The sequence below is a fragment of the Amblyomma maculatum genome, chromosome 2 (assembly GCF_055883805.1).
Source record: "Amblyomma maculatum isolate TAMU_Amacu chromosome 2, ASM5588380v1, whole genome shotgun sequence".
NCBI lineage: Eukaryota > Metazoa > Arthropoda > Arachnida > Ixodida > Ixodidae > Amblyomma > Amblyomma maculatum.
Genome location: NC_139345.1, coordinates 96,129,985 through 96,407,406, shown reverse-complemented (window position 1 = coordinate 96,407,406; position 277,422 = coordinate 96,129,985). Strand labels below are relative to the sequence as shown.

Here is a 277,422-nt window from a genome sequence, read left to right as displayed (position 1 = left end):
GCGATTTTTCGTCAAGCGAGAGTAAGTAGCTCCGGCTTTGCACGACCCACTTCGTTCATAGGCATTGGACAACATTTTTGCCGCCCATATCACTAAGCTTCTGAAAATTCTGCAGCCGCACCACCCAGACCTCCCTTCTGATGCCAGAACACTGCTGCGGACGCCTCATGCCAGTAGTCACCAGCATGGGAAGTGGCACTTACTGCTTTTTTGGCGTCACTGGAAACCTCATTCAGCAACTAGAAAGTGGAGCCATATCAATGAGCGCTTCAGTGATTTCCCTGACGATGAACGTCAATGGTGTGCCCTTAAATAGAAGTTCGTCGAAACAGTTCTGGCCTGTGTTTGTGCGGGCCGAAGAAAGCTCGCGAAATGAACCTTTCCTTGCAGCTCTCTACATGGGGGACTCAAAACCCGAGAGTGTTCACTTTTAGAGCTTGAACTGCACCATGGTGAAGCTGTGTTCCCAAGTGATTGTTCATGCATTTGTTTGCGACATGCCTGCGCGGGCATTCCTTAAATGTACCAAGGGACATGCAGCACACTATGCATGTGAAAAGTACATGCAAAAAGGCATGTACTCTGTAGAGCATAGGAAATTTATATTTCCTGATGTGTTGGCCCCTCCACGTACAGATGAAAACTTCACCAACATGACACAGCCTGATCATCACAATTGCACATCACCGTTGCTCAAGCTGGGCATCGGACTGGTTAGTAAGTTCCCACTAGAATATATGCGTTTGGTTTGCTTAGGAGTTATGAAGAGACTTCTAGTGCAGTATTAGACATCAACTGTCCCATCAGCGTCAAAGCTACCTTTGAGTGCACGTAGGGCCATTTCTGAGAACTTAGTGACTTTGGCTGTCAACACTCCACAGGAGCTTCAGTGATTCCAAGGACCCTGCGTGTTCTAGAATTTTGGAAGGCATCCGAGTATAGAAACTTTCTTATTTACTTTGGCCCCATTGTTCTGAAGCAACACCTTGCTCACCCATTTTACACGCACTTTTTGAAGCTAAGTTGTGCCATCACAATACTGGCCTCACCCGATCTTTGTATGACTTTGTGTGAATATGCTGAGCAGCTGCTGCTTAGCTTCGTTACAGAGGCAGGTAAGCTTTATGGCAGTGGCATCTACACTGTTAGCATACATAGCCTCTCGCATCTGGAAGATGATGTGCGAAGGTTTCGCCACCTTGCCCTATTTTCAGTCTTTCCTTTTGAAGCTTTTCTAGGAAAGCTTGGGAGACTGGCCAGAGGCCATGCCCTTCCAACGGAACAAATTTTTATGCGAGCAGCTGAACTAAAGCAGTGCAAGCAACCAGTGACTCCTAGAAGTGATGGCATCAAGCTGTCCATTATTCACATAAATGGACCAGTCCCTGAAACATTCTGGGGGCAACGATTCAGTAAGGCTACGATTGGGAAAAAAGTGTTTTCTACAAAGCCAAAAGACAGCTGTGTGAGGATGACGGGTGGAAATTTTGTCCTAATAAGAAATTTTGTAGCAGCTGAAGGTGACGTCCTTATTTGTGGGCAGCACTATGCTGATGTTAGTAACTTTCATGATGTAATGCTGTGGTCTGTTGACATAGGTGTTTACAGAGCCCGAGGACTTTCGCAGGGTCTGAGTACATGGAGCATCAATGAAATTGATACAAAATGTGTGTGCTTACCGGTCAAGAAAAATGCAGATACTATTTTCTGTGTGCTGCCATTGTAAAAACCATACCTTTGCTTGGTACTCTCTGACAATGATAAAACCATTCGCACAACACTGTTTGCACTCATGTCCATGATAAAGTTTTGACCGTCTGTTGGGCTCTCAACAGTATTGTAAATTAATAAAAGTATAGTTTGTGATATTTTTAACCGTTGTGAACTCATGATTTGTTGGAAAATAATTACTATCTAAAATTGTTTCCATGTTATAAACCTGCCATTTATCACTTGAGCATATATTCTTGTCCAACCAGGAATTTCGCATTTCACTCTTGCAGCTTTATTAGCTTTGCCAGTAATATCTAACTCGGTCTGTTTATAAATGTTGCAATAGCAATGTTATCAAAACGTTGGTTAGATGTGTACACCCAACGTCAGTGCTGTGTATGCCTATAAACGTTATGACGTAATCTCTAAACGTCATGGCAACGTATGTCTCGCAACGTCGCAGCAATGTGAGATTTTGTCACATTACATTGTGTGGAAGTGACATACAGGCAACGTTTAGGCTATGTTTTGCATTACCTGGAGAGGGACTGAAACCGATCATGGCGTGTGGATAGAGATTGCACTCGGTCATGTGATCTTTAAGTCGGTTCAGTGCTACATGTTGCAAACGTTTACCGAGGCAATAGGTGAGGGAGATGGGTCTAAAGTTTGCAACTGAGACAGCTAGGTTTGTTAGCTTTGGGAATGAAAATGATTTTAGCGTGCCGCCATAATTGGGAAAGTGTGCCTGTCTGCCAGCAATGATTGAATAATTCTGTAATCTGTGCGATGGATACGTCGTCTAGATTGCGTATCATTGTGTTAGTGATTTTGTCGACACCTTTAGGCTGGGGCGGGCATTGTTGCAGCGCACGCCGTGGCGTTGGGCATTGCCTGCTCACCGAGTAATCAGAACTGTTGCTCTTACGCACTTCAAGATGCCGCACAGACATGGGTCCACCGCCCAATATTCGAGTCAACATTGATAATCAACAAGTTCCCGAGGTTGATAAGGCGCGTATACTGGGCATCATTATTCAGAACAACGGCAACAATATTGCCACTATTACTAAGCTCAAAAACAGTCCACCAGACCATGAGACTGATTAGACGAATTGCGAACCGTCGCCGAGGAATGCGGGAGCACGACTACCTCCGCTGCCTTATACAAGCATTCGTGGTGAGTCGAGTGGTGTATTTCCTTCCATACTTTTTTCTTTCCAAGGTGGAGGAAGAAAAACTAAATTCACTAACCATGCAAGCCTATAAACGGCCCTCAATCTCCCCAGACACACGTCGAATGCCCTTATGCTCCTTATGGGGGTTCACAATAGCCTAGACGTGCTTATCGAAGCCACTCGCACAGCACAAGTTGAACGCCTATCATCCAAAGTGGCACGTTCTCTCTTCCCTAGGCCTCAACCCTATGAGCTCCCTCAGACCCATGCACTTCACCCCGGGAGCAATTGTCTCTTTTAACAATCCATTCACTCCCGAAAAACCATCGAGTCTACCACCTAGCTCGGCGAGAGGCTAGAGCCGCGGCGCTGCACAAACACTATCATGCAGATACCAGTGCATTCTATGTGGACCCCGCAGAATATGCTACTCATCAAGCCTATGTCTTGAGCGTGGTTTCCAACACACTTAACCCTATAGTTTCTGGTTCGATTAAAGCTGCATCCTCGTTAGATGCAGAAGAAGCCGTAACTGCCTTGGCAATCTCCTCAACCACTGCCATGCTAATCTTTAATGATTCAAAAACAGCAAATCCGCAATTTCGCACGAGGCAGGATTCACACGTCTGCTTTCAAAACTTTCAATTCTATTCAACCCCTCACCAGATCAGTAGAATTCCTATGGGTACCTCCTCATGCGGGCAACCTTGGGAATGAAGCTGCCCACAATTAAGGCCACCTTGGTAGCTACCAACCGCGGAGCTGCAGTTCCGCCACATGCTCCTAAAGCTAAGAATTACGGGGCTGCAGCCGCAGCTACCACCGAGGGTGCAACGTTGGATACTATAGGAGGTGGCCTAGCGGCAGGTGGAAGCAACGCAGTCTCCAGGGATGCTTTCATTTCTGCTGGCTTAAAGAATGCCGTTGCAGCCGGTGCCGGAGCGGCAGTTGTACTTAACCTCACCTACAACCAAGTACATCATTGCAGCCACGGCACTCCTTGCCTCGCTACTAGTTATACATAGAATAACCAGGTAGCACTCCGCAATAAACAATAGTTGAACCATATGCAGTGGCCAGAGTGAATCACTGCATAACCATAAGCATAACTACAAGCACCACAACCAGCTACACCACCAGCTGAACCTAGGTGTAGACATAGCTATTTCTTTCGCAATTACCAGGCTTAACCAAGCTAAGCCACTGCCAATTTTTTTGGCCTGAAATTCAAGGACACGAAGGAATGATAATCAAGGAAAGCATACTTTATCGTAATGATTACAAATACTATGATTCTTGCTTATTTCTGGTGGGGGCAAGCACTTAAGTTCCGCACTTAAGGCTACAAAACAGCATTAATGACTCCCTTTCCACAGCTCCTCTTGCATATATGCACTTTGGATCATCAATTCCTTAATTTGTGGCTGTTATTATATAACACCCTCTTCAGCATATAGTCGTGACTCATGAGCTACCACATCATGTGAAAGACCACCCATCATAGATATAAAGCTCCGCCTAACTAATCTACAGGGTCTTGAATATTTGGGGGCTGGGATTTAAAACATTCCTATGCAAAATCTACTACACCATTCGAGTTGAAATAACGTCCACAAAGTAGCAAAATATCGTCTACGTTATCTGATAAGTGATTCAACATGGTACTTGCCTAGATTTCTCGAAATCGAGAAAAAACTGCTCTCAGAGGCATGCACAATTTTCGCAGAGGAGAGTCGAAAAGCTATTTTAACATGGTGCGTCATCTGTCAGGCAGCGAGGCAAGCGCGCCAACGGCCGGGATGGAGCTTGTCTCTTTGCTCGACAGATGACGCATCATGTAAAATTGCTTTTCGACTCTTCTGCGAAAATTGTGCACGCCGCTGAGAGCAGTTTTTTTCTCGATGTCGAGAAATCTAGGCAAGTATCGATGTTGAATCACTTATCAGATAACGTAGACTATATTTTGCTACTTTGTGAACGTTATTTCAGCTCGAATGGGTTAGTAGATTTTGCATAGGAATTTTTTTAATCCCAGCCCCCAAATATTCAAGACCCTGTATACAAGTGCCTGCGTGTTGTAGAGGTAGCATGCCTGACTGAGAATGGAAGTCATGGAGGGTTCACTTCCCTTCACCCTTTCATCTAAAATGAGCAGCCAAAGCTAGCAACTGCGACAAAGTCATCTCTGTCGTGTGGTCGAGAGACATCGCAGAAGCCTATGATTCGTTCCCAACCAAATCAGCTGCCAGCTACGACTTGCCAGAGCCATGGCGCTTCATTCACAACACAGATATCGGATTTTCCGTAGCCTTTAAGCTATCACATTAATAACACACACAAAAAAACTGAGGGAACAGGCGAGGAAGCACATCCAGTAGGATGTATCCTGTCTTGCGCTACACTGCTGCTTTAGGTTTTGCCCATCCTCTCCATTATTCCATCCGAGTTTAGATAAACTGGCTTAGCTTTATTTAAGGAAAGCATCAGAAGTCATTCATTTTCAAAGCTGCTTGAAAGAGCTATTTGAAATTCAAGGGTAATTCAAGAATTTCACAGGCCTTGCAAGGGCAAGCCCTATAATTTCCAATCAAAAACTTATACAAAGCAGTCATCTTTTCCACCACCTTCAATGGCACTCTGTGTCATGAACAGCACAACCTACCTCTTGAGACCCAACACCTCACAAAAAAAAAACATTGCCAAAAAATGTTCGGTTTTACTGCAGCTTTTTATTCAGCATATATACACATGAAAATATATGCATTCTAGCGAACATATTAAGGTGAAATCTTCATGACTTTGTATCCTACATAAAACAAAAAAGAATGACAAGGCAAATAAAGGTGCAAATGAAAAAGAACATCCTAGAAATTGAACAGCATAATGATGTGGGCACAAATGCAACACATTAAAAAAAAGGCCTAAGTTACCCACAATGGGCATAAGTCCCCAACAAAAAAACAAAAGAATTTTAACAAAAGTGGGGACTTTCAAAAGTATATTTACATCAAGCTATACAATATTTCCTAGGTAAATACTAACTCCGCGTTGCATCTCGGTCCATGGGGGGGGGGGGGGGCAAGAGGACACTCTGCTGCCCGAACGCATGCTGTACATACATTGCCCTGCATCTGTCATCCAAGGATGACTTCTGCAGCGTGGGGATAAAACTAAATTTTGAAAAGCCTCCTTACTCACCTTAGAACAATAGGTATTTTGTCCAGCCATACGGTATGCACACAGTCTCTAAGTTTAAGAAAGAAACTGAAAGGTCTTTACAAAGGTACGAAAATGCTTCCTCTATCTTCTCCTTCCTTTTCTGTCCACAATGCAAGACTAGTTGCAATCAAGAGAACTGGCAGTGGAGATCAGTCTCACTGTGTGATGCTGAACTAAAATATCTTCTTCAATCTTTCAGCATACTGCCATGTGCAAACAAACAGCACAGTAATGCTGGGAACACATTGCTACCAGGGAAAAGACAGTGTCCCTTCTTTGAAAGTGTGCTAAGCACATGTTGCATTAAGACTAAGCATGTACAGTCCTGGTCATAATATTACAGACCAATCTTCAGCAATAAAACTCTGGTCCTGTCTTACCTAAAAAACACAGGTACTCCACACATGTCAACAAATGCCGTTGGCACGCTCGTGCACGAACCCAAGAAACCATCATATCTTTTCAGTGGAACGTGCAAGAAAATTTCAAATGCCAAAGAATCCTCCATAGTATTTTGGTTGCACCTCTACTTTCAGCTGGCTCGACTACTATACAAAGCGCTGCGGAATACTGAGTGGCTGTACCATCCCTCCATTCCCCAACTCTTCTTTACACAGTGACAACTGAACAAAATGGCAGCAAGTGGTTCTGAATATTGCGATAAAAACTGGCATTCGTTCGCCATCAAAAAAAAGAAGAGGAAATGGAATACACTTAAGAGTTTTCTGAATTTCTAACTTGACATTCATTACAGGTGACAGCATGACAGACTGCTACCAGTGCCAACGCAGATTTAAACACAAACTTATTACTGAATAAAGTGTCACCTGAGCAAGTTTACAAAATGCCAGAACAAATTTATACACAAACACAGAAACATGGGTGTACCTTCAAACCTTTGGGTTTTGCTACTAGCGAGAAACTGGGAAAACAAAAACTCAGCACCACATCCTTTGTAACGCTGAGCATGACTATTGCTGCATGCCCTTTAGAAAATGTAGGGTTTCCTTTCACTAGCTTATAATTATATCCTTTCTGAAATGAACAAGTAAAAAGGAAAAGGGGTAGAAATGCAGTACTAGTAGCCATGCAAGTTTTTGTGACAAGGCCAAGTGCCAATCAAAGAACTTGGACTGCCGGAAAAGTTAACCACTACAGTGATGACCTGCAGGTGAACAATTGCCTCAGCCTATCAAAATTAAAGAATTCATGCTGGGCACTGAAGTCTCAAATATTCAAGCTTTTACGCGCAAAGAGCCACTGAAAGAACTACTTGTACGAAGCATACAAAAATCTGTTAAAAACACAGTAACATTAGCAGGAACCATGAAGTGAAAAAGAGGGTAATTTTAATAAGGAATACACACTGCCAGATAATCAGACGACCAATAATTTAAGACTGATTACCCCAAACAAGAAAGAACAATCCTAAATACCCACTGGACCTAACAACACAACTGTGTCCCTTTCATATGGCTGCAATTCACTGCTCTTTATGGTTTCTGTGCTTTGGCCCTCTTTCATGGTGCACAAGCCTGTCTGCAAAAATGCCTGCATAATCTACCACCTTGTCCCACATAACGTGCCAGCCACCATTCCACAATCACTTGCAAGTGAACTGCCCGATTTCAAATGTGGAGATCACTGAAGGTTGCTGCTTTAGTGAGAAAAACTGACAGAAGAAGAACACTAAAACTCGCAGCTCACCCCACTGGAGCACTTTGTTGTCATGCGGAGACAGAACACATTAACGCAACCATTTTTATTACTACTAATACCATATGCAGCGAAAAAAAACAGGCAATAAAATGTGACCGCTGCAGTGTTGATGACTGTTGGCATGTTGACTAAAAGAAAAAAAAAAGGGGGGGGGGGGGTGAGCATGCCATCCATTCACTTCTCCCTTGACAATGCAATAATACAAGCAATCCCAACGAAGTATGGATACTTGTATGCAGCAAGGAACAACCAAAACGACCCCATTACTTAAAAAAAAAAATACCATTTCACAGTACACAAAAAAAAAAAAAAAAAAAAAGAACCCTAAACCATGACTGACCACTAAAGAAAGACTTTGGAAGTAAATAAATTTCTCTTGAATCCAATATGTCCTGGAAGGGTTACACCATCAATTTTGTTGTCTTGCCTCTCTTGTTTCACAACAGTAACTAAGATGCATCAATGGGCTCCATGGCACTGCCTGCACAGCAAACACTAAAGAGGAGGGCAATGAGCAAAATCCCAGGTTACAAAACTCCACAGCAGACCCAGGCAGCACTCCATGCAACAAATGTACACACATACATAAGAAGATATCACCAAAAAAGCTTAATTAAAAGGACAGTGGCCAGATGACAAAACTGCTTCAGGGTTCTTCAGAACTCACCGAATTCTCAGCCACACAGTCCTTTTAAGCACGCACGAAGTTCAGTGCAAGCACATCTTGGTAAAACTGCATATCAACCTCTTTCGCACAAGTTTCACTCTAATGTCTGTTGCGAATGCTGCAAAGAAGCCCTGTGCAATGCAATGTTCACTGCCGCTGTTTCACACATGGCACTAGAATCCTTCATCACTCTCCATCGACTGAAGCTGCATGTCATTGAAGTCTGCAACAGAACTGCCATGCGAAGACTCCGGGTCCACTGGACCAGACTCAACACTGCCAGAGTCGTCTACCGCTGAAAAAGAGAGAAAACATAAGATGTGATGACATCCACTTAAATATTATAGCTTTCCGCTAATACTACTAATACCTCTCCAAGTGGCCTAAGTAGGCGATACACACCAGAGGGGGGCGGCGAAGTGTCAAAAGCAAACACACATTTTATATCCATCTAGTCCCATAATACTATATTTGTTATCATACTCACTCATGCAAGGGCCACACACTTAATTTGGGGGGGCAGTAATTAGAAAAAAAAAGTAATCATGTGAGCCAATAAACTGTTTCATGTGTGCATAATTTTGGCCATGCAAAAGTAAAGTTCATAATGACCACGAATGCGTCGTCCCATGCACTATGCTTGGCCTGGAATGCAAACGTAATGCCTCAGCGATGCTAACTCATTTGGTGCACTCGCCGTTCACACCAGAAAGAATGATTTGTTATGCTGTGCAAAAGCCAGAATGGGATGCCAGGCACATTGTGTGCAAAGGATGCAAGGAAATGCGAGCGGCTCGTTTCCTTGCGGTAACGTGCCACCCGTAGGGCTCGGGTAACAGCAGCTGGCGGCGTCATTCGCCCAGTGGCACTAGGCCTAATGTGTGCAGCATCGAAGCTGCAGTGAAGATGCAACTTCGTTATTAATTTACTATTAAACAATAACCTCCTACTAAAATTAACATATAATTGCAGTGAAATCGCATTGATACGATCCCGCTTATACAATATTTTATGGCCTACAGAGGTAATGCATTTTCACATGGCTAATATGAGTGTATCTTCACATGGGTTTGGATAATACAATTGTGAAAATATGTGAAAAACTTGTATAGTTTCAAACTTCTCTCTGAATACTAGCAGGGGTGATGATGGTGATGATAGTAGCCGCAGTAACGTCAACCCTCAACCCCCGTGGCAGACGTTTCAATACTGTTTGCGTGCCTAATGAACCCCTTCTTATCCATACAACTTGGCAACCATAGGGTTCATATACTGACTTCCAAGTAGCCATATCTTGTTGAATACTGGTGCTGAGTCATTCAATAGCTACTGCTTTAACTTTTAAGAAAGAGCACTGTATCACAGCACCACAGCTGGCATTTACTTTTTCACACTACCACACATTTTGCAACAATGTTAGCCCAAGTAGTGGATATTGGTAAAGAGCTTAGCTTTCAGCCAGCTGCACTGTTCATATCTGATCCGATTTGGAAAAAACTCCTAATTATGACTTTTCACTTTAACTGCTCCTAATAGTGGCCTCTAGCCTTAAAAAAAACAATAAATAAAAGTTTTATCTGCACTTGCCAGTGTGCCCTTGTCACATCATGCGACTGTTGCTCTCACTCAACAGTACTGAATGCACAATGGCCCTCGACCCTCTTTAAGAGCTGCACTGTATTTGTGATAAAGGTATGGTTTAGGTCTAGGCTTACAGTGTGTAACAACACAAAGCAACTTAGGCTGTGAGAGATAGGGCTCTTGATCATTTCAACTGCTTGGTGTTTTTCAGCATGCATTGGCATCTTACAAAACACGAGTAGTTTGCATTCTGCCTCTGTTGAAACGACACTGCCTCAACAGCCACGATTTAACTCTGGTCCCCCCTCTCGGTAGTGAAATGGGCCAACTATGATCAATACAAAAGAAATAAAAATTAGTTGTGGTTTAGCTCTGGTTAATCCTAGTTGAATTGCGAAAGCAACGGCGGAAGCTTCTTTTGCCTGCTACATTATTCCCCTATCATGCCCTATTAGTCTAGGGTGTTACATTATTGGGGACACTTAAGCTACTAGCCCCCATATAAAGGCACGCTTCAACCAAGCCGTATGGACGGGCCTGCGTGTCGTAGGGTTAGCGAAAATGCAAACGGTTCTGGCAGGCTGATTCTGATATCACCCTCCTATATGGAAGGAGCGACCTGAGTTGGCAGCTCCTGCCCGTGGCATAGGGGTAACCTGAATTGAAATGTCATGGCAGGCAGATTTTTTTATGAGGAGACCGTAGCTATGCTTCTTCATGGCGTAGCTGCGGCCACCCAAGGTCTCGCTCTCGCTGTCGTAGTGTTGCTTTCGCAACAATATTTACACGACTGTAACACAACTTGTTCTTCTACAAATCACGTTGGTAAGAATGAACTTTGTGTTATATTCAGAACCAAGGTCCAAAATGTAATGCAAATTGTTTTTTTTTTTGCTGCTCATCAAGATGAGGTGGCACTGCGTAGCAACGACAATGGCGTGATGGCTGCACCAGGCTTCAGAGCGACAATGGCTTTGGATGCATCAGGCCCACACGATGCTTCACGTTGTGTTAAACCAGTAGGTTGAAGTTACAATTTCGTGTTATAATCGTAGGTCCCGCTATATTCGTAGCAAAAATTTGTTGTTTTTTCCGTGTGCAAACTCCTCCCTTACGTTACATTCAACGACATGTTATTTACTTTATTTATATGTAAATACAGTAAATGAGAAGACAGTACTACTTACAAAGTTGCTGAACGGCAGCTATATCCTCTTCGTCATGACTGAAGCGTTTGTCGATAGACTCCTTGATTTGGTTGTTGGCACCCTTCGGGTCCAGATCCATGGCCCACGAAAAGTTCATTAAGGCAAGGTGCGTGTTACCCAACTTCTTGTGAACCTGTACGGAGAAATATTAGAAAAAGCTGTCTTTTTATTTATTTTTTTTTTTGTTCTCAGCCACACAAATTTCCCCACACATACTTACTAGAGTTATTCCTACTTCACACTAAATTTTGCTTTAATAATGCATAGCCAAACATCGCTGGAACACATCTGGTGAAGATAGACTTTTTGTAAGGCACAGTTTGAATTAGTGACAGAGTTTAAAAAAAAACAAAACATTAAATTTTGGGTTCCGTACAGAACTGCAAAACAAGACAACAGATTCTCAAATTCTATCACCACTAAAAGGCAAAAAGACACAATATAGTGGTGAAGCCCGCGAAATACAAATAATACCACGTGACTAGCGCATTTGTGCGCCGCGATTGTGGTGCTCTCAGTCGTGGTTTGAGCGAACGACATAAGCTGCGGCCGTGACCCGATGGTCCCGTTGCAGCGGCAGGCAGAAATGTTGGCGATGGTTCGAGCAAGCTCGAGCTCGCCCGTCGCCACCGCGATTTTGGCCAGGCCTGCGCACCGCAGCAGCCTACATCACGACAGGGGGATGGCGATAAAGAACCGGCAAATGAAGGTACAGTGCTAATTTTAGTCGAGTCACATGATGTCATCTCGCACCTTTACCCAATCCTTTATGCGCAGATTCAGTGGCTGATACCTTATCGCTCATTCGTTTGTCGTGACGTTTGCTAATGGGAGAGAAGGAGGCCTTGTTAGAATGTCGGTGGTGTCGGCTCGCCGCTCTCGCTGCTACTGCACCGTCACGTGGGCCGGCTGCCTGACGCGGGCGAAGAAGCCATCGCAGGCATATCGGCCTTCCGCTTTAACGGGGCCAAGAAGACACGGCCGCAGCTGGTTTCGTTCGCTCAAACCACGACTGAGAGCACCACAATCGCGGCGCACAAATGCACTAGTCACGTGGTAATATTTGTATTTCGCGGGCTTTCTTCTGAGCCCGGAAAAAAGATACACGTGAGACTTTCTTTATCGCAATTAATGAAATGGGGGTTTCTGAAGGTGCTCTACAACTTTCCAATTTACATGTTTGGTCTAAAGTCGATATTTAATAAATTAGATAAATTAACATAATTAGCTAATTAAGTAATTGCAAAACAAAAAATTGTCTGTAGCGCGCAAGGAGGCTAGCAGTTGAATGCAATTGGTTTCACTGACCTACCTCAAATATATTATTCTGTACCCCTTGGTTCAAGTTAGCTGGGACACCCGGTATATAGGTGTGCTCAGATAAGAATAGTAATCGAGGTCCCATAACCATTTTTTGTGCTCAATGACATTTTTATATGTGGTGGGCAAATGTCTCTACACAAAGAAATGAACCTTAGTTTTGCAAGATACGGCGTCGTTTTCTTGGAAAAAAATCATATCACTAGAGATGGAAAACGCCGTTTTTGCCATTTCAAAAAGTTGCAAGTTTGGAGACCTGCTGCTTCCGCACTAAGATGTTGTCATGTATTACTTTTTACTCACTAATGTATGGAACTTTTACTTTTAGAAAAATTATTAGAAACCCGCTTTGTTGTGTAGTTGGTTTAGTAAAAAATCGCTAACTATGAGCCAAAAATGTTCATTCTCAACCTTGCATGATGCCTTAAGTTGTTTGCACTAAAACTTTTTCTATTTATTATGCGGGTTACCATTCTTCATTTAAAAAAAAAATAATAAAATTGTAGCTCTAGATTGCTAGGTTTGTTTTCCACAACGCATTGAAATCAAATCTGAAAACAGCAAAAAAGGGGCAACTTTGATTCCAGTTATAAAAAAAAAAAAAAAAAAAAAAGAGAAAAAATAATAATAATAAAAAAAAAAACAGATTGTCAATATTTATTAAAATCGTTTTCAAGAGTTCTCATTACCTAAGAAATATTACGGACTAAAGAAGTGTTGCATTATATTGTTTTAAATTAAAAAATAAATATAAAATTAACCACTTCCTTGAATATTGCCAATATTCAGCCCTGTATTCTGGCACGACTCAATAAAGTGTTGTCACTGAAACTTTTTGTCCATATTATCCAGGCCTTATTTTTTATTCTGGAAGAATTTGAAACTCTAAAGTTATCAGTCCTTTATCCATATTTTCTTTAATTCAGCCAAAATTCAAAGATATCAAAAAGTAGCCAACTTTAATTTGAATTTAAAAAACTACCCAAATTCTACCTTTATCCAAATCTCCTAAAACCAATTTTAAGTACTTTATAAATATTAGGCACTAAAAAGTATTGCATTATGTAAGCTGAAACTATAAAGATAAATATAAAATTGAATGGATGTTTTTATTTTATAGAAGTGCTTATGGCTTATAGAAGGAGTAGTGCTTATAGTGCTTATAGAAGGAATAGGCATCAAAACTTTGATTTAATTATTGTTGGATTTAGCTACAGTTTATCTTATGCAATATCCAAAGCCTTCTCAATTCCTATGAAGTTTTTTTATGCTTGTTGGCAGGGTTGATATTTTAATGCTCGATTATAAAAAAAATTACCAATACTCTATTTTTGAAGACTATTTTTCAAATATGCACAAAAGCAAAATCAGAAACCAAAAGCTTGGCATCATGATAGTTTTGTTAGAATTAAATATTGATTTATGGAAGTAGCACGAGGAATTAGTCGAGATGACGAATATTTTTGTCAACAGAGTTACCTCTAGCCCAGAAAAAAAGGCAAGCCAGCATGGAGTGAACCCACCGTCCCCCTAACTTGCAAAGCATAACCTGCAGTTTAGGTAGAGGACGGGTTCACTCCATGTTGGCTAGCTTTTTCTTTGAGCTAGATAATTGTATCGACAAGAATACTCTTGATATCGCACTTTATATTACCCACACGTTCAGTGTTAGTTAAATCTCGTTACAAGAGACACTCGGTTATAAGAGACATTTGAAAATGGTTTGGTTGGTTTTCCTATGTCTGCCATGTTAACAACATTGCATACAAGAGACATGGTTACAAGAGACACTCGGCTACTAAGGACAACTTTTTCAGGTCCCTGGAGTAACTTCTTCCCTATTTAGAAGAGACACAATCCAGGTGTGCTCATACAATGCAGCTGAAATGTACCAACTCGTACATGATGCCCTCCAGATCCCCTTAGTTAAATTCTATTCCATATCAGTGTTCTTTTTGTTGTATATGTCAGGAACTGAGGAATGCTTCCCCATGGTTGGAAAGTGAAAACGACCCCGCTGTTTCAGTTACTGGCATCGCATTACTGTCACCTACTAAGCAAATCAAAATTCGTAAATGACACCCAGCATTTTTAACTCCTCACTGTTAAAATTTGATCACAAGATGAAAGCTCAGAATTCTGATGTCTTTCTCTTTTTGAATCATCAGTGGGTGACAAGCATGTAAGCATCTGAGGGTGACCAGCATATAAGAGTGCTTCAAAGGTATTAGAGCAACAGGAAGGCTTGCAAAGTGAAGTGCTTCACCTCCAGAATTTTAGAAAGAATACACTCTGCACTCACAAAAATACATACTAGTATGAATAACTTCTCTAAGCTTTCCTGAACAATTTCCTGTTAATGCGTGTGAATGCATTTATATGCTGATATGCAGTAAACTGATCAACACAGCGCTTTTAGAATTTTTGGTTACAAGAGACCTTGCTTAGAAGAGACATGTTTTTTGGGTCCCTTGAGTGTCTCTTGTAATAAGGTTTTACTATATATTGAAACGATTCGAAAGTGCTGCATCACAAAAACGGGTATTGTCACATAGAAGAGACACGTGTATGCAGAGATTCACTCCGACAATACCGTGTAGAAGCCTCACACGCGTACCGTGGCTAAAAAAAAAACAGACCTTCATGATAGTCATTTCCTCTTTGTGCGAAAAAGGATAGCCATTCGGTCCTCCTATGTTGTCAGCTCTTTTATGAAAAAGCACCACAGACACGCACCTTTCCACTGAGGAAGTACACGAGTGACTCTTTAGGCACGATCTGCTTGAGGTCCTCCAACTCCTTGAGAGCCTCCTGATAGCGATCCAGTGAAAAGAAGATGGTCGCTAGATGGAACTTGCACAGGGGGTTCTTTTGCTCCATCAAAATGGCCCTGTTTAGAGTCACGATGGCCTCCTCGGTCCTTTTTAGGGCATGCTGCACCTGCAAAAAAAGAGGAGGAAGGAGGAAAGTGTAAGTAAGGTACAACAGTGGAACACCAGAGCGACCGAATGACAATCGGTAAGAGCGGGAGAAATCAGACACACCCAGTATATGAATGTGTTACCTCAAACTAAAGCAATCCAACCCTATTGCAGCCAAGGGAGCATGTGCTGTTGGCAACCATCTAAGAAAAATGGCAGCAGCATATGAACATGCCGAGGCTCTGCACAAAAGCCCCTTTAATTTGGACTTGTACGGCCTGGAAGAAGGAGTGCTTGAAATAGCTGATGTCCTATTATTGAATGGCGCCACAGAAACTTAAATGCTGTCTGCATTTGGTGAAAAAAAAATTCTTGAATAGTCATACCTTTTGACAAGAAAATTATGCAGCAGCAATAACTGTTCATTGTTCCGTTAAATGCTTCACATAAATAGCACCTTAATAAGTGCCAAAACATAGCTGCTTTGACAGGGTCGGGGCTTGTACACCCATTTCACAGCGTATGGCAGTGATGGCGGAGCCTTCTCGCAAGTGCTGGCTGGCATCACATGCGTACAAGGTTTCAGTTCACGAACAACAAACAGCATGTGATGTGTGTACAGTTTAAAAAAAACTGAAAGAACAGAAAAATGGTGTGGATGTAAGCAAAGCAGTAGCACCACAATGGCGAGACTTGCTCTTAAAAAGAAAGGAAGAAAGAAATAAAAAACAAAACAGAGGTGACCAGCAAGCTGCCTGTCAGCACCTAAAGTGGTGCGTCACTGGGACCAGTAGGGGGGGTTGAGATGCAGCTGACAGCGCCTTAGCTGGTGGTGCAGCTCAAAGAACCAAACTACGCAGCCAAACCTAGTGATGACAAACACAGACCCCCGTTGTGCATGTCACTGCGCACACATCAGAGGTGCATGGAAAGTATGCAGTTCAGGTTTGAGAAAGGGTATTTAGACAACAGCCAATCATACTTCGACGTGGCACCTTCTCGGGAGTCCATCCTAAATAACTGGGGAGAGCCCATGGGACCTGAATTAATGTCTGTTTGACGCCAAAGGCTTACATAAGCGTTCAACCACAATGCATCAGCAGTCTGGAATATCTGGTATCAGAATCTGGTATCAAAGTAATGAGGTTTTGCTGTGCATTTAAGCTAGTTTCGCAGCTATATGGTGGTCGAAAACATGCTATAAGCACCGTCAGGGTGTCAAACTAGAATTTTTTCGCGTTCGGTTAGAGTTTACACCTTTCAGGTTTGGCTAAGGAGATGCATTTTGTTCTGGTTCAAACCGGTTCGACCTTGCTTGTACAAGGGTTCAAATGGGTTCAGGAAAAAGAACAAAAAAAAAATAATAACAGGGACAGTTTCAGGGACCCTCGTCCACACAAGTGGCATTGGAATGATGACTGCATTTATCCTTTCCTTACTTTTTTCGTTAAGCTAGCCTCTTCTCGCCACCTCACCACCTTTTCTTCCTTTCACCCTTCCCCTGCTTTTTAAGATTTTTGTCCCAGCCTCCCTTGTCACCACGCAACCAGTAGGCTAAGTTATTCATTAATTACGTTTTCTCTCAACAGTGAACTTCTAGCCTTCAGTGCCACCGTTCTAAACTGTCTTAGGCATTCACATCAGTGATGGATGATAAAGCGACGAAACGCATCCTTTCTTTTTCGACACCTTAGTTGTATGGGTGAAACGATAGCACACCAAAGACAGCTCGTGAATTAATACGCCTACCAGTAATCATACTCAGCTCCTTGTTCCATCTGGTCTTCACATTTGGACATTGGAGCTTCACTCCTGGCATAGTTTTTAACTTGCAAAGGGAAATAAAACAAGCGGATATTGCTAGGAACAAAAAATATTTGTGCTTGTGTGTTTCGTCTTTTCGCGCTGTTCAACCCACTATGCATTTGAGCTATGTTTAGATACAACTCAAGAACAGACCAGTAGATTGCCGCTTAAGGCAGCTTTCCCACCATCAGCGTGGGTTTATCCTTCTGAAGTCTCGTTCAACCAAATTGCATCTGCCGGTATCGCATCGCATATGGTAGCGTCGTTGAATGATAGGAAAATAAAATGTTTTGTGTGACATTTTTTTAACAGATTCGTCATTTCGTTTTTGAGTTGTACATAGCTATATATTTATGTATCTAAAAACGTAACTCAATTTACAAATTATATGCAACTGTTTCCCTGTCTAGAAAGCTAAGCTCTCGAATGGGGCAACTTTCTCCATGAGCAGCGTCATTGCGCAGTACAGTGGTCACCCATGTCCGGGATGAAGCGATAGTCCGACGCCAGAGATTGGTACTAATTATGTGGCAATATATTTTCCTTTTTTCTTGTCTTTCTGCATTGGACGATTTTTCAATATGGTTGTGATGTTTGCGGTGAGTAGCGACGCTAAAAGTGAGAAGAGCGCTTTACAAGCAAAGATAAAAGAAAAAATAATGAATGTAAGTTGCCAGCAAAAGTGGGTCGAAACCATTCTGCAAACTGGTTCGGAACAGTTCCTCTGATTTGTTGTTCCGGTTCGGGTTCAGTTCCAAGATGGCGGAAAAGATTCGGGTTCAGTTTGGTTCCAGTTCAACATCCTGAGCACTGCGCTGTAATCACTTCCCACATGTTGTGCATATTCGATATTACGGCAACGAAGCAAACCAATATCTGACAGCACAATTCAAAAAGAAAAAAAAAGTAGAATTGGGACCCTCACAAATCACTTGTGGAAAAATTCAAACATCGACAATACAGACAGAAGTGAACTTTCCTAACCACGTTTGCAAACACCTGTAAAAACCTTCTTAACCCTTTGAGTGCCTTGAAAACCACTACGGCACAAAGAAGACAACAGAAGAAAAAGAAAGGACACCACATGCACACGTGGTGGACACATTACAATCCTAGAACAACAAATCTTTTGCATTTTTACAGAGCAAAGAAAACGCAAAAAATGTCTACCCTGTTCCAATAATGGATTCACAAGAAAGAGTAACACAGGTGAAATAATCTAAAATAATATTTTTATTGCATCTTTTTTTTACACTGAGTTCATACTTTTTATCTTGAACCAATTTTTCGTTCCTTACGAAATTTGAGGTCTTACGTGAGCAAAAAGATTTTCTGCAGAAAATTACTTCGCAGAAAAACTAGTACAGTCAAACCTCGTTATAACAAAGTCTCATTTTGTGCGGAAATTCGTTCATTATATCCGATATTCGTTGTAGAAGTACACACAAATTCCTACAAAAAAAAATTCTGTTCATAAACCCAAGTAAAGGCTACCCTAAAATGGAAAGCACAGAGCTGAAAAAAAAAAAAAGCATTTTTTTTCTTTAAAGCGTAGTATAAGCACGCGAAACCTTACCTTTCATTTTGCACTGCCGAGCAAAAATGAGCACACAAATAGGGATTTAGGCCACGCAGAACTGATTTATTTATAAAACGACGTAATCTTCATTTGGCGGCACTTCACACTATTCGATAGAATAAATTTCTCAACGAAATCAACACTGTGCAGCGCTTTCCCAATGTCAGCTGACTTGGCCACAGGTAGATTCTCATGGTACCTTCTCAATTTCCTCACCATATCGGCGGCCTCGGTGCTGCTGAGAGCTCGCTCTTCGCCTTCTTCTTCACTCTCATCGCTGCTCGTAGCATCATCTGTAGGAAGCAGCTGATCGACAATTTCTTGGTCGGTCAATTCGGGCGCCACAGCCAAGTTGTCATCGGCAGCAATAAAGTCCTCGAACGTAACATTCGGAACCGCCAGTTGACGCCATGTCGTCTCGTCGAAATTGTCCGCTTCACCTTCAGATTCGTGGGTGCCGTTGGGCTCAGTCTCGCTGGTGGATGGGGCTAGGCCAGCATCAAAAAAGCAATTTTTATTGTCGACTGTGCCACTTCGTTTCATGCACCGTACAGCATGTCCAGCGTAGTTTTGAGGTTTATGGCCGTTGATCGCCCCTGTCTATGTCAAATACGAGCTGCGTAACCAATCGCTTTCGGTAGCAGCATTTTAGTGAGCGAATGATGCCCCTGTCTAATGACTGCAGCACTGAGGTCGAGTTTGGCGGCAAAAAAACTAGGCGGACCGCTTCAAGTGGTACAGACACCTTGTGGGCAGAGCAGTTGTCCAATATAAGGAGCACTTTCCTGCGCTGCTCTGCCATGTCTTTGTCGAAGGCCTTCAGCCATGCTTCAAAGAGTGACGACGTCATCCACGCCTTTTTGTTCGAGCGATAGTCTGCTTGGACATTCCGGGCGTTGCGCAGGCACCTGGGGCAAGCAGGTTTACCAATAACAGTTAGCCGCCTTTTATCTGACCCATCCATGTTGATACAAACAACAACGGTGACGCGGTCTTTGCTTTTCTTGCCTCCTCGGCACAGTTCGTTCTTCGCAACAGTGACCTTTCCGAGAGCAGCTTAAAAAAAAGCGGATTCTCGTCCACGTTGTAAACATCGCGCATCTCGTAGCCATCCAGTTGCATGCGGAAGCTTTCTGCCCACTTCTCGCAGTTCTCTACATCGACGGCTGCTTCTTCGCCCGACAAGGTGTGGCAAACAATCTGGTGGAGGTCTTTAAATCGCTGCAGCCTGCCACTGCTTGCATAGAAGTCATCGTGGCCTAAGACGCAAGCGAGACTTCTTGCCTTCATTTGAAGCACGGCACCAGACACAGGCAGGTTGCGCGCTCTAACGTCCTTGAACCACGCGAACAAGGCATCTTCAACATCCTGGTGGTGACAATACCTGACGCGCTTCCTGTCGTTCTTCACGGCGCCTGCAGAGTGCACGTTTTCTATCTTCTGCCTTGCGCTCAGTATGGTTGACAGAGTGCTAGGCGCAACGCCAAAGTCTGCGGCAATCTCTTTCTTCTTGCGCCCGCTGTCGACCGCCCTGAATATTTTTATCTTTGTTTCAAGAGAAACTGCTTTGCGTTTCAGCGCCGCCATGCTGCAAGACGACGGCACGACCTCGAGGAAAGTGAGGGAGCACACGTGCGGGTCGGCAAAAAGTAGGGGCAGGGGCACGCGGGCGGTGGTTCGATTGGTTCGATCACGTGCAGGTCACATGCCAGGCAGCCGTTGATGCTAGGTTCACTCGCGGTCCCTAGATGGCGTGGCGTGCGAAAGCGCGGGTGATTCAAACACATTTTAGGTGGAGGCGACGCGGGCGGTGGTTCGATCACGTGCCGGTCACATGCCAGGCAGCCGTTGATGCTAGATTCATTCGCGGTCCCTAGATGGCGTGGCGTGCGAAAGCGCGGGTGATTCAAACACATTTTAGGTGGAGGTGATTGATAAAACCGAAATTTAGCGTTTTGAAAAATTTTTCTTTTGCTTCTTTGCAGATTTTGAGTCGTGTGAATACGAAATATGCTTCGTTATAACCGATTTAGTGTCAAATTTTCAGCTTTTCATTTCGTTATACAGATAGAACTCCCATAGAAATAAAGCACAGCCAACCAAACTTTGCTTTTACTTCGTTATATCCAATAATTCGCTGTATCCGTGTTCGTTATAACGAGGTTCGACTGTATTCACAAAATTGCCAACATGTCCATTTTTTTCAAAAGAATTGATGGTGTTGCTTTTGAGGTATCGGACATTTCATACAGAATGACCCATAAGAAAGACCATCTAACAAAGACATAAATCCTCACTTCAACTAAGCCGCACGAATGTGCCTGTGGCCTAAAAGTAATGTGTCTGACTTGAAATATGCGGAGTCCAGTGAATTCGATCTCCATCTGCAAAGCGCTGCCTAAGTGTTAACCTCCTTTGTAGTCATTTCCCACGGTTTACCTCTGGCCCTTACCTTTGAACTTCCTCACTGCGGTAGCAGTAGCAGAGAGCATGCAGGAGGGGCACCTACATCTCCTGCATGCTCTCCGCTGCTGCTGCAGTGAGGAAGTGGTAGGTGATGAGTGAGTGATGAGGGATAAGTGGTGGTGAGTGGTACATTGAGGAGGTGCAGTGAGGAATGGTGATTGGTGCACCACTGAAAGTTAGAATAGAGGAAAGACGGAGCTACAGCAGTTAGAGCGGAGGGGACAGGACCATGCTGCTGGGAGCCGCAGCTGTTGAGGTGATGCCACTCGATTTGCATAGCTCATCACTTGCCCGCAAACTGCCCTACCGAGGAAGCCATTGGTTTGGGGAGGTCCGCTAAAAGTGCTTTCCTAGCTGGTTACTCCTCGGTGTGTAGTTTTTTGTGAACCCAGATGTGGCCCGTGCTAATGGCGCAGTCTTGGCACTGACCACTGTAGAAACCCTACAACTGCCTGCTACTTAATGGTTAATGATAGAAAAATTTTACTGATTCCAAAATACTGAACAGTGTCCCAAAGCCTTATTATCATTAGCCAATTTGCAATGGGCAACAACATAGTTTTATTACTACTGCAGCACAGTTATCAGTATTGTGTTTTTATCACAAATGGCCATACCCTTCCACCCACCACTAATTACCTCCCTCAGCCTGTCCAGCTGCATCAACAAGGCTACTGGTGAAGGCCATGCGACAGACAGTTACAGGGCTTACCACAGCAATATGGCAGAGGAGCACTGAGCTGTGTGGGTTGATCTTAAGTGCTCTCTTGAAGTGCACCTCAGCCAGTTGGAACTGTTCTTGCTTGTAGTAGATCATGCCTGCACCGTACCTGAAAACCGGGAGTGCAGAGACATTACATGTTTATTTGCACAATATATATACGGAGCAGTGTCACAAATTTTTGTCTTTCAACAGCTACATATAAATAAAGAAGAATCTTATAGCCAGATTGAGGCACCTGACATTATCGCAATATGTTACATGAGAAAGAGCTACAAAAGCTTGCATATTTTTCTTAAACAACAAATAGTCGTAGTTAGCTCCTAAAAAAGGAGGCAAAAGAAACATGGCGGAATGTACTCTAGAAGACCTACTCGTAGCAAGAAATCCACACACGATGAATGAGATTCAGGTGGCACACTGGTGAGCGTTATTTTCTATAGCATGCTATACAGTTATGTTGCCATTAGTGTAAAGAAATGAAAGAGAAATTAATGTTGACTCCCAAGTCATTTATTGTGCTTCGACAACCCCTCCAACCAATCACTGTCCGGCCAACTACTACATGCCAGAGCCATGTTCATGATTTTATTAGCTTCCAATAATTGACTCTGCTGTTGACATCGCTGGACAAGTTTTTTTTAAGGCAAAATAAGAGTGAGGAATAACCCCTGGTCCAGCACACTGTAAAAATTAATATTTTAAACACGAAATGCTTTTAGCTGCTGCAGTTGGTGACCTTGGGGTGATGCTGAAAAAAAAGCTGAGAGCCAAATTCCGGGCACCAATTCTCTTTCATCTGGGCCCTAAAGCATGAGCATCCGGGCACCAAACGAGATTTGACGTGAATAATTTGATCTCTCAGGCTTCCGTGCCCTCCCAAAGGATGGCGCCACAGTGCCACACACTCGCGCCTAGGACGCCGCCCGATGCTGGCAGTCATGACGGCAGCAGCTCGAAGCACGTTCGGGCATTTGAGTGTCATCATGTTGCGTCATCAACTCATGCAGTCTTTCTCTTTAGCAGATGGTTGTATACACACAGGGGAGCGCTCGAACGAGCCACTTTTATTTTCTTGTCAGGACAGCGTCTTTTTCGTGGCTGCTTACGCATCTGCACTTCAATGCAGCCACCATCAGAGCTGCTCAAATCAGGCAATGTAGCCTGATGGAAAAAAGTAGGAAGCACTTTGAGAAAAGTGATCACTTTTAGAGTAATATACTACCTTAGAAGACTGCTCGCCCCCTGCCAGCAACGTCATGATTATGCAGCTGCTCACGAAGGCGACAAGGCTGAAATGGACTGTGACTGCCTACCCAAGGGCACACAATTGTAAGCACTCATTTTGACAAGACAAGAAGAAAAGCCTGAGACGCTTAGTACACTACTCCACTGACATTGACAGGAAATGATTGCATCCATATGGACCAGTGCACGGTGCAGTGTGGTGTGGTTTAATGTACAGCTGCCAACCAATTTTTCGGACTTCAAGAGAACGCGAAAAATGTCCGAATAAACCAACAGTCCGAAAAAAACAGTGAAATGAAAAATGAACTTTATTTCGGCTGATCAGTTTTAAACTAATCATGAACTGAGCCTTGCCCCATTTTGCACCTGCACAGTAAAACATCCGCTTGTATTTGCGCAAGTGTCGTTGCAGTGTCATGGTGAAGTAGTTTACACATTTTTTCGTTGCGATGTTCAATGGAGGGGCACAAGGCGGAGCCATAGCGTCAAAAGCACACCACAAATCGGAAAGGCGTGAATATCTCGTGTGACAAGTACACAATACACAAGCGGCGACAGTGACCGTTGGCAGGGACAAAGAAACAGAGATACCGAACACCAATGACGACAGTGACGATGAAGCCAGCACGGCGCTAACGAAGCCTACAGTGTAGTATTGAAATAAAATTCACAAGCGGCACAAGCTTTCTGTGATGGCATGACTGCCACACCGATCCAATCCAAGCAACCTGCACTTCCTACCAAGCCACCAGAATTCAAAATGGCGACATGCAGGCCATAGTGTATATATATTTCTCTATTTTTATTTTTACCTACCCTGTCCTTTCTTCCTGTCGCTAACCTCTTTGATTTCCTCTACTGCTTCCTCACCATCTCTTTATTTCCGCCGCCCCAGTCCAGGTGCTTTCAGATATCAGATAGCAGATACCGGGGCTGGCAAACATCGTTTCCAGAAGGACTTTTTGTTGGGCTAGTTGGTGCAGCATTTTTTAACAAAAGGACAAAGCGCTAACGACACATTCGCAAGAAAGAGGACACGGACAAGCGCTCACTGACATGAGTTGTCAGTGAGCGCTTGCCCGTGTCCTCTTTCTTGTGAATGTGTCGTTAGCGCTTTGTCCTTTTGTTAAAAAAAACATCGTTTCCTTCCTTTTGAATATATAATAAAATAACCACATACTACTAGTACATGCAGATGTCAGCTGAGCTCCACATGGTGCCATTATGGTGGAAAGTGGTCGCGAAATGACTTGAAATTGCCAATTTTTGTTCGAAATATTTTGTCCAAATTATGTCCCTGTTATACACAATGTCCTATGGTGATGCTGATCGTGCCTGGTGGGTGTCCAAAATATACAGCAAGTCCGAATTTTCGGAGCCCAAAAAATTTTTCGTCAACTGTACTGTGCACAGACCAAGTTCAATATATCGACTAGTACCATATACAACCAATGTGCTATGCCCGTAACAATTTCATGCTCCTATCTACTCTCAGTTACGGGAGAGGCAGTAATTATTTTTAAACAATCTTTCCCAGTGTTACCTGCACTTGCTTTCTGCCTTTCAAAGCTGCGGCAACCAGAGAGCAATCATACCAGGCATTGTAGTGACGGGGATTGACCAGCAAGGCACTGCGGAAAGCGGAGAGTGCCTGCTCCATTTCCTCCATGGCTGTCAACTCGTGGCCGAGCAGTGTGTAGGCATAGACAAAGTCTGGATCGGCTTGCACCGCACGCTGCAGGAAGCGCACAGCTGTCTCGTGCTCCCGCTGAAGACTGAAGCAGTTGCCAGCCGCACAGCATGTCTGCACCAGAGCAAGAAAGGCTAGTGACACATCTTAAACAAACAATGTGCACTCCAAGCGAAAGCCAACATAACACTCTTGAGAATACACTGCTGGTGGACCTTCCTGCTCACAAGGAGGCAGCACTGCCCTTTGCCGAGGTCAGGAGGATTTATATCTGTGGGATGAAATCAAAGCATGAAGTGCCATCACTGTGACAGAGGCAATGCTACTGGGAAATTTTGCTGCTCTGAGAGGTTATCACAGCGACAAAGTTTAAAACGTACTGAAGCATGAAAAAAATGAGATTTGTACCATTTTACCCGAGCGCTGAAATACAAAAGATGTGGGTCCTGTCACTCTGTGATACCACAGCCCAGCAGCTAAGTGAAAAGTTATACACCTGAACACCGCTATAAAAGACATGGATGTAACAGACAATCAGGTATAAGAGACACCATTCACCCGAATGGTTGGCTGCCATGAGTTTCATTAATTAGGCCTCTTTTTTAACAGATTTGGATATAAATTGGCTATAAAGGACAAATCAGCCTTAAACTTTGGTATTCAGTCTTGCTTGTAACAAATAATTTTAACATAAGATGCGGCCCTACCCATTGCCAGGTTCAGTAGCAGCTACAGTGAAAACAAAAGAAGAGAGACACATCTGTGCCGTCATTATTAATCATAACTTCAGCGAACAAAGAGCAGGTCAATAAGCTATAAAATGACTAAGAAAAGACCCTGCTGTGGGAATTGAACGTAGAGAAACTCTTCAGGCTTGCCACGAAGAGCACAAGTGCGACTACATGTGCGAGCATCTGAGCGAGCATATTGGGAGCACGCATTAGGTTCTCCAATTAATGGAGCTTCCATCAAGAATTACCGTAGGTGTAGTGTCCAATAGTCTGAAGAATATAGCGAAGATTGTCTATTACGCTGCATTTCAGTATGAGCGACAAATCTATCTGGTAAATGCAAACAAAGTGCTCAGCTGGTGCTTCTGACATAAAAGTCCTTGTGCCTAGAAAGCGACACATAGACAAGCCAAGACCAAAACAAATGACATAAAAACAAAAGTGGTTCTGCTCTGGCGAGGACAAATAAACTGCTCTGTTAGTTATTCAACCAGTTTAAACTCCACTCAGAAATGTCTCGTTTGTTTTTCATTTATTTTTCGCCTGAGTAGCGACATCCACAACTCACAGCCACTGTTACCCATTGTCAAACAAGCCTAAATTTCTGAGGGATATTTCTGCTGGTGATGTTTTATAGCTCTGGCCGCTTCTAGCACCTAAACATTTACGATTTCGTGGCATTTTTTCTTCCTTAAATTCTTGTAGTGTTACCAGACCCATAGCTCAGTTGCGAATTGCTAGTTGCGGTGCCACGTCACATCGCGATCGCACTTGGAAATCGCTGTAAACATAATTTGCCAACATATACAGCTTTGGCACATTGGCCATGAGGCTCTTGGCCTGATTTTCAAGCTGGGAGAGGCTGTGTTGAACAGCATAAATGCAGTCATGAAGCAGACCAAGATTTACAACTATTTTAGCAGTAAATAACTGTAAGAAAGTTGCGAGGTGTGGTCAGTGCGGTGGTCCACCAAGCAAATACAAAATGTAAATAAAAGCTATAGTAACGCTTTTGTGACATGTACCCTTCTTTTTTGCATATTTTAGCCGTAGGATGCCTGTGCCAAAATAAGGTCTGGTTAGAAAATGTAAATGTGGTACCTTGCTTATAAGGGACCTCTCATATAAGATACAAAAACTGCTCTTGCAAAATGGAACGTTTATGAACCGAAACCCCCTCACTCTTCTTTCATCTCAAACTTCCTATTCACATTTCACAAGGGATGTGCGAATATTAGAGAAAACTGATATTCGAAAATTACTGAACACAGCGAAAGTTTTCGAATTCCCCGCAGTTTCCCCGCACTGCACGCTTTACTGCAATACATCACCACATGTAGTGAAGCATACGCAAAATGCGACGAGGCGTACTGTAAGGAGAACTTATTTGAAGAGGGCCTTCCTGACAGTATGCGCAAAGCGAACCATGTGATAAAACCGAAAAAAACATCATTCTACTTTAGTTTCAACTCAAATGCAAACAACCATTGTACGGGTGCAAAACCTTGTGTGGCTGCTGCTGCTGCTGCAGTTCCAGGAGCAGGTCGCAGAAATGCGATTGAATCAAGGCTAAACAGCCTCTAAAGAATTACAAGAGTAATTCGCTCAACCAAATATTGAGCGAAAGCATTAGCTGTGGGTGACCGAGCGTTCTTCTTCTTCTCTTTTTCTTCTTCCTCAGCCCACATATAAAGCCCCGCTTTAACCAAGTCGTGCCTTAGTTGCTTATAGGGGTACCATGAATGCCAGGGTCCTAGCAGGCTGATTCTGACATAACCATCCCATGTGAAACGAGAGACCCAAGTTGGCAGCTCCGGCCAACCACACCGACCACTTGAGTTGGGAGCCCATCTCTCGCTTTTGTGTCACATAGGGTGTGAGGTCACAGCATCACATGGGTAAGACGTAGCTACCGCCGCGCTACGCAGACCGCTTGAGTTGGTAGCCCAGCTCTCATCCTAGTAACACGTGGGGTGTGACATCACAGCGTCACGTGGGCAAGACGTGGCTACTGCCGTGCCACGCTGAAGGCTCGAAACCTAGAGTAGCATAAAAATGCGCCCTTCATAAGCCAGTGTGTCCCGGCCTGCAGGGGAAGTGGGGAAGAGGCTACACATTGGTCGGCCCCGGTAAGCATGACAAGGGATTTCACTCCTCCCAAAACCGCGTTGCTTGCTGGTTGGACATTGCAGCCCTATCCAGCAATGCAGCCAGAGCTCAAGCTCAACGATGCCGGCATCAACAAACATCGTAGACGCTCTCTCTTTCTTGCAAGCTCTTTATTTCCGCACTGCTCTAGCGTTTCTTTCTCTTTCAGAAAAGACGGCTTTGAACCTTTGTGCCAGGTCAGAGCTAACGCACAACTTTTCACTTTTTTTTTGTTCAGGGTTTCACAGACCCCCCTTTTGAGAAACACTGCACATGTAAAGCATCAGTTGGCTCTTTTCATTCCCACAAAGAATGCGAGTCATCACGGAAGGAGACCTGCTGGTTGGAAAACAAGCCTTGTGATGAGGCTGACAAGGGAATCCTCATTTAGTGTTTAGTACACTGTTGAGGCAGCCCATGACATCATACCTCCGTTCTGTCATCGCGAAAATAACGCCTCGTGCAAAATGTTCTGTGCACGTCACAGAAAGCTAGCCAAGCGTCCGCTAACTCCAACGGCGCACCAACGTTTCAGTTTGCTGCCTCGTGAGAAATGTACGTGCTGCCATTGCACGACCAAACTTGAACAAAGACACAATCATGTGTGTGTCCGCTCACTGTTTTATGAAAACGTGACATGCGAGTGAAGATATGGCAAGGAAACGTGGTGCAGCCCAGATGCATGGAAACAGGAAAAGCGGAAGGCAAAGGGAAAAAAAAGTAATGTTGCACAATCTTGTGCAAGACGGGAGCAACAGGTGGAGGCTGGAAAAGAGGAAACGAATGGCACACTCATGTGTGCAAAGCATGTACTTGTGCTGTTGCCTAAACGCATGGTGAGATGTTCTGTGCCACGCAGGGAAGCCGGTGCCACACAGGGATGTGCCCTTGCTCTTCCACGCTGTCACTGAGTGGATTTTAAAACAGCACTATAGTTGGTGTTTCGTTCCGCGCGACCGTGTAGTAGGCAGTACGACTCTACATAGAGTCCTAAGGTCCCTACTGTATTCGATATGCACACTAGATATTTGAGGGCATTTTTTTTTCCCATATTCATATTCGAAAATTTCAGTATTCACATAGCCCTACATTTCACTCTTACAAAATGAATAATGAATACACTAAACTCTGAATAAAATGAAGGGACTGCTAAAGTGAAGAAAGTTAGCAGTAGTATTTTCCCGCAGTCCAAGTCTCGCAGCCAATGTGATGGGATGCCATCAAGCACTAAAACGACATGCAGCTGCAAAGCCAGAATCACGAACCTCGGGTGCCGTCTTGTCCTGCTCCATCAGGTCCTGTGCAAGTGCAGACAGGCTGACTTCCCTCTGCAAGTGCCACAGGGCTGTGCTGTAGTACTCGATGCCCTGTAGATGGTGCGGCTCGAGAGATCGGAGCATCTCAAAGATGCGGACAGCCTGCAGTTGGGAGACTGCATCAGTTCGCTTCAGAACACACCACTGCAAAGCACTGCACCTTTCAAAAGAAGAAAGCCTGGAAGTAAATCTAGGCAAACTAGGCAGGCCAGGTGATGACTGTGAAAGTGGCACAGAATTGCGATGTCTTGCAAACATAAAACGTCTGCTGCTACATTCCAAAAAGCATTCGTAATAGCGATGCACTTATACTCCATGGTACTAGCTTATGGATCAATACTGAACTGAATCAAGAAAAGTTGAACATTGAACATCAAAATTCACATGCTATATGTACTCGTGCAAGGGCCACCTCTGTGTACGAGCCGCACCCTCGACTTGGCGGCCAGTAACTCAGGGGGGGGGGGGGGGGGGGGGGGGGGAGTTTTTAGCCACGTAAAACATTCTGCTGGGAGCTAACAGACCATGATAACTGCCTGCAACAACCGTTATGCCCATGAATGTGTCTGTGCATGTTGGACTCTGCCTTGAACCATGAACACAAGGTACTTCAGTGATGCTAAACTCGTCTCGTGAGCCTGACGTTCACACCAGAGAGGACAAAACATTACGCTGTGCAAAAGCCAGAATGGGATATGGGTACAATGCATATACCTCAACGTGGAAGGAAACATGAGCAGCACATTTCCTTGCACCAATGCTTTGCCCGCCGGGCTTGGGCGCAGGTAGGGTAAGTTTCATAGCGTGAAATCTGCTCAGTGTCACTACGGCTTATGTGCTTAGGATTGAAGCTACGTCAAAGCCACAGTGAAAAGGCTTTACATCTCACAGTTAACCATAAAATGTTGAATTTTGTTATCAGTTTACCGGCTGACAATAAACTTCACATTAAAATGAATATATAAGAGATTTTTTCGAGGCCTTTGAGAGCGATGCGCACACAAATGCAGCCCAAGCAGGGACCACCACACAGACAGAAGTGATCACATGTGTGGAACGCAGCTCTGAACCCCAAGCCAAACTTCCACAAACACTGGCTCTTAAGAGGATCTTAACTTGGAATCACATGATGTTTGCCAGTAAAGAAAAACAGTGCTCAAGCAACCACTAACAGCATCTTTTACTCCAGGAGGTTGTCTCGCATATATCGTACATACTTTCAATGCATTATGTATTCAAAGGAGTCATTCGGAACTCTGCCAATTCACAATAAAAAGTGTGTGTCGCTATATAAACAAAAGAAACGTGTAATCAGAACTATTCCACAGTAAAGGAATTTTAATTGGAAAATGCCAGTCCCATGTAAGAGCCACACACCTACCATGGCCTTTGAAAACAAACAAAAAGAATTATGCCCACGAATGTTTTCTAATTCTTACGAAAGAAAAGAAGCTGCCAAATAAAATGAGGGGCTAGCTTTTCTGGTCAGACAGTGGCAGCTCAATTCACGAATCAAGTCATTTCAGAACTGAACGTTCAGTCATCTGGAAGGGTACCAAGGAGCAATTTTGAAAACTGAAGTGTTAAGACACAATGACACCAGCTAAAAACAAGCTATCTCCCTCGTTTAAGGTAACACCATGTTGCTAACATTCTAATCATTTAGTGGTATAGCTCAATTCACGAATCAAGCCATTTCAGAACTGAACGTTCAGTCATCTGGAAGGGTACCAAGGAGCAATTTTGAAAACTGAAGTGTTAAGACACAATGACATCAGCTAAAAACAAGCTATCTCCCTCGTTTAAGGTAATACCATGTTGCTAACATTCTAATCATTTAGTGGTATAGTATGGTAAGGTATGGTGTGTGGCATGGTGTGGAATACGGCGGGATTTTCAAGCTTTTCAGTTTCGAGGAATATGTGCCAAGGAAAACCTCCCCCATCACAATTGGTCATCACAAGTGTTACAATCAGGTGATGATTCATGTGCACAGACATTTCCTGAATTTTTTTTTTTTCCTACCCGCTTAGTTCGCTTTTGTAAACATTTGTTTGTTTCCTTGCTTTTAGCATTAAGCTTTTTACCAAATGCTGACTTATCACTCATGCTAAGACCGCTAAGTTCAATATAAGGATGCCGATAACTACAGCAACATGATCAAAATTCCTCCTTATTCCCCCGCTCAACCAATGCCAACCTAGAGTGGTGTTGGCTTGAATGGCTGGGCTGCTGACAATCACATAACGGCTCTTCCGGCTTTCATTGGCTGCCTGCTACTTCCTGCTCCAGACACAGAGCAGCGTGGGCGTATTCTCCTACCGCGGCAAATACTGCATATCCAGCGATAATGGGACTATTCCAGCAAAATTTCGCCTCAGCATTGCGAATGCCATTGAAACACACGGGGTGGGGAAAAAGTCCAATGCGAGAGTCCATGGAACCCATGAAAGCAGTTGCTCGTGGAACCCAGCAGCTCTGGCTACAAGGGACACCATAGTGAAGGGCTCTGATAACTTCAATCACAAGTCGTTTACGGTGCGTTGATATTGCACAGTATGCAGGTGCCTTAAGTTTTGCCTCAAATGAAATGAGACTGCCGTGGCCAGGATCAAATCCACACCTCGGGGTGAGTATTTGAGCGCTTTCACCACTGAGCCACCATCTGATCCATCAGTGGCTTTACAGTTGTACTCATCAAGAGCAACCTTATAGGAAATATATACCCAAACCAACAATGAACAAGCTTAGGCTGGCCAGTAGACGGACCAGAACACCTCGCAAGTGCCGCAGCAAGAAGAAGCTGTGCTTGCCTTGAGGTACTCGCCCAGCTCAAAGTGTGCCCTCCCCAGGGTTGCCAGCACCCATCCCGTGGAGTACTGGTGATGGGGCAGGGCCTCCAGGATCTCAATGGCCTGCCGGCACTCATACTGGCCCAGGGCGAGGAGGGCCTTACCCATTTCCTGCAGCAGCTGCATCAGACCTTCTGCACCAACAGAGCGAAAGGGGACACAACAAATCCATGAAAATACTCACTAGGGACGAGCAAATTCAAAGACTTGAAAAGCTACGTTACATAAGTGCGACTAACACCGAATTTGTCTACACGTGGACCTGCCTTTTAGTTTCTCTTTAAACCACACTTCCCAAGCTTAGGCTATAACAATGACCAATTCATGGCTAGGAAAGGAATGAATGATGCAACCTATGCAACCTATGAGAGCAGGAAAATTCCTGAATCCTGGCTGTGCTTTTCGAACCTTCACAAAGTACAGCAGCTGCTGCCACCATCACGGAGATTAGGTTTCACATGTTTTGTTTTTGTTTTCCCTTTGTTTTCATGCAAGCCATGAAAGAAATTCTCAGATACTACAGCCAAATGTGAACACAAGGTACAGCGGTGGCCTCAGTTTTAGAGAAATCACCATAAAACTCCTCTTAGTCACACACCTGCATAGTGGGTCATCATTCCTCCCAAGTATAAGCGACCACTCTCAGCAGCATTTACATAAGTCATCAGCTTATACGTAGAAGCATAAAAAAAAAACTGAGCGACTGTAAGCAATACCTATATTGTCGAGAATTGCATCAAATACTGAAAAACATGGCAGAAGTGCCTCTTGGTTTTGAGTTCCACACAGCACTACCGGTACTCCACTACAAAATACATTTTGCTGGTCACCTTAAACTGCTCAACAGCAGGCTAGAGTTTCCATTGCTTAACCAACATGCATTGCAACTTCCTTTTTTCCCAATTCCCAAAGTTGTGTGACATGTCAGACATATCAACCAATACGTTAAGTAGTATTGTCCACATATAATGTAAAAGGATAGCATAATATAACATGAATGGACAAATGTTCAAAATCTGCTCATGCGCGAGAGAAAGAGAGGCTATAGTAGAGGGTGTTAATTTATACTACTTGAGGTATAAGTTTAATTTGCAAATTAAACACAATGTGCACTGCCATTGCCCAGCAAACAAGCTTTTCTCCATTTTACTCCCAATGAAATATAGCCTCTGAATCCAGGAATGACCCCACAACCATCAGCTCAAAAGCCTAATGCAAAATCTACTGCGCCACCAAAATGGGTCAAAAAGAAAGAAAAAAAAGGGGAAAAAAAACCCCTAGTTTGTTCAACAGCAGTGAGAATATTTTTCATTACACGTGTTTTTTCTTTTTCGCATGCACCCACAGGGTGCAACAACCCCCTCCCTCACCCCCCCCCCCCCCCCCACCCCACTTTCTAAAATGGTTTCGCTTGCAACTGCGATACAAATGCTGTGCAACGACAATGCTGTAATGCATACTGTCCAGCAACTCACCTGCTGAGGCCCTCTGCATGCAGATGGCTGTCTGGGCCAGGGAAACTGGTGGCGGTTCTGGCTTATTGAGCTCATTAAGGTCGCCCTCCATAACACTACCCGTATTGGGGCCAGAGGTTGGTGTACCCGCTGTGCGGAGGGCACCCCGTGAGGGCTTGCTCTTCTTGGTGGAGGGCAGCCGAGCTGCAAGGCCGCGAATAGTCTTTGGTGACGAGCTGCCCTTGTTGTTCTCCTTCACCGAGTTGGAGCTGCTGAAGAGACGTGAGCTACGCCGCACACTGCTCAGACCACCAGGGGGGAAACTGCACAAACACGTACGCACAATATGTCACAAATGAAGTCCCGGCTGCTGCCGCGACTATTGCAGAGTACCAGCGTGAAATACCTCAACAGTCAAGATGCCCACATGACTCGGCTACCAAAAACAGACATTTCAGCTTTGGGCTGCTTTTTCATTTTATGCCATACGTCCCAGGTTTGAAAAGCAATGAGTACTTTTTGGTGGCCCGAGCTTCTCCGAACGGCACACAATGAATGTTTATGTCTTGCTGATTGTTATTTTGCATGTAGATGCTATTCACTACCTTCTAATGTCATTGTCATCATTACCTACACCATCAGTCATGTTCGAGGATCCATGAAAAGCTATTTACTAGAACACGAAAACGTAAACGACGAGCAAAACAAAAGTATTTACGCTGGCTTCATTAGCACCAATCCTGTCAGCGATAAAAACTGATACTCCTCCTATCCATCCTCAACTCAGCGCAGGCCGGCACACAAGAAAAAATGAAGAGAACAACCGTTGAAGTCATTGGGTAGGTATGCGTGGAGGGTGTGTGGCCTTAACCGGTCACGAGCAGTCGCCAGGAGCAATTTAAAATTATTTGTAAGCTACAGGCGCCACGCAAAGCTTTCAAATTTACTCACAAAAGCTACCTCCATGGATTTCTTGCACTAGAATGCTACTGCAAGTAATTCTTCAGGAGCCCTTTCATACCAATGAAAAGTAAAGGTTTAACCGCATATACTCGTGTAAGGGCCACGCTTCTTTTTGCCTGTGTTCTTAATAGGGTGTGGCCCTTACAATGGACCGACATTTTTCCATTAAAATTTCGCGACTACAGTGCAGCCTTAATTACGCATCAGTTCTTGATGCGACAACATTAATTTTTATGATGTGGATTAGTGCAGCCACAGCTCCAAATACAGAGTGCATTGAAAGCATGAATGATACTGTCCATGCCCTCACGATCAGCGCTAGGGTCGTCACCCAGAGTAAAAGAAGGTTTCTAGCAGTTGCTTAATCACTGTATCATTTTTATAGGCAAACGTCACATGATCCTAAGTTAAGGTCCTCGTAAGGTCCGGCACTTGTATCGGCTTGACTGATAGCTGAGGTGACGGTTTACACGTGCAACCCTTTACTGCCAGTGCGGGGTGGCCGCCTCTCGATTTGCATTTTCCTGCATACCGCTGTCAAAGCCTTGCGGAAATCAATTATATGGCCACTTTATGCGAGGTTACTGTCTGGTGGTAAACTAATAACAATATCACACTTTCTACCATTAACTTGCGACTAGATGCAGAGCACTTCCAAAGCGGCTTCGACACGACGCATGCTAGAATGCAAGAAAGCACCTTAGTCCCGTTTATTTGCATACTAGGGTGCACAAGCATCGCATTCTGGCTTTTGCACAACATAAAGTTTTGCCCTTTTTTGTGCAAACGCCAAGTACACAAGAGTTTGAGCAGATTCCGGCGTGCGCGTGCAACAACACATTCATGTCTAGAATTAGTACAGCCAAAATTATTCATGTGTGAATCAGTTTTTTCGGCTCGCTTCCTTTTCTTTTTATTTTTTTCTTTTTCCGAATTAACAGGTGCCGAGCTGAGGGTGCAGCCTTTACGTGAGTACATACAGTATTTGAGTGGTCAAAGATCTTCAATTACCACTGCCTCACATGTTGCCGTATTTACCAACTCGATCCAGCAAACCCTCTAAGCCCCTGACTACATTATAATCAGCCAATTCTGGCAGTCTAATTTCATGATACTACAAGGGATCATTTTCCTTGCTGAAATGAAGAAGCCCTCTGCAAGAAATTTGTGGTCTAGCAGCTTTCAGGCAAAAATAGGGCAGCATTATACTGTTACAGTTTGACTGCACAACAGAAACCAAATCTCTGTGAGCGGCCAAGTTGAGTGCTATCCAAGGTCTCAAACAATTCACGGAGAATGTTTCTTACCCAGCAGGGGCTGGCGGAGGCGGCGTCTGTAGCAAATTGTTGTTGCTTGACTGGCTGAAGATCTGCACCTTCGGTGTGTTCAGCGCCTGGGGCTTCCTTGCAAGGTTCTGTGAACAGAATGGCTAAGTAAGACTAAAATATATATCCACACAATTTTCACTGCATGCTTTTCTGATGTTGTCAGCAGCAATAAGCATGATAGTTCTGCCGATCAACAACAGCATTACAATACGAGCAATCTGTGTAACGCATGACACCGCAGAAGTGCAAATTCGAACTGTCACAAAATTTATGTCTGCTCCTAAGCAAATCTGTGTATACACACAAAAGTTAAGACCGACCTCCGAGGAGCGAACAGTCACTATGAAATTCTCCCGAAGAAAAGTCAAGTGCAGTGTGCCGATACGAAATCTTCATTTGATCCTCCCAGCTGCTGACATGACGTGCACCGCTATCGGGTGAAGCGCAGTGTGCAGCCATCGCGTAGGGCACCGATTCCACGGCTTGCACATTGAACAACTCTACTATCACAAGGACACAGCTGCGGCACGTAAAAAAAAACGGCTACAGCCTACCACGGGATAGCCCACAAACTGGCAGTAAGTGTAAAGAAGAGAAAAAAAAAGCGGCATGCTGCTGTATCGTACCTCGAATGTTTAAGTAGCAACCCTGCCAATGCACTGCTTCATAGGACGGTACATTCTTGGCTTTTGCCACAAGAGTTTATGTTTATGTTCATTGGAACATTTCCTTACGTTTTGCACAATAAGACATCACTTTATACCGCGGCAGCAACGGGAGACACTTCGCGACCAGACATGACAACGTGCAGGCTTTGTATAAAAAAGTATCGAGAACAATTTTACCCCAATGTGACTGCATGTCGCATCATGCTCTACTGCGTATGAGCAACGGTGGGGGTTGTGACCTTCAATACGCACCAAGCACCAGACATATGCGAGCATTCGTTCAGGCTATATAGTTTTTAGCGGACCCCGGTCATATGCCCGGGTGCAAGCACAAAATGCAATGAAAGACTGAACAGCAGTACGCCATCAAATTTTGTTTTGGACTGGGAAAATCCAGCACGGAGACTTTGAGCATGATTCTCCAAGTTTCAAGGATGAATGCATGTCACTAAGTGCAGTCTCCAAGTGGCACAAACCTTTCTATGATGGCCGAGGAAGTGTGGAGGACGAACTTTGCACTGGACGGCTATTGACGCCAAGAGCCGACGACAACATACACTGTGCACATGAAGTGCTGAATTGAAACCACCGTTCAAGTGTGCAAATGGTCGCAGATGAAACTGGCATTGACAAATGATAGTAATACACACCATTATCCTTGAAAATTTGGAGACACCAAAGATCTGCACTAAACTCGTCCAAAAGGTCTTGACGAATGAGCAAAAGCAACATGAAAATGCAACCAGAATCATCTGCACCAAGGTCAGCGAACAACTGACGATAATGGCACCACGACAATACCTCAACCTCATCAGTGTCTTGATTTGGCACCAGCAGACTGTTGCCTATTCTCAAAAGTAAAATCATCCCACAACACTATGATGAGACCCAAAGTGCCATCAAAGAAGCTAGCGAGAAACCCCTAAGGACCTGAATCCACCTACAGGAGAGCCTTCGAGTCATAAAAAAGCCATCTGCAAAAGTGTGGACACTCAAGGGATGTACTTCTGAGACTTTTAAGGAATGCACTTCTCAACAAATTTTTTTTTTCAAAACTTTTCCCAATACTTCATCAAAACCCTGTATAGATTGCTGGTGTATACTCGCACTGAAATATCACGAATGCTTTCACATCGCAACTGATGCAAGAAAAGTGATTCTAAGCCCCGAATTCACAAACATGCCATCACCTGAACTTCTACACCAAGCTGCCCTCGAAACCCATTTATACTTCAGAAAAGATCCTCCAGTTTAAATTATCCCTCCGCGAGTGGAGAAGAGTTTTCTAAAAAATCTCGAGTCAACAACAACGCTACCCTGGGAGCTCCTCGACCCCCACTCAACTTGTAAACATGGCGGACATCGCACAGTTCACTCGCTGTGTTGACTTCATTCTACCAGTGTAGCAGCCTTTTCACGAAAGTGGATACAATAAGGATGCACAGAATCATCCTCTAAAACGTCGGTTGAGTGACAGCTTCAATCTGTTCAACCCGGAGCTTCTGCCATTTTATCATTTTTACAGCGAGCTGCGGCGCACATTTGACAGCTATTAGTGGACTCGCTCTGCGCAGTGGCTTTCGCAGAAGACAGCGCACTTGTGGGGAATGACGTGTCGCAGACAGGAACCTTGGGAGTACCAAAGGCACGGCTGAGCTGTGCAAAAATGTGTGCTGCACATATTTACAGTTTTTTCTGTCAGCTCAGGGTATGTAGTAGGTCTCCGGGTGCAAGCCATCATCGAGGGAGCGAGTTGGTTCCATCGTTCCATGGAGGGATACTCTCGTTCAGTGAAAGGCATGGTTTTTTCAAGCATGTTTAGAATTAGAGCTCCCAGCTTGCTTGGAAATTGCTAGTGGCATTTGCTTCTGGAGAGTCGACTATGATGATAATGATCTGGACGGACGGACGGACAGACGGGGACGTCCGTCCGTCCGTCCAGATCATTATCATCATAGGTTATGCTCATATTTTTTTTTCCTTTTTGCCTCCATGATGCTCGTAGTCATCGCCACTTTGAGCTGAAAGCTTTCGAGTATGCACTACAGCATAGCAACCGCGCTGCCAGCAGGCACTTCGGCGTGAACGAGTTCTGTGTAGTACGCTCTCGAGATTGCGATTGCAGCGTCGACACGGGCTCAGATAAAATCTCTGATCAAGAGTAGAACTGTATGGACTGCTGTGAGCATTATACCACGAAACGCGGGGAGTGATAAAGCTACGTGCGGCAAATAAAGTGCTTTAGCAATTTGTGCTTTTGACGACCCAGTACTTTTAAAACAAAGGTAAGTTCTGCTTGAAAGTAGTAATGTTTTGGTTATATATACAATAGCTGGCCTAAGAATCCCGATTCACATCTCTTTAAATTTGCTTTTAGCACTCCAAAACGTTTGCTCGAAAAATTTTCCCCGCATAAGTATCGCACCCCTCAAATTAGCATCAATTTTTAGCGAAAAAAAAAAGTGCGAGCATTTTGCGAGTAAATACGGTGAATACAAATGTTGTCTGTGAACATTATACTGAAGTCAAAGCAGAAAGCTGGGCTAGTTTGTGTATCATCATAAATAAAAAGACTAGCGCAAATAACACAGACACAGACATAGGAGCAGACAGGATGAGCGCTTGTCCTGTCTGCTCCTATGTCTGTGTGTCTGTGTTACTATTTGCGCTAGTCTTTTTATTTATGATTATACTGATGATATGAGAAAATAAGCATGTTAATTGCAGCAACGTGCAGTTCTGGGGCCAAATTTTGACCTTAATCTTGTCCCCATATGACATTTGGGCCCGCTAGAGTGGAACATTTCTCAAGCATTGTCAGAGGAAATGCCGAGGGCATTCACCCCAATTAATGCTTGTGCAGAAAACTGGCTGTTTTCTTCAGGAGATGGAGCGTCGATTCAAAGCAAGTATTGAACGTGTGCATAGAATTCAGTGTTATTTGTATTACAACGAGCAAGCCCCTGAATCATTGCAGGAAGAAAAAGCTTGCATTTACTTCACTAAAAAAGTGTCTACAGCTTTTTCAAACAATGCCACTGCAAGCATATATGCCAGCTTCAATTGTAGATTTCATTATGCTTCATCAGAAATGTCATGATTTGTGTCATATGAAGAAAATTTGACAATGCTTGCCAAAATGTGATCACACCAGAACGAAGGCGGCCGGAAGTGGCCATTGCAGACAGTGGGGCTACAAGAACAAGTTCTGTGCATTGATTGGCTATGTCTACCAGACATGAGCAAACAGCGGCCACGAGGCAAAAATGTCTCACCGTGCTGAACTGGGTGAGAACGGCAATTTTTAGTGCCATGCATGCAACGGAAATGTTGCCGGGTGAAGTTCTAGAGTTATCCACAGGTCTTTTGCTCCTCAGAGGTCGGCCTTTAGTTGGTCCTACAGATGCTTTGAACGTGTTTCTCATTCCCTGAATTACTTTTTTTTTAATTTTAACCTTCAAACAAGAAAGGCTCTAGGTCAAACAAATAAAGTGCACCTTTTTCACAGGAGGGCAGGGTTCCTTGCAGTCCAAGATATTCTGTGAGGTAGGTGTGACGAAGGCAATGGCAGGTGGGGGCCCGCAGTTGGGTGTGGAATATGTCAATGGTAGCACGCCAAACCTGAGCACACAAAAGTGAACCCATGCCTCACTATCACCTGCATCAGCAATTCCAAGCTCTTCACACACCAAGCTTGGCAGCCCTTTCAAATATCCAATTCACCCCGTCAGGAATTGAAGCTTTTCTTCGGCAACAAATCTTCACAGAAGAGAAGGTTAAAGGCTAAAAAAATCTCTAATAGATACTGAGGTTAGCATGCTAACTGGCAGTCCAGCAAGGATAGCACCAGTGTACTTACGAAGCTGACAGTGGACTCAATGCCATGGGTCCTGCTCCAAAGACACTGCGTGCTCCTTTGAATGCTGAAAACTGAGGTGGCTGCTTGCCACCCTTGCTGCTCAGGCCAGTGACACTCTCGCAAGCCGGCATTTCTGGAGTACTCATCATAACACCCAGGGGGGCGCTGTCAGTGCACGGTGTGCTGGTGGCCACGGTGGAACGCATGACCAGTAGTGGTGCCTGCGAGGGGGGTGTTGAGCCCACTGACAGTGGCAGTACAGACACCCTGCCTACAGACTGTCCACAGAAGTTGCCACCCCCTTGCCCGCCGACCACCTGTGGAAAGACAATTAAAAGTCCTCAAGAACTAATGACTTTCAAACCAGTGCGAGCTTTTCAATACTATACATCAACAGAAGTAATTTTAAAAAGCTACTGGATCAACTCAAATGCAGATCTCACTTTTACTACCACTGGACAATTGGATACACGATACAAGCTTTAATTTGAGGTGCAGTCATCACAATGAAACAAGTAGCTTTACTAAAGAAAACTTCCCTTTAGATGAAAGAAACGCGAGAACCGACTTGCTCTCTCTGGAGCACACTTCTTAGTTAAAGGATGTATAAATTCTGCACACAAGGAACATGTTCAAATGCATGCATAAGTGAAAAAAAAAAAAGTTTAAAAATACAGTAACATGCCAAGCAAAGAAGGCACAAACGCAACTTTGAATCCCACCAATATCAAACATAGCTTTCAAACATAACAAGAAACTAAGCAGCGATATATGCGGTGGTGGAACTGACAACAGCCTTTTTGTAGCAGCTTTTAGAGCAGGGGAAAGCGCTATTTGTAACAAAAAACGTGTTTTGTAGTAAAATTTTGCATCTTGCAGGTGAAAAATAAAGAATGGGAGTTGCAGCAAAATTTTAGCTTCTAGAGGGAAAAGGTTCCAGTTTTCACTTTGACCACAGTAAATAAATGAAAAATTGCAAACCCTGCACCCAAATTTCATCATTAGAGAGCTCTTAAGAAAACATATAACGAGCAAGTGGAAAAAAAAAGACGATTTGATGATGACAGTGTTCAGGCTGAAAAATAACTAAACATAAAAAAATGAAATCTGCAGAAAATTAAAAATGATATCGGTTTGTTTTATAAGGTTTAATGTCCCAAAGTGCCTCGGGCTATGAGGCACTATGAGGGACGCCATAGTGGAGGGTTTCGAAATGTCGACCACCTGAGGCTCTTGCACTGACATCACACAGCACATGGGTGCATTGCTTTTCACTTCCATCAAAAAGCGGAATGGCTGCAGGGACTGAACTCGCATCTGTTCAGCAACTGAGCGCTATAATCACTTAGCCACCGCAGCAGGACGTAAAAATATCACTGAATCTGAACACCCAGATAGTGATTTTTTTGTTTCTTCAATAGGTCTGTAGGAAAACAAACTGCTGCCACGCCTTTTTGGTGAAATAAGTTGAACCAGCTCATGAAACGAACATGAAGTTACAGCTCGGGCTACACAACAGGCGGCAGATTCCCTTGCAATATTTGGGGAGCACTGTTGGCAGAGGAACTTGCTTTCTCAGCGAAACATAGCTTGCTGTGTGCTCACATATCGGTTTTGCAACACTGACGGCAAAATGATGATGGAGTCATAAATGTTGCTGCATTCCAAAAATAAGCTACAGATTGAATCAGGCAAAAACATTTCTCTCCCAGCACGTCAACAATTCTTGACTAATGACTAATCTCAGCATTTAGCTATATGAAAAAGGAAGAAAGCTTGTGCAATTCTAGCAATTTGTTGATGTGTTCCACTCTGAAGTTTTAATGTTTTTATGATGCTTCGATTCATTTACAAGAGTGCCAGTCACACATGCAGAGTTGTTTAAAGCATCCTTCAACAAGAACGCCAGCCGAGAGGCTTCAGCTTCAGAAATCTTCAAGAAACTTCTCAAATGATGCTCTGCATGCTTACATGTGGCAAGAATAAAATTCCTAGTGCTGATGCAGTCTCATTGCAATAATTATATTGTATACAATATAACACACAAAACCAAAACCACTTTTGGAAGACAGCACGCGAGCTGCCCTCTACAGGACACACTAGCTAAAAGAATATCCCAACAGAACAAGAATTGTACAGGATGAAAGCAACCTAGCGCGCCAAAGCAACATACGCTGGGCTACAAGCAATTTCCGTACACGCCAAGCACAGTAAGGCCCTGTTTACGTTCAACTGTAGCATGTGAACTGTTTTCATGGACAACTTCTGGCTGTGGCGTGGCATGATGCAATGACGACATGTGCGGTGCTGTGCTTCCATTTCGTGATCTGCAAGCACCAAGTGGCTGCAGTGATCCTCTCGATGTGCCAATAAACATAACTTCCAGGCAAGGTCTACCTCTATAATGCGTGCACTTTTGTAGCATGGTGGGAGTTTGCCATGTGGAGAAAGTGAAGGTTCATTTCATGTAATGGACACGGGGTCGTATATGTCAAACTAGTCAGCGTTAAGAAATGTCACAATTTTTTAATGTGAGTTCTAGTGTGCAGAAACACCAGTGGTTTTAGGAATGTTCGTTTGATAGGTATACTTCGAACGAAAATGCACGGCACTCTCAAACCAGATAGCAGATTCTATCCAGACGCTATCCAAAAATAAAAATATTTTCATTTTCTTCTGTGATGATGGAAGGAGAGCAAAACTAACATTTCATAAGTGTCATCTTCAGTTTTACTCTCACTAAACTTTCTCTCAATGACCTGTTGATGCAGATGTGGCCCATAAGTGAGCAAAAACCCAATTTCGTAGCACAATGATTGTGCAGTTTGGCACAATTTGCACAGCAGTTCCACCACTGCATATGCACAAAGCAAAACACACTGATTAATATGCAGGCAAAAGTGAGCAAACCGATATGAAAATATCACAAACCTTTATGTCATCTGTGACGCTGTCAATGTTAGCCTTATTAACAAAGTTAACGAGAGGGTTGCTTCCTTGGCACATACTGAAGTTTTCAACGGATGATAAATTAAAGATCTCTGCTGGATTTGGCGATTCCCCTGGAATGATAAAAGCGTATGACGCTCAAAATTCCAACATTCTTTTAGGAGAAATTCAGGTCGAGATGAAATTTCTGCAGGCTGGCCAGAAATTTCTAGTAAAAATTGGCGAGCTCTCAAGCAAAACACTCCTCCGTCTTGACAAATAATGAGTAGTTTGTTGAATTAATAAACTAACTTTGATTCACTAAGCAGTTAGGGTGCACAACAAGTTGTTCTTATGTTGTGAAAAATATAAAGTAAACACGTCAGCAATAATTTTCTTCAGCACAGCCAAGCAGTTCGGCCCTCTGCAATTAATTTCATTTGTATGAATTTTTATTTCAGGCCACAGGAATTCTTGCCACAAAGCAAAACAATCAATGAGTGCCATGTCTTTCGAAGGTGCATTTTATATTATCAAACATCATTACAAGAAAACCTCCCCATGTCATACAACATCGTGTTTTATATTGCTCCAGACATTAGGTCCGTTCAATTCCCCTGCACTATGTGAACTGGTTCAAGTGGTGCTGCACTTCACCATTCGTTTCAGCAGCGCAAAATGGCACCCTCTGCACGACACCCTTCATTTCAAAAAGTGCAGATGCCGTGCAGGTACAGTTCAAGAAAAGCTCAGGAAAACTGTGCACCACCTCAGCGGTTGGTGCCGAAATGGTGCAGCTGTTGCTGCCATATAAAAGCAGACGACAGCTTGTGTGTTATGATAAATGACAAAACGACCCTGGTTATTCCACTCGTCAACGAGAACAGTGCATGTGTTAGTCAAGGAAATGAAACGACAACCTATACTTTGAACCTATACTTTAAACAAGCAAGCGCATGCATGTGTTATGATGCATGCCGACTTCAGCTGTGATCGATATAAGTTGTGAGCACTTCGTGCCAGCTGCCGCATGGCGCACATGCATCGAGGCTGGTTCATGTCAACACTTCGATCATTGCGAAGTGATTTGAAAATTTGTCACCTTATTTGGCATGTTGGCGCTGGTTGATGTGAGTGGCAATATTCACAGCAAGCCGACCACATAATGTGGTTCACTCATATAATTACTTATGCACCGCATTCATGAATAAATGAATCCTATCGGTTGTGTATATGCCATTCAGATCAACCAGCGCTAATATCCCCAACATGAAGATTTTCAATAACACGTCACATAAGTATGTGTTGCCAATAAGTGTATGTTAAACCTTAATTATGGCAGCTGGCGAGAAATGGACGCGATCGTGACTAAAGTATCAGCATGCATCCCATCTCATGGGTGCATTTAGTTCGAGTAAGGTACGCATAGCTGCTTCCTTGGTGAACTCACATTCTCGTTAACAAGTGGAATAGCTCGGGTCTTTTCTCCATTTATTACAACTCATAAGCCACATGCATCGCGGCTGGTTAATGGCAAGACTTTGTTGCAATGTGCTAGTATTTGAAAATCAGTCAAGTTATTTTGGACGTTGGCGTCGGTTGACGCGAGTTGCACACAGCCGACCGCAGCTTTTTGGCGACGCCAAGGCTAGCAGACAGCCCAGCCTGCGCTTTACCATTCGTTTAGAAAGCAGCCGTTCCGATGCTGCGCTTGAACTGTTCGAACTGGCGCTGCACGCTTGCGGCACCGCCACAGAACTTTACAGAAATGGTGCTAAGAATGCAGCCGAATTGAACAGACCTATTATTCCTGAAGAGTATATAGGACCCAACCAATTAACCTGCTCACAGCAAAATCCTCATCACCCTGCAAAAAATATTCAAAACTCTACAGTACTGTGGCAAGCCCAATGTTTAAAATGATTAGACCAGAAATATAATAAAACTTTACAGTACAGCTTTTTCCAAGAAAGTGAACAACTACTCAGCATCTCAATGCAGCTGGCACCAGACACTATTATACATGATTAATTATGCAATACTTGTCATTCCACAAGTACTCAAGAATGGGCACATTTTTCTAACCATCAAAGGCTTCATACAGGCTGTCTAAGCCATAAGTTTATGAGACAAGTAAAAAGGCACACAGCACTGTCCAACCCTTGACAGCAGATTTTCATACCAAGGGAACACATACCTAGGTTTATGAGGGCCTCATACGAAGACCAGAGAAATGGATTAAGCTTCAGACTTTTCCTTTAGAAAGGAGAAAAAGAGATACAGAAGTACAAATTGTGAGTAATTGTTCATAATATACACATCATATGAAAGTAATTAGCATGTAAAAACATTTGTAACTACCCTGCTTTCATTCATTTGCATGATTTTAAAATTAATTCATCAAATCATAAGCTATAAGTAGTGTTATTCATTGGTCTAATGTTAAGAAGTACCTCCATAAGCAAACAAATTATTTTCAATGCTTTTGAATGCGATAGCCATTAATGGCCCTGTTCTCCGGCATTAGCATTGCTGAATATGTGTGAAAAATCATGAGCAAGTCTCTGGCAGGTGGCAGTTGGCAGGTGACATGGCCAAGCACCGATTGTTTGGCTGCGTGACATGGTCAGGTTAGTAGGAGCTATCACTTCGGTTAGCTCCTCAGAAATGGGAGGGTGACGTGGGAACAGAACTCTTTAAGACCCTTGAATACTGAGCCAGGCGTGTTACTCCTACGACACGCAGGCACGTTTGCACAGCTTGGCTAAAGTGGATTTTACCAATGTCACATTTATTTTTCTTCCATAGAATGTGGCAGTTTACAACTTTATGCTAATTAAAATGTACAGGATAATACAGGCACAAATTAAGGAACTAGTGACTAGCAAGCCGCATGTACATTAATGGGGATCTGCAAGCAGGGCTGCAGGAAGGAGCCATTAACTGCATTTCGTTGCATCCTTAAAGGTGGAGCTAAAGCTTATCCCCAATTTTTCTGCTTCCAGCACAAGCTTTATCATTATGTGGCTGAGCAAATATAAGATGAAAAAATGCACCATCACTGTGAAATGAAAATTTATCAGCACAACGAATTAACTTAAATACTCTTACGCATAAGGAAGCAAAACCAATATGGAGGACTATTTACGCATCGCCTCTAAGGGTATGATGTGATAGTGTACGCTGTCAGATCCTATCCTTAAAGCCCCGCTCAATCATACATCATACATCATAAAGCCTCGCTTTAACCAAGTTGCATGAATGTGCCTGCGTGGTCGAGGGGTAACGAGAATGCAAGGGTTCTGGCAGGCCGATTCTGATCTCACCACCCATCTGAAAGGTTTGGTTTATGGGGTTTAGCGTCCCAAAGCAACTTAGGCTATGAGAGACGCCATAGTGGAAGGCTCCGGATATTTCGACCATCTGGAGTTCTTTAACGTGCACTGACATCGTACAGCACATGGGCGCCTAGCTTTTCGCCTCCACCGAAAAGCAGCCACCGAGGCCTGGATTCGTCTCACATCCTCGGACACAGTAGTCGAATGCTCTAACTACAGCACCACCCCGGCGGAGCCCATATGAAAGGAGAGGCCTGAGTTGACAGCTCCTGCCAAACACAACGTCAGGGCATCCCCAAGGCCAGTCAGCGCGCAGTCATACCAGCTGCCAGCGCTCATGATTTTTACCTCACAGTGCCAGATTTCTGGTGTACAGAGCCTTAAGCCGCATTCAGACTACGTGTGCATTCATCGTAAGCATCGTATCTATCGCAGTGCGCATAGCGGCTAGAACTCCCGTTTACGTAGCTTGCGACCGCGTATGTTCACATTAGGCCGTTCGGTGAGATGCGTTCTTTATGACCGGCCAATCGCCGCTCTCAACATGGCGCCGGTTAGCGAGCGGCTGATGTGAAAGGAAAGACTGGACACACAAATAAAATATGAAAAAGAACAATGGGTATATTAACAATTAACCATTCGATTACAAATACAGTTCTTCGTTTCGCACACGCACGTCCGCACACAGTTTTCAAACGTCCGCTCACCATGCTGACGCACCGCTCACTCCTTGGCACATTTCTTCACGCGCCCGCTCTCATTGTCGACGTACCGCGCACTCCTGCTCGGTTTCCCATGATCGCACTCTCTCGCACCAGAACAGGCGTACGGTCCGCTTGCATCCCTGCTTGCGATTTTACGTGCCCCGGAGTGATCTTGGAGACGGGCCGGGGCGGTGACTCAAAGGCCGTACTACTGACTCCAAACAGTGAGCCGGGGCGCGCGGCAGGCATGGAAACGTCCGCGGAACCTCGTCTCCCCCCAGAAAATGTTGTTTTCTTTTTCTCTTTTACGGTGAGCTTCTTTCAAACTTCGACGAGTCCGCGCCAGCTCCGTTCTCGACCGCAACGCCGCCCCGCATCGGCCTTTCGCTGCAGGCCAACTGTTTCCTCACTTGTCAACGGAGCCGATGGGATGCGAGAATGCACGGGGATGAAGCAGGCATCCCCCGCCTCCATAACCTCACTTTTCTAAACTAGAGGAAACATTTGCTTGTTGAGAGCTTGTTCGCGCATGAAAAAACGGATTGATAAGCCACTTACTGCTTTGACTCAGCGCACTGGCAATTTGCAGCCAGGCATGGTTTTGCACTTCGCTATGTGCGATTTCAGCTACTCGTAGTAGAGAGCCGGCCTCTGCTGAACTTTTTTTATGAGAGGCTGATAATTCCACAGCGAAGATTCCGCACTGCACATGATCAAGCTGCGGACAGACACAATCACTGACACAACACCAATAACACCGGCGAGCCGAGACACTGCAGCTGAGTAGGAGCATTGGATGATGTCGCCTACTAGTGGTTTGCGCGCGAAATCTGGGAGGACCGGAAGCCCCGTGACCGGAAAGGGAAAACCGAAACGGCTGTGCGCATTGGTCGCGCGTAACAGACGTATCTGTGCTAGTCGTAAAAGTCGCGGGTCCTCCGACATTTACGCCCACGCTCGGTGCGGACGTTACGCATCTTACGCTCAATGCGACAGCAGTCTGAACAGACACGTTACGTTTTTGGCGCTTACGCTTACGATCCTTACGAACGATATGTGCGTTGCTCACGTAGTCTGAATGCGGCTTTATACATATAAAACTTCATTCTGACATCTAAACTTATGTTTGCTGAAACAGCCTCTTTTAGCCATACAACAGGTCTCATCTCTCACATGCCAGGCAATCTCAACATCTGAGTTGGCAATATTAAGTTTGTTTGGTACAGACCCTCTAAAACTCCTCAAGCCAAGCAGAAACTGCACAGCTCAGCAACTGTTCCAACCGCAATCTAACTGGCAGAGAAATTCTAGAAGTATTGCATTACTCAACATGCATGCCAAGCATGGCACAATCAGCAAAAACATATCTTTTACTACTGATTCCAGAACAATCATTCTATGCATGACAGAGGCTGGACCTGAACCCCAGCCTGCTGAAGCCGTGCAACGCGAGTGCTACTTGGCACAGTACTCACCTGTAGGCTTCAGCTGCACGACCAACACGCTCCGTCCTAGAGCACAGCTGTCCCAGCAAGCCAAGGACAAAGGAAGCAGAGTCCCCAAATGATGTGGCTACTTCGTCCAAGGCTCCTTTGGCCGAACAGCGTGACGCCAGGCCTACATCAGCCTCTAACGCAGACTCTGCCTCAGAAAACTTGCGCAGGTCGATGCAGCAGCGTGCCAGGAGGAACCGACTCTGGGGCGTACGGCAGCCACGCGAGCGCAGCAGCTTGTATGCCGACACCTTGTTGCCAGCCCTATAGTGGCATGTGGCCAGAAGGTGAAGGCTCTCGTCTGAGTGCACTGGAACAGACATGTGGGCAGCACTATAAATTAATGCAAGGAAAAAATCACAACTTTTGGTACAGCAGATAATTTCAAACAACTATGTTTACATGTTTGTAATTCACAAATGTGCTCGACCAATAGGAAGCTCTGATGTCCTCTTCACTACAAGGTCAATGCAGACCTTGCAAACCTGGAAGCACATAAGTCAGTCTCCCTGCATTCTAAGAAAGGGATTGAGAGTAAAATACATTATAATGCATTTTATTTTGATGCACAAGAAACTGGCATGTTGCAAGGCTGTCAAACTCATCACACTATACTGCGATGAAAGATTACACAAACAGCTGTGCAAACTAAATAAAAGTTGCAAGCCAGCTTGTGTATGTCATACAGGTTATTCATTCTGAGCATGTTTGAAAGAACTTTAAATGCTTAAAAATGCAACTGAGTGCCATTCTTGAACTAATTTAAGCGCAGTGAGCCTGTAGTACTACCTATCGCCTCTAACTGCACCAATCCTATAAGCATACAGCTGCCAAAATAGCTGTGAAGACCTCATATCAGCTTTACTTAACCAAGTTTTCCCTTTACACTAGTGTAATGGCATTATCATGACCCTTTTGCAATGCCACACAAATGCGTTGTTACTGCAAGTTTCAGGTTCAAAGGCAAAATTAAAGACCAGAATGAAATTTTCGTGAAGTGACGTCACATGCTCTCAGTATGGTGTGTTTCTTATTGTCTTCTTCTTTTAGTCATGTTTTAGGTGCCACCAAAGAAGGATGCTACTGCTACTGATCAAAGCTTAGCTGCTAGACTCGTGGCCCTGTCTAAATGGGATGAGAATGAATAATCACAGCGTAAGGTACACAAGAACATACAGTTCTAGAGGATGGAGGACTGGATGGATGCTTTCAAAAGCAATTCGCTAATGGGGGCTCAATCAGAACACAAAGTGCTATGTGATATGGCGTACAAGGTTTAACGTCCCAATCTGGCATTACGGGATGTGAGGGATGCCGTAGTGGAGGGTTCCAAATTAATTTCCACCACGAGTTCTTTAGCATGCGCAGACATTGCACAGTACATGGGTGTCTTGCATTTCTCCTCCATCAACACATGGCCACTGCAGCTGAGCACCCTAACCACACAGCCACCATGACACAAGTAGTCATATTATCTCTGCCACACTAGCAATTAAAAATGTCATTAGAATCAAATGGCATTACCATCTACTGTCATTAATCAGCTGCTGCACAAGGATATTTAATGTCATTAGGTTCAAATGACATTCACCTTCGAATGAAGTTGGGAAACTCATTCAGACCTGATCTCTAACCAAATGTATCCTCTGGAAACGCAGGATACACAAGCAACATGAAAAAATGTGCACCATCAAAGTTGAAAGTTCTATTCCTTGAGTTTTGCTGAAAAATGTTAACTTTAGTTTGAAACTATTCATACTAGAGACTGACCCAGCCGGGATAGCACAGTGGTTACGGTGTTCGGCTACTCAACCCAATGATGCGGGATCGAATCCCAGTCTCGGCGGCCGCTTTTCGATGGAGGCGAAAAGCAAGGCACCTGTGTGCTGAGAAATTTCTGGAGCCCTCCACTGCAGCACCTCTCATAGCCTGAGTCACCTTGGGACGTTAAACCCTCCACAAACCAAATCATTCATTCTAGAAACTGTCGTCACTTTCAGCCTCAGTAGTGGCACTGCCCTGCCTGCAATCACAGATCACTTCAGGTTCTGCGATTCTTGCTGGCTGGCTCTCTAGACGCTTTTATCTCGAAAGGAGAATTTGAAGCTTTGACTGAGTGATTCAATGTTTGGATGTCCCTTTCACACTTCATGCATTTCTGTGCTATATGCCCATGTGCTAGCAGCATGAGAGTACTAGCTCTCTGCGACAATTAGTGCCACCTTCCAGTCGAGTCAAGCACACAGTGGATGCCAACAGCACCGGATGCTTCGCTGTCTCAGGCGAATAGCGAATGGCAATGAATATGTTGAAAAATGGTTGCCAGGTTCAGCTGCATGATTGCCCTACATGGTTTCTGATCTGTAGGCATGTACTCATCTTTACTCTGTAGCTACTCTGTTTTGAGCAGTGGCTTTCTTTGATTTTATAGAGTATGCTAAGTTTTACAGCGTGCCTTGCAACATGTAAGTGCAGCGGGCCAGCTGCAAGTACTAGGTGCTGACTTTCAGACCTTTACTGTTTAGGCTGTCATCTCACTCTCGTAGCTGAAAATGCACTGGAAATAAATTTTGAATGATAACTTATATATGCACCCTTTGGTGAGCCTTAATTTCTACTCCATCTGTGGAATATCCTTCGGTTCACTGCAAGAGCTGAAAGACTCTATCTAGATTTCTCCGGTACTGCACTTTCTATTGTAAATATTCACTTAATTGTTTTTGTACCCTTATCGCACTTGGGTGATTGCTAATGTGCAGCTACTCTCTAATTTATTATTTCTTTAGAAATTACAGCCTAACTGTGATACAGTCATTCCAGCAGTACAAGCAGCATGTGATGATCATGGGTGGCATACTGCCCTTTATTCTTGCAACCAAATTACACTTTATATTTTCTTGCCTAATAAAATATTTAAAGATCCTGCTTGCTTGTCTTGCTTTCAAATATCATTCACTCTCTTTATACTACCCCAATGTGTCTTTCTTTTAGTGTTTCCAGGTCTTCACTTTAAGTGGTTAGCATGCACTCTACCATCTTTCTTTTTTTATTTACAGGCCATACTAGAGCAAAGCACTGAAACACCTTATTGTGCAAAATGCAACATTATTTGTATTGCTTTAAGTGCTATTATAACCATGCAAAGATACCATGTATACAGTAAACAGAAGTAATTCACAGCGCGAAAGTGCTGTAGACAGGGCACAGAATTGCAAATAAGCAACAGGTTTAAAATGCATAGATTTAAAACGATACTGGGATACTGCTGATTTAGTGTGACAAGATTTTCGCTCCATCAGCTCAAAAACTAATATAGCAAGCGTTTTCTTTCGAAGACTGCTTAAAAAAAGCCTTGCAATGTAATTGAGAACTGCTTTTGTACTTGGGAGGAAAGAAACCGAGCACTGCTGAGTTTGCCAATTCTGTGCCCATTACTACCCGTAGTTATCTTTATGTGCTTACAAGAAATAGCAGGCATAATTTAGAAGACTCTAATCATGTGTAACATACAAGCCACTCTGAATTGTCATATCCAAGCACAGTTTTCTGCAGAGACTATATTCCTCGACATCAAGGATTTTCGACAGCATTACTACAAATGTTGTTACATTAGTGTACATTCCAGGCCAAAAATGGGCTAATTTGTTTTTTTTGGGGGGGGGGGGCACATTTCTCATTTTCCAGCTTCAAATGTCACACAAGCAATGCATGGCCCCACACCAGGAGCATCCATTTCAAGCATGTTTTCATGGTGGGTGGCACGGCATGTAGGCTTCAAAAATGTCACGTAAAACCTATAACCTTCAATCTGCCCTATCAACCATGTTGCTTAAATATATCTGATATGGATGACTTTATACTTGGCTTGAATTTTGATAGCTAAAGTACTGCAGCATTGCCGGAAATAATTTGATGCCTACAATATACTGCACAAAAATGTTCTCACCTGTTTTATACTGCAACACCATAATTTTAAAGACCTTTAATGAGCATCAATGTCGCTAAATTTTAATTTTTTTTTACTGACTGCCAGTGCCATCATTTTCAAATGACATTACCTGTGACTGTGTAGCACCGAAAGAAACCAAATGGCCTTCAATTTATTCAATTCAAATGACATTAAGCCTCCCAGTGACAGTAGCATAAGAACAACCAAGTGAGAGTATCTCACCTTCTGCATGGAGCCGCTCTGCGAGAAAGATGGCATCCGAAAATGCATAGTGATTCAGGCAATGCCAAATGGCTGCCTGCAAAGCACAATAATTTCCCCAGTTACCATCAAAAAAGAAGAGAACCAAATTAGGCAACAAATCTATGTTTCACCACCAGAAGCCCAGAATGTTAGCTCTCTACATTTGAAAACCACTCCTGCAACAAAACAGTTTTGTTGAGCAAAGTGCATACCCCATCTGTAGTAGCCTGATGATCATGCATGTGCCTGCATATCCGTTTATCTGTTATATGCTCATTGACCAGATCACTTATGTTATGCTATGATGCTTGTGCAATTCATACATGTAAAATATGGGGACTTAGATACAGCACAAACTTTCCAATTACTCTGTTTTTCACAATTCATAAACTATGTTTATTAAGAAAGCCAAAATGCTGGAACCATGGGGGCATTTTTTGTCGTTTTTATGCTGTGGTGCTAATAGGAAATCAGTGATGCAATCATTTTATAAATAAAGAATAACTGATTGCTATTCTCGCACAACTGCACTAATCAAGTCCCTTCATTTCAGCAACAATATCAAAGTATAAGAGACGAAAGCAGCCCGAATTTCAGTCCGCTCTTTGAGAAACCTGAGTGTGAATTTCTCAAGCTTCTTTCCAGCCGCATCTATTCCTGAAATTGTGTCGGTCCTAGAGATAATTCTGCTATTAGTAACAACTGTGTCCTGGGTGCAACTAGTGTTTCTAGTATACTGCAGTGAAAAATATGACCATCCGAAAATCAGTGAGTACGAGCCACGGATAAGATCGCGCAACATTGCCATGCTCAGGCTACTGAAAACATCGAAAGTTACAATCACATGTAGTTCTGATTTTTCCTGCTTTCTGAATGCATTAGTTTACTGCGGGAGCATAAAAGCTCCGAGTCAAACACACTGCACCACCGAACGTTGACCACAAAGAGCAGCTTGTTTAGCTTTCCAGTTAAGCACCAGTTAAGCAATTAAGCCTACTTTTTTGGCACTAGCCAAAGTTCGCAACAACGCAGAACGTCAAGAATCACCAAATCTGCTAATGACAGAAGTCCGCCTCAGCAAGACTGCTTCAATCGCGCACCAGTCTATAACACTTACTGCTACCTCAGCGTCACCCCGATGGTAGGCTGTGCTAATGTCCGTTTGGAACTGTTTATCTTCAGTTGTCGTCTTGCTCAAAAACGATGAGCTTGAAATACACAATTCATGATAACTGGTCAGGATTACGAGTCGTTCCTGATGAGTACACGAAACCAACATCATTAATAATACATATATAATAGGAAAAGAAAAAAAAAGTAAGCGAGGGATGCAAAAGAACTGCGAGGAAGCTAGAGTACGCAGAGCTCATCACCTCACCTGAACCGGCTCTTGAACTATCATAGCTACTCTCTTGTTCTACCGAACTCGGGTCCAGACTGTACTTTTGGTGGTGTCCACAGTCACACAAAACAGGAAACAATTACTTCGAAGTAGATTTGGCATGAACACGAACACACAGCCACACACAGCTACCCAACCGTCACAGCCATATTTCAGACACAACGTTGACAGATTCGTGCTGCTGGTGCAGTGAGTTACAAGATATGGTTAATATGGTACAAGTCGTACAAATGTACAAGCGTACAAGCTAGTAGGCTGCTTGAAATAAATACATTTTTATTTCTTGCTCAAAGCAATTGGTAGAAGCCGAATTACGTGACAAATACTGAGTTTTACGTTTTAATAAATCCAAGCTATGTCCAATCGAAAACGAAACTGAGCGTCTGCGGAAGCGGTTTTCTTGTAATCAAAAGTTATATTATTGCTTTTCCACAGTAGAGTCGGTCTTAGTAGGAAGAAATAAACACTTCTCACTAGTTCATATATGTCTCACTTGGCGTCTTCAGAAGACTCATCACCTCATGTGTACTCATGTAGACAGGGGAAAAATTCTTTCTTACAATAAAAATCTCTTATCGGCAGTGGCGTGCGCAAAATAGCTGCGAGCTCAAACAACGCAATGGCTGCCAAGTTCAAGCTGCTCCTTAAAAACGCTCGGCAGATTGTTCAGGTGGTAGACAATGGCCAAAAAATTGTACTGGGGGATTCGATGAGGAAAGTAGCAATTCTGCAAGCGAACGACATTAGCTTCAGCATTGTGGTGGATCAGTAAGTAAAACTTTCGGAGTTTTCATCAGTTTTTAAATGTTTTTGTGAATTATACTGTTCGATGCTTCTTTTCTTTTTCTGTGTGAGCTGAAACATATCGCTGCCTGTTGCACAACGCAAAATCAACACGGAGGCCTTCACATTGGCCTCGACATGGCATCCGAATTAAGCATAGCAGGGATCATTTTATTACAAGCATCCCAATTACGGGACTCAACATGCATTTTCAATTCGTTTAAGAAATTCGTTCTACTTTGTGGAAAACAACTTTTGGTTGCTTGACCGCGCTCTAAGGCGTCTTCTGGCCGCGAAATAGTTAATGCATTGCACAATATAATGATAAATACTCAGATTGTTTTAAAGCACCAATAAAATTGTTTTTATATTTATCCATTTTGGCAATAATGCGCAACATATAATATCAAATCTAAGGCGAAAACCTTATTTTCATCAGTGGCGAGAGCATCAAGTGTGTGCAGGATGTTAAAATATCATTCGATTCTGTATCGCAACTCGCTTCACATTTATCATCGATCTGCTAGTGAAGTCATAGGTCAGTTCTCGACAGGGATTCGAACCGAACTGTAGGCCACTGATTGTAAGCGTGGATGTCTACCGAGAAGTGAGGCAGATAAATGCGCCCTTTTTGTTTTTTTCAAAAAAAAAAAAAAAAAAAAAACAACTAACAGATAAGGAACGTTTATCACTTTGCCAAACTCCGTGGCAGTCTGATGATGCTAAGCCGCCAAACAAAACTGGCCAAACCGTGCTAGACAGCGCAAATATAAATCTCTTTAAATGGAGTTCTCCCGATAATTGTTGTCCTTTTGTATATTTGAACTAATGCCCCTAATGTCGCTACTGAGAAAAAAAAATATCGCCCTTTTCCTGGCCGTTTATATATATATATATATATATATATATATATATATATATATATATATATATATATATATATATATATATATGACGTTATTGCACCCGCCACCGCTTCAGTAATGGACGACGACCATTGCGACGCGCGTCTTTCTCTCTCGCTCTTCTTTCTTTCTTCCCTATTTTCTCTTCTGTTGTTGTTGTTGCTGTTGTTGTGGCTGCAGGAAGGAAAAGAAAATGCACGGGCCTGCTACTGGCTCTGCTGAGCCACCTCCGCTGCCTGATTTATAGAAATTTGGGAAAGGCGCGGTAACTGTCTCACTTGTTTTCTGTGGACGCCTCAACCAGTGAGACAGTTACCGCGCTTTCCCTTTCTATAAATCAATCAGGCAGTGGAGGGGGCTCAGCTACAGATCCAGTAGCAGGCCCGTGCATTTTCTTTTCCTTCTTCCTGCAGCCACAACAACAACAACAGAAAATAGGGAAGAAAGAAAGAAAGAAGAGCGAGAGAGAAAGACGCGCGTCGCAACGGCCGTCGTCCACCACTGAAGCGGTGGCGAGTGCAATAACGGCCTACAGCAGGTACAACCTCCGGTGTTCTTTTCTTCTCTATTTTCTCTTCTGTCTGCACGAGGCAGCGCAGGTGGCTCAGCTACAGAGCCAGTAGCAGGCCCGTGCATTTTCTTTTCATTCTTCCTACAGCCACAACAACAACAACCTCCGGTGGTAGGCTATAGCCTCCGCTGAGTAGGTCTCCCCTGATGGGGCTGGGGCAGATAGGTCGCCGCTTGCGGCGGGGGCTAGCCTGCCACATAATTTTTATCTGTTGTAGGCCGTCATTGCACCCGCCACCATTTCGGTGGTGGACGACGGCTGTTGTTGCGGCGCGCGTCTTTCTCTCCCTCTTCATTTTCTCTCTTCTCTATTTTCTCCTCTGTCTGCACAATAAAATAAATCAGGCAGCGGAGGTGCCCCGCCGGGGTGGTGCAGTGGTAAGACGCCCGACTACTGTGCCGGAGTACCCAGATTCGAACCCGACCTCGGCGGCTGCGTTTCGATGGAGGCGAAACAAAGAGGTGTCCGTGTGCTGTGCGATGTCAGCGCACGTTAAAGATCCCCAGGCGGTCGAAATTACTCCGTAGCCCTCCACTACGACTCCTCTTTCTCTCTTTCCACTTTCACTCCTACCTTCCTCCCTTCCCTTACGGCGTGGTTGAGGTGTCCACACAAAACAAGTGAGACAGTTACCGCGCCTTTCCCTTCCAATAAATCAATAAAAAAAATGACAAAGGCAGCGGAGGTGGCTCAGCTACAGAGCCAGTAGCAGCCCCGTGCATTTTCTTTTCCTTCTTCCTACAGATGGATGGATGGATGGATGGATGGATGGATGGATGGATGGATGGATGGATGGATGGATGGATGGATGGATGGATGGATGGATGGATGGATGGATGGATGGATGGATGGATGGATGGATGGATGGATGGATGGACGGACGGATGGACGGATGGATGGATGGATGGATGGATGGATGGAATATAGGAGCGTCCCCATTGAAACGGGTTGGTAGCAGTAGCTATCATGCTCATTTTTTCCCTATATCTTAATTATTGTTTTAGATTGGTTAACTATACCATCATTCTATTTATTAAATTTTTGTTTCTACATTACTAACATTGTGTCACTTCTCTGATTTTAAGCCACCAATCTTCCAGTCGTTTTTTGCTAGCTTCCGCCGCCGGTTTATTCACCCGGCCACTGGTATCTCTAAACCCCAGAGCTTCAAGAACTGTGAACTGCGCCTGGTAACGTTGACTGCGCCTGCATCGACTTCCGGATGGATACCATTACATTCAAGTATAATAGGGTCAATTGTTTCACTGGAGTTACCACATACAGCACATGTATCATCTTCATTGTTAAATTTCTTTTTGTAGCTGCGTGTTCTAAGGCACCCTGATCTAGCTTCAAAAATTGGGGCACTGCCTCTTGAGTTATCAAAGAAAGCTTCCTTCCTGATCTGCCTTTTCCATTTTCGGTATAATTCCACACTCTGTTTCTTTTCCATTGAATTTATCCAATTTTTACCTTCTGTATTTTTCACCTGTCGCTTAATGCTCTTTATTTCTCCGTCCTTGTGACTAGGATACGTACTAGTTCGTTTCCTAGTTCTTTTCCTCCATTGTGAGTCAACGCTTTTTAAGTACAGGTATTTAAATACTTTAGCTGCCCATCTGTTACTGTCCAATTTCCTCAGGCGTTTCTCATATAATATTTTACTCTGAGCTTCCCGTGCTTCGAAAGGTGCCCAGCCCATATCTCCCTGTACTGCCTCATTTGTGGCTTTGCCGTGAGCACCTAGTGCTAATCGTCCAACTGCTCTCTGATTTATTTCTAATGTCGACTGTACCTCTGATTTTAGGCACGAAGCCGCATTTCCGAAAGTAAGTCCGGGCACCATAATTCCTTTCCAAATACCCCTCAAAACCTCATACCTGTTGTATCCCCACAATGCCCTATGCTTCATTATCCCTGCATTTCTTCGCCCTTTGGCCTTAAGTGATTGCTCATGCTTTCCAATGTATGCCAATCCTTCGTTTACCCATACCCCCAGATATTTATATTCTGCTACTCTGGGTATTTCATGGCCTTGTATTTTAAGAACCTGATCAGTTGAGCCATTGAAAATCATCAGACCCGACTTAACTGCGCTAAAACTGAAGCCTGGAGCGTCCCCTTCGTCTCCGCAATACTTAACTAGAGTTTGCAATTCTTCCAGACTCTCAGCTAGCAGCACAATATCGTCTGCTCATATATATATATATATATATATATATATATATATATATATATATATATATATATATATATATATATATATATATATATATATATATATATATATATATATATATACATCAAACGGGGAGGCGCTGCTCTACCGCCTTTCCACCTAATCTATATGACAGGTTAAAACCTAGGTTACTGTCTTGTATACTCCGTTCTAGGTTTATCATATAAAGCATGAACAGCAGCGGTGATAGAATACAGCCTTGTCTTAATCATTTGCATACTTTGACATCTTCCGTACTTCTTATTCCTTCCCATGTAATTTCTACTTTGTTATCGCGGTATATTTCCTGTAGGAACTCTATTATCTCATAACCGATACCTTTTTCTTTTAATATGTTCCACGGGAGTTACCTGTTTACGTTGTCGTACGCCCCGTTTATGTCTAGGAAGGCCAAATACAAGAGCTATTTTCCACTAGATATTTGGATGCATTGGGCAAGCACGTACAGGCTATCATCGAAGCGCCTACCATTTCTAAAGCCGTTCTGAAGTTCTCCGAGTATCTTGTTACTTTCTACCCATGCTTGCACCTTTAATTTCACCGCCTGCATGGCCAACGTACATAACCGATGTTATGGTAATCGGCCTGTAGGATCTTATGTGCATCCTTTCTCCTTTCCCTTTATAAATCAAATTCATTTTACTCTGCCGCCAGCTGTCCGAAATTTGCTTATTAGTTATGACTGTTTACAGAGCTTTAAACAACGTTTCCTTACTTTTTGGACCAAATTCATTAATCAGCTTGATCGGAATTCCATCTATTCCTGTAGATGTGTTTTTAGGAATATTTTTTCTGCCTTTTTCCAGTTTAAATTGGTCAGTTCTAAGCTGCTTTGTACTCTGCTACCTTGTGTTGCTTCCTGATTTGCGGAGATTACCCTATCGTCGTTCTTAAATGACTCGGCTATAACTGATGTAATCTATAGTTCACTGCGTTGTCTCCCTTTAAACAATTTCCCTCGTTATCTTGAATCCGATCCTGCTTCCTTTGATTCTTCTTCCCTAGCCAGCTTGTATGGTTCCAGAATTTTCTTGCTCCGCCTCTAGAGGCATCGTGTATGTCAGCCATCCAGCGATCGGTGGACTGCTTTATTTTACTTTGGACGAGGGCCTGTACCTCAAGTTTTTTTGTTTTTTTTTTTCGATATGATTCCCATTTTTGGTCGATTTACTCCTGAGATACCTGTGCTTTTTTTGCCACTTCCCTGATTTCCTTATTCCACCAGCTCCGTGGCTTCCTCTTTCCATTCCAGCGGTTTGCTACTTTAACCTCCTTAATTTTCCTCCTTATGAGTAGTTCTACCTGTTCATAATCCCAGCCTTCCATGGGGCTTTTCTCTATTGCTTCCTCTAGGTCTGCTGCTATCTGCGCTATTTGATCGTCGTTTAATTTTACGTTTACTTTTTGTCTAAGTTCCATTTCTCTTTTCATCAAGGGCACCATCTGCAGACTAATACGTTTATGATCACTTCCCAGACTACACTCCCCTTTTTCGTCTATTTCCATTTTTGTGACCTTGCTATAAATTTCCTGCGACATTAGACAGTAAGTAGTCAATGATCGTCTTACTGACCTACCAGTCTCGGCCTCTCGAGCGGACAGAAAAATAGAGAAAGAAAACGAAGAGGGAGAGAAAGACGCGCGCTGCAACAACAGTCGTCGTCCACCACCGAGGCAGTGGCGGGTGCAATGACAGCCTACAACAGATAAAATTCGGTGGCTGGCTAGCCCCCGACGCAAGTGAGTGAGTGAGTGAGTGAACTTTATTAATTGCTCGGAGATCTTTTTCTTCGCCTCTTCAACCGAGGCTGACGAGCGGTTGGCGGCCCCAGTCCAGGGCACCACTGGCTTTCGCCAGTTTGCGAGCTCTTGTGACCAGGTAGCTGAGCCTCCGGGTCAGAGCTGGCCAGCAAAGCCTCCCACTGTCTTTCATTTGGGTTTTCAATTTTTTTTGCAGTTGATGTGAGCTGCATTCCCATGTTATGTGGTACAGGGTAGGGGTCTTCCCGCACCACGGGCACTCGTCTCTGAATGTCGTGGGATGCATCATGTGTAATATGTGTAAATTAATTAAGGTGCCCGTCTGTAGCCGCCTCAGATCTATGGCCTCCTCGTTGCTGAGCTTTTTATGCGGCTCCGGATATACTTTCCGCAAGCCTCTGCAGTGTTGTAGTATTGTGGTGTAGTCAGGGTCAAGCGGAATCAGGTCCTCTGTCCCGAGACTGTTGGGCGCAGGGTAGGTTGCATGTCCTCGTGCTACCGTGTCTGCGTACAAATTCCCCGTGATCCCCGCATGCCCCGGAATCCACACTAGTGTTTGAGTGTATTGTTTTGTTGGCTCGCTTGTGGAAGAAAGGATTTGGTGCGCTACCTTAGATAATTTACCCCGTTGAAAATTTCTGCATGCGGATTGAGAGTCTGACAGTATCGTCAGACTCTCTCCCGTTTCTCTTCCTTGCCTAATGGCCAGTGCGATAGCCACTTCCTCTGCCTCCGTGACTGTACAGTTTTGGATCGAGGCGCTAACTACCTCCCGGCCTTCGCAGTCTGTGACCGTGGCTATCGCCCTCTTTGCGTTGGTTTCGTATAAGGCTGCGTCGGTGAACCTTGACGTGTCTTGTTGGCCGAATGTTTTTTCATAATACTCTGCCCTTGCCTGCCTTCTTCCCGGGTGTAGGCGGGGGTCCATGTTTCTTGGTATGGGCCGAACTCGGTACCAATTTCTGACTTCCCGCGATACCTCTCTTGTCTTGTTATAAGCTTGTAGGTGTGTGCTATACCCCAGTCTTTCCAACACCCGTCTTCCCGTCCTCGTTTGTAGAAGTCTGTTTAGCTGTGACTTGATTTGGGCTTCTGCTAATTCTTGTATTGTATTGTGCAGACCCAGAGCTGCTAGTTTGTGGTTCGGTGTGTTCTTGGGGAGCTTGAGTGCGGTCTTGATAGCCATTTTGATGATGGCGTCCGCTCTGTCTTCCTCTCCTTTGGTCATATTGAAGTAGGGTAGAGCATACGCTACTCTGCTAATAACGAGGCTCCGGACCAGTTTGAGTGTGTCGGGCTCCTTCATCCTCATCTTTTTGCTGGTCACCCGTGCTATCATTCGGGCGACCTGCTGGGTCGAGGTCTTGAGCAGATTAAGTGTGTGTTGACACCTTTGATTCGATTGGAGCCACATCCTCAGGATCCTCACGGTTGTCTTTTCGGGTACTGTCTCCCCTTGCAGCCGGATCTCGAGCTTATGGCCTTGATCTGTGGGAGCAGAGCGGTTGCCCTTCCCTCGCCAGAATCTGATCAGTTCTGATTTTCGTGATGAGCTCTCCAAGCCCCTTTGCTTTAGATATTCTTCGATGACAGATGCTGCTTCTTGCAATTTCGCTTCCTTCTCCCCGAGTGATCCTGTGGTCGTCCAGATGGTGACGTCATCAGCATACATAGCGTGCTGTATGCCCTCCACCTCCTCGAGGCGCCTAGCCAGGCCAATCATTGCCACGTTGAACAGCGTGGGCGAAATGGCTGCTCCTTGAGGTGTCCCTTTGTTGGGCGGGGAGAAGGTCTCTGTTTCTATATTGCCAATATTGATTTCGGCCGTCCGGTTACTCAGAAAGCTCCTAACGTACTTGTAGACTCTGGTTCCACAATTCGTGTCTGCCAGACCATCTAAGATCGCCTTGTGACTAACATTATCAAATGCACCTTTAATGTCCACTGCCAAAACTACGTGTTCTGCCGAGCGTGGGATACCCCCCGACGCAAGCGGCATTGACCGTCCCAGCCCCGTAGGGCCAGGAACTGGCACCCTTCACCACCTCCTTCTCCTCTCTTCTGCCCGCACGAGGCAGCGGAGCGTCCGTGTGCTGTGTGTTGCCCCGTCGGGGTGGTGCAGTGGTAAGACGCCCGACTAGTGCCGGAGTACTCGGGTTCGATCCCGACCTCGGCGGCAGCGCTTCGACGGAGGCGAAACGAAGAGGCGTCCGTGTGCTGTCCGCACGAGGCAGCGGAGCGTCCGTGTGCTGTGTGTGTTGCCCCACCGGGGTGGTGCAGTGGTAAGACGCCCGACTACTGTGCCGGAGTACTCGGGTTGGATCCCGACCTCGGCGGCAGCGCTTCGACGGAGGCGAAACGAAGAGGCGTCCGTGTGCTGTGCGACGTCAGCGCACGTTAATGATCCCCCAAGGTGGTCGAAATTACTCCGTAGTCCTCCACTATGGCTCCTCATTCTCTCTTTACGTTTTCGCTCCTACCTTCCTCCCTTCCCTTACGGCGCGGTTGAGGTGTCCACAGGAAACAAGTGAGACAGTTACCGCGCCTTTCCCTTCTTTTAAATCAATCAGTCCATGTGCTGTGTGATGTCAGCGCACGATAAAGATCCCCAGGTGGTCGAAATTACTCTGTAGCCCTCCACTACGGCTCCTCTTTTTCTCTTTCCACTTTCACTTCCACTTCCTCCCTTCCCCTACGGTGCGGTTGCGGTGTCCACAGAAAACGAGTGAGACAGTTGCCGCGCCTTTCCTTTCCTATAAATAAATCAGGTGGCTCAGCTGAGCCCCGCCGGGGTGGCGCGTTGGACGATGACTATTGTTGCGGCGCACGTCTTTCTCTCCCTCTTCGTTTTCCTTTCTTCTCTATTTTCTCTTCTGTCCGCACAAGTGGCTGGGACTGGTAGGTCACCGCCGTTTGCAGCGGAGGCTATCGTTGCTGAGCCCCGTCGGGGTGGAGTAAGACGCCCGACCATTGTGCCGGAGTACCCGGGTTCGAACCTGACCTTGGCGGCTGCGTTTCGATGGAGGCGAAACGAAGAGGCGTCCGTGTGCTGTGCGATGTCAGCGCACGTTAAAGATCCCCAGGTGGTCGAAATTACTGCTTAGCCCTCCACTACGGCTCCTCTTTCTCTCTTTCCACTTTCGCTGCCACCTTCCTCCCTTCCCTTACGGCGCGGTTGAGGTGTCCACAGAAAACAAGTGAGACAGTTACTACGCCTTTCCCTTCCTATAAATCAATCAATCAGGTGGCTCAGCTGACCTCGGCGGCTGCGTTTCGATGGAGGCGAAACGAAGAGGCATCCGTGTGCTGTGCGATGTCAGCGTTGTTGTGGCTGTAGGAAGAAGGAAAAGAAAATGTACGGGCCTGCTACTGGCTCTGTAGCTGAGCCACCTCCGCTGCCTCGTGCAGGCAGAAGAGAAAACAGAAAAGAAAGGAAAAATAAGAGGGAGAGAAAGACGCGCGCCGCAACAGCCGTCGTCCACCACCGAAGCAGTGGCAGGTGCAATGACGGCCTACAACAGACAAAAATCGGTGGCTGGCTAGCCCCCGCCGTAAGCGGCGTTGACCTACCGTCCCAGCCCCGTAGGGCCAGGAACAGCCACCCTTGCGATGTCAGTGCGCGTTAAAGATCCCCAGGTGGTCGAAATAACTCCGTAGCCCTCCACTACGTCTCCCCTAATTCTCACTTTCCACTTTCACTCCCACCTTCATCCCTTCCCTTACGGCGCGGTTCAGGTGTCCACAGAGCAAGTGTGACAGGTACTGCGCCTTTCTCTTCCTGTGAACCAATTATTATTATTATTATTATTATTATTATTATTATTATTATTATTATTATTATTATTATTATTATTATTATTATTATTATTATTATTAAGATACCGCACACTACGAACTTAGAACAGTCTTTCTTTAGAGTTCTTTGCAGCACGCCCTAAAAGTGAATTGCGTCTTTGCAATTAATGAACGTGAAACGCACATCATAATTCTTGCAGTGCGCGCTTCCATCGAGCGGCCGTGATTCTTGTCTACCTTGAAGTTGATAGTAGCGACAATGACGCTGCAATTACTGATGACGACAATGTTTATATTAGGAATGATAATGACGGTTCATTTAAGGGATAATGATAACGAGAGCAAACGTGATGTACTGTGTGCACCGGCAATGCTTAGGCTTTCGCATTTCTGCAGTGTAGATTCCACAATGCTCTCGGAATTTTAGAGTGCATCTCTTTTGCGCCCGTTCCTGCGTTTCGTAATAACTAGTAACGTAATCGTCGGAGTCGCCGTTGTCCCTCGTAACCTCCTCCGCAGTAAAAAATAATGGTACCGTAGGGTAGAGCGTCAGGGAAAGGAAAGGTACGCATGGCTTTGTAGGCGCTGTGAAAGAGGAACTATACTTGGTATCTATGAAAAAGAATGGTACCATAGGACAGATCGTCAAAGAAAGGTGTGCAAGTGAAAAAATGATTGATGTGGTTTAATTAGGTAATTAATTACAGCCAATAACAATAATTGATTGACAGAAAAGGAAAGGCGCAATGCCTGTCACACCTGTTTTGTGGACACCTTAACCGAGCCGTAAAAGAAGGGAGGAAGACGGAAGTGAAAGGCGTGCCGTAGTGGAGGGCTGTGTAATTTCGACAATCTGAGGATGTTTAGCGTCTCCATCGAAACTTAATTAGAGCCACGTGGTTTCCAGGAAAGGAAAGGACAGTATCTGCCACTCGCGGTAGAGAAACTAGTTGGAATAGAATATGTGTAAAAAAAAATTAATTGTACGTACATGTCGCTCGAATTATTTGCCTCAATCTACCGAAAAGCTGAAACAGAGAATGAGCTGCGCTCAAATTTTGCATTAGGAAGTAACGTAATCGTCGGCAATTTTTTTTTTTATCACTCTCTGCTCATTGATTGATTGATTAAAACTTTAATTTCCACCGATTTAGGAGGCCCCCTACTCCCCGCTCCTGGCACGCAGGCCTGAGGAACGGGGGCTGGAACCTCCGCGACTAAGGACTGGCGAATATACATTGGTTATTCGCGGCCTCAGCCGCCAGGCGGACGGCTTTCTGCTGGTCAGCGGGGACGTCGCTTCGCAGCAGGGTTACCCAGGCTTCTCTACTTTTAATGTTGTCCCTAGCGCCCGGAGACTTAGGGCATTCCCAAATTATATGGTCGAGGGTCCCCCTCGCTTCGCAGGCTTTACATTTATCGTTTTTTCTCTCCTCTATCTGGGTTTGAAACAACCAGACAGGGTTCGGGAAATTTCCGGCTTGTAATCGCCGCCAGGCTATGGCCTCTTTATTATTTAAGCTAGGATCCGGTGGCGGCATCAGACGTCTTCCTAATCTATAATTTTCGATGATTTCTTTATAGGTTTGCAAACGTTCGTCCATCGCCTGGCAGTCGGGCGGCTCCGCGTTTGCCCGGAAGTAGAGATCTCGGGCTAAATCATGGGCCGCCTCGTTGCCGGGGACGGACGTGTGTGCTGGGACCCAAATTAGGGTGATTTTGCGATCAATTTTAGTTGCAGCTTTTAGAATTCGGGCGGCTTCTTGTGAGACCCTGCCTTTTCCGATATTCCAGAGAGCAGTTTTACTGTCGCTAAAGATCAATCTAGCCTTCGTTCCGACGCAAGCGAGCGCTATTGCGACCTCTTCAGCCGTGTCTATGTTTCTACTTCGGATGGTGGCGGAGACGACTGGTGCGCCGCTACCATCGACTACCGCGGCGACTGCCGCCCCTGATAGGCCGCTTGCAGCGTCTACGTAGGCAACTTCTTTTACTCTGAATTCTTTTGCACTTTTAACCAGTGCTTCTGCTCTCTTCTCCCGTCTCTCCTTGTGGTATTCTGGGTGCATGTTGCGGGGGAGAGGACGGACAATGATGTTCTCGCGACATTGTGGTGGTAGGAAAACCTTGTCGGCTGTGCCCCTATCTATTTTTCGACCCACCCATTCTAAGATGGTTCGACCCGTGCTCGACCTACTTAATCTTTCATGTTGGGCGATTCTTACCGCTTCAGCAAGTTCCGTCCAGCTATTATGCACTCCCATTTCTATCAGGCGTTCCGTAGAAGAGGAGATGGGTAGACCCAGCGCCCTCTTGACGCAACGCCTGATGAGTGCGTCTATCTTTTCTTTTTCATTGGTCCTGATGTTGAGGAACGGTGTGGCATAGCATATTCGACTTATTATGTACGCCTGCATCAGTCTCAAGAGGCTTCTCTCTTTGAGGCCTCTGCCTTTGAATGCAATCCTCCTAAATATTCCTGTTACCTGCGTCGCGTAGGTAGTGAGTTTTTTTATCGTTCCGTCATTATACCCGTCCTCTTGAATAAAAAGTCCGAGGATTCTGATTTGCTGGACTCTTGGTACGGTTTTGCCGTCGACCTTTATTTCTACGTTAAAGTCGCCCTTGCACCTCATTGATTTTGGATTATATATGAAAAGTTCGGATTTTTGCGGAGAGCACGAAAGACCCCTTTCGGCCGCGTAGGACACAATGGTGTCCGCCGCCGCCTGTAGGCGTTCCTCTATGCTGCCATCGCTGCCGTTGTTCATCCAGAGATTAACGTCGTCGGCGTAAATGCTGAACTTCAGGTCTTTTATGACTTTAAGGGCAGCAGGAAGGCCTCTCATCACCACGTTAAAAAGGAAGGGGGAGAGCACCGAGCCTTGCGGAGTTCCTTTACTTCCCAGGTGGACAGTGGGGGATTCTAGGTCCTGAAACTTTAGTTTCAACGTCCTGTTTGTCAGGAAATCCATTACGTAATTATATGTCCTCTCGCCGACTCCTAATTCCTGTAGTCCCGCGAGAATTGCCTGGTGCTTTACGTTGTCAAATGCTTTTGTTAGATCTAGTGCTAGAATTACCTTCGCGTCTCTGGATTTCGAGTCAATTATGTCATGTTGTAATCGGAGCATTACATCCTGTGTGCACAGGCCCGGTCGGAACCCGACCATCTCATGCGGCCACAGGTCGTTTTTCTCCATGAAATTAGTTAGCCTTGTTTGGATTACGCGTTCCATAAGCTTTCCAATGCATGAGGTTAGAGAAATAGGTCTGAGGTTTTCCAATTTCGGGGGCTTGCCAGGTTTTGGAATTAGCACAACGTTTGCAGTTTTCCACTGCTGGGGAAGACGACCGCTACTCCATACTTCTTGCATGTAGTTGGTGAGTGCCGTTATGGAAGCGTCGTCTAGGTTTCGTAGCATTTTATTTGTTGCTCCATCGGGGCCGGGAGCTGATCGCGTTTTTAAGCTAAGGATTTCGGCTCTAACTTCCGCTTCTGAGATGGGCGCGTCGAGGGCCTCGTTCGGTGGGCCCGCGTATTGCCTAAGAGGGAGGGATGTTGTATCGCCGACATATGTGTCTACGAGTTTAGTTATTAGTTCCGCGTCAGTCCCCTCGAACGCGTGTCTTGCCTTTGCTATTGTTGTGTTTGACTGTGTTTTCGAACTGTCGGGATTAAGAAGATATCGTAGCAGGCTCCACGTCTTTGAAAGGCTCATGTTGCCCTCCATTTCATCGCACCTGTTACACCAGTTTTCCTCGCAGAGTTTAATTGCATAATCCTCAATTTCCTTATTGTGCCTGGCTATTTTTCGCCTTAGGTTTCGGTTCCATCTCTGACACCGGAGGCGTCTTTCCATACCTTTTTTTGCTTCCCACATGTGTAGGAGTTTCCTGTCGACTGTTTTCGGTGCATCGTCCCCCTCTAGGGTAATGGTAGCGGATTTAACGTGGTGCATGAGGGTTTCTGCCCAATCGTCGATATTTTCAATATTTTGGTCCATGTTGGCAGATTCCCTAATTTGTCTGAATTTCTCCCATTCGATTGCGCTGATGATCTTTTCTCGTCTTACTTTGACTCCCCGTTTAAGCGTTATTTCGAGGACGTAATGATCGCTTCCAAAGTTGAGCTCTGTGTTGTTCCACCTAAGCTCCTCTATGTTTTTGGTAAATGTTAAGTCTGGGGTTGTGTCTTTGCTCACACTGTTTCCCACCCTCGTCGGGCAGCCAGAGTCTGTCTGCAGGGTGAGGTTTAATTCGTGAAAATCTTCCCATAACTGCCTGCCCTTCGGATCTTGCCTATTATATCCCCACTCTTGGTGGCAGGCGTTGAAGTCTCCTACAATTAGCAGGGGGTTAGCTCCGGCTGCCTTCATTGCTTTGCGAAATAATGTCTTGAACCTAACTTTGCGCTGCTGAGGAGAGCTATATATGTTTAGGACGAAAATACTGGGTTCCTTCTTCCTGCCCGTGATGATTTCAACGAAAACCGCCTCAATGTCGCGAGAACTAATTTCATGTTCGATCACCGCTACGTTCCTTTTGACGAATGTAGTGACCCGGGATTTTTCTCCCCGGCCACTAGCAAACGCTTGATATCCTGATAATTTAATTACTCCTTTGCCAGTTTCCTGTAGGGCTACGGCTAGAGGTTTTTCAACTATTTGCTCGAGATGTTGTTGCACTAACGCTCGCTTGCGCGGGAATCCTCGGCAGTTCCACTGCCATATCGTCGAATTAATCTTTGGTTGCGTTTTGCCCATGTTGGAATTGGTCAAGTATCTCTTCTCTCACTGTTTGCCTTTCTGCCATAGCCATTGTCAGTTCCGTCAGGTATCTTGATCGATTGCCTTTCAACCGACTTTGCTGCCAATCTCTTCCCGGCGAGCTTGGACGCGGCTCGCTCTCTCCCTTGATCATCGGTGACGCTGCGTCCCTCGTTCTCAAGTGGCACCGCCTTTCCTCTTTTCTTGGCAATAAACCACTGGCCAGGTTCTTTCAGCTCCGCAGGGTCTATACTCGTTCCCTCCACGGTTTCCATTATTTTCGCCGAAATTCTAAACGGCCGGGGGTGCCTTTGTTTGCCTAGGCCTAACTAGGCCTAGTGTCCCCCGTGGCTTGCGAAGTTCTTCAAAGCCTCAAAAATGTGCGAAAGAATCGGCCCACCTTGGAGTCTTGATAATCCGCGGTGAGCGCTTCCTGAATAGAGTCGAATCCCAGAAAATTTCCGAAATCCAGTGGCCGAAATAGAGCGCAAGCGTTCGTGGTCGATGAAGCCCATCGATTGCACGTCCGCTCTCCAGCTTGGTCGGCGTGGAACTCCACTCTCTGCTCACACTTCTTGCTCACGCCACTCATGAGGCGAAGGATTGATTTATAGGAAGGGAAAGACGCAGTAACTGTCTCACTTGTTTTCTAGGTGTCCACAGAAAACAAGTGAGACAGTTACCGCGCCTTTCCCTTCCTATAAATCGATCAAGTAGGGCTCCTGCCTTTAAAAAAAATTGCGGATGGTTCGCCCTATCTTATTGATTTGATTTATAGTAAGGGAAAGGCGCGGTAACTGTCTCACTTGTTTTCTGTGGACACTTCAACCGCGCCGTAAAGGAAGGGAGGAAGGTGGGAGTGAAAGTTGAAAGAGAGAAAGAGGAGTCGTAGTGGAGGGCTACGGAGTATTTTCGACCACCTGGGGATCTTCAACGTGCGCTGACATCGCACAGCACACAGACGCCTCTTCGTTTCGCCTCCATCGAAACGCAGCCGCCGCGGTCGGGTTCGAACCCGGGTGCTTCGGCACAGTAGTCGGGCGTCTTATCGCTGCACCACCCCGGCGGGGCTGCGGACAGAAGCAAAAGCTAAGAACTGAAAAAGAAGAGGGAGAGAAAGACGCGCGCCGCAACAACAGCCGTCGTCCACCACGCAGTGGCAATGACGGCCTATACAACAGATAAAAACTCGGTGGCTGGTTAGACCCCGCCGCAAGCGGCGTTGACCTACCGTCCCAGCCCCGTGGTGCCAGGAACTGCCACCCTTCACCACCTCCTTCCCATGTCAGTGCACGTTAAAGATCCCGAGGTCCCGAGGGGGTCGAAATTACTCCGTGTTACACTTTCACTCCCATCTCTCTCCCATCTCTTACGGCATGGTTCAGGTGTCTACACAACGTGTGATAGATACGGCGCCTTTCCTTTCCTATGAACCAATTTGTTGTTGTTATTATTATTATTATTATTATTATTATTATTATTATTATTATTATTATTATTATTATTATTATTATTTTAAATCGGCATGAAAAACTTTTACTTGCAACTTTCTACATTCCTCCGAATCTTCCTCCTCCAGCCTATGATGTTCTGCTCTCAATCGAACATGTTATCACCCGTCAAGCAAACACAAACTTCTTATTTTAGGCGATTTTAATACTCCTGGTATCAACTGGAACTCATTTATTTCTTCTCACAACAATCATTACATGTTAAGTAAGTGTAACGCTCTACTTGATTTTATAGCCTTTAACTCTTTGCAGCAACACAATTTCATTGGAAACTGCTGTGGTAATATTCTTGACATCTGTCTATCGAATTTTGAAAGTGTTCGAGTCTCGAGTTCAGACATACCGCTGACTCGCTGTGACAAATTTCACCTTCCGCTTCTAGTCACTACTGCTGTCTCTGCCTCACCTTCTACTAATTCAGATCGGGTGAGGAATTCGCCCCGTTTCGCGTATGCACGTGGTGATTATGTCGGTCTTTTCAATTTCTTCTTTTCCGTCGACTGGTCCCTTTTAAATGACATTAATGATTCAGATGGACAAGTCAGTCGCTTTACAGAAATAGTTCTTGATGGTATGCGTCGGTACATACCTTTGCATACTCCTACGCGTAGGAAGTTCCCTTCCTGGTTTTCAAGGGAACTAATAACGGCGTTAAAACTCAAGGAACGGGCCCATCGTAAAGCGAAACGGCCTGGGTTTCACAATTGGGCAGATAAGTTTCGCCGTGTGCGTTCTCTTTGCAAACGCTTATACAAGCGGGACTACGACTCCTATCTTGAGTCTTTAGAGAGGAGTGCCTCAAATCGTCTTAGTCAGTTCTGGCGTTACGCTCGCAAGCGTTCCATTAAATCAGATATAAGTATCAGCTTAGTTGACTCTCGGGGTTCGGAAATTCGGGATGTTGCCGACAGTTTTGCCCAACATTTTTCCTCCGTTTACAAACATCCACATTGCGATTCCGTTTGCCTCCCATCTGGTGCACTATCTAATTCCATTCTCTTTGACGAGGAGTTGATAACTGAGAGTCTTAAGCGTCTGAGACCATCTTTGTCTCCTGGACCTGATGGCATTCCAGCTGCCATAATAAAAGCCTTCAGTTATATCTTTGTACCAGTACTGACTGCCATATTTAATAACTGTTTAAAAAATGCTGCCTTTCCTCACGTGTGGAAAATGGCACGCGTGTTTCTTGTCTTCAAGTCTGGAAACAAATCTGATGTTTCCAATTATCGTCCGATTTCTCTTCTATGTGCAACCTCTAAGCTTTTCGAATTAGCTTTGCACAGCGTACTTTCCTTCCATCTCAAACATATCATAGCACCGAATCAACATGGCTTCATGTCGGGTCGCTCTACTTCTACCAACCTAGTCACGTTTATGACGTATACCTCGGCAGCAGTCCTTCAAAGGGGTCAGGTTGACACTGTGTATTGTGATATGAGCAAAGCTTTCGACGTTGTTACTCACTCACTACTTCTTGAAAAAACTTCTACTCTCTGGCGTTGAAGTCTCACTCGTAGCCCTCCTACGCAACTATCTCCTTGATCGCTTCTGCTTTGTCAGTGTCAATGGACAGACTTCTTTCGTTTACCCTGCAACGAGTGGAGTTCCTCAAGGTTCAGTACTAGGCCCGCTTCTCTTCTCCGTTTTTATTAATGATGTTTCCTCGGCGATAAAGAACTCCTCGTTTCTTCTTTATGCTGATGATATAAAAATATTCAAGGTAATACATTCCTTTCAAGATTGCTTGTTGTTGCAATCGGACATATCTGCTTTTTCTGATTGGTGTGCGAAGAATCGACTTACCCTCAATTCTTCCAAAACTAGGGTTGTGTCCTTTACTCGTAAAACACAGCTTTCTCTACCATTATTCTGTGAATTCTGTGCTGTTGGACAGGGTTGATGAAATTAATGACCTTGGTGTACTTTTTGACCGCACCCTCAGCTTCTCCGAGTCACACTAAACGCATTGCTCAGCGGGCTATGCGCACTCTCGGATTCGTTTGCAGACTTTCGAGAGAATTCCAAACTCCACTTCCGTTCCTAAAACTGTACCTGTCCATATGCTTGCCGGTCTTGGAGTATGCGTCGGTTGTTTGGATTGGCACTTGCAAATCGAACTTGGATAAGGTCGATAGAGTAGGTACAAAAAAATTTTTACGGATATTTCATTATCGCTTTCCTTGCGCAACTTCCCCCTCTCGCTCCACCAGGAGCGCCCAACTGAATCTTCCTTCTCTTCACTGCCGTCGTATCAGACTTGATATCATATTTCTGTACAAACTCCTTCATGACCACATTATGTGCCCTCAGCTCTTAGAGTACATCCTACTGCGCGTTCCGCGAAAGAGCATGAGGGAATTCAGACCATTTCAGGTTTCTCCTCTTCATTCCCACTCCCCTCTGGACAGGATGCAGTGGTTATTTAACTCTTTTTGTCCTCACCTTGACATCTTCCAAAACTCGCTCTGTTCATTTACATTGGATGTTCGTAGCGTTGTATTCTAAATAGTACTTTATCACACATAACTCCCACTTTCTAGCCTTAATATTGTATTTACTTCACTTTGTTTTTTCTCCTGTTCAATGTTGTCTGTATCTTGCACTACTTTTTATCCGCTTCTTACTTATATTTCAACTTTAAACTTTATATTCGAATCTTACTGTCCCTTGTTCAATTTTACTTCTTTATTGTATTATTCTGTATTTCTAACCTGTGTTTTAAGTACCATGCACTTGTTGCGCCTGGAATGGTTGTTTATTTTATGTATATTTCTATATAACTATAATCAATGTCAGTTATTTGTTGTTGTTTTTTTTTCTCTTCTATCTACCGTTCTTTTTTTTTTTCTTTCTTTCCTGGTGTGCTAAAAAATTCTCTCACTGTGTATATAAGTGATGCTACTCATTGATTGCTTACTTTCCGTGATACTTTTCGTCTCAGTTTCATTTCATGTATTATTTATTTATTTATTTTTTTTGTGTGTTCTCTGTGTGTGTGTAAACATGTTTGTGCTTTTTCATTTGTGTTTCTTCTTTTTATTTGTGCTGCAGCACAAAGACCACATGGTTGTTCCTGCGCACATTAAATAAAGATTGATTATTATTATTATTATTATTATTATTATTATTATTATTATTATTATTATTATTATTATTATTATTATTATTATTATTATTATTCCAATATCCGCGATGCATCGCCAGCGATCGGTGCTCGGTGCGGCGGCAGCGCATAGTAAAATTTCGAACGAGCCGAAATTACCGGAAAACTGGAAAGGGCTTTCCCAGAACGCGCACCTACGCCCATGCATACCCTGCATTATAGCCCCTTACTGTAACTTATGCCACTAGAGGGCCAACTTGCACCACATACTATGGGTACAGTGAACTAGAATATGCCCACCAAACCCCCCTCTGCGGTATCTGCAGCTCTCCACCTGCGAGCAGTGGGAGGCCGCTATGCTCAGCTCGGATCCTGTAATACAACTGCGGGCCATATCGAGCGTGCAACCGAAGTCACCAGAGCTCAAGGGCTCCTGGCCATCTGGTTTGGTTTGGTTTGTGGGGGTTAACGTCCCAAAGCGACTCAGGCTATGAGAGATTCCGTAGTGGAGGACACCAGGAATTTCGACTACCTGGGGTTCTTTAATGTGCACTGACATCGCACAGCAAACGGGCGCCTTGCTTATCGCCTCCATCGAAAAGCGGCTGCCGAGGCCGGGATTCGATCCCGCGTCCTTGGGAACAATATAGTCGAGCGCCGTAACCACTGCGCCACCTCGCGGAAGCTCTTGCCTGCCAGACTTCCTCAAATAACCTCCTCCTCCCCCTTCTCCTCCCAGAACGGAACCGAAATTTAAGATGACAAATTTCTCGTCCTCACGCAGTGCACTTTGTTTGGTTTGGTTTGTGGTGTTTAAAGTCTCAAAGCGACTCAGGCTATGAGAGACGCCGTAGCGGAGGACTCCAGAAATTTCGACCACCAAGGGTTCTATAACGTTCACTGACATCGCAAATGCTCACGGGCGCCTTGCTTTTCGCCTCCATTGAAAAGCAGCCTTCAAGGCTGGGATTCGATCACGCATCCTTGGGCACAGTGGTCGAGCGCTATAACCACTGCGCCACCCAGGCGGAGGGCAGTGCAGACGGATTTAAAATATTATTAATCTCTAATCGGGGCAGTCGGGCTGGGAAGTATGCGTCAAGACGTCGACGAGCTGCGACGCATGCATTGCGTTCTCGCTGCAGCGTCGCCGCCGCCGTTTTCTCTCGGCGTGTTGTTCAAAAATGTTGGCGATTGTTTCCATTTCGGCGCCGGCTCCGGCCTAGACAGCGGCCATCTGCTCTCTGGGTCGCGCGAATCGAATGCTTTAGCCGTCAGCAGCAATTTCCATACACAACCACTAAGGGAGTGTACAGTATACACCTTATTTGCGATGCTTCTGGAGTTGAGATTGGATTGGATTCTGGTACTGCGTGGATCTGGTAGTGCTGCATGGATGAGGCGTATGCCAAGGGTAAGGAGCGGGGAGGTGCGGCGCGGAGGGGGGGGGGGGGGGGGGCGCTTCGCACCGAATACAAGCAAGAGCAAGCAAGGGAAGTTCGGAGAACAATGCAATGCCAAAGCTGCCAATCTTGCTGACATGCTTGGGATAAAATCACGGCAATGCTTCCCAAGTGTCTGCCCAAGTCACATTTTGACGTCCCGACTACGCAATGCGAGATGACTAACATGAGTTTCCAGGTCATATATAGCATGCGACCGGTGATCCTAGCACGGTCTGCGCAACATGATAGCCGCGAATTGCTATCCGGAGAAACAGATAACTTAACTCTGAGCGGCGTATAACGACTAAGGTCTTCTTTGCCAGACACATCGTATTCGAGTGAATTATGGTTTTGATGCTGATAAAATCGGCTAACAAACGGGCAAAGCTTTGCGTACCTGGATTGCCAGGGCATGCATCGACCAATGAAATGAGAAATAATGTACGGCGCTTAAAAGACGCTCATGTGTGTGTGTGTGTGTGTGTGTGTGTGTGTGTGTGTGTGTGTGTGTGTGTGTGTGTGTGTGTGTGTGTGTGTGTGTGTGTGTGTGTGTGTGTGTGTGTGTGTGTGTGTGTGTGTGTGTGTGTGTGTGTGTGTGTGTGTGTGTGTGTGTGTGTGTGTGTGTGTGTGTGTGTGTGTGTGTGTGTGTGTGTGTGTGTGTGTGTGTGTGTGTGTGTGTGTGTGTGTGTTCATGGACTATTTCATGGACATCTGAAATGAAAAGCGGAAATGAATGTGCTGAGATAGAGATGATGTAGAGGAGGGTACCGGAATAACTGTCTGGGGATCTTTAACGTGCTTTAGCTCCCAATGTGGAAAAATATCTCCGACGGCGTTGGCGTGTGATAGGTGACACCGTGACCGCGGTGACATAGCCGGACACTGATTGTTAAGAAAATTGTGTGACGCTGCGAGACCAGGTTGTATGGCCAAGCGGGAGGGAGCTGGCCACTCTGGCATCTTCTTGAAGGGGTGAGGCGGAGATGGAACTGATTGGGACACTTGCATCTCCTCGTTTATAGCCTCGTAGCCTCAAAGAATTTCAAGCATGCTTCTAGCACGTGGTAGCTGACAGGTGACATGACCGGGCACTACTTAACGCCGAGTGCCACCACCTATCAAACAAAAAACAAATTGGTAGATGGTGACGCTCACGGGCATATTCCGCATGAATCTTACTGATCGCTAGTGAAGTTTTCATCTCAATGAGTAAAATAGCTTCGTATCAGCTCGCATTATTAACTTCTTATTGTTAGTCTCGCTCGTTCTCTGCTTTACCTTTACCATGCCTTCAGTGTACTCAATATCGTTAACCTTTACGCAGGTTAGGGAAAATAGTAACTATAGACGAAAGCAGCATCGTCGCCAAGACCTACAAAGAGAGCCAATTTGAGCAAGTCATCGATGCCACAGGCTGCTGCGTTCTTCCGGGTGAGCGTTCTTCTTCCTCAATAAGGAAGAGTTTGTTATTCCATGCGCCATAATGGTGCACCCAGTTTCGATGAAATTGTGAGCATTCGTTCTTTTTTTTTCTTGTGCGCTTCGACAGGGCTTGTCGACACGCACACCCACCCAGTATGGGCAGGAGACCGCGTCCACGAGTTCGCAATGAAGGTAAGTACACACAAACACGGTGCGGGTAACCGCGCGGACTCTGGGGTAATCTATGCAAAAAGGTGATAACGGCTCACAAGCACGGCCCCGACTTTTCGCAGAAAAAAAATGCAGTTGTAGGCATTTTATGCTCAAGCAGAGTGCCAAACTATGCACTAAAAGGAGCAATGTTGCAGCATATTGTTTGCGAATTAACGTTACTGGGCACTTGTAACCAAAAAATCAAAATTGCAGGACAACAGACTACGATTTAGGCAAGCGTTTGGTCCGCATGAGAACAGCACAAAGCTCCATGCCCCACACCACGCTGTATCACGATCGCCAAATGGCTATGCAGCGTGTTTGTGAAGCCCTGGCGATGCTCGGTATCGACATATCAGGTAGCACACTCTCCACTGTGTTGGTAAATCGGCTAAATCTGTCTAAATGTACTAAATGTATCATGATTGAACGCGTAGATGCGACAGAAGCTATATGACGATGTGATAGGCGGTAAGAGAGTGTATTGAAGACACCTTAGCCCTCTAGCTCACTCGCTTACGCGGGCGCATCAAAACATACAAAATTATCTCCGCAGCTGGCCGGTGCGTCGTACCTCGAGATCCACGAAAAGGGCGGCGGAATCCACTTCACTGTTGAGCGGACGCGAGAGGCAAGCCCGGAGGCGCTGCTGGAGGACCTGGTAGGGCGGCTGGGGGCTATGCTCCGGGCTGGCACCACTCTGGTTGAGGCCAAGTCCGGCTATGGCCTCGACCAGGAGACTGAGGTCAAGATGCTGGGAGTCATTGATAAGGCTCGTGTGAAGACGCCACTCGAAATATCCAGCACCTACTGTGGGGCACACGCCGTACCCAAGTGAGATACCGTGTGTGTTCGCGTGTGCGTGGTAGGGGGTGTGGTGGCATCGAGAGTGTTGACGGTGTGAAACCAGCAGCGTGCCTGGTTAAGCTAATCCAGTGCTTCCTTTAACTCCCTGCTACGTGGCTCACCCCTTTATTAATACCAATGTTGACGGCGTAAAATAAGAAACATTGTGTTTTAGTCAGTTTGTCTAAGCAGTCCACCGAGCAAAATTTGAAAATGAGGCACGCTGATAAGTACCTCTTCATACCATAAAGAGCGCCTTTCTCCCGTTACCTCGCTGCGAAACAGAACGATGATTTGAGGTTTATTTATTACATGGAATGCCGACAGGAAGTCTCTACTGTAAGGAAACCTCGCTCAGAACTGTAAGACGGATCACACCGTTCTGGCAAGCTTCACAGCCTTCACGAAGTTTTGAACACGAAGGTCTATGTCTGGGAAGAACATACCGCGCTTCAAGTGCAGATATAGACAGTTACGATCGAACAGGAAGTAAACAGGAATTGAACTCACATGCTGGTCGCCATCCGCGCTCACATCTGCCTCCTGAGAGGTGGCCATTTGCAGGAGCGCTACTGGACGCTGCTCCCTGCCCTCGCAGCCTGACGATGCAGACTTCTTTTCCTCATCCCTTGAACCATGCTGAACATAGCACCGTTCCGCTGTTGCACAAATGAAATCGTCGTTCGCTTGTAGTTCGAAGTCGGCGTTCGCTGATCCAGGACGAACTAAGAACAGGACGGATAATGATAGCTTAGCGGTGAGTAAATAATGGAGACTTAACGTGGGAGTAAAAGCGCGCGTGACAGCGTAAAACGGAGCGAACAGAAAAAAAAAAAAAAACTAAGTGTGATTACGATACCCCCTAATGCGCATTTCAAGCGCAGCCGTTTAAACGTGTTTTTGTTTCTGCAATATATTGAGGCAAATAATTTTAGAGGTGCTTGTGTGTATGTATGCATGTACAGTTACAAAACTCTATTTTTTCTCATGAGCCAAAGAGAATTTCTCAAGAGAAAAAGAAGAGCCACGAACGAGCGGCGAAGAGCTCGTGGCTCTTCTTTCTCCTGTTCTGAGAAATTCTTTAGCTCTGACTCTCTCTCGCTGGATTACACCGGCAACGGCACCACAACGACGCAACTCAGTCGGCGAACTAATAATAATAATAATAATAATAATAATAATAATAATAATAATAATAATAATAATAATAATAATAATAATAATAATAATAATAATAATAATAATAATAATAATAATAATAATAATAATAGGTTTACAGGAAATGTAGGGCGCAGTATCTTGTCATCAGTCCGAATGTTTCCTTTGCGAGGCCCTGAGGGCTACATTCGAAAATATTATGTTCAACCACCGTCAAATTTCAACCACTGGTCAAATGGGCCTCACAGATTGGTTGATCGCGGTCTCCAGCTCAGAACCGGCCTCACAAAGGAGGCTGATCGACTTGGCTGAAGCGATCACCGTCAGGCATGGCCTGCCGGCCGCCACCCGTGATCAGGAGCCGACCTAGCCCTTGTAACAAATAATGCGTGGCTCCACCAATTAGAGTTTTTCACCACCACTTGAAGCGAGTACCAGCCAGACATGCCGATGTACTCAAACGCATTTCCAATAAGGATGCGAGTATGAAGGAGGAAAATCTTTTGAGATCGGTTCACGCCTTCGTCATAAGCCGTGAGCTATACGTTATCCCCTATCTCAAATAGGTCAAAGCAGAAAAAGACGAAATTGAAATTATAATCATAAAAGGCATCAAAACCGCACTAGGTCGTCCTCCAAACACTTCGACGGTAAAGCTTCTAAGGCTAGGTGTGTCCAATACTTTGGGTGAGCTCACAGAAGCCGCCATGGTGTCGCAGCATCAAAGACTTTTAAGAAGCCAAGCTGGAAAAAAATCATGGCCTGCATTGGGTTCGAAATTCGGAGTGTTCGAAGCGGCCAGGTAACGTACCTAGAGCAACTAGGGATATATAGACTCAAAATTGCACCGCATGCCAAAAAACACGCATCTGATATTTCACAAAAGCAGACGCAAAGACAGGGTTTTCGCCCTAGGTCAGATTTCGAGGTAGATCCGACGTGATCTACACGGACGCTGCCAAGGTAGTCAATGGTTCGTGAAAGTGAAGACCCGGTCTCGTGCTGTACCGTTAAAACCGCAAGTGCAACTGAGGCAGTAGTTGCCACTGCTCTAGCATGCAACAACAAAAAACGGTACAAGAATGATAGTAACTCTAAGGCACCCATTCAGAGTTATGACATGGGCAGAATTTCTGCTGCAGCCACCGAAATTATGAGAGAAGGGCAAGTGCCATAGAACAAATTGCACTGATCTGGTCCCCGGCACACCAGGGTCTGTGGGGGACGAAAAAGCGCATACGATTTCCCAAGGGCTCACTTTCCGGTCATCGCCGGTGACGCACCGTCTCTGCACCCCACGCGAAAAACCCCTCCGTTCGCATGATAAACTCACAACATTCCACGAAATTATTTCTCATTACAAGCTCGATCGTAAGACCTATCCAGCAGCGAATAAACAGCTGAGCAGAAAAGAGGAAATTGTGTGGAGGAAATTGCAAACCGGAGTGTTTGCAAACCCTTAATTGTACAGTAGATAGCATCCGGAAGTCTTTAATCCTAGTTTTACTCACCGCAATAGCATAACAGATCTAGCCCACATGGTATGGACCTGCCCATCCTATAACGATCCGAATAGAAATGTAGAATCCTGGGAGACCTTATTACTCAACCCTGAAGCAGAAGAGCAACGCAAAGTCATCAGTCTCGCCCTGCGTGAACGCTGCCGGGTCCCAATGGATTCAGGGGAATGAATGGGGGTTTAGGCTAATTCCCTGTCATTTTTTACGGGTGCGAATAAACGTTCTCAATACCACCTGTCACATTTTCCATGGACACCAGTACCGTGCTGTAAGGGAAAGTAAGAAGGTGGTATAGCAAAAGCGAAAAGTGAGAAAGGGCGCGTAGTGGACAGCTACGGAGTAATTTGTATCACCTGGGGATCTTTTACGTGCACTGACATCGCACAGCACACGGACGCCTCTCCGCCTAGCACCTCCATCGAAACGCAGATGTTGGTGGTCGGGTTCGAAGCCGGGTACTCCGGACCAGTAGTCGGGCTACTTAAGTACTGCGCCACCGCGACAAGCCAGGTGGATAACAGTTACTTCTTCCACCTTGATAAATGGCGCTATACCCTCGAAGGGGGATTGGCCAGGGTTCAGTGTGGACGGCCAAACATCCTACAGATACTGAATAATTGTATTAAATTAATTATCAACTAAACAAAAACCTAAGATTTAAGATCACAAAATTGAATGAAAGGGAAACAAATACGGAGAAAAAATTTGGAAGCTTGTAAATTTGGAATACAATTAGCAAGGGAATCTTTCCATACCTGACTGACAAATTTGAGGCAACGCGAATCCCTTTGCACTCGCACCGAAGGAGTAGAAGTGGGACCGATAACGTAAATCCGAACTATGCTATTAGAATTTCTAAATTCACCCTCCTCTGATGTGAAAACCTTCGGCAAGCGAGAAGGATAACAGCTGCGCTCTAAAAACAACAAAACGCGTTCTTCGGACGTTGGAATTTCTTTCTTCTAGTGTTATGAATGTTACCTAGCTACCGAGATAGCATGTGCTCGTCGCCATAAAATTCTGCCCGAAATGAAACACTGGCAGGTATAAGCAGATTGTGCGTCCTTTCTACACGGAGCGTATAGAACAATGCGATCTGTGATGTAAGCAAGATGTGGTGATGCTGATGTTGTCAGGCTAGGCTTAGCGCCCATAGGAATAAGTGGAACCAAAATATTTCAAAGCAGTTTTCTGATCTAACAGTACGTCTATGATGCCGTCATTCGGTGCAGCGTAACCATGAACATCACGGCACCAGATTATGAAATAACAAATCTTATTACATAGGCGGGGTATTTTAAAAGCACAAGTCGGCAGCACGTCCCACAGAAACACATGCAAGGACTCCCACCAAAATAATTTTGAGGTTTCAGAGAGCTTCAATAAATGCAGCCGATTGTTAAAAAATATCAAGTGTTTTGAAGAAAAAGTGTGTCAAAGTATACTGCGTCATTTTGAAGTCAATCTATATTTGACATGTCTATTGTAAAGACCGACATACCCTTGAAAAGCTCGTCATCCGCTGGATGCTTCTCGCAATCGCGACAGCTTCTCGTGGTGTCCGACATACTGCCTCTCAGGTTATATTCCCTTTTAAATACTGCCACTGAAATTATTCAAACTTTTGAGCTGAAGGCGCAGTCCTCACTCAACACCACAAACGAGCCGCGCGGAGCAGCAGACGACCAAAATCCCTGTCTGCTCACATAAGTCGCGTTCGTGGATGCTGGCGTCGTCTGCGCTTGGCTGAGCGTCGCTTGCAAGCGCCGCCGTCTGCTACAGTGGGCCATTTTCTTTCGTTCCCTTGTCATGACTTTTGAGAAGACCTCTTTAGGTGTAGTTTTTTTTTTTTTTTTTCTAGGAACGACCGGTATTAGTAAGCAAATTGAATACATGCCAGCATATCAGGCTACATGAGTAGTTCTCGCGGTTCGGATAAACACAAAGCATGTAGCGAGCCTGTCGGAGTATGTATGGCTGTACAACAAATGTTTTAACGGCGTTTAAGAACAGATAGCCTTCGGAATGGCATGGCATACTTTGTCAGATTTTTCTTCGAAGCACTCGTCAACCTTTAACAACCTGCCGCCTCAACTGAGATTCTGCAAAAAGAGATAAGTACTACGGTAAGCTTTGCCTACATGTATTTTTATGAGTATAGCGCGCTCTCGACTCGTACATTCATGCGTTTCGCAGTGTCTTAAAAATACCTCCCCGTTGAAATGACATTTCACACTTTCTCAGTCTGTTCTAGGATGTTTATGGTTGCTATGCACCGAAGAACGACATCATATATGAACTGGGAAATCAGAAAACTGTTTTGAAAGCACTTGCTTCCATGCACCTAACGCGGGCGGAAGCCCCGGCTCGCCACTATGGATTGAAACCCCGCGTATTCTACGTGAACGCCTCCGGCCCCCATCGTGGGGGATGGTATACAGCCGCAGTCGTCCACCAATCCAAAGCAGTAAACGGCCTTACCTTTCGAGCCCGTGACATAACACACTCGGAGGAGGTCTCCGTTGCGTTGGCTGCATCTCATTCCACTTCCAAAACAATCATTTCCGACTCGCAAGGGGCTTGTTGGAACGTCGAGCAAGGCTGTGTACTGTTTCTGTTGCCGAGTGACCCTTTTGTTTAGTTAGCGTTCATCTCATCTCTTCCTTCGTCGGTTTCCTTGTTTTGGGTCCTTAACATCTCCATGGAAGACGGAGGTTGCGTCGACTTTTTCGTTGTTTTGATCCATTCGATTCGAGGGTGGTCACGTATCAGGAAGAACCGGAAGAATAGAAATCGGGAGAAATTACAGTTTAAGTGTCACTTGCCGTGATAACATGACTTGCGAAGAAGTCGGCTGATCATATGAGGTTATGAGCTACGCGCATGTCATCGGCTGGTCCAATGCGGCTCGTAGAGTAAAACGGAATGTATGTAATGCAATAATACATATATAACACAAAAAGGGCGTTAGCTAATAAAGTTAGCCATAGTAACGCGAAGTGTTAATGCAGCAAATGTAAAGCAAAAATCAGTAGTGAGCCAAAGAAGCCAACCTATGTAAAGCAAAATTGTTTTGCGCAACGCTCAGAGGAATGGGGTGTGATGCAGCGCAAGAGAAAAATATAAAATGAAAAATCAACGGACAGAAACATTGGCTTTGGTTTAGCTTCAGTTAAACATAGTGTGAAGCGATAACTGAAGCATGGTACGCATGGAATCGATACAAGTTGTCCCCGTTGTTCTTTGGTCGTTGTTGCTGTCGGTGTTGACGTAGAAGAGGCGGCGGCGCAGGTGCTGCTCGTCGCTCGCGCCTTGCAACATTGTCGCGGCGGCGTTTCGCAAGACGCTTTTCACGTTGTTCCGGCGCTCCTGCCGCTCTTTTGGCTTTAGCCCCTTCTCTTCTCCTCCGCAAACTTTCAGCTCGCAATGCAATGCCCTCCGGATCGTAACGAGCACGGCTGCTCAGCTACTCTTCATCCGAGTCCATGGTGCGGCTCCGGCCGAGGCGCGCGGCGCACATCCATACATACTCGAGATTGACGTCAGCGATTATGTGTCTTACCACGCAGCTGCTCACGCGTTAAGCTACTTTCCACGTTAGTTGACATTCGATATTTGACCTTGACCTTAAATTTGACCTTTGGCGGAAGCATATCTACCCAAAGTGATTGTGGCTTAAGTTCCAACTTGGCCTCGATGCTGTTTGAAGGTCATCAGAAGCACACGATGACCTTGGCTTTACCTCGCGTAGTGATCGCTTCAAGAACATCAGCTATAAAATTATCGTACTGAAAGCGCATCCTACTTGCGCAATTCATTGCTTGCAGACCATCTGACCATGTGTCAGTTTTTATGCCTGTCTTTTGAACGCGTAGATGACCGGTCAAAGTCTCCAGGCCACGCGGTTTACTTTTCAGCTATGAAAACGGGAACTTAAGCATGGTCTCGTTCTCATCTTGCAATACCGTTTCCTATTTTGGCAGCGACTTTCTGGCCTGAGGATTCTGATTAAAGCTGTACGTACCATATGCACTGGGTCACACGCAAGCTTTGCATTCCTTCAAAGGTGTTTTGCACTTAAATCGTTGCATGGGCTCGGTGTCTTCCAGGGGCAAGAGCGTTGCAGAGGCCGTCAAGGACATTGTGGAGAGACAGCTGCCGGAGATCAAGCGGCGCATGCTGGAAGGCACGCTGAACGTCGAAAACATTGACGTCTTCTGCGAGAAGGGTGTCTTTGACGTAGACAGCTCGCGCAAGATACTCCAGGCCGGCCGCCAGGCGGGGCTCAGACTCAACTTCCACGCCGAGGAACTCAACTGGATCGGCGGAGTGGAGGTGCCAGCACGCTGAGCGTGCCTCACTTCTTGCCCAATGCCGACACTTCTGATGTATTTTGTTTAACCACAGCTTTATCAGGGGTGCCGACACATTTAGCTTTATTTATTTGTGTTTTATTTGTCCCGATGTATTTGTACCACGAAAGTCCCACGGCGTTGCTTATTCGGCGTGCATACACGCGACTACGGCTGCTAGCTACTTGACACCAAGGCAGCACCAAGGGATATTGTTAAAGGCTACAGTTCTACAGCTTCGTTTTCTATTTCGAATTCATTAGGTTCTGTGGTATTGGTTGAGTGATGAGCCGCGGTCCGTGGGAAGTGACCGGACCACTGGCTCATTAGCGACCGCACCACAGCTTTGGCTGCATGGGGTGGCCACTGGTTAGGCGGTACGTGAGGCGAGTGGCGATGGCTATAGCCAAATATGGGCTTTTCTAGCGATTTCCGTGATCGACCGCTCGCTTCCCTACTTTAACGCTGCGGTCATGCGTGCTGACGTTCTCCCTTATGAAATGAAAATTGGAAACTTGTGGAATACGGCTTAGCGAATCACTATGTATAGCAGATAAAAGTCAAGGTGCTCAAGTCACAGGATAGCTTTTTTCCTTAAAACGACGGACAGAAACGCCAGTGACATATTTGAAGGAAATTTGATATTACATATTTCATTTTAGTCTAAATACAATTGAACATTATTATTTAAAAAATTATAGTAATTAATTTCTTGCTACGCCAAGCGATCACTAGCCATCTGATAAAAGACAGCCAAGTTGGAAGCGCATTCATGCGATGCTTATTTTCTTCAAGAAATCTCTCTCTCTCTCTCTCTCATTCACAAACTCACTTTTCCTGCTACTGTGTTGGCGCCAGTTCAACCTCTAACACTGATATCAGCCTTCTATCTTCTAATTCAATCGAACGTAGGCTGAGACGTCGGTGAGATGTGAGGGTTTCACATTGCCATAATTTTGTAATAAAGCAACCACCACCATCATTAAACGCCAGATGATGCAAATATGCGTTTATAGAGGTGGCAGTCAGACATATTACGATTTTTTTTCAACGCTCACAGAAGGAGATGAAAGACCTTGATTAAAATATATATAAGCTGTGAGCCTGGCAAAATGATGCATGAAGTGATAGCTCCGAAGCAGGTGATAAGATACTTCACACAGCAACATCACCGTAAGCTCGGCCAAATTTAGGTTTGAATAAACAGCTGGGGTTGTACGATAGCATTGTCAATTCATGTAATTACGTGCCTCCTCCGACTACTTTTATACTTTCTTGATATCCATTCTGCCACCGCGGATATGAGGTGCTCTGAACGAGTACTTTTCTTTACCCTAATTCCACCTAGAATTACATTAACTGACTTCTGTTCTCTGATCCAAGCCAGTCTTTTTTTTTTTTTTTCTGCCTTGATAGAATTCTGGGATTTATATGTGCTATCTAGACGATACACAAACACGCGCACTCCCGGCTATGGAAAGCAGTAGAGTCGGGCATTATCAAAATGTCTTTGTGGGCCATTTGTACTACTTCTGAAACACGTTTCACCGAAAAGGAATCCGAATCTTTTTACCCTTCCGCCAGTGATCGAAGTATACAAAAAGCGTTTGCATTGATTCCTTCCTCGGATGTGCAGATGGGAGCATCGTTGGGTGCCGAGGCCATGTCGCATCTAGAGTGCGTGTCCGAGGCCGGCATCTCGGCCATGGCGAAGGCTGGGAGCGTGGCCATAGTGCTGCCCACCACGGCGTTCCAGCTGCGGCTAGAGCCACCTCCCGTGCGCCGATTCATCGAGGCTGGAGTGCCCGTCGCGCTGGGCTCGGACTTCAACCCAAACGCCTACTGCTTAGCCATGGTAAGAATACCTTCGCGCTTTGCTGCAAGCAGCGATAAACTGCTGGTGGGGTACAGTCATGCATGCGGCTTATTTTTTGACGGGCTAGAAGATTTCTGGGATGCTGCTCTGGGACACCTGTGGCGCTATTTGCATCCAAAGAACACTCCGCAAACAGCGTGTTCTCGCCAATCTCGCAACGGCAACAGCGTAAACCAAGTATGTCAGAAGGGTCCGGGTAAGGTATACTACTAGCCGAAACAAGAGGTTAGACCACGTATCTTCACGGGGATTATGTGATGATATCAGCATCTAGCAAAGCGGAATTCCTAGGGACCTGGGAAGCCGGAGAACAAGGTCATCGGGGGTTCTCTCGCTGTGATGTGCTTTTGCACTAAGTTTGGACGACCTCGTGCGAGAAACATTGGGAATCAAAAATTGTAGAGGAGACACATTTTAGTGACCTAATCCTAAGTGAAAAACAACGTTTATCACAGTGGTAGCGGTCAGTCTTTGGCTCATTTGGTTCCGCGGCCTCCGCGGTCACGAATTTTGCCCTCCCCCTTTGTCTTCGAATTAAGGCGAGAAGGATTGGATCGGTAGAGTTGCTTAATATTAACTGCTAATAAGCGTAAGTGAAATAAATAGTAATTCTAGCCTCATTTTTGTTGCTGCCTCGTGGTTTTGTCGAAATAAATTAATGTACAAGTGTTCCTCCGATTTCTTATCACAGATCAAAATACGCAGCTCTGATGATATCGCTGCGTGACCACTATGACGTAATTCGTTATGCTTATGGGAGTGATTCAGATTACCTTAACTTCTAGGATGTGCAGGGCAACGAACTCGCGAAGGTCTCTAACGATCGGTCCCCACCACCCGCTACCCACTGCAGCTTGCTTCTTTGCACTGTACGCAAGCTTCACCGACGATGTTGTCTGTGCGTGGAGAAACCCGCTTGCGGGGTTTAGTACAATTTCTGTTGCGTGCATGATACGCTGCAAAACAGCAGTAATCAAATGAAGAATGAAAAGATCGCGATCAAACGACGATGGCATATTTTTTAAGCAACAGCACGTGACACTGCGAAGTAAAGCCATCAGCGTGCACATGGGGCGTTCTTTGCTTGTACAAAATACATGATACAGTATCGATAACTTTATCAGTAGTTCATGATGAACTTATCCATCTTGCTTGAATGGCGTACTCTAACCGATAATCCACTGACGACGCCCCTGACTATAGGAAAGTGTTTTGCCCATTGAGAACACTACCAACGAAAATTCACCATGTCTGATTGTGTAATCAAAGTGAACCTGGGAGTGACCACTCTTAATAGGCAAAGAAAGGGGGAAAGGCATAACCGTCAACTTCACAGGACAAGAAAAGTGTAAGATTGGTGCAAAAATGCGAATTCAGTTGGACGAGCGCAAGCAACGAAGAAAATGGTAGTAATCAATGTTCTCGAGCTGTCTTTGTCATTTTCGCGCTCTACCATCAAAAAGCGCTAATCTTTGTATAACGTCAATAGTCGTTAACGAATATCACCCCGCTCGATCAGATCTCCCTTTTTGATTAAAAGCCCGGCAGCCCTTTGCGTCGCGTGATTCCTCTCCTTCCGGGGTGTGCTGCGCAGCCCATAGTGATGTACCTGGCATGTGTCCTGTGCGGCATGAGCCTGGAGGAGTCGCTAGTGGCAGCCACCATCAACGGTGCTGCAGCGCTGGGCCGCTCCTCGACCCACGGCTCGCTCGAGCCGGGCAAATACGCCGACATGGTGGTGCTGGAGGCGCCCTCCTGGGAGCACCTGATATACCGCCTCGGCTGCCACGACCAACTCGTCAAGTGGGTCATCAAGACCGGCAAAGTGGCCTACCAGAGGGACTCACCTGTCTCGAAGGGTTGAGCAAGATGGCGCCTGACGACGACAGCAACCGCAACTTCGATTTTTTTCTCATGGCACTCAGTAAATAAAGGTGGAGGGAAACGTCGCACCTTTTCTTTAGCTGACAACGTGTGCACCGGTAGTTGCATGCGAGATCATCTACGGGTTAGAAAATGGCCGCTGCGTATCTGCCAGCCCAGTATGTCACAACTACGCAGCCTTCCAAGAACGTTTTTGCATGGATGGTTGCATTTTCTGCGATAACTGAAGTGAGACTGATATGAACACTTCAACATATGCACCATAAAGAGGTATAATTAAAAGCACTTATTCCATTTCTTTATTTTAAGATTTGTACACCCGCGCGCACGTTTCGTTAAGTAGACTTTACTTAGAAAAACGTATCCGCAGAAAGGTACAAGATTCGACCATACCTGGAGGTGCAAGAAGCTGACACTAGAGTTCCATGGGAAAATAAAATGGTCACGTAGGATATGGAGGCTCTAAATACGAGATTATATACTTAGTACATACTCGTATCTTTGTCAAATAATAATAATAATAATAATAATAATAATAATAATAATAATAATAATAATAATAATAATAATAATAATAATAATAATAATAATAATAATAATAATAATAATAATAATAATAATATAGCTCTAGAGCTTCACTGTGATTGTCTAACTATCGCTGAAGCGAGCGCTTGCATAACTCTATATTCCGTGACAACTCTATCTGGCAATGTAACTGAAAAGAGCCCTCGCTTCCTACGCAGCAGAATATGCTCCTCTTTTGAAGTCAATTATTCTCTTAAAACATATTATATTACCATTATTCGTAGTTTAAGGCATGTTTAAACTATTTATGACAAAGCTGCTAATTCGCAACGTTGCATAATCAAGAAAATATTTGCGCTCTAATCTGAGCTACACCTAGATTAACACGCTGCAGCAATGCGTGCGCGGTGTTCAAGATTTCGACCCCATGCATGTGCAAAAAACCAGCACAACGAAGGCTGTCCCTAAAGAAACAATTGTGCACTCTTTTTTATTGCCATACTTATAAGCACCCATGTCCCAAATGCGATGGCGTATCCGCTACTTGTAGAATTGGAATGGGTTCAGAATTAAGATCCCCACATCAGTCCTCACAGTCAAAAAACCGGTTTCTTTCAAAGTCGTGAAAATGTGTATGTGAAATTGCCCTATTCTGTTGGAATAAAACACAGGGTCAACATGCATGCGAGCGTTTACTGGTTTTCGCAGGAGGAAATAAATAAGACACTGCATGCGAGCACGGATCAAGGCACAAGAGACATTTGACACATCAGCATGCGAGTTCGTTCCCTCCAAGCACATATCACAACCGTTGGCACGACCGACTCAAATGAGTTGAACCATCAACACAAATACTACTTTTTGTTTTCAGACCTGTGTGATGATAGGTACATTTCGGCGCACACGTTTTCGCGCGGACATCGTCGGGGAACCGTCACAAAGTCACAAATTCAGCTGCGAAAGTAGCAAAGTACAAAAAGCCGCACCAAGCCCACCACGGTGGGCTCGATGGCTGTGCCACAACACTGCCAGCTAACTCTATGGTGTACACCATGCAAGTCCTCATCGCCGCAGTCACTTGAGTGCTGCCCGTCCTGCTGACATGGGACGTTCCATATCAAGGCATGCGCCGCAGAGGGCTGGCAGAGAGGTGGACAGCGTCTCTGTGACTGCCATTGTTCCATAAAACTAATATAAAATAAGACAAAAAAGACTCTTTTGCATTGCCGAATCCAAACCAAGCACAATGAATAGAAAATAAGAAATAAAAAAGACTTTTGCGTTGCCAAATTCAAACCAAGCACCTCGGCATCGAACATCTAGTGTTCCGCTAAAAAATCGAATCTCGCAACTATTCGTTACGCAAAATGCTCTTTTTTTTTAACAATGATTTACTGAACACATTACGCCACTGCCCTGAAAAATTCTGCAAAATAATACCTTCTCAACAGCCTGCCAAGTTAGCGAATCCGACGAAATAATCACAGATGCTGACACTGCTAACGTATTCAGTGGGGACTTTTCATCTGTGTTCCCCAAGAACACTGGAACACTTCAATCCACCCCTCCTGTGAACATAAGAAATCACATACGAGCCATAAACTTCCATGCTGATGGAATTGTTTCCGAGATTGAAAATATTAAACTCCTCTCATTAGCCGACATCGAAGAAATTAACTAGAAAGTTACAAAGAATATTAAAAAAAAATAAGCCATTTCTGGAAAATTTTGTCTTATATCGTCGCAGTCATTGTGTACAGAATCTCACGACTGGGAGACGAGAAAGGCAGTAGCTGTCTATAAATAAGATAATAAAAGCGCCCCTATCGTCCTATTACATCTTACCAGTGTTCCATGAAAAAATCGTCAAACACGTCGTGTACTCGCAGATCATTACCGTGTTACACGCTAACATTTTCTTTTTTTAATTCACTGCATAGATTTTGCAAAGAACTTTAGGAAACACAGAACTGGTACTTTTTTTTCTCTTGACGTGCATATTAATCTGCATCTTAATCTTCAAACTGACGATGTCTTAGATTACGCTACTACAGCCTTTGACAAAGGATCTCAGTGGTACTTGGTACTAAAACTCTCTCTCCTGAATTTACACCCTAATATTTTAAGATGGCTAACCGTACTCAGTCTGTGGTCATTAGGAGTCAGCTGACTCCTAATCTAGGGGCTTGATATCTAGATATCAAGCCCCTAGATTGTAACATAAGGTGTCCCTCAGTAATCAGTCCTAGGTCCTCTTCAATATATACTTTAACGGCCTACCTTGCATATGTCTCGTCCTCGATCAGCTTGTTTGCTGACGACTGCGCCATTTATCGCACAGTCACTAACTTATCTGACCAATACGTTCTTCAAACCGACTTATATAAACAATGTCCAAGAGTGCTGTGATCGGTGGTTAATGATTCTTAACCCCAAAAAGTAAACTGTCACCTCTCACTCATCACTGGTGCGTTGCTAATCTCTTTTTCACGTTTTTTTTTAAATAGATTATTGCACCAAGCACTTCACATCGTACGCCGCACGCGCACGTCTCAATGCACTGATCGTCCGCTTCAAGTTTTCCGTCCACGGTCCCACATTACTACTATCTCAGGCTCGTTTTTTTCTTCTTCATGAGCAGCATCTGACTGGAACGGCCTTTCCCACCAAGTCGCAACCATCGCCTGCCCATCAATATTTTCTTAGGAGATAACTCAGCTTATTTTGGTATAAACCATTTATTATATCTGTAACCATGCCCCTTATGTTACACCCTTCAATAGAGGTCTTTAAAATAAATAAACAGACCTGACCTGAAATTCAGCATAAAGAAAAACGTTCTCGAGACACAATACACCAAGATATACATACAAGCAGAAAAGAAAATCTCATTTCTCTAATCGCCGGTCATCACACTTATGTGCACCGTGCATATTACATAACGATTACATAACGTCATACATGCTGCACACATTCGTGCGACAACAGCAGGACACAAGTCACGATATTCACATACGATTTAACGCACACACAAAAAGTGGCCATCTTTGTTAATATGAAAGGAAGTCAGCGAACAGATGGGATTTTCTCCTCAACGAGAAACAAGGATGGCAAGACGAATTCTGTGATTTTGTATGGAAGCGACCACTGTGTACCAGCTACCGCCTTTACACTGGCAAATATTTTGCTAACCAACACGATTACTACTCAGTGAGAGTGTGAAAGACAAATCTGATGTGTTCCAGGAAAACTTAATTCTGATGTGCCGTGCGCGCTGCTACTGACCCTGCTACAAACATCGAGCTACTGTTCAAAGAGTGTATGTTTCCTCTACACGGGTGTAACACGCTGAAACAATGTCATTGCGTACAACCCTTTTTTTTTCCGTTTGCAATTATGTTAGCTTTTACACTCTAAACTGTTTTCACTACATTACCTTTTGCTACCTCCTCAAACCTTGTCATACGAATGTGATCATGTGGTCGAACAAAAGCTTACAAGATAAAGGGTGGTTTTTAAACGTGCCGGTGCATGCGTGTTTAAAACTTCTCCTACATTTCCGGAAGATTACGGCAGGCTAGAGACGTCAGAATGTAAATAAACAGGCTGTGCATAAAATATGAACTCGCGACGGCTTGCAACAGACCGAGTTCCAACGGAAATGCAGTGTAGAACAATGTCTAGCCAGGTTGTTTCGCTTCATGAATTAGTTTTACTTGAAACCAACTCCGCACACTAGGCGACATACGCACTACGCGATGCAGAGGACACCGAGATCATCGAGATTTGTCAGAATGATTCCGGAATTGCAGAGTAACGAGAAAAAAACCTGCTGGTAATCGATATTCCATAGAAGTTGGCAAAGTAAGTTCAACTGATTTGTTTTCTAAGAAAATGGAACACTAAAAACGCTTTGCTCTCATCCCTTGCGTTTGCGGGAGTCTATACCACGCCAGGGAGGGCAAGGGAAGGCAGCAGTAGCAAAGCAGGTACGATGCTTGCCCCACTTCCGTTTGCGGGAGTCTATGCCACGCCAGGGACGGCAAGAGAAGGCAGCAGTAGCAAAGCAGGTACGATGCTTGCCCCACTTCCGTTTGCGGGAGTCTATACCACGCCAGGGACAGCAAGGGAAGGCAGAAGTAGCAAAGGAGGTACGATGCTTGCCCCACTTCCGTTTGCGGGAGTCTATACCACGCCAGGGACGGCAAGAGAAGGCAGCAGTAGCAAAGGAGGTACGATGCTTGCCCCACTTCCGTTTGCGGGAGTCTATACCACGTCAGGGACGGCAAGAGAAGGCAGCAGTAGCAAAGCAGGTACGATGCTTGCCCCACTTCCGTTTGCGGGAGTCTATACCACGCCAGGGACAGCAAGGGAAGGCAGCAGTAGCAAAGGAGGTACGATGCTTGCCCCACTTTCGTTTGCGGGAGTCTATACCACGTCAGGGACGGCAAGAGAAGGCAGCAGTAGCAAAGCAGGTACGATGCTTGCCCCACTTCCGTTTGCGGGAGTCTATACCACGCCAGGGACAGCAAGGGAAGGCAGCAGTAGCAAAGGAGGTACGATGCTTGCCCCACTTCCGTTTGCGGGAGTCTATACCACGCCAGGGACGGCAAGGGAAAGCAGTACCCGTTCAGGGACGGCAAGGGAAGGCAGCAGTAGCAAAGGAGGTACGATGCTTGCCCCACTTCCGTTTTCGGGAGTCTATACCACGCCAGGGACGGCAAGAGAAGGCAGCAGTAGCAAAGCAGGTACGATGCTTGCCCCACTTGCGTTTGCGGGAGTCTATGTCACACTGGGAACAGATAAAGAATTCTGCCAGAAGTTGCGCGGAAGGTGCGCTGATTTCAATGGAAAGCTTTCGAACCTTTCAATTAAAGTTTAGAGTAAACCGCGGCTCTGTGGTACTGGTACTCTCCGGCTATATTGTTTCTTAGACAATCGCCAGCGTTATTTCGTCTACGGTAGTTTATACTATGCCAGGGACGATAAGAATAGGAGCGGCTCGTTTCGATGCGTCCAGTTTTCGCAAAGCTTCACAATGAGCTCGCGTAATCTTTTCAATAGACTGAAGTAGCCCCCTCGTCCAAATGCACGAAGATCGGAATGGATACGAAATACTTTTTATGCACATGTAACGCTGTCAGTACATCCCTCTATCCTTCTTCATTCTGGAATACTTGGCTATATACATTCTGGTTCAGTGGGGTTCTGTAGGTCATAAAGAAACAAGCGCTCATTTTAACGCGATATGCTTTAAAGGCTCCGTTCTCCGGAACCTCCAGCGCTATAGTCTTCAGCGAAAAATCACGGACATGTCTCTGCCAGGTGGTAGTTGGGACATGGCTGAACAATGATCGGCTGGTTGCATGACGTCACGAGACCACATGACATTGCCGCGTTGGGAGGCGCTGCAGACTTCGGCTTCTCCTTTGTGATAGACGGGTGAACTGAAATTGAACCCTTCGGGAGCTTTGGATCCCGAATCGAGCACGCTATTGTAGCTAGGCATATGTTCGCACTGTTTGGTTAAATGGGTTATTCACGTCTATGTAAGGTGGTTTTTCACACAATGTGGTAGCCTGCCACTATATGCCAATGAATATGCGTGTAATAATAGAAGCAAAAATTAAGAAATCAGTATTGAAGCGAGAAGCAATACGCACTTACTCTAATGAAGTTCCTAAGCGGGAGCATTATAGCTGCTGCGTCATACCCATAAAGGCGGCCTTTATGTCCCCTAGCTATTTTCACAAGTGTCCTAGTTTAAACCAAAATAATTTTTTTCTTTTTATCGTGTTCGCGACGAAGACGCCTGACAAGTCGGCATTACGTTCGCGACCGTCCTCTACAGGATGCTGCACTTAATAAGGTAGCTAGATAGCCAGTGTTTTACGAGCACACCTGCACTGAACAGAACAAAATCTACAGAGGATTAGAGAAGCGCAATTAGAAGCTCAAGGTAATCACCAATTTGAGATCAGTCAGCTGTAGAATCTAGCTCTAGCCGATTTATGTAAGCGCTTTTCTTTTCCTTTCCCTTTATCCTTCTCTTTCCTTGCGTTCTCCTTGTGGCTGCGCAATGCAAAGCAAGTGAAAAAATATGCTCGTGCAAAACGCCCGCTCTATAGGTGGACGGGTGTGTGTGCGGGGAGGAGTGGGGGGTGGGGGGGGGGGGAGTGGCGCTGTTCCTGATGGGGTATCCTATACACTCTACTTAATCCGTCGGGCCGCAAAGAGGAGCATATTGTAAGTGAAAAAGCCATAGATACAGCACGTTATATTGACATCACACTCAGTGCTGGCGCAATTGAGAGACTGCTGGCCTTGGAACACGCCTGCACTCAAAAAGACGGAAAAGGAAAAGATATAAGCGCTAATCCAACTTATGTACACGCGTATCGCCCCCTCACGCCGATGCAAGTAACTTACGTACAGTTCATTTCTACACGTGTACTCCTCCACACAGAGTATGCACCACTGCTTATCGACATTTCACCAGCACGAAGAGGCGATGCTGCAAGCCGTGGTGGGCGATTGATGGTGTCGATATCACAGACTGAAAGCCGACTCGGCGCGCCACTTGGCTACGCGACCCGCTGCTGCTGTGGCTGCTGCGACCAGCACAGCGCCGAGGACTGCGACAGGTGCGTCAGCGCTTCGGCCGCCTCGATCTCCGTCCACCGCAAAGTACTGTGCAGCAGGAAGAAAAGTGTATGCTCGTAAGCCACTGCTGTCGTGTTAAGCTGACATCGCAGAGCCCAGCTCCCGCGTGCATATCGTTACCTGGGTGGTTCAGCAGGGCACTTTCTTTTCTTAGCCGCTGGTCTCTGACCTGAACGGAAAAAGAAAAAAAAAAAAAAACAGTCGGTAAAGGCTGCGGGAGGAGCTTTGTGAGAAAGGTAAAGATGCATAACAGGTTAAGGAAACGGTGAACCGATAGGTAATGTACATTTCTGACAAAGGAGTATGCGTAAACAAGTGATTTTTTTTTTTTTTTTTTCATCGATCTAGCGATCTGCTGTAAGCGCATGGCTATCGCAGCGGACGTATAGTACGATGCACAATCAACAATAGTGACATGTTCTTTTCAGTAGTTTCACACAGCCGCTGTGCTCTGGTGATGTTTTGTCACTTATGCATTCTACTAAAGAGAGAGAGAGAGAAAATAGGGAGGGCTGTTCGATGAAAGGCAGAGGACTAAGCCTGCTGGATTTGATCCTCCATCTCAAAGAAGATGTAGCACGAAAATGTTCTTGCGGTGATAATTTCGTGCATTTCAGGAAAATCTGCGCAGCCAAAATTAGTCTACAGCGTTCGTTCCTGTCTATAGAACCCCACCGTGGCGTGTTTTATAGTTCCGAGGTCGCAAGCACATAAAGAGTGATGACATGTCATGGCTCTACAGACTGTTTGTAGCAAGTGCACTTCTATGATTTTCAACCCTCAGCGTATGCACAACACTGTCATAAGTGCAGATTCCACATTACTGTACATGTTTGAACACCCCTCGCGTAAATTTTCTCGTGAGTGCCATGCGTGAGCCAGCGCAGCTGTATACCGATACTGCACGGACAGGCATCCTGTCTCTTGCTTTCTCCCTGCGCCTTTCATTCCAGTCTTTTTTCGGCCTGCTCTTCGGTTCCCCTCCCATAGCCACTTCATTTCCTCAAGCGCACAAGTGACGAGCACAACAGAAACGACGATGCGCGCACTGGCGCTGGTGCTCGTATTCGTATCGGCCTTCGTCCTTCCACTTCTTGTGCGTGCTTACGTAAATGAGTTTGCGCACCCAGGAGCTCAAATGTCCAATCTTGTAAACACGCGGATATACCAAGAGTCAAGTGTCAATTACAAACTATCAGCAAAGAGTCAACTTCTCACGACACACGTCCACCGAGAACTTATGCGGTTAGAGTACATTCCCTTTCCTTAAAATCAAATTTCATTTCAGGTATCGTCGTGCATAGCACGCACCTTCTCTAGCAGCCCTCTTGGGTTCAGCCGCCCTGGCTGTGGCTTGTTGCTGCTCTTCGCGCGGCCGCTTGGCGGTCGACGGCCGGGGTTGCTTGTTCGTCACCTGGCTGCTGCTGCCGCCGCCGCCGCTCGGAGATTCGCGCTCGTCCGCTCCGATGTAGCGCAGCAGCATGCTCGTCTTGTACTTCTTGAAGGCTGGAGGGGACGAGTCCGCCGAGTCGAACAGGCGCCGCTTGACGCTGCACTGCGGGGGCACTGGCGGAGACGCAGCCACTGAACCTGACAAGGGAAGTTCAAATTAGGAAGTGCGCCTCGCAGATGTAATATTCGCTATATACAAGGTGACATAGGGTTACAGAAATAAAAGAAGATATGGCAGATTTAATTTATGTCGTCTGCACCAGTTGTCATGTTTTTCTCCGGAAGATGAGCGCATGCAATAACTATACCAGTGCAGTAGGCTCACTGAATCACTGCAGGGGCCGCATTTTCAGGAAGGCGCAATGCAAACGGCGTCAGTATGCTGAGCGATGTCAGTGCATGTTAAAGACCACTAGTTATGATAAAAAATAATATTGAATCTTCCTTCAAGGTACGTGTTTCTCTCTGCCTCCCTTAGTTCCGTATTAGGCCACTCGGCCAAAACTGGCCGGGTTCCTCAGGTGTCGCCATATCGGCGACACCTCGATCACTCGATCAACCTATCGTCAACACGAGGCAGAGCTTCCAGCCTCAACCAACTTTCTGCCGCCAGTCTCCTTGTAGCTGGATTGCAACTACTGCCCGATCTTAAGGCGTAAGTCGCTTCCTAAAAAAAAAAAAGGCACATTCCCGTACTAGTGGATAAAGATTCCCTCTTCTACATTTCATTCCATTCTTCAGTCTTTCTTTTGCGGCACAGTTCAGGTGTCCATTGAGAGTGTGACAATGACCGCGCTTTAACTTCGCTCACGAAACCAATTTACAACAGTTTTGCAGAGGGTTCCCTTCCTTTCCTTGCAAAACTCGGGCCTTCCCAGGCAGTGTGCTTGCAGCAGTAGCAGTGCGCAGGCGACCACGGTATATAATTCGCATTGCACAACACTGTTGATTTCCACGCAGTGGCACATTTTCGACGAATAAGGACCCAGGAAACACAAGCCGACGGCCTGGAAAGGGCGCGCTATATTGGGTCTCTTAGTGTCGCGAATCATATCCTAAGAAGTATCACTTCGAAAGACCGCTCACTTATAACTGCGCATCCTTACCTTCGCATTTCCCATCAATTTTTCGTCCCCTTTGCAGCAGCTGCCATAACGCTAAAGGCTCCGACATAACGAAGAAAAACAGGACGGGACACTAGGAAGGAGCACACACACGAACGCTCGTGTGTGTGTGTGTGTGTGTGTGTGTGTGTGTGTGTGTGTGTGTGTGTGTGTGTGTGTGTGTGTGTGTGTGTGTGTGTGTGCGTGCGTGCGTGCGTGTGTGTGTGTGTGTGTGTGTGTGTGTGTGTGTGTGTGTGTGTGTGTGTGTGTGTGTGTGTGTGTGTGTGTGTGTGTGTGTGTGTGTGTGTGTGTGTGTGTGTGTGTGTGTGTGTGTGTGTGTGTGTGTGTGTGTGTGTGTGTGTGTGTGTGTGTGTGTGTGTGTGTGTGTGTGTGTGTGTGTGTGTGTGTGTGTGTGTGTGTTCCTAGGGTTTGCGTAAAGTTTTCTTCATTATGCAGATTCACCAACTGGCCCAACCAACAATGTACACTAATAAAGGCTGCTCCGCATGCATAACATCCGAGGTTGTCGATGTTGTGTGCGAAAAATCACTGGCATGGCTCTGGCAGTTGGCAGCTGCCAGGCGACATGGCTGCAGGTGCTGATTGGTCGGCAGGTTGTGTGACGTGACGAGAGGTCGGCTTCTCAGAAGTCGTTTCGGGCTTTTCCTTTGGGCGCTTGGTGGATGAGCGAGATACTCTACTTGTAGACTACGCACGCGGCACATCCGTACTATTTTGTTGAAACTGGGCCAGATACCTATGTCGGGTGATCATCCACATAATTGGGTGCCTTACGACTGCATGCTAATGAATATGTTTGAGATAATAAAGACACGAATTAAGGGATTAGTGATTTAGCAAGTAGCAAAATGCGCGCACGTGAACGAAAGTTGCAAAAGGACTCGCGGACGAAACCATTGAACCATTGAAGGCGGAGCCCCTGAAACGGTACTTTCTTCAATATTTTGGTGAAAAAATCCATAGATGTGGTTTTTGTGAGCATTAAGGCTAAATTAAAAAGTTTTGCGTGGAGCCGATAACTTACAAATATTTTTTAAAGAGAACCCCTGTCGACCGCTCGCAACCGATTAGGGCGACACGTTTCCCCCGCTCAAACCTCCCATATGACACGACACAGACTTCCCATGTGACGTCATCGGGGCCTGCTGGGTGCGCCTACTCATTGTACGCTCCCAAGCGACGAGGGCGGAACGAAGCGTGGTGATTGTATTAGACATGATTTGTAAATGCATTATTGCCAAGAATCTGGCTTTAATTTGTTTGCAGAAAAATGACGCTCCCCCTTCTTTAAATGAAGAAGGCACAGCACGTGAGGTCAGTAACAAGTATGGAGTATACACCTATCGTTAAACGGAAGTAATTATTCATTACCATCCTACCGAGCGCAGTCATACCTGTACGAAAGAAAGCCATACGGATTTCCATAAACTTAACAGTGGAAGAGGCATTCGTCATAGTCCGGGGTTCATACCCAGTTCCACGGCCATAAGGAGCAATCGCCTACTTATATAACTATAGTATGTAACGATTAGTATAACTATAGTTACACTTATCGCACGGCCTTGCACCTCATGGGCAGAATTGGCAGAATTAACTTGTCGTACCTTTGAGAGTATTTGCCACTGCTCCAAGATATTAAACGACAAAGCTTTGTTGGCTCAATATATCAGATGACAACTTTTCCGTTTTATTGCGAAAGCAATACTACTCGCACTTTCAAGCCTTCGCGTGACCTAGCCGCAGTTACGTCTTACCCACGTGACGCTGTGACGTCACACCCCACGTGACACACGGGCTGGCAGGAGCTGCCAACTTGGGTCTCTCGTTTCACATGGAACGGTTATGTCAGAATCAGCCTGCGAGGACCCTTGCATTCACGTTACCCCTATGGGCCACTAAAGCACGTTCATGCGGGTTGGTTAAAGCGGGGCTTTATATGTGGGCTGAGGAAGAAGAAAAAGAGAAGAAGAACGCTCGGTCACCCGCAGCTAATGCTTTCGCTCAATATTTGGTTCAGCAGCGTTGAACCCTTGCAATTTTTTTTGTTTATCCGCACAAGTGAACGCTTTGTGTGTATACATACGACGTTGAGGAGGAGGAGGAGGATGTGAAGGCGCCGGCTGCGGCTCGTCGGTGGGCCCCACTGTGGTTGAGTCGTCGTCCGAGTCTTCCTCGTCGTCATTCTCCGAAGGGCTGTCCGAGTCACACGAAGGTCGCGGCCGCTTTCCGCCGGGCCCCGGATCGGAGTCGGGGCAACGTGGTCGTTTCGCAGCCCCTCGCGGCGGCGTGGAGTTGGCCATGACGTGCAGGCCACTCTTCTTATGCAGTACGTTGGACGAGTAGCTGTGCTCGAACAGCTCGGCCAGCGGCTGGTTCTCACGTCTCGCACCTGCATCGCCCGCAGATGGGGTTAATGACGAGCATGTTGTTGGCGCTCTTTTCCGGTTTCGTTAATTTACAAGTCTACTTCATGGACTGTAATTTATGGATGTTCAGGTCCGTAGAATATACAAGTCCCGCATTTCTTTTTGTTTTGTTTTGTTTTCGGCCAACTAAGGCGGCGCGTAGCAATGCTTTCGGTGACAAACACGGAGGAACTGAAAAAAGAAACGCGAGAAGGAGGAGGAGGAAACAACCTTATTCAACGCATTACTAAGCGTCAAGAATGTCCTGGGCCATTCTTCATTTGGCTCTACACATAACGAGTACATGAAAAAGGAAGGAGCGCACGCGCATCGTACACAGAAAGCCCAAGCGAAAAGACACATACAAACAAAATTAAAAACATCTGCATAGTTCTTCCCACGCTGCGCATGTTCTTTGTTCTTTCGTGTGTGTTTATCATCTTGTTGCGCGTAGCTTTATTTAATGTGTCTATGCTCTCGACCCTGCTAGCCATTTCCTGCTGGTTATATAGCGTGACCTGTAGTGAATTCGAATAGCCTTCCCCACCTTGTACTCTTCTGTACAGTACGCTACTTCTCCATAAAGAGAGATGTGTTTAAAGAGCCGCTTGGGATCGGCTCGCTGACAAACCATCTCAGCAAGCACTCCCTGTTGTGGCGTATCTCCAACTTCATCTCTTTACATTTGCAGAAATGCTAGTTAAGCAATCTTCAAACGACATGCACAGCCAGCTACTATATCAACTATACAAGCGACGACGTGTTCTACATAGTGTACTATCGAGGACAAAAGTCTCTGGATCGCACGCCTGCCGATTTTGGACTAGAAGCACGAACTAAACGAATTGTGTCACCTTATTTCTCTAAGCGGAAATTAAGAAGAAGAAATGGGCTTGGGCAGGACATGTAGTGCGAAGAGAGGATAATCGATGGTCGCTTAGGGTAACAAACTGGATTCCAAGGGAAGGAAAGCGTAGCAGGGGGCGGCAGAAAGTTAGGTGGGCGGATGAGATTAAGAAGTTCGCAGGGGTCAAGTGGATGCAGCTAGCACAGAACCGGGTTAAGTGGAGAAATATGGGAGAGGCCTTCGCCCTGCAGTGGGTATAATCAGGCTGATGATGATGATGATGATTTCTCTAGCACACACGAAATAACTGAAGTCCAACTTTCACGTCGACAAGTATCGTCTGAGAGTACTGGCCGATACGAAAAGTATGCGCTTTGGCCGCAGTTTGCGTAGTCCGCGGACTTTTGTCCCCGATAGTACATATTGTGAAAGAAGGCTAGGTTGAGGTGGCAAGGTCGTGACGGCAAGGCCAGCGATGCCTTGTCTAGCGTTTTAATCCGATGACCAAAACCCAGGCGCGTGCCGGAGCCGGCGCCGCGGGACGATGATGATGGTATGTACAAATGAAAGAGGAATATCATGGCATGTACAAATTAAAGAACATCCACGGAAGGCTCACAATATAAATAGAGTATATTCTGCTGTATTGTTCAATGGCAAGCGGGGGCAGCTTAAGTTCACTGTATGCCGGACAGTTGTAATTGTTCCTCCAGCTCTGAGCGTTTCATTTGGTGGCTGTTCTGGATTTTGCTGGCAGCAAGCTAAACATTTGTTCCAATGGCAAGAAGTACAATTCTGATGATAACATTCGTTTGCTGCAGGAAACTTTGGAAAAATAATAACTGCATCCTTGCTTTGACACCCGTTGCCGTGATACACATTATTTGCCCTTTGGCTCTAATCTCACAAGAAGAAAACATTCAATATAGGGAACCTATAGAACTGTCTCAACATAACATACACGCACGCCCACCTGCACACGCGCGCGCGCACATGTTAGCCTGCTATGCCTCAATATACGCTTGCGAACATCCCTCTTACGTCTGTATCCATGCAGTGAAAGCAGTTACGCTCGGTACAGCGAAGCAGTTTTTGTGGGCGTCTCTTTTGCAACACAATTGGAGTTTAGCATACCTTGGGCTAAGCTGCCTCGCTCGTCCGCACAGGCGTCGTCGCGTTGCTCGCAGTCGCTGTCCCATATGCTGTCGTCCGAGCTTATGCTGAGCGGCTCGGTGTTGCCCGAGATGAAGTTGTTGTACTGGCGGATTCGGTCTCCCCAGTTCATGCCCGGAATGTACACCTGCACGTTGACGCATGAATCTCCCTTCACGTGTTTTGTTATGCGATGAAAAATATAATGATAAAAAGAATCATCAGTGTGCTAAAAGCGTCACATCGAGATAAAAAGTCGCGCGATCTTCCACTGGCGAGTACAGGCCCGTGGACTCTTGGACCAGTAGAAGATTATCCCGGCAGCATCTTTAATCTTCTTTGTTCTTTTTTTTTTTTTTTGCTAATAAAGTTGTTTACTTCTTTTCCCCGTAGTTCACATGACTGTAGTTCACATGACTATCCACCGGTAGTGCGCTCTTCTACAGTTAAATTCCGTTAGTGTCATATAGTTTCCGTTCATTCTAAAACAGCGCAAAAGAACAGGGACGAGAGAACGAAACGTACAACACGAGCGCTGTAGAGTGGGCTTATCGACTCATACGATGCAAGGTGGCGCCATTTCTGTTGAGTTTGGTGCCATGTATTGTACACACAGATAAAACATTTCAGCACTACTGCAACACTTCATTTTGCAGGCTTCGCGCCTTTGAGAGATGAAGTCTATTTGAGGTGTCCTGCGTACATTCTACCTTTGTGCCCTGTAATAAGTACAGGTGCGAGCGATAACAGCGATAACACAGAGACCACGGGATCGGGGGTGGAACAGCCTGTCCGCGCTACTCTGTTTTCACAAGCTACTCGGTCGGAGACATCAGTTTCGACTGAAAATTCGCAAAACAACGTGCTTAGCCCGCAAGGTGTATACCCTGGCAGAACAGGCTGTCTTGGCGAGAGAGTTGGCGCATGCGAGTCGTTTTATCAGGCACACTCTACCACAGCACGGCTTTGCGTTTCATTCTTAAGCGATAAATGGTTTCCACTCGAAAACAGTTATTCCTGCTTGACTGCGCTGTAAACTGGAAACTGTATTAGGCTTCTCTTCCTTCCTTTATTTATTTACTTTGGGGCGAACTGCGTCTTCTGTGAGAATGTCACAGCATCAATAAAGAAAAGATGAGTAGGATATCTGAGCTCGGCTCGCAACACGCTACAGTGGAAAATTTGTCGTCAAACTTTCCTTTCCTGCCAGTGCACCAACCGCATATATCGGTAGATCGCAATGCCACGGGACCTCTCTCCTCGCTGTTGCATTTCCCGTAGCGCGCTACGCTTCTACCTCGGTCTTTGCCAACGATGAACTGTGGCAAAACTCGAGGGCTCCATGTGTTTACCGTGTTCTTGAGCCTGCGACGCGCGTTGGCGAACCAGTTGGAGACCTGCTCGAGGGTCATGTGGGAGCCCATGGCCAGCGCCAGCTTCTCGGCCTTGCTCGGGTACGGCTTGTCCCGGTGGCGGATGAGCCACTTCTTGAGCGGCCGGGCCATGCTCTGCAGCACGTGGCGCTTCTTGCGGGGGCGCTCCTGCAGGCGGCACCTGCGCATGCGCATGTGACGTCACAATCTGATCACGTGGGTGCAGTTGCGTGTGCAATGCAAAAAGAAGATCACAGGGAAAGTTATCAACAGAGAAGCTGGAGAAAATGGGGATTCATAATACATGGCAAAGCTCACTGAAGCTGTCAGAATCTCTCAACTGGAAAGACTAAGTCAGACAGAGACAGGCAGAGCCATCCTAGACTGGTCGGACTCCAATCAGACAGAGGCCCACAGACGAAAACATCTATCCCACCCAACATAAGGGAACACATACTGGTACCACCCTTACCTCGAAACATGCACCCAGACTACAACAAAGAAAGCAGAGAACACAGAGCCAAAGCCATCACTAAAAGAACGAAAAGCAAAGCAGTCGATGAAGTTGCTTATGTAGACGCATCATGCGGACGACACGGAGCAGCTGTCTCGGCAGTAGTAAATGGAGAAGGTGCACCTAAAATTGCGGCCTCAACACGCACCCGTGACATTAGTACAGCTGAAGAGGTCGCAATAGCGCTCGCATGCACTGGTACACAGGCCAAAACTATAATCAGCGACAGCAAAACGGCTGTCTGGAATTTTGCAAAAGGACGGATCTCAGAGGAGGCCAAAAAGATTCTTCTCACAAATCCCATTACTAGAACCATATCCATCATATGGATACCAGCACACGAATCTGTCCATGGCAACGAAGCTGCGCACCTGCTGGCCCTAGATCTCTACCACCGGGCAGCGGTAGAACAGCCCGAATGCAAGGGAATTAAAGATTGCGCTATCACATACAATGAGATCACAGAATCTTACAAATTAGATCGAAAAGTATACCCTCCCCCATATCGGTCTCTCACTAACAATGAAGCACGCATCTGGAGGCGATTACAAGCCGATAACTACATCTGCCCTGTCTGGGTTTTCTTATCACAGACCGAGGAGGAAGAAGATTTTAAATGTAAAAATTGCGGACAAAAAGGCACGCTAGATCATATAATATGGCAATGCGCCGATTCCCCAGGCGCCGGCATTAACATTGATAGTAGAGATGCCTGGGAGGTTTGGCTGCGGAGCGGAGATCCCACCGTTCAGCGGCACGCGACCCGCCTGGTGGCTGAGTCCGTGAAGAGTGCTTGTAACCTCACCTGACCTCAGCCTGCGGGGCCCTCCTGACCCGCTCCCCGGCCTGCGTGCCGGGGGCGGGAGATGAAGGGCTCCTTTTCGGTGGAAATAAAGTTTTCATTCATTCATTCATTCACAGGGAAAGCTTGAGCACAAAGGACATATGTAGGAAGACCGCCCCTGCAAAATGTGTAAAATGAACCGTTGGAAGTGTCTTTACCCAATGTTGAAGGATGAATACATAGTTAACAATTGTGAAGCAACAAAGTAATATCCTAAAACAATGTATCAAGTAGTTTTGCTTTTCGAAATACTGCACCAAGATATCGCTTTGCTGTTTCCAAATCGTTATTTTTTTCGAGCTTCTTTTACTATTTCGCCTTCCAGTAGTCGAAAGGAACCACGACGTAAGCAACATACTGAATAAATCCGTTGACAGTTGCGCTCGTGCTTATTACCAGTGCAGCTAAGCGAGTGACGTCAGCGTACGTGCCGACCGACAGTGTAACACGGATGATCAGTCTTTACAAATGCCTCACGCGTTGCGTCTGCTACAAGTGTGCATCTAAAGTACGAACGTGCACTGCAACCAGTGGAAAGCAGCATAGCGGGATACAACGCTAACAAATAACTCTGTAGCCTATTATCGCTTTGATGCAGCGTCTGAAAATTTACGACGGCAAAATTACTCTGCACATTTTCTGCTGCTTCATTGTATATAGCTGTGTTCGCGTCGCTTTTCTGTTCCCTCCCACTGAACTCAGTCATTTTTGGCTCGTCGCACGTGGCGACGATATTGTGTTGCGCAATAAAGGAAAGCGTGTAACACGTCACGCACCAACCAGAAGTGTGGAGCACGAGTCTACGCCTCAAAAGCAGGGCAACAAAAAGAAAGAGACAAACATGCACGCAGGCTACGGAGCTATCAAGGCTCACAGCCATGTTACAAGCGCGTAGTCTCTTTTCTCCATGGGTGGGACGGGCCACACGGAGGACCCGGGTCGAGCCGCGGTTTCCGCTAGCGCGTTTCGAGTTACACCTCCCGCGGCGCGTGATTCGGCCGCGCGCGGCGAGACACCGCCACGGCGGCGGAGATGAAGACGACGACGGCATTCGCGATGGCACGTGAACTGGTTCACTCCTAATGGATTATAACGTGCCAAAAGCCACGTTGTGCACTAGTGAAAGGGAAGTAATTTTTTATGTCTGGAGCTCTTCCAGATGCAAGGAGGCATGAATGCAACACGGGTGTTTTTTTGTTTCCCCAACGTCGAAATGCGGCCTTCAAAGCTGTGAACTTGAGCTCGTCAAGTGCACAGCTTGGACAAGTTTGAGTGGCAACGTCTCCTCATATGCAGCCACAACGGACAACGATAAATGCAGGCAATGCATGTATGTGCCTGTTTGTGATATGCATAAAACGTCGGGTCGTTCACGATACGTGCATTTAGGAATGCATGGAAGCGAGTCATGCAGATTTTCGTTCATGAGCGAGAAATGTGCCGTCTAAACGGGAAAACTCAGTTCGTAGAGAAATCAGACTCTGCCTTTCTTTTTTGACCGAAAATGTTCAGGAACTGCATCGCACAAATAGGGTCATTCCCTCCAAATATTTAACACTGATCTACTCCTGCTATTCATTATTAAGTTTCAAAGGATGCGCTCGACTCGCGGCTACTTTTACTTGAATCTGTGTACTTCATCAAAATAACAAGAAAAATAAATAGCTGCAGAAGTGCTGTCATGCGCGGCTGCATTCAGCTTGTTCAGTTAATACCGCACATTTAAGGCGAAATTAAAAAAGCTGCTACATCGTGCGTGAAAATATCTGTGCGTGTAAATTTGGCACTAGTACGTGAACTTTAACGTGTTGCGCTTCAGCGTCCCTTGTATAGCCGACGTCGGCTATACGAGACAGCTGGTTCTAGTAAAGCTGATATGAGGGACTCTGTGGTGGAGGCTCCAGATGAACTTAAACCACATGGGCACCTTTAACGTGCACTGACACCGCACATCACACCAGCGTGTTTTACATTTCGGTTCCTTTGGTGTGCGCCTCCGAGGCTGAATTTGAACTCGCGATCTCGGGATCAGAAATCGAACGCTAACGCCACTGAGCCACAGGGGGAAGCTGTAAGTGTAAATCTACTGTTGCTCCACGCAACAAATGGTTCCCGTACCTGCAGTTAAAGTCCTAGATATATCCCTAGGTATACGGACGTTTCTGTAGGGACTTTGCAGCCAGGCGTGTGTGCCTTGCTTTTTGTTGTCGTTTCCTCACAAAATATTGGCACGTACCCGCAATAAAAGAGATCGCACATGACCAGGCGGTGACTGCCAGTTAGTAATTGGTAATTGGTTCACAGGAAGGGAAAGACGTAGTATATGTCACATTTCTGTCTGTGGACACCTGAACCGCGCCGTAAGGGAAGGGGTAAGGTGGGAGTTAAAGTGGAAAGAGAGAAAGAGGAGCCGTAGTGGAGGGCTACGGAGTAATTTAGACCACCTGGGGATCTTTAACGTGCGCTGACATTGCACAGCACACGGACGCCTCTTCGTTTCGCCTCGATCGAAACGCAGGTCCTCTCCCCTGATGGGGCTGGTACAGGTGGGTCACCGCCGCTTGCGGCGGGGGCTAGCCTGGCACCGAATTTTTATCTGTTGTAGGCCGTCATTGCACACGACACCGCTGGTGGTGGACGACGGCTGTTTTGTAGCGGCGCGCGTCTTTCTTTCCTTCTTCCTTTTCTTTCTTCTCTATATTCTCTTCTGTCTGCACGAGGCAGCGGAGGTGGCTCAGCTACAGAGCCAGTAGCAGGCCCGTGCATTTTCTTTTCCTTCTTCCTACAGCCACAACAACAACAACAGCCGCCGAGGTCGGGTTCGAACCCGGGAATTCCGGACAGTAGTCGGGCGGCTTACCCCTGTACCACCCCGGCGGGGCGCAGTCCCCTTTATATTTTAAAGGAATGCATGGAGAATAAAACAGAACATATAGTGAGAGGGAAAATATCTTCTTTTTGCCTACAAGGTATGCTCTTCGTTACTTAGCTACCTTGTGCCAACACTGACAAGGCTTATTATCAGTAGAATACGATTCTGTAAAAAAAAAAAAAAAAAAAGAAAGAGAAAAAAAGAGGGGGTCCGCAGGTAGACGAGAACGCCAGACTTTGAGCAAATGATCGCCTGCAGTGGAATTAATACAGCTCCCTTTTCCGAGCGGTGGGAAGCCGTGCTGGTCAGCTCGGACCCTAATATCCAACTACGGCCCGTTGAGCGGGCTAATGAAGTCGCCGCCAGCCATGGACTAGCGGCCGTTTAGTACGTCTCTCATTTAGACGTGCTTGAGTTACGAAATAAAGTTTTGCAATCCAATCCAATTGAGCATGTGTGCAGGAAAGCCCCCTTCCTCTTTTCTCACAGCTGCCGATGACTCTCCAATGAACATTTTTCCTCAAAGCATCATTCCGTCACGTATGAATGGAACGATGCTTCGCTTGCTGCCAGGGAATTATGGGTGCCTTGCACACGAGTGCCATGGGAAGACGTACCGGTATTAGGTAGCTGACAAACCGACGCTGTGACGCCTAGACATATTGATGAAGCCACACGACGTGACGCAAGAACACATATCCAGTGCACATCCACCAAACACGTTAAGTATATTTAGGACAATAGCCGCGAAGAGTCGCGCAACTGAGCCCTGCTTACAGCAGAGTCACCGTGATGATCGGAATTCACAGAACTGGCACACAGATTAGTGGCATAGTGGAGCAGACGAAGTAGTCATGTGCTGCAGCAACACCGGGCCCAGCATTTCAGTGCGCCATGCCAGGATATGCAGTATTTGACGCTCTGATGCCGTAGTTCTGCTATGACCAACGCGCCGCAGTGGAGGGCTCTATATTGATTTCAGCCTCCGATGTGTTGAATCTATGGTGACATCACTAAAATGCGTCGACCACAATCGGGATTCGGCGGCGCGACTTCGGAAGCAGCATCCTCATGCCAAAGGCCCGTCGCGAATTATGCAAAAAAGAAAAAAAAAATGGAGGGGAGGGGGGGGGTATACACATATGTCACAGGATGCAAACGGAATTCCTTGCCTCGTCGGCCTCATGCGAAGCGTCCTGCCAGACCTCGTTCGCACCACTTCCTCGATAGACGAGGCGCTGTCTTCTGTCCTGGACAGATACAGCTGGTAACGAGCCAAGTTGCTTGGCGTCAGCCGGGTGAACTCCTGAGGGGTCCCGCCGCCTTCCGCAGGTCCTGCCGTCAGCTCTTCGAAAAGCGAGGACGGCGATGAAGGATGGAAGTGCGGGGTACGCCTGTTATGCAGCTCGGAGGCATACCCTCCGGACGCCGCTGCCGGAGACCTCTCCCTCCGGGACACGTTGTCGGCCACTATGAAGCATCTGCCTGGTCCTGTACAAGCAACGGCCGACCACCAAGTGCCGCTATGACCGCTTTGACGGTGTGCGTTTCAGCACTCGCTACATTGCACCGTCCGTCGAAATGGCATCGTGCAACTGATGTGTTCAGGTCCACCTTTATTGGGCACCAATTCGAACTATGACGCAACTATGGAGTATTGTAAGATGCTGCTATGAAAATACTAGTCCAATCTTCTGACGTGCTGATAATTTTTTTTTAATGTGTGCTCTTTAAGACTTCCACAGGAAATGAGTTGAGAACGTTTTCGACTACAGCAAAAAAAAAAAAAAAAAAGCGATCCCTACCGAGAGGAGACCTGCAGATATATTATTTCAGTGGTATAGTATAATCTTACAATATGCTAACAATGCATTCATGTACAACTTCGTTTCAAAAATGCGATTGTCCATATTCATTGATACGTTGCCGAAGTGATGTCCCTTTGCCAGCTTCGTGAGGTGCTTTACCCTGCCAGCAGCCGTGCATACTTTCGTTATTAATGTTAAAAACTTAAAAGGAGAACTCTACGGTAAGCATTAAGTAAAACTGTGCGGTTTCATCATTGGCTTCAAGGGTTTAGTTGTAATTAATAGTTTTGCCATACGAGCCATCTTACTGAAAAGGGGGTTTTGTTCTCTCTCCCCTTACTTCCTCAAAAAGCGTCTTCCTTGCATCAAAACACTGCCAAGGATGACCGTTGCTGCCTTGAAAAGAATGATTGCAGCTGTCAAAATATTGGCACTGTGTTCAGGTTGGCATCTTCGTTTAGTTTTAGTTTGCGTCTCTTGGGCCGCGTCTCTTGGTGCTCGTGTTATGAATTACGCAAGCGCAATGAGTTAAAGAATGAGGACGCTTACCAGGTATTTGCTGAGGCCCCATCGTGGGTGAGCCAGGCCGGTACTTCAATCCTGCAAGCGGAGGCACAAAACATTAGAGGTTGGCAGGCGCTATGCCTGAAAAGCATGCCTAAAAAACGGTGAAAGTCTCGGAAAAACAATTTATAAAATCTGTTTTCATTAAGAGCTTTTATTCATGTTCATTAATTTTGGCTGTTAAATATGCCGGCCAAGATACTAGGCCAGTAGGCACGACCCTGCGGTTCAGAAGGATTACTGAACAAACTAACAAAAAAGAAAAAAAAAGACTGTAAGAATAAAGAAAGATTCGCACAAAGGAAAAGGCCATAATTTGTTATGAAATTATGACTTTATTAAAGACGTCAAATTTTAATGTGTTCATTGCCACAAAATCATGCAGCTCGCCAGTCTTGAGCGTAATCAAGCAATTATTGTTGATTTACACTCGCACCAAAAAAAAAAAAAAAAAAAAAAAAAGAGCGCACATTGTGCCAGCTATAGCTATTTACAACCAGTGCGCAATGTTCACTGCGCGTGACCATAAACAATATAGAACTCCTTTGTAAACAAGCACTATAGTTCAGAAAATCACCCCCAGACGGGACACTTAATCGCTGATTACGTGTGACAGTGCAGTGCAATAGCGTACTTGACGAAATAGTACAGTAAGCCATCCTGCTATGTGTTGGCTTACGGTTTCACTCCTGACCGATGGCTAGCTCAAGCTGCCACTAGCAGTTCTGTGCTAGATCTGACGCATATTCGAACGCGATTAGTTCCGCACTTGTGCAACGGTTGTGAGGCTCACAGTATTTGCCCCATAAACCGCCACGTCATCGAATGCGATAGGGACACAAAGCCACGCCTCCATGAGCTTCTGAAGCTGTCGCATATGTATAAGTTTTTGTTCTGCCTTGGTGACAAACCTCGCAACAATTGGAAAGCAGAAGGGAGGTATGCTCATACTCTTATATCAAACATTTGCGGAGGGCACGTAATAACGCTTCTGTGCTGAAAATGCAAAAGCGTGAGATGGATTAAGGAGGGAGGGGAGGACTAAGGTAGATTAAGAGGTAGACTGATATGAATTAGTAGTTGTGAAATGTATATACTGCACATATAATTCGAAATTTTTTATCCATGGGGCATTGCCTACAACAATTATAAGTGATTCGAAAACAGCAATATGCAATTTTCTCAAGGGAAGGGTCTCTCCACAGGCAAAGTGGATATTGCAAACATGTCAGGATGGCAGAATAATCCGACTAATATGGTCACAAGCCCACTCCCAGCTTCAGGGAAATGAGGGAGCTCATAAGCTTGCCCGCGGTCTCACCTTCCAGGTAGGCTCTGACCCTCAGTACACTCTGAGCAGAGTCCGGCTAGTCAGCTATTAGGAGATTACTGAACACTGTCGGCTAGACAGGATAGAATACCCGCCGGCAGATAGGACACTAAATAAGATCCAAGAAAGCATTTGGAGGCTTTCACAAACAAGGACCCCTTAGCCAGTGGTACCCGGAATAATTCTCAGATAGATGCAAACTATGTCAGGATAAGGCGGATCTGGTACATATGATAAGGTCATGCCCAGAAAAAAAAAAATATGGCAAAACTGAAAAAAAAAACGGAAGAATTTTGGGAAACTCTACTGTTGAGCTCACACCCTGAGACTCAGCTAGGTGTAATCCGACTGGCCGAACACGCCGCCCGGGTCCAATGGCTCCAGGCCGTCGTGTAGGCGGATAGGTTGACGCCTATCCTGTATCTGTTGCAGATTAAAGTTTTGACACCACCACAACAACATATCTTACTTTAGAGAAAAAATTACATTCAAATGCAAGACCAAGTCAATTGCGGTTGGTGGAAAATAAGCAATGGCGAAGTTAGATTTTTTTCCCCGTAAAAAGCACCCGTTGCGTGCTTTCGAATTTCATTAATTCTCTCTAAACCCTTATCTTCCTGAAGCGCGTACCGAGAGATTGAATTTTAATGCACCACCGAAACAAGCGTTATTTTAGTGAAACACACTTTCGCTAAGAAAATAATTCTCGCTGTTCGGGTATGTTCACTAAGCGCAGAGCAGTGGCTCCACTAACGCTTTAATGAGAATAGTAATTGCATATTTGTGGCATCGGTGTATAGTATTTTATTTATTTCGATCCAGGCTTTGAACTGATCGGAAAATATTTAACAGCTCTTCAGGGCAGGCTCTCTAAAACGTCTGTTCTTTAGCTGAATTGGCGCTTTGTAATGCACATGAAATATTACACTGCTTACATGCAAGCCGCATGCGTCATTATAAGCATAAACATGCATGCTTAGGCGCTCAGAGCCCCTCAAAAAAAATCTCATTTTGTTACTAAGGCAACTGGCACGCTAAGAACACAGCGCGAACTTTCCGACGAGTTTTTTTCATGGGCGTGGTAAGGCATAAATAGGTAACTAAAATCCATGAGGCAATAAATGTACACAGTTCGTAGGTGGTTCTTCGACACATAACAGTGCAGCGTCCATGACTGCAAGACAGTTGAACACAGTAAAAGCGACTTTTTATTGCAGCGCCACTCATATATAGCGAAAATTTGCAAATTTATTTCAGAGCAGGGCTGGCAACAAGCTAGATGCACGAAAATTTAAGTCGCCCACGCGGGAAAAGGCCCTGCACAAGGGACGATGGCACGCGGATATCGACACAACAGGTAAGAACCCAGAGCATCGGCCAAACCAAAACACGCCGCGCCTCCGAAGAGGTACTCGTGCGTTGTGGACAAGCGGCAGCTCCTCTCCAAAGAATGCGCTCAAGATGGCCGTCGGTCCCAAAATTAGCATCTCCCGCAAACACGCTCGTGACGACCAGGATGCTTGTTTCAAAGACATGCAGGGCCTTTGCTTTCGGCTCGGTCACCGCGTTTCTGACAACGCCGATGTTTGCAGCTTGAAACTTTCCTGGCTGTAAATGTCAGGAGGCACTTACAAGATAATGAGGAGACAGGACAGTTCGCTCGAAGCGCTTACAAGACCGACAGCGTTAGGCTTAGCGGCGTGGCTCGCGTTCGTTGTCGTTTCCATGCTTCGACTCTTTGTTCGCCGGTACCTGCGTATCCCGAGTGACCGCAATGCTCTGGTGATCCAGGCCACCGTCTTAGGGAGCGCTACACACGGAACTTAGAAGTTCAACGACAGAACATGAACAGCGCAGGAACATGATTGCTCCTTCTGCGCTTGCCAACACCGCATACGGAACGCGCTCACGCAGCTTCCCGGACATCGTCACGGGTGGACGTAGGCAAGAACAGTCCGACAACGCAAATCATGCGAGGAAATTAATAAACGCTTGAGCTGTTTGCTGCAAGAGCCTTTCATATTTTGCGAACAAAAATTTCCTTAACGTCTCGCAATGATGTGTAACAGCCCAGAATGCACTGGCGATGGAATACATTTTTGTATACCAAGCGAAGCATCCACAAGCCCAGAGAAAACAAGAATGCTAGCTTGTAATGAAACTCAGGTATGCAGACCTCAATTTTCGAAGAAACTGGTCGTGCTTCCGCCGGAAAATCACTGTTCCACTGCCGCTGACGCTAGAATATTCCGGCATGCGTGAGCAGAAGACAGCGAAGAACCGCAAAACATGATGTCTGGTACACTACCTGAAACGGGCAGCGTCGGACGGACCAAATCCTAGGGGATGCACGTATTGGTGACACTGACACCTTCGTAGGGCATGCTCTCGCGCACACGATGTCAAGATCAGTTCACTGATCCTCCACCCTACAGACTGGCAACGGCCTCAAACAGCGCCTCCGAACCTAGGGGGATGAGCGGAGGTGCTAAGCCTGAGAGTCTTGAACGAAACCCGCGGCCACAGCAAGCGGGGCCCCGCCGGCTCTCGGGTGTTCAAAATTAGCCCCTCGGCGGAAAGAAAGGGAAGATTCTTAGCGGGGGATGCTTAGCGTTGGTCGACGCCGGGAGCCAATTGGGCTGCCTCGCACAACGTGGGAGGAGCGTCGGTTTTCTTTCATGGCGATTTTTGTTTTTCTCTCATAAAGTTCTGAGACACAGTGCGCGTCGCAAACTCGACTATAGAAGTCTGGCTAGTGAAAAAGATCTAAGTGTATAACGTGCGTTGTGCGTCCTGTATGTGCTACATGTTTCTGGTGTAAACATGCAGAGATCTGCCACAAGTTTTCTGCTGTATTCATACAACTGAGTAGGTGGAAGTTAGTAGCGAGACACGTTTCCTCTGGAAGTCCCGAAGCTATTGTGGTGAGGTGCATCGCCCTGTAGACACAATGTAAGTATGCTTCGCCTAATACAATACGCTTCTTTCAAGTGATTCGCGTAGCAGCTATTTGTTTTGCAAAGAAGAGTTAGGAAAACCGGTTATAACACTGAACTGTAGCATGTGAAAAACAAATATTATTTTCTTCCAGATGAGGGATTGTCGTACTTTTTCTTAGCTGTTTTGAGTAGGTAGCGGAATATTATACAAGTATATGAAAATCTACCCGAATATAAAACGATGTTAAAGACGAGCAATCTGTTTTCCTGGTCTCTGCGTTCATTTGTAACGCCTCGCCATAAATCTAGTTTCCAGTGATAGTGGCATGCCCCCAAAATTTTGGAGAAATTGAAAAGGATCTGTAATACACAAAAATTATTTCAGCATTCAGATAGTGTCGTTGTAAGAGAAAAGTTGACGGGTCTCGGAAACCTTTATGCCAAGCGTTGAAAAACTATCTTCAAAACAACGCGTTTCATCCATTCATGATTTTCACCGTGTTATCTGCCGCGGTTCCAGTATTTGAGAACATACATACCATTTGAAACTAAAGCTGTTTAGCCGAGAGGATTGAATTCGCATCCATCACGGATTCCCTCACTTCTAGTGTGTCCGAATATTCACGGCTTGACCACTGTTTTTTGAGCAGCCTCACAGTTTACCTGGCAAGACCAGCCAACTTCATGGGGGCGGATGCCAGCACACTACGAATCCACCAGACCTAATCGTAGGTCTACCTACAGCCTATTTTATTTTATCAGCAGATGAAGCCGTTATTGGCTGGTCGAAAATGACATCGTTCATATTTATCTCCAGCAATCTTGGGCATGTTTAGGTCTAGTAGATATAATGCTGCTGAATGACGGCGGCCGCTGCTTGGTCCGACTGCACCTTAGTGATGAACTAGGTGGAAGCTCTTGAAATGAGAAGGGCTTACAAATATTGTAACTGGCAGACCACATTTGCGCTGTGTAGCGTTTGACAGCATTGACTAGCAGCGCATTACAAAAAACGGTTTTCTCATACTCATATAGCGCTCTCGATGTTTCAAAGGCCCTTTATTTCTTAGAACTCGAGAAGAACCGAGATTAGTTCGAAAAATTAACAATTCTATTTACATACAGAAAGCCTTCTTAATTCGCGGATTCCGGTAGCAGCAAGCATCAGTACTATTTAAGAAGCGTAGTTTGTTGGGTCAGTTGGTGCATGGTACGTGGAAAAAACAGACAGCTGCGCTTTTTCAATACCTTGCTTCTTTTTGGGGGGCCTCTTTCATACATGTTCAGTCTCCTTCAGACCAGGTGGCTTTCTGCGTCAGCACCATCGTCTACCTCTCCTGCAAAGCCCTGCTTTATTCCCACTGCATATGAAACGTTGTTCCGCCGCAGGACGTCATAATTGTTTGTTTGGTTTCCAGCTTCGTCCTGTGCACTTCTTATCCTTGCGAACGAGTCTTTTCCGCTGGTTTATTCCACATATCAGTACGTATAAATGGTCGTACATACGCCTTTGTAGCCATATGGCTGCGCGTGGATGGATGCTAATGAGCAATTACTCCCGTTATAAATGGTCAATTCAAGTACGTAAAACAAGTTTGAACTAAAGAGGTTCCACAATGCTTCGTCTGAGAAAATACAATTGAATTTACTACTGTCGTTTTGTTAGAAGCGTGTGTAATTGGAATCGCACACGCAGCGCATATTGATGAAACGTGAACGTGCGAAGGGCTTGGCCTGAATTCTGTTTCTAGAGTACCCGAAACGGGTGAAAATCCCCTGCAATGTAGCATATCTTGCAACATATAAATGACCTCAGGACATGCGATTGCACATGTCACAACAGCTCGACCGGACCCCTCCAGCACGGGAGAGGTCCGGTCTGCTTTTAATACTGTCGTGACGCTGGGGCTATGTCGACCCGGCCTTCACTTGGTAGCGTGCAGAGACTCGGGGTTGAAGTAGGATTGAATCTTCGAAGTTGGTGAAATATGTACAAGCAGGTTTAATGGCACTTTGAGAAAACTTATTTACAGGATTATTTACATGAAAAAGAAGGGTACATAAGCAAAATGACAAGCGTTAAGAGTTCATAGCGAGAAGCGACTGGATGAGCCGTTTACCCAGGGCTCAGAGCGACATTTCGTGCTCTGCAGCGTCCTTAAAAACCCCCTATGTCCAGCCCCTCTCTGAAGATGCTGACCAACCAAATCCAGGGCACGCCCCTCAGGTATCGGCATCCAATCGAACACATCACTGCACTGATGGTCTGAAGCACTGACTGGTCCGGCATTCATTCGTTGGGCGTGATCACTTGTTGGCGGGAAAAGCTTGGGAACGGCGAGGAGAGGAGGTACATTTCTATTCTTCAGCAAAGAAACCACAGGCTGGTTCTGAAAAGGGGTTTTACTTCTCAGAAACCCGAGTGCACGTGGCGCCGCATAGGGCTCCCAACATTGTCCCTTTTCGACAATTGCAAATCTTTCCTGCATTCCCGGGAAATCACTTAATGGCCGTATGAGTCATGCTCCTTTCTTGTCCTGCCCGTCAGCGGACATGTCACTCTGTCGTCTCCTTTGGATAGGAGGCATTCATCACTGGAGGATAGCACTTCTCGACTGGAAGGGTGAACAAAAGAAAGAAAGCACTTCCTGCTATTTCCCGCAGGGGGACGTTTCTTTGTGTTTTTCCAGACGTTCTCTTGACAAGGTCAATTTGGCATTTGCAGGTTGTCCACAAAGCAAAACATGCTTACAAAACAGGATTCCTGGAAACAGGCTCACTTAGAGCCATTGGACCATCACCACATATTCACAAAACTTATCCATGCCCACAGGCGAACAATAGAGCGCGCAATTGCGGATGCTTGGTCGTAACAGCCTCCTCCCCCGCCAGAAGAGTCTCGGAGGGCAGCAGTCCCAGCTGCTGCATGAAGAGACGACTTAATGGCCTGCACGTGAACGCTTGAAGCTCGCTGTTGCTTGTCGCGTTGTCTTGATTGTTGTAGGCCAAATTACTCGAGCTGTCTGAAACTCAACCACATGTCGAAGCAAGCACTCGGCTCCCGTCTGAAGAGACCAGGTTAAAAGAAAACTGCCATTGTTGTTCGAGCAAAGCCCACTCTCAAGACGTTCAGGACCCACGTATTCCTAGAAAACCAAACGTGCTGCTTTACATAGCCACACATATACAAGCGCACGAAAAAAAAAAAAAAAAAACCTGATCATCAATTTGGATACATGGTGAGGAACATCTCGGACCGCTTAGAAAGAGCGGCTAAGCGCGTCCGCATTCCTATTTAACTTCCCCTTTTTGTATCTTATTTCAAAATTGTACTGCTGTAAAATCAAGCTCCACCTAAGAAGGCGACTGTTCTTCGATGTCGCAGTTTGCAGCCAAGCCAGGGGACAATGGTCCGTCTCTACGGTGAATTTGGCCCCTCCAAGATAGCACTGCAATTTTTGAATGGCCCATACAATGCAAGCGCATTCTTTCTCTGACGCGCAATAAGCCCTCTCTCTAGAACTCAGTTTTCTGCTCAAGTAGAGCACGGGGTGCTCATTACCGTCGTCATCTCTCTGGCAGAGAACAGCACCTAACCCTCGATCACTGGCATCACACTGGACCGTGAATTCTCGGCCATAGTCTGGAGCTCGCAATACCGGACGGCTAATCAGCACAGCCTTCAGGTTTACGAAGGAGGCTTCCTTTTGTTCGTCCCAGACTACATTTGTCGGTTCTGTCTTGCGGAGAGCGTCGGTCAGAGGGCTAGCCAAAGCTGAATAGTTAGGGATGTAGTGATTGTAGTACCCAGTCAGACCTAGGAATGCTCGAATTTCCGTCTTCGTGCTCGGCCGCGGATAGTCTGCTACCGCAGAAATCTTAATCTCGCTGGGTTTCCTGAAACCTTGACCTACATTGTGACCCAAGTAGTCCACGGTCGCCCTTGCCAGGCAACATTTCTCGGCCTTTACGGTTAGTCCAGCTTGACGCAAAAGGCTCAGTACAGCTCTTAGATGTACCATATGGTCCGCCCATGAGTCGGAAAAAACCGCAATGTCGTCTAAATAAGGCACCGCGAATGTTTCACACCCCTTTAAAATCCTATCCATGAGTCGGGAAAAACAAAATGGAGCATTTTTGAGCCCGAAACTCATCATTGTTGGCTGGTAGCTGCCCGTCGGAGTGACGAAAGCCGCGTATCTGCTGGCGCGTTCAGTGAGCGGTACTTGCCAGTATCCTCGAGTAAGGTCCAGCGTAGTCACATATGCCGCTCTACTGACCTGTTCTACTCTCTCCTCAATATTCGGAATAGGATACACTTGATCCCTGGTGAGAGAATTTAGCTTTCGGTAGTCTACCACAGGCCTAGGGTCTTTACCTGGAGCTTCTACTAAGATCATAGGCGAAGCATAATCGCTTTCCGAGGGTTTTATTACTCCCAATTCCAGCATGCGAGTTACTTCCCTATCCAGAATTTCTCTTTGCCTTGGAGAAAATCGGTAGCACCTTGATCGCACTGGCACGTCTGAAGTCAGCTCAATATCGTGCTCAGTCAAATCAGTTCTGCCTGGCCTGTCCACGAAGCAGGCCTCAAACTCTGTTATTATCTCGCCCAGATCGGACAGCTGGGATTTCTTTAGTTCTCCTCTCTGCTCCGTCTTTTTGAGAAGCTCCTGAGCGTTGCTTCCTTTTCCGCTGAGGCAAATCAAGTTGTCCCCCATCTCCTCGGGAAGGTTTAACGTTAGATTTACCACGGCTTCCCTCTGCACATAAGGCTTCATAAGATTGCAATGATAAATGCGCACTTCTTTACGCCTACCGGGAATTTTCACTGCGTAGTTAGTGTTAGAAAGCTTTGCAACGACTTCAGCCGGTCCTTCCCACTGTACTTCGAGCCTATTCTGCCTTGAACTTCTCAGCAACATCACCTGGTCCCCGATACAAAACGTCCTTTGACGGGCTGTCTTATCATAGTACACCTTGGAACGAGCCTGGGCTGACTTCATGCTGGCCTCAACGAGTTCCTTAGTGTTATGTAAGCGATTCAAGAGGTTCAGAATGAATTCTACTACTGTTGGGTCTTCTCCGCGCCCCTCCCAGGCTTCGCGCACCATTCGCAAAGGTGAGCGCAGTGACCTTCCGTACACCAACTCGGCTGGGCTAAATCCAGTGGATTCGTGCGGCACTGACCGCAAAGCGAAAAGCGCTGCAGGCAGGCAGGTATCCCATTCGCGCTTGTTTTCATAGCACAGTCCCCTCAGGACTCGTTTGAGAACAGAGTGCCATCTTTCTACGCTGTTGCTCTGCGGATGATGGATCGAGCTATGCACTACCTTAATGCCGCATCGCTCGAGAAATGAGGTGGTGAAGACACTCGTGAAAACGCTACCCTGATCACTTTGGACCTCGGAAGGGAATCCAACTCGTGCAAACACTGACAGCAGCGAATCCACTACACTCTCGGACGTCACCTCGCGCAGCGGAACAGCCTCTGGAAACTTTGTGGCTGGGCATAACATAGTGAGGATATAACGGTACCCTGACTCTGTCACAGGAAGTGGCCCAACTACATCTATTACTAACCGGTGAAACGGCTCGGTAATGATTGGTACTAACACCATTGGCGCTTTCCACTTATCTTGCGCCTTTCCAACCCGCTGGCACGTGTCGCATGACCGTACAAAATTTTCCGTGTCCTTAAAACATCCAGGCCAATAGTATTCTTGCAACAGCCTCTGCTTTGTTTTCTTTATTCCAAGGTGACATGACCACGAGCTGCCATGGGAAAGTCGCAGTAAGTCTCCGCGGTACTTTTGGGGAACAACTAATTGGTCCCGCTCTACTCCGCGCTTATCCTTGAATAAGCGATACAGCACTCCCTTTCTCATCTCGAAAGAAATATTGTTTGCTGTCTTAGTGGCGCGGTGGCGCTCCCTTATCTCCTGTATCTTGGGATCATTGGCTTGCTCTATAGCTAAGTCCTCTCGGGTTCCACTTAAAAGTCTCGTGAGATTACTAGACACTGGCGGCAAGAGGTTACTCTCAAGAACGTCCTCATTCCGCGTCTCATCAAGCTCACTTTCAAGTTGACATATCTGAGATGCCTCGCTCTCAAAGTTTTCTGACCTGCTATCTTCCACATCGACCACTGTTTTAACTGCCGTTTCTTCCGCTGTGGAATTTTCTGGTATGAGCAGTGTAGCTAGTTCTCGCGCCCTTGAACGTGTTAAGGCTTGCACAACTCTGTCTCCGAACAGGATGCCCCTCTTTCGCAGTAGCATGTCCGATTTGTTGGAGAACAAATACGGATAGCACTTAGGAAGCTTTCCTGAAACGGCAGCCTCGGTTGTTAATTCGCCGAAAGGGCCCTCGATGACCACGTTCGCGATCGGCAAGCACACACTCTGTTCCTCAACTACCTGTCGGATCCATGCACACTGTCCTGTATAGTCGGAAGGCGATACATACGCCGGATGGACAACATCCATCGTTGCGGCCGAATCGCGCAGTACCTTGCAAGGTTTCCCGTTGACTACTAGGTCATGCAGGTAGGGTTCTAAAAGCTGCATATTTTCATCGCAGTCCCTGACATACGAGAAAGCAATCTTTTCTTTCCGGCAGTTGACGGCAATGTGACCCTGCTCATTACACCTAAAGCATGTGAGCGGCTTCCTAGCCTCAAGCTTATTCTTTGTGTTCTGCACGTTGGTCACTTCCCCACTTTTCTCACTGCCGTCCTTTCTAGGGAATTTGCCTGAAGAAACCTTCATTTCTTCGTTTTCAACTCTAGCAAAGTGCCTTTCCTGACGGTTTTTCACACTGAACTTGGGATTGCGGGGCCTATCCACTGCTGGGTTGCTGAATTGTCGGCGCGAAGCATACTCCTCAATAAGTTCGGCAGCTTCAGTTGCCGACTTAATTTCGCCTCGGTCCTGTAACCAATTTCTTTCTTTTTCTGGGAGGCAGTTATAAAACTGCTCCAAAAGAATGCGCTCGACTACAGCGTCCCTATCACTGTAGGAATCAGTGCTCTTTAGCCACTCGCCCAAATTAACTCTTAAATAGTACAGGAATTCAGGGTAACTCTCGTCCCTGGACTTAGTAGCGTTCCGAAAACGTTGTCTGAACGCCTCGGCGCTAAGCCTATACTTTCTCAGAAGGCAAGCTTTGACCTTCTCGTAGTTGTCCGCGTCCTCCTTGCTTAGCCGCGCGACAACCTCCGCTGCCTCGCAGGGCAGAACCGTCAATAATCTCTGAGACCAAGTGTCTCGCTGGAAGGACAGTTTTTCGCAGGTTCGCTCAAAGTTAGCCAGATACAGACCGATATCCCCTGATATCACATATGGCTGCATGTACTTTGACATCTTGAAATCTGCCTCCTTGTTGAGAAGAGGTACCGCTAGCTGGGGACAATTGCCCGACCTCTTGCTCAACTCTAGTTCTAATTTCCGGAGCTCAATTTCTTGGTCCAGCTTTTTTGCTTCTCTTTCACGCTTCTTTTCCTCTTTTTCCCGCTCTTTCTGCTGTCTGAGCTGCTCCTTTTTTTGGGCGATGAGGTTCCATGCTTCACTGAGCTCCTCATCATCGGCTCCCAGATCAGTGATTGCCTTTATAATCAAGGGTTTTCGTGCCAAACCACTTGTATCAATTCCCAATTCCTCACACAATAGCAACAGGTCCGGTTTCTGCAGCTTTTGTAGGTCCATGATCGCTCCGAGTGTCGGCTACTTCCAAAACAACTGTGCAAACTACCAACCTAAAGGCGTTTCCACACTCTCTTTACCAGTTCTAAAATCTAACCCTGTTCTAGAACCTGGTCCACATCAGAAGAAAAGCCAAGCACTCACCCACACATGCGATCGATGTTCCGAGCTGCTCTCTTGTTGGCCGATTGTTGCGCCTGCTTGTTGCTTGAGATGCCACCTCCGATCACCAGATGTTGTGGCTTGTAGCTTCAGATCCACCTCCAATCACCAGATGTTGTGGCTTGTAGATTCAGATCCCAACGCTGGTCACCAGTCGTTGTGCTTGTAGATTCAGATCCCACCGCTGATCACCAGTTGTCGTGACGCTGGGGCTATGTCGACCCGGCCTTCACTTGGTAGCGTGCAGAGACTCGGGGTTGAAGTAGGATTGAATCTTCGAAGTTGGTGAAATATGTACAAGCAGGTTTAATGGCACTTTGAGAAAACTTATTTACAGGATTATTTACATGAAAAAGAAGGGTACATAAGCAAAATGACAAGCGTTAAGAGTTCATAGCGAGAAGCGACTGGATGAGCCGTTTACCCAGGGCTCAGAGCGACATTTCGTGCTCTGCAGCGTCCTTAAAAACCCCCTATGTCCAGCCCCTCTCTGAAGATGCTGACCAACCAAATCCAGGGCACGCCCCTCAGGTATCGGCATCCAATCGAACACATCACTGCACTGATGGTCTGAAGCACTGACTGGTCCGGCATTCATTCGTTGGGCGTGATCACTTGTTGGCGGGAAAAGCTTGGGAACGGCGAGGAGAGGAGGTACATTTCTATTCTTCAGCAAAGAAACCACAGGCTGGTTCTGAAAAGGGGTTTTACTTCTCAGAAACCCGAGTGCACGTGGCGCCGCATAGGGCTCCCAACATTGTCCCTTTTCGACAATTGCAAATCTTTCCTGCATTCCCGGGAAATCACTTAATGGCCGTATGAGTCATGCTCCTTTCTTGTCCTGCCCGTCAGCGGACATGTCACTCTGTCGTCTCCTTTGGATAGGAGGCATTCATCACTGGAGGATAGCACTTCTCGACTGGAAGGGTGAACAAAAGAAAGAAAGCACTTCCTGCTATTTCCCGCAGGGGGACGTTTCTTTGTGTTTTTCCAGACGTTCTCTTGACAAGGTCAATTTGGCATTTGCAGGTTGTCCACAAAGCAAAACATGCTTACAAAACAGGATTCCTGGAAACAGGCTCACTTAGAGCCATTGGACCATCACCACATATTCACAAAACTTATCCATGCCCACAGGCGAACAATAGAGCGCGCAATTGCGGATGCTTGGTCGTAACAATACCGCTCGCGGCTAAGAAAATTGGATTAAACATTTGTGATAGTCTATATGAATCCCAGTCCACGAAGGCATAGAGGGTAATGAGGTCTCTGACAGGATAGCTTGAAGTCATACATTCCGAGATAGAGAAAGGAAGTAAACTTTATTTACTCCTTGAAAATTTAGTCGAGTGATTCGCCCAGGTCTAGGGAGCGTCGAAGGCGGCTCTCCAGGTTGGGCCTATCAGCTGTATAGCTGACAGTGAAGACTTGTGTGGGCGAGCTTCTCATATTGTGCATGACTGAGTTCTACATTTTAGTATCGTTAGAGTTGTTCGGGGCAGCTCCAGATCATATGTAACAGGCCAGAGACCTCTCCACACGCTGGGCACTTGCTGGATTTGCATTAATCTGGCCAGATTTTATTATATCTAGTTGCATTTGGGAGAGTGTCAGCCAGGATGCTCTTCCAGATCGTGGCCTCCAGCTTGCTTATAGGTTTTTGTGTGGCGCTGTATATCGGCGTCTACTAAGTTTACAGTATTCAATTAATTCTCCGTATGAATCCGTGGTTGCCGGTTTACTAGGTGGCAGCGCGTCAAGAGCACGGTAGAGGTGCCCTAGGTCTAGGCTGTCTGCCATCTCGTTCCACAGTACCGCCCCGTGGGCTGGGATCCCGACTACACTGTGGGGGTTTTCTGGCCGGCTCGTATATTCATGACATGACCTGCCTGGCTGCACACTTTGCCGTCCAGGAAGACTCGGCATGCGCGCTGGGAGTCGCATATCGGGCGGAGGCCCGTGACGAGTTTGCGTGTCTGATCGCCAAGGCGAGAGCGATTTCTTGTGCTTCCTGGATATTGCCCTTTATGGTTGCATTGCTTAGCTCGTTGCCGTGCTTATCAGTGACCATTGCGATGGCTGCCCTCCTTCCTCTTTGCTCGTGACAGTGAAAAGGAGTTTCGTAAGTTCGCGAATTATCCTGTTTTGGATGTTCCTCGCTTTGGCCTTTCTCCGTGCTTCGTGATGAAGCGGGTCCACGTTATTTGGTATCGGGAAGACTGTATTCTCGTTTGTTTTCCGGGTCGAGTTCCGTTTTGTAGTCTCGGTCGGGTTCCTCTGGTGGAAGCCGTCTCAGGTGTTTTAAGACTGCGGCCTGTTGGACAAAGGGTCAGTCTGCGTTCTTGTCCGACTCTGACCGCCTCTTTGTGCTCTTCGGAGGTGCCGTGTGCGCCCATGGCTAGTACCGTTGCATTGGGTGCGTTCTTGTATGATTTCTTTATATGTGCGTTCATTTTGTCTTCCTCAGTTCTAATTGTGTTGTGGAAAGGAAGGCTGTAGGCCCGTCTCGGAATGATCAGGGCTGAGACCAGCCGGAGGGCGTCCTCTTCTCCTAAGCATACCACAGATTTGGTCTGTGGATTGAGTTAGTGTCCGTATCGTGTGGTGTCTTTCGTCCTGTTTCTGGAAACACATCCCCAAGACCCTTAGCGTATTCACTTCCTTTATAGTCTGCCCTTCCAGTCGTAACTTAATCGCCTCGGGCGTGCAGCGCCTCTTGTGTATTCTGATGAACTGTTCTGTTTTTGTTTTCTTTTTCTTTTTTTTTCAGGCGCGCATTTCATGCCACTGCTTTCCGCGAAGGATTGGATTGCTTCTAATACTGTCTATAGCTTCTCCTCCTTTATCCGGTGAAGGTCCACACCATTACGTCATCAGCATAGAGCGTATGCCAGATCCCGTTTATGGATTTCAGCTTCTTGGCGATGGGGATCATGGCTTGGTTAAATAGCGTGGGTGACATTATGGAGCCCTGTAGTGTTCCTCTGCCAGGGAGCGGTCTTTCCTCGGTCTTTATTCCTCCAATGCTTATGGTCGCAGTCTAGTTGCAGAGGCGTGTCACCTCTCGGATTTCTTCATCCCCAATGTTACGGAGTGTGGCATTTTTTATCTGATCGCGTACCGGTGCCGTATTCTTGTAGAAAAAGATCTATTTTTCCGTAAGAGGATTGTCAGTTCCTCATTTTCCTTGCCAGAATACTCCGTGCGCCAGGGTTCTTTACTCGGACCAAAGCACCTAGCCCAGACTTGGTCCACAATTTCCTTGTCCGTCCTGCCGTGGCGGTGCAAAAATCTCTCTAGGCGCGGTCTTCCCACTCTCCCTGCGTGTCTGACTCGGGTAGATGAGGTACCGTATGAGCTTCCAGCTGCCGGCGTTGCCCATCTTGCCGTTCAAATTGTCGCAGATTTGTTTCCGATTCCTCCGGGCAAGATTTTCGGCGTGTTCCTGTATCCTAATATTTATCGGCGCGATCTTCTGTCTTCTGTTCCAGCTTTCTGTTCCGCTTCTGCCTTTTACATCTCATTGTAAGTGCCCTATACGTGCCTCCCAGGGGTTTAGAAGGTGGCGGTCAGCTGCTGCCGTCCTCTCGTAGGTCGAGATTATTTTGGTATGCTTTTTGTATTTCTTCTTGATCTTCCGAGTCCATTCCTCTATATTTTTTACTTTTGTATCGTCTTTGTCTTCTCTGAAGTTATATGCTAGTCTGCGAGTTTGGCTTTACGTCCTTCCTTTTGGCTTTACGTCATTCGCGTGGTATTGCTAGCTTACTTGTAACACACTTTAGGTGACTGAATTACACGACAGGCCGAAATAATTTTTCTTTGTCTGGCCGGATATAACACGTACTAAAAATGCCTGTACTTGGGAGTGAAATCATCCAGCGAAGCACGAAACTCGCGCGTGTGCTGCTGTTTTCGTTCACAACTGCCCATGCTTCGTGGGGCTCAGCAGTCGCTTTTGTTAATATTTTCAGAAAAATATAAGAAAAGAAAATGATGCCTGCAACATGCCTGCATTGACCCGTTTTCCAGCATGCTTAAGTCCCATGAGTATCAAGCTTTTGGTAGGACTTCAGGTCGTCCGCAACCGGCCATGCCACTTCATGGAACAAAAATAATGGCATGCATTCTTGTCGAGACTGTCATCTTTTTCGAGGTAAAAATTGCTAATAGGCACGTTTACTAAGAAGTGCTGCATATTTTACCGGATTTGAATACGTCCAACAAACGATTCGAAGCAAAATTATGCGGGCACTTTGGACAACTAAAGTGCGATGAGGCGAAAATGTTTGAAACGCCTTTGATTCCTGCTTTACTACGTCTGCCTCTGGGTCCGTCATGGCCTCCGAGATCACCTCCGCGCACACGCGGGGTTGATCTCGGAGGCCATGGTTCCGTATTCCAAGTTTGCGTCGTTATCGAAAGTGTCGCTGTCTCCCTGGCCTCGAGTCTTTTGATTGGAGGAAACGCCGGAATTGGAAATAGGCAACCTGCAATGGAGTTTGCTGAGACATGTGGCGCCACCTGGCGGCCGACGGGAGCTAATACTGAGTCGGCGCAGAAGCTGACGCCGTATATGTTGCGGCCGCTGTGTTGCTTCTGCGTTCGCGTTTTGTTATCCCAGTGAGTGTGATTTACTCATTTAGTGACTTCAGTGGTCTCGTGCGATGCTTCGACTACTACGGATGTGAACAAGAATAAAAATAAGCGCAAGGGCGGCGAGAAAGACTACCACAATCACGAAGGAGACCTAAGCGTACCGCTTGCTGGGAGAATGATGAGAGAAGGAGATATTGGCTGCGAGAGAGTAATGTAACTGAAATTTGTTTTGTTATGGGGCCATTGGCGTACAGACGCCAAGAAGCTAAAATAAGACGATTGCCCGTGAGCGGAGGAAACGGTATAAACTTCTGACACGGGGAGTCGCACGCTGGTTGGGGCACACTACTCAGTACGCGCTGTAAAATTTGGCGTGTACTGGTATATGCTGTGCAAGATCGAGTGGCATACGTCCAGAAAATCAACAAAGCCGTGCAGCCGCAGCATCGTATATTCCAGCCGCATTTCAACGGAGGCGAAATAAAAAAAAAAAAAATGTTCGTGGATCTGTGAACCGGATTTCTAATGCGGTGTCTATTCGGAACCACAAAGCCAAAATATCTTCAAAACTTCCAATTACAGATTTCAATAAGCATATTTATCTGTAAATTAGTTCTTAAGAAGGTGCTGAAAAAGTTGAAGTGGAGGAGTGTATAGAGGCCCACGCTGAGAATGGAACGTTCTATTGTTCCGCGCCAAATATTTCTTTCACCGACTGCTCAAGCTACTCAAGAGTCTCTTGTCTCAGACGATAGAATATTTCATCATTAGTAACAACAGTAAAAAAATTCTAACTCTTAACGACCTCCGTTACGAAAGCTTTGCCGTTGAGTGCCAGCATTTCCCGCCGGCTTTCCCCAAGCTTGAGGTACGGAGATACAAAATGCATGCCAGTTGTTGTTGTTAAGGGCTTTATTTTTCCAACGGTGTAGGAGGCCCCCTACTCCCCGCCCCCGGCACGCACAGTTTTCGTTGATGACGCACGCTACAACCGCACAGTGCTTGCAATCGCCACGACATCCGTAGCGGGTACGTACGCACCATGCCTCCTGTAACTTCCGCGGCACTGTCGAAAGGTGCACCACGAACAAAAGTGTTCGTCATGGTATTAAACTTTAAAGCAAAACCGCGAGGAAATTATTATGCTGCTGTAATCAAACAGCAAGAACAAAAAAAAAAAGAAGAAACGGCGATCAATCTCTTCTCAGGTTCTCTCTGCACTTTCAATGCTTGGGTATGAGGTGTGAACGCAATAGGTGAATGAAAAGCTACGTTTACAACATTTTTCATTCATTTAATTATTTCTTAATTCATCATCACATATCCGACTAATGCCCTGAGAGAATAAATTTCGTTAAAAAAAATTCCGTCTACTCACGCGACATTCAAAGCTGTGCGCGCGGGTGTTCCGTCGCGAGCGGCGCGCACTTCGCGGTGACGTCGACACCGTTCACGTTTTAAACATGAGCATTCTCGAACAGGCGGTGTCCTTTCGTCAGTATTGGTTTTCGGAAGTAGCTCTCAAGACATTCGATTGCCTTAAAACTGCAGAAAATGAGAGCCGAGATGCTTCTAGCCGTACAACGCGAACGCAACCCGACCGCGCCAGCCTACTCAGATTACTCGGCGCCGCCGTTGGCGGCGCTGAACGCTGCGCTCCACTAGCGCCGCCTGGCCACTGCAGGTTGCCTATGGTGGCAACCAATCTGATTCTTCTTCTCACGTTTCGTGTTGGAGGAATCAGGCGTCCGTCGCCGCTTCTCCGCACCGCTCGCTGCACAGTCACTAGGCCGCTTCGGCGCCATGCGTGCCGAAGGCTCGAAGATGCGTCGCAGCACCTGCTGCCGCCACCGACCAATATCTTGCGCGTGCCCCGACACGTAACGTCAAGGTTGCTATGCACAGCTGCGCCCCCCACCGGCGGAGGTGGTTGCTAGGGAGATTGGAGTGCGCCGATGTGCGGGGGAGAGCCAACAGCTGGCACCGTTCCAAGGCCAAGTTTCTTTGAGTTTGTTCTAGTAACGTTGGTTTCAAGGCACGGACGAAAGGAAGCCGCGAGTATGAGCCATTAAAGGCTTTCGCCTTAAGAAGTGCACAGCAGCGAGCAGCTTACCGCCGCTCCTTGCATTGGGAGAGCCTGCTGAAAAGGGCGTTTTTGTCCACCAAGCCGGTTTTCCTTCGGCGTGCCCCCCGTCGCCACATGCCTCCCTGGCGGCACATTGTTCGCAAATAGGGAGAAGTCTATTGGGTCTTGACTGTTGGATCTCTCCATCTTATGTCCAATGCGGTAATCATCGTCCAGTTACCTCGCGGTGCTCCCGAGCTGGTTCCTGGTCTCCAGCTGGTTGATCGACGTGGGTATTTGGCTTGATTAACACTTGGTTAAATTTCGTCGTCTGGTCCCTGGCCCAGGAGTGAAAGGAGGTAGGGGGGTCATTTCCCCCTGATATGTGGGTTTTCGGTGTAGGTTTCTTCGGCACACGCTGTGTTTTGTTCGCTCGAGTTTATTTGTGCTGCAAGCAGCTCATACCGGCTTTTCCACGCGTCCCTGTCTCAAGCCATCTCGTTACACTTTTTAAGGCGAAATACTTTAATGGCTCATAGTGTCGGCGTTCGTTCGTCCGGTCACACTATCCTATTCACTATCAGGTTTAGCAGGCGGCAGTTGTGGCAACCCTGCATTGCGGAGAAGCCATATTGTTAGGCGGTTCGAAACTAAAAGCACAAAGAAAATGCTTAAGACGCGTCGGCACTGGTCCGCCGTCCTCCTCCCTGCTGCGCGCCGCTCATCTGTCGGACACCCTTTGCGACGCCGTCCACCCAGAGCTCGGATTTCACAGACACCGTGTCATGATGAGAGCCCTCTCTCTCTTTCGCCCTCTCTGATGTTGCGTTGTGCGTACCATGGTTGTCAGTAAGGCTGCAATGACGTCACGTGAATAAGCTCTATAGCCGTCGAGCAAATGGCGTCATGATGACGTCATCAGAAATAAAAAAATTCTGTCTCCACCGAACCTCCATCCTTTGGATCCCCAGCCGATGCCGAGCGCTTTAACCAACTGCGCCACGCCCGGGATCGTGAAAAGCACATCATAATTCTTGTCTACAGTTAGGAAGATAGCTAAAAATAAATAAATCCTGTCTCCACCGGGTATCGTAGACCACCTGCATCCCCAGCCGAGCGCTTTAATCAACTACGCCCGGCCCAGAATCGTGAAACACATATTATAATTCACCTTTTGTCTGCTGTGAGGATGATAGTAGCGTGAAAATGACCCTACAATTAGCGATAATGACAATGATGAGATTAGCAATGATAGTGACGGTGCATTTAGTTGATAATGAGAGCAAACATGATGCACTGTGTGCACCAGCAACGCTTAGGCTTTCGCTTTTCTGCAGTGTAGATTCCACAGTACTCTCGGAATTCTTTGTTAGGCGCTTCAAGTTTTGCCTCGAGCCTACTTTCTAGTTCAGTCATGCTATTATTCGGAGAAGAGAGGGGAGAAGTTGGCCCACTTATCCAAGCATTGTGGTGCTTCTGCTCCCTTGGTCTGCTCCCGTGGATTTCCTGCTTCTGGTCTCTGGCGTTCTCGTTGGCTAGACCCCTCGAACTGGACCTCGATCTGCTGCCTTTCCGCTACTGGGATTTGATCCTGTGTTTGGATTTATTATTTTTCTTGTTGAATCTCGGGTAGTTATAGCTTTTTGCGGCGGTGGGGTTTGGTTGTCAAAACCTATCTTCCTGCTCCTTTACTGAAGGTAGCTGGTATTAGTTTCTGCAGGTTTGCCTGCCTGTGGGGTGGTCTCCTTCACAGAAACTGTACATCTTTTTGCAGGTGTGCGCGTCCAGCCAGTCGTCCACGTCAATATCATCGGCCCCCGCTAGTTACCGGGTTCCGGGGTTGAGCCATACGATAGCTAGTGCGGCGGCCGCAGGAGGGTTGGGGTCTGTAGACATGGTGGTTGTATTAACGTGGCGGCCACTGCGGAGATCCGGCTTGAGGCATGGGATCGAATATGTCACCTCCACCAAACGATGTTATGGAATTCCCACATTATAGTGCCACACACTCAAGCTCGATGTCAACTTCTTTATCAACGCCTTCAGTGCCCTCGTCGTCAGGCAGACCAGGTCACCCCGTCTTCGACTATCTCAATGCTAACACGGTGCCATATTATTCCCATCTTCTATGTGCTCAAGTCGACAATCGTCAAAGCAGAAACGGGCGTGCGGCAGCGATTCCGGCGAGATAATTTTCTGTGGCTTTGTATACGATTATGCATTTTGGATACACAAACGTTTTGCATACATAAACGAATGTTGTCGGCATGAAAAGAAGCATCAATCATGTTATCTTTGGTTTGGGCGGTAAGACTGATGAGAGTTGTTGCCAGGAACCTTCACCCCCCCCCCCCCCCCCTTTTTTTTTTTTTTTGCCAGTGAGCTTCATTACTGAGCATGTGCCTCCTCGCCGCTCTCAGTACAGATACCTTGAACCCTCCCGAACAAAATTCCTGGCTTTAATATGCTGTATACTCACGGCTATAACGAAGCACTGGCTGAAACGTAGAGCTGCCAGTACCGTGCAGAGAAATTAAACTGCACAAGGGATACATGTGACAGCTCAGTACAGCCAGTGTTTTTCTCTGCCTCTGCCTTTGGAATTGTCAAAAAATGTTTCCCTTTGAGTTTTAGCCTTAGCCGCCCTATAAACCTCCATTGTCGTTTTGTCTAGCATTATTTTATGCAATTGGATATTTTCTGAACTTAGTATTTTTTGTTTCAAGGTGGTTTTTCTATCGGATGGATGGATGGATGGATGGATGGATGGATGGATGGATGGATGGATGGATGGATGGATGGATGGATGGATGGATGGATGGATGGACGGACGGACGGACGGACGGACGGACGGACGGACGGACGGACGGACGGACGGACGGACGGACGGATGGATGGATAGACGGATGGATGGATGGATGGATGGATGGATGGATGGATGGATGGATGGATGGATGGATGGATGGATGGATGGATGGATGGATGGATGGATAAGGCTGAACCCTTTGAATCGGGCGGCGGCGCCACAGGCCGCCTAGCCATGAATAGTAATATATAGTGTGGACCTATTCTTGCCTTCCTTTCAGCCACCAATCAGCTAACCTTCGTTTGGTTATTTCTACCCTTTTAAAGTCTATTTTCCCTTCATTATCCTTAAACTCCAATGGTTTCGCTAAATCTGGCCCATTGCCTTGAACTATAGGGCGGAGCCCTTTACAGGAAATTATTAAGTGTTCAGGCGTTTCCTCATCCTCCCCACACACCCTGCACAGCGTGTCTATCTCTTGGTACTTGACTCGGTACGTCTTAGTCCGCAATACTCCTGTCCTAGCCTCGAATAACAATGGGCTGCCCCTAGAATTATCCTAAATGTTTTCCTTAGCTATTTACTGCTTGAAAGTTCGGTACATTTCTAATGCTGATTTAGTCTCCATCTATGTTTTCCACAGACCCCTCTCTGTTTCCTTAACCTTTTTCTTAATTGACAATTCCTGGCTGGTCCCCCTACTGCTGTCCAAATATTTGCTTGCCAATTTTCTTGTCCGCCTTCTCCATCTTGTGTCAACATTCCTCATGTAGAGGTAGCTGAAGACTTTCCTAGCCCACCGCTTTTCTCCCATTTTAGAGCGCAGCTCTTTGGCGTCCGTTCCTGGGTTTCGCGTCGTCGTCGGCCTCGTAACCAGCTCCGCCCCCCTTTCATCCCCCCCAGCGCTAGCAGCGACCGACTGATACCGCTGGATGCCGCTGACGCCGCTAGAGAGTCAGGATAACGTGACTGCATAGAACACCGTCGCCGCCATGCAGAAAGAGGAGGGGAGGATCCCCCCCCCCATGTTCCTGTGTGGCGGATAGGGTGCTCTTCAGTTACCGACGCGCCGGTTATTTCACGTAGGCCCCGGCACGTCGACGAATACGTGACCACCTTCCCACGGCTAGACCTGGTTCTTGGCGCTGCGGAAGCGAGGGTATCATATTGTTTGCGTCGGCATCGGCGGCGTTGTCCCTGAAACCAACTCAGCAGCTGGGGTTGACTCACTATCGGCGTCAGCAGCATCAGTCAGTCGCTGCTATCTCTTCCCTCCTCCCTTTATCGCGTTGTCCGCTTGCTGCGCGCGCTTCTGCCCCCATCGTTTGCCGCTGGGTGTACACGCCGCCCCCCTCCCCTCTCTTCCTGCGAGTCTCCGGTTGTCAAAGCGCCGGCTCGAACTTAATTCCTTTCTTCGCGCGCTCTAAAAAATTCTGTGATAGCGCATACATGTGTTGCTCGATTTCTTTGCCTCAATCTATTGAAAAGGTGAAACAGCTTATTTGCTGCGCTCAAATTTCGCATTAGGAAGTAACGTAATCGTCGGTAATTTTTTCTCAATCTTTGCTCAAACGCTATCTTGCTGCCAGCTTCCCTGCTCTCAAAAGAAGACCATCCCAGGTCACCCTGCACACCCTGGTTTGGCGTATTCGCGTGAGCTCCCAAAGCAAGCCTACCCACCCCGCGCTGCTTAATTTCCAACCGTGCTCGGACCTCTGATCTCATACACAGGACTGCATTGGCAAAAGTTAGACTAGGAACCATCACCCCTTTCCAAATCCCTCGCACCACTTCATACCTATTGTAATTCCACAGCGCCCTGTTTTTCATGACGGCTGCGTTTCTACTTCCCTTAGCTGCCACATATTTTTCATGCTCCGTTAGGTATCCAGCTCCAGTATTTATCCACACCCCAAGATACTTGTACTTATCCACTACTTCCAGCATGTCCTCCTGTATCCTATGTTCGCCGGCCTCATTATCATTAAAAATCATGACTGCCGATTTTTCCTTGCTAAACTGCAGACCTAACTTATCTCCCTCTGTACCGCAAATATCCATCAACTCCTGCAAATCTACCCTGTTGTCAGCCATCAGTACTATATCATCTGCATACGTTAGTCCTGGTAATGACTGTGGGATAAATTCTCCTTGCTTGAATAAAGAAAGGTTGAAGCCGAGTCCACTCTCCTCTAGTTTAGTCTCTAATCCTTGAAGGTACAGCATGAACAACAAAGGTGACAGGGGACATCCTTGTCTAAGCCCCTTACTTTACCTCTACAGGCTTCGACACCTTTTTTTCCCATTTTATTAGCACCTGGTTACTCTTATAAATATCTTTTAAAAGATTGGTTACTCCGCTTTCCACACCTAACACATCCAGAATACTCCATAAGTCTTCTTGAAGTACACTGTCATAGGCTCCTTTGACATCTGGAAAAGCTAGCCATAGGGGTTTGTGTTCCTTTTCTGCTACCTCGATACACTGTGTCAATGAGAACAGATTGTTCTCTAACATCCTTTGTTTCCGGAAGCCATTCTGAAGCTCTCCCAGCACCCCCTTGCTCTCTACTCATGCCTGCAGTCTGTCCTTTATAATCTGCATCACCACCCTGTAGACCACTGATGTTCCTGTTATGGGACGGTAGTTGCTTATGTCAGCTTTGTCCCCCTTTCCCTTATATATCATGCTCATTCTACGTAGTCTCCATTCATCAGGAACCTTGCCATCCATTAACATTTTGCTCACCACCTCTCTTAACGTTTCCTTAGACTTTGGGCCCAACATCTTTAATAACCTAATAGGAATACCATCTGGGCCTGCTGATGTGCTACTTGCTACTCTCTTCTCGGCCCTTTCCCACTCTCTTTGTCCAATTGGAACAATTGCTCTAACCGGTCTATCGTCCTCTACTAAGGCACCTACGACATTTCTTTGTTCTTTAAACTTTTCTGACATCGTTAGTCGTTAGTCGTATATGCTCTATTGCCTTTTCCCCTTCTAGCCGAATACCTTGATCTCTAACAATAGACCTCTGCTCTAGGCTAACCTTATTACTAAGGGAATTAAGATGTTGCCAGAATTTCTTAGCTGCATTTTTATCCCTTTTGCTTACTTCTGACAGCCACTGGGACCCTTGTCTTCTAATTTCCTCATTGATTAAGTAGGATGCCTCCCTTTTACATTTTATGTATTTATCCCATTTTTTCTCAACGTCTGCTTCTGGGTCTCCCCTATGCTTAGAATATCTGTGTTCCCTGGAGGCTTCTTGACGTTTCTCTATGGCCTTCTTCACCTCTCCATCCCACCAGCTCTTTGGTTTTCGTCTTGTCCTTTTTTTCCTGACTCGCACCTTAGCCAACCCTAGCCCAAACAGTCCCATTATCTTTGTGTATGTCCACTCTGCTTTATTATCCTTAGAGATTGCTGCTTCAATTTGGGTGCTTGCTGTTTCTATTTGCTGCTCCGAGTAAAAGATCCCATCTGGCTGGTCATCATGTTTCATTCCTGAATTAGTTTTATTCCAAAACTCATCTTGATACGTTTATGATCACTGCCTAGACTCCTGGCACCATGTTCATCTATGTTCATGATCCTTAGCCTATCGTACATCCTGTGTGACATTATCGCATAATCTATTGTCGAATGCAGACTCCCTACCTCCCACGTTATGACCCCGTCACACTTCTCATACAGACAACTAAGTCACACATATCCAGCAGCACGGTACCTGTCGAGTCCGTGTATCCATCTATATCTTCTATATGAGCATTCATGTCCCCTACTATAACTATTTCGCATCCTTTTCCTAGCTCATTAATGTCACCTGCTATATATTCTACCATTTTTTTTTCCTCTTTGGCAGTTGCTCCTGTCCACAGGTATACAAAGCCAAGGAGTGTTTGCTTCCCTGCCACTTTTCCTTTTAGCCATAAATGTTCCTTACATTCCTGTTTGACTCTTTGCCAATTTGTACTTTTATGGATGAATGCCCCAATTCCCCCTCCCTTTCTGCTGCCCTCTGTTCTGTTGGAGTATTCCCATGCATAATCAGGGTTGCAGGGTGGTTGCTCCATGTCCCGAAGATGCGTCTCCACAAACCCATAAACCATTAACTTCTCCTGCCTAAGCTGCTCTTCTATTTCCTCCCATTCTAGCCTATTCCTGCCTCCTTGCATGTTAATATACCCTATGTCTGAATTAATCTGGCTCTGGCGCTTATGCCTGTTGCTTCTCCTATGGCTTCTATGTTTCCCTAGTCTATGTTCGTCCTCTTGGTCGCCTTTGTTTACACTGATGGCTTCAGGGCCCTGGGCCCTCCTAAAAAAGCTGTTGCCTGGCGGCCTATCCTGCCTCCTACCCTCCTACCGGTGGACCGGCTGTAGTGGATGCCTTCTCATGCAAACGGGTGGAGGCCGACCTCGTACACATCCCTGATAACCTCCATTGTGGTGTACCCAAGTCGTCGGCTTAGGCTCCTAATGACCCGGTTGGCCGCGACTACTCTCCCCTCTGTTCCGCTGGACTACCCTTCTACTTCCGGGATTGTGCATACAGTCACGTGCACTTTCTCAGAGGCCTCCTTTATGTTATTTATACCTACTTCTAACTGCCTCCCGAGATTCCGGCTCGTCCCCTTCAAGACGTCATTGAGTCCAGCAAGGATGATGACCAGAGTTTCTACATCCTTGTTGTTCCCTACCACCTACTGGGCTTTGATCATCGCTTCAACCATACCTTTCCCCGATTGGGCCTCCACCTTCAAACGCCTTTCACCCTTCACTGTTGCTAGGACAGCCTTCTCAAACATTGCTACATTTGAGTCCCCCACCACCAGGGCTCTCCTATGATCTAGCCTTTCATCTCCAGCTTGCGCCGAATGCCGCCCGGTTCGCTCTCGTTGGTTCTCTTGTCGTAGCGGCGTTTCACCTTTCTCGCGCGATTCCGGACTTGTAGCTAGCCCTCCCACGAACTGTTTTGCTACTTCGCTGTTGCATCGTGTAGCCGCCTCTTGCGACTCCACCGCCACCGGGTGATTTTCTCTGCCCGCCTCCTTTCCATCTCCTTCATCCTGAGGGGACTTCACGCTGGTCTCATCCACCCCCTGACTTTGCTCCGACCCGGGGTCTTTAGCTGCCCGCGCCATAAGCGCCTTCACCTGACCTTCCAGCTCGGCTCGCTTTTTTTTTTTTGTTCTTCCCTGAGCTGAGACCCTATCTCCTCTAGCTGGTCGGTCTTTGCCCCTTCCATCCTAACCAGCTCTACTGCCTGTGCCTCCAGCGCCATCCTTTTCTCCCTCTCAACCTTCAGGTCCCTCCCGAGCTCCTGAATCTTTACGGCCCATTCACCCTCCAGCCTCAGAATGGTCTCCTTAAACCTAACGCACAACTTGCACGAGAAACTAGTCTCCTCCGCGTCATCTAAGCTTTCAAAACCAGTTTCATCCATGTAGCACCAGCGCCTGCACTCGTCACATTGCACCAGCTCCTCGCCCCCCATGTCTTCCTTAACTTTACGACCCATAGGCAGCCCGCCCACCTACCTAGGGAAAATCGGTTACCTCCGCTTTCCCTGGTCCTATGATTTGAAATTAGTGCTTTAACGCATGCAGGAGAATGCGCTTTCAAAGATAAACAATAAATATAAAAGCGCACTTAGCTTCGGACGACGTCGCTGGCAAATTCCCTCGCCGCCGTGGCGTCGTGCACGTGTCAGCTCTGCCGAGGCGTCGTGCACGTGTCGTGCACATTGAAGTCTCCCATCGCCTTCCAGACCGCAGCGTCACCAGTGGCAATCAGCCAGTCTAGCATAACCACACAACATGATCGTTGATAATGGTCACGTAATGGTACAGCTAGAAGTACTCTGTTAAAGGTAAACTACTAGAGTATAGAGCACGCTCAACGAACTTCGCGTGCACGCGCAGTAGACGAGGAAGTGGTGGTGAAAAATATTTATTAGATAATATTTACATGAGAGAGAGAGAAAAGCGCGACGCCTTGATGGGTCCTTGTAAACGCCTGGGGCCCATAGGTTCGCTTCGTCGACATTTTTTGTTTAGTTTTTCGTTTCTGCTTTATACTCCACCGGTCAAGTGAGGCGTCCTGTTCGGAGCGTCGTGCTTCACGCCGCCTTCCTTCCGGCCTTCGGCGGGATCGCTGACGGAGTGTCCCTCCTTCGAGGGCGGCGCCCACTGGATGGGCGCCACCCATGCGAGAGGACGAGCGGGATGAGGAGGAGAACCGCGATCGTGGCCCGATGCCTCAGGAGTCAGAACGTGCCGCACAAACGTCGAGCGCAGTCGTTGACACCGTTGCTTGGGAAGTGTCCAAAATAAGCACGCGCACCGCTCCTTCCTCATTTCTCGCTTAATTTCCCCGTTGCGTTGGCCGTTTACAGGGAATGTTTTACATCATGGCTATAGAGCAATGAACTCGAACACGCCGAAGGGACGTACGACCAAGCTGCCACAGGCACGTAACTCGGTAATCATTCAAGAATAGTTAGCTGCTTCGTCACAGCAAGTTGTAGATGCTGACTGTAATTTATACACCAGTATGCACACAAAAAGCAGGTGCATTGCGAGTTTTACCTTAACTGCAGACCGGAACGTGTTTTGCTCCTCAGTATATCGATTTAAAAAGTAAAGAGTCATGTCATTTCGAACTTATGTGGTGTTCGTCGAACCAGCCGAGAGTAACCAAGAGGCAAAAGAGGCTTGAAATCACTTCATTACATTGCATTCGAGCGTATTTTGCTCGCATGCCAGCGCGGTCCGTGGATAACCATGACAGTTCAGGCATCATATCTCCTGTAGCACAGAGAAGCCTGGTCGCATCCCTCAGGAGGGCAGGGACGCTACACGATCTTCTGCAAGACATCGCTTACCCGCATGAAAACTGTACAATGAGGAGGGCTTCCTGCATTTAAAATTCCGCCAGCGCTGACCTTTACTCTAAATAGTGACAGTGGGCAGCTCACTATTGTAGGTATTTGTGTAGCCTGGACTCGGTCCCAGGTCCGTACCCTCAAGCTGTACGTAGCATTGGGAGTTAATTTTATCTTAATACAGGCAATAACAAAAAAAAAAAAAAAGCCGTCGTGGCTCAGTGGTCAGGGCGCTCGACTGCTGATCCAAAAGACACGGTGTGATGTTATTGTGCGTAAAAAAAAAAAAAAAAAATGAGAGAAAACAAAAACACCTCCAAATTGTTGAAGCCTTACTCATATATCGATTTTATTTCTTTATGTCTTGAGATTTCACAATGAAGGGACGTTAAAAACGTATACACCGAATCAAACGAAATCAAATTAAACCTATTTGGAGGTCGATGCCCCCCTCACGTGCAAATTCGCAAAAGACGTACGTTGGTCGAGCCAGTGGAGGTCCCAGGTATTTGTTCTGGGGCGGTGTCGAAACGACGTCGGCTTTGTAAAACGGCGCCTCGGATTTTGACTCGTCGTAGGAGTTCTATACTGAGTTCCATTTTACGTGCGATCCCTCGCTGGAAAGCCTGCTCAGTAAGGATGTGTGCTAAAGAAACGGCTGGGGTCAAGCCCTATCGTCGCCACATGGCGAAGAAAGCTTGTAGCAAGGACGACACTTTTTGGAGGCAACGCGAAGGACGTATACATATACGCTGCAGAAAAATCCTAAGGAAACGTGCTATAGTTTGCAACTCTTTAAACTGCATTTTCCTAGACTTGTTAAAGAAAAAAAAAAAAAAACGTCATATTCACTAATAAATGTTTTAAAATTTTAACTCTCTTTTCTTTGTTTCTTTTTTTTTTTTTTTAAGCAGCAACCTTACTGCTTGTGCAGGACGTTCTCACCTGTGAATATTGTATCACTTGTAATTTTGCATGGACGTTCTTTATTATTTGCAAAATACTGCAATACTATTTTTAGTTGTAATTTGTTGTTATGAATCAGGTATACATTTTTCAAAGCATTGTAGTTTCCCTATGCAAAGGAACTTAGAGAGCGATATTTTTTTTTTTTACACCTTCAAAACATTATGTATACAGCACTTTATTCTCACTGTGCACAGCACAATGTGTGTGTGTACGCTCAGAGCTGCACATCAGGACGGCGATTTCAAAACTGTGGTTAAACAGTCCTATCATACCGAAATGGCTGGCCGCTATAATCCATAGAGAAAGAGATTGGCCCATCCGCCTTCGATCAAGCACTGACAATTCCACAACCTAAACACAGTGGCACAGTTTCAGGAATTGCGAATACTACAAATATACAATCTTTATTGCCAGCTTTTTTATTTTGCAATTACATGTAGAATAATTTTTGTCGGCATTTGAAACATTATTATGAAGGCACTTTGTAGTTTCGGGGTTTCGGTTTCGGCAGCCGTGATATAGCCCTGATACGTTTCTTTCATACATTGACCCCTTGAGACGCACAAAAACTGCAACAACTCTATGTCTTTGTTAGCCCGCTGTCTTTCTGACCACTGGTGAAAGCAGTGCAAGAAATTCGAGCTACTCTCAAAAAGTTGAATCAGCAGTTACATTTAATTTGTAGGTTTCCCGCCATCTCGAGTTTGATTGCTTGTACGAGTACATACCATAGCTTCAGAAACGAAACCGAAACTTTTTGGAAGACATTCAATTATAAACGATTTATTTAACTGAATTCCGCTTGGTGGCCGATGTTCACTAAAATTCTAGCAATATCTGCAAGACAGATTTCACCACACAAATGTAGTGTCGACAACCATCACATCGTCTGCTAATTACACGAGTCGTTCAACTCGATACCGCCAAGATACCGCTGGCTCATTCTATGTGATAAACCGTTATTAACGAGAGCAAATTGATGTAAGTGTATTAAGAACAGCAAGTACGAGTTATTTTCTTGTCCTTTGAGATTCAAATTCAAACACAAGAACCGTTAAAGAAGACAGCAGCGGCGGCAGCACTTCCACATTTTGCGTGTACGAAGACGTCTGTCAGTTGGCTGTCTGTTCAGAGGGTCGAACATGTCTGAGTTCTCGTTGAGCGTAAGTGATATCCAGCTTAAGAGGTCTTTAACAGTTTCTTTAATAACTAATATCAGTGCTACAGCAGAGATCGTTCGATACGAAGTGCGCACGTTTTGTTTTGCTTGCAGGGATCCCAAACTACCCAAACTCCTGACTGTGGAGACAAAGATCCTTACCAAGTTCTTGAAGAATTACGCTATGCGGCGATGGAAAACGTAGCAAGAGAACGGACGGCTATAGCGCAGGAAACGGTATGTAGATTTTTTTTTCATGCTGGCAATTAAGCGTGTGTATTATGTGAGCGAACGCTTAACTGCCTTGTGTTTACTTCTCCCTCGCAGGCTAGGCTCCAAAGAGGTAATCATAACTTCCCTACATATTTTTTTTATGATGCCAAACAATTTCGTTTGCCGTATTATTGAATGAAACTATAGTGCACGAAATGCTTTCAGAATTGAACGAGATGCGCCGCGATTCTGGCGAAGCTGGGCCACTGCCGCTGCCAGAGAAAGCCGGAGATATTGAGAAATGGGCGGAAGATATCCAAGAGAGTAAGCAGTTATTTTGTTCACAGTAACTTGTGGAGTAGAAAAAAAAAAAAAAAAGAAAACCCTGTACACTTTGACGACCGAATTTATTTATTTATTTATTTATTTATTTATTTATTTATTTATTTATTTATTTATTTATTTATTTATTTATTTTTATACACTGGCTCGGGACCACGGCTTCCTGGGCCCGTATTCAAAGTTTGCGTCGTTATCTGTGTGTCGACGATTGGTCGAAACGCCGGAACCGAGCGTTGCCACCACGGAACCGGAAGAGGTGCCAGTACCATGTTCCGGCGTTTCGACCAATCAGATGACTCGAGGTCACGTAAGAGAACGGCACACAGATAACAACGCAAACTCGGAATACGGGCCCTGGACTGAGAAGGGTGCCCATCTAGGGCTCAATATTTCACGCCTGCTCCGAATAAATGTATGTCTCTCTCTCTCTCTCTGGTGCAGGCACGGCTCTCAACAAAGCTAGCATATGCAAACTGGAAGGCGACCTGCATGAAGCTCGCATCAACTGCAGGATCACTAAACAGTAAGCCTATTTTACATTAACAAAAAAGTATGATCTCAGGCGAGAATGTTTTTGCAGGATAGTTGATGCACTACTGGACTGTGATTGTCTGTCTGCGTTACAAAATTCAAGCCCAATGATCTCAGGCACCCGTTATCGCTGCAGATCGAGAAGAATAGTTCGCCGCTGCTGTCATGCGCTTAAAGCGTGCGGCAGCCTTCACAATCTTTTTAAAATAGATCATCCAGTAGCTCGGACAGCGTTTCGGTATTGTAACCGCGGGGGCCGTCTTCGAAGCGAACACGTGCATACCAATTCACCCTCCTCGGCAGGAAAAGGCATTCCGCCTGTCCAGAAGACGCATATATAGAAATTACATTATATTAAATTGGTTTACAGAAAAGGAAAGGCACCGTATCTGCACCCGGGTACTCCGGAACAGTGGTCGGGCATCCTAACCATCAAACTTTATCCCGAGCCTTCCACCACTATTCCGTTCTTTCACTCACCTCGCTCTACCTTGATGATGCTAATTAAGCATGTTATAGTGTAATTTATCAATTAAATAATCGAAATACAAAAATAAAGATTGGAAAAAGGCCGATTGGGAGGTGCCAAAATTCTTGGAATGGATTGATTGGTTGGCTGGTTGGACAAGTTTTATTTCCACCGGAAAAGGGCGTCCTCTTCCCCGCCCTCGGCACGCAGGCCGGAGAAGACGGGGAGTCGTGCGCCCGCAAATTAGAGGCTGGCAAGAAGCCGGCGGGTGCAATGACGGCCTACAGCAGATAAAAATTCGGTGGCAGGCAAGCCCCCGCCGCAAGCGGCGGTGACCTACCTATCCCAGCCCCATCAGGGCCAGGACCAGCCACCCTCCCCGGAGATCCCTCGTGCACTGAAATCGCACAGCACACGTATGCCTTTTCGTTTCGCTAGGGTGGCGCCTCCATCGAAACGCAGTCATATTGAAATAAGGCTAGCGAATTTAGGTATGGTCTAAATGAAGCCAAAATTGGCGAGGAGGTTCCTCTAGTGTGTGTGGGTTAGGGGGGGGGGGGGGGTATATTTAGAAAATAGAATTCATTGAAATAAACTTGCCGCTGTAATTGTTTTAACTCAGCCTCTCAGCATGGGCAAGCAGCGCATAGGCCACGAGGGGTCGTTGTTACAACAGAAGGAAAAGAAAAAATTACGAGGGACTTTAGCGACTGAAGTAGCGAAAGTCTGGGTGCCGCATTCTGCTACGCAACTGGTACTAAAGAGTAACTGGTTAGCAATTAAGCGGTTTATTACTTAACCAATCGATCAATCGTTAATTACTTAATTATCCATCTATTGGTAATTAGCAACTGATCATTGATTCTGATCATTGATTGGCATATGGCCATATAAGGCACGCATTCGCGCATACTGTGGTGCTGTGATTGGTCGAGACCTCTATGACGTCGTCCCGTGTCCAGACAGCATGAACCATTAAAGGCTTTCACCTTAAAATGCACGGGCCTGCTACTGGCTCTGTAGCTGAGCCACCTCCGCTGCCTCGTGCGGACAGAAGAGAAAATAGAGAAGAAAAAGAAGTGAGAAAGACGCGCGTTGCAACAGCCGTCGTCCACCATCGAAGCGGTGGTGACCTACCAGTCCCAGCCGCGTGTGGCCAGGAGCAGCCACCGTGGTACCAGGCGTACGCCGCTGACATCGAGGCACCCTAGCGCAAGCGTTAGAGGGGCACCTAGTGAACGCTTTGTGGTCCATATGACTTGCGTGTTTCGGATGTGTACTGACGTTAATTTTTAAAATGTGGTTTAAACAATTCTTTTTATTCGCGCAATGAAAAGACGGTGTTAAATGCCAGTGTACCAATTATAAAACGCACTAGAACGTTACCACTGTGAATTGACGCGGCGGTTTTAATAATGATAATTGGTTCACAGGAAAGGAAAGGCGCAGTGTCCGTCACACTTGTTCTGTAGACACCTGAACCGCGCCGTAGAGGGAGGGGCGGCGGCTCTATGGGTGACATTACGTTCGGACCCCTATCATCGCAGTGCGCTACCATGGTGCGCCACTGCACGCTGGCCAATCAGAAACGAGGCATTAAGCCAACACCGCAGAAACGTGCCGCAACAGTTGAACACTTGTTAATGAAAGTGAGAACAACTGCAGGCGCAGATCGGTCGCCGAAAGGTGTCCCAAAACCTGCCGACTCGCGCCATTGCGCACCATGTCACACATGGAAAAATCGCTGCTCTTTCCCTCAACTATGACAAGAATGATATTCTGTGAACATGACGGTGCACAATTTTCTTACACTGCGACTTTTCAGGCGAGTTCAGGTCATGCTGAAGGACCTGGCCGAAGTGAACCAGATGTGCGACAAGCTGATCAACTTTTCACATGATTCAGACGACGATGAAGAGGAGCTTGGCGGCGCAGGAGGTACGATGGGCAACATCCGGTTCGTTGGCATTGGCGCTTTGGTGCTTATGGCGGGTTTGTTAAGTTGCTATGAGGAACACCCCTTATCAGCTAACGTAAGATTTCCGCACCACGCCAACATGCGGTGCACAACGTTACAACCCAATTTCATAATTTAGTAATGTTGCCACATTAATGCAGTTCCTGTACAACATACATTATTTTTATGCAGATGCTAAAGACACAACCCCTGGACAGGCCACTGCAAAGTGAGCTCATGGAGACAACCCCTTCAAGTCTAAAGGACATAAGGTATAACCACCAGTAATTGCCCACTGGAGGATCAGAATCCAAACCAGTTTGGATTTTCATCGGCCTGCTGCTGTTTTATCATCACACAATTGTCAATTCAAGATATATTTTTTTACAATCCCCTTTGGTTCAGTATATCCAGTTATCGACTATACTACACAACTTACAGCAGTAAAATGTGCCTACATTATGCAGTGCTTCTGATATGAAAATCTACTGCACTGGGCCTCAAAGAACTGTGGATTAATTCATGACCAGGACCTGGTCTAATCCAGGACACCTTTGGGATAACATTGTTGCTGGCTTATTCAAAATTTACCATCCAGAGGGGCATTCTAACAACCATAACTGCATTGCAGGAAGGCCATTGCGGTATACAGTCGTGCCCCGTTAATATGACCCCCGTTAATATGGACGACCCGAATTATGGACAGTTTTTCTGGGGACGAAACCTTTGCAATGTATTTATGCCTCATTAATATGGAAACTCGCTGTCCGGACAATGGACAGGGGAAGAATGCACGCGCCCCACTTGGGCCCATGTATTTTTGTCTCGTTAATATGGACAGTGCTTGAAAAAAAGCAGAGGAGTCCGAACGCAAGTTAAAGAAGAGCACGCCGCCAGCGAACCTACGCAACAGCCGATACGGCGGGATGCCTGAACGAGTCCTGTGGGGTTGGAAAGAACCAAAGCGGGCATGTCGCCGTTCTAAGGGAAGGGGGAGGGGCGGGGGGAGAACGTACACAGCAAACCGAGGGTCAGCGTAAGAAAGACCCCGAAAGGGGGAACCAGATTTCTGGGTGCAGCGGAAGTGCCGCCAGGAAAACAGCAACATGTGGTCGCAATAAATTCTGCTGAACATGAACAGAGAGGCCGGTAAAAGCGTAAGAAAGAAATGACAGGAAGAAAGACAAATGCCTACAGTGGCGGTGGGAACTGAAGTTTTCTTTCCCAAAGCGCAATGTGTGTTCCATGAAGCCGTTAACGCTTTTCGGCGAGAGTTGAGACACACTCACAAGTAGAGCGACAAAAAGAAAGATGACGTACGAACACACAACCGGGACCGGGCGTCCCGTCCTGGACGCGCTTCCCTCTCATGCTCCTGGTTTTCGTCCCTGTTGCGCTGCCGAACTGTCAAACTTTGCACACTAGGGTCCATATGTCGGCTTCGCTTTGAGTCAACGATGCGGCCTTGACAAGGTCTGAGCTCTTCGTAGTCGGCTAGCCGTTCTAAACTGTACTTCAGCTTGCAGTGTTTGTTTTATGGGAACACGTAAAAATGGCGCCAAGAAGATGGGATGTTCGATAGCCCTCTGCATAGCAGCTTGCCAACTTGACTCCCTTACAGAAACAGTACAAGGCAAAAAAAGAAAGAACCAGAAGAACGGAAAGGCAGAAAGGTTAACTAGGCAAAAAAGTGCACTGCATCAGGAGCCTGTAACCCTCAACTTGAGTCTGGCTTTTGGCATGGCGGGAGTTAAACGCAAAAGAACAGAGCTGAACGTAGGCGCGAAGAAATCTGTGAATACAAGCGGCAAAAGCCATCTCAGTCAATCCAAGCTGCGAGGGACTAGTATCGACAGTTCAGCTATTTCCTCGCCTCAGGAGAATCTCAAGCAGCTACTTAGCGGCTACTTTGCTCAGTGAAGAGGCCATTTTGGAAGTGGCGGTAGTAGAGTAGAGAATCAGACGCTGATTCATCGGCCAGTGAGGAGTTCGTGCTCGAAAGTTCGACCAACACAAAGCCCAACATCACAGGTGTCATGGTAAGCGAGTCGCTTCAGACTGCACTACAATTTTTTGAAGACAACAATGACAAGGATAATGCACTCAAAAGTGCCGGTGTTCTGTGAAATTTTGAGTCCAGTGCACACTATGTACAAAAGCAGTCGTTAATTACAATTCTCTTTTCTCAATAAAATCCTTTTTGTTTTTATTCATGACTCATTATGGATGACTCGCTTTATGGACAGTTTTGGTCGGAAACCAAAGTGTCCATATTAACGAGGCACGACTGTAGTGCAAACGTTGAAAATGGGCATGGCTGTTCCAACCAAAGCTTCTTCCCAAACTTTTTCTCTGAGCCTTGTACTAAAGGTACTCACATTATTAAAGTTGCTAGGCTGGGGCAGGAGCACAGTGAAAACTTGCTTGCTCTCGTTCAATATGCATCATGCATGCAAGAGTTTTGTTTTGTGATGTGTTAACTACCTAACTTAATACAATTTATTACTTCTTTACCAGTTCCATTCCATCTTAAGTTCCTACCCTTTGCATTGGTTAAGTGATGCTGTGGCTTGGGCTTCAGCCAACAATAAAGAGCAAATATGGGGTATGGCATTTCAGGCAATGGTGAAGGGCAGGAAATTAAAATGGAATGGAATCAGTGTACGAATTATCACATTACACTGACCCTGGCTTTCATCACATACCTCTTGGTATGTAGCACCTGGACAAAGTCTATTAGGTGCTTGCATTATTGCATAATGGTCGTCACTTTTGCTACCGAGCATTAAAGTAGTATGCTTTTCTTGACCACTATAGTTTGGCTTGGTTCATGGGGTTTGTCTCAAAGTGAATCGGGCTAGAAAGGCTACTGTAGTGGAGCGCTCAGGATAATTCTGATCACCTGTGGTTCTTTAGCATGCCCTGATATTGCATAGTATATGAACACCTAGTGCCTTGCCTCCATCGAAATGCGGCAGCTGTGGCTGGGATCGAACCTGGGTGCCTCAAGAGTCTAGTGTCCTACTCAATGAGCCACCATGGCAGGGCCATTTAAAAGCAAATGAGGACAAACCTTTCCAATAAGCTGTCCCTGGCCAACACTATGCACAACTAGTGAGTGCACCATGAGATTACAGTACAAGCTTTCTGGATCAGTTTGCTACACTCCAGTTAACAGGTGTTCCTGTGTAGCCAATGCAAAAGCCTATTAAAGCAGCATAGTAGAAATTTGGAACGGACTGTTTCACCATGCAACAAGTCATTATTTGGGCATTTCTTGAAGTGCCATGTGCCTGCACACAGTTATGCATTCATGACGGCCAAGAAGTGATAGAAGCTATGAAATTCATGGTTTCTTGGCACCTTTCGAAAGCTCTTATGCCAAGACGTTGCACAATCCTGTTGCATTACAACTGCCATTCCCTTGCTTGCAGATAAGGCAACCTCTTTGTTTTGGGCAGTCAAGAAGTTTTCAACGACACAAAAGCCGCAGTCAAGAAGTTTTCAAGGTCACACAAGCTGCAGTCAAGACGTTTTCAAGGTCACACAAGCCACAAGCTTTGCGCAAATTTTTCATGTGTGACAGTTCACAAGAATGTTCTCAAGGAGTGACAAGCCTATGCCCCCATTTCATGTTGACAAAATAACAAGTGCAAATAAAGTCGCATTTTGATGACTGAACCTGCCTAACCACTTTCGTAAATTAACACACAAAGCCATTTTTTTTTCTCAAAACTCTCTGGCACAGCATTTATTTTACAAATCCAAACATTCTATCATTCGCTCTTAAATAGCATGGAGGGAGGTGTGCTGCCAAGAGGCCGCAGCCATCAAAAGGGGCCTGTAGCACTGCTGGCAGGCAAACTGTTATGTACAGGACAGAACAGGCAGCAGAACAAATGTCACTCATGAAACAATAAAGACAGTAGGCAATAGGAAAGTATGAGCATACACAACCGAAATAAAAGATTTTCAAAAAGATGATGAAAGCAGCATGGCTGGTCTAACTGCCCTACATCTGCGTAACCTTTCGATGGAAAAAAAAAAAAAGGATATAACATACCGGGCAGGGAACCCCTTGCTCCAGCTGAGCCAACATTTTTAGCAGACTTCTTACTTGACTGGTTCAACACATAGGTTTCTAAGCATCTGCATGCAGCCGCTGCTGTTTGGCATTGAGACTTCACAGTTGATGCCCAGACTCACCACCCATGCCTTCAGCTATTGCAATTTAAAATGATCTTCATGTACCAAATGACGAAGCCGTAACTTGCCCAGGAGATAACTGAGGCTATCGCTAAGGGCATGGCAGGCTTTAAGAGCCTAGTTTTCTCTGCTTATCTCACAAAAAATTGGAAACGTAACTTTGGCCTGATGCGACACTCAACAAAATCTTGCGATGTGCGTGATCCACAGCAATAGTCAAACCTGTCTGCATGTCAGTGCTGACCACACACAACATGTCCAGGTGTGGGGAAACAAGAAGCCAGCCTAATCCAATGCCGCTACCCCGCAGCCAGAGGTGGCAGAATTTACAAGGTGCAGAGAAGGAGCTCCTGGCTGGACAATTTGGTTGCAGCTTTGCTCGGGCGCTTGCATGGCTGGAAAGTGGCCTAGACTAGCTGTGTGCTACGCCATGATCTTGTTCACGATAGTCTGATGCAGCGTTCCCAGCTGAGCCGTCCACTTGTCCAGTGCATTGTACCGGGCAGCCCCTTGTCCTTTGCTGTCCAACTCGAGGACCTGATTCACCTGGTCGATGCGCCCCTGGATCATGCTGCACCAAGTATGCAGTAAACCAAACAATAAGACAAGGTGATACGTCACATAACCAGTAAGAAAGGAATTAGGGTTAGTATAAATATCGTATTAGTCCCAAGAAGCTGGCAACAGTGGGACCTGCACATACTGTCTCAATGAACGACTTTTAGATTTCATTTTGACCAATGACCAACTGTCGTTTTATGAAATCAGCTGCACTAACGTGAAAGGTCAGAATGCGAAATTATCGCGGCAACCTGCTAGCAAGAGCCTAAACAAACATGCCATTTCAGCTTGTGCTGCTCGTTTCCACCCATTATGAGAAGTGGTCAGGCTTGCTTTAGCAAGATCAAGCTCAATATGACAAATTTTTAACCAACTTTGCACCAGCCAAGCAAGTACTGATTGCAAATGCACTGAACAAAGTTGACAGCAAAATGTCATCTCTAAATGAAATGCAGGCACAAGCAAAGTACATGCTGGCAAAAGGGCTATTAAGAGTTGTAAGAAAAAATGAACAAGTAAACAATGAATAAATTACAGGAAGGAAGATGCATCATGAATAGGCTAAAAATTTCAAAGCAACAAATTTCGAACAAGTGGATGCCTAAAAAGGCGCCCACTTCCAAATACAGTAGAGCTTCACCACAGTAAAACAGTACAGTAAAACCTCGTTATAACGAACACGGATACAGTGAATTATCAGATATAATGAAGTAAAAGCAAAGTTTGGTTGGCTGTGCTTTATTTCTATGGGAGTTTTATCTGTATAATGAAATGAAAAACTGAAAATTTGACACTAAATCGGTTATAACGAAACATATTTCGTATTCACATGACTCAAAAGCCGCAAAGCAAAAAAAAAAGTTTCAAAACGCTAAATTTCGGTTTTATCAATCTCCTCCACGTAAAATGTGTTTGAATCACCCGCCCTTTCGCACGCCAAGCCATCTAGGGACCGCGAATTAATCCAGCATCAACGGCTGCCTGGCATGTGACCGGCACGTGATCGAACCACCCCCCGCGTCGCCTCCACCTAAAATGTGTTTGAATCACCCGCGCTTTCGCACGCCACGCCATCTAGGGACCGCGAGTGAATCTAGCATCAACGGCTGCCTGGCATGTGACCTGCACGTGATCGATCATCGAACCACCGCCCGCGTGCCCCTGCTGCCCCTACTTTTTGCCGACCCGCGCGTGTGCTCACTTTCCTCGAGGCCATGCCGTCGTCTTGCAGCATGGCGGCGCCGAAACGCAAAGCAGTTTCTCTTGAAACAAAGATAAAAATATTCAGGGCGGTCGACAGCGGGCGCAAGAAGAAAGAGATTGCCGCAGACTTCGGCGTTGCGCCTAGCACTCTGTCAACCATACTGAGCGCAAGGCAGAAGATAGAAAACGTGCACTCTGCAGGCGCCGTGAAGAACGACAGGAAGCGCGTCAGGTATTGTCACCACCAGGATGTTGAAGATGCCTTGTTCGCGTGGTTCAAGGTCGTTAGAGCGCGCAACCTGCCTGTGTCTGGTGCCGTGCTTCAAATGAAGGCAAGAGTCTCGCTTGCGTCTTAGGCCACGATGACTTCTATGCAAGCAGTGGCTGGCTGCAGCGATTCAAAGACCGCCACCAGATTGTTTGCCACACCTTGTCGGGCGAAGAAGCAGCCGTCAATGTAGAGAACTGCGAGATGTGGGTAGAAAGCTTCCGCATGCAACTGGATGGCTACGAGATGCGCGATGTCTACAACGTGGACGAGACTGCGCTTTTTTTTAAGCTGCTCCTGGAAAGGTCACTCCTTGCGAAGAACGAACTGTGCCGAGGAGGCAAGAAAAGCAAAGACCGCGTCACCTTTGTTGTTTGTGTCAACATGGATGAGTCAGATAAAAGGCGGCTAACTGTTATTGGTAAATCTGCTTGCCCCAGGTGCCTGCGCAACGCCCGGAATGTCCAAGCAGACTATCGCTCGAACAAAAAGGCGTGGATGACGTCGTCACTCTTTGAAGCATGGCTGAAGGCCTTCGACAAAGACATGGCAGAGCAGCGCAGGAAAGTGCTCCTTATATTGGACAACTGCTCTGCCCATAAGGTGTCTGTACCACTTGAAGCGGTCCGCCTAGTTTTTTTTGCCGCCAAACTCGACCTCAGTGCTGCAGTCATTAGACAGGGGCATCATTAGCTCACTAAAATGCTGCTACCGAAAGCGATTGGTTACGCAGCTCGTATTTGACATAGACAGGGGCATATCAACGGCCATAAACCTCAAAACTACGCTGGACATGCTGTACGGTGCATGGAACGAAGTGGCACAGTCGACAATAAGAAATTGCTTTGTTGATGCTGGCCTAGCCCCATCCACCAGCGAGACTGAGCCCAACGACGCCCACGATTCTGAAGGTGAAGTGGACAATTTCGACGAGACGACATGGCGTCAACTGGCGGTTCCGAATGTTACGTTCGAGGACTTTATTGCTGCCGATGACAACTTGGCTGTGGCGCCCGAATTGACCGACCAAGAAATTGTCGATCAGCTGCTTCCTACAGATGATGCTACGAGCAGCGATGAGAGTGAAGAAGGCGAAGAGCGAGCTCTCAGCAGCACCGAGGCCGCCGATATGGTGAGGAAATTGAGAAGGTACCTTGAGAACCTACCTGTGGCCAAATCAGCTGACATTGGGAAAGCGCTGCACAGTGTCGATTTCGTTGAGAAATTTATTTTATCGAATAGTGTGAAGTGCCGCCAAATGAAGATTACGTCGTTTTTTAAATAAATCAGTTCTGTGTGGTCTAAATCCCGATTTGTGTGCTCATTTTTGCTTGGCAGTGCAAAATGAAAGGTAAGGTTTCGTGTGCTTATACCACGCTTTAAAGAAAAAAAAAAATGCTTTTTTTTCAGCTCTGTGCTTTCCATTTTAGGGTAGCCTTTACTTGGGTTTATGAAAAGAATTTTTTTTTGTAGGAATTTGTGTGTACTTTTACAACGAATATTGGATATAATGAACGAATTTCCGTGTAAAATGAGACTTCATTATAACGAGGTTTGACTATAAGCAATACGAAACTGAAGTTCCAGTTTGTCTTCCATAGGTGACTGTACACTTTTTCTCGCAAAAGCAAAGTGTTAAAAAAAAACACCTGACAAAGGACAAGGTAAGGACAGGACTAGCGCTACCATCAACAAATGTTTATTGCGGTTCCGGAGCATTGTTTGGCTGGCCTGATCACAGTGTTTGTGAGCTTTTTTTTTTCCTGCTAGGGTTTGCACTCAGTGATCAAATGTAATTGTTATAACCAAAAGTGTACTGTTACAGCATTGTTATGTGCGGGCTATTTTACCGTAGAACACATGGTAAAGTTGACGGTGCTAAGGCTGTCCACTGTTATATACAATGTATTGCTCAAAGTGGTATTGCTATAAATGGGTTTGACTGTATAGCTAAGTCATTTTCGATTCCCGTCAACTTCGCTATACAGTTGAACGCGGATATATCGAACTCGAAGGGCGTTGCGAAATAGTTCGATATGTCGATCATTCAATATACAGAAATCGACTTGAGCCATAGCTGGTGATTGTGAAAAATGATACCGTATTTGTCGGATAATCAACCAACTCGCATAATTAACCCACCCCTCATTTTTGCCCGCCGAGAATTTGAAAAAAAAAAAAAAATAAAAAATAAAAGACAAAAATGTGTTAGTTTGTCGTCACATCCACAGCTCGTTTATTGGCAGCGCATCAAGATGCTGTGCAGCGATAACATCACAGCATGTTCATCTTTTGACTATACTTTTGATGTTAGCTCCTGCCATGACGGGGAGCAAACTTGGCAGAATGCCCGTGACGCCTTGATTGCACAAGCCTGGTTAGATTTATCACGCTGTACTTGGGGTGGGTGGAGCCCACTGCCACAAAATCATTGGAAAGCGTGAAAGCTGCAAATGCTGTTAGAAGCAAACAGTACTAAAAGCCGTTGTCATGGTCGCAACTGGCAGCGTGTTTTTGCAGATTCAGATTTAAGAATGGACGACTCTTGCAAAAAAACATCTGCCGCATGAATGCTCGCAGCTGCTATAGCTTGCGCTATGCCGCATGTTCAGAACGATGACACAAGATGTGCATAGCACATCACACTCCGCGCACAGAGGGTTCACAACACACACTTGAACATTCTGTCTGTCACGGGCTGAGTTGGCTTTTCGGTGCGTGCGTAGCGTGTGCTGCTATAAACGAAGACCGGGAAAGATAGAGGAAGGGGGGAGAAAAAGCTAGGCTGAAAAATGGGCACACCCTTGCTCTTCACTCTATTGCATTGCTTCCCCTCTCCTGAACACCATGGCTCAATTGGCTGCATCTGCTCAGTACCGGCCGTTGCGAAGCTGGTTCCTTCTCGTTCCTTCACACACATGGCTTGCAAACGGTCACTGCAGATGCGCGCGCCTTTGGAGAGAGGGTGCGATGCAGCTCTAGACCAGCTGTTGCCGAACTGTTCTCTCTTTCCTTCTGCACCTGGCTTGAAAACGTCATGCCGCAAACGACCGAGGGTGATGTGATAGTCTTTAGGGAATGAGCACCTTCCATTGCGTGGTGCGGAGTTCAATATATTGAACAACCGGTGAAATCTGAGTTCGATATACGACAACTTTCCTATGCTTTTCTTTACCTGCGATTTTCAAAGGGATATTCCGCGAGTTCAACATAACCAAAATTTGAATTATCCGAGTCCGACTGTAATTAGGCTAGACAGTACTTGCTAAGCCTAGCAAGTGTCTAAATCCAGAAGCAATCTACAGTGAAATCTCGTTACTACGAACACCACATTAACAAACTTTTCAAATTAACGAATTTTTTAAGAATTCCCGGCAGATTTGCCATGTTTTGAATGTAAAACTATTTCAGAATTAAGAATTTCAAAATAGCGTATATTTCAGAATAACGAACGTATTTTATTTCTTGTTCTATAATTTTGGAACATCAGTATTACGAATTTGGCTAAAATTAACAGCACCGCAGCTTGCAACTCTCGCGTGAAACGAAACAGAAACCATCGCTTCTGTGTGTATGGTCCGTGGGTTGTAGCTATCATCATCAGGACATCTAGGACCAGCTCCTAGCGCCACCATGAAGCTATGGTTTATTACGCAGTAGCCAGCAGGCCTAGCTGCCTGCGTTTTTTTCTTCCTGTGTTGTGTGCCGTACGCGACTCGGTCGTTCGTGCGTTCGCGCGTGCGGGACGGTATTTTTTTTTTTTTTGCCGCTGATTATCTTATTGCGAAGTTTGTGCGAGATTGGCGATGATATTAGCCAGCGAAGTGCCAAGAAGATATGAACGCAGCTGCTTTCACTGCAAGAAATCGACGCAGGGAAAAAGCGATTCGGCCTCTACAGACAGCTAGCATTGCCCCATCGACTGCCGCGATCATTATGAAAGACTGAGACAAGATTTTCAAAGCTCAGGGAGCATTGAAGATAAGATCATAAAAAAACTCAGTTTTTTTTTTTTTTTTACATATGGACAAAGTCTGAACTTTCATCGCTCGGTGCAATCACGCACACGATGAGGTGTTCCGGAAAGCGGAAAGTGTGTGTGCTGTAGTGGTGTAATGTAGTGCACGGTCGTGTTTGCTGCACGCGGCAGAAGAAAATAATGAATTTCTTCAAATAAATCATCTTTGGAGTTAGTGCAACCTTGCCACTTGAGGTTTTGCTTGTCTACACACGTGCCTACTGCCAAGGTACATTATTTTCATACCTAGGTTTGACCACTGGCTTATAATCGCAGATTTTTCATTACAACGATATTTCAAAATAACGAATGATTTTTCGCGGTCCCGCGGGATTCGTTATATCGAGATTTGACTGTATAATGTGATGTTTTACTGATAGGAGTTTGCAGTGTTAGCATCTCTGGGCAAAAAAATATTTGTGCACCACTAATTTGTCTGTGAAAGCATGACAAAGTGAAGTATCAATGACAAATTGGTGGAGAGGTGGGCGAACTTCACTTTGTTGGAGCCAACATGTGCCCAACTGTCTACTGGCACGAAAACTAATTCACCAGTTTTCGGGTTAGCATTGCCAGCTAACCTAAAGACGCAAAAGGTGTTTGCATTCTGTACCTGTGGGCTGGCTCCCCACTATTCCACTATCCTACTAACTGAACAGATTACCCCATTCTAGGCACCCTGTTATATATGGGCATCTTAGCCTTCATGTCAATATCTCATTACCATGGCCCCCCATGTGTCCTACCTGCAGAGAACACGAGCTAAATTAACAACCAGCTTGGCCACAGCTGAATTTTGCCACAATGTTAGTGACAGCACATGCTTGGCAACTGGTAATAGTAAGTAAACTACAGTAAAACCTCGTTAATTTGAACTTTGCTTATTCGAAATCCCATGTAATTTGAAGGTTTTCAGCGGGCCCAACATTTTCTATGAAAATTTTGCTGGATAAATTGAACAGTCAGCGCGCCTCAACCCGGTTAATTCGTTGGTTCTGACTGTGGCCTCAGTGAACTGTGCTATGCGGCGCGCGTCTCGGAGGCTAGAATCAATTTTCAGAGATGCCACTAGGTGCCACTAGCACCACTAGGTCTTCCCGCATTTCCTATGTACCTTTGTCTACCCTTTGTGTTGCGGGCGTCGCACAATCCGGTCTCGTCGTTGTCTGCCGCTTTTCAACATGTTCTGCGTTCTTCGTTTCCGACCACGTGCGCGAAGTTTCTGAGAAGAAAATCGTCTTCGCCGCATTTCAACCTGTTCTGTGCCCTGAGTGGCCGTGTATGTGCTGTGCTCTTCGTTTTCGACCACGTGCGCGGAGTTTCTGGGAAGAAAATTGTCTTCGCCGCGTGTATGTGCTGTGCTCTTCGTTTCCGACCATGTGCACGGAGTTTCTGAGAAGAAAATGCCCAAGTTTAAAGCCTTGACTCTATGCCAAAAGCCGTGCCTGATTGAAGAGGCAGAAAAATGGACGAGGCCCAAAACGCAGCCAGCAGAAAAACACAACGTGCCTCTATCAACCCTTTCAACTATATCTTGAAAAACAAAGCGAAGGTTCTAGAAGCTTATGGTAAGACTCATTCGGTGAAGCGAACAGGAATTCGTTCTCCAATCTACCCGGACGTTAAAGGCACTCTACTGAAATGGCTACAGCACGCAAATACAGCGCACCTACCTGTTAATGGCACGCTGCTACGCGAAAAGGCCAACGAGCTTGCCCTGCGGCTGGGCCATGAAGAATTTAAGTGCAGCAATGGCTAGTTGTGCAGATTTAAAGACCGTAACATCCTCACATTCGTGACAGTGTGCGGCGAAAGTAGGAGCGTTGACACAAACGTTGTCGAGCAGTGGAAGGCACATACCCTGGCTCCACTGCTTCAAGGGTATGCAGAGGATGATGTCTACAATTTAGACGAAGCTGCATTGTTCTACAAAATGCTTCCAACAAAGACGTTTGCACCAAAAGATGCGGTTGTCAGTGAAAAAAAAAACAACCGAAGGACAGGATAACCGTACGGAGCGAATATGTCCGACAATCATAATCTCTCACTGCTAATCATTGCAAAAGCAGCAAAGCCTCGATGCTTCAAAAAGGCCAGACTCCCTTCCAAGGACGATGTGCTCTATAAAAGCAACCGAAAGGCCTGCATGACACCAGCTCTTTTCTAGGAGTATGTGTGCCACCTCGACCGCAAGTTTGCTGCATTGGGGTGGAAAGTTGGTTTCATTGTGGACAACTGCCCAGCCCGCAGTGATATCCAAAATTTGGAGGCGATTAAGCTTATCTATCTGCCACTGAATATGACCGCAACATCTCAGCCCATGGACCAAGAAATCATCCTGCATGCAAGGAAGATTTATCTCTACCATCTGTTGAAAAGGATCCTCCTCTGCTATGACAATGGCAAAGAGTATTCTTTGGATCTTTTAGGTGCCATTTGTTTAATTGTATACGCCTGGAAACAAGTAAAGGGCGATCTGATTCAGCGTTGTTTTAAGCACGATGGGTTTTCTAAGCAGGAAGATGCCGGTTTCCCCAATGAAGAGAGTGACGGTTGCAATGACTTGTCTGATACCAATAGTAGTATGTTAGACAATAACGGGGAAGCACTCTGTGTGTGCATGAACGACTTTGCTGAAGATGACGGCGGCTGCAATATCATGGACTACATAAATGCAGAATGTGATGTGCAAACGTCGTATGCAGACTCCGAAAGTGAGATCACTGACAGAGGACATTCCGACGACGATGATCCTGATGCTGAACTGGCCCGTGCACCGGCTTTAGCTGTGATCGTAGAGTCACTAAACATTGTGCGCAGTTTTGTGGAGTGTAGTGATGGTAACAGTGATATGCTGTGCATTGTTAGTCAACTGGAGGACGACTTACGATGCCGCGAACTACCACGCCAAGCAGTCGCGCATTGATGACTACTTCAAGTGAACATCTAAATAAAGGGGCTGTATTGATGCACCAAGGTATCGTGTAATTATTTTCCATTATTTGCCCGTTTTTGATTCGAAGCCTCGATTAATTTTAAAGTTTTTCGCGGTCCCAAGGACTTCGAATTAACGAGGTTTTACTATATATAGAACCTGGAGGGGCTAAAAAAAATTGTTCATCAAAATTTTGTCTAAATAGAAGTGCCCCTAAAATATATGTATATATATATATATACACACACATGCTAGGTGTGTCTAAATATATGTTATATGAAAAAAAATAAATAAACAATATAGCCTTTCAAGAAATGCGCACCCAACTAGCCCCAAGGATGCGGGATCGAATCCCGGCCTCGGCGGCCGCTTTTCGATGGAGGCGAAAAGCAAGGCGCCCGTGTGCTGTGCGATGTCAGTGCACGTTAAAGAACCCCAGGTGGTCGAAATTCCCGGAGTCCTCTCATAGCCTGAGTCACTTTGGGACGTTAAACCCCACAAGCCAACCGAACCAACCAACCAACTAGCCCCTATTGCCGCTTTGTTTTGATAGCCTTCCAGATTTCTTTCCACCATCTCATTGTCATCACTGCCCCTCAAATCAACTTTTTGGCTACTACTAAATAGAAATGTTTTTTTAGCTGCACCTCACAAAATCAAGATAAAGAACCAAGTTACAAGAATGTTGCAAGCTGAGAACAATTCTTTCTAATAATTCCATTTCACAAATACAAGTAAACCACTATGAGATAAGAAAACAGATCCCTACCTGTCCAAGATACAAGACACTAGAAGATTCTCCACTTCACTTGAATCTATGTTGAGCTCCTAGGCACAGTAAAAGAATGCCAGGTATAAAATGTGCAAGGTGCATTAGAACTTATAGCACGCATGCACACTTGCACACGCACATGTAAACAGATGTATAAAAGCATCCTACCTTTGATATGAAAGGTATGTGGATCCTGGTGTACGGTGTGATGAGCTTTATTAACACTTGCGTCCTTATGTTCCTAAGGAGGTCTGTGAATGAAAAACCACATTCAGACCCCAGAAAAGAAAATAAAAAAACTTGACATCATTTCCGAACGGGCACAAACCTTCTATGTGTTCCCTGATGAAAGGGTCATCCATAATGTTCCTCCTGTTGGTCTTCAATATCAATTCAAACTCGCTGATGTCATTATTCTGGTAGGCACTGCAAATTGCAAAGGCATTTAGCTGAGTCATTTCCAAAATGAAAACAGTAATTGCCTTCGAACCACCATTAGGAGAAATATCTTAAGCCTATCAGCAGCTGTATAAGCTAGAGTTGGTAGCTAAGCAATTTTTAGTTTGTTCAAACTCGGAAAAAGAATTTCTACAGCAGAATTTAACGTCACAAATGTCATCCCATCTCAATTAAGATTTTTTTTTTTCAAACACTGCACTTCAAATGAGGTTACAGATAATGGCACTGTTATTCACTTCAGAGTTTTTAGACTGACCGCCCATACTACTTTATAGAGGTATCCAGACACGCAATAAAAAATAAATAAAAAGTACAGCATTTTACTTTTTTTTTTCTTTTTTTGAGCTCAGAGGAAGAAGAATTCAAAAACTTTGAGGCTTTCCTAAATCCTTCACGAAGGAACTTCAATGGCACTGCCCACTAATCTGCCTTAATCCCTTTTCGAGATGAGCAAACGTCAAAATTCTGAGGCTCTGCAACCATAACCCCATGCGAAGACATGCAAGAACCCCTGTGAGGGGTTCTTGAATGAATGTGTGCTCGAACACAACAGCAAAAGAATCACAAAGGAACAGGCGTACTCCAAAAGCTAAAGAGTTGCAGCATTGGCAAGCTGTGTACTAATGACTCTTGCACACTCTTCAGTGTACTAGGAACTTTTTTTAGCAGATAAAATTTCCCTTAAGTGATGTCATATATACCTCACTTTCCTTCACGTGCTTTGCTGCATATAAAATTAGATAATTTTCAGCCACACTGTTGTTATCATTGCACTACTAAAATGCAAGCTAGCTAGTACATCTACAGCTAACTAGTACCCTATGCATAGGCTTTTCCGACTGCCCTTCAAATCATGGGGGGTGTTGTATCTGTTGCTCCAGCAACTGTTTAGGCGGATGTGGGTGCTGCAATGTACCTGCTGCTTCAATCTTCTCTTTCAACTCCTTTCCGTCTGTTACAGCAGTGATGCCAAAGTTTTCGGGTCATCCTTGACAAATTGAAAATTGGTGGCTCTCTGATTAGCCCCTTAGCAACTATGTGACCTTGAAGATGTGATCTCTCAGTTCACAGATCAAGTACTTTTGTTATGCAGAAACTGGAAATTGTTGGGGTGGTGACAACTTAAATGCTATCACATTAAGGATGCATTTTGTCATTAATGACTACAAAACAACAGAGCTCATTTGCAGCTATCACAACAAGCTCAAAAAAATTTTTCAAAATTCTTCAAGTTGACTTTTCGCTTTGTGCACAGATCAAGGAATGGTGGCACATGCTGATGTTAAGACTAAGTGCTCAAATGCTTACCGCTGCTTGGAAGCAGCGCGTGGTACAATCATATGAACTGTCAACATCATCTACATCCTGAAACATGTGATCTATCAAAATCCTTTACATTAAAAATTGGATGTTTCACCCTTCCTCACACATTGCTGCAAAGCTCTCTCAGCATTTCTGGTAAGAGCCCACTAAAAACAAATTCAAGACACGTAATGAAAACTTCAATTCTGTGGATATGTATGCTGCCACTGCAATAAAAACCTGCGATAATAATCCCCACATTGTGCTTTTTTGTCTGGCTGACCCGGGAAAGTGATGGGTTCAGTATTCAAACTTTGGCATTAATCTTTTTCGTGGCATCTTTTTCTACCCTGCTACTTTTTTTTTTTTTGGTAATGAAAAAAAAATGTCTCAGATTATTATCTTTTTACATTGTGTAGCCATGGTTAAATGCCCAACTGTATAAAAGTTAGCAACATTGCAACAGCTATATGCAACAAATTCACTGCAGTGCATGACAGACAAGTGCTCCACGGTGCTGCTGGTACTCTCGACACTTTAACATGTCACCGCTGTATGTTAACGTCATTTCACATCACGTGCAATGGTACTAGTATCTTGTGAAGCATGCGCAGCTCATATGTCAATTGCAACACACTGCGGAGTATGCAAAAAGTCTCTAATGGCAATGCCACTGTTGACAGCCTGCAGTAGCGCTCCGGTTGTACCAAACCTTCTACAGGATGGAGCCGTCTTACAATACTGGACTGTCCATGCAAAGTGCTACCCACAAACCTCACAAACCCATCCTTTTTAAGTCAACCGTCTAGATGGTGCTGTACCTGACAAGGTTGGTCATGGCAAGGATTTCAGGGTCATTCTTGTATGGCTTGGCCTCCTGAGAGTCAAAGGGGTTGATGCCACTCTTCATGAGCATGTTGGCCAGCACCAGGTACTTGAGGCAGGTGGTACGCCGGGGGCTACCCGACTCATCGTAGTTCTTGAACGCCTCAAAGAAGTCCGTGTGTGCCCGTTCATACTCAGCCTCACGCAGGTGCATCTTGCCACCACATTCACGGATCACACCCATGATCAGCGGGTGAGGTATGGCAGACTTGATGTGCAGTGACTGCTCGTACAGCTTCTTCAGCTTTTTGTTGTTCTTCTGTGCTGTGTACATTTGGATCTCCAGTGCATAGATTTCCAGCAGCTGCGTGCCCTTCTTCAAGTCATCAGAACCGTCATCAGTCTGACAGAAGCACATGGAAGAGACAAGGGGCACTCATTCAATGCACGTGAAAATAAGTGAGAAAATCTACCTGCCTTACCGTTGTAGCCCAGCAGTAGAGTTAGGCCAGAAGCTTTGGCCACTAAGTACTTGCTCCGTTAACACAAATTTGAGCACATTGCTATTTTTCAAAAATGCATGACAGTCAACCTAGTGCAATGTGCTTAGATCTCAAATATTTAGTTCCAGTACCTCATACTTCATAATTTGAAAATATTAAAATCCTAAAGAAACTGGAGGGATTATAATTGCAAGTTGCACAGTTCACACTAACCCTTTCAGGCGTGTTGTACAAAACTGTGTATGCTGCAAACTCGCTGGCCTTTTAAAAACTATTTTCCAACTAGCAGCAATGTTCTATATATATATATATATATATATATTTTTTTTTTTTTTCAAGCAAATATAACAGCCTTCATGGTCCAATTAGGCACATTTTATGCCCACTAGGGAAAGAAAAGCAGCAAAAGATATTCTGCAAAATAGTGAGCTTGGTAGCATGTCTTTGCCATTTTGTTGGTGGCAGGCTTTTTTCACTTGTACTAATGCATTATTTTTTGTGAACTGCTTACATACTGTGCATGTTTGTACAAAAATGAAACCCACAATCCTTAAAGAATTTATTTCATAAATCTTGCTTTGTTAATACTACAATTTCAACAGTTCGTAACAGATTTTGTGCATGCGTGTGAAAATTTACCCAGTGGTCTTTTAAGTTAGAAAACCAACCGAATGGATTTGTGGGGCTTAGGCATGCTATTCAGGAGAAGAGTTACTTATTCTAAATCAAAATGGTAAGCTGCACCTGAGAGGGCTACTTCAATGGCTGAATTGCTTCAGAGTTTCAGGAAAGCTTTCCCAGGTGGTAAAATTATTTCACTACCAAGCTTGAATAGAAATGAGTACAGATGGGAAAAAGCGGGGAAAAGAAATTTGGGATAAGTCCCGTTTTATTAAAAGCGTCACTTTTTAAAAAAATATTTATTAAGTGTACAGTCTAGGCAGGAACTGGCACAATGTAGCTCGTCATCTAAAGATGAGATACAATCCTCCGAAGATAAGCGAGCGCTGAATTCAGACTCAATACATAGAACAAAATCCAAGCCATAAGAGGCATCGCTGTCAATGTCAAGAAGAAAAAAAAAATAGTGTGCAGCCGAAGGAGTATGGGGCCTCATCACAGTTTTTATCACAGCAACCATGAGGCTCATCACTGAAGAATGAAAAGTAATCTACCCGACAACTGAGGGCTTTGCAACAAGTGATTAATGCCTTCTTCGGTGCCCTGACAGGTATAGTAAGCTTGTGCCAGTGCTTCAATTCTAAAATTCTTACACCATTACAGGTGAGATAAAACTATAATGTGAGAAGTGTTACAGTTGCCTAGCCATGTGGAGCATGAGCACAATCACAAGCACGTAAGCTCAAAGAGTTCTTTTTTTAATCCTCCTTCAAAGCAAAATGAAGCAAAGACCTTTAAGGCACAGGTCTCAGAGTTGCACTTCTGTACTTAGCGGAGCCTTAGACACAGGCTTATTGTACCACTGCATGGTACAATAATCAGATGCCTGATGACCCTTTGCACAAAGGCAACTAGCTTCCATCTCTTACCTGACATGACTGGTGAAGCTGTTTAAGAATCTTTGCCAACTTGTTGAACTCATTCCGGTCAAAGTACAGTTTCCCCAGCTTGGTGTTTGTCTTGAACCATAGTCGATCATTCTTGGCATCTTTCAGAGCCTCAAGTGTGGTTTCATAAAACTCTTGCAAAAGTTCCATCTAGAACAGACGATAATCATACATGCAGGATAAAACTGAAGCAAACATAAATGCCTCAGCAATTGCCATGTTTTTTCTTTCTATACAAGTCAAATAGTAGCAAACCACTTCTTTTCAAAATATCTAACGTGACTGGAGACATTAACCTTAACTGCATGACTTTTTAACAACAGACAAGCAGTGCTTACAGTGTTAATGTTGTACAAGCACTCACCTGCTTTGAAGTGGATATGTAATCCAGGATTGAATTGATGGATTTTTCTGAGTAGTTCCTAGTCACTGCACTTTTGATGTAAGTGAGCAGCTGCTTATACCTCGCCATCATCTCCTCATACTTGCTCTGTGCAACAAACAGGCAACAAGTACACAAACCTTAATAAAAAGTCTGTTTTAAAAAATAAAACACACGTGTGAACAAATACCAGTGGGCACATACCACCTATCAACGAGGATGAACAAAACACTGCACCAAAGTCAACGTTCGAATGCTAGGTTGCCTGAAATCTAAAAGTAGCGACTTGGAATGTTGACCTATAATGTGTAAGAAGACTATACAGAAGCACGACAGAAAGCTCAGAAAAATGGGGACACCAAGCAAAGCTGTTGTATCATGAGCCAATGACATGGGCACAGCATGCCTATGTGGTCTGCATGGCCGACATGTTACATGCTGAGCCAATGCTACACACATCAGGAGTATCCATATGTTCTAGTCCGGATTTTATGCTCTTCTTTCATGGCAAGGCCGTGACAGGTGTTGGTATGAAAACCAAAAACTAATATGTCTATGATGAAAGGAAGGCTCACACGAACGAGCGCTGTTCTTTTGTCGTTCTGTTCTAGTATAAGAAGTGATTTTCGTAACCTCATTTTCCGGTTTATAAGATGTACCTTTGTTATAAGACTCACCCCTCTTATTTAGACGCTTTCAACAAAAAAATTGGAATATAAGGTGCACCCTTGTATAAGACGCGCCTCAATTTATTCAGGTTCAGGCAATAGGACTTGACTATATATCCTTACTCAACCATTGCATGCTATGTGCCTGAAAGAAAATCGGTGAGGTGCACGTGCGAATGATAAAAAAAAAGGCAGCACTTATGCGTGAAAAAAATATCGCTCAGTGAGAGCAGGAACAGTTTATTATTACTCTTGGTACGCGGTTGCAGATCTCTCACGACAGCGCTCACGCTCGTTATCACGGCGCTGATCGTAGCCGCTGAGCAAAGGCAAAGCAAATGCAGGAAGGAGAAAACACATGCAATAGCCACCAAACAATGTTGTAAATCGTAACTGAAAAAAAAAGAAAAAAAAAAAAAAAAAAAAAGAGTCTGCTCGATCTGGCTTGTCTTGGCAGCATGGAAAGGGTGAGGAGCATGGGCGTTGCCACCTTTTGGCATTCTCCTAGTGAGACGGCTGTACAACTCAAGAACACTATAACGACTGTAAATACTGTAATCGCAGGTGTCGCTTCCATTACCGTTTTACGATAAAGTTCACCTGTGAACATTACACAAAACGGAAAAAAAAAAAAAAAAAAGCACGTAGGACGCACCATTGTACAGGACGCACTACCGAAAATTTTATAAAAGATTGCATCTTATACACAGGAAGATACGGTAACTTTTTCATTTACGTCAAGGCGCCCAACCACGAGCAGCAGCAATCAGTGACCCTTTAGAATTCCAATGCCGTCCCTTTACCCTGCTAAAGCTGCAATAACTGTAAATGGCTATACATTTTTTGACACTGGAGTAAGAAGCTGCAAGGCACTGCCAGGCAGTTGTGACTACGCACGGGAAAAAGCGTTGGCTAGGAACTTCCTTACACTGTGCACTTTTAAGTAACTTGCCATTCACACAAAAGCAACAGCCACATATTAGCCCCCTAATGAAAATCTAATTCATGAAATTTTAGCTAGAAGTGCGTTCTAGTACTTGTACCACCATTTTCTGGCTCAGCAAAAAGGCGTGTTGGACAAGCCCTACTCGCTGCAAACCATGCACAGTTGCCAGTAAATATAAGATAGGGGTCATTAGGAGCCAAAAATGACAGTCAGCTTCTGGTGAGCCTGGATTATCCAAATGGGGTTGGCTGCTCTATGCCCAACATCTGCTACAGTCCTTTCCACTGTTCCCTCTAAACTGCTGCGAACCCATAAACTTAAAAATTCAGGCTGTTGCTTATACCTTTGTCACACGGTCACCTTTGATCCTCATTGAACTCGATCTGCATTAAGGTTTTCAACAAGGATTGAAGCGTCCCCGTGCTACAGGGGCGTTTTCAATGAGCATTGAGAAAATTTTCTCGTGTGCGCTTTAGAGCTAACTGATGGCGAGGGCGTTGACCGCTTTCGAGTGTGCTTGAATTCTCAAGAGCGCTTGAGGAAGCAGCTTGAAGTCAAGCAGGATCGAGCTTGATTGCACAAGTTGCCGCGTGACAATCTCGATCTGCATCGAGTTGAATGCCCATTGAGTTCAATGAGGATCGAAACTGTCCGTGTGACAGGAATATTACTCAGTGAGCGTTGGATATGTATATCAGCATCACAACAAGCAGTATGACAGCGTTCATTGACCACTTTTGCAGTGCCCCAATTTCACTTCAGTGCTGATCGCACAAGTACGGTTTCATAGTCACTGCATATCTATATTGTATGATTTGTGCTTAAAGAAAAAAAAAATGGCAACACACACTAGTGCATGGAATTTTGATGTGAAAAGACATGGGATAGTGCAGCTGTTGTGCTGACAAAATTTTACTCTCGCAGGTATGAAATGAATTGTCTTACCAGTTTGAAGTTGATTTTAATCATCTGTTTAAGTGCTTTGAATCCCCATTCCCCTTTGTCGTTGTGCTCCAAGTCCAGGACCTGAAAGCCAGTGTAAACGCAAGGTTGGTTTCCATTTCCAACGCGACTGAAGACAGACAACACTGCATCTTTTGTCACTGAAGGTTCTCACCTTCTGGAAGCTGACCAGGGCAGCCATTGGGTCATCCTCCTTGAGTGCTTTCGAATTATAATATTGGTTTTCCAAGTCAACATCCGGCTCCGAGTTGCTGTCTTCAGAGTACTCCTATATATCGGAAAGTTTTCTACATCGATATGCTAGCTACCATGCGTTGTGAAGTCCTCAAGCCGAAAAACGACAATAACAGATGCAATATCAACATGCAGTCTACAGAAATGCAGGCGACAGCGCCAATGCTCTGCTGATGCTCGGACACTGCTGTTAGACAAACATTAGCGTAGCAAGGTTGCCGTAAGATTTGTATTCTTGCTGCACAAGTTATGATCACTTCAACGAGACTAAGTTGCGAAAGTTAGCTATCTTTACAGAAAAATAATATAGACGCCTGAAAATAGCTTACTGATAGACACTTTCGTCAATTTGATTACAGGAGAGGCATACCACCATCTGCACCGCTCTAATCGCGCGTGCTTCAAAAGGTATGCGCTACATTATTACATTATTGCTCAGAAATCATGTAGATTTAACCTAGAATTAAAAGAGAGCGACTTAAAACAGGAATAATTCGACCATGCACAAATTCGTACACTGTCAACAAAAAACAACACGAATGTCCATGCCCACGGCACCGGCTCATCGCTAGGCCTAGTGTAAATGGCTATTTACTTATGCACAGCTTTGAAAACAAGGCTCGAAACTCAACAGCGTAGATCATGTTCACACCGCAACCGTTTTTGGAGAGATGCAAGGTCTGCAAGCATTGATGACATGGTTACGCACCAAATCATAGTCTTCTTCATCGTCACACATAAAATCATCCTCGCCGTCCGACATGTTGCCTGTAACGACACAGGCGAAACGCTGCGGCAGAGAGCGAAAACACTCATTTTTAGAAAGTCGCGGCCAGCTGATGTTGACAGCTGACCGGCTAACCTGCGCGGGTTCGCGATGTATTGAGCGGCTCGGAAATTGCGGAGAAGGCAGAGAGCATTGTAAGGATACCATTTGTCGAGATGAAATGAGAATTTATAGCAGACGATGTTATGAGCGCGCTTGCAAACGCAGTAGCTTTTGTTTGCCTCAGTTACAAGGCATTCACTTTTATTTCTAAGGACTGATGTACCATGACTGTGCTGCTTCTGCTGAACTTTCAATTCAAAGGGAAGGAAGAAATCGTGCAGTACACACTGCTAACACGTGTAGAAAAAATCCAGCACGTGTCATTTGTGTAATTGTTAACTGCACGGAATACGCGTTCGGCATGCATGCATGATATTTAATGAAGTGATAAATTTAAAGGAAAGATGAAGAGGTCGGCCGGCGGTAAAATGGGCCTGTTACTCTTACTCCACATTGGAGAAAGGGGAACTAAAAGGGGAATGGGTGTGAAAAGGGCAATGTCACAGTACAGTGAATTTAACCAACTAGCTAAGGCCACGCATATACTTCCTGGTCATTTATTTTTTAAGGCAACGTAACCACTTGACTGTCTGCATTGGTTGGCATGAGTGAATGAAAGTTTTAAAAATCCTGTATAGGCTTCTTTAAGCGAGTCATTTTGCTCATATGCTAATTGATGCATACATAATAAATGTCCCAGGCTATACACACTGCCATGTTATTGCGCAAGGCATGAAGGAAAGTAGTTAAACAATAAATTTAGAAAGTGAAAACTTACACTGCAGGCAGGAAGCACCTAGGTTATGCGCGTTGTGTTCAAAATGCTCAACGAATTCTGTTCATGGATCTTCCCACTTGCATGATGCAACAAATAACTACAGGAACACTAAATGTTTGAAACAGAAATAAAATTAAGTAATTCTTTTGAATGCGAACTGAACATTCCTTTTGATATCGTTCATTTCGTACACAAAGAAATTGATGCAAGATGAAAATTTGTGCAGCTGCACCGGATATTATTCAACTGAATTAAAGTGTTTTCACAGAGTTAACACATAAACCGAGTGTTTCCTTCAGTCCATTGGAGGGTAGTAATAATTAACAGCAACAACTATAACAACATATGTATGATTAAGCCCAAATGTTCAGCGTGTGCTGACATGACTGAAATGCACCTTAGCACCTGCATAATTGCAGAAAAAGAAAATGAGCACAAGAACGCCCATGTCTATTATTCAGGGCAGAGGAATGCCAACAGCTACAGGTTATGAATTGGGGCTGGATGGTTGCTGATCATTCATTGTTTGTAGGATTTCTTTTTGTTCATGTTGCACCTCCTATCACATATGTACAATATATATGCTTCTTTTGGGGCAAAAAAATAAACATCACTTGCTAGTCTGCATTTCATATATATTTATTATCATTCTTTCATGAATTATTTTTCATCATTTGTAATTAGTAACCAGTTCATTCCCTGCAGAACAGCCAATACCAGCCTCCATGGCTAATATCTTGCCTTGTATGCAGGAACGTGCTCGTCTATTCACCGCTTTTATCTCCAGGTTTCTAAAATATGTCCAAAATTGAAGTGTCATATGAGAAGATAATGCATCTTATGTGTGTTGTGAACCTGACATGAATTTTCACTTCACATGTTGCTGCTGTTTGCACTGAACTGGCTATGCGAAGAAGTGCAAAAAACTAAAGTGATGGCACTACTTTCCGCTGAGCCAACTTGTCATTGCATCATACTTTAATTTGTACTACATCACAAGGAAAAGAATACCATAGTGGGAGCACTTATTGTTCACTATCTTGTCAAGCAGGTGTGTGTGCAACAAGTCACTATTTTTGTGCCTGTGCAAGGATTGGTAAAACCCTAGCTCACAGAAGACTTAAGTGAAAGCAGTGGAAGAATATAGCATGACAATATAGCAGCGCAATGCATCCTAATAATTTGTATCTTCCGTAAGAAAATGCGAACATTCGAAATTTAGAATAGGAATAAAGTATTTTTGCTATCTGGCTCATATATTCAAATATGTAAAAAAATATTCAACAACTACTGATTATCAAAAAATTTCTGAGTACTAATCCCCACCAACCGAATACAGCACCAATTTTCATTTATTTTTGGCCATGTGAAAACTACACTATCATTCCAAATTACCTGTGATCAAGTTTACAATGCCAGGAAAACAGTAAAATGGCATCCTCTTCGCTTTCTTCTCAGCCATTTATTGCATGGATCGGTCACAGCAGCGCTAGGCTTACACCTCTCGAAAAAGTCTGCGAGTGGACTTTTACACAAATCACATAAATAAGGTGGACGACTATGTAGCTGCTTTAGAAAGTTCGCAGTGTGAAAAGACATGGTTTTTGTTTGATACGTAAAGTTTTGCTTAAAACCCACACCTATGGTGCCCACCCTGCCATTTTCACAGCTCTTCCTGCATTAGCTCCACCATCTTGTCTTGGTCAAATGCAATATGTGGAAAAGCCCCTTGCAGAGATTTGCGTAGGGCTCTCAAAGAAGGGCAGGGAGGGCTGAGATGTCATTGGTAGGAAAAGCGATCGTCCAAGTTCAACCTACTGCACAGTGCATTGTAATACTCGTACCTCTCCTGTGCACAGAACAGCAGGTGTGATAGTGATAGATGAGCTTCTATCGCTAGGCCAAAACATAGCCTGGCCACATAGTTTTGCTTACAAAGCTTTGCCACCAGGCTGTATATATATACCAACCGCCAAAGCTTACCTGTGAGCTTCCTTCGATGATAATTTTTAAATTTCTTTTAGAAGCACCTCGCCATTCGGTAATTAAGTGCGTTTTCCCCGCTAACATCCACAATCTTCCACCATGCTGAAAGTGTACACTGGTCATGGTGTTTTGTATTTTGTGTAATGGATCCTTCTCTCAAGGCTTCACCATATTTTTGCATATTTGGCTTCCAGTTTTTCCTTGAGTGAAGGGGAGTATTTTGTAACTCAATGTGGTAGTATTTCTTCCAGTCTTCGAGGCCCAGTTAGTGAGGTTTTATTATTCATTATGCTAAGTTATTTTTAGTTTGATCTGCTATCTGATATTTTCTTCATATTCAAATCATGTTTGAAAATTTCAATATTCACACACCTCTAATTACCAGACTCTGTCTCACAGTCCCGACGCTCATTAGCTTTCAGCATCAATAAAGTTTCGGGGGGACGGGGTCACTTATTTCCTTATGTGAAATGAATGTGAAGCATGTGTGTGAATTCTTCTGAGTCTTTCTTTGCTGCTTTCGCTGAATGAGTGCCACATGGCACTTCCTCCTGCTTGGCATACTGCTAACGCCACTTTCACGTGAAGACCGCGTGCGGACAATGTGAGCATTGAGCTCCTACCCTTCCCCTCATTTGAAGTTTCCTTTTCCCCTCATGAAATGTTGCAGACCACCTTGAATTAAAGTGACCATTCTCTGATGTTATTAATTCTTCCAACACTTTTTATGATATCATCACACTTTACATGACTAATAACATTATTGCCCATCAGTACACAGTTGCCTGCAGTTTAAGTCTGCTCATTCACTAATTGCTATTTGTCAATTAGGGGCTGCTAATTAAGTGCCACTACTATGTCCTTTACTACTTCGAGTATGGGGTATTTTGGCCATTTTATTCACTACTTACTTTTCACTAACTAGGGTTAATTAGTGCTTGCTGCTGCCTTTACTACCTCCAGTTCAAGTATCATTCATTTGATTATACTGAAAGCATTTTTGGCAGTTTTATTATCCTATTGATTAGGCGTCACAAATTAATTTTTCGATGCCTCCAATTCAAGCACTATCTATTTCATAATCAGTGCATTTTGCCATTTTTATTCATTAACTACACTTCATTAAATAGGCCACACTAATTATGAGTCGCTACTTACTCCTTTACTACCTTTCATTTCATTACGTTCAGTGCACTTCACCACTTCAGTTCACTAATTTTAACTGCTTAACTGTCATTCACTCACTACTTATGCACTGTCAATCATTATTGCTTTCTCTTCCATGAATCACAACCCCTTACTCACCAAGGACCACTGCACTCGTCCAATGCCATTGGATGTTCGCCGCCGGTGTTTCCGCCCAGGTATAGATATAATGCTTTCACATTAAAAAAGACGGACTAATGCATCTGCATACAAAAAATACAACAAAAAACTGCCCTGCAATCATGCTGACCCAATGCTGCTTTGCACACACAAAACAGCAACAGGGCTGAAGAACAAGTCGCAGCAAACAGAGATTAAATAAAAATAAATGCTGATTCCAGCACCAATGTATTTTTCATAAGAATCTATATCTTTCAGCGTGCATACAGTTCACTAAGGTTCATTGGCCGTCCTTTGCAGCCACCGCCTTGCAGTGTTCACAGCTGTGCTAAAGGTGCACAAAGCAGGATGCGTGCGAGACGACAGCAGCAAAAGTGTGCCGGCTTCTGCCAACATATTGGCATCAGTGAGGCTCTTCACAGCTGCCTCAATGCTGAAGTGCTGCTCCGCTGTGCCACGATTGGCAATCAGATGCTCCACAACTGGTCCATACAATGGTGTCGCTACCACGTTGGGGAGTAACTTCAGCTGCAAAATCCTGTTCAGCACTGTCTCGTCATAGTCAGATTTCGAGACCTACAACAAATGGAGTGAAACAAGACAACTTTCCAGCAGATCACTAGGAGTAGGAATAATTCAGCCAATAACAAAAACTGAGTAAATACCCCCTCCCCCTTTCACAAACATGTAGTAGCAGGCCAGGGGTCACCTTACTGCTAGCTGACCTTTCCACCTTTCTTTTCATTAAATCACTTTCTCTTTCCCTGTGCAACAATTTAAGTATGGGTGATGAATGTGTAAGACTAAATGCACAAGGATTTCTTCTGTAAAAATGAAAAGGTCCAGTACATATTAAACAGAGGGTGAGCTTTTTTCGCATATATAAAACTAAGTTCCACATACACGCATACATCTGCAGCTACAATGCTGCTCCGTGGACTTTCAGCTTCTTATATACCCTTATTCTGACACATCATTTTTATCTGACTACAAAAATGAAGCTGCAAAAGCACACGGGAACCATAGTATAAAGAGCATTCAGACATATTACATAAAAAATACTATTCTGAAGGCCTTGAGCTGCATAGCATATATGAAAGGGAAAACAGTATATGACGTGATTATGCAACTGGGTGTTGTTAGTGCATTTGTAACAGCATACATTTAAGCATACAGATAACCTCATGTGGCAAGCAAAACTGTCCTAACTGTTAAAATATGCAAACATTTCTTTTTAAAATTTCATAACTTAGCTATGACAATGACACATATGGGGTCACTTACCTGGTCAACAACCCTGAGTACTGCTAGTGCATCATTATGAAGCTGTGTAAGGTCAGTTTGAAGAAATGACCTAAGTATGTGAATCAAGCTGTTTTTCTTCTGAAGCTCGCCAAAAATATAACGGCAACACTGCAACAGACAAAAAAAGGCATTTGATAATTTCTTAACAGCTAACAACACGAAATTTCAAGAAACCAAGTGGTTCTGCACATGTGAACTAACAAAACAAATTGACAAAATATACACCCAAATGATTCAATGCAATCAGTATTTTTTATCAACATCATTTGAGGTCAACAAAAGTGAAACAGGTGTGTTGTCTGAAGTTCAGCCACATAGTATAGTGCTACTATTTTTTGCTTGAGCAAAGCTTGTGTAGCAAATGAGACAACAATGAACTTCAAGAATGTTAATAAAAAATTATCACTTTTGCTTAGGTTCAGAACAACATTAAAGTATAAATTTCAGTTGTTTCAAACATGGTAACATGTATAAAGCTTCACTTCCTATACCATATTTACTCGCATATAACCAGCACAAAAATGATAAAAATAAAAATAAATGCGTGTAAAAAATCGAGGTGCAGGTTATTTGAGAATTCTTTTTAAGGAGGGAGGGCGGTGGCTATATGGCAATGCGCGGGCTCCCCGTGTATTCCGCCATTCCCATTGTCATCGATGCTTGTCAAGCCGATAAAGAGCCAACAAAAGGCATAGCCAAATCCACACCCATAGCATAGTCTGTTCACATGGAGTAAAGTGCCTAGAACATACTGGCACTATGCATGGAGGAAGAAAAAACTAGAAGGTAGTGCCGTGGCGAATGGGTGAAGCCTAGCCATAAAAAATATAATGGAAAGCATCATGGGAAATTAGTCAACAATGAGTATCCTGTAATGCGTACTCCTCGAGAAACAAAACGTTTGCTTGTCACGGCACGTGCATGAATTGTTCGAGACGAAAATCGACTGTTTCGTTTAGGAAATGGAGACCTCAAATACATGTGCTGCTGCAGCCAGTTCGCCAGGCATGCAACATTTTTCGAATCTGTAATCCTCCCGACGAATCCGTGGACGAAAAGGCTACATGCAGTTTTCACCAGTGTGCCTATAAACATGGAGTACAATGCAGCATTTGTAAACAAAGTAACTTATGCACTACGACGAGGTGCACAACTTTTGGTATTCCATTCCAGCAGGCTTTCCGCTGGAGCATCCAAAGTCGCTAAAGAATACACTGTACCCTGTCGTGTTTGAGTCTAGTAACTATGTTTGCTAATTTCACAAGAATCATTGCGTGCAAGAGAGAGAAGGGAACGGCGTCAGAGAAGGTTGCCTTGTGGAGGTTGCACGCCCTTCCTCCTGGTTTTTTTTTCTTCCTCAATATCTGTTTATTCTTCACGCCATTGGTCATGCTTTGTTCAGCCAGCGGTTGTTGGGCTTTTTGTCTGGTGCTGCTTCAACACCCAGTCAATCCAGTTTGCACGGTTGACCTGCTTTGTTTTGGCACCATGAGTGCGACTCGGCCGACGGCCTTTATGCTCCCACACCGACGGGATGCGTGCGAAGGTCCGATATTCCACTGCTCTGTCAGTGGATCGTGCATGCGCTGAAAACGATACTGGCTGACTTGGTGCATAAGAGCTTCAAAAAATGTGCCCTCAGTAACAGTTTGGATGGTTCCGAGGACGACTATGTCTTTGAGAGTGGCGACGATAGAGAATCAAATAACCAGTGATGTTGTGGCCGTTGTCTGAATAAATGTTCTGAAAACGAAGTGATTGAGTGTGCAGTTGTATCTTTCTAGTGCTCATTTTTTTTTTTTCCCCACATAAACATGTGGGTTATACTCGAGGACTCCCCCCCTCCACAGAGTTCAAAGCTAGGGGTGCGGGTTATAAGCGAGTGAATACGGTACTATTAGAAAAAACTCCATCAAAGAAGTTTCTCATGCCATCCTCGGGTGAAAGTCAGCAACAATACAGAAAGTGCGCTAACCAATAAGTGATTTTGCTACTATTTCTGCTTCTAAGCAAAGGCTGTGGAGGCCGCCTGTGCAACGTTGCCTTACATTTTACCGAATAAATTAAATGCATGATGAAAACGAATTGAGGGTTTTATACAGGTATATAAAATGCAAGACCTGCAGGCAACAACAATGCACAAATACTCACTGCTAAATTGAGGTTACAGTTCTTCCTAGCGTCCAAAAACAGTTTTTCAGCAGCATCCAGAGCCGACTTTCCATCACATATAAGGAGCAGCTGGCCTATTAAACGAGTCCAAGGATTCTTCTCTGGATCTCTGAAAAGCCATACAGCAGTAGGGAAGTGAAAATGAGTGGAAAAAATATATATTCACCAATAAATATGCACATTTCACAGCAGCTATGCAATGCATATACATACTAGGATGCATCTCTTGCAAGCCAAGGTGTTTTCATGTGTTGTTATGGTAACATGCAGATAAGTTAAAGCGTTTCACTGTATCAAGGCATTTATGTCAAATGACACCTCATATGAACCTCCAACATGAGTATTTTGCTGGAAGTGATTGCTTTAGAATGTTGTTCGGGCATGTAAAGCCATAATGGCTAGATGCAGACTAAACCGCTGCTTTTTGCAAGCCAGAAAATTTGGTAGTTCTGTGCCTTTATGATCAAACACCAATCTTCTCTGCACTTACTGGCACCATTACCCTTCAGAAGAACAAGAAGCCATAAGCATTCATACTGACTTGTATAAGAGCGCAAAAGATTTGTAGAGATGGTCTTTGTGAGTATTGAAGTGAAATTAAGAAGGCCTGTGTGGACCGTACAATTTATAAATTTCAAAAATTGTTCTCCACAACCGATATGAGCAACGTCTCAACACGTGTTCTTAGCCACCCTTCTATTTTGGTGTAGAGTGAGGAATCTCGGCCAATCTTACCTTGCACGCCTATGTGATGTGGTGGGACCAGGCAGAGAGAGAAAGGGTGTGATTGCTATCTGTTTTCTTTAATTTTTTCTTTCTCACATGTTGGTATGTATGAGTTGACGGGGGAGAGCAAGAGCACTGGTTTTAACTGCCAATAACTGATTTTAATGAGGACAGCTTTAACATTTTTGTGGTGCGGTGAAGAGTGGTGGAATGCAGATCACTTGAGAGCCTTTTGATATGCTGACAAATGTTGTTTTATGTCTGCTTCTCTTCTGAGTTCTGGTTCGTTGTGCTCTTAGAAATATGCCATGGCGTTGTTAAATATTAAGAGCATTTTGCTACTAGAAATAGGTGAACCAGAAATGTGCCCGTTTACCTTATCCATAAATCACTGGGCACTCATTTGTGTTCAGTGACTACACCACACCACATTATTTTGTATGAAATGCCAACTTTCACCAAAAAACCACCAAATAACTTAAACGAAGTCACTCAGGAAAAAGAGGTTAGTCATTTTGATGTAGGGATTTTAAGCGCAGACAAAGACAAGGATAAGAGAGGTGACACACGCACACAAGCGCTGTTCTTTGTTCAAGCTTAAAATCTCTACATTAAGATGAACAACCAACTCGCCCGAATAGAAGTTTTAATGAAGGTTAGTCATTTGTGACTGGAAATACGATAAAAGCGAGTCTATGAGCCAATATTCTGCCACAGTGCCAAAGTGCTCTCTACTTACGCACAGGAGGCTGCTGTCACTGAGGTACATATCCCTCAAGCAGCGTTTACAGCGGTGTCCTCATAAAGCTAAGATGAAACACAATGCAAAGACAACTATAAAAGAGTAAAAAGCCAAACGAAAGCAAAGAGTGAGGGTCCATACACTTGTGACATAGATTCCAAAGGGTCACCACACTGAAGCAGTTTGCCAAGGACAGCAAAGCCTGACAGTGTGCTGCACCGATCGAGGAGTTCGTCAAACATGGCCTGCCTCGTGTCAGCATCCAGCGTGGTGCATTCGTCCAGCTTTCAAGAAAATACAAAAACATGAGAAGGATTAGATAAAGAAGACATACATGTACAGCTCATGTGTGCCATGAATTGCCATCTTGAGCTGCAGTTGCTTCAAGCATAAAATCGAGATGCTGTAGCAAGATACAACTTGGTCTGCAGTGAGGATCATACTGAATTCTTCAGTGACAAAAATCAGTTCATTGTTAATCTCCCTAACATAAATTAAAAAAAGAAAATTGTACCAAAGTGGCTCAACTAAGATTTGTACTGGATGGGCCCAACTTGCTGCAAACCAGACACAGAGTACCCTAAAATACAGTATGAGCTGGGCTCATCAGGAGCCAGGAATAACAGCTGGCTTGTGACGAGTTTGGCTCAACTTGGGGGATAAAACTTTTTGTTACATCAGTCTCTGCTGGGGTGGCTCGGTGGTTATGGCCCTGTACTGAGTGATGTCGGTGCGCACTCAATTACCCTAGGCATCCGAAATTATCTGGAGCCCTCCACTATGGCATATCTCATAGCCTGTTGTTACTTTAAGATGTTGAGTTCCATTAACTAAACTGAGTCTTAAGTTAACCATCAGAAGAAATTGTAAGCTCGAGAATATTGGTGCCTCTGGCTTGTTTGATATAGTCAAGCATCAAAAAGCTGATTTTGTTTACTGTTGTGTTTGGCTAGTAGAGTGTTACAGAATATTGTGGACCATAGTCCACAGTAACCAACTGTTTGTTAGTGTTGTATCTTACTATAATGTTTAAACGACGAGTTTAACAAAGAAAAAAACCAAGAGTGATATCAAAGCTTATCAATAGAGGAGAAGGCATAAAAGAACGCTACGCTAATTCTTTTTTTTTTTTTTGCACACATGAAAGAGAGTGCAGAAGCAAAAAGATTTTCATCTGTCCCTTTCTGTGCTACCTCTTTGTTAATAGTGAATTAACAAATTCCAATTTTCATTTTACTCCTTTACGAAGAAATCAATACAGATGGTATTTTTACAGAGCATAAAGATAGCATGGCTCTAGTTTCTAAATGAAAATTTGTTCCACACTGCTCAATAAAAACTTGGTTACAGTATTTCTCTTTAAATGTATGACCATAAAAGGCTAAAAAAGTATCAAGGAGATAAATATATTCTTCACATCTTTACAATGATGTTCCTAGAAGCCCCCTGAGCACATTTTGGGAATAAAAGGTAACTTGAATTTGTTCTATTTATAAATATGATTTTCTTCACTGCATTTTAGAAATTGTAATGATTCTGGGCAACAGAACGACAACAATAGTAGTGCCTTGAACCAACTGAAGCTAACACTGAGATCAAGTAACCCTGAGGAAATATAGTGGGCTGATAAAGTTTCTGTTTCTACAGGCTGCATCTTTCTATAGACCAGATTCTTTTACCCTTGCACGCAGGCTGCTAGCACGCTTCTAGTCTCGACCCTAGGCACCATCTGTTGAGTGTGCGCGGCCCAGGAACTGCGGGTGGTGCGGGCGCCTCGCGTATACGTGTTCGTGAGCAAGCGTTCTTCAATTATGTCATTAACGCGCTCTGCCATCTATACTTCGTCTCACAAGATATCTGCAGCACTGCGAAAGGCAGAGGAGGCCTTGCAATTGTGCTCCAAGTGCCTCTCGCCATTGACCACTATAATAGAGAATTGTGCTCCTACTGTCACTCCCGCCAATTTGGGGGTGAGAGGCGTATAGGAGCACAATTGCCTATTGTAGTGCACATGATCCTGATTGGACCGGGGTGCCTCTGCTTTTCTGACGAAGTATATATACATGCAGGTGCGTGCTGTGCATCGTTTTCCCTCTTCTAGAAAGTACTGTAGTAATTTGAAGCGGACTGTTCCCTCATTTACGCAATATCCGAGGGTATTCACCAAGCGGGTTACGAACTGGAAAGCACCGTTTATATGCAGCAATGCGTTGGTGTCTTTTTTTTTATTTTCGTGGCTGCCCTTCACATGTAATAAATGAATAACTTTTTTTTTTTTTTTTTTGCCTTTTGATTTTGTGCATGTGATGCATATTTTTTTGTCTTTTTTTATTGTAACAAGATCAGCGAACTTCGTGCTGAAGGTTGCTTAGGCAAAACGCTTATGTTTTTGGTCATCAGTGGTTTGTCATTGGCTTTCTTTTACTGTTCCTTTTTGGGAATCTAAGCATGACCACCAGCAATACAAATTGTTATTTCCGTATTTCAGAGAGAAGTTGAGTGGAAAATGGTTGAGCGCAGTTGGTATCTGCCTGAGGCGCAACGAATAAACACAATATCATTACAGGATCTGACGTTGGCCCAAATGGGTGCGGAGCGGTTTCACACATGCCAACAGCTTCGAAATAAAATTTTACTCATCTTCTGGCTGCAGAAGTTGCGAGATACTATCTTTACTTTGTAAATATTTATTCAAGACTTATAACTGATAGGGAACACTGTTGTGCCACACAGCAATGGCTCAGTGGTTGGGACTCTTGATTACAGAAGCCCGAAGACGTAGGTGCGACCACGGCAGCGACCGCTGCGCTTCGATGAAGGTGAAGCGGAAGGCTCCCATGTAGCGCGTAATGTCAGCGCCCGTTAAAGAGCAGCTGGTTGAAATTTCTGGAGCACTCCCCTATGGCGTGCATCATAGCTGATGCCATTTTGAGATTCTAAACTTCATATCCCATATGCTTTAGCTAGCATTTCTTTGCTCCTTTTTTTTTTTGGCATGTACGACTACTATGTGCGTGCAGGATTTAAAAAGATGTATTATGCATCACATGCAGGCTCAACAGTTTCATGGACATTTTATAGATATTCCAGGCATTAAAAACAATCTTAATGCAACAGCGATTAGAAATAATGAGCAATCTTAATGCAACAGCGATTAGAAATAATGAGCAACAAAACTTGCCCGCTGTTAGCTTGGCACCACAGATGAGCACAAAGCGATGATTTTTTATGTGACTGGCGCACCACCCGCAGGCGACAACACAGAGTTTAATTGGTGAGGTTCACCATGGCCGGCAGGAAGCGTGAAGAGCGCTATGGAACTGGCCGGAGTTATATATGAGCTTGCACATACGAGTAATGCTTGCAGTTGTTTAGAAAAGCATTTTTTTTTTTCGGCTGCAGGGTACCGAAACAGCAGCATTAGTGTTGCTGTGTACTGAGTACCAACACAATAAACTTGAATGTAACACAAAATCCCATAAATAATGCGTCGATTTTAACTCTATGACAACGCAAATAAGCTTGCTCCTGCACAACTGGGCAGTGAAAATATTTGGCAACATTCTCTAGGGCCCAAAGGCAAGCTAATCGCGGTTACCATGCAGGCGTGGCCGCGGAGATCCCCAGCCCCGCAATCCTCAAGGAAATTCTTGGGCGGTGGCGCGCCAGTCGCCACAAAATGGCCGCACCAGAGAACGGCTGAAGAATCTGGTCTATAGACGCTGACGCAGAAGATGAGCGACCAAGAATGCAGTAAATGCGACCTGTAGCTTCACACAACCTACCTCATAGTCTGGCCATTCGGACCAGATCAACGTCTGTACTTGAAGTAGGAGTAAGAGATTCTCATCATCACTGCTCAGTGAGACGTTCTGAAAAATGTGCGACATGCAGCATCAGAACCTTTCGGTGTTTCAGGTGGTACAGTGCACAGTTATGTACAGGAATTAACACTTCATTGCATTTGAGAATAATGCGAACACTACAAGCATATTAAAATTTAACACAAATGCTTACGTCTTTGGATATCTAGAGTAAGAGAAAAAGAAGACAGAGGTTACAGTAAGCTCTCCATCAGAGAAGCAATGGCATGTTCAAAAGTCATTATATTATGCCTAAGGAGCCAAGCAATTCACTGATACAATGCAATATTGCTACAAAACTAATGATATGTAGTTTCGATTATTTCAGCCATAAACACGTAATGATATGTAGTTTCGATTATTTCAGCCATAAACACGAGTGTTTGTCAATTGACATATCGCCATGAAGCTTCATAAAGAAAGACTAACCAGCCAAGAAAATGCACATAGGAAAAAACAGGTGCAGAAAGAAAGAGGCTGGATTTTTTCATGCAATGCATCAACCAGCCCGACATGTTTTACTGAATTAAGCTTCATAATTTTGAGTTTTTCATATTCCCTGGTCAAAGTCATGGAACAAGGCATTATCATTCCATTTGTGAAGCGAGAGATGAGCAGGCTGCTCTGCAGTGGCTGCAGTCATGTGCAACTATTTCCAGATTGTTCAAGATTGTCACAGGTATTATAAGTGCCTTCTCTCAATGATTCATTGCGACCTTTGAACTCAGGGCAACTGGCAGCCACACTGATCCTGGTCTCAGCAGCTGCCAAATGCAATTAAAGCCATTGTTGCCAAATTACTTCTGTTTGCGGGCACAAATTTTCCCACACAAATTTTCCCAACAAATGATGACCGTTGTCTGCCGTTTGCGTCATTGCCTATGCTGTTATCCCGTCTATCTGACATTTGACCAGAGGATGAGAAAAAAACAAACATCACAAATATTTGCAACAATATAGCTCGGTCGTACCCACTATAACCAGGTGCTTAGAGGAGTAGAGTTCCCGTAGACTAATTAATAAAAAAATAAATAAAAAAGAAAAAAAAAGACGCGTAGAAAACTGGAGCAGCAGTTTGCCATGACGCAGAAATGCAAACAGCAGAAGTACCTTCTCGAGTATCTCCAACACCTTGAGTCGCACATGAATTGCAACGCTGCTGTCCAGGCAGAATGGCCGCAGCAAGTCAAGTACCATGTCACCAACAAACATATCTTCGCTGTGAAGGCAAGAAAAAAAAAATATCAGGAATATAATAGCAAGCACACCTCAAAACGCAAGTCTTGTTAAAGGTTACCTTTAGCAATGAAGAAAAGAATGAAAAACAAAAGGCTGCAGTAAGTGGAGCCACAGTGTGAAAAAATTTGCTCCATGTGTTTGTAACCAAATAAAAAAAAACGACAGCATAACAAATGTCTTAACTGGCAAAGAAAAAGGAAAGGAAAGTTATTGATAAAAAAGAAAGAATGTTCCTGAAATTGCCAAATTAAAATGAACTTTACATTTGCACACTGCACCAATGAGTGCACAGAAGAGGTTTCAGGGAGACAAGTGATACAAAGCCTTACAAAGCACTACAAGACAGTCAGCAGTGCTAAAGAAAACACAAAGGCTGAAAAGAAAAGGGACTTATTAGGGATACATGTATGAAAGAAACCGAAAGTCAATGAAACTAAGGAAGGTATTTGGGACAGCTTTTTTATTGTTTTTTTTGGCGTCTCTCATAGCCTGAGTAACTTTGAGATGTTAAACCCCATAAACTAAACTCTATAGATTTTATGGTAGTGGATGATTTGCATATGTAATTAGCTACATAATAATATTATACGAACGATAATATTACAGAAAGTAAATGAAAAGATAACCACACGCTGCCAGTGGAATCCAAGCCCATGACCTCTGCATACTATAAGCAATGCTTTGCAAACTTAACTATAGAAGTGGCTGCCTCCCTTTTGACTTTCGAATGTAAACATGTGTATAGCCTACCCTTGAGAATAACCACAAGTACCGTACCACCCATGTTCAGGGTTGGTGTGGAATGTGCTGTCACACCGCGAGTGCCTTGCAGAATGTGGTCAAATGAAGAGAATGGAAGGTGTGTGAAAAACCTCCTTTTCTACATAAAGGTACCTTAAAAAAAAAAAAAAAAGAAAAGACCTTTCCCAATGCTTACCTTGGCTCTAATAACTGTTGACTTCTTTCAATACATCTAACGATGTGAAGCCATTTATGTTGCTTATAACATGAAAAATGTTAATTGTAAGACTGTGAATAAAGAGCATAAAATATGAGCTAAACCGATTTTGCTACAGAATTATATCAGGCGACTTTTTATCTTTTGCGATAGATAGCACAAACTTTTTCAAGATGGCATGGGAGAGATAGACATGTACAGGATGGGTGCTCGTCCTGTACAAGTTGTACAAGTTAATGCTATCCACTACGAAAATGCTGAACCAACTAGCCCCGACTGCTGCCTTATTATAGAGATTAATTATTGAATGCTTAATTAACTGAAATTGACAATAATGCCATGTGAAGAGATGCCATTTTATAAGTGTGCAATGTGTGAAAGAAAACTCAATGAGCTTTGAGATAATCAAAATTTCGAGCCACATTCCCGATCAAATAAATTTAAAAAGGGGCTAATCTTTGATGTTGATGGGCTTTAATTTCAAAATAAAATTATAAATTGCTGCAGATATAATCAGTGACAATAATTAATGTGAAATAATTAACTGTTAACATTAATTATTGGTTTTGTAATATGAGAATTAGTTAATTTTTGTTAAATAATCTTCCAATCATTAGCCCTTTTGCTGTCACGAATGTAATGGTACATTTTCGCGCTTCCCTCCCACAGTGTCACTGACGTAACGGTACATTCTCTATCATGCATTCAAAACTTTGTGCCTGAGTGCGAAGCTGGCGTGCTTGGACAGGCTGCGCCATTTGTCAAATCTTTCCACAAGTTTGTATTTTCGCCCCGCGTTGTGTTGGTACGTATATACAGAAGAGTATGGTGTGACCACGCCCACTCCGCTACCTTTTTGCTGGGGGGCGTGGTCGCTCCACGCGTGCTATTCTATCGCGCTAAGGGATCATGTAATATGTGCGTTTCGTGGCGCATTTGTGCGGTTACAGGTTCAAGGATTGTTCTGCTATCTGCCACAGGTTTGTAGGTTTTTATTTTTATTCTGCTGGCATGTCTGCTACGACGCCATGCAGGGGCTCGCTACGTTGCCTCTCCAATAGGTCGACTCATGACTCTATCGCTCCTTTGGCTTTCTCTTGCCGCGTCCTTGCTTGTGGCTAGCAGCAGCAAAGGAGGTTGTTTTAGCCTCTTTTCACCTCCCTCTGTCATCTTGATTTCACAACGTGCCAGGTATCTCCGTTGTGAGGGCCACCAAAAGTCTGCTCTTCGTGCGTGCAGTTACTTTCGGATGGCTGACCGCGCGGGACCTTTGACTGCTGACTGGAGCGATGGCTCTTTTGATTATAAATACGAGTCGAGCCCAGATTCGGTCTCTCAAGAAGTATTGACCAGTTTCTTTTTTTATATTATCCTCATTTATCTAATTTATAATCAGGCTGATAATGATGATGATGTTAATTAACAACACCTGCAGAACACTGAAATGTGCATATTCCGTTGACTATGCTATTTGTATAGCAATCATAACTTTTGAGCATATTATAATAAAAAATAAATCGCTATGCTCGTTCCCTGAAACCAAGCCGACACTGTGGGTGCGTCACGGCCAGAAATGCCTGACAGCGAAAGGGTTAAGGGATACAATGTCCGCCTCGCTGTACAGAGGTATCTCAAGTAGTTTTTAAAATGGAAATCAGTAAAAAAGAAATCACTCGGTATACTTCTAGTAGTTGGAAGCAGCAGCTTCTATGCACATTGTCTTATTGTGTTTCCATGTTTAGAGACAGCACACATTTTTTTTCAGTGGGAGAACTACTAACATATATATTGTCAACAACTGCCATTTTTCAAGAATGCTATTTTGTCTGATGAGGAAATAAACCTGCAGGATTAAAAAATAAAGATTAAAAGAACAAGGAAAAATTAAAAAATTAAACAGAGCTTATTGCATGGATTCAAAGAGGTTACTCATAAAATTGGACTTGGAGTGCCACAAGAAAGTGGCACCCAACATCCTAAGACACATAAAAGTCGCAAGATATTTACATTCAAATGAAACCCCATTCGCTAACAGTCACTGCCAATGGATGTTGCAAGAGCCAATAGCAGGGCAAGCGACTATAAATCTGGAATGTGGAAAAAAATTTTGCTGTCACTTTTTAACCACATCCAGCCTTTTCCTTTTGTCCTACATTAAAAATGTAGCTCTGAAACTTTCTCTATACACTTCAGAAAGCAAGCACCTTTCACAGTGAGTCATCACAATAGGCATACTTGCCTTTCCTCAAGCACTTGGCGAAGGATTCGCTCCAAAACTTCCTCGGGCGTCATCACATCAAAGACTTCATGGAGACGATTTTCTGGGTTTCTAGACGATAGTGAAAACCAGATATAACCAACTTATGCCATACACATGGTCTTCAGACATATGTTGTAGTTCTGTACTTCGTAGGTGCAACAAGTGGCACAGAAGCTATTCAGCTGGCATCAGCCAATCTGAGTTATTACAAAGTTTGACGCTGAAAATGAGGTCATGAGGAAGCCAATCAAAGTACAATGGTTCTTTCAGAGCAAGGCTACAGGGAAGAAAAAAAGATTTCAAGCCGTTCGACGCTGCCAAACACGGATATCAAGCATTAGCTCATGAAGCAATACCGTAAAGGGCACACTTTGGTGATAGCATTAAATTTACCAACTTGAAATTGTTTATATTTTTTAAATTAAATTTTTGATTATGTTATTATCATGTGGTATGCATGAGGCAACGTGGCAGGCACACTGTCTAAATGCTGAGGCAAGCACCTGTTGTAACTGCAATGTCAAGGCTTGATTGCGGCCTCACCCCAAGCTTGCTGGCACTTAAAAAAAGAAAAACTGTGAGTTCTGTATCTTCCTATCCAGTGTAAAGTGCCTGCTGCCATGCCACACTGCCCATAAATTTGAAAATCCTTGAGACTTTCATTGTCATTGTGATGATCATTTTGGGTGTATGCTGACCCACCAGGCTTTTTCTCAGCTTCTACTGGCTGCTTGCCTCAGAAGGGTAACGTTGCATATTATATGCTTTGCGGCAGCGTTTGGCGGAGCCAAGGATGCAGATTCAAATTTCACCCTGCTCCACCATATTAGAGCACACAATCTACAACTCCACCATGATACAGCAGAACAATACTGTTACATTGACAGCTGCCACGTTTTCGGGGTTAAGATTTCGCGAGCAAGCCTTTTTCAAGCACCCACTGAAAATCCAGGAACACTGCAAACATAGCAGTGTTCCTGGATTTTCAGTGGGTGCTTGAAAGGGAATTGCTCGCAAAATCTTAACCCCAAAATAGCAGTGTTCCTGCATGGTACATCATGTGTGTCCCCTTACCTACTTATTAATAACTTACTTTTGAAGAACCTACTTTTGAGGAGCTCCACGATACTATGCTAAAGAGACTGATACAGAAAAAAAGCGGGTGAATAACTGTAACAGCTGGGATGCACAGTGTTTCCATGCGGCCATTACTGGCAGCTGCTGCAAGGCTGTCTCACTGGTAGTGTCCTACCTGAGCTGCTCTGAAGCAAGCAAGATGGCATCCGAGTAGATGTCTGTGGGCTGCTTGTCCACTGTGTTGGGTGGGCAACAGGAGAGCAGAGACTGGAGAAGCCCCGGCATCGTTTCTGACATGGCACATCTCAACAGCATGGCCTCCAGCTGCAATAAAACACGAAGCGCTCATGAAACACAACAAAAAAATTGCAACTTGTGGTGTTCAACTGTACAACGTCCCACCCGAAGCAATACACAAGCTATGAGGGATGTCGTAGAAGAGGGCTCCGAAATAATCTAGACCGCCCGTGAGTCTTTCCAGTGCTCTGACACTGCACAGAACATGGGCCTTCTTTATTTTTCCTTCACTGCAATATGGCTACTATGGCCGTGGTTGAACCCATGGCCTTAGGATCAGCAGCCAAAGCCATGACCCTGAAGGTATTTTTGTGGTAAAAAGATTCAGATAAAATTACCGAATACATCTTGCATTGCAGGTCATTGCCTCCATATTGCACTCAAGCCATGATGTTACTGAAAAACTCAAAAATTTTGTGAGACATCACAGTGCTGTGGGCACTCAACGATTAATTCAAGCGATTTTAAAATTTGGGTCAGCTGGCTATATTTTTAATGCATTTTAAAGCTGCTTAATTTGTACCAAAGTTTCAGTTATTTCAAGCTTTTTGTCCTGCTATAATGCATCTTGAGTGCTGATTGGTGTGTTAGCTTATTTTCTTCGAGTGCACTAACTCTTTCAGCTTGTTCCAGAGTTTTCAACATATTCCATACCACAGACCACCTGCTACAATGAGTGACCTTGGCAGCGCATCAACTTACGCTGACTTGCAGAGTGAACTTTTGAGCTTGCCAAGACACTAGGGGGTGAGAAGGCATAGGGTGTGTTTCTGAAAAAAACTCAGCTGTCATTCCACTGCTAGTGCTCCAACATTAAAGTTACATATTATTATGGCAGCATTAAAGGACACATTCTCCAGAAAATCCGGCGTTGGTGTTGTGAGCACAAAATCACAGGCATTGTTCTGGCAGGTGGTAGTTAGCAAGTGATACAGCCGTGCCCTGACTGGTTGATGGGCTGTATGATGTCCAACGACCACAAGCTGGGCGAGCCAGCATGTTCTTCCAATTTGGGCTTGGCCATTGAGATAAGAGGGCAAGATTAGAATCCAGCCTTCCAGAACTCTTGAACCCCGAGTCAGATATGCTGCCTCAAAGCTCCACAGGCATGTTCGTATGGCTTGGTAAAAGCGGTGATTTATATCTATGTCGAATGGTATTTCACATAAATTCTTATCTTACGACTGTATGCTAATGAGCTGGTGTGGGATAATAGAGGCACAAATAAGAGAGTACTGAGTAAGTGTGTAGCAAAGGGCCTCTACGTGAACGAGGATCTGCAAAGGGAGCTGCCAAATAGGAGCCATTCATGCTGTCACATCATACCCTTAAAAGGTGGAGCTTAAGCATCTTCCCAAATTTTTGTGAAAGCCCTATGAATTCTTTCGAAAGCATCTTGCCACCCAAAGCAAAGGTGCACTCCCTAAGTAAGAAATATGTTATTATCAAGAGCTGCTCATCTTTAGTGTGGTGAATATTCATTATTAATATAAACAGCGCGTTCGGACTGGCTTTTGTTTTACATCAATAAAATTTTTGACGTGTGAAACATATACATATATTTTTTTCGAAATGTTTTGTAGCCATGTGATGATTTGACTTGAGAATAATTCAGACATTTTTCCAATCCCATGAAGTCCCGATTAGATTGCTTTCTGTCTATTTATGAACTACATCATTATTGATAACTTTTTTTTGTTGACATAACTATTTGAAGACTACTGATTGAGTAAACATATCAATGCCTTGCACTCAAATTTTATGCTATGCCAATGTTTTCTCAGCTATGTTTTCATGAAAACTATTTCCAAAATACTGGTTATATGAATAGATATTTATGGAGCAAATCCCATTTAGTTTTGAAGCATATTAAGGTGCACTAATGATAACCCAAACAAAAGCCTCTTGCCTAGTGCCCCATTTAATAATGAAACATAACTCACGTTTTTAGGAATGCCCTTTGAAAGTTCAAACTCAGTAGCATAACTTTCAACCATGGGATTGCTAGGATCGACAGCTTCATCTAAAACTCCGTCCTCTATCCTTTGCAAGTGTGACAGGTAGCTCTGGAGGGTTTTTGTTGCATCACACCACTCTGCACTGGACCCTCTGAAATAGAATATATATATATATGAGGAGACAATGTTAAATTCAGAATGCCTTTTTCATAGATGAAGGTGTACACTGCAGCAATGTTAACCCTGTGCTTAATCCCTCAACACAGTATGCCCAGAAGACTGAGCCTAGTCAACACAGTGTGAAAAACTTACCTTAATATTTCTAAAAACCAGTCATGTTGCAGCTCAGCATAAAAAGTGTTCTTTTTATGCTCCAGCAACAGTGAAAACAAAAGCAAATCAATAAGGAACACTTTTACTGTAAATTTTATTGAGATATGCAATGCACACAATTGAATGCAACAAAGAAATTTGTTCCATTTTTGCAAGTTACAGAACAAAATAAAGGAAACAGTTCAACTCTAAAAGGCCTAGATTTGCTGCTCATGTCCAAGGAATATGGTAAGCAGCCAAACACAAAAAAATGACTGATTCTTGACGTTTTGGTAGAATAGCAATGAAAGTAGACTATACAGTACACACAAAGAATTTATTATACTAATCTTGTTTCAACAAAGACAAACTTGCAACATCTATGCGATCAACTCATTGTGAGTGCGGCCTACTCTAATAATTAATCAATCAATCAGAGCTGCACAGCCCACACAATGCATGCGGAAGCACTTACACTTTCGCTGCCTTTTCAGCTTGATTCTGCTTTGCTATCTTAAGGCATTGTCTCAGCACCTCTAACCTTATCCGCCGGCTCACCTGCATGACAGAAAACAAACACAGCTGCAGATGGATTTAAGGACATAAGCATTACACGCCCAGGAAAACATAGGAATCGTGCTGGAAGACAGTTATTCCATTTTTCAGTTGACCATTCAGTTGGAGAGAGCACAAAATGGCAGAGGGTATGTGAAATTACCAAATGCACCGAAAATTTTTGAATTTGCAGTTTCACTGCACTGTGCGCTTCACCGCAATGCTCGACCGCGTGAACTGTGCTTTTGTAAAGCATTTTCAAAATGCAACAGGGATGTTTTGTGAAGAGGAACCTTCCCCTTTTGAAAACAGGGCCTTCCTGACAGTATGCGCAAAGTGAAGCACTTGTTGATGGGGAAAAAAATCGGTTTGCTCTCAAATGTAGACAACCATTGTGTAGGTGTTCATCAGATAAAATTACTGCGACAAAAATGATGAGGCAGTTTTTTTGTCAGGCTCATTCGATAATTTGAGCTTTCAGTCGATTTGGACATTTCCTTCTAGTCTTTAAGGCCGAATTAATAAGAGTTCACTGTATTCAGCAGTAAACATGACAGCTCCGCCTGGTTTCATGCAGGTCCTTCCTGTACAAATAAGGGTATAGGGAACCCTGCATAAAATTTATACTGGATTTCTCAGTAGGGTACTCACTTTTGTGCAATTCTAGTTTAATTTTATTTGCAAATACCAAGTGAATTCTGAAATAAATCAGACAAACAATGGGTGCTAGTCTTCAATTTCTCCCTCTCTCTCTTTTTTTTACTGCCAGATATTCACTATTCGATTTGATATCGAAAGGCATTTTTCTTATAATCGTATTAAATTCATATTCAAAAATTTCAATATATTCGCATACCCCTATAAAACGGGTAAGAGCCGAAGGAAGTGAGCATGCATAATAAAAAAAAACGCTCATTTTACATCAATTTACAAAGCCTTCATTATTTTTTATGTTGCATACTTGTCAAATGCCCTCGATCAGGCCAAATATAAGTGCATGCAGGTTCATTCAGAAGAAAATGCATGCTTTTTTGCTCAGCATGTGAAGGTCAGCCTATCGTGTACCTATCTACTCAAGATTGACTAACTTGCAAGGCTCATCTTCAACAGCAATGCCCTTGCCGACACTGGTGTACAGGGCATGCCTGTCAAAAAGCCAAAATGAAGAAACTACAAACTCACACGCTCGAGTGATGCCTTATCAAATGCAATTGACTCAGCAAATATGACAAGATCTGCTGGAGACAAATTGTCTATGTAGCTTCGGCACGAATCGAAGTGCTTTGCCCATTCAGCCTGAAAAGATAGAAAGAGGTGAATTCCTTTAGCTAAACAGAAGACAAGAAAGTTAGCAATATGCCTATATGTGCTAAGCAAGCTAAAAAGAATCTAAGAAGAATCTTTAGCTGCTCCCCATAAAGTTTTGCAGCAGAGGGTATACACTATTTACATGCATACTTAAGTGTAATCCAAGATAAGTGCCCATCATAAGCAACAACAGAGTGAAAATATTTAGAGAAAAATTAGGAATGAGTTTGATGTGAACCAATAATTCTTGTATAATCTTAGTAAAGAGGTGCGCAGTAATTATTATGCAGGCAGGTTGATATCAAGACAGAAAAATCAAAGTAACTGTCATTTAGAATGAACATCTACGTCTGAACTGGAAGGTGATGATCTGTGCCACACAGGAGTTTCCTTTTGTCTACCAGGGTTCTTTAATGTGCACTGATGTTGCAGAGTGTGTGGGCAGTTACGCATTTAGCCTCCACAAAAATGCAGCGCCACTGCGGAAGAGACTGAATTCTCCGACTTTACACTTCGCATCCTCCAAATGCCATGGCTTCGAGTTACGATCGCGCAACAGTTTAGTTTGGCTCAAAAAGGTTTCATGTTAGGATATGACCACAACCGAACCTTATAAAGTAAGGTCAAATTATACCATTGTGAGAATCCTCTGCTCTGCCTTTGACAGGAAAAGCTTGGAAACCAATGTGCGGTAAACGGAAGAGGATGTCAGCCGGTCGCCATCCTGTAAAATGAGGAACAGGACAACATTTGTTATTACAAGGTTTTTCACCACCCCTGGGATGGCTCTAAGGTGAACAGGTACGTGAAAGGTATGGTGAGTGCCTATAGTGAACAGGCTTTTCTTTTTTCCCCTTACTGTTTTCATTTTTATTACACTAAACAATGAATGCAGCTTGCTAGTTTTAGTATGCTGCTAGCTATCACCTTAGGGTGAATTTATACTACATTTTAAGGAAAAAATAAAATTGAAAAATAAATAAAAAGAAAGAAGTTTTTTTTTTCCTCACCACCCGCCTACATATAGAATAATGGAGTGGTTTTACTGCAGCAAACTTGGCTGTGTGCCCAGATTTTGCAAAATGGGCAAGAAAAATAAAAGAACAAAAACCAAAAAAAAAAAAAAACTAGCAGTTGCAGTCATTTGGGAGACAAAACATAGAAAGTACGACGTTGTCAGGGGACTAACAAAGCGACATGCAAAATAAAACGTGGTGAGCAGCATGAACTGTACACATTACGAGCATGTTTATTTTGAAGCTACACTCTCACATGTTCAGGTTTTTACTTCTGTTTTGAACATATGAAGGGAAGTTTTTGTATTTAGACAGAGGGCAGTAGTGTATAAGTAGTGTATGCATATAACACATAGGGGCATTTCTTAATGCCAATCAGAAATCTCACACTAATTTGTATGAAGAAGCGATCTGTATCTTTTATAAAGCAATGCAGCATAGCAGGATGCTCACATGACAAGGAATGCGGGGAGCCAGTTCTGAGATGGTCTGAACTGTGTCCTTGGTCACAAATCGATCCAAGACTATCAGGGGTGACCGTCCTGGTTCAAGTAATGCCTTGTAGTCTATCCCTAAGACCAAGAGGAAACAAACACCATACAAAGATAGTCACAATTACCAAGCCTGCACAAGCTAAAAAAAAAAAAAAATCCATATGACCAAGAGGAAACAAACGCCAGACAAAGATAAAGTCACAACCACCAAGTCTGCACAAGCAAAAAAAGGGGACCTCAGCAAGAACAGCAATGAAAGAACGACAAAAAAGCCAGATTACTGTCTAAACTTCTGTGCGCAAACCATGACCTAATTATTCAGTTTTACCTTGCATACGAGGGTTCTATCTGTAGAGGTTCCAAAAATTCTGGAAACAATAATGTATTATATATTTGTGATCCTAAGCAACCCTTCTCTCGCAAAAAAAATTTGGAAAAATGTTCACGTGCGAATCTAAACACCTCCCTTTTTGCGAGGAAGAGCACATAGACAAAGCTGCCAGCTCGCTCGCTCGTCGAGCCGGAACCGCTGGAGTCCTGAGGTAGTGTGACGTCCATGGCATGATCTCCGGCTTCTTGTGTTGCTGCATTCCGACACTATGCAAAAGGTGGAGGCACAGAATGCCAAAAGCTGGCCTAAAGTGACCACGATAACTTTACTAGCATGCTGTCACGTGGACCTGGAACTGGTGGCCATTCGGTAGAGCTTGGCAGGCTCTGTAGGCATTACGGGTTCACATTGCTTTATTTGGTGTCAACTGTTTGTCAGCCTTAACGGAAGCCAAAGTGAGTTTGAAGAGGGCAGCCACAGCTTGAAGTTGTGAAGTCAATGGTAACCGTGTTTGTCGAAGATGTTTGCCAAGTTTGTTTGCCAAATAAAAAAAATTTAAATGTTATTTCTTGCACCCGTTTTGTGAAGATATCACTGCGAAAACAGGGAAGTGGAAAGGGGGGTATTCTAGATTTTTCAAATCTAAGCACTTTCACTTACTTTCGGCATTACTATCATGAAATAAGGGGGGCGCTTAAAATCGAGCAAATATAGCAAGTGAAAACAAAAACAAACATACCTGGGCATGCAGACTGAAGGGTTTGCAGAAGCTTGAGGTGTTCGGCAGGAGTGAGCCCCAAGTGATCAGGGAGTGCAGTGCCAGACCGGTTGAGAAGTGTGTAGAAAAACACCATGCTTGTGTGGTCAGACCCATTCAGCGATGGGTAGATGCGGCTGAGCAGCTTCTCTCTCAGGGAATCTGGCTTGGACAGCAGCACCTCCAGCATGTCGTCAGAGTGAAGCCGTTCTTCAATGTCAGCCACAGTACTGCATTGGGGTGAAAACTTCCGTTACAATGTGTGCCCATGGTGAATACAATTTTTCCCCACAGGTTGTTGGAGCTTTGTTGGTTGCTGTTGTAAAGAGCGTAAGAATAGGTTTGGGAGTTTTAGATAAACAAGTGCAGCATCTAGTCTGAATGGCTATGATTGTCACTGCAAAGTATGAGCTGCGCTGTGAAGTACGTTAAAGACTTTTACCAAAACCTTTCTGTGCTCTCTTTTTGGACACTGCCACTCTGCCAGCAGTAGCACAGGTGCATTTTCTACCATGGAACAGGCCTCAAGAGTTTTGGTTTGTTGACTATTCTGGCATAACTGACTACCTTAACTGAACAACACACATTGAACTGAACTGATTGAACTGGCTCACTGCAGCTGACTGAGTGACTGATAGATTCGATTGACTAACTGAACTGGTTCGACGCAGCTGAGTGAGCGACTGATAGATTTGATTGACTAACTAACTGACTCACCACGGCTGAATGAGTGACTGATAGATTTGATTGACTGATTGATAGTACCTGGCTAAGCGTATTTCATAGCTGTGCCCTTTCACTGTATTGCTTGTTTTCCAACACAAGAAGCAAATACAGAGCTTTCCTTTCTCTATCCTCTCACAACTTGATGGCAGCAAAATGGAGATCTGGTTACAGCTGAGGGGATTTATTTATAGCTGAGTGCCCACAGCACTTCACTCGTGGCACCTACAGCGCAGCAGACTATCGTGACATTGGTGATTTGCGAGCTGCCACAAACTACTCATGGCATGCTCAGCTGCTCACCATCACAAAATGCTCCCTGTACATACTGCGTGACTAGTGATCTTAAGTCCATAATGTGCGGGCAGTGCATCACGTTCAAGGCTGCGGTAGCAGTTTGGACATTTGTATCATCCGCAGTGGCATTAGGGACAGCATTTGCAGCATCCGAAATTTTGGCACATTGCCTCCTAGCCTGTCTGGTTCACTTGTTTTGGTTTGAGACTCAGTTTTCAAAGTCAAGCAGGCTTCAGACAAAGATAGGTGAAATCAGTGATTGGGAACCTTACTGGCAGTGCATTATAAAATGTTGGGGCTGCTTAATGCACCTTAAGAGCCCAATGCAATAGCAATGTGTCTGAATCCAATGCAAAGGAATATAAGTTGATTAAGACAATCACACACAGAGCACTGTATGAGAGACTGGCAGTTAAATAAGCGTATTTTTGGCTGTTACGATTAAATAGCAATCTAATGCAACGATAACCAAAACTGATCTGTTTGTGCTGCCGTGAGGCTGAAACCTAGCCACAGACATAAAGCTTTTTTTTTTTTTCTTTTTCAGGCCAAGAAGAACCAAACAGACAAACAAATATTGGCAAAATGCAGAAGTGGAGATATTTAGCACGCTAAAGCCAGCCTCGCGACTATCAGAACAGAGAAAAAGAAAACATAACCAATAAAAAATGTGCTGAGGAAATGTATGAGAAGCGAGCAGCAGGGCACACACTGTACACAAGCCTTACCATCCTTCAGAAAACAGAAACTCTAGATGGCATGCGTATACATCCCACACAGAAATGTCGTAGCGCCTTGCCAAGGAAACAGCAGCTTGCAGGGCTTCCTGGTCCACCGTTCTGAGATAAAAAAAAAAAAAATAACAGCTGTAATACAAATGGCGAGAGTACCTTGCCAAGTCCTTTTGCACTATAAATCCACGAAAAAGAGAAAAGCTTTTCATGTAATGCTGAAATGAAAGCCTAGCTGTTTTAAATCCATACACATATGAACCTCCCTCAGTACTGTGAGTTGTTACATGTAACTCAGAAACTTAATTTTTTTCTTCCTTTTAAAAAAGCACTGAATCTGGAATATTCCAGAATAATATGGTACCATCCACAATAGCAGAAAAATAGTCCCAGTTGGAAGTTCACAGAAAAGCAACAAACATCATTCAATCACAAGAGAACACTCCACAAAAGTGCATGACAGGTACAAATGCATCACATGTACAAAAATTTATAACAGAAGTGAAAAAATTACCTAAATTAGTTTTCTTGAATAAAAAAAAATTCAAGCTGTACAAAACAATTATACACTATTTTTTAACTCAACACTGCTCAAATAACCATTTTTTTTATAACTTCATGACACGCCTGACACAACCCCCCTCCACCTCCCCTTGAAAGGTTGGATATGCATACTTTGTAAGGGAAGTTATGTGATAAGGAGGCAGAAAAGCTATTTAAGTACCACGTTGCGCACAGCACCACTGCAGTGCCTCTTTGTAATGTATTAAGGGTTTTCTCTAAAACAGCACTCACAGAGCCATCCCAAGGATCGTTTCTGCCTTGTAGCGATTGTCCTCCGTGAAACGCTCGACGTCGATGCTTCCACCTTGCCTTTTCAATAGCTCAGCCTGTGCCAAGTCTGCCTGCAGTTGGCAAAACTTTGAAGCAAGGCTGGTGCAGGTAAGCACCTCGCTGGGTAGCTCATCACCAGTTTTGCTCAAGGCCTGCGTGCAGAGAGGAAGAAAGCCTTGATGTTTTTGCTCTGCTGGCTGGTATGGAGGCAGAACTTTGTGTGTGTGTGCGTGCGTGTGCGTACAGCGTGAGCTTTATGCAGTTGGGGTACGTGATAGTTGAGCAACTTTTGTGGATGAGATATGCCAAGTAAACAAAATGAAATTTATATCAAGAATCATTGGCTAGCAGTGTGACTGCTTTTGACACAGTGACTTGCCTTGGCCACATTCGGTTGCTGACAGGCAAGGATTTTCTGGGCTTTTCCGCATACCACATGATGACAACAAGAAGGCCGACTGCCTGCTTCTAACAATCACAACGCAAAAGTGTGTGGTTTTTTACACTTACACAATGTGTTATGTACCTAATGCCCATAAATACAGCACTAGTCCTGCCACTTTCACAATCCTTCAAGCATGACCTTCGCCATTTTGTTTTGATCAACTAATGCGGTGGCACATGGGGTTTAACTTTCCAAAGAGACCCAGGCTATGAGGGACACCACAGTGGAGTGCTCCAGACTAATTTTTACCTTGTGGGGACCTTTAACGGGCACTGCCATTGTGCAACACACAAGTACTTTTTGTGGTTTGCCTCCACTGGCTTGGTCAACTACGATATGGGGAAATGCCTACTTGCAGAATTTTATATGGGTTCCCAAAGAAGGACCAAGTTCATCACAGGATGGCAAGCGATTGTGTAAAAATCCCACCTTTATTTTTGTTTACTGGATGCCTGCATCGTCCTGCAGGGCATTACAGCAGGGGGACTAGATACTTTAAGTATGAATTGACATGTTAATTCAATGCATGGTTAAAAAGCACCCTTGGTTCCAATATTACATAGTGTTTGATGGCAAACTGTTCCAGTCCCGGAGAGCTCTAACAAAAAAAAAAAGAGTAGTAAAAGACGTCACAACTAAAAGAAAATCCCTTGGCCGTCAAGACGTGGTGCAGTTGCTTTAAAGGTCAACTCCGGTGGTTTTTCTATCATTCTGTGTTTTTGGTTGAATTACATTCCTCGGCACGTCCTGACTCGAACACAAAAAACCGTTTTTCGAAATTCCGATTAGAAGTGTTTTTAAGAAGAAAAAACAGCAAACCGAAACCGAAACTGCTTTCATGGCCAGAAACGACGTCACTCGTACGTGCGTTGGATGGTGAAAATAAAGTATGGAAATCATGAAGCATTGCATAAAATGTCTGAGGTAGTTCAATATAAACCTCACAATTTCATAATCATGCGGGAAGTGGACAGTAACGCCGGTATACTGTTTGTGACGTCAGAAACTCAGTGTTGCCAGCAGAAATAGTCTCAACTTAAGCCATGAAAATAGCATATTTTAAAGCCGTGTTGCGCGCGAACGGATTATCGTACGGCGCCCAAATTTTGTAGAATGCGTCAGGACGGAGAGGAGAATCTACAGTAAAATTTTTATTAGAATATGCGAATGTCAAAAAACCCCCGGAGTTGCCCTTTAATATAGTGCCTGGACATATTTTTCGCGGTTTATGCCTGTTCTACAAAAACAAATGTTGTGAAAGTTTTAACCTAACATTTCTACTGCCTACTGCATGATGCATGAACACTGCTACCCACACACCTCTGACATGCAAGTAATGGTAGCAGTGATGATGATGAGAGGACACCTGTCACTAAGCTGAAATATAAACTGTTGCAATGCTGAATATGAACTGTAAAATACTTCGCATGATTAAACTGCTAGTTTATTTGCATTCAAATTCGGCGCATAGATGACGTACCACCAATTATTTTTTTCAATACCATGTTTAAGTGATGTACAGTTAAAGCTGTATGTAATGAGCCTTCATGAAGTGAATTTCTTCACCTTACAAAGTTTTTCAATTCCCCAACACCATTCCCATTCAGATGCGTGTATTTGAAAACTCCATGTAAACAACATGTGGCGATAAACCTTGATATAGTGAACTAGCAGCACCAACTATATCTTAACTAGTGCTGAATTACTAGAAATTTGGCAAATCCCTGCAAGTTTCATGACAACTTAACACGAACTGATGTCAGGGGAGCGCCTACAATCGCAACGAGGGATCGCAGTTGATACATCATGCCGCATTTCAGTGCCGATGGCACATCTACGTGGCCAACGCAGCAGTCTCCGCTACTTTTACTTTTGGAATGTGGCACTATAGTAACATAATAATAATTGGCTTTTAGGAAAGAAAAGGCCCAGTATCTGTCACGCTTTTTTAACATCGACACCTGAACCACGCCATAAGGGAAGGGAGGAAGGTGGGAGTGAAAGCAGAGAAAGAGGTGCCTCTCTACAGAGTAATTTCGACCATCTGGGGATCTTTAACGTACACTGACATCGCACAGCACATGGACATTTCTCCGTTTCACCTCCATTGAGTAGTTCAGTGAAAATCAGAGTAGTTCAGTTGAGTGAATCAGTGAAAAATACAGGACAAAGAAAAAATGACACAGGGCAAGCAGCACGTGCCCGGCGCCACCACGTGGTTGCTTGCGATCTCTCATGTGTTGGTAGTTGGAATAGCGGAGAGCACTGGAGACGCGAGGTGAGAGAGTTGGTAGGCGAAAGAGAACATGCATGAACGTGAACTTAAGGCATAGGCATGTTTTTGCTCCGCGGCAGTGCAACCACGAGCCCTTTCCCCAGACTATCACTTCTCCGCCATGGGTTGATGGCCACCTAATATGGAATCATCTGCACGTGCTTACTGACGGAATAAAGTTTTTCTGCCTGTCTGCCCGCCCACCAAATTACTTGAATCTCACAGCTGCCAGAAGACTGGCGTGAAGCATTATTTTTTAAAATTTGTTTCGTGGTTTTAGTTTGAAACTGCCCAACATTATGGCGGCTGCTGCAACAAGATTGCCACAGCTTCTGCCAGTTAAATCTGATAGTGAATAGTGTCTATAGCTTTCAGTAATTCTGATTTAGAGTAAAAACTTTCAAGGCGGTTTCCCTTACATTCAACTCCCTTCAACTTCAACTTCAATTCCCTTACATTCAAGATTTTATTGTATTTTACAATTTCGTTACAACCAGGTTAAACTATGCTAGTCAAATTTTAGCAAAGTTTAATTACAAATCTGCATAATCTGCACCACTGGTGACTAAAAACAAGCAACTTTTGCATAGATGACACTTGTGGCACAATAAGGTGCCTATCCGTGGTACAATGTTTTTTACCTATTGTGCCACCAGTATCAATTATGCTTGCCTAGTTGCTTGCCAGGAGTCATTGATGGTACAGATGAAGCAAAATTCTAATTCTGATTGAATCAAGCAAGTACGTCATCCAAGCATAGTATTTAAAAAGGCAGATGATCATATGTCATAGCACGTCATCTGTGCATGAAATTTCAGTATAGGTGAGCGGCCAACTTGAAAAGTATGGATGAAAGAAAGGATGAAAGTGAGGATGAAAGAAAGTGTTCCCTTCCTTCCACCCTGCCCTTCTGCAAGGTAATTCTTTAGAATTCTTCCAGTCCAAGACAACTCATTCGTTACTTACTTCACTTTCTGAATTCCTGAGACTGTCAAATGATCAAAAGGCACAAGTAAACAAAGGATACCTCCTGCACCACTTGGCTGGCATCCAGATGAAGCAAGCGACCTGTGTCAGCTGGATCAAGAATGACGAGGGCCAAGAGCGAGAAGAAATAGGAGGCCACGCTCAGGACAACTGGAGTGCTTGGCAGGTTGAGGAAAAGATCTTCCACCTGGTCGAGCTGAAAAGTACGACCCTTGTTGCACAGCGAGTGCCAACAACCACAACTACTTGCTCACAAAGCAAGAAAGTAGTATATTTGTTCTAATTTATTATCATGTAGAATAAACACACTGCATGGAGTTTTGAAGATTGTCTGGAAAGCAAGTGCCTCCATAATTCAAGTAAACATGACCCAAGTAGAGAGGCTCACCAATAGTACAGGGCATGGACAGACAAAGAAAAAAAAAAATAACTGTCATAATATTAATTCAATGCCAGATAATGAAGAGGATGCCCGAGAGACACAGCACATGCAATGATTGTGCCTCTTAGCACAGAGTGTGTAGCCAAACCTCATTATCACATAGTCCATAACAAAACAACAGACTAAGAAAAAAAATCTCTTCTGGTAACGCAGCATATATTCCTCACATATATAATCAATTAACAAGTACAACACAGCAATTGAAGTGCTACTTCTACTTTATATTAATTGAAGGTCACAAGAAAACATTAAATAAGCACTCCGCAAGAAAAATACCTTCAGGAAACCCATGCAGCAGTTGCTATGAAATACTTGTATACTCGCAACATGAACCCACAGCTTTTCAAGAAAGATTTGCACACTTTGAGTTAAGTAATGTGCTTAAGTTGAAGAATTTGTGAAAACAAGAACTTTTATTTTTCTGCAGTAAGTTCACAAGATACTACACACAGGCCGCAGAGTTGTTCAACTCATTGAGGTATTCATATAAGCACGATTCCTGCTTGAGTGGTCGATGTTGTTAAGTTGGAAGTGGTAAAATCCGTAAACACTCAAAACAACAGGAACTACTAGCACTAAGGGATCTGCAAAATCAAGGATTGAGAACAAAATCTAAAATTTACTCATTATGTGATTCATTCTTATTATAAACATTTTTTCCTTCTGCTTAAAGTCTGTGTGGATCAAATTAAAGCTAAATGGTTTGTTGCCCACTGTTAATTTTCTATAGATTTCTGTAGGATTATGCAGAAAACAGTAATGCTGGTAGCAAAACTGCAGCATGCTTCTGATGAGCGATGTAAATAGGTACTCGTAGAGCCATGCAATAGTACACCTGTCCTTTCATAATGGCAGATTACATAAGCAAAACAGAATAAAATGACGCAAAAAAATGCTCTTTGTGATTACGACACCTGCATTTCCAAGCTTATCTTCTGAGAAAATATATTGTTTATTGCAGTCACTAGCTACATAAAGGAAAACGAACCCAGTTTTGATAACAGTGCTGCATTCACCTGAAACAAAAAAGTCCCTGCTATACATAGCTAACTGAAAAAAAAAAAATCCCTGCAATTCACTACATAACTGTGTACACAGTTCAAGTGAAGCGCATGCAACTGATCACATATTACTCAAGCCTATGCACACAGTTCAGTACACTATGGCCAAAAACAACGTAAACACTAAGCCTTTATAGGTATAGGTAAGGCAATGTTTACACAACAGAATGTACTACTTACATGCTTCACACCAAACAGGCAGCACATTGCCAAAAGCGTGTCCTCGGGAAAAAGGCCCTTGGCCAAACCAAGAAGGATGGAGGCACGGCTTTCTGGAAGTAAAGAAGCAGGCAACGATCAGCTGGACTGGTCAAGCTTAATGAAACGTTAAAGCTCACCAGTAACTTCCAGAGTAAAACATCACACGTAAAACTGCCGTGCAACAGTTCAAACGGCTTCAAACCACTTCTTGTCGAAAATTCTTATTCATGTGAAGTCAGTTGCACAGCATACCTGAGCAGACAACCATGGCTGTTAATGGCTTCTTCGCACAGCGGCTACATGAGTGTAGTAATCTGGCTGTCTGGAATAATACTATGGCGACCACTGTCCCTAGCGGCGAGACAGGGGTCGAGAAGCTTAGGCACCCTTAGGAGTCGATGCGATAACATTGCCATATAAATTACTATTGCTAATTAGCAGTGTTAAGTAGCAGCACAAAGTATACTAGGGGAAAGTAGTAGTGCTACTCAGTAGTGCTTATAGAGGTGCTAATTAGTGGTCTGAATTTCGACCTAAGCGTTGCTATAATGATATGTGTGGTTGCTGTCTACTCCAAGGTATAAGGCAGCGGCACAACCTCTAAACTATCGCACTGATGCAATGCTCCTCAGTGGCGTAGAGGTAGACCGCCTGGATTTCAGCTGAAAGGGCAATGATTTGATTCCCACTCGGGCACTTTTTTTCTGCAAGAGTGTTTTTCTTCTTCTTTCTCAGCAAGGCGAGCACTTCCCAAAAGTGGCTGAATGTAACTGTCACAACCAGTGACAGCATCACTCTGTTCAACAACCAGAACGTGATCCCAGGGCTTATGGTGAATAAGTGTTATAACACTACCGTGTTGCTACCGGATTTCCAAACAGGAACCTCCTGGTGCCCGCCAGATTTAATGATGAATAGGGTCTATAGAAGAGATTCTAAGCATCGTCCAAGCTCTGTTCACCTGTCCTGCATAAGTCTATTGAAAACGTCAAGTAATGCCGCTAAACAAATCTCTACTAGCAGTAGAGAATATCCGATGCCTCTCATTCCCATTTGAAAACTTCTTAAGGATTGCAGAGCATACATTTTGGATGAGACATTCACAACTACGTGTTCCGCAGACTGCACAGATTCATCAGCCCTTTGAGGCACTCTGTACACCATTGTGTACATAGCCAACTCGCAGCTCTTCCTCAGAGTGTTCTAAGAAGCTAGTACAAGAAAAACAAAACAAAGAAACATTACATTCCGAACTGAGTGCTTACCATAGGAGCACTGAGCAGATGGGGACTTGTCATCAATGGCTTCTGCTATCATGGACGCTCGAAGGACATTGAAAAGGTCAGCAATAATGGGGCTCCAATTGGGGCCCTCGCAATTCTCATGCGGCAGGCCATACTGCAAAAGGGAAGCCAAGCAAGCGCCAAAGTCGCAGCCCTTTGACGAAAACGGTATATGCACGTCAAGGCAAGAGAACGTGGCACAAAAAATGAAAAGTATTTCTCACACCAACCATTTTAGTGCAACGTGTCTAGAAATGCCAGCTATGCATTTGAAGCAAAGATGATGCAAAGAGAAGACACAGCTAATATGACACCATTGCCACTTCACTTGTACCATCAAAGTACGTTCATTCAGCCATTAACATAACACCATCACCTTTACAGCTGAAATGAGCTTGCAATGAAGGACAAGAGGGAAGCTGCTCCTGTCACAGATATAAGGTGCAAGAGCAAAATACTTGGGGCTGCTAGCTTAACATTAACTGGAAATAGGGAAAGGAATATTTGATAGTTTGTTACCACTTGCTAAGCTAGAAGGACACATCGCTCTGCTGTACGTGGTGTTGTAAGCAGCAGCCTATTAAGGCTCGTGTAACTATGGTTGTCGGGAGCACAACTGCTTGAGAAACTGAGCTTTTGTTCTTCCCAGCACTGGCTCAACTTCATTACTGCTTCCAAAGCACAATGTAAACATGCGAAGCAGTAGTTCCTAGCGTGCCAAAGTGCATACCTTGCTGGAGTAGACATCTCTGAAAACAGACTCGTAGACATCTGGGACCGCAAACAGCTTGAAATCACTGTTTGACCGCACCACAGAGGAGGTTCTCTCGAGTGGCTTTGGGCGTTTCACATTTGTCAGATTCCTGCAACAGTACCATTTCATGAAGAAAACTCCGCACAAGCAGAGGAAACGCAGGCTAGTTACATAATTGCACTGAGAAGTCTGACGCTATGAGAGCAGATGGAAGATAAATTTTTATAGGCAGTTTGCATGCATAAGGGCTTAATATATATCCTTGTTAATTTGACCTCGCCTATTGGGATAATTCAAACTAGAAGCATGGCCTCGGCTGTTGCCTATACAAGTCTTATGGCGTTGGGTGCACATTAATTAAAATATAAAGATATTCGTACCAGTTAATTCAAAGAGTGGGGTCACATGGTGATATGACCCGTGAAGCCAGCGGTTTCCAAACAGACCTCCCAAAATCTGAATTGCATATAAGGTGCAAGGGCTCCTCAGGTGTGCGGGCTATGGCAGGCTTGACAATGTTATGTAAGTCTCCAAATGCTGAAAACAGCCCAGAAGCATAGTTTCAGTTTTGCTTCTTTCAAATTCGTGCCATTCTGCTGCTGCCATTAGAGGCATGCACTGACCAACTTGAGACACTGCTTTGCATGTCACTGCTCTTTTAGTTTTATTTTTGGATGGTGTCACGCTGTTCTAGCATTTACGAATATGTCTCTCTCTTGCTTCTACATGCTTCCTCTGCTCTTCAAGTACACTGAACCATCATGTTTGGATGGTCTAGTACTTAAGTATGCTTTACAGTGCAGTGAAGCATACTCAAAATGCGACAGGGCCGTGTGTGAATAGGCATCCCTGCTACTGTCGCAGAACAGCGAAAAGAATTTTTAAAGCACTTTTAATTTTGGAGCAATTCTCTGATATTCCGAAAGCGTGCACAAAATAAGGTATTTGACACCAAGGCACAAATATAGAAGTATTCTGCACAGCGTGACAGTTGCAAATGTTAAAAAGGGTGGCCTGCCTACAAGTAAGTGCATCTTGTTCCACATGCATCTACTGGAGAGTGTGATTACAGATGCGACCGCCCACAAAGCAATAATATATTATATGCCTATGCATTATTTATACACACTATGGACCCTTTGCAAAACTCTGGAAGTCAGCTTCTCTGCACAGCAAAACCCCTAAACCATGGCGGCCAAACCTGTTTTGAGGGAAATAACAGGTGTAGTGCAGGAGACTTCGCTTGTGGCAACAACGCCCGCATCCATTTTCTGTACCCCTCTGCCTTGTGATGCTGTCACGATTAAGAACGCCCCTGATTCTCAAGTACCATTCATAGGTACCTTCTCCCTCCCCTCCCCCTTTTCAAAAGCAAAGGAATGCTGCTCGCCAGGTTTGTGCATGACATGAGGCTTGGTACAGAAATATTGTGCGCTGTACCAAACTTATGTCTTAACGGTGGGCTGTGCCGTCACCGTAAAGGGGTTTTTGCTAGGCAAGAAAGCTGACAAAAGGAGTTTTGCAACGGGTTATAGTAGAGAAAGATAACGAATTGTACAAGCAGATAAAAATTTTATTTCATGAAACCTGAACCTGCTGTGAAAGCTACTTCTGCAGGCTAGTGTTTGCATGCAAACCACGCTAATCACACCCACTTTTTTTTTTGTCCACAGTGCTAAGCTGCCTGTCGATAAATCTACTGTGTAGTCTATTTAGCTTTTACTTTTATAGCTGACAGCCTTTCTTGTAGGTAAAAGGATGAACTGTTGTAAAAACAACAATGTTCCAGCCATAAACACACTGCATATACACAGATGATTTGTTTATAAGGTTTAACGTCTTAAAGCAACTCGGGCAATGAGAGACACCATAGTAGAAGGTTTTGGAAATTTCGACTGCCTGGAGTTCTTTAATGTGCACTGACATCGCACAGCACATGGGCGCTTTGTTTTTTGCCATTATCAAAAAGCAGCCGTCGCAGCCAGGATATATACACAGATGAGCCCAGATACATCGAAAGCAGACTTTTAAAATTATTGACTATATCAAACATACAAATGGTCCCCTTAAAAACCCTGTGTAAAAGAACTGTAGAGCTGTGCTGTATGTCAAACTGCAATATTGACAGTCACTGGATATATCTAACTGCATGCTGCATTTTAGTAAATGGGCCTAACGGCACTCTTTGGTTACTTTCTGAATTCAGATCCTGGCTGGCTGAGCAGCCTTGGCTAAGTGCAGGCAGCACTGATGAGAAACAGCTTGGTGAGGCGAATGTAGCAATATATGAGGGTGGCCTTCGGTCTCCTGTATCATGCTATCATGTGTAAACAAAGCGTAGCGGAAACCCTTATTTTAATGAGTGCTTAATTTACTTAATAATATGATCAGTAGCAACTTGCTCCAAAAACTGTCTGCAATGGCTTTGATGTGAAGCAGGTTAGAACTAGCAATGCCTAGCAAGCGGTATGCTGCTGGTATGTCAACATCTGTCACTTCGTTGCAAAAAATGGATTGCTAACGCAGATGTAATGCATTCTTACTTCTAGATTACAGATAAGCTTGTCTACTGCCATCATTTTGTATATACAGTTAAAACTCCACGTAATGAACCTCATGTAGCGAATTCCTCGATATTATGAAGTTTTTCAATTCCAAACACAACACCACCCCCACTGAAGTGCTTGCATTTGAACACTCCATGTTACGAACATGCTGCGGCGGTTGACCTTGATATAACGAACTCGCAGCACCAACTATCTCTTAGCTACTGCTCAATAGCTGAAAATTTGGAAGAATCGCACAAGCTTCATGATGATAAAACACGAACTGATGAGGGAGGAATGTTTACAATAGAAACTAGCAACCACAATTGACACAAAGTGCCGTGTTTCAGCTTCGACGGCGAATCTACATGGCAAATGAGGCAGTCTCTGCTGCTTTCACTTTTGGAGCATGGCATTACAATACTTCATGCTCAAAAGCAGCGAAAAATAACAGACAGGGAAAAAAAGACTGGACATGATGATGATGATGATGATGATGGATTTTAATGGCGCAAGGGCGACTAAGGCCAAAGAGCGCCAAACTCAAGGTTAACGGTGTACTCAAGTTTATATAATGGAATAGTTGATTTTTCATGAAGGGATAAAAAAAGTTGTGTATAGGGCCTAAAAATGTATTCGCTCTGTAATATCGCTAAAAACAATGGTGTATAGGGCCTAAAATTCATTTGCGATATATAATGGACGCGCAATGTATAACTAGATGTATTAAAAGATCTCATCCGTCCTCTCAAGGAGGAGCGGGCTGAGACCCACGTCGATAAGAAATTTAATGTAAAAAGCCTACTTGTGATAAAAATTTAAGCACCTGCTTTAAAGGAAACATTGGGTTGTCACCAATAAAAATGGATGGGTGTGCAGGTATTTGATGAGTGAACAAGGAGGAAAAATGACGTCTTCTTTCTGGTTCCAGTTGTGCACATATGATTAAAACATGAATGACAGTGAGTCGATCACCACATCTCGAGCAGTGTCGTGCAGGAGAGTTCGTTAAAAGGTATGAGTGTGTAGTATGTGTATGACCTATTCTTAGCCTGCACAAGGCTACTTCTTTGAATCTGTCTCTTTTGTCTGTAGTGTACCTGCCTATGATAGGTTTTATAGTGTGTAGTTTATTTTCAGTCGCTGTGTCCCATTCCTCTTGCCACTGTTGTCGAATTTTGTTTTTAATGTGTGGCTTGAGGTCCTGGTATATTATTTTGTCGATGTCTGTAGTATTTCGACAGGCAGCTGACACAGCAAGCCTATCAGCCGCCTCGTTACCTGGTATGCTACGGTGGCCTGGCACCCAGCAAAGTGTAATTTTAAGTTGTAATTTATGGGCAGTGATAAGGATGTTAAATAGAGTATTCAGGACTGGGTTCTTATTGTGCCATTTCCAAGAAGTTAGGGAGGTTAAAACACTAAGGGAGTCTGTGTAGATGACCGATGACTGTATTTTGTTTTCTATAATGTGTCTCACAGCTAACAGGATACCGTGGGATTCTGCAGTAAATATACTTGTATGTCTGTTCAGTGTTTTTGTTAGTGAAAATTGTGGTCCATGTGCGGCACATGAGACTTGAGTCGACTTTGAAGCATCAGTGTAATACTCATTACAAATGTATTTTGCCTGCAGAGACATGAAGTGCTGTTGTATGGCTATAGGAAGGGCATGTTTTCCGACTTGAAGGAATGTTAGGTCGCAATTAACAGCGTGCATTTCCCACGGAGCGATGAAGTCTTTTATGGAAGTTGTATGGAGGCTGCCAACCGGGATGTCCAGATATTCAATATGAGTGGCTAGTCTTATTGGGTATGGTGGTGTTAGTGACGGTTTTCTTGTGAAGAGTTCTGTGTTAGCTGTGTCAAGCAGGAGCCGGCGACAAGGATGGTCCAGTTGAGACAATATTTTGGTAGCATATCTTACAGCAGTAAATTGTCTTCTTCGCTGTAATGACCATCGGTTAGCCTCTACATAGAGGCTAGCAATTGGGCTAGTTCGAAAAGCACCTGTGGCAAGGCGAAGGCCAAGGTGGTGCACTGGATCGAGCATTTTTAGGGCAGAAGGTGATGCTGACCCGTAAACCATTGAGCCATAGTCAATACGAGACAAAACTACGCTATTCAGAAGGCTCAAGAGGCAGTCACGATCTGTGCCCCAGGACTGGTGGGACAGAATTTTTAGCAGGTTCATTGCCTTTAGACATTTTAATCTCAGCTGTTTTATGTGTGATATGAAGGAAAGCTTTTCATCAAAAACTACACCGAGAAATTTATGTTCTTTTTGAACTGCAAGGCTCTGACCACTCAGTGTAATGTTGGGCTCAGGTCTAATGCCACGCTGCTTAGTGAAAAGCACGCAGATGGTCTTTGTCGTTGTCGTCAGCCCACCTAGACAGTTTGTTGACGCCTAGTTGAATCTGGCGTTCACAGATGGCCAGGTTGCAAGATTTGAAACTTATCTGGACGTCATCGACATATAAAGAATAAGAGATGGTTCTTGGCAGCACGCCTTTTAGCGAGTTCATTTTGACAATAAAAAGCGTGCAGCTGAGGACACCACCTTGAGGGACACCATTTTCCTGTACAAACAGCTTCGAGTATGTATTGCCAACACGAACTTTGAAGGTTCGTTCAGACAAGTAGCTTTTTAACGTGTTCAACATGTTCCCTGTGATACCGAGAGAGAAGAGGTCGCGGATGATACCATAGCGCTATGTGGTATCATATGCTTTTTCAAGATCGAAAAAGACAGATAGACAGTGTTGTTTGTGTACAAAAGCATCCCTTGCATAGGACTCAAATGCAATGAGCTGATCGTCTGTTGATCGCCCAGCCCTAAAACCAGCTTGGTTTGTGTCAAGGAGGCCATTGAATCCTAGGAAGTGAACAAGACGACGGTTTACCATTTTTTCGAAAAGCTTGCATAAGCAACTGGTTAGGGCAATTGGCCGATAGCTCGCTGCAAGTGTGGGTTCTTTGCCAGGTTTTAATATCGGGACAATGATTGCTTCCTTCCATGCTTGAGGAAAGCGTCCTGTGGCCTATATTTTATTATACAGGCAGAGTAGGGTTTCGAGGGTGTCCACATGGAGGTGCCTGAGCATTGCATATGTGATCCTGTCAGCACCAGCTGCTGTGTTCTTGCATGTGTCTAGTGCACTCTTCAGCTCCTGTAGTGTGAATGGGCTATTGTACCCTCCTGTGCATAGTCTCTTATCATGTATAGGTTTACTCTCTTCGGTCACCTTGTGCCGCAGAAAGGAATCTGTATAGTGTGCCGAGCTAAATATGTATTCAAAGTGTTTCCCTAGTGTGTCTGCTTGATGTTCTAGTGTGTCGCCATTGGTGCTGACAAGAGGTGTTGTGAGAGTGTTATATCCTTTCAGTGCTCTTATTCTGTTGTAGACTTTGTGTGCGTCAGTATAAGAGTTCACAGACGAAAGGAACGAGGCCCAGCTTTCTCGCTTGGCGATGCGTTGAACACGCCTGCCATTTGCCTTTGCTCGCTTAAAGGCAGTTAAGTTTTCAGCTGTGGGGTGTCGTCGCAAGTTCGACCATGCCTTGTTCTGAGCTTCACGAGCAGTCTTACATTCTGCATTCCACCAGGGTCTTCGTTTGTTTCGTGGCTTACTTGACGTTTGTGGGATGCATTTTTCTGCAGCTTCTATAATGTGCAGTGTGATCAAGCGCTGAGTTTCATCTACATCTAGACCACTAATGAATGAACAAGGCAGTGATGAGTGTTCCCTGAACATCTTCCAGTTGGCTGCATTTTCTTTGAATTTTCTGGGATTCGACACATTTTCATTTCCGTTCCCAGTATATTTTATTAAGATCGGAAAATGGTCACTTCCGTATAGATTGTTAATGGCAGTCCACTCTGTAGCTGCTAGGAACATCGAGGAGCCAATGGCTAGATCTATCGATGTGTAAGAGTTATGCGCTATATTGTAGTAAGTTAGCTGTTTCGTGTTTAGTAAGCATGATCCCGAGGACAATAAGAATTTTTCGATTAGAACACCTCGGGAGTCCGTTCTTGCACATCCCCATAATGGGTGGTGAGCATTAAAGTCTCCGACCAGCAACCAAGGTTCCGGAAGTTGACCAATCAATTTTTCAAAACTTTCGCTACTTAGCTTATAAGTTGGAGCAATATACAGGGAACATACCGTTGTTATTTTACCATAAACTAAGCTTCTGATTGCCACTGCCTCTAAGTCTGTGTTGAGTGAGATGTTTCGAGAGGGGATTGATTTTTGTGTTACAATGGCAACGCCACCAGAGGAGTGAGAGCTGCCTTGCCTGTCGTTCCTGAATACATTATATTGCTTAAGAAAATTTGAGTCTGCTGGTTTTAAATGGGTTTCTTGCAGACAAAGTATGTTTGGTTGATAGTCCGCAAGAATTTCATATATATCATCTAAATTTTTAAAGAGTCCTCGGCAGTTCCAATAAATGAGGAGCGCCATAATTAAAAGTTATTTAGGGGACAAGTTTAAACTTAGGTTTGTGGGTCCTTGGGACCTGTTATTGGGACTTTTCCCCTTCTTTTTCACTCCAGTGAGCTTTGCCGCCTAGGCAGCTGGGGTGAAGAAGTTGTGTCCATCACATCTTCAGATGCGGTGGACGACTGTGCAGAAAGCACAGGATTGTCAGTTTTAGGCTTCGACTCATGGGTCGAGGCCTTTGGGCCGGCTGACCTGGGGGTCCGCGCAGCCAGCTTTGCGGGTGGTGGTGGAGTAGCGCTAGCTGGCTCCACCGAGGGCGCAGGTGGCGCTGCCCTGGAAGAACTGTGTGCTTCCTGAGCAGGTGCCGACGACCGCTGTGATGCCGCACCCTGCTGCGTCACAACGGAGTAGTGTGGCTTTTGAGGAAGAGAAAGCCGCTTTCGTGCCTCTCCGTAAGATATGTTTTCGGTGACTTTCAGTGTAATTATTTCTTTTTCTTTTTTCCAGTACGGGCATGAGCGTGAATAAGCTGGGTGGTTACTTTCACAGTTTGAGCAGAGAAGCGGCTGTTCTTCGCAGTTGTCTGTAGAGTGTTCGTGCGAGGCACACTTTGCACATGTGAGTTGGCCACGGCAACTCTGAGAGCCATGGCCATATTTCTGACATTTGAAGCAACGGCGTGGGTTAGGGATGTAGGGCCTCAGTTTTATCTTTGTGTAGCCTACTTCGACAGATTCTGGGAGAGTGCTTGCAGCAAAGGTGAGTACAATGTGCTTTGTTTCTATCTCTTTGTTATCTCGTCTGATCTTTATCCGGTAAACATCTGTGACATTTTGTTCCTTCAGGCCTTCAAGAAGTTCTTGTTCACTCACGTACCTAAGGTCATCATCAGAGATGACTCCTCGGGCAGTGTTTAGTGATCGGTGCGGGCTAATCTGTACCGGTATTTCTCCAAATGATTCGACTGCACTTAGCTTCTGATACTGATGATTGTATATTAATTCTAGTAGCAGGTCACCGTTTCCAAGTTTCTTTATCTTATAGCCCTGGCCAATGGCCTCAGTCAACGTTCGAGAAACAACAAATGGGGACACAAGTCGTGCAGTGATTTCCTCGTGGTCACTGTGGACCACGTGGAAACGAGGAAAGTTGTTTATGTTCTTTGAGAAGAACATGGTGGTCTCGGTGCGCCCCCTTTTAGAAGGAGGACGATCGGGGTTAAGGAGTTTAGATGCCATAAAAAAGTATACTGTTCGGCTGCAGTGCCAGCCACCCACCATGGAGCCCAACGAGGGGACGGGACAGAAATTGTCAATTCCTGCCCACGTCAGCTGTACACCGTAACTATAACCCAATACTATGGCGTAACTCAGGGTAGCTAGCCACACAAGGTTAACCCTCGCCGCCTGGAAGTAGGAAGAAATGAAGAAGGTAAGAGAAGACAGGACAGTTGTAAGAGAGGGGATAGGAAAGTGAGAGATGGAGGGGAGGACAGGAAAAGGCGACTGCCGATTTCCCCCGGGTGGGTCAGCCCGGAGGTGCCGTCTGTGGGAAGCGTGGGCCAAAGTGGTGTGTTGCCTCCGCCGAGGGGCCTTAAAGGTCCAAACACTCGGCATCGGCTCAACCACCAGGATCCCCTTTTCCCCAGACACGGCGATGCCACGCACGGCTAAGCGTGGGTGCTGGGGTCCGTGGTGTTGCACAGTACACGCAAACACCTGCTTTAACAGGTGCCCCCTGCGGGGAAAAGACTGGACAGCCAGTGTGCATTCATTGCTGCCACTAGTGAGCTCCTGTGCGTCGGTAGCAGGAACAGCGGAGCCGGTTTCCCGGGGCCCAGCTGGGGCAATGGTGGTGGGCGAGCGAGTGGGAACATGAGCTAAGACGCAAGTGCATCCTCGCTCGGCGGCTGCATGAACGCATGCACTCTCCCCCAGTCTGACCCCTCTGCTATCCTCCGTTCTTCGTGGTTTGAAATAAGTGTGTACACATATATACACAGTACATATTGAGAAATACTGTAGTGCCACCACAAACCTTCTTTAGTTCTGTACAGCTTTTATTGAAGAGTGAATTAATTTCGCAAAAGTCCTTTGCAAAATGACACATTAATGTTTTCTTATGCTGTTCATCCTGCATTTGTACTAGTACTTGTATAGGTGCTCACAATCAATACATTTCAATAAGTGAAATGAGAAGAAAAACAACAACATGTACAGGCCCAACTGTATCCACCAACCTTAATGAATCAGTAAATCTGTCATGACCATACCTGACCGTAGTTTTCCAGAAGTCAGCACTGCCCAGAGTTGTCAGCATGGAACGCGTTTTTCCTGCTGTGAGGCCCACAAAGCCCCATGAATTCTCCTGGCTTTCATCCGACTTAACCGAGTCACCAGAACCCCATGAAGAAAGCACCTTGCCGTCCCTGTCAGGCAAGGGCCCCTTCGAAAAGTAAGACAACAGGAAATTACCACATAAAAAAAAATCCTAGTTACCAGCAAAACAGTATATAGCAAACTAGTTTTGTGGGAATTAACTTTCACTCAAAGAGAACACACAGCCCACAAATTTGAACAGTGAGATTATTAACTGCCACATGAAATATTCAAAAAGATAAATTTAGTGACAATATGTTTGGTAGTTAGCTTCTTGCCCCCCCTTTCCGCTCCCTGTATAGATGCTGGCGGGAGGGGGGAGGTGGTTACTGCATATTGAATGGTAGCAGACAATGTGTTAAAGCCTAACCAACTTAGAAATAAAAAATCTAAAGGAATGTCATAACTGATATGCATTAAAACTAGGGATGTGCACATATTGAATTTTTCCAAAAAGAATTCAATAAGGATATGAAGCAAAAATGCTTTCGGCATCGACTATTCCTTCAGTGCAAAAAAAAAAAAAAATCAGAAAAGAGAGAAACAGGTGAGTACCATGCACACACATGCACACACACATGCACAGGCGCGCGTACACACACAAATGTTAAAGTGGTAAAGTGGTAAAGTCCACAACCTGTATCGTGGCGACACAAAATGGGTAACAAAACTAAATCTATAAATAACACATAAATGGAAAAAAATCTTGCTAATTCAGACTACCGAGGGTCAAGAAGAAGTGGCCAAATTATATGAAGGTCAACTTACAAAAATGCGCCCCTCGCCGTCTTTGTTATTGAAAAAAAGAAAAAAAGCTACCAAAAGTTCAAGAATGAGATCAAGCCTAGTGAAGAGGCTCCATTGCACTAACACTAACTCATGAAGAGCACGCAGTTTAGGTGAGTTGAGAGACCAACATGGACATAAGTGAGGGGTATGCATGTTTGGTTTATAATGGCAAGAGTGCTTCTAAAAAGCGAAAAATGAATAGTGAGGCACCAGTCGCTGTGTGGGAATACCATGCAGCTCAATTTGGATGGCTGGCAAAAACGCAGCCAATAGTCATCATTGCTCACAGTGAAGTTCACAAACCAAATGTATGTGGCCAAGCTATTGCTTAGTGACAGGGTCTACCCATCATTGAAGTGCTTGCCACTATGTGCACGTTGGAGGTGCGTGGATTACAATGCACCATGAAAAGGATGGATTTTTTCCTAGACTTCTAGCCCTGCTAATGAGAACTCAGCTTTCGGACCTCCTTTGGGAGCCCAATGCGAACTTTTGCAAGGGCTCTCACACTAGAAAAGTTGCGGAGATGATAGGATGAGCGCTACGGCGGTTGTGATACGGAAGGTCTGCCATCGTGTTCTCATCACGTGTGGTATGTGGAAAGGCCCAAACCTACAGGTACCCCGCATCTGCCAGACATCACCACCATTGCTTATTCTGAAGCACCAACAAGTAGCCACTTTTGTGTACACAGGCTGATGTGTAGCAGGCAAAGTATGCATTCAAGGCAGTGGAGTACAGAATCAGCAGGCACTCGGAAGTTTCGAGAGGCTTTCTGGAACTACAAAACGAGCGTTTTTCTCTTATCGTGCTGTAAAGGTGACAGCTACTACATGAAGCAAGTTATCACCGGAAAATGTGCTCTTCAGAAAAAATAAAGAAAAGAAAAGAAGCAAATATGGTGCTAATGGGTGTCAAGCTTAAAGCTATTGGCGTTCGTGTGACATTGCTGCTAAAAAAATCATTATTTTTGTAGTTACCATTCTAGGCCTATTACAGCCAATGAATCAGTTCTGCTATAGGCAGTGCTCGTGTGGTTGGAAAGTTGTCGCATGATGGTTGTTGTCCTCATTCAAGACTACAGGTGTAAATGACATGAATGGATAACAAAAAGAAGTGTGAATGACGCACTGCATTCATGCTTTGCTGTTTGAATTTCTTTCCATTCCACATGTGCCTAGGTGGTAACAACATGCAAATCCGTGCTGACAAGAAATTCGAATAATGTAACGCGTAGGCACAGCACTGCTTGAATTCATTTTTAATGCGGCATTGCCGGTCATAAACCTAGTTCCTGGTGCAAAGTCAATCCATAACTGGTGCATGTTCACCTGCCATACGATCAAATGTTTTGTCATTTGCGCAGTTAAAAAAGACAGAGGCCACCAGCTCAGGAAACAAATTGCTTCTGATTGCTTACTGTAATTAAATATATCTGCTACTTTTCCGTGCATTCAAAAAGACGTTGAAATCTATCATGTGTCAGTGTTTAATGGGGATATCAGATGTCCTTTCCCAAACATGCTCGCGCGGAAGCGAGCTCTTTGATAAAGGAACACCCTTTCTGCTCTCGACTACTCTCAAGCGGCCTAGCTCTTTTTGAACTGGAAAGAAAAAGGCAAATATATTTAGCTGTAATGTCTAGAAAATGGCTGCAAATAGTTTTCATATGATGCAACTTACTGAGCAGTTTCTGTGATTAACAATCTCCCTCCAGCCGTTCACCATATCTTAGTTCAGTCGAGAAGGTAACCTTTTCTTCAGTGTGAAAAATAATGTTTAGTGATTTTGTACATCAATTTGCTTTATCGAAATCACAGAGGGGGAGAACAATATACAGTCAAACCTGGATATATCAAACCTGAATAATTCAAATTTTGGTTATATCGAATTCACAAAATATCCCCTTGAAAATCCCATGTAAAAGTATTGGAAAGCTGTGTCCTATATCGAACTCCAATTTCACCGGTCATTCGATATATCGAACTCCGCACCACGCACTGAAAGGTGCGCCTTCCCCACAGCGAATCGCATAACCCTTGGCCATTTGTCGCATGACGTTTTGCAAGCCACGTGCAGAAGGAACGAGAAAGAACCGGTTCAGCGACGGCCGTCTAGGCCGGCGCCATGCCCTTTTCCCAAATGCGCTCGCATCTGCGGTGATCGTTTGTCGTGCGCCAGCACGTGAAGTTTGCAAGCCATGTGCGTGAAGGAACGAGACAGAACTGGTTTGGCAATGGCCGGGACAGAGTAGATGCAGCCAATGCAGCCGCGCAAGGGTGTGCCCATTCTTTCAAACTTTGTCTCTCCCCTTCCTTTCTCTTTCCCGGTCTTCGTTTGCAGCAGCACGCACTACGCATGTGCCGACAAGCCAGCTTAGCCTGTGGCAGACAGAACGTCAGACGCTTTCTCCAGTGTGAGCTGTGAAATCTCTGTGCACGGTGGGTGACATGCGATGCGCGTCTTATGTCGTCGAGCTGAATGTGCGGCGCAGCGATGATGCCTGCGGATGTTAAGAAGCAACAGACTTTTTTTTTTGCAAGAGTCGTCCATCCTTGTCGTCGTGCTAAACGTGCGCCGTAGTGCAAGCTATGGCGGCTGCGGGCGTTAAGAAGCTGCAGATCTTTTTTTTTTTTTTTTTGCCAGTTGCCTATTCTTGCATCTATGAATCAAGTAAAGTGCACGGACAGCTGCGATCATGACACCGGCTTTCATCATTGTTCGCTTCAAACAGCATTTGCAGCTGTGATGCTTTCCAATAATTTTGTGGCAGTGGACTCCGCCCGCTCCAAGCGCGGCGCGATAAATCGAACCAGGCTTGTGCAATCGAGCCATCACGGGCACCCTGCCAAGTTCGCTTCCCGCAAACGCAGGAGTTAGCATCTAAAGTATAGTCAAAAGATAAACATTGACTTTATTGCTGTGCAGCATATTGGCGCGCTGCCAATAAATGAGCTGTGGATGCGACGGCCGTAGGAAGGGATGTGCTACCGACTAACCCTTTTTATTATTATTTTTTTAATTCTTGGCGGCAGAAGTGGAGGGTGGGTTCATTATTCGAGTGGGTTAAATATGCGACAAATACAGTATGGTAGTATCATTTTTCATGATCGCAAGTGGCGTCTCAAGCTAATTTCTGTATATCGAATTATCGATGTATCGAACTAGTTCGCAATCTTTTTCGAATTCAATATATCCGGGTTAGACTGTAGCATCAATGTGTGGTGGTGCAAGAATATTCCTGCATTATCCGCATGCACATGCAAATACTTGCATGGTGGTAAAGGACTAAATAAAAAAAGGATTTAAAAGCTTCGTGCCTGGAGAATGTTTGGGCACCACAACGCACCAGTGACCTGTAGTTACTGAAGCACATGAGAAAACTTCCCAGCTACAAGCTAAAAGCCGCAGCGGAGTTGCCTGTGGGCACCCCCAATGGGACACTTGCACCGCCACAGAGGTGCTCTCATTGGTGCCGGAGATACTAGTTACATCTGCAGGGTGCCTATAGCGGTGTCCGAGAGTGACAAGTCCGAACAATAAATGACGGAGAAGAAAGAGAAGAGGCTGCCTTTGTACTGCTTCACAGGCATTGTGGTATATACTGCCTTGGTTGTATTTATGAAAACTGGTGCAGTATTCAACCACTGGCAGTTCTCGAATAACAATTTCTAGATCGAACCGAATACGAACCGAACATTTGCACTCTCTTGATTAAAATGCAAGAAACAGATGCGGGGACGTGGGGGAAGACAGATGTGACAAAGAACCCTCACCGATTCTTTGCTGGTGCTGCTAGACAGCTCCTCTTGGGGAATGTCTAGTCGCTGGTAGATCTCCTGCAGTTCTAACATCTGAGTGGCCTTCAGGAGCTTGTCCACTACAGTGTCAGGGCAGTAGCAGAGGGAGAATGCAAGCAGCTTCTGCCTGGAGAATTTTATTTAGACAATTTTTTTTTGAAGAGGAGAAGAAAGAAAATGAACACAATTGAAAGTTGGGAAACAATGCAACAAAACAAATAAGCTCGTCAGATCACAACAGAAACAAAATATGTACAGCCTGCCCTTCACATACAATGCCACCTTGAGCTACAAATAACTAACCTACATAACTGTTTTATTTGTTTATTTATGCATACTGCTGCCTTAACATTAAGACACCGCAAGGCGTACTATAAGTAATGAATGGAAGATAAACAAGGGAACTGAAATGCCGAAACAGAGACATGAACATGTTACCTCCTGAAGGAGAGACAAAGGCCAGGTTGACTACACTTCTAAAGAATAGAAGTAAAATTAACCTAGCTCGGTTACGAGCTTCACCTGTGTAGGATCTCTTTTTGCTGTTTGTGTTTCAACTGTCTGGTTTGGGTTTCAGTTGTTGCCAATAGCGCATGACAACAGTCAAACAAGCAAGCAGAAGTGAAATAATAGACACATTCTCTGAGTTATACAAGGCTCAACAAGAGGTACAAATGTAGAAATGCAAACTTGTCAGATAACTAGACAATTGGTGAACAAAGTCATTAGCTGGCACTTTCAGCAGAAACCCATCAAACTCATTCCACTGCTTGACTGTAGAAAGAAAAGGAATATTTGAAATAATTCACATGTTATTTCAATGACGCTATGTTTACTGTTTCAGAACATCAGGTAGTAAGAGAGGAAGAGCGGGAAAAATGAGATGGGCAATATGATAATACTTGAATTTACAACCTTGCGGCAGGTGATAAGACGTTCACATGTGTGCCAATGTAATAAGTCAGGAGTCTCCAGGTGTGGGGATTAAGAAATGAAGTAGTATTCATAGCCACGTTGCACTCAAGCTAAAGAGGTACCTCCACAAGATGTAAACAAAAATTTTATAACTGAAATAAAGAAAATGGCACTAAGAAACAATAAGAGAGGGACAAAAGGTATTTTAGAGTTCCTTTCTTTTTTTTTTTTAACACAGCAGGAAGACCCGCTTAGTAGGTAGCCATTTAACTACAAGACAGCATATTCAAGGCCATGTCATCACCAAAAACTGATGTAGTAAAGATCCTTATATACTAGTAAAGATTTTTGCTGGTCTGAGTGACTTTAGTACAAAGGGGTTTTACTGTATGATATTTTCACTTATGTGGTGGATGCACTCCAGTAATAAATGCAAAAATTATTTCGTTTGTCAAAATAAAAATTTTCACTCATATATATCAGCCAACATAATAAAAATGAAAACCTGCAAACAACATAAACTATCCATCCCTTCCTTTTTCTATTTTTGTCATCTCTGTCATGCTAGATGCTTCTGTGACAAGTAATAAAAATAAACAAACACTCCCCACAACATTTGTGTGAACTTTTGGAACTGGGTTCATTGTGCAAATAATGAGTATTTAAAACCATAAACTTGAAGAGTATGAAAAAAGCTGTCAGGAGTAACAGCGTGTGGTAAAAAATGTGCATAGTAAATAGGCAAAGGAAATATTAATGGGAAATATTAATGGGCAGATGGGAATTAGCCACAAAACATCTTGAATTAAAGAAACACCACTATGATAAGTTTTCAAATTAAGATGTGCCTACAGTCACATGCGTAAATGATAAGACACTGAAAAATAAAAAGAAAGAAAAAGGAAAAGAAAACATACCTGGCCACAACATCCGGAAACTCAGCACACTCTCCCAGACTCTGGCAGATTCTCCATCCTTCTGAATGGCTTCCAGCCACCACCTTTTCACAAATCTCGTAGCATTGCTTGTAGTCTGCGTCCTATATCAAAACAGAAATCGAACCGTGGACTTCCACAAATCTTGTTTTGCTCTTTAAGTGACCCAAGTTCAATATCTCATATTAGTAATAGTTACTGGCAGTATTCAATAAAACCCTGCTAACGACTTCCAACAAGCAATACCATGTTTATCATGTGCTATAAGTGAACTTTAAGCAACTCATGTCAGCCTTTTTGCCTTGTTTATTTTGACCTCTCACTACCTTTCATGGCGTATGCTGCCTTGAGAATAAGAATAAGACAACACTACTGGCCTAGGCTTAGCATGACAACAGAGGGAAATGCATTAATGAGCAAGACGAAGAGAAAGGTTTACATAAAATTGTCGAAACGGAACGAAAGTGGCCAATGATTGTTCATTTGTATCTGGGTGCAGATTAGCTTCGCTGTTTAAAGCTGGGCAATATTGTTGCAGGCAAAGAAATATATATCAGAAACTTTTTCGGTGCCCCTTTAAGTAATTCTTTAATGCCCCAGCAATGACTTCTTTTAATGTCTTCACCTTGAAAAGAATAAGGTGGGTGAGCTCCAGAAGTGAAATGACATACAGAAGTGAAAAGGCATAAATACACAACCTACGCTTTAGCTGAATGTTCTTGCAGGTTAGTTAGCGGTTCATTTCTAAGAAGGTTGAAACTGTGCAAATGGGACCAGACAAGAGGCAACGAAAGGAATACTGCGTTCATGATGCTGCATTTATTTCTTTGATTCTTGCCCTAGCCGCACAGCCTCCAAATTTCCCCGCAAAAACCTACAATTTAAAAGAAAAAAAGAAGTGCCAGTTAGAAACAAAAATACTGGAGTCATGTGCGCGCGAACGATGCCACAGATATTGATGGTGAAAAGTCATGCTGCCAGTGGTTTGCTTCTGTTACACCGGCTGCTACATCCTTACATCCCTTTTACCCATAGTTGTGTTGAGGTGCGCCCGTGCGATTTCACTGTGCATAGCAATGCTTTAAAATCTTACTTGTGTAGATGTTAAAACACATTTTGTTTTGACACTTTCGACAGTTTGCAGTACAAGTGTGCAAGCATTTGAGATCACATAGGCATTTTCATAGAACACTAAAGACGTACAGTAACGAAGTTGAATGCTCCTAACTGAAACATGTACAGCGACTTTGAATAAACTTGAATGTGAGGTACTAATGTGCCAAGCAAGTGAGGCTTTCCCCAAACACTACATTTCTCTATGTATAGTAGCACATATAGCATCGTTTTAAATCAATTTTATCCTGCATAGGAATGATTCCTTCTTTTCTCAATCATCACGACTCAGCAGAGAGGAGAAAACAACAAAATCAAACTTTCTCGTCACAGAGCTCGACACCACTTGGTACTAAACAGAAGGCCGGGATGCCCCATTTCAGCACCATTACTGCAAGAATGTCATTGTTCCGTCAAATAGGTTCCTCTAAATGTCACCTATAAAATGGAAGTCCCTACTAGGTGAAAACGCTGCTGGTTGATTGGCATCACTTGAATCCCCTCTTGGTATGGTTCTGACAGTCTTAGGCAAGCCCTGCTTAAAACAGCAAAGCCTGCTACCTTTTTTTTTAATCTGCACCCAGAAATCCACGATGCCTCTTAATGTTTAAAGCACAGAAACAAAAATGCATCGTTAAGTGTGGGGAAAAAGCAGTGTGGTCTAAGGATATCGAAATTGCGACTAGTCATTGTGGCTATGCAACCTAACACTCTTAGCTGCTTTGGATGTGTGACCTGATATTTTTTTGAATAGGAATCCTTAGGGTCACCTTTTGCATTCCTGTGGCATTTCTCAGGTGCGATAGAAATAAGAGTGGGGAATGTCTCCCATTAACATACCTCGAAGGCAGCATCCGCGAGTAAAGAAAGCACAGCACCTTCCCGACGCGCCGTGTCCTCGCCATAGAGGTGCAGAAGTTCTGCAAGCTTCAGCAGCTGGATAAAGGCAGTGAGGGAGAGAGAGAAAGAAAAAATGGTTTCACCTTCAGACAACTGCAAAAGCTACTCACATTTAGATGCAAGTTAAACAAAAAGAATTCTGTGAAACCAAGTTAATTTACAACACTTGTTCAGTGGCAGGTCTTATATTTGACAGAAATGAATAAGGGTTTAGCATCTGCCAGAAAATGCATAGACAAGCAGCTGGCATAAATGTGATATTGAAAAAACGGCGCACACACACACACCCAGAAAGAAACAGACATAATAATAATAAAAAAGTCTATTGTGACGAGCGCTCGTTCTGTGGCCTTCTTTCTGTCTGTTACTTTTTGTGAGCTGTTTTTCAAGTACAAAATTTATGTACTCAAAAATTAACTAAGCATAAATGTGACAAGCTTGTAGAATGAAACAGAAAAGCTCCACATCGAATAGATGTGAGTGCACTTCTGCACATTTCATACAAAGTAGAAAATTATATTTTTGCACTGTTTAAAGTGCATACAGCGGACATCCATTGGTTATCGGTTTTTCAGCATCATGACTTTGACTAAGGGGACTGATGAGCTGAAGTCTGCTGGTGCTGCATAGTCTACAGCACACAAGAGGGAACACTTGAAGACGTCCACACTGGTGGTGAGCACACTACCAACTGATGGTTTATTTCTGGTATAAACAAAAAGAAGAAAACATTCTAAGGCTAAAGAAAAACAGGAAAATGTAAAACAATCTTGGACTGAAAAAGAACCTTACGAAGGAGATGAAAACTTGAAGGAGAACAAAAGATTTGAGGAAAATAAAACGAAAAATTGAACTATGCATTCTTCCCCCTGACCCGAAGTCACCTTAAAAGCTTTGATAATCTCTCAGCAGCCTTCAGCAGGAAGGAGGTGCAGTGCTACATAAGGACAATAGCAGAAAATGATAGGGGCGTTCTTTTCATAGTTAATTCTTTTAATTTTCTTTTTCTTCAACTCTTTTATTTTCCTCCTAGTTTTCTTCTTCTTACGGCTCCTTTTTATCAATCTAAGAATTTATGTTTTAAACTTTTTCTTTAGTCCTGAACTTCTTTTTTTTCTCATACAAATCCACATTTTGTAATTCTATAACTGCCATATTTAACAAATAATATGTTTATTTTGTACATAACCTGTTTATACATGTACCCACCCCTTATGTAATACCTCCGAACTGGGGGTCTTTAAGGTAATAAAGTTATGTGATGTGATGTCATAAACCATCAATTGCTAATGTGTGCATCCACGGTGCGGACGTCTTCCAGTGTTCTCTCTTGTAAATGTGATAAGACTATGCACTGCCATCATACTTCAGCTTTGAGTAACCACCTAGCCCACACGAAAGTTTTGCTGGTACTGAGGAGTGCTGGGTCACTGTACCAGAAACTCATGTAGCAGTTAAAGGAAACCCCAGGCAATTAAATGTGTTGCAACCTTTCCCCATGGGGTGACATGAACTTGTTTTGCTACCTTGCTTGGCTGTTTGTAGGCATGTGGGGTTTGACGTAGAGCCTCCCTCACGAGCTCCATCTTGTCACAGTGGCGTGCTAAAAGGAAGAAAGAAAGAAAGGCAAAAGCGCATGAAATCAAAACAAAAATTAGTAACCGCACAAACCTCTCGATAATGTTACACACTGAGTCCTGTAGTACTTATACATTTCTGTTCACCATCTACCTGCTTCTCATTATGCTCAGGCATCCCTGCAATTTTTTTTGTAGGTGGATAAAAAAAAAGAAAAGGAGAAGAGGAGATTGCGCCTTCGACATTCTTGGCCTGAGTTTAAAGTTAGTGTTAGCAGCTCGGCCAAGTGCTGCCGCACTGATCTGCGACTTAAAATTCTAAAAATTCTAGATTTGATGCTCCAATCAAACAAAAATCTACAGAATGACACCTTTGGCAGCACCTTCTTGGAAAAAAGGAAAAAATAAAGAAAAAACAGAAGAGGAGGAAACGGCAACGATTTGGGACACAAGTGAAAAATATTACCTTGGACGGGCAGTGCACCAACTTTGAATTGGTTCAGCAGGGGCAAAGCTGACAAAAAATCCAACTCGGCCTTCACTTCGGGAAGCCGGCTATCCAGGATCTGCAGGCATGCACTGGAGCAAAAATGCAGCAAAGTATGCTATCATTACAAAAATAGGAGTTCCAGCCATAATTTAAATACCCGCCAGGCCCACGGCTGTTAAGAATGTACGTCTAGTGAAGGCCCGTGCGCATATCAGCGCTGAAAAACACTTATTTGCAAGCCTTAGAGGGTGACAATGTGTCCAGGTTAAGCAGTTTTAGTCTGTCCATTACAACCTCGAATCGTCGAGACTATATGTAAAACTGTATATATACATAGAGAGAGAGAAGAAACAACTTCAAGTGCTCAAGCTAATGTTACACACAAGCAATATATTAAGATAGTTAAAAAAAATGTATTTTTCAAGCTCTTTACTCTCTAGAAGTGATTGAGTGGTGCTGGCCCTCACACCCGGGCAGTTTCTGATACGACGTATAGTGAATATGATGGAAAAGCCAACACTACGTCTATGCATTTCCTACAAGATGCAATATAGTACCAACAAAGGAACTACTTTCATAGGCAATCAACATTTACAATAAAACACTGGCCTTGTGCTATATGCACTTCTTTCCCCATCATCACCCTTCACACTCTTACTTTCTCTACAAAACAGACCAAAAATAAGCATTTTCACTTTCATTTTCAGAAAAAGGTTCGTTAAATCGGGACAGATCACACAATTTGTTTACTTATTTCGAGTTAGCCAAAAACATTCGACACAATAGGCGTCTGAGGGGGAATCGGGATCTCTTCGTTAAGCAGGGTTTCGTTAAATCGAGTTTTGACTGTGTATATTTTGCGAGTTTGCACTAAGTTTCTTTTTTGGTCCACTACGAAATATAAAATTTAAAGCAACATATGAAGATAAGGCCAAGTCAATGCATTTTTTATAAATATGAGTTTAGTTAAAATGTTTCGTGTCTTATTATAAAAGTTAATTTGCTAAACCAAGCTTTTAAATAGCATTTGTGCAAGGCCGAAACAGGTATGTTTGTATTCAAAAATAAAAAGAAATTCTAAAGAATCTTTCGAATATATACGACTGATCCAATAACAAACACTTGAAAAAAAAAAAAAATCAATGTTCTAGTTCTTATACTTTCCCGGCTACAGAAAAAAATCACTTGAGACCCTCCAGTTTGGCACGTCATAGGATGAAACAGTCAGGCAAATCATTTGCAGCACTGACGACATCAAGTCCTGCCAAAACGATGCGGTAACGCGTACAAGTAACACGAATAACATTAGCAATATCAATACCCGTTTCCAAATTGCGAAAGGGTTGAGCAAAACAGGCCCAAATAAGAAAATAACCAAGGCACTGCAACTAATGTTTTGAGCGAGGGTGTCAGGCCTTCCTCGACTTCTGAACTAAAGTCTTATAATGAAGAAACATTATTAGAGTTACTGACACCTAAATAGATGACAACATCAACTGCAAATGTAACTACACCATGATATATGCCACATTTCAAGGTGAGTGTTGTGCTAGCGATGGCGACGTTCGAAGCTTATATGCTCCGCAGTTTTCACAAGTGGTTCAAAAATCAGTGATGCGATAAACAAGAAACTAAAGAGAAAATAAATTGTAGTTTCCTAGCTTTAAGGAAGCTAATCCAACATGTTCAAAGACGGCGTAAAAGCGTCTGAGATTAGCGCTTGCAACTACTGCCAGTGAGCCAATGATGGACAATTGGCATGGTAGGGAAAGAGATCAAACTTTCCTGCGTTCTCTCTATTCTTCCCAGTCAGTGTGTGTCTTGGGAACGCACAGCACTGGTTTCTTAGCAAATATTTACTGTTATCACGGGAAACACGAATTAAAAAGCCAATGCAACCTACAGATTACAAAGCTCCACTAAAACAACAAGCACGTAAAAAATGCCCATTGTGGACAGGCTTACCGTGCTAGCGGAATGCAGGAATCCGAGTGCGAAGCTGCTGAGTCGACATACTCTCTGGCAGCAGCGAGAACTAGTTGAACGGAGGTCTCATATGGCAAGCAGTTTGGATGCTTTGGCTTGCTGGTGCATTCTTTGTGGCAAGTCAGCAACTTTGATGCTGAACCAATGAACTCGCGATTTCCAGACCCAAGCAAGGCATGAGCCACAGTCTTATCACGGAAAGCAAGAAACAAAAAGACATACTCAGTCACTTCAGTTCAGAGAATTCTGCGCAAAGCAGACTGCCAACAGCTGCAAGAGCAGAATTTCTAGTCTTGATGAGCTCCGAAAGTTTCTGCCCTCTTCCTGACTAAATATGTTCTCTTTCTAACCAGAGAAAGGAATCATTCCAAGCTGGCAATGCCAGCCCAATAAGCCGATCTGGCGCTGTCTACCTGGTCGGTCATATCCACATGATCATGTCTACCTGGACATCATGATTAACTATATGGCACATAATAAAGCATCTGCTCTCTGGCTCAGTCAGGATAACTTTCTCATTAGCCAAAAGGCAGATTTAAGTTAGAATTACGCAAGCTCCAACACCTGAATGACTTACCTTGACACAGTCAGCTGCCGTGATGTTATGGAAGACATTCTTTTGAAATTGCAATATGTCATCCAAGAATGCACTCCATTCATTTTCAGAGAGTGGTGGTGTTCTGAAAGTGAGCAAAAATTTCCCTTCATCAGTATAAGAAACCATCATCAGTTTAGCCAAGTCTACTTCAAAGCAAAAGGATTCTTTGTAAAATTATGATTAGGAATTTATGGGCTGGAAGTTCAAGAAAAAATTTACTTTTGAGTGATTTAGCAAACCAGTTCACCGAATAGTTAAAGTAGGAGTGCGCAAATATTAAAAATTTCAAATACGTATCAAATGCCGTGCTATTCATATATTCAAAAAACTGATATTCGAAACTTCAGAATATTAAAAAATCACCGAATACACCGAAAAATTTAGAATTCACTGCAGTTCCCCACACTGCGCACTTCACCACGATGCTTGAGTGCATGGACTGTACAGTGCTGCCTGCTCAAACTGCTACGGGGCCGTTTTGTGAGGAGGGACCTTCCCTTTTGTGAATAAGGCCTTCCCAACAGTATGTGCAGAACGAATAACTTGAAGAAACCAGGAATATCGTTTTAACTCCGATTTCATCTCCCATGCAGACATCCATCGTGCAGGTGTTCATCAGATAAAGTTACTCTGATACAAGCGGTCACTGGCAATTTATTCAGGCTGACAAGATAACTAGAGCTTTCAGTTAATTTGGACAATTTTTCTGGTCCCTTGATGGCCAAATTATCGAGAGCTTACGGTATCAAGCAGCACTATCACAGCTACACCCACCTTCATGCAGGTCCTTCTTGTATGAAAAACTGACATATGGAATCCTATATAATATGTATGCTGGATTTTTCAGTAGGGTATAGGCTTTTATGCAATTCCAGTTTAATTTTATTTGCAAATGTCATGTGAATTCTGAAGTAAAGAAGACGAACAGTGTTTGCTATTTTTTAATTTTTCGTTTTCTGTCACTATCAGACATTCAATACTCGAAGGCATTTTATTCTCATATTCGTATTTGAAAACTCCAATATTCACACATCCCTAGTTATTAAGCATAAGAGGGTACATGCACTTCATACAATGGAATGAATACAAGCTAGTTTAGTAGAGGGGCAAAGTAGAACTAATACTGGGAATAATTTTTTACAGCATGCAAAAGTCGATCTTCAGGATGTGCATAAGTTTCATTTGTGATTATTGCAGCGATGGAAAACACAGCTTACGCTCGGTAAACAGGCTCAACCATAGTTGAGTCATGCCTTTCCTTTTTTTTTTTTTTTGTTTGCAAGTGTACATTCAATAAAATTTTGTTAAAGGGTGTAAAAGCATAAAAGTACACAATAAGAAAAACAAGCTCCCAAATAAAATTGATTTCTTCGTAACAACACAACTAATAATAAATGAGGTAGTTTAGACCTGGTGAATTTAAATGGCGATTATGGCTATTACGGATATAACCCTTGTAGCAGGTGGGCTGTGGAGCTTACTGCATGGCCAAACCAGGAAAAATGCTAAAATAAAGAAGAAAAGGTTAACAATTGTCTGCTATGTTTTAATGGCAACAACTTCGACACTTCCACTTCGATACTATTGCCAAAACTGCCGCACTGTACCAAAAGGCCAGCAGTGTTACCCTGCCACAGCTTTGTCCAAATCCAAGCCAATTCAGCAAGGAGTAGATGATGGTGCTGTGCAGGATTCCAGCACACCCTTATTGACTAAGATGGCAAGAGCGAAACTGCTGCCAATGCACCCACCTCTTTAATGCAGCAGATGTTACCCTCTTCAACAGGAGCTCTAACTGTTTCACATCGCTGGCGCTGTCAGCAAGCGCTCTGATGCAAAGCTTGGCGCCGTAACGGTGGAGACACTCTGCGACTCTGAGGAAAAGGGAGCAGCAAAACTGTAGCATGAAGACGCTGTTTCAAAACCCTTCATTTGTATGCTATATACAGTGCTATATGCTATATACAGTGGTGCACAAAAAAAATATATATTATATATATAAAGAAGCGTGCTTAAGGCCATGATATGAAATGCAAGTTTAAGAGCCATAGCTATACGTAGCTCAATGTACTCACTCAATGTAACTTTCGAGTGCATCCAGCTCATCATGCAGGTGCTTCAGCTCATTGCTTTCAGTGTCACCACTGCAAGAGAGCACAGTCACAGTGTGAGCAACCGTTCAGAAAAGACAAAACATCCTGCTGTACTTTGACTTTGAGAGATTCTTTGTTGTTCAGGCAGACTAAGATGCATTCGGTAACACGGTAACAGCTGCATTTTATATATTGCACACAAAAAAGCACTTGCGCAAAACTTATTTCACAACGTAGCCAATCATGGTGTTTGTAATGTAAAAATCTGAAAGGTGCAGAATAGAGGCTACGTGTTTATAAGCACCAAAACAAAAAAGGTTTGGTTTGGTTTGTGGGGTTTAACGTCCCAAAGCGACTCAGGCTATAAGAGACGACATAGTGGAGGCCTCCAAAAATTTCGACCACCTGGGGTTCTTTAATGTGCACTGACATCACACAGCACAAGGACGCCTTGCTTTTCGCCTCCAACGAAAAGCGGCCGCCGAGGCCAGGATTCGATCCCGCACCCTTGGGAACAGTAGTTGAGCGCCGTAACCACTGTGCCACCCCGGCAGGGCTAACAAAAAAAAGGCTGGAATCTTAACTGGTAGCACAGAGCAATTTTCAAATCATGCGCGCTACACACACAATGATGTGGCAATATAAATTGCCATCAGACAGAATTCATCATCATCATCATCAGCCTGACCATACCCACCCCTGCGAACTTCTTAACCTCATCCGCCCACCTGACTTTCTGCCGCTCCTGCTACGTTTTCCTTTCCACAGAATTAGCACACAAAATTGCCCACAAGTGCCTGTACACTAATGTTTGTGGAAACATGTTTGTGCAGCTTATTGATCCCCAATGCAAGACATGGTAACAATGAAGAAAATATAAAATCTGAAATTATGCTATACGCTTCTGCCTTCAATGGCAGTGCTGAAACTTGAAGTTTTTAAAGCTTTCTCCTCCTTTTTTTTTGTGTGTTTTGCAGGTTTTTGTTTCCTTTTCTGATCTGTTCAGCCAATTTTGCAGCACAAGCACTTAGAATTGCCACCAACCTTGCGCCTCGCTGTGGAACACATTTGATGATCCTCCCAATGTAGTCCAGCTGATCCTCTCTGCAGGAAAATAGAGCAAAGAAAGTGCAAGACATGACCGGTAGCTAATAGTAATAATAATAATAATAATAATAATAATAATAATAATAATAATAATAATAATAATAATAATAATAATAATACAGATTTATTCATCACAACAATGAAAAGGAAAGTGGGAAAAAAGCTTGAGGTGCCTGACGAGCCCTCAGCCCCGACATGTACAAAGTCATCAGAGTAACATTAAATACATATTAGTCAACGATGTCAAAATAACAAAGATATTAGCAAAAAATTGTGAAGTGCACAATGTAACAAAAGGAAAAAAAGAAGAACAAACAACCAGGCTATCCTTTAAAGCGCAGGAAACGCTTACGAAGATCACGGGTCGGTGTACTAATTATATCAATACTTTTATGATGTAACATGTTTAGGTGTTTCAGTAGCTGGGAAGCAATCATTTGTAACCCGTAGTTTGTTCTTGGAGTTTTAATCAGCCATTTATGACGTTTTTAGCTTGAAGCAAGGACAGTGTGAACAGTAGATCTTATGACTTAGGCCTTGTAAAGTTGGGAAATGGATTGAAATCCAGCAAGGCTTTCAACTAACCTTTCACAGTTGCGGATGCACAGTAAAGCCAGTTCTGCTAGCTCATGGGCATCTTGCAATATCCTCTCTGGATCCTTCAGAGAGAAAACGGTATTTAGCTTGCAACGTACAAGGTTGCAGTGCAGTTTATATGTTACGAAAGATGCTGGACTGTACCTCAGGACTGGAGTTCTCAAAGACTTGAACACATGGTGCCAGGTCTTCCTTAGCTATTTCCGACAAAAATTCTCCCAGCAGACGACGACGGCTGCCTGGAGAAGTCCTCTCGCACCGGTTCACAAATGGCAGCAGCCAATCCCGCACACACAGCACAAACTTCTTGTCCGAGCTCTGCATGCAAAACCAGTTGGACTAAACCTGAAAACTAAACACCAAACTGAAACTTACTTCAAACCTTTAACTCTAAAGGGCATCCCAGGAGCTTTATAACGCTTTGAGGTAAATAATTCTATCAGTTTTTCCGCGTTATATTCCTCTAGCACCGCTAAGCATTAAAACGGGAAGCTTAAACTGAAACTCAGTTCATGGAAAGAGACAGTGCTCCAAATGACACGGTGAAGTAACACAAACACTCGTATATGTGTTGAATACCTGAAATGGAGATTAGAAATGACTGCATTCATAAAATTTCCCAGAACACCCAACCCAACATTCAAAACTCATTTCAAGTGTGAAGCGGGCATCAATGTGGAGGCAACGTTTCCGATGTCGCAAACACAGTGTTAGCCAAACAAAATCCCCTCAACTGAGATCACGAGAGAAAACGAATTCACAATCAACTTGTGCCAGAATGAAATGCCATGCTGCTGCAAAACTTCATGTAAGTGATAGGGGCAGGGAGAATAATCTACATTAAACGTTTAATTCAAAATGTGAGCTTTAAAAAACATCCACAGTTGCCCTTTAATAGTAATGTGTGCCGTATTACACGGCTTGCCCCTGGGAGGTTCTCAACAGCAAGTTTTTGAAAAACAAGCAACCAAGTGAACTAGGCATGCAGATATGTAAATACGCTGGCTGCACTGCTTTCGCCCCGACGTTGGAAGAAAAGATGCACAACAGGGCAGATGCACAAAAGATGCAGCCTTACCATGCTCATCAAAAGCCTGATTTTTTCCCCGTCTGACATCTGCTCCAGCTGGACAAGGTTCACTGGTTGGCTGATGTGGCACTCATACACGAGCGTATCGAGGGTCAACAAGTCACCGTACAAACTGCCCAGTCCCTGCAAAGATGCAGCAGGCGACGACTGTATGACTCTTACCGCTCACAACAAAAATGCTGTAGCCTGCCTTGAAAAAAAGAATTGTTTCTTTGAACTACCAAATAAGCTGTATGATATGATAATTCAGTGACTTAAAAGCCATCAGTTATTGACAAAGAAAGCAACTACAGGATAAGCTGTACGACATGGCGAAATGCTGCTTAGAGATTCAGCTTGAGCACCAGGTGCCTCACTTCTATGTATGAAAAGTGCAGATTAATGAATACATAATTAATAAAATAACTAACTAACTAAATAATTAAAGCCCTTTTTTTATGTATCAGTGCTCGAGTTTGTCAAGGGTCACTCGATATCTCTGAAAATTTTGAGTGAACAAGTGCTGCACGAAAACCCATGCTCAAGAACATGTTGGTTAAGAACTACTGCTCTGAACTTTGTAAGAAGCTTACAGGTTTACAGGAGAGGCTGAATTTAAACATCAGCTGTCCAAAGAAAAGACCACCCTCCTTACTACCCTACTATGCACAGTGGCAAAAATCTTCATAAAGGAACTCTCAAATTCTATGTCAAAACTCCTTGCTCCATAACTAAGATAGCATAACTAGTCTAACGTAACAATGACAAAACCTGTGGCTGTCTGATCGTAAAATGAAAGTCCCGTTTCCTACTTCTGCCAGGCAGCCACTATAGCTAGCTAGCATCAAGTGACACCTTTAGTTTTCATGACTGTACGTGATCTGGAATTAATTTAGGACAAAGACTCACTGACTCCAATCAGCATTCATGTGGAAAAAATTCACTCTTCTCAAGCTGTAAATTGTAACATGAATAATTATTGAAAAATTATAAACAGATTCAAGTTACACTGATACGCACAGAAAGTAAATTTGGTAACCGAAGTGTTCTGTTTTTGTTTGTTTGTTTGTTTGTTTGTTTAAGGAGAAAAGTAGTGCTGCACTGTTTACAGGAAAAATACAGACCTCAATATTGTTCAGGCATCCAATCTTGATCAGCGACAAGGCATTTTCAACCAAACAGCTCATCTCTTCAATCTCGTGGGCTCGCTCTGAATACCACTGTGTCAGCATCTCACAAGTCAGGTTTTCAGTCCTGTAAGACAAAGGCAAGAATACTTCTAGTGCTCACCCCCAGTAAAACAAAGAATACATGCTAGAGCGTTCATGAATTCAAAAATAACGACTTTCATACACCCGCAGTGACACATCTGCTTGCATGCAATGTACAACTAACAAAAGAAATGTGATCGCGCACAATACTTGTCATTATATGCGAGAGTTCACAAAATGAAATACAAATGCTACGATAATGTGTATCCTATAATTTAATAAACAAATTAATAATAGGCCTACTGCTTAGGACACCAGTGTAAAAGATGCTACAGTAGCCAACCGATTTTTTGGACTCCAATAATTTGGACATGCGCGATATTTCAGACTATGCAGAAACACTTACGTGGCCCATAGGAGCACATACATTTTCATAACCGATATTTCAGACCCTATGGTGTCCAAAAGTTCAACTTTTTAGACCAAATTTTGAGTGAGCAGTACCGTGGAGATTGTTTTTTGGTTGAAGGGCTGTTTTTTCGGCATCACTTAGACAAGAGCGCGTCGTTTTCGCAAACAACCAGTTTTGTGCGGCCATGAAATCTAGGCAAAGCAGTCATTCGGATAGACTAGCTTGGCACTTTGTTCATCGTAGCCATATGTGGCAGTGGCAATAAGTGAATGCTCGACCTTTTCATCGCGGCAGCCTACAAAGAGCGCGTGATCGGAACGTCAGCGGGAGCACCGTCTGCCGCGGCTCGCTCTGCCGCCACCCGCTGTTGCTGCCACATGTGGGGAAAGGGGAGGAAGGTCTGGTGTATCCATGTTTCTGGGGGTTCTCATTCTGCTCGCTTTTCTCCATCTCACGGTCTTGGCTATGATCGTTAACCATGAAAACTGAATGTTATTGCTTCACTTGGCGTGTGCATTCGTTCACGGCACGATCCACTGCGTTGCAGTACGCCGTGAAGTGGCATGGACATGACAAAAGCAGGACTGGCCAAGATATTCTAACTGGAGGGTTAGCATGATCCGCTTCTGCGCGGCACCACTGTGCACACGGTGACCACTTTGAGCGAGTTGCATGCTTCCTGGCAGCGCGCACGTGCACCTGCTGCGTCTACATCAGCCAGCGCGCGCACACTGGTGACCGCGCCCATCATACCGAATCGCGTGAGCGCATGCGCATGGGTGGTGCGCGGAAGCCAATCACAGTAGCAGATTGTGCTATGCTATAACTCCCTGTTATCGGCATATGAATGAAACATGGGGAGCGGCGAAGTTTGCGAATTGTAAAGCTTATTTTTCACAGAAAAGTAATTTTTTTTTTTTTTTTAAGTTCACGAATTTTTCGGACTGTTCGGTTAATCTGACCATTTTCCTGTTCCCGCCAAGTCCGAAAAAACGGTCGGCTATTGCATTTCTGACTTCAAGGCCATTCAGGCATCTTAACCACCTGTCCTGAAGGTAACATCCCCAAAACCACATTTTGTAGCTGGGTAATGGTTTCGGTAACCAATTTTGCCATGAATGCTGTCGCTTGTTGCTTATCTCAGCACTTACTTAAATTTGCTAAATTCGGTCTTTAATGCCCATAAACTGGCGATCCCTATACACTGTTTCTACACATTTGTGGTGCCCCAACTTGGCAGTGCATGCTGCAGAATCAATACACGAGAAGTGAAGAAATGACTGCCTTTTGAGACTCACCACCACTTTTGCAGCATGGGATTGTCATCATAGAAGTCCCTGTTGAATGCATTCCACACAGCCACCATAGGTGCCCTGGGGCAGCAAATGAGAGCATACATGCATTCAGAGGATGTGGCTGCACGAGGGCTATAAAAAAGGTTCCAAAGGCTCTGCTCTTACTCCTGAATCATTTCCTCGCACCAGTCCTTCTCCCTCAGGTCCCGCATGCTCCACGAGACCACCTCACGTGCATTTTCTTCCGTTACCCTAAAAGGAGAGTAACGAAACATAAATGATCTGGGTGCAGGCTCGGTGATTATACAGTCAAACCCGGATATATCGAACTCGAAGGGGATTGCGAAATAGTTCGATATATCGATAATTCGATATACAGAAATCTGCTTGTGACGGTACTTACGATGCGAAAAAACGATACCGTATTTGTCGCGTAATCAACCCACTCGCATAATGAACCCACCCTCCACTTTTGCACCCGAGAATTTGAAAAAAAAAAAAATTGCGTAAAGGCCAGCTCGCTCACATGCAAGCGATTGAGCAATCTTAGCGACGAGCGGCAGCGACAGAGCGAAAAATTTCAAACTTGTTGGAACTGCGTCCCTCTCGCCGCTCAAGCCACCGCGGCAGCTCAAAACAAGGTTTGTGTCGCCGCGGCAGAAATCACGAGCGTTTTCGCTCGCATGTCGATGGCGCGCGTCACTCCTTTTCGGTGATCTCATCCACAGCTCATTTCTTGGCAGCGTGCCAAGATGCTGCGCAGCGATAACGTCCGGGCGCGTTTATCTTTTGATAGCTCCTGCTGATGGCGGGGAGCAAACTTGGCAGAGTGCCCGTGATGGCTTGATTGCACAAGCCACGCCGCGCTTGTGGCGGGCGTCATTATCGCAGCAGCTGACCGCGTGCTTTCGTTGATTCATACATGCAGGATAAACGACTCCCGCATAAAAAAAAAAAGAAAAAAAAAAACAGCTGCCGCTTAACGTCCGAACAGCACAAAGATAAGAAAGGATGACTCTAAAAAAAAAGACCTGTCGCTTCTTAACGTCTACAGGCGCCATAGCCACGTCAGCCGCCGCGCGCAGAGGCGCAGAGGGGGCTCGCAACACACGCTGGAGAAAGCAACTGACGTCTGTCTGAAAACGGGCTTAGCTGGCTTGGCGCATGTGTAGCGCGTGCTGAAGGAGAGAGATAGCTCCGCAAAATAATGGGCACTCCCACGCACATGGTTTGCAAACGTCATATGTTGGCGCGCGGGAAACGATAACTGCAGATGCGTGCGCCTTTGGGGAATGGGCGCGGTGCTGCCCAGACCAGCCGTCGCCGAACTGTTCCTTCTCATTCCTTCCGCGCATGGCTTGAAAACGTCACGCGGCAAACGGCCAAGTGTGATGCGATCGTTTTTGGAGAACGCACACTTTCCAGTGCGTGATGCGGAGTTCGATATATCGAACGGCCGGTGAAATTAAGTTCGATATATGACCCGGCTTTCCTATACTTTTACATGGGAGATTTTCAATGGGATATTCCGTGAGTTCGATATAACCAAATTCGATATATCCGGGTTCGATATAACCGGGTTCGACTGTACAGGATCAGTGATTATACTATCACTTCTTTCTTTATGTTTTTATTTGTTCTATGGGTCTCATTTGTTTGATTAGAAGTTCCACAAACATCTCATCTCATTAAACGTCCAGTATGAGTAAAGTGGTAAAGTAGGTAAAGTGATAGGTAAAGTAAGGAATAAAGTGATTTTGGTTATATATGTTAAAATGGAACATGAACAAAAGTGCAGGCGGCAAAAAATATATAACCCTATAGAATAGCACTTAATTCCACCCTTTGTCCACCCTTTGCGGTCAACCCAAACCCCCCCTCCCCCCCCCCCCCCCCCTTTTTTTTTTCACTCAAAACACACTGTTAAATCTGGAAGGTTTTTCATGCATGTTATTGCACAGTTTTGTATTTTTTTTTTCTTGAACTCAACAAGAATTATTAGAGCCAGCTAGTATACTTTAGAACTACAGCCAATCACGGTGGCCATATTTCTGATGCTCAAAGTTTGGAGTGCGCACAAGTTTTGCGACAGTGAAAGAAATTTCACAGAAGATATTCTTCTTGTACTCCTGAAGACAAAGAAGAGTTTGTGCAATTATTCCAGGGAAGCCAAAGGTTGCAGAACCGAGACAATTCCACTGCAAGACATGTACCAGATGCCTTACCTTCTATCCAAGAAAATATCCTGGATGCATCTGTGCAGATTCCATTTTGCAACAAAACCCCAAAACGTGCAAAATAGATGTTTTATAAGCGTCTATACTCAGCAAAAATGCTATTTTGCAACAGATAATACCCATGAAGCACAATGTCCCGACCCTAACTGCAGTCAGGAGGGTACACCCACTAAAGATAAGCATGCTGAATAAAATAAATCTGAATCAGGTTTAATAAAAACACCGAAGAGTTTACTGAACAAACAACCATACTAAACAGTAAAATAACAAACAACCCCCGCTGCTACCATATTTATAACTGCTACCATACTGCAAAATAACATGGTAGGAAAGAGGGAATAATATAAGTGTGTCGTGACCTAGTAAAAGACTCTTACCTGGCCTTAGGAAGGCAGCTGGCATACTGCGATGGTGGAAGAGTCTCTGGGAAATGGCTGAGCACAGTAAGCCAGTGGGGAAGGGTGAATGCTCCAGCATAGGTGAGCAATGTTGACACAGCTGTGGCATTTCCTTCCTGTGCGAAGGCCAGGGCTGCCTCAAGTGGTGGCTGGCACCGGAACTGCTCAAAGAAGCTGGCGTCGAACTTCTCGGGAGACAGTGCAAGCCCCTCCTGGATCTGCCGCATAGCGTAAAAGAGCAACACCATGAAAATGACAAAGCTGCAACGGCTGTTGGCCCCATTTTTTAACATGTCAATGTCTTCTCTAAGTGCGTACAACTGCCCAAGGAGACTGCAATGTGAGCTTTACTAGACAAAGCTGGACTCGGCAGAAGGAAAAGAAAATGTTTTATAATTTTTGTTTTCATTCCACATAACCCTATTTCCCACACCAAGCATTCTTCAAATAAGCTGATATAATCTGACCTAATGCTACAGAAAATCCTCCATGGCAATGGTGCTGTGCAGCCGATTACAAATTTGATTGTTGACTGCCTGGCTGCAGTTGGCCCCATTGTGATGATGGCGAAATGCAAAAGTATCAGCTCTGTGTGCTTTTATTTGGGTGCATGTCAAAGAGTTCATGGTGGACTAAAATTAGACCACGTCATTCTGCTACTGTGTCCATTCCCAACCTAGAGCCGAACTGTGAGACATTAAAGTGAAAAAGGAAATTCAATGCTACAGAGAAGACAGAATCTCATGTTTAGTAACAAGTTTTTATACAGTGAAAGCTCGTTAATTCGAAGCACGATAATTCGCATTTTCCGTTAATTCGAACTCAACAACTTGGTTCGGCCAAGCTCCATAGAGGTCTGTGTACAAAAAAACCCGTTAATTCGAACACGAGTCGGTTCTGCTTTGGATAATTCGAACTATGTGGTGTCACATCAGGGAGGCCTGGCGCCCAGAACATGGGTAAAGAAGCGTTCCCGCACCAATGTAGCATAGTTACGAGACTGCGCTCATCCAAAACAGAGACAAGAATAAAACCAGGTAAAACCATGAAAGAGTGGGCAAAACCTAACCGTTACATGAACGGCATGGTGGCCAGTGGCGCCAGAGGGTAGAGGGTGGCAGCCGTGGCGGCAGCTGACTGCTGCCTGTTCCATGTGAAGTCTTATACTTGGAACTCGATGCTCCATAACTTGACACCCTTCAGAAATACGGATACGTATTTCTGTTGGTGGGATCCCCTCCGACGCCCATGTGAGGCTATCGGATGGGCGCTACGAGTCTCGCACCGGTTAGGCCACGTCCAGTTACGATTGAACGATCATCAAAATAGCACTCCTCAGACCTGAACTACATTTTGCGCACCTCTGACTTGCACGCAACGGCCTTAGTAGGCCGTGAATAAGCGCAACCACTTTAGTAGGCTGACTACACAGCTTCAATTTCACTTTTATGAGCTTCACGCCGTCCGCGGCAACGGCGGTCATTGCAGCCACCTTGCATCAGCCAGCTAACCAATTGCAATTCCGCAGAGCTTTGGATGGTGGTAGCAGATTTTTATGCACTTCCATCGTGGTTCTTCCGCTAAAACGGAGCGCGGGCTTGTGGAATAAGTGCTCTTCTTCAAGGCTGCTGATGAGGTGAACAGCAAGTGTCAAGCTGAACATACGGATGTCCTACACGTACCCAAGGTATACACATGCGCATCTGCTTGCGGGGCGTCCCGCGAAATGAAATTTTGTTCATTTCGCTTGTTCATTCATTGTTTTGTTCATTCGTGTGCTCAGTTTTATTTTAGGCCACAAGTATGCTAGTCAAGTGGCATTCAGCGTGTCTTGCGGTGAAGCCTCACACACGATGCAGGCTGCTTGTGAAAGAAACTGTTGCTACTGCGTCACACCGTGAATGATGATTGCCGGTGAGGAGTCATGACCGCTGGCACTCTGCGAAGTCCCCCCCCCCCCCTTCACTCTCCTACTGCTCTCCGCTGCTAGGGCTAAGGTCAAAAGATACCTGCACCATGATGTTATCACTGTGCGGCATCTTAGCGTGGTGCCAAGAAATGCGTTTAGTCTGTGACGGCGCGAAGCGAAAGGTCGTGCTAACCACTAACGCTTTTTCTTTCAAATTCTCAAGGGCAAAAGCGGGGGGGAGGGCTCATTACGCGAGCGGGTTCATTACTCGAGCAAATACGCTAAATTTACCATAACGCAAATGGTTCTAGTTTTTTCGAGGCCACTGGCTAATTCGAACTTTTTTTCTGGTACCATGAAGTTCGAATTAACAAGCTTTTACAGTACTGTGACACGAGGGATCATATAAACAACTTAAGCTAAAGTAGAATCTAGGGAATTCATTGCATGAGAAAAATCGTAAAATGAAATCAGTGACATCCACAGACCTCACTCTGGTGTTTGTAAGCTTAAACTGGTTCACTCCAGTGGATGTCGCAAACTTTGCCTCAAGTAGCAACTATGCTTATGCAGTGGCAACACCACACAACAGCATAAGTCACCTTGCATGCAGTGAAGCCAGCCTGGCTGACCGAAGGTTTGCAATGGCTCTCACGTGACCTGCTTCACTACTGACGGTATCGCAAAAATCAGCTGTACCCTAATTTCCATTTTGATATTACTGCATTTATAGCAAGCCAGTAACGAAATTAGACCACTTATGACCGGTGGTAGATTTTATATACTGAAAGAATGATTACATTGAACTATTTCGTGGTCCTCTTTGTGTTCAATATATCTGGATTTGACTGTGTGCACTTATATGTAGCTTTCAAAGACGCTTTTTAATGCCCTTGGTTTACATATATATGTAACCCATGAAGTTCATGTAAGCCCATAAAGTGCACTTCGTTTAACCTTATTCACAAGTGAAATGGCAATTACGAAAAGCTCTGCCGCACATTTCCCAGAACTCAATAATGGTTGGATACAGACCTCATACATGGCCAGTCTGTCTAGGTAGACAAGGAGTTTGAGTCGACATTCACAGAGCCAGCGCTGATCCAGAGAAAGGCTGCAATTAAAAAAATGAAATAAATTCATAAAGACAGGCAAAAATAACAATAACAAAGATACAAATTGATTTATATTGGGACACACTGAGAACTGATAACATGTTATTGCATCAAATAATCATTGTTTCTGCAAAAACCACAGTGCATATTTACTCCATGCAAGAAGCATTATGCATTAAAATTTGTTTATCGTGATGGGAGAGGTATCAATTGTACTATTTTTTTTTTGAGAAACTTGATGAAAATTGGTTTGCATGCTAATGACGCTTCCAAGCTAATGCACACAAAAATTTTTGCATTTCTTCTGAAGACAATGTTTTTCTATAACATTTTTTTTCTGCTCTACCTTTTGTGAAAGGCATGCAGATTAGACCAATTCAGGTAGAAGACTACTTCAACCTAGCCAAATAAACATGCATGTGTTTTAGCAAATTCAGCATCCACCTCTTTGACAATAAGATACTTTCTCATGCCATTTAGTGAAATGAGCACTTGAGCACATTCCCAAAGCAGTGAGCTAGGGACATCTTCCTTCGCAGTTTTTTGAAAGATTTTGCTACCAGTGCTGATGCCGAACGCTTTTACTAATTTCTTGCTCCCGTGCATCTTTGAAACTCAAAATTATTTTATACGGCACCCGGGGAGCTAACATCAGAAATCCCGGTACAAAGTTGAACTCCTTTATAAGAGACATGCACCGAGGAGCAGTTTTTGTCTCTTATATGAGAGGTCCCTTATAAGCAGGGTACCACGTTTACATTTTCTAACCAGACCTTATTTTGGTGCAGGCCTACCTAGAGCTAAAATATGCAAAAAAGAAGTACATCATGTCGCAAAAGCGTTATTGTAGCTTTCATTTACAGATTGGATTTGCTTGGTGGACCACTACATTCACCACATCTCGCAACTTTCTTACATTTATTTACCGCTGAAATAGTTGTAAATCTTGGTCTGCTTCATGGCTGCATTCATGCTGTTCAACACAGCCTCTTCCAGCTTGAAAATCAGACCAAGAGCCTGATGGCCGATGTGCCAAAGCAGTATATGTTGGCAAACTATGTTTGCAGTGATTGTAAAGTGCGATCGCGATGTCACGTAGCATCATAACTAGCTATTCATAATTAAACTATGCGTCAGGTAACACTACAAGAATTCAAGTAAAAAAGCACCATAGAATCGTAAAAGTAACCAGATTACCATCAAGGTGCTAGAAGCGGCCAAAACTATAAAAAATCACCAGTAGAAATATCCCTCAGAAATTTATGCTTGTTTGACAAAAGGTAACACCAGATGTGAGTAACAAGTCCGTGAATGTCGCTAATCAGACAAAAAATAAATGAAAAGCAAACGAGGCGTTCCTGAGTGGAGTTGAAACTGATTGTTTAACAAACAGAGCAGTTTATTTGTCTTCACCAGAGCAGAACCCCTTCTGTTTTTATGCCATTTGTTTTGGTCTTGGCTTGGCTATGTCTCGTTCTCTAGGCACAATGACTTGTTTATGTCAGCGGCACCAGCTGAGCCCCTTCTTTGCATTTCACAGATAGATTTGTCGCTCGTACTGAAATGCAACGTAATAGACAATTCCCCCTTTATTCTTCAGACTAGTGAACACAACACCTATGGTAATTTGTGATAGGAAGCTCCACTAATTGGAGAACCCAACGCGCGCTCCCAATATGCTCGCTAAGATGCTCACATATGCAGTCGCACTTGTGCTCTTCGTGGAAAGCCTGTTACAATGTCTATTAAAATGTTAAAATGTCTGTTACAAGTAAGACCAAACATTAAGGCTTATTTGTCCTTTATAGCCAATTGTCTAATTTTGTGCCTCTACGCACAATTTGCGCGACGGAGCCAAAGGACTCGAGGAGTGTAGCGCGCGCACACGGGTCGGTCGCAGTGGCAGAGGCCCGGCAGGGGCTCACGCCATGACAAGGCAATGCCAGTCACATGCCTTTTAGCCGTTGCATGGCCGGACTCGAGCATCGGCAGCGGCGGCGACGCTCGAGTCCGGCCATGGCGGTTCATGACCTCAGAGATCACTGCACGTGGAAGTGTGATCTCGGAGGTCATGGGCCGTTAGCACTAGCTTTTGTCGGTGCCGCTAGATGACGCGGCATGCGAATGTGCGGGCGATTTAAACTTACTTTAACGGTGCCGCTCGAGTCCGGCCATGGCACCATGGGGTTCATGACCTTTGAGATCATCGCGCGCGTGGGTGTGATCTCGAAGATGATAAGCCGTTGGCGGTAGCTTTTATTACCGCCGGTAAATGACGTGGCATGCGAACTCGCGGGCGATTCGGCCGATTAAAAAATTGCGTTTTTGATGTTGTTTTTTTGGGCTCCTTTACACATTTTTGTCGTTTTAATGCAAAAAAAAAAATGCTTCATTATAACCGATCTAGCGTCAAATATTGAAATTTTTCTTTCGTTATACAGAAAGAACTTCAATAAAAATAAACCATAGATCAACCAAACTTTAATTTTATTTCGTTTTATCTGATAATTCGCTATATTCGTGCTTGTTATAGTGAGGTTCGACTGTATTAATAGTGGTTTGAATGACAGTTAGATAAGTAAAATATGCCAACAGGTGAGCTTCTCTGTAAAAGGCAAGCGTGCATATGGTGTAGCCACAGTCGCATTGTTCTTCCTGCTGTGATGCGCATCCCATTGATATATAGTTGCGACCCATCGCTCACCGTCATTGCAGCTCTTTGAAAGGTGCATGCGCGTATATGCACTAACACTACCGAGTGTCACTTCGCGCCAGGTGTCAGAAAGAGATGCACCTCCGTGTGTTGCTCTGTGGGTGAGAGCGTACACTCTCAGTATTTTATAGGGATAGATCGAGGTGTCAGGCCTCGCGTCTTGCGTTGCATGGCACTAGTGCTTTTGGATGGGGTTAAAGCTGCTACGAATGGTGTTTCAACTACTGCTGATCATGAGAGCTCTAATTTTGCTACTGGTGCACTATACACGCAACAATTACTGCTCATTTACCACTTCAAGTAATTTCTTCTTCTGCTTTAGCAACGAAGCAAATCATACGAAAGACACTGCAAGCCTTCGGACAACAACGCTCGCTTCGCCGCACAACAACCAGTGCACTGCCCGTTGGCATCTTCTCATGGCTGCAGCGCACATTAAAAACAAGCATGCCAGACCGAAGGCCAGTTTCAATCAGTCGAAATTTTACAGCATTAAGCTGCCAGAAAGCAGTTAAGGCTGCACTGCCAGCCAAACTCCGCGAGCGAAAAGTGATCGTGGCGCACCATAAGGAAAAACGGCCATTGCAAGGGCACCGCATGCAGTTCGATATATTGAATGTTCCACTGAATGGGATTCAATAAAGGTGAACACCAGTCCTATACTTCTGCATGGGATTTTCAACGAGATATTCTGCGATTTTGATATTAGAAATAATTCAAAATATCCGGGTCCAATATATTAGAGACTGACTGTAAGAGCAATATAGCAAATCATCTGTCTCAAAATTTCGTCCCTCCCACCTTTTTTTTTTTTTAAATTCTTCACCATGTTGATACCCTACATGCATGTAATGTTAGTGACTCATAACATGTCAGAATGCCATTATGCCAAAGAGATTACAGGAAAGCCCCATGCCTGTAGGCCACCGAGATAGGAGTAATTATTCTGCCCTGTAACGGGCTTTAAATTACCATAAAATTTTTCTCACAAATCACCTATGAGCTGGACCTCATAACACTGTGTCAGTTCAAATTGCTGACAAGTTCTCATTGGAGGAGGCTGGGCTGCATGAACAGCACAATACAGGCAGAACTTACCAGAGGCAGATCAGTGATACTAATTAAAGCTTAAAATTTAACAGCTTAACATATTTATCTGTCCAAGAAGGTTGCACGCCAGAATGTACAACAGGTGTGCCAACCTGCTAGGCACTTAATTTGGTTCCTGGATAAGACGTAACACCTTGGCTACCGAAGTATGTTGCCTCATTCCATCAGAGCAACAGCTTATCCACATAGGCATAATCCAGGCCAGCAAGGCATACATATGTTACACAGTGAAAAAAATTAAAGGGATGCTTAAAGAGTACAATACAAGGGCATTAGAAGCAAAATCGCTACTACAGATCACTGCAGCCCAATAAGGTTTTTGTTGCTTTTGAAAATTTTTCGTCAATTCGTTTGCTGCTTACTGTAGGTTTTGGATCCAACCCGGCAACTTCGGGATGTATTTCCATTACAGTAGACACATGTGACGATTATTGCAGCACCATTCCTAAATTATACGTGGAACTGTCTAGACACAGCTGCACGCAACCAAGTGCAGCTGCTAACTGTTGTCAAGCCCGCCGTTGCCCGCGGCCATGTCACGTGACCAGAACATATACCAACTGCCAGCTGTCCGTGCACCTACAAATTTGGTCATGCCATGTGGTCTCGTGACATCACAAACCTTGGCAAACCATCAATGCTCGGCCATGTCACTTGCAAACTGCAATTTTCGGCCATGTCATGTCACCTTGTGACATCACCAATCTCTTGACCAGTAGAGAATTTCTCGAAACCAACAAAATTATTTGTTTATGTGGACTCTAATGCTGTTGCATTGAAATTAATTTTAATTCAAAATATTTGGGTCCAATATAATAGAGACTGACTGTAAGAGCAATATAGCAAATCATCTGTCTCAAAATTTTGTCCCTCCCACCGTTTTTTTTTTTTTAAATTCTTCACCATGTTGATACCCTACATGCATGTAATGTTAGTGACTCATAACATGTCAGAATGCCATTATGCCAAAGAGATTACAGGAAAGCCCCATGCCTGTAGGCCAAAAGACAATTTATTTATAAAACTGGTGTTTGACCTTACCTCATGTTGACCATCCTCTGCTCTCTCAGCTTAGCAGCTCTTCAGGTCTCTGAACTAAACACGTGTTCTATGGGCTCCTCCAGTACTATTAATGACACAAAACTACAGGCAGCACAAATGTGTATGGTCAGAATTTTAAGCTTTTGCGTCTTCTCAACTTTCCCGCCGTAGGCAGCATTATGGCGGTACACCTGAGAAATGCCACATGCAGCAGCATCACTCGGTAAGAAAGGTACAACATCGTGTGGCAACTCCTGCCCACTGCTGTGTCACACAGGTATGTATGCCAGTCTAACAAGTGGTTGCCAGGTGCCAGAACGCTTGCATACTGACAGCACAGATGCAGGCATAGATGTAAGCATATAAAATGTGCAATGCTCGCATCCACGTGGTTTTAAACACTGCCTACAGTTCAACACTCCGGCTGATTACAAAGCCTTGTGTCAATACTGAACAGCATTAATGACACAACAATCCATAATCTACTAGTTCAGCTGCATAGTGGCAAGGTAGCAGGATCTTCACTTATTTGTTTAAATATAAAAAGAGAGAGAAAGAGAGAAGGTGTCACCGCACTAACTTGTCAAAGTCTACCTTGGCCAGCCAATCTTTCCGCCAAGCATGCTCCACCACTCTTCGCTTCTCTGTCCGCTGCTGCTCAGTAAGGTCCTTGTCCTCGTAAGCATTGTCAAAAACAGGGGGCTTGCTCAATATGAATCTGCAAAACAGTTCAAACAGATGGCTAAGAAAGCTAGAAGCAGTGATCAGAGCCACTGGTGCACAATATATATATACATAGAGCTGCAATTTCAATTACCGTGCCATACGGTTTGCAATCTCAAAGAGTCTTTAGTTTTGCAGCAGTAAAAGTAGAAACAAAATCTTGGCAAAAAAAAAGCTCGCAGACGTTCATTTCTCTCTTGCGACAAATTGAAACTAATGCATGCCTTCCCTGCTTTCTTTCAAGACTGTTACTTCAAGAGTTCCCATATTGCCTTGGTCCACCTGTAGGAGTCTTGTACACGTTACAGAAAATAAGTAACTGATTACAATTACAATTACTCACAAATGTAACTGATTAAAGCAGTTGATTACAGCCCCAAAAGAGTAAAAGAAGAGTAATCAACCACAACTGGGTTACTCTTCTTCGAACTTATTTGCCATAAAATAAACTTGCCCAAATTGTAGCTTGCGGTTCGCTTGAAAATTTTTTAGACGCAGGTAATTTTCAACAAAAGTTTGCTTTCGAAGTTGTCGTTACTGGTTTTGCAATGTTTCCTCGTGAAGACATCAGCCGCTACACCAAACATCCTCTGCATGTAAGCGCTAGAGGGTATGGCAGTGCTATACTGTACGAACACCTTGCGTGCCTGTTCGTAGTTGTGCGGTGCTTCAATGCCAGTTTCCACCTCTTATATGAACCACCTCGGTTGCTCACTGGTTAGGGCACTTGACTGCTGAAACCAAGAAAGTGGGATCTAACCTCAGCACGGTGGCCGATTTCGACAGAGGTGAAAAGCAAGGTCCCTGTGTAATGTGTGATGTCTGTGCACATTAAAGAATCCCAGGCGGTCAAAATATCCAAAGTCCTGAATTACTTTTGGACTTTAAATCTTTACAGTCCAAACCAAACCAAACATCCTCTATGAAGCACCGCGCTTTGTTGTCGGTGCTGTGAAAAGGCACTGCAAGTAAGGTTGCCAAAAAGTTGAAAAAAAAAAACCATGTCGGTGTTTTCTACAAACATCAGAGGCGGCTCCTCGTGTGGAAACATAGCAAGGTCAGTCGAATTCTTCAGCCGAAAGCTAGTGGAGCTCCTGACATCATCCTTTGCTAGACATCCATTGGCCTTAAATTGAAGAATTGCAACAACGCCAGCAGAAGCTGAACTAAAAATGAAGACCATGGAGAGCGCGTCATGTTAGGCAGACATGCGCACTTTTGTGCAGTCGAACAATATAATGAAATTACATTATCACAGGAGTTTTGCCCCTGTGTCCTTTTCTGCACACAAGCAATTAATAATTGGTCATCAATCACTGAAAAAAAAAAAAAAAAAAAAAGAAATTATCGAAAATGTTAATGCTTAAAAAAGTAATCACTTTATTATAAAATTACTCAAAAGTGTACTTAATTACAAGCAACCAGTTATGTATAGTTTTGATTTGTACCACACAAGATAATACGGGTGGATATCATTGAGATTTAAGTTAAAAGTTAAAATTGATATGTTAATATGACCCGCGTGCTGTGCAATGCCAGCGCATGTTAAAGAACCCTAGGTGGTTGAAATTTCCAGAGCTCTTCACTATGGCGGCTCTCATAGCCTGATTCGCTTTGGAAGGTTAAACCCCATAAATCAACCAACCATTAATATGACTACCACAATTGTTATAAAGACAACATATGAGGGAAGGCATGCCACATGACATGTCAGCTTGTTCTTTAACAACACTCAGCATCAAATGAAGGCCTTTTTACATTACTTGAGCACCTTAACCCTTGTTGTCAAGGGAACCAATTAATTTTTTTCAAAGCATGCACTTTAACTTAGGTGGCACAGAGTAATTGATTAAATGATGTTTGACCGAAAATTGCGCACTCAGCGGAACAGCACACATTCAGGGAGGGGCAACGCACCTGCCGCCATCAGTACCCTGTCCACAGGCAATCAGAGCTTCCACATCTGTGCCTCGAAGCCCAAACTCTAGCAGCTGTCTGGCGGCCTCCAAGGTTTCAGGTACCCTTTCCAGGCATTCGTGCAGCACCCAGGTACACTTCTTTATCTTGCTCTGAATGCACACAAAAGGAGGTGTTGGAAAACATACGAGATATGCCAGCATGTACCTTATTTCTGAGAGCGGGCTGTAGGTGTTTGCATCAGGTTGCGTAATGTGACTGGGTGTCCACAGGAGAAAAATCTGCAGCGTTTGGTCTTAAACAAATAGTATTGCGCTATTATTAGAGACACTAGTGCGATTTTTTGTGACCTAACTATATAATGTGCCTAGTTTCAGCTGGCAAAAATTATTCAGGGAAAGATTGACAGTTGCTTACAAGCTACACTACATGATATACCAATGTCCAACTTTTCCAACTTAAAACATAAATGGCCTGGATATCATCATTTCATCACCTGCAATCAGGGTTCTATTTTCCCAAGGTAAAACATAAATGAATAAAACAAATAAATTAAAAACAAAATAAAACATATATATATATATATATATATATGCCCACAATACAATGGAGCTAAAGTTGCCTACATGCAGAAGAAAAGCTATTGTCCAGATTAAATTTCAGCTAGCTGATCTTCGTGCATTGGAAGAAAGCTGCACGATTCATCCTATGCTTCTCTATGACCTTAGGTTTCGATATAACAGCTGAAATCTTTGCAGTGTAAAAACATGCAGTTCCAAAAGACGCGTGGCTTTTCTGCACAGGTGGCTCTAACATTGTCAGGTTCTGTCACGAAGTCGATCAAAAGCAAAGCACACATTACAAAAGTAACTATAACTAAAATACTCGAAATGCCTAAGTATGATAAGCAAATGTAGTTCCATTGGGGAGCCACATCAACTGCTTATGTTGGTTTTCAATGAACAGAGAATGGCCATAACTCAGAAGCTGCGAAGTGTAAGATAATAGAAATAAAGTAATAAGTGGCAGCATTCATTTTCTTAATTTGACAAGTTTGTGCCTTTTGGATGCAATTTATGTGAAAACCAAAACAAACCAAGTAATCTTGGATGGCTGCTACTGAAGCTGGTGACCTACGCCACTGGCGCTGGTAGACCAGGTCAGAGTCCAAGCCATAGGCTCGAGCCAAGTCCAGGGCTTCTCCATATTCTTCGGCGTCTATCTGTAAGCAGTTTATGAGCTTCTCTGAGCACAAATATACCTTGCACATTGTGACAAAATGAATTCAAGCGTATGCAAAAGAAGCATTGTAACAATTCTTTATGGGGAAGCAAAGCAGTTACAGCAGACTCTAATTACAGTTTCAAGAGGCCAGAGATATATTGGTTTGAATTATCAGGAGTGCACCTTATTATGATCCAGATTGATTGTGAGTTGTTACATAGACACACAAACAAAGATACATGATACACTAAAAGGAAGCCAAGAGTCAATGAAGCCAAAGAACCAAGGAATGGTGCTTTACCTCTTTCGATAATTTGGCATGCTGATCAATGAGGAATTATAAGTGGAATCACTTTTCATATGAAAGAACTCAACAGAAAGTAGGAGGAAAAAAAAAAAGAACCGTGCACTGCAAGTCAGATCCAGATCCAATAAATATATCCAAACACTTAATAAATGTACATACAGTATTTTGGAACACTGTCTCTAGGCAAACATACCTATAAACATTAGCACCCCATAATGTATAGATGAGAAAGACTGCTTTGGTTTAGCAGTCTTATACTGGTTGTATAGATGAAAAAAAAAAAAAAATAAAGTAACCAATAGTACTGCATTGGTTTCCAAAAACAATAAAACCACTTTAGTTTGGACTTTAAGACAGAGACAGAAAAAAGACTTTTGAATTAACGGAAAGTCAACTATAAATAGTTCCTTGAGATTCTCCTAAAAGTCGTCTGACATCACAGTAAATTTATTTTGTGGAAAGATCATCTTCCCGGTGAAAACTGCACAGCAACAATGATTTTTGCAGTTCCATCAATACTTTGTTGCGTGCATGCTGTTAACAATGTCAAAGCAGAACTAGTACTTTAAAATAGCAAGGGCTTCTGTGGCCTCTTTCACACTGTGATGCTCAAGTAGAGCAGCCTCTTATATGTGATGAGGCTTCACAGCCCAAACGTCTTGGGGTTAAAGCGCAGTTTCAGCGCACAAGAAGAAAAAGCAGATGGAAGCCAGGGGGACGCATATTGGTACCAGAACAGCAACGCACCTTCTAAAAACAAAAACAAAAAATTCTAACAATGCACCGACCAAGATTTCAATTAGCCAAGCCTAATCAGTTGGGCTTGACTATCTGTTGCTGATAGGCACTGTCACTGTGGGCTGCTGATGAATCGCAGAAAACAGGACTCTACTTGGAAACAGGTGTCCTCTGAGGGCTGTTGCAATTCTTGTTGTGTGCACTTCGGAACAATTACCAGAAAAAAAGCCACTGGGAATTCACTTCAGAATCAACTGTTTTTTTTGGACACTGTTGGAATATATGGGGTCTAAAATCAACATAGCAGTAAATCGGTCCTCATCCAATTGTGTCCGAAAAGCCTCAATGGTGTCTAAAAATCGACTAACTCGAATTGGGCTTTTTACCCACTGGAATGCAATTATGAGAATTCCATGCTTTTAAGGAAGCGATGCCAAACAAACAAACCTGCAATGCATAAAAGAAATGTAAATTCAGCATATATATATATATATATATATATATATATATATATATATGTGCATCGAGAGAGCACTCTTGCTCCCACTTGTATACTCCATACATAGAAACCTATTGCTGGAACTAAGGAAACTTTTCTGTTGAGCGAAGTTATTTCAACTAATCATGCCTGCACTGATAACTGAAATGATGAAAATAATTAGACAAAGCTGCTATTATCTTCTTACAAAAATCTAATCAGTTCGTTGCTTTTCGTTAAAAGAGTGATATGCAAGCCCAATCTTGAAGTTGACTTCTCCGTCACTACCATCGCATTCAAATGTAACATTAAAGCAAACATAATTACAAACAATGTTGAACTTTCCCCAATTTAACATTTCAAGATTTTTGTTGAATGTGTGCTAGTATGCTGGTTGAATTTTTTGTAGCGAGAGCTACAATGGCCACAGTCTCGCCATTTCACCGTGCCTGTCCGTAGAGCACGTGCCCGTCCGAAAAAGAATAGGAAGGAAAAGAAAAAGAGGACAAGAAAAAGAAGAAACAGAAGAAGAAGAAGACGCAGAAGAAGGACAAAAAGAAGCAGCAGAAGAAGAAAAAGAAGAAGCAGAAGAAGAAGGAGAAAAAGAAGAAGTAAAAGAAGAAGACAGATAACTCGGTAGCTGGTAGAGGTGAACGACAAGGGCGAGTTGCTAGGACAGAAGGTTCGTTCGAGCACTGTGACGGCGGCGTGCCCTGGAGTTTAATGTAGAGACTATGTCGTACCACTAGAAGTCCTTAATAAGAATAGCCAACGACGAGAGGCATTGAAGTGATTCCCCTATGGCATAAAGCTAAAATCATAGAGTAAACTACTATGTGCAAAAGCCATGTCTTTATTTTCAAGCTGAACTTAAGCGTAGTAATGCAGACTGCTCTCGCGTAACTCTAGGTTTAACCACGAGCTAAACCGCAGCTAATTTTTTTGGCTGTGGAGACTGAACTAATTGCCAGTGTTAACAGTTTGAGTGCATAGCCACTTATGATTCTATTGTACATGTTTGTAACCATTAGGCTGATTTTGTTTTTGCAGCGTACCTTTTGTACTGTTTTGGTTCTCACGTGTGTAACAATTCTATTGCAACATATGTGTTTAATATTTGTGTTACTTTGTGCACGCTTAGATTGATAATGTATTACTTCACTGTACTGTCATACAATGCTTGGATGCTGAGGCCTCATCGCTGCTGACCCTTTCTGTAGAATTAAAGAAAGAAATAAAGAAAAAAATATGTGCATATTTTAAACAAAATGGAATACCTGATGAGACCTTCTGATTGGTTCACTTGCAATCCCAGTTGCAGGTTGCAATTATTTGCCCATAGACAATTTTGAATCCTATAATTGAAGTCTAATTAGGCCGAAATGCATTTATTTTTTTTTTTTTTACAGGAACCCCACTTGGAATCCCAAACCAAATGGAATCCATATAGATGTAAACAGATCAGAATCTAAATACATCTAATTAGTATTGCAGATCCAAAGTGGCCACTTCAATATGCAAAATGGCCAACTGGAATCTGCAAAACCATCTGAATATAATTCAACTGGACCAACCAATTACAATGACTGCTGCTTCCAATTGGCTCCATTTAGGCCAGATTGAAACCATATGGATCAGATTGTTACAAATTGGGATTCCCAACTGGCCCCAATGTTGTTGTTTTTTTTTTGACTGAGCTTGCTTTGTTAAAGTATAACAATCTACGGGTGAAAGGGTTGGCAACCGATGTATATGACCACGGCTACCAGACTATCGTCTGCCAAATATTGAAATTTGTTTCAGTTAACCAAAAGTGCGATTATTCACATCTGAACAGTTGCGAGTACCCTGTACTGCTATGCTCCGAACGTTTTACCTTTCCACACTAGGTGCATACTAGCGTCGAAAAGGAAAGAAATAGAAACATGTGCTGCAGCTACGTGAAATGCTTTTAAATTAATGGGTTTTTATTATATCAACCAACTGGTGCCCTGCAGATATGTATTCAAAGCAAGGCATGTAAACTACAGTAAAATCTTTAATCTATACAACTGCAGTATTTACAGAACAGATATGCAGTAAAAAGGTTAAAAGCAATGCATATGAAATCACACAAATTTTTTATCACCTTTGTACCTGGATATTCCATATTCCGTAGGCAATGAAGCAAAACCCCCGAATAGGCAAATTAGCAGTTTAAGCAAATAGGAAAAGGGTACTACTTACTTTGGCTGCAAAGAGCTCTTCAGGTGTTGTTGACTTTACACATAGCAAGCGGTACAGCTTGGTGATTATTCTAAAAAACAAACAACAAAGAAATCCCAAGTCAGATAAGGCATGCAAATTACAAACCCTAAATACATTTTACGAACGTGGCATATACGGTTGGCACGATGAAGTGCAGCACCTTGTGTAGTGCAGTGCTCTTGTACATTACGACTGTCTGGATTGTGCAAGCATCTGCAGTGAAGTTCGAACCTCATTGAGGTCAAATACGTCTTTGTAAAGTAGCACCGGACATTATAGAAGCATTTTTTTTTTTTAATACTGCTGTAACATTTATTTTTGAGGCATCAGAAATATGTCACTGTGACATCTGAGAATGATGACAAAACTTGCGTGTGTCAATGCTGCTTTTCACTCACACTGGTTTTTTTCGCCGTGGTGCAAAGCGATCACTGTCGGTGACGTAGTAGAGGGCATGGCGAACCACACTGCCTGCTTTGCTAGCCATCGAAGGAGCTGGGGACTCCTCGTCACTGCTCTCCCCATCGTCAGCCGTGTCCAGTGAAGCTTTGGCGCCTGCAAACTGCCACTCGCACTGCACAGGAAAGGGAGAGAAAGAACAAGAAGAAAAAGGAAACTTTGTCCTCTAGCTCAGCTTGCTGTATGGTACTCCCATCTCAGCTCATCTGCCACTTCCTATTACCTACTAGTACTAGTACTGCTTTCAAACTTGACCAGTGTAATAGCACACTGTACATACACAGTTACAAGCTTTTGTCTAGCTTTTGTCTTATCTGTCAGCTCTCTTGGTCTTGAAGAAGCTAAGAGGAAGTGTCTTAGGTAAGTGAAAAAACTCGGTACTTTAGTACTCAGAGTTTTGTGCCCTAGTCTGCAGTATTTTTTATTTTCTACAATGTTCATTAACTAGTCAGCGCTAGCCAGCTAACGTTGAAAAAAAAAAAAAAAAAAAAAAAAAAAAAAAAAAAAAAAAAAAACATGCTTTCAGGAAGATAGCATTTATGTAGCTTTTTTTTACCAGCTCTAAAACAAGTGTGCAAAATTCCAATTCTACCACTTTACAGTGGTGCACCTTGAGAGCCCGAGACATGCTACCAGAGCAAAAAATCCACTTAATCTACAGAACACTGCATTAAACAGGAATTTGCATTTTCACTGTGCAGGAGACATGAAATGAGAGGATTTTGCTCTCTTAAGATAATGTTTAGGTATTCAAGTAGCGTTACTGTCAAGTGGTAGGTTTCGAGTTTTGTGGGCATTTATTTTTAGGGCCAGCAACAAAACCAGTGTATAACCTTATTGCAAATATTTCAGCCAGCTGCTTTTAAAGTATCTAATCTACAACTTTAAATTGACATTCTTTCCTCTGAACCCAACATTTAAGGAATTAGCTGGTTAGTCGTAAGTAATTAACTAACTTTGCAGAACAAATAAGGATACTGCACACGAAGTGGCACTGCTCAAAAGGGCACTGAGTTATTTCACTTACCTAGGACACTTCCGTCGTTTTTGAAACTTGATTACATTTCGTTAGGACTAGTGGTATGTACACTTCGGAGACTGGCATTCAGGCCCGATTATAGTGAAGATGAACTGTCTTGAGGAGGAAGCATCACCAACCTCAAGGGCAAGAAATCCACGGTCAAAAAGTCCAGACACTTGGGGTGAGAACTCAAACCATTCCGGGCTTTCACCTAGAAGGTTCCTCCGAGACAGGAGGGAGATGACCTTGACAGCCCCCGAATGGTGGGCCACGATCAGGCACTGCCATGCGATCAAAGAAGAATAAACGGCTTGAAAAGAAATTTATGCTACATTCATGGCACCAACTTCAAGCAAAAGATGCTTAGAGGCATAGTAGAGAGAGAGAGAGAGAGAGAGAGAGAGAGATATATATATATATATATATATATATATATATATATATATATATATATATATATATATATATATATATATTTTAATGGCAACAGGAGATGTCTGCCTGGTGGTGAGCCTAGCATGCTACTCCTGATGAGGGGTGAGGAATGAGGGCGACAAATTGTGAGAGGGGAGGGGAAAATGGAAAAAAAAAATCACTGTCGTACACTTTCACAGGCACATAATCGCACACAGATTAGTTTTAAAGGGTCTCGATCAACCGTGTGTCCTTGAGAAAAGTTAAGGCCTTTGTAGCTCACGCAGCCGACGACCCGTCGCCCCAAGCGGCATAGTAGTTACCATTCAGTAACTCCATGAAGACATGGTAAAAATTTCATTATGTATGCACTGTTTATCTTCTTTCTCAGTAGTATTCCGACACTGTTTCTAACTGAGAATGAAAAGTAAGAAAAAAAGAAAACTGTACTATCTGTTGTGTATAAAATTTAATCGGAGTGCTGAATTTTTTATATGCATTTTTTTAGTGTACCTATGCAAGATTTTCCAGTGTTTTGGTCGTATCCTGATTGCTACTTTCTTTCATACAGCTAACACCTGAGGTTAACGTCTTGTCTTTTACATTACATGCTGATAACGGTTGTTTACGTGGCCCATGTCAGGGCAAATGTTTTTGCCTTTACATTAAAGTCCCCTAATATTTTCTCGTCTGAAATAAGAAAAAAAACATTTACAATCTGAATTTTTCAACACATCAAAAGTAAACAAACAAAACACACTTCTTTCAATTCCTGCAATTTTACAAAGGCCCCTTTAGATGCTCAAATAAATGACACCGAGGAAAGGAAAGGTTATGCAGGAATTTCAGTCCAAATAAAACAGTACATTAAACAACAGTACATCACATGCTCCAGAATACAAAAAACTTTCACGTTTAAAGAGGTCGAATTCTCGAAATATAAGCTGGCATATAAATACATTGTATTTCCCCAATTACAACATACTAAGTGCTTTGAGAAAAGTGACAGGGCTATGCAGTAGGTGGCCAATCTGCAACTTGCTGCAGTCCCATATCGTTCACAGGCTTACTTTGCAATGCAATAGGAGCTAATAATACATAATTGCGACAAAATGTCTGTTGCTGGCACTTACATCGTCAGACCACCAATTCATGTCACAGATGGTGAGTTGTGTAGACTCTGGGCGCAGGGACAGATAACGACGCTTGCTCAACTTGTGAGCCTGGGGGTTCAGGAGGTCAAACTTGGGCTGCACACACAAATAAAGGAGGGCACTCCTGTCTTCAAAAGGATTACCTTCTAGGGATTTATTTTTGTCTTCAAGGGCTCTATTTTGGTAGCAGTCCCGGCAAATTGGCAGTGAAATGCAGTAATGGTTACACAGCACAGCAAGACCAAGGCAGGAAAGAGAGGGAGGAAAATCTCTTGCACTTTGATTCTCTCACACTGAGAAGCCTTTAATAGACCTCAATTACGTAATAAGGATTCACCAAAGTAGAATCCCCACATCCAGCAGATTGCAACATGAAGTTCCAAATACAGTAGAACCGCGTTGATATGTTTCTGATTCATATAATTTCCCATTTCGTACGCTCAAAATCGCAGGCAGTAATAAATCTCCCACAGAGTTACACTAATTTTATCCCAGTCAATATGTGTCCGGATAACACGATTTCCCAATTACTACATTCGAAACAGTAGAACCCCGCTATAGTAAACTCTGACATAGCAAAGTCAAACTAAAGTCCCAGTTCATCTTTCACAGACGACTGTACATTTTTCCCCCTTTATAGTAAAGACATTTCTGGGAAAAATCGGTCATAGTAAAGTGCGTCTGGCCACGGCGACTACTTTCCACGAAATGACATCACCGCCCATGCCCTACCTAGAATCGCGAAGCAAAGGTTATTTTTTTTCTGAAAAAAAAAAAAAAATAATAATAACATCGTGTTTTGTTAAATGGCTTTACCACTAGGCTTGGCAGCATTCAGAAGAAGCCAACTTTACGTACGCCTTGAAGTTGTGAGGGAAAGCATGCAGCACATAGGGGGGAAAAAGTGAGGCTGTCTATAAACATAGAAAGAAGGCGGCGCGGTCCGTTCAGAAAGTAAAGGAGAGTAAAAGTGCAACAAGAAATAAAGACGGGGAAAAAATGTGAACATTCGCAGCACCGTGCAGCACGAGGCAAGAAGTGGAGTGCAGCGTGTGCGGTCTTGTAGCAGTTGACTGCCACGCACATTTATCATCTATTGCCTTCTACAAGAAAGAAAGGGCAGAAAATGAGTCATGTTCATGCGAGGCTTTGGTTTTTCCTTAAAATCAAAGTTGGTTGTATTCGTTGCCACATTGTGCTCATGCTTAAGAGGTACTTCCACTAGATGTAAACAAAAACATTTATCTTAGACCACAGTGGACAAGAAAAAATATACGACAGAAGCATCGAGCCCTTTAAAGAAGCCCATGCAAATGCACCACATAAAGCGTGTGCGATGAGGCACCTGACAGCGTGGTTTCGCTTTTAGGCCTCTGCAGTTTGCGACAATGTTTGTGTGATTGAGACCCATCACAGGGCTTGCAGTCCGGCGAAATCGATACGTGGGGGCTAAGCAGACTACTACATGTTGTTGTAAATGCTGTTTTAGGTGGCGTTCCACAATCGATGTTCTATCTTTAGGAGTGGCGAGGGAGCATGGCAGGGAAGATCCTGCTAGTATCTCTTTTGTCTGTTTCACGAGCTGTCTTGTGTTTTGGCAGAGCCTTGTCTTGACATTAATGAACCACTGCTCCTACAGTGAGGAGGTATCCACCTTATAATGCTTCATGACAGCATCGACTAAAATCCCTTTTCCATATGAGCAATGAGCCAAACTATAATTTTTCTTGCTGCCAGTCACTATCACATTAATTGTAAACAAAACGTTACTGCATAATTCCTGCTTTCTTATTTCATGCCTGGCAGGCGCTAAAATATACCTAACAAATTATGCTGATGACAGTTAAAAACAAAATTTATTTACAATATCTGTTTCTGTTCATAGCTCTGTTTTGTAGAAAAACATTATTCTTTATTTGAGAGCTATAAGCACAAATTTATTAAACTATTTAAAAATATTCTATTTGCAGCCAAGTTTCCTTATTTGCAATTGCTTTTCACCCAATAATGTTTTTATTTGAACATCTCTAATGAATCTGCTTTTTTCTGGCAAACTATAGGATAAAACGAACTAAAATAAAGGTTTGGCTGGTCTATGCTTTATTTCTATGGAAGTTCTTTCTATATAACGAAATATAAAATTCAAAATTTGACGCTAGATAGGTTATAACGAAGCACTTTGTTTTATTAAAACGGCAAAAAATGCGTGAAGGAGCTGGGAAAAACATCAAGAAACGCAATTTTTCAATCGATCAAATCGCCTGCCGCAGAAGTGTGTTTAAATTGCCTGCACTTTCACATGCTGCGTCATCTAGTGGCGACAACAAAAGCTACTGCCAATGGCTTATGGCCCCTGAGATCACAATCCCGCGAGCGGTGATCTCGGAGGTCATAAACAGCCATGGCCGGACTCGAGTGGTGCCGCCGAAGTGTGTTTAAATCGCCCACGCATTCGCGTGTCGCATCATCTAGTGGTGGCGACAAAAACTAGCCCCAATGGCCCATAGTCTTCGAGATAACCACGCTGCAGAGGTGTGATCTCGGAGGCCATGAACGGCCATGGCCGGATTCAAGTGTAGCCGCCGCCGCCACTCGAGTCCAGCCATGCAGCAGTTGAAAGGCATGTGACTGGCATGTCATCACCATTGCCTCGTCATGCCATGAGCCCCTGCCGTGCTCTGCCACTGCGACCGAACCATGCACGCGCTACACTCCCCAAGTCAGTTGGCTCCGTCGCGCAAATTGTGCACAGAATCAAAATCTCTTCTCGAGTATTCATTTTTGCTCTCTAACACAGGACGAAAAGCGAGATGTCATGCTTATACCAAGCTTTTAAAGAAAAAATTGCACGTTTTTGCACTTTTGTGTTGTCCATATTAGTGAGTACTGTGTTTAGTTTTATTAGCAGATTTATTTACAAGAATTTGGGCGAATACTTTTGTAAGAAATATCCGATATAACGAACAAATTTTTGCGCCCCCTACTACTTTGTTATAACAAGGTTCGATTGTAATATTAAAAAAATATATATTTGATTCAATTCAATCTTGTGCTTCAATATTTGAATTTGCTTCCGACCTAAAATTTTGCTACTTGCACAGATCTAGTTATTCATCATCAACCGGACTATGCTCCCTGCATGACGAAGGCCTCTTCCATTTTCCTCCAATTAACCTGGTCATGTGCTAGCTGCATCCCCTTGGCCCCTGCAAAATTCTTGACCTCATCCGCCCACCTAGCTTTCTGCCGCCCCCTGCTACACTTTCTTTCCCTTGGAATCTAAGCGACTATTGGTTAACCTCTCTTCAAGCTACATGCCCTGCCCATGCCCATTTCTTGATTTCCACTAGAATGTCCTTAACTCGAGCTATTTCTCTGATCCATTCTGCCCACTTCATATCACTTAACGTTACACCTACAATTTTTTCGTTCCATAGCCCTCTGCGTTGTCCTCAACTTAAGTAGAAGCCTTTTTGTTAGCATCCACGTTTCAGCTCCATAGGTGGGAAATGAAATGCAAAATCTCTGGAATTAGAAGAAGGAAACTGTAAGGAAAAGTAAGGAACATAAAAGGAGATATGCATGCATTCCGTACCAGGTCTTCCAGTTGCCAAAAGCTGATCCTTGTGAGGGAGGGGACACTCCAGACAGAAAGTGCTCCTGAGCTGTGGGCAGCGGCCATTTTGGTTCCTGATGGAGAGATGCTCAACAGGTACACTGTGTCCTGCACAAACCAGTCTTTATTGAGACCACTCAGCGGGCTTACCTTATAGATTTGTTACAATCAAACAGCTACAAGGTATTAAGTAAGAAAAACAGTTCTCTTACCAAACATCATAAATATATATGCACTACAATAGTATTTGTGAGTAACTGTAATTCATGAAACGATGCTTAAAATTACTTATTTTCACATTGAAATATTTGCCGCTATTACCGGTCATACCAAGCATGGTCAGGTTGCATTTTTGATGAACATAAGAAACTTCTAGTGACTCAGTGATGAGACACTACCGTATTTACACGATTGTAAGTCGACCCCCCCCAAATCGCATGCCTTGATTTCGAGTATAAATCGACCCTTCCCCTTCAAATTTTCGAATTAAAAAGAAAAGGGTCAACTTACAATCGTGTAAATATGATAGTTGTTTCAGCTGCTATGATGTGTTGAAAAAGCCTTTCAACTCATTACAGCTATTTTCATGAGTGCAGCCATACAGGAATCATTACTGTAAAAATAAACTGTTCTCCTTCTGTAAGGTTAACAGAAATAATTATCCTCAATTCTTGCCCCGATTCATGTTGTGCAATGGTGATACGCACCACAGAGATAATAACATGAGATAAAAATAAATCAGAAAATTGAAAACCCTAAGGATAAAAAATAAATACCTGAATAAATAAGCGTCAAAATGTGGCTGGTGTGATAGGCCATTACTTGTAATAAAAAAGAAAAAGAAAGAAGCAGCTCGCATGCACCTCAATCAGTTTTGGCGTGAACGACTAAGTGCATGTCACAAATAAGGCACACACTGTCCGAGTCTCAAAGTAAACTTTGATTAAAATGAACTCAAAACTGTTCATTCTAACCTGAGCTGTCCAAGTGAGAGGATTCAAAACCAAAAATGTCATGCACAAGTGACATGCCGGAAGAAATAAAGATTGACACTCACTTCAGACTGCTTGTAATAAAGGCTCATCTTTTGCAAAAATCGCCTAGGATTCATCCGCTGAAAAAAACAGAAGAAAAATCTGAGTACCATAAATGGCTGGGGAATGGATATGAGCTTGTGGCATTAGCAGGCAAGCAGCTGGTTAATGTGTAATAAGAATACAGACAGAATAAGATTTATGTTGCGTTGCCTTTACTGCTTCCCTTTCCTTACGACTTATTGTAGACACTCCTCATATTGGGAAAATACATTGCTGCCGCCATCCTTATGAGTATACAGTTGCTTGAAATTACTGTACGTATACTTATTTCATATTTGAACATGCTCCATGCAGAACAACAACAGTTTTGCCAAATACTGTGCAGGTAGAAAACCATGATAACTGACTTGCAAAAACCCGGCACTGACTGTTTCTACAAATACTTATCTTTTCTTTATTCGCTTGCTTCACAGATATGGTCTAAGAGAACACACACTATTAGATGTGCTGCCATCATTCTTTTGCAAGCTACAGTAGTTCCTTTATACAGACGCTCACAAAGCATCTAAGAGGTTATTTCGAAGCATCTGAAGCCATCTTACAGCCACATTCCCTCCTGATGACAACTGAGGTGCAGAAACCAAAAACTGGAGTTTTCGTAATCTCGGAAATCATGAGGCGGATGCCAACGATACATTTCTGTACTAATATCCAAATGCTACTTCTCAAAATTAATAACATAGTTTCCTCATTTTAAACAACAACTGATAAATTAGTTTATTGTCAAGGAATTGTGCTGACAGTCAAAGCCAAAGAAAAAATGACATGAACAGAGTGCTAACTTTAATGGCAATGAAAGCCATGGGATAAACGCAGCAAAACCAAAATATTTTTTTGCAGAAGGCTTTTTTTTTTTTATCGCATCTTTGAGGCATGAAACTACCCTGAACCGCAACCTAACTTCGAAGCCTTACTTGAAACCAAAATCTAAAAGCGAAGCTGGCATCAAAGCACCCTAGCAGCAACAGACTTTTGGTGGAGCTTGAATCCGGAAGCAAACACAAAAAAGTGCGAGGTGGAGGCTAATGATGCTTTTCTTCATTAAGAAATGACTTACCAGCATATCCTCACTAAGCGTTGTGACCAGCTTGTAATGAGGAAAGTCTGAGAGAAACCGCCAAGCTGTGATGCCAAACTCAAGGGCTGATCTTCCACTTCTGCCATCTGCCTGCGGCAGAGGCGAACGGCCCGCTACAAAGATGACTTGATGCGACGGGTGGTAATGGACACTTGTGACTCCCTTGCTGTAGAAGGATGCCAGGTTCAGACTGTGGTTATCCCGGTAGCCATCAGATGGGCTGCGGCGAAAGAGGTAAAGCAGCAAAAATTATTCTGCTAAATGGAAAGCTGCAATATGCTGAGTATGCACTTGATCCTGCAAATCTACAGATTCATTTGAAAATGCAGAACAGTCCGGCTACTCTGCACTAATATCCAACTATGTATATATATATATATATATATATATATATATATATATATATATATATATATATATATATATATATATATCTGTGTGTGTGTGTACATGCACGTGCATGTGCGTGAGTGTTTCATGTTAAAGGCAAAAGACTATAAAAAAAAAAGGAAAAACTAAGGTCATGATCCAGCAGTAATTTTCCAAATTTAGAACAACCAGAGAACTTGTACTTATAGAAAGTTGTGCTGAAATTTTGAAACACCAGGACAGAACTCACCAAATATTCCTCCCTATGCATTAACATACTTATTTGCAATAAACTTGAAAGAGGGATGTGGCAATAAATGGCCAATGGCCAAATGGCAAAGGTCCTGACAGCTAAATTTATTATTTTAACAAAGATCGGGTCTTTAACTGTCTTGTGACATCACATTAAAGCCGAGTAGAGTGTAAAGTTAGAAAATTACTTTATTATGCGTGGTCAACGAAACTGTAACAAATCATGCTTCTGATGGTCCCAGTAAATTCGGCCAGTTTCCAACAACGCAGCCCTACCATTTTAGTACTACCATCAAAAACAGGAGAGATAAGCAGATCGGAGCTTCTGTTGATTGCAATGCTCCCCTTTCTCTGACTAAAGAAAGCAAACGACTCAATAAAAAAGGCAAATGTGGGAATGAACTTAAAACCTCGATTTTCTCAGCTTTCACTTTTTATGCAATATGAACTGTAATTCATCCTAGCGGAAATTTGTAACCAAAGCAGTAAAGCTATTTTTTTTGTTGGCCTAAAGCACTGAAGAGTGCAGTAAGGTCTTTCTTTATACATACTTCTAATAGTTTTTTTAACGGATCTCTGAAGGAGCAGTTTATATGTAGATATGCAATGTAAATTTTGCCTTTTAATCTTAGTTACATTTATTTATTTAGTATTATGCATTTTATGGAGAAGCTAGTAGCTTCATTGGACACATCAGACCTTTATAAACATGCTGCCATTTAATAATTTAATGCCCTAGAGATGACTTTTCATGGGCTGTTAATTGCACATTCAAAAAATCTGCCAGTCAGCTTTTAGTAAAATGCAGTCCTGAAATTAGCATAGAAAGTTACATAATCACACTAAATTTGATTACATCACAGCACAAATAATGAAAATAGCTTTAATTGATGCATGCCTGTTTAACATGTTTTGGGATAATCTGCAACTGATTTTTCAGTCTTAGATTTGTAATGCAGAAGTCCAGTATCACCCTCCCAAGGAGTTTTAAGCATCACTAGCCTCAATTAAATGAATTAATACAATTAATAAAATGCTTATTAAAGGTTAAAGCAAAAAAAAAAAAGAAAAAAAAACAACAGGCAAAATTTTTACGAATTGCAGCCCCTGACGAATGAGGTCATGCCGCTAAGAACTAAAAGAGCTCAACCCAGAACTAAACATGATGTCAGGGCCAAAAGATAATGCCTTCCCTACAATCAACCTCTCAAGGAATCGGCTCAAGGGAAAAAAACAGCAGCTTCCATCATACCTTAGCAAGTAGCTCTTGAGATCACCTCTGTAGTTCACAGTTATAAATTCATATGACCTACAGAAAAAAATAAATAAAACACAGACAGTTAAAAAACAGATATGCCAAGACCTCTATGTGATGGCAACAGCAAGTGGCAAAGTAACGCAACTTTGGCCACAATACAATCATCAAGGAAATAGCCTTTTCTTAACTTCAAATCTGGATGACAAGAATGACATTTAACCCATTTGTCCTGTTTATTACTTCGTAAAAGCTGCCGCATCGCTTGCTTATTTCACACATTAACTTTCAAAACAAGACGACGTGTATCTAAAAGTATACATCATTGTCCTATGCCAGATTACGTGCATTGACAACTCACATTAAGTTACAAAGCTAATAATTTATTGTAACCACTGAGTGGCATTTCAGCCAGTAAAATATCATTATTATGAAGAAATCTGTAAATGCATATTTACTGCTTCATTTGACTTCCTTGCTTGTAGTTATTGATATGTTAAAACGTTTTGCATGTTTTAACCTTCACTGCGTTGCTTGCAATATGAAGAACTTTAATGAGGTAACTTATAATTTCAATAAATTTTTATTCAGCGTACCCTACTCTGTACCTTTTTAATTCGTTCCTAGCAATATTTCTAATATGTGAACTGCAATACACTCTAGCTTCATCACTCTGCAGCCAACACTATCTCTGAGTAAAATAAAGAAAGACAAAATATTGACAGACCATTGTGTCTTGTGTACCCTAGCTTCGGTGAAGAGCATGCCAGCCATGGCATAGCTGATGTCATGCAACACACCCTCAATCTGCATCACAGGCTGCAAAACAAGGAAGACAGAGCACATTATTCATACACAAACAGACACAACATGCCAGCTTAAACGTGCATATAAATATACAGCGTAAGCTGACCCCCTTTACACGACAAGGTGGCACTGAGGCTACGAGGCTTGCTGCAGTGGAGGGCTTTGGATTAATAATTTATACTTCCATCCATACTGCATCAAGCTACGTTGAAAACTTGGTAGTACAAAGGTGAATTTTTATTCTTCCTGCACTTTACAAGGCTACCGTGGCTGAAACCTGAAATTTCACGTCCAGCACTAAAACGGAGGGCAGCGAGCAATTTTAGTAGGCTAGAACTTTAACCCACTGTGACTGGAAATTAGACCTGACATTTCATGCCAAGCACTAAAATGACACTAAAAGGGCCCTAAGCCTAACCAGGAGGCTAGAAATTTAAGCCAGTTTGACCACACATGTTAAAGGAAGGGAAGCACAACTTTGGTCAGGAAGAAAAATTACAGGCAGCCCTACTAGCAGTTGCTGTTGGCAGTGCTCATCCAATCTAAACCTTTTCTTACAGCCTTCCCAAAATTGTTTCATTCACATTGGTTTTGTTCAAGATAGGCACTTTTAAGCTCATTTTAATTCTAGATGTCGGATGTAGCATGGGTGTTTTAAGTAAAGCCTGATATAACGAACTGTGTTGTATTTATAGAGCTTATTCATGCGACGTCATTGCAGCTTTACTGGCAACCATGGCACGCACAACGCAATGTCGGAGAGGGGAAAAGGAGAGAGAGAGGGCCTACGGCGAATCGTAACACGGCGCCTGTGAAATCCGAGCTCTGGTTGGACGGCGTTGCAAGTGTCGTCTCAAGTGTTCGACAAATGAACGGTGCGCAGCAGGGCGGACGCGTCGAAAACATTTTTTGGTATGCCCAACGTTATGGCGTCTCCAGAATACAGGGTTGCCACAACTGCCACCTGCTAAACCTGATAGTGAATAGGGTCTATAGGTCTTGTCACACCATTAACACCATTACTTTCTCACATGACATCCCTAATCCATAAACTCTTATTAAAGCTGCTAGGAACAGGTCATAATTGTCTTTTATCAAAACACTATCATCAGAAACCCACTTTCTCAACAGAAAAGCCGATTTACACGAATAAATATTTCTCTATGCATTAGTGCCTCGAGAGCAAAATATATTTGCGGCATAAGGCTGTTGAAAAGCCCCGCAGTACAGCATCATAGAACGAAGCTTGACACAAGAATCAGGAAAACCCAGGCTTATAACAGCTTTTACCTTCACAACTGCACTCATATGTCAGTTGGGGCAGAGAGACACCTCTTCCCTACTCCTCACCTCTGGAATGTGAAAAAGGGAGCTGCCAACGGTGTCAAAAAACTCCACACGACCGGTGCTCAAAGCGACAGCCAGGAAACTGCAGTCAGGAGACCAGGCAATGCGTCTCCACTGGGGCATTGGATCTCGGGGCACTGCATCGCCCCACATAAAGAAAAATTTACATACTGCCCGGTTTTCTGCCACTCCTCCCCAATAAGAGCACTATGGTCTTCACCAATCATACCCAGCATGGTCAAAAGCACCTTGCACAATATGTTATGCAGAGCAGTGAGATTCTAAATATACAAATGCACATGTAAGGCATAAACTGCGAGATTTAACATCAAAAAGTGCACATGCACTTGGGGAGAGGGTAGTCCCATTTCAACCATACATTTCTTGGACTGTTTCTGTTGTAAAGGTGGGCTTCAGCTAGACTTTCCCGTCGTGTAAAATTGCTTACTTGGGTGGTGATGAGGAATCCTCCCCAATCATTCATTCATCCATGGCTAGTACAGACCACCAAAAGCAGAGTGGAAAGTTAATGTGCAAATTGTTTTTGAACACCACCGATATCCATACTGTTTTATTACAGAGAAACAACAGGTCTCTGTAAAATACCATGGCTGCATTCTAAGCTTTCGTCCATGACCAACCACTCATATGTGTTCTAAAAGACAGCTAAAACCTCTCTTTTGAAACATAGGAAAAGCAACATCTAGATTGTAACTAGGGCTGCACACTGCCTCTGTTTTCCTGCTACTGACAAAGGACCAATGACAACTCTGTAAGTGCACTTTTGGCTTTTGAACAGCTGCCTCATCACATTTAAAGAGTACAAGCACAGTACAGTACAGTAAACTGTTAGGTATGACATCAGAGATTCCATTACGTAGTCTTTTGAGTCACATGGCTGTAGAGTATTGAATGTGCATGAACTTTTTTTTTGACACAGAACAGGCAGATTCAGGTATCCTGCTACTGATATTCACAAGTCTATGACAGAGTTTGGTAAGAGTGCAAATTCAGACAGCACACTTATAATACCCTAAGTGGTTAAGTCTGGCTCCATCAGAGAGGGTCTCTAGTGGTTCGAGCAATGGTGGAAAGGAAAATACAGAGGGAGAGAGAAAGCGGCTGGTGGCTTGCCTCCCACATCGTTTTATACAAATTTAAGTGAAGAAATCACATTTCTCCTTCTCGGGTTTCAAAAAAATATGTTAATGACTACTTATTAAAACTTACTGCGATATTGCCGAAACAACAGAGAAGGAATGCTCTGACAACCACTGACAAGAGAAAAAGCAGCCTGCTTCGTATGTTCATGCAGTTCTTATACAATAGTAGAGCACGGAGGGGTCTCAGACCCCTCTTAAATGCTGCAGGGGGGTCTCAGACCCCCGAGACACCCCCACCTTAAGCCCTGAATACCCTTCCTAATTTTCGTCTGTTTTTCTGCACATGATACAATGTGTGTAACCACTGCAGAAGAGTACAAGATGAAGTGTCACAAAAAGACTTACCAGCTCCACGTCCGATAACAGTAGTGTAGTCATCTCTTGATGATCTATGTGAAGCATATTGGTTTATTAAGCATTAAAAGTGCACATTGGAAGAGAAAATTGTCATTTCACTTACCTGATCTCCACACTCTGATCTTGCAAAATGGCTAGGACTTTGCCATCCCTAAGGAAAAAAAAAAAGAAAGACAGGAATAGTGACTACATTTAAAGCAGTCTTTTTAGATAGCTGCTGATGGCATACATGATCTACGAAATGAAATGGCACATATTTTTTATGCTGAGAAAAGCAGAAAAAAAAATTAAGGGCATTACAACATTAAGAAAGCAAGCATACTTGCTTAGCTATAAAGTCTAATGATCATTCTCTTAGCTTCAGTAGCATTACAATGACTTTAGCATTTTTAGTGATTCACATCAAGTACAATTAGTCTTGATGTCATGGAAAACGTAAGAGGGTTCTTGCAAAGCTCCCGCACTCTCTGTTCGATCATGTTTCACAGCACATTCACGATAATAAAGTATGTATGTACTATGTTCACTGGTATGAATGCGCATGCTGCCAGTGATTACTATATCACGCGCTATAATGCTAAGGAGCAGAATAAAATTGGACAGCCTCCAATGTGCTCGGTTGGAAGTGCACCATACACAAAATATGGAGGTCGTGGGTTTGGATTGCATCGGCAGCATATGTTTTCTTATTCTACTCTGTAATCAATCCCCTCCTGGTCATAAAATGGTTACGTTACATAAAATTAATCACTGTTAATTCCCCAATGATGAATGCCAGAAAAAAAAAAATAGATATTCTCTCATGCTTTCCTTAGTTTTGGCGACTGTTGGATTACTTCAGTCCTATATTTCCTACCCTTGAACGCTTCAATACACATCTGCTAAAGATTGATAGAAAGGAAACAAGTTTCTTGTATGACACAAAAGATATCATAGAGCGAATATCTGCCATAAAATGTACACGTGGAGCAGAAATGCTTTGCAGTTATCTTCCTCACCCTCCAACGACAAAATGCCACTCCATGTGAAAGGAACGAAGTTTCTGGACAGCAGGTGGTATACCAGACATCGAGGTGGCTAGTAGACCCAGCCAGCCCCAGATTCCTGAATTTGATAAACAGAACATGGTTGAACAAATGACTCAGTTCGCATGCTGTATGGCACATAAACACTGCTGAATGCAAGTGAAACGATGGTTACCGGTTCCTTTCGCATCTTCCGATTTCTCGACAGCAGCTCTGCTCTGAAAATCAATGTGCACAGCATTTCAACATCAAACACTACACTTTCTGTCACTTTGTATTCAAACGCAATGATGCGATTTTCCTACGTGTTTCATGCGCTCTTGTTTCGGACATGTACTCAAGCTCTGTGTGACGCACACGCTGCTCAAACAGCGCCAGGAAACTAACTAGGCACATATTTGCATAGTTGTCATCGCGTGCTGTTAAAACAACTGTTCACTGGTGTCGATTTGCGGTCTTGAAAAGTAGTACCGCTGCAATGACAGATGAAAGCGGGAGCCTGAAGGAATTGTTCCGGCTTGAAATGTTCCGCCCTTGAATACGAAATTGGTTTTTGACGAGCTTAGTCTCTCGACCCAGAAGCTAAACATAAATTGACAACAGCTAAGTGATACACAACGTACTGTGCTTCACGTCAACACGCCACTCAAGCTCTTAACAGCCTGATAGTCAGCTCAGCGAGAACTTACCAATATTTCTGGATCCTGCTGCCATTCTGAGTATGTTAGAAGCTCATAAAGAATATTGTTCTCAGTTTCTATTCTGCTTTCATCCACGCTATTTACAACAGTAGGTGCCATCGTGGATCGTAATGCTGCATCGTCTGGTACAGATCAATGTTGCTCTCCATACTCTCGTTCTGGCTGCACACAGACAAACCCTCAAGTTTCGTTTTCGGGGGCAAAAGCTAGCATAAGCAGAAGAAAGCTTTCAGCCGGTTGCCAACTTAAATGGATAAATAATAATAATTGATTTAAGGGAAAGGAATGGCGCACTATCTGTCGCATTTTTTTCCGTGGACACCTGACCGTGCCAAAGGGGAAGGAAAAAAGGTGGGAATGAAAGCAGAAAGAGGGAAAGAGGTGCTGTGAAGGGAAATTGACTGTAAATATTTAACTAATTAACCCACATCCACCATTTTGTCACGTGCATATATTTCCTCGACGCCCTATCCGAAGGTACCATTCTTTTTTTTTTGATATATCAAATAGTTTAATTGTCTTTTACAGCGCCGAAAAGGTCATGCCCATGCGCCGAAAGCCGATGATTTATTTGTAGGAAGGGAAAGGCGCAGTAACTGTCTCACTTGTTTTCTGTGGACACCGCAACTGCGCTGTAAGAGAAGGGAGCAAGGTGGGAGTGAAAGTGGAAAGAGAGAAAGAGGAGCCGTAGTGGAGGGCTACGGAGTAATTTCGACCACCTGGGGATGTGATCTCCCCTTATGGGGCTGGTAAAGGTGGGTCACTGCCGCTTGCGGCGGTGGCTCGCCTGGCACCGAATTTTTATCTGTTCTAGGCCGTCATTGCACACGCCACCGCTGGTGGTGGACGACGGCTGTTGTTGCGGCGCGCGTCTTTCTTTCCCTCTTCCTTTTCTTATCTATATTGTCTTCTATCTGCACGAGGCAGCGGAGGTGGCTCAGCTACAGAACCAGCAGCAGGCCCGTGCATTTTCTTTTCTTTCTTCCTACAGCAACAACAACAACAACCACCTGGGGATCTTTAACGTGCGCTGACATCGCACAGCACACGACGCCTCTTCGTTCCGCCTCGCAGCCGCCGAGGTCGAAACCCGCCTACATAGCGGAGGGTGAGGGGCAGGGGGGGGAGGCTGTTCCTGGCCCTACGGGGCTGGGACAGATAGGTCACCGCCTCTTGCGACGGGGGCTAGCCGGCTACCGGATTTGTATCTGTTGTAGGCCGTCATTGCACCCGCCACCGTTTCGATGGTGGACGACGACTATTGCGACGCGCGTCTTTCTACCCCTCTTCTTTTTCTTTCTTCTCTATTTTTTTCTGTCCGCACGAGTAAGCGGAGGTGGAGAAGGAGGGGGGGGGGTGGCTGATCCTGGCCCTGATGGGGCTGGGACAGGTAGGTCACCGCCGCTTGCGGCGGGGGCTAGCCTGCCACGGAATTTTTATCTGTTGTAGGCCGTCATTACACCCGCCACCGCTTCGGTGGTGGATGACGGCTGTTGCGGAGCGCGTCTTTCTCTCCTTTTTCTTTTCTCTCTATTTTCTCTTCACCTCCTTCTTCTTTCTTCTCTCTTTCCACTTACATTCCCACCTGCTTCCCTCCCCTCATGGTGCAGTTGAGGTGTCCACAGAAAACAAGCGAGACAGTTACCGCGCCTTTCCTATAAATCAATCAGCGGCTTTCTTTTTCTTCTCTATTTTCTCTTCTGTCCGCACGAGGCAGCGGAGCCAGTGAATACCAACTCATCTCTGAGACGGCTATAAACCTTCTTGCCAAGACAAGCAAGATGCCTAATAGAAGTCTCAGCTGACCTCTGAGACAAGATATGCAAGACATTGCCAGATGTCTTGATATGTCTTGTGGAGATCTTGCTAATGCACCTACTTTTTTGGGCTACGTTACATCTTGAAAGATATCTTGTAGAAATATAAAAGACAAATAATAGTGAAAATATGTCAGTCTACCAGATAACTATAAGGCATCTTGCCCAAGATAAACAAGTCGCCTTATAGACATCTGAAGTAGCACCCAGGACAGCTGCTAGACATTTACAAGATGGCTTGGCAAGATATGAAAGGTGCTTTTATACATGTCTTGGTACATCTTATCTCAGCTAATGCACCCACTTTTTAAAGCTACGAGACGTCTTACAGGACATCATCTAGAAATCATCAAGATAGATTCTGAATGTCTAAAATGAGCTTTGGAATCTCCTGTGGTGCTCAAAATTATTTATTCACTGTTATTTCCAGCAAAATTGTCTGAAATGCTTGTGTATTTGTAGAGGTTTTTAATACCACTGCCAGAAAAAAAAATACAGCATCATCAGATGCTATTAAAACTAAAGCTGCATTGTCATCATACATCCACAGTGCTCTTTCACACATTCAGTTACGATGCAAAGTAAACATGTACAACTGTCGATCATTAATTCTCACACACTACAACTGCCTAGTCAGTGAGAACTAGGTTTTTTGTTACAAAACATGCCACATTTCACGGTGAAAAGCCATCAGTTAGGTGCTCGTTGGAAAGTTCGCTAGAAACTGCACCCAATGCTAGGAAATAACATGAGTAAACTACAGAACTTTTTATTTTCCTCAGCGTTATACATTGCACAAAGACAACTAAAAAAATCTGACATATGCTGAAAGCAAAGAAAGCCACAAGCAATAGTATGCTACAGAGTCAGTAGCAAGCCCGTGCATTTTCTTTTCTTTCTTCCTACAACCACAACAACAGTAGCGGAGGTGGCTCAGCTACAGAGCCAGTAGCAGGTCCGTGCATTTTCTTTTCCTTGTTCCTACAGCCACAACAACAACAACAACAGTGGAAGGCGACTCCCACGAGCATGTGGCATTTTAAAGTGCAGTGCTTTTTAAATGACGTTTAATACTTTCACAATGGGTTCTAGGATGTACTCGGTTATCTTTCACCAAGAGACATCACGGCACACTGTGAAATTAGAGTATTTCCTAACATGAGAACCCCTGAAAGAGGCACATACATCTAATGTTTCACGCGCAAAACACTAGTACGTATGAATCACCACCGCCTTAAAATAGTAAATAACGTCAAATTTTTAAATGACAGCGTTTAAGGCCCGTGCCGCTGAAAATCCAGAGTCGAAGTAGCAAGCGAAAAAACCCTGGCATCCCTCTGGCATGTGGTAGTTGGCAGACGACATGCCAAGAGTGGTCGTCGGTCTGCGTGACGTCACGAAACCACATGGCATGGCAGAGTTGACAGGAGTCGCCAACTCGGGCTTCGCCTTTGAGATGGGTGGATGAGATGGGAACCCAGCCTTCGAAGACCGTTGGACCCCAGTGTGCAGCCCCTATATGCCACGCAGGCAAGTTAGTTCGATTGGTCAAAGCCGAACTTTATAGCTACATCGGGTAGTCTTTCACATAATGTGGTAGCTTACGACTGTATATACTAATAGATATATGTGGGTTTATAGAGGCACAATTAAAACCACCACTAATTAAGCAAGTAGTAAAGCTAATGAGCCTGCAGACGAGAGCCATTAACGCTATCGCGTCATACTGTAAAAGGCGGAGCTCAAGTCACTATCTGTTTCCGTTTCAACACCCGAGCGACGATGGTTGCTTCACAGTTTTAGTTTACTGCAATGTCTAAGCCAGCTTTCTTAGAAAGGTGGAATTCTGTAATGAATGAAGATGCGCAATTACAGCGCAGGTTTTAATTCCTCACCTGACATGCTGCACCTTGAGGTCAGAGCCATTGCTCAGACGACGTTGGAACAGAAACCAAACTTAAGCACGGGAGAAAAGTTTTGGTTTGGTTTGCGGTTGATGGGGTTTAACGTGCCAAATCGGCTTAGACACTGAGGGACGCTTAGCGTTGGGATCCGGATAATTTCGACCATGCGTAGTTCTTCAACGTGCACTGACATCGCACGGGCGCCTTGTGTTTCGCCGCCATCGAAACGCAGCATTAAGTGTTTACCGGCCGTATGTGAATTCAAAATGGCGATGCCTGAATACTAATGTCTTACGATATTTACAGATAGGAAAACACAGAATCAAATTGACTGTCTGTACTTTTTTAAGGGAAGAAGAGGCAAATGTCCAGTGTGGCCAGAATTTGGCCCTGCAGGTTCGATGCATTATGAATTCCGCGGCTTTATGACAATGGAGCACAGTCATCACAGTGCCACTGAGAGGAGGATGAATCGGAGCTTCCGCTGGTTGCAATGGTTGTTCGCTACTGATGTGACCAAAAGCGAGTGTAAATGAGGCGATAAACGAAACAAATGAAAGAATATAACTTTCATCTTTTTCTTTCTGCGATTCCTACCACTAATCTCTCCCCCATTTCTTAAACGCTGTTTTTTTTCTCAATTTTCTAATGCTAATCCTATGGCCATTTCGTAAACAAATGAAAGTAGAAAATTTGGGTTCTTTTTCTGCGAATGAATTTGAAAGGTTGCAGCGTTTTACTAACACTTTCAAATTTTCTGTCGATGTCGCTAAATATTTTTGAAACTGATCTTTGTAAGACGCACTTTCGCGTAAATATGTTTGCTGGAGCTATAGCTTTAATTTTAGCGAGCATTGAGAAAAAAACAACAACAATCTAACAGTTTTATTGAACCTAACAATGCTGTGTGAACATGCTGGCAGAAACCATTTCGTCCACGTTCTCTTCATTTATATTTAGCTCTCCTAATGACCAGCTGCGAGGGTGTTAAATATAAATATTCAACACTAAGGTAGTACATAAACGAAAAACAGTTGTGATATCTGCATAAAAAGATATATTTATCCAGATTTGGTTGCTGTTCATGCGTAAATATAAAAATAGTGTTAATTACTGCGTTGCTCCCATCCTCCCGCCCCTTAAGCGTGGTCAGAAAATGAGAATAAGCAGAAGGAAAAGCTTCGTGCGTGCGATTAGCGAGATAAAGTGCCAGCAGTCATCAACTTCCCGAAGAGCACTCAAAGCTCGGAAACTAAATTTTCTGGGGAGATTATGGAAACGGAGTGATAATTAATTTATCCATTTATGCGAGATGTGCTTTTGCTGTCAAATTAGGCTCTTACAAACGTTCTCTTAAATAGCTTTCACGGTTGCAGGACAGGGAATATTCTGATTTAGCCTCAACGCAATGGTAATGACGTTAGTGCTCGACATCTGTGCTAAATGTGCGGCAGTAGTGAAGCCAGACAGCTCCATTCTGTAACAAAGGAACAAGTTGATATCACAGGGTACGGGAATATTGTATTATTTTCTTGAGAGCAGACTAAGTTAATAACCGCTGTCACCCAATGTTCATCGTCAAGCATCGTTAACTCAGACGCACCGAGAGTAAGTTTACTGAACAGAACTAAACATTCAACGAAGCCCATAAACAGCACTGGGTCTAACATAAGGTTACAGAATCGCAGTTCGTTCCCTATAAGCATGAAAACAGGAAGACCTAAATGGTGTCAAATCATAGTGGACCGGGACCCGCTCGGTAAATTTAGGCTAGACACAATAACCACATTTCCCATCTCAGGCCATTTCAGCGTTCATCTCAACGCAAAAAATGGAGGTGAATAAATATGTGTGCCTGAATATACGCACACTGTAGTCGTGCAAAACCCACAGGAACCAAAGCAGGCAAGCAGCTCGCTTCCAAAGAAGGGGACCAAATAAATAAACTGAGAACGAGGGCAGCCGCCCCCGTCCAACACTGATAAATAGGGCCGACAGCCATCGGAAGAAGGCAGCGTCCCCCAGAACAGCAAGCATCTCCATGTATGTCCGAAACACGTACCATATCACCCACAAGTGGCACAGTCGCCGACCTGGTCGATAACGTGGTGGTGTGCAGTGCAGTGACAGCCCGCATTTGTAACACCGACAAATCTGTTGCGAGCGTATATTTTCGGCCACACAAGCAGTGGGATGCAAACTTTGTTTCCGAACTAGTCGATAGACTGTAAGGCACCGACGCAGTCATCGGTGGTGGTTTTAACTATCGCCACAATGTGTGAGGCTGCAGCCGTGTCGATCGCAGCGGACACGAGCTACTAACTGGCATCGAAACGACTCGCCTGCCCATAGTCCTGCCCCACTTATGTACGACATCTGGGGCAGCCCACCGCTATCGATCTTACGCTCGTTACACCAAGGTGCGCTCACAAATGGGAGCGTGAGCCAGACACTCAAGTATCGGATCATTATCCATTTGTCCTTAACCCCTCCTTCAGTGAGCGTGCGACCACACAAACCTACCGTGTAGTAAGTGCCCTTCGAGAACAGTGTAACTATTCCAGCTCGAGGGGCAGCGAATTATACACCCATATCAGTGCCAGTGCGCACTTTTTGCGGTGTTCTCTACATGTGAACACACCGGGGCCAGACAGCAAGCTTTTAAACGCATGAGCAATCAGTCGAGTTGCCCAGTCTCGAGCTATTCGCACGGACAAGACACAGGACTGGACTATTTACAACAGGCTCTATGCAGTCTCCAACCCAGCCAACCGCCACAGAAAAAAGAGCTGGGACCGCCTTGGATCTGACCTGAACAACCCACTATGTTGTTATCGCACCTCGACAATTTCAAGCGCAATCCTTTTTCGCAGTGAGCCACGCTGCTCTGCTTTGACCATTGGCATCACCCGCAAGATTAGGCACCGCACGAACTTCTACCACTTTTCTCTACCTGCACCCAAAGCGCAGATCGTAACATCAGCGCATGTACACCTCCCTCCTCAAAGCGATCGATTGCAGAACACAATCACGGAGCTTTGCAACTCAGATTTCACCATCCACAAGCTCAACTTCGTGCTAGAACAACACGGAGGAAGCATCAATGCTCCCGTCCCTGACAAGATTATCATAAGATCCATCTAGCATGAAATACAAATATAGGCCCACTCTTCTGGTCGCCTTCAACAAAATTTGGTAATCTGGCAACCTCCCTGCAGAGTGGAAGATTGCAGCGGTCATTTTAATACTAAAGCGAGGGAAACACCCCGACAGCATCAAGTCCTATTGTCCCGAGTCGTTGACTTCGGGGGCTGTATGGGAAAGCACTCAAGACAATGGAGCTTCGCAGATTGGAATGAACCGCACCTGCTCGGCATGCTTTCTCTGCGGACATCACTGCACTGCTGACAGCATTACAGAAGCCGTCCGCATTCTCTATGGCGCCAAAGCCAACCTTCAAATCACATTCTCATTCTACTCGATGTTCACAGTACCTTCGACAGTCTTCCTTATCCTGCCACCGTAGAATTGCTTCTCTAGATCGGTGTCTGTGACAAACCGTATCAATACATCGCGACATTTCTCGCTGTATGGAGCTTCCAGGTGCAGCTGTGCTTTTCCAAAAACTCACCACGATCTTTCCTTACAGGCGTTCTTCAAGGCAGCATTTTAAGTCCTTTCCTTTTAAGCTTCGACCTTGCCAGACTTCCAAAACGACTTCCACCCTCGCACCACTATATAAAATTGGCCATCTATATGAGAATGTTATTGCCAATGTAGCCTCGGGCCCTAATTCTTAAGGACCTACTATTCGAAGCGAAGCCATTACTGACGCTGCCGATGCACTACGACAGGAAAAAACTTCCCTCCTTTCAACGAAAAAGATTTTCACTATGGGGAACACTGGAGAGACATTCGCTCTTCAATGGGTATAGTGCAGCTGATGAATAGCCTTCACTCTCGCGTTTTCTCGCGTTCTCTTACCCCGCATCTAGTCCTTCCTTCAGTGAAAAACAAAAAAACGAAACAAATCTCTTGGCCCCATCGTCGATAACATACTATATTGGAAACCTGTCATCAACGCCATTTGTGCGGAAAATGAACATCCTATCTGCCACTCAGACTCTATGACAGGATCGCAGCGGCGCGCATTTTATGCGCATTTCGGGCACATCCTTCACAACCAGTGGAAAAAAATTGGACACGGACAACCTTTGAGGTGTTCAGTGTCAAACTTTTTCTGTCGGTTTTTCGGGGCTGTCAGCAATTCGAAAATCGGCCCGACCGACGCCGAGCAGCAAAGTTGTCCAGTTTCGCTTCGAGCCAAACGGACTGCGCTCAACCACATTGAGCGAATGCATTGAGCCGAGACGCTGACACACGCTGTTCTCACTTTTCCGTTTCTCTCCCTACTCGCGCCTGGAGAATGGAGGCAGTGGTTATTAATGCAGCACGCGAATTTCGCGCCAATATTATGCGGTGACCAGCCTGCTCCCGCCTCTCCCCCGCCGTTTCCTCACATCATTTTCGCCCTGAGTTTCGTCATCTCTTGGCCCGGTGTGCAGTCAAAATTACATACACTCCTCGGCGCTATTCTGCAAGAAATGGCACAGCGTGTTGAGGAGGGTCATTGTTCTACAAAATTGTGCATGGGGGACCTCTGTCTGCACTGCGTCCGACTTGTGCACTGCGTCCGACTTGTGTTGCATGCGCACTACTCGTAATCCACAGCAGCCGAAATGGCTGACCTTCATCTAGCTGTGGACGATATTGTCCACACTACACGAACTTTGCTATTACATGCTATTCACGTGCGGCGCTCATATAGATTCAACATCCCGAGTGTGCCCCTGTGCATCTTCTTGTGCTTTCTGCGCAAGCTGTACTGTATCTTGGCCAAATATTTTTAGGGGAATCCCCCAAGGTGGAGTAGACTGCCCCGGAAAGGCGGTGGTGCCGGGTTCGATTCCCGGATCAGGACGAATTTTTCTTTAACTACGAAGTTTCTGAGAAAGCTGTATAGCTTTCCTTTGTAGCCGTATGGCTGCGCTTGGGTGGATGCAATGAGTAATTACTCCCTTATTACTGTACTGTATCTGTGACAGCAGTGCCGACGTTGTAGGGCTGTGGCTTCCAGCACACGTGGGTGTCTCTGGTAACGATACAGCTGATCGGTTTGCTAATCCTGCGCACAGTGACAGCCGTGTTCCCGTAACCAACGCTGTGGTTCGACGTGTCTCGGCGCATCATTCGGCTCAACACCGAGCAATGCCATCCCGCCACCCCGATTTCAGAGTCGCCGCGGGCAACCCTCCACGATCAATCTGCTTCCAGAATTTTAGCCGCTCAGCAAGGACACATCTCCTTCGCATCAGAATTGGGTGCATTTGGAAAGCGGAACGTCACCAGCGCATTTGCAACGTAGACGCCGGATTGTGCAGCGACTTCAGCGCACTGAAAACCGTTGAGCACCGACTCTGTGTTTTTACTGCATTTGCTAGTGCCTGTGACAAGATTCGGGCATCGTATGCGGGAAAGCGCGGCCTCTCCTGCAGCACTGCAGTAGAGCTGGCCTCTCCTATCGGCCCTATAGTCGTATGGCCATACCTTTTCTATCGGCAAAAATTGAGCGGACTTCGCCGCTCACTTTTTAAAGCACAGAAACTGAAACACGTGCTGTGCCACTCGCCATTTTGTGCCGTGCTAGATAGAAATTTAAAACCCCACTCGGCTAACCCGCCTGCGCGCCTCCCTTGTCGCCTGCTCATTGCTCCCATTCTTTATATATGCGCGTTATTCATACTTGCCTCCTTCACACCACATCGACCAGGCTCCTCTTATCTATTCTATTTTCCCCCTCCCTGGTGTCGCCCAGTTGCAGTGTTCCACTAAAACTAGGAAGCAGTTACCGGCCCATGCCATTCCCACAATTATTCAACAAAAACACATCCAAAGCACGTCTTTTTTTAATAAACAATTTCTTATCTATAGTAAGATGTTCAGCTATCTGACGTGGGAGCCTTTGAGGAAGCGGATACATTGCTCCCTGTGGGTGGCGACGCCATGCTTCCAAACCATGCAACCGCCAAACCAAAAGTGCGCCCAGGCAGACTACTAGGCTTTCAAAAGTGCCATGGCGGCGTGCCCGAGCGCGCAGCCTAAAACCAAGCATACGCTACGCTGCCTGT

General features: G+C 44.2%; 6 protein-coding genes across 6 annotated transcripts; 2 read left to right on the top strand and 4 right to left on the bottom strand.

The window, feature by feature from the left end:
- Positions 1 to 5,600: 5,600 nt before the first annotated feature.
- Positions 5,601 to 54,590, bottom strand: Cdc27 (cell division cycle protein 27). Its single transcript, XM_084594787.1, has 16 exons — positions 54,389 to 54,590; positions 52,990 to 53,065; positions 48,801 to 49,128; positions 45,481 to 45,539; positions 43,287 to 43,417; positions 40,356 to 40,672; positions 39,994 to 40,117; positions 35,808 to 35,914; positions 33,559 to 33,860; positions 32,045 to 32,217; positions 29,181 to 29,333; positions 24,942 to 25,150; positions 22,090 to 22,207; positions 15,342 to 15,545; positions 11,265 to 11,418; positions 5,601 to 8,791 (listed from the first exon to the last, which is right to left on the bottom strand). The coding sequence occupies exons 1-16, from the start codon at positions 54,410 to 54,412 to the stop codon at positions 8,670 to 8,672; spliced, it is 2,601 nt and encodes an 866-aa protein (XP_084450913.1). The 5' UTR covers positions 54,413 to 54,590; the 3' UTR covers positions 5,601 to 8,669.
- Positions 54,591 to 54,943: 353 nt separating this feature from the next.
- LOC146199317 (putative imidazolonepropionase) lies at positions 54,944 to 88,647 on the top strand. Its single transcript, XM_084594785.1, has 7 exons — positions 54,944 to 55,180; positions 76,622 to 76,728; positions 76,847 to 76,911; positions 77,489 to 77,766; positions 84,566 to 84,791; positions 86,445 to 86,663; positions 88,279 to 88,647. Exons 1-7 carry the CDS (start codon positions 55,032 to 55,034, stop codon positions 88,546 to 88,548), a joined length of 1,314 nt encoding a protein of 437 aa, XP_084450911.1. The 5' UTR covers positions 54,944 to 55,031; the 3' UTR covers positions 88,549 to 88,647.
- Positions 88,648 to 95,584: 6,937 nt separating this feature from the next.
- On the bottom strand, positions 95,585 to 110,718 carry LOC146199316 (uncharacterized). The gene is made up of 8 exons (XM_084592753.1): positions 110,697 to 110,718; positions 109,512 to 109,830; positions 104,089 to 104,290; positions 102,719 to 102,884; positions 100,416 to 100,721; positions 97,068 to 97,346; positions 95,877 to 95,925; positions 95,585 to 95,783 (listed from the first exon to the last, which is right to left on the bottom strand). Exons 1-8 carry the CDS (start codon positions 110,716 to 110,718, stop codon positions 95,678 to 95,680), a joined length of 1,449 nt encoding a protein of 482 aa, XP_084448879.1. The 3' UTR covers positions 95,585 to 95,677.
- Positions 110,719 to 140,765: 30,047 nt separating this feature from the next.
- On the top strand, positions 140,766 to 148,517 carry LOC146199315 (uncharacterized). The gene is made up of 8 exons (XM_084594784.1): positions 140,766 to 141,336; positions 141,447 to 141,569; positions 141,660 to 141,675; positions 141,771 to 141,869; positions 142,329 to 142,410; positions 144,713 to 144,825; positions 145,037 to 145,116; positions 148,279 to 148,517. Exons 1-7 carry the CDS (start codon positions 141,316 to 141,318, stop codon positions 145,075 to 145,077), a joined length of 495 nt encoding a protein of 164 aa, XP_084450910.1. The 5' UTR covers positions 140,766 to 141,315; the 3' UTR covers positions 145,078 to 145,116; positions 148,279 to 148,517.
- A 314-nt stretch (positions 148,518 to 148,831) lies between these two features.
- On the bottom strand, positions 148,832 to 167,521 carry alien (COP9 signalosome complex subunit 2 alien). The gene is made up of 10 exons (XM_084594783.1): positions 167,367 to 167,521; positions 166,578 to 166,691; positions 166,406 to 166,486; positions 163,829 to 163,954; positions 163,447 to 163,614; positions 161,390 to 161,796; positions 159,136 to 159,233; positions 158,976 to 159,058; positions 158,805 to 158,863; positions 148,832 to 149,621 (listed from the first exon to the last, which is right to left on the bottom strand). Exons 1-10 carry the CDS (start codon positions 167,418 to 167,420, stop codon positions 149,474 to 149,476), a joined length of 1,338 nt encoding a protein of 445 aa, XP_084450909.1. The 5' UTR covers positions 167,421 to 167,521; the 3' UTR covers positions 148,832 to 149,473.
- Positions 167,522 to 171,776: 4,255 nt separating this feature from the next.
- Positions 171,777 to 267,659, bottom strand: LOC146199313 (NBAS subunit of NRZ tethering complex-like). The gene is made up of 57 exons (XM_084594782.1): positions 267,502 to 267,659; positions 266,988 to 267,030; positions 266,786 to 266,891; positions 265,891 to 265,938; positions 265,776 to 265,819; positions 264,271 to 264,404; positions 262,841 to 262,932; positions 262,111 to 262,167; positions 260,217 to 260,457; positions 259,120 to 259,176; positions 258,042 to 258,170; positions 254,426 to 254,542; positions 253,016 to 253,159; positions 251,797 to 251,972; positions 251,378 to 251,447; positions 247,501 to 247,626; positions 246,405 to 246,556; positions 244,345 to 244,482; positions 238,821 to 238,899; positions 235,856 to 236,094; positions 233,407 to 233,493; positions 233,245 to 233,319; positions 231,448 to 231,577; positions 230,333 to 230,467; positions 229,399 to 229,572; positions 229,243 to 229,316; positions 228,595 to 228,654; positions 227,533 to 227,601; positions 227,209 to 227,331; positions 225,437 to 225,539; positions 224,839 to 225,047; positions 222,850 to 222,962; positions 222,333 to 222,409; positions 220,747 to 220,842; positions 218,776 to 218,897; positions 216,920 to 217,070; positions 212,249 to 212,421; positions 202,956 to 203,088; positions 202,208 to 202,340; positions 200,922 to 201,013; positions 199,279 to 199,434; positions 195,493 to 195,683; positions 194,695 to 194,805; positions 192,929 to 193,176; positions 191,818 to 191,936; positions 190,983 to 191,072; positions 190,223 to 190,336; positions 188,961 to 189,043; positions 188,159 to 188,324; positions 186,094 to 186,242; positions 184,821 to 184,910; positions 181,495 to 181,603; positions 180,307 to 180,393; positions 176,663 to 176,805; positions 175,033 to 175,162; positions 172,861 to 172,989; positions 171,777 to 172,152 (listed from the first exon to the last, which is right to left on the bottom strand). The coding sequence occupies exons 1-57, from the start codon at positions 267,610 to 267,612 to the stop codon at positions 171,850 to 171,852; spliced, it is 7,050 nt and encodes a 2,349-aa protein (XP_084450908.1). The 5' UTR covers positions 267,613 to 267,659; the 3' UTR covers positions 171,777 to 171,849.
- Between the last annotated feature and the right edge of the window lie 9,763 nt (positions 267,660 to 277,422).

What these genes read in the sequence shown, in the direction of transcription:
- LOC146199317 (XM_084594785.1), top strand. Translation starts at nt 55,032, where the DNA reads ATGGCTGCCAAGTTCAAGCTGCTCCTTAAAAACGCTCGGCAGATTGTT. An exon ending in ACTGGATCGGCGGAGTGGAG is followed by an intron (nt 84,792 to 86,444) that starts GTGCCAGCACGC and finishes TCGGATGTGCAG; the next exon opens with ATGGGAGCATCGTTGGGTGC. An exon ending in ACGCCTACTGCTTAGCCATG is followed by an intron (nt 86,664 to 88,278) that starts GTAAGAATACCT and finishes TGTGCTGCGCAG; the next exon opens with CCCATAGTGATGTACCTGGC.
- LOC146199313 (XM_084594782.1), bottom strand. Translation starts at nt 267,612, where the DNA reads ATGGCACCTACTGTTGTAAATAGCGTGGATGAAAGCAGAATAGAAACT. An exon ending in TGCATCCGCAACTGTGAAAG is followed by an intron (nt 228,655 to 229,242) that starts GTTAGTTGAAAG and finishes ATTTTCCTGCAG; the next exon opens with AGAGGATCAGCTGGACTACA. An exon ending in TTTCCGGATGTTGTGGCCAG is followed by an intron (nt 217,071 to 218,775) that starts GTATGTTTTCTT and finishes AAAATTCTCCAG; the next exon opens with GCAGAAGCTGCTTGCATTCT.
- alien (XM_084594783.1), bottom strand. Translation starts at nt 167,420, where the DNA reads ATGTCGGACGGCGAGGATGATTTTATGTGTGACGATGAAGAAGACTAT. An exon ending in CCCTGGTCAGCTTCCAGAAG is followed by an intron (nt 166,487 to 166,577) that starts GTGAGAACCTTC and finishes ACTGGCTTTCAG; the next exon opens with GTCCTGGACTTGGAGCACAA. An exon ending in AGCTTCACCAGTCATGTCAG is followed by an intron (nt 161,797 to 163,446) that starts GTAAGAGATGGA and finishes TGCTTCTGTCAG; the next exon opens with ACTGATGACGGTTCTGATGA.
- LOC146199316 (XM_084592753.1), bottom strand. Translation starts at nt 110,718, where the DNA reads ATGGGGCCTCAGCAAATACCTG. An exon ending in CTTCGCATGAGGCCGACGAG is followed by an intron (nt 104,291 to 109,511) that starts GCAAGGAATTCC and finishes GCGCATGCGCAG; the next exon opens with GTGCCGCCTGCAGGAGCGCC. An exon ending in GTCGCAGGCTCAAGAACACG is followed by an intron (nt 102,885 to 104,088) that starts GTAAACACATGG and finishes GTCAACGTGCAG; the next exon opens with GTGTACATTCCGGGCATGAA.
- LOC146199315 (XM_084594784.1), top strand. Translation starts at nt 141,316, where the DNA reads ATGTCTGAGTTCTCGTTGAGC. An exon ending in GGCGGAAGATATCCAAGAGA is followed by an intron (nt 141,870 to 142,328) that starts GTAAGCAGTTAT and finishes TCTCTGGTGCAG; the next exon opens with GCACGGCTCTCAACAAAGCT. An exon ending in GGAGCTTGGCGGCGCAGGAG is followed by an intron (nt 144,826 to 145,036) that starts GTACGATGGGCA and finishes ATTTTTATGCAG; the next exon opens with ATGCTAAAGACACAACCCCT.
- Cdc27 (XM_084594787.1), bottom strand. Translation starts at nt 54,412, where the DNA reads ATGATAGTTCAAGAGCCGGTTCAG. An exon ending in AGAGCGGCTCCATGCAGAAG is followed by an intron (nt 49,129 to 52,989) that starts GTGAGATACTCT and finishes TGTCTGTTCCAG; the next exon opens with TGCACTCAGACGAGAGCCTT. An exon ending in AGGACAAGACGGCACCCGAG is followed by an intron (nt 25,151 to 29,180) that starts GTTCGTGATTCT and finishes GCTCTGGTGCAG; the next exon opens with ACATGCTGTGCGGCTGGCAA.